The sequence below is a fragment of the Lutra lutra genome, chromosome X (genome assembly GCF_902655055.1).
Source record: "Lutra lutra chromosome X, mLutLut1.2, whole genome shotgun sequence".
NCBI classification, from domain to species: domain Eukaryota; kingdom Metazoa; phylum Chordata; class Mammalia; order Carnivora; family Mustelidae; genus Lutra; species Lutra lutra.
Window position 1 is genome coordinate 66,345,751 of NC_062296.1, and position 288,358 is coordinate 66,634,108.

General features: G+C 41.3%; 3 protein-coding genes and 1 non-coding gene across 4 annotated transcripts; all 4 read right to left on the bottom strand.

The window, feature by feature from the left end:
- Positions 1-27,808: 27,808 nt before the first annotated feature.
- XK (X-linked Kx blood group antigen, Kell and VPS13A binding protein) lies at positions 27,809-72,372 on the bottom strand. Its single transcript, XM_047716396.1, has 3 exons — positions 71,816-72,372; positions 63,933-64,195; positions 27,809-31,709 (listed from the first exon to the last, which is right to left on the bottom strand). The coding sequence occupies exons 1-3, from the start codon at positions 72,058-72,060 to the stop codon at positions 30,883-30,885; spliced, it is 1,335 nt and encodes a 444-aa protein (XP_047572352.1). The 5' UTR covers positions 72,061-72,372; the 3' UTR covers positions 27,809-30,882.
- Positions 72,373-79,158: 6,786 nt separating this feature from the next.
- Positions 79,159-184,777, bottom strand: LANCL3 (LanC like family member 3). Its single transcript, XM_047716937.1, has 5 exons — positions 183,963-184,777; positions 99,911-100,034; positions 97,782-97,979; positions 90,364-90,571; positions 79,159-82,876 (listed from the first exon to the last, which is right to left on the bottom strand). Exons 1-5 carry the CDS (start codon positions 184,533-184,535, stop codon positions 82,717-82,719), a joined length of 1,263 nt encoding a protein of 420 aa, XP_047572893.1. The 5' UTR covers positions 184,536-184,777; the 3' UTR covers positions 79,159-82,716.
- Positions 184,778-242,952: 58,175 nt separating this feature from the next.
- On the bottom strand, positions 242,953-243,836 carry LOC125091901 (ferritin heavy chain-like). Its single transcript, XM_047716025.1, has one exon. The coding sequence runs from the start codon at positions 243,615-243,617 to the stop codon at positions 243,066-243,068; it is 552 nt and encodes a 183-aa protein (XP_047571981.1). The 5' UTR covers positions 243,618-243,836; the 3' UTR covers positions 242,953-243,065.
- Positions 243,837-266,370: 22,534 nt separating this feature from the next.
- LOC125092555 (small nucleolar RNA SNORA77) lies at positions 266,371-266,496 on the bottom strand. The gene has a single exon (XR_007125009.1). It is a non-coding gene; the product is annotated as a small nucleolar RNA SNORA77 (small nucleolar RNA).
- Positions 266,497-288,358: the final 21,862 nt, after the last annotated feature.

Genomic DNA, 288,358 nt, shown 5'->3' on the forward strand with positions numbered 1-288,358 from the left:
TCTGTTCCTTTTTTCTCGGCTGCGTATACTCTACTTTCAAGAACTGCCATACTCCCACTCTGGATGCTTCTATGGGTTATGTGGCCCTACTTTCTTTGCCTAAGGATGACCCGTGAGGGGACTTTACCTCCCTGAACACAGTATTTGTCCCAGGGGTGGGCACTGGATCCAAAGAAGGCTGTTTAGAGTTCTCGGCCTAAGGAAGGAGTCGTTTGAATCCTCCGGTCTGATCTGCCCAAGACACTTGGACATCTTTGTTATTCTTTTTTTTTAAAGATTTTATTTATTTATTTGACAGACAGAGAGAGAGAGAGAGAGAGATCACAGGCAGGCAGAGAGGCAGGCAGAAGGAGAGGGAGAAGCAGGCTCCCTGCTGAGCAGAGAGCCAAATGTGGGGCTCCATCCCAGGACCCTGAGACCATGACCTGAGCCGAAGGCAGAGGCTTTAACCCACTGAGCCACCCAGGCGCCCCCATCTTTGTTATTCTTAAAAGACTGGGTTTCTTGGGGCTGGAGATGGACATGAAGGACTTTTATTAGAGAGTGCCTCTGCAGGTAAACACCCATGGAAAGGAAGGAAAAATAAGAAAGCGGGAGTGGGCAGAAGGGGAAGTTGAATGATCAGTGTGTGGTCCCAGTAAGCCCTCAACAGCCCTGTGGGGAGATCTGAAGCCACGATGACTCCAAATGCTCTTGGACAAGACGGCTGTCTTCATTGAAACAGTCTGTGCTGTAGCTGCTGACAGCAAGGGAGTAAATCTTTGGTTCCTGAAGTTCGGCCTTGTGCCCACATTATAGTATCAAATCCAGTTACATAAGCCATTAATTCCCACCACTACCACTTCCCGCTTTTAAAAAACAGTTTGAGTTGACTTTCTACCATTTATACCTAGAAGGGTTCCTACTAACGCATGGTGTAATGAAACCCACTTCTACTTCGTAACCACAGTTTCAAAGGTTAGTGAAAGTGGAGTACAGCTGCTAGAAAGGGATTCACACGTTCTATCCCCTGTTGGAGGGAGAAAATAAAAGAAGAGACATTTAGTGAGATAGGTAATTAAAGGTAATTAAGGACACGATTTTTAAGTGGCATTTCATTTAATAGAAAGCTAATAAGTCTGGTGATGAAGATTTAATTTTTAACTCTTAAAAAAGAATTTTCAAGACACCTGGATGGGTCAGTAGGTTAAAGCCTCTGCCTTTGGCTCAGGTTATGATCCCAGGGTCCTGGGATCGAGCCCTGCATCGGGCTCTCTGCTCAGCAGGGAGCCTGCTTCCCCTCCCCCTCTCTCTGCCTGCCTCTCTGCCTACTTGTGATCTCTATCAAATAAATAAATAAAATCTTAAAAAAAAAAGAATTTTAACTCTTTGGGTTAAATGTGATTTGTTTACATTTATTGATGAGAATAAGGAAGAAAATGAAGCTCACACGGTTTCTCTCACTAATCATTGATTTGAATTTAAAACTTTTCAGTAGGCCTCCTGTGGTAAATTGGTTATTTTCTTTGTCTTTCTCGAAAAAAAAATCAATATTTCAGATTTATCTTGGTCTTCATAACAGCTTTGTAAAGCATTTTGTCTATGCCAAGTGCCTTATGTGATTTACCTCATTTATTTTTCATAACCACCCTGCAAGGTATGTAAAATGATCATATCCATTTGTAGTAGGATGAATATGGGGTCCCTTCCCACCAAAGATGTTTAGGTACTAATAAGTTCACAACCCTCTCTTGGGAGGTTTCCTGGTATAATATGAAACCAGCCCCTGTAGGCAGACGTCAAGGAGAGGGGAGAGAGGCAGCCGCACACTGTCGGTGTTGGTGTGGGTAGGTGGTCATTTTAATAATAGCAAAGGGGAACTTACATACAGGGTTTATCTTGGGTGGCAGCGAGAGGGATAGGTTCCCACACTTGACCTCCAAATCTTAAAAGTTTATATAAAGATAACTTAACTGGGCTCAGTCACATACACCGTGCAAGTGTTTTCAACATCCCATCACTATCTCAAGGCTCTGTCCTTGGAGCAGCCTCTGGGAGCAGGCAAGGTGAGTGGAAACCACAGTCCAAGGACAGAGCGGGGGTTGAAGAGCCCCCAAGTACCCAGGAACAGCTCAGGGGTCGACTGGTGGTCACGTCTTTTTGATCACATTCCCCAACAGTACTAATTCCTGGAACCTGTGAATATATTACCTTATCGAGTTCAAAGGACTTTGTAGATGTGATTAAAGACTTTGAGATGGGAAGATTAGCATGAATTATTCTGGGTGGGCCCAGTGTAATCACAAGGGTCCTTACTGGATGGAGGCAGGAGGCTCAGAGGCATAGAGAGAGGATGGGAGGAATGGAGCAGAGATCAGAAGAGAGAAGATGTTATGCTGCTGACTTCGAAGATGGAGGGAAATGGATTCTCGATTTTCTAGAAGATATACAAACCTGCTGACACCTTGCTTTTCACCCAGTAAAACTGATTTCAGACTTCCTACCTCCAGAACTGTAAAAAAACACATCTGTGCTCTTGTGAGCCAGCTGGCTTTGAGTAATTTGTTATGGCAGCAATAGGAAACTCATACACCATTTTACAGATGAGAGATGAGAGCCCCAGGGAGATAAAGTAGCTTGCCCAGAGTCAAATGGCTACTTGATGCCAGAGCTGAGATTGAAATCAGGGAAGTCTGTTGCACTGTTGCTTATTTGAGCCACCAGACCATTTTGTAAAGCTAGGGCTTCGTCATAAATAATAAAATCATTTCATGAGTACCAGCTGCCACCCAAGGCCCCCGGCTTGAACTCTGCTATTGTGCTTTTGTTGGCAATGTGTAATATAACTCTTTGTCACAAGACTGATAGAATTGTCCTTGGTCTCCTGTCCCCTTCTGACAGCCTAAATGTCACTGACAGGTTCTTGCAGTAATGACACGCAAACACAACAGGCTCAGCCCAAGAAGCCTGGAGAAGTTGAACAGTAAGGGGTTAGGTCCCTACAACCAGTCTCTGCGTATTTTACCTGGCCCTGAAGGTGGAAAGCTCTGTCTCTGAGTCTTCTCCATCACTTTGCCCCACCCCAGAAAGTTTGTGAGCTCCCCCACAACCTGCGCTGGGCAGGTAGCCAAGGCTCATCCTTGTGAAGATGTCAACCAGTAAGTTAAGTGTTAGTCAAGTGAGAGATTCAAGAGTCAGCTCTCCCTGGAACACCGGCGGTGCCATAGGAATGGTGTACCGTATGTCCTTCTCAGGGCACCGCATCAGGAGGCACATGACATTGGTTTGTCATATCACTGGTGATGTCCTTGCTCTTAGGAAATGCACACGGAAGTGTTTAAGGCTAAATATAGGCAACTTAGGCTGAAATGGTTCAAAAAAAAATAATACTATAATGTGATGAAATACTGATAGTTGATGAATCTGGGTCAAGAGCATACTAGATTGCTGTGTACTATCCTGGTCCTTCTTCTGCATGCTTGAAATTATTTTAAAATAAAAAGGTTTTTAAAATATGACATTCGAAGCTGTCTTCAGTGTGTACAGATTTCTCTGGCAGTGGGGGAAGAATACATTTTGGCAAGATGCTGCCCTTTTACTGGGGAAGGCACTTAGATTGGCTTTTTCGTGATTCAAAGGCACCACCTGGTCTGGGTGTCAGAGGTGTAGCTGGGAAAGAGCTAAACTGCTCAGCACAGTAAAATGAAAGGGTGATATCCTTGCATGGAGAAATTTACAGTGTTAGCTGATTTCAAGCTTACGCTGGAGATTATGAAACAGAATGTCATGGTGGATACAAGGGGTTCCCACAGAGATGATGACTAGGTCCCAGAACAGGACAGAATGTCTGGCCCAAAAGAAGACAAGGCCAATGAGGGGCTTTCCTGTCCATGGTGAATCTCAGAGAACAGGGGCACACAATAATGACTGCTGGTTTTCCCTCTCCTATATTGTAATTCTTTTGTGCTATTTGTATGTCTTCGCTAAAGTTGATTAACAGGCATGATATAGCATCAGCTTGAATGAATGGTCATCCCAGAAGATAAGGTAGATCCTGGCCATGGCCAAAGTAGGCTAGAAGGGGCTGAGGCGGCAGGGCAAGTCCTGGTGAGATGATCAGTGATGACCCCCCCGGGGAGCAACAGGAGACAACGAGGAGGCCACCAACAGCTGAAAAATCCCCAGAAGTATTTGGGAAAATGCCCTGGACTTGCGGGCATTCTCTGGGGTTTGGATTGTAGGGATTTGCATATTAAAGGGAAGAAGATTGCAGAACCCTGGAGAACTTGATTCTATGCAGGAAAACAGCATCCATTTGCCACTTATGGAATCACATTCAATAAATGGTAAATATGTATATGCATGTTTCAAAGGTTTATTCAAGTCCAGAGAAAGGATTGGTGTGCCCACCCCTTACTGCAACAATCATTAAGAGAGTAACTTCTCATTCAGCAAGGTAAACTCACCCATTGTAGATGAGGTGGATCAAGAACGAGAATTTTCCTATGTGTGTGTACTTTCAAGCTTTGCTAATTTAGGGACCATGTGTTTAAAAAAAACACATAATAAATGTTTATTTTATTTTAATGCATTGAGATTATTAATTTGTGGTCATTTATGAGATTTACCAAACTTCTTTCTTGAGTCTGAGACCTCAGTAATTAAACTCAACCACCAAGAGTTCAAATGAATCATAAGGTTTTATTTTCTCACTGACATGGGAAGACATCTGCACATACTGAACTTGAAACTACAGGCTAAAAATGTGAATATTGTTGTCAGTTCAAGGAAGTGAAGATATTTAGACTGAAGATAGACTTTTATATAAATCAGAGACCACACTCATTTCCTGTTCTAAACCTCCTGGGTTCAGTGGATTAACAATTTTGAACGAAGGCAGACAGTTTGGTGGAAATGAAACTACGATTTAAAAAACAGATTTGAGGGGCGCCTGGGTGGCTCAGTGGATTAAAGCCTCTGCCTTCAGCTCAGGTCATGATCCCAGGGTCCTGGGATCGAGCCCCACTTCGGGCTCTCTGCTCAGCGGGGAGCCTGCTTCCTCCTCTCTCCTCTCTGTCTGTCTCTCTGCCTACTTGTGATCTCTGTCTGTCAAATAAATAAATAAAATCTTTAAAAAAAAAAACAACAGATTTGAAGACCATGAATGACATTTAAAATTTCTTCAACTGCATTTGAAATTTAGTATCTATATCCATACATATATAATTGGATAACTCTCTGTCTTGTATGATTCAAATTTATAACTATTGATTTGGCTTAAAAATGGAACTTGCCCATCAAAAATGGCAGAGCCCTTGGAAATATGGTACATGTATGAATATAGATGCCCAAACTCTCCCAAACTATCTGGCAATATGGCCCATGATGAACTATACTTGGGTCGCAGGTGACTGTCTAAAATTGTTATCATTAATGAAACAGCTGAAATCAAAGGGGCACCATGAGCAATGCAAGCCCAGAGTCAAAATGAGGTACCCCCTGGCTATATCTACTTCACATTTCTCCAGGGTAATTTAGTCTGCTAAATACCAGCGTTAATAGGCATTGTTTTTGGCTACTCCAAAAATTTTCTCAACTTCCTTCTTCTCTGCTGCCTCCCAATACAGAAAATGAAAAAAAAAATAGGTCTCCCAAACTTCCCCAAACTCCTTGCAAGTAGCCTCAAAATAAAATTTTTCCAGGGGGCAGGGAACAAATCATTACTAGAAAAGCATTAAAAAAAAACTATTAATTTATTTATTTATTTATTTATTTATTTATTTATTTATTTATTTGAGGTTGGGGAGGGGCACAGGGAAAGGGAGAATCTCAAGCAGGCTCCATGCTGTGCACAGAGCCCCACGGGGGGATCAATCTCATGACCCCAAGACCACCACCTGAGCCAAAACCAAGAGTCGGATGCTTAACCAACTGAGCCACTCAGGCAACCCCCAAAGCTTTTTACTTTATTGATAAAATAATAATAATAAAGTCAGGGATGAATTGAGCAAAAATGATGGTATTATGGACTGAATTGTGTCCCTCCAAAATTTGTATGTTGAAGTCCTAACCCCCAGTATGACTATATTTGGGGGTAAAGCCATTAAGGGAGGCAATTAAGGTTAAATGAGATTGTAAGGGTGGGGTCCTAATCTGATAGGACAGTGTCCTTGTAAAAAGAGGAAGAGGTACCAGAGACTTCTTTCTTTCTCTGCATGGGCGCAGAGAAGAGGCCAACAGAGGGCATAGCTAGAAATTAGCAGTCTACAACCAGGAAAAGAGGCTTCACTAGAAATAAACCATGATGGCACCTTGATCTGAGACTTCTAGCCTTGAGAACCAAGACAAGACACATTTCAGTTGTTTAAGCCACCAGGTCTGTAATGTTTTGTTATGGCAGCCTGAGAAGATTAATACAGACAAGTAAGGAAATGCAGGGGCCTGTCCATCCCCAGAATCATCAGAAAACCTGGGAAAAACTGAGAAGATAAACCTTATCCAAACTCTGGAAGACAATGAGAGGTTTCTAGCAATGGAGCAAATGCTTAGCTAAGAGAATGGCCACTAAAACACAGTAGGAGAGGTTTGTGGCATTTTTACTTGCCCTTCTCCAATCCCCTTCCCCCCATGTGGCAATGGTCTTGAAGACGGCAGCCTGCTTTCCATTCACAGGTACTTGTTTGTAGTGGGACTGGAGCAGACCTCGCTCCCAAGGAACAGCATTTGTCAGCATTTGTTTGGACCTATCTGGGGGTTCTGTGAGGGACCTAAGCACTTTGTTTTCCTCATCAGAGTTCTTTCAAGGTGAAGTGGCTAAGAAAAGGTCCTCCCTCAAAGACATCAGAAGGAAATCCACTGCCATCTGGGGCAAAAACATAAGACTTCGGGCAAATAATAGATACACTGACAGGCAGGAAAAGCTGGGGCATGAGATTCCTGGGGGGGAATAAGGGTTTTGACAACCTGCTGGGTAGACTGGGGAAACTAGAAAGCCATGCAAACACACATCCAGGATAGGGTACATGCTCAGAAAAGACCTAAGAAAACCATAAGTTTCCACCTCTGGCTGATCTTTAGGCTCAGGGCAAGTAGGAAGCGAAGGCTAAGGTAGAATTGGAAATGGCCTGGCTAAGGGTTGAAGCCAATCTTCAAGGACCTGGTGAGTATATTTTTTTCCCTCTCTTCCTTCTTCCTCCCTCCCTCCCTTCCTTCCTTCTTCCCTTCCTGCCTTTTTCAATTTGGCTCCAAGTGTTTAAGGAAATCTCAGTCAAATAAGTAGCTGGCCCCTGACTTAAAGGAAAGAGACCTCATATACCACTCATGGCAAAGAATATATTCTTTACAAAAGCAGTTTAGGAAAGTCACTAAACAAACAACTGTGACCCATAGCAAGCAATAAATCCTGGAATGAGGGAGAATCTAAGTCACCATACCATAATATTCAAAATATCCAGTTTTCAACAAAAAATTACAAGGCATGCCTAGAAACAAGAAGGTATGAAGAAAGTATGGTCCAGATGAATGGATAAAGAAAATGTATTCAGCCATTAAAAAAAAAAAAAAGAAATCTTACCATTTGCAACAACATGGATGAACCTGGAGGGCATTATGCTAAGTGAAATAAACCAGACACAGAAATACACATACTGTCTAATCTCACTTACACGTGGAATCACAAAAAGTCTAATTCCACAAACACTAAAATGGTGGTTGCCAGAGACTGGGCATTGGGAAGATGTTGGTCAAAGGGTACAAACTTTGAGCTCTAAGATGAATAAATTCTGGGGATCTAATGTGAAGCACAGTGACTACAGTTAGTGATACTGTGTTATATGCTTGCAAGATACTACGAAGCTAAATCTTAAATGTTCTCACCACAAAAAAGAAACGTTAATTATGTGAAGCGATGGAGGTGTTAGCTAACCTTATCATAGTAATCATTTGGCAATATATGCATGTCTCAAATCATCATGTTGTATACCCTAAATTTACATGATGTTATTTGTCAATTATATTTCAATAAAGCTAGGGAAAAGGAAAGATAAGGTCATACAGGGGTGGGATGGACCCTTCTTCATCCAATATGACTGGTGTCCTTATAAACAAAGTATGTGAAGACAGCGGGGGGAGAAGAAATGTTCACAGCTGCAAACCAAGGAATGCCAAGAGTTGCCAACAACTATTCACAGCCAGGAAGAGGCAAGGAAGGATTCTCCTCTACAGGTTTCAGAGGAAGCAGGGAACTGCTGGCAACTTGGTTTAGGAATTCTACCTTCCAGAACTATAAGACAATAAGTTCTGTTGTTTAAACCACTCGATCTGTGACATTTTGTGATAGAAGTCCAAAGAAACTAATCTATGCCTCCTATAGAGAAAACAGCACGTGCAAAGGCCTGGAGGCAACAGAGAACAGGGCTCCGTCAAGGATCTGCAAATAGCTCGATGTATTTGAAACTGAGAGAGGGAGGGGCACCCGGGTGGCTCAGGGGGTTGAGCCTCTGCCTTCGGCTCGGGTCATGATCCCAGGGTCCTGGGATCGAGCCCCACATTGGGCTCTCGGCTCAGCAGGGAGCCTGCTTCCCCCCTCTCTCTGCCTGCCTCTCTGCCAACTTGTGATCTCTCTCTCTGTCAAGTAAATAAATAAAATTAAAAAAAAAAAAGAAACAGAGAGGGAGAGGAGGGAAATGTCAAAAATGAGGCTGGTGAGATGAATGAGCAGGGCCAGATTATGCAGGAGTTTGTAATTTATCCTAAAGATAAAGACAAGACACACTGAAAGCCTTAAGAAGGGGAGTAAGATGATCCGATTTGTCTCTTAGTAGAGAACTATGCCTTCAATAAGAAATGGACTATAAACTAAAAAGCACTATCAACAAATAAAAGTTAGAAGGCTCCAGAACGTGTCTTGGTGAGTGTGTAAATTGGCTATCACCGTGTAAGTAAAGATCCCAAACTTAGTAGCTTAAGACAGCATCTGATATTATTTCTTGCGAGTATGTGGATCAGTTGACAGATGACTGATCTTGGCTGAGCAAGTTGGGAGTCAGCTGATCTAGACTGGGTTCTGCTGGCTGGGACTCCATAGCCTGTGGTTTTTATCCTTCTGGGGACAGCAGGCAAATATGGGAACATCCTTCTCCTACAGATGGAAGGGGTGCAGGAGAGTAAACCTAAGCAGAAAAGTGCTCTTTCAAGCCTCTGCTAGCGTCATGTCTGCCAGCAACCCATCCGGCAAAGCACATGGTAGAGCTCATTATCAAAGGGCAGGAAAATACATCTCGTCCCTTTTTGAGAGGAACTGTAAAGTCACATTACGAAGGGTGTGCACATAGGGAGGGGTGAGGAATGGAGGCTATTAACGCAATCCACCAGTCATGTGGGAAACTACCTTAAGGCAATGGTGGCCTCCAAGTACTCCAGCAGGCCAACTGTCCCAGCAGTCACAGAAAAGACCCACAGACTACATGAAAAGGCTTGATCAACACAGTTTATCAGACAAACCTTAAGACACACAGCAAATGGCAAGGGGGAAGAGGTGAGGTAGGTTGACATGCTGCACACAGGGCACAGAAAAGCAGAGGGCCCACACTTCCTGAATCCTGGAGTAGGCAGTGGGCATACATCCAGTCTGTCTGTCTCTTGCTGCATCCACCTGCCCAGCTCATGGTGCAGTTGTGAGCACTAGACTTGAGATTTAAGCCAGGGGACCACAGACAGAAAGTACCTAAGACCAATGGCACACACTTCCTCTGGGAGACAAGTACACCCAGCCACAGCTATATTTGTCAGTAAGTCTACAGAACACCTGAGGGTTTGATTTGTATTTCTTAGGGAGAGGACACATGGGACCAGGAAGGTGTCACCAGTGGGTGGCCAATGTAAGACTTCACAAATATAGAATCCCTTATCATCCTCATGTAAAAGACTATGCCTCAACTACCTCATGTATATTTATCATATATACCATGACTACTAGTGTTTCCGTGCTCTTTCCATTCCTTTCTATCTAGGTTCATACACGTATTCTGTACTTACTCTACTTATCTCACATGTCTTCCAGGTTAATAACTTACTCATTGTTTTGGTTGGAATTTTGTCACCCCAAAATTCATATGTTGCAGCTCCCACCCCCAGTGTGAATGTATTTGGAGATAGGACTTTTAGGGGTTACATAAGGTTAAATAAGATCATACAAGTGGGACCCTCTGATAGGACTATTGTTCTTATAAAAAGAAAATGACAAAGGGATCTTTTTCTACACACACACACACGCGCGCGCGTGCACGTGTGCATGCACACACAGATCCCCAAGGAAAGGCCATGTGAAGACACAGCAAGAAGGCAGCCATCTATAAGCCAGGAAGGGAGTCCTTACCAGAATTTAATCATCCTGGCACCCTGATCTCACACTTCCAGTTCCCTCAACTGTGAGAAAATAAATTTCTATTATTTAAGCTACCCAGTCTATAGTATTTTGTTATCACAGCCTGAGCTGACTAAGACACTGATCTCTGCCTAACACATTGTATGAGTTTTACCTGTCGCATTTGTTTTCTTGTCTTCTACAGCAGAATCCAGTAATCTCAAACAGCAAATAGACATTACCCTACCACTGTGAGAGACGGTAGTGATGTGAATTAGACCTGAATAGACTAGGGAGAATGGCAAGGGGGAGAAATGGAAAGTTCAGAAGCAATATTGCCAGGATTTGTTGACTGAGGAATTAGTTGGATGAGAGTGAGGAACAGGAAGGAGTCAAGTTTGACCTCTGGTTTCTGATTTGGGCAACCGGGTTAACAGTAAGGCCATATGGAGAAAATAGCCAGGAAGAACAACCATTATGCAGAGAAGGGTAATGAATTCAGTTTTATACAGGATTGAGTTCAGGTGGGTTGGGAAGGAGAGATTTCCAAGGGGAAACCCTGGCTGGTTAGTCGGATGTATAAATGTGGAACACAGTAATGAGGTCTGGCTGGAGACACAGGTGTGAGTGTCAAAAGTAAGTAGAAGGTGTAAGAGAATGGTTGAGTTTCATTCTTCTACACATAGCTGTCCAATTTTCCCAGCAGCGAAACAATCTGAGGGTTTTGGAGGGGCGGGGGGTGGGAGGTTGGGTGAGCCTGGTGGTGGATATTGTGGAGGGCACGTATTGCATGGAGCACTGAGTGTGGTGCATAAACAATGAATTCTGGAATGCTGAAAAAAAAATTAAAAATAAAAAATTTTTTTAAAAAAAGTAAGTAGAAGGTAAACAAGGCCATAGGAGAATATAGCAATAAGAAAGAAGGAGGTCGAGGGCAGATATTCCTTGGAGACTTTGGTTTGAAGGCTAACAGAAGAGGACAAGTCTGAAATGGAGAAGAGGAAAAGCGGTCAGAGAAGACAGGGAAAATCTGCAACTAAGGGGCTTGGCAGTCACTAGAGTTCCAGGTACCAGTCATTTGATGCCAAGAATTAGGTACAATACAGACTAATGAGTGACCCCAGATTTAGCGATAAGTGGAAGTTATCAGTGACCTCAGTATGAGGTTTCAGTAGACAGCATGATCAGTAGACAGTGGTGATCCAAGGGGAGCCAGATGTTCATGGGCTCAGATGAAAGGCTAGAGTCCCCTCAAAATGGCTGGCTCTGATAGCGAAAAGAAAGCATGCTGGATTTGAGAAGAAATGTGGACACCAGAGGGCTTTGGTTTCATTTTGTTTTTAATTAAGAGCTTGTAAGTGTTGGTGAGAACAAGCTAGGACAAAGGGAAGAAGCTACACACAGAGGATCTTTGACAGAACAAGGTTCCTGAGTACTTTGAAAGAAGGAAATGGAAGGAGACTTAGACCGGAGGGGGAGGGGCTCCTCTCTTGTAAAAGGAGGGAAAGAGAGTGCAGATGCAAAAAGGTCTGTAGGGCTGGTGGCAGGGGCTAGAGGGACTTCCTCTTTGTGGTTTCCATGTTCTTTGTGAAAGAACAGGAAATGTTTTCTGTTGAAAATGAAGTGGTTAATGGACATTTCAGGAAAATGAAGAAAGCTTTCAAGTTTTGTGTCTGCTGTTTAGATGTAGGGCTCAGCTATAGAGAACAAAATGATTCAAGGCAGAGTTAAGAACTCACTTGGCTCCGAGATCATAGATCAGCAGTGGTATGAATCTGTGGTAATTTTCATAGCTCTTCTTACCAACTTATGTGTAAGTGTAGAGGAAGAAGGCAGCTGAGGTGATCAGGGTTGGGTCTTGCCTGACAGGTGGTATGAAAGGACAGCGTGTGAGGGAGTTCAGGACGTGTGCAAGACAATGCTGAAGTGATGGATGGTAGAGTCTAAGATGGGTAGAAGACCAGGAAGTGAACATACAGGAGGGAGGCAAAGTCAAAAATCGAAGAGCAACCAAACGTTTTGATGAGGTTGAGACAGTCAACCTTGGATTTGAGTGAATGAGGAAGAGAGAGAAGCAGAAAGTGGTGATCCAAGGGCTCACGTCTGAGATGGAAACTTTAGAGGTGGTATACGTCTGAGAGGTGACCAGGTTCAGAGCATGGCTATGAGACAGGGTAGCTGAAGTCGGGGGAGATGATGATTTCTGAATGAGGAGGCTAGGGAAGAGTGAGGCAGGGTTCTGGATCCACTGAAGTCACCCAGAATGAAGGCCCTCCTCTAGTAGCAAATTTCGTTAACCCCTTTGCTGCTGGACTTTATTTGAATCCAGTCTCCCTACATAAAGCTGTGTGACTTTAGCCAATCTATTTCAGCTTTCTTACTCTCAGCTTCGTCATCTGAAAAATGGAAGAGGGGTATTCATATCCACCTCACTGAGCTGGGGGGATAATGAAGGGTACACAGTGCACACAGCACAGTGCTCAACAATGCTTGAGTTTTACCTCCCTTATAAATGTGGTGCACAGAACTGAGAAAAATGTTCTAGGTCTTGTCTGACTTGTCAAGGGTGAAGGGGGATCTTGACTTCCTATGTTTTAAAGATAGCATGTCAGTGGTGCAATCTCAGACCAATTGTACTACCCTTTCAAAGACTTGCCTCACATTATTGGCTCACATAGAAATGTGCAATCAATTTCAACCACCAGACCATTTTAATAGAAACTGCAACAATTGAGGTATCTGATAAAAAATTTCAGGCCAAGTATATGTGCCTGTGAAGCCTCATGAGAGAAAGGGCTGTTGTATTAGGTGGCCATAACAAAACACCACAGATCGGGGGTGCTTAGACAACAAAAATTTATTGTTTCACAGTTCTGGAGACTAGAAGTCCAAGATCAAAGTTTTAAAGAGTCAGTTGCATTCTGAAGGCCCTCTCCTTGGTTTATCGGTGGCCATCATTTCCTTTGTCCTCACACGCTCTTCCCTCTGTGTGTGTCTGCTCTAATCTCTTCTTAGAAGGACATCAGTCATATCAGACTGGGGCCCACCCTAAGGCTTCATTGTAACTTCATTGCCTCATTAAACACTTCATCTCCAAAAGCAGTCATATTCTGAGGTCTTGGGGGTTAGGACTTCAACCTATGAATTTGGGGAGGGACACAATTCATTCTCATTTGTAAATGAGAATTCCATTTTAAAACACTGCAAATTTGTCAAGGCTTCTGGTCATATTTTAAGACACATTAGAAACACACAAAAGTAAAAATGTTAAGACAATATGAACTAAGTTTCAGTAACATGTAATAATAATATAATATTCATATCAAAAGGGAAAAACCTTGAAAAATTATTCACTGAGGGAAGAAATAAATAATGCATCCTGCTCCATAAAGACAAAATGTATAAACTAAGAAACTAAGAAAGACAAAATGTATAAACTAAGAAACAAAACAAGACAAAATGAAAAAAAAATCATGCTAATAAGTGGTCTCTCTGTATATTTAAGGGCTGGGCTGGTGTTGGAACCCATTTCTTCTTGGAGACCTGGGTAGACATGTTTCTTTGGAGCTGGAGTTCTGAAAGAAGCTCTGGAAAAGAGGGCCAACGATGGTGCCGCTGCCCTCCAACGAGGGTGCTTAGACCTACTGTCAGAGGTGAGAAGTTGATAGCACCACATTTTCTGAGTTCTCTCACCCACTCCTTATTTGAGGGTCACCCAATTTCAAGATGGCCACACAGATGTGGGAAGGAAAATAACACTGCTTGACCATCAGCTGTTGGCAGGGGCTCTGATAGGTGGTCTGCATTCGTTAATTCAATACAGTGCTCGCATCAAGATTAAGAAGTATTTCTTCTCATCCCCATTCTACAAATCAGTCTGTTGAGGATTAGAAAAACCAAGTACCTCATCTAAAGTCTTATGGTGGTAGTCACAGAGGTAGGATTCAAATTTAGGATGGCCTAAAGATAAAGCATTAGTACTTAGGGTTATACCAAGCGAATGAGTCTAGACCAGTACTGCCCAATATGGTAGCTGCTAGCCACATGTGGGTCTTTAGATTTGAAATAGTTAAATTTAAATAAAATTTAAAATTGAATCTCTCAGCAGCAGTAGCCAGATTTCAGGTGCTCAGTATCTACCTGTCATTAGTGGTGCAGACGTAGAACACTTCCATTATCACTGAAATTTCTGTTGGACAACACTAACGGGCCCTGGCATAATTTAACCATATCATTACTTCTGTGAGACTTTCATTGACAAGATGTTTTACAGCAACTAATTAGAATGCAGATTTTAAAGGTACCAATTTGTTCACTTTTGAAAATCTCTTTAAAAATCAGGAAAGATGCGTATCTAGAAGGGCATATAACATCAATGTACAGGGGCTCCTGGGTGGCTCAGTCCATCAGGCATTTCCCTTCTGCTCAGGTCATGATCTCAGTGCCCTGAGATCGAGTCCCTCGTTGGGCTCCCTGCCCAGTGGGGAGTCTGCTTCTCTCTGCCCTCATGCCCCTCTCCTTCTGCCCCTCTTCCCACTCACCCTCCCTCTCCCTCTCTCAAACAAATAAATAAAATCCTTTCTTTAAAAAAATCAATGTACAATTTAACTAATAATTTTAAAGTGAACACCCATGTAAGCACCATCAGATTTAAGAAATGGAACAGTAGGGGTGCCTGGGTGGCTCAGTGGGTTAAAGCCTCTGCCTTCGGCTCAGGTCATGATCCCAGGGTTCTGGGATCGAGCCCCACATCAGACTCTCTGCTCAGCAGGGAGCCTGCTTCCTCCTCTCTCTCTCTGCCTCCTTCTCTGCCTATTTGTGATCTCTGTCTGTCAAATAAATAAATAAAGTCTTTTAAAAAAAAAGAAATGGAACACTACCAGTCCTGTGGTATCCCTCCCTTGGTCTATCCCTTTCTGATTAAAGTCTAACTGCCTTCCCTTCAGAGGTAACCAGGAACCTGGCTTTATGCAATTATTATTTTCCTCATGATTTTACCACCTATGGGTTAAGTCACAGAGTTTAATTTTGCCTTTTAAAATTTTCACATACACTGAATCATAAAGTAGACATTTTCTTGTGTTTGTATGTTCAAAAGAACATTAGTAAGACTCATCCATTTTGTCACATATAGCTATAGTTCATTCACTTTCTTTGCTGTATAGATAAAATTCCCTCTGTATAATTACGCCACACCTTATTTTTCTTTTCTAGCGTTGGTGGCTATTTGAGTTGTGTCCAGTGTCTGATGATTACAAATACTATCCTTCTCTGAACAAAAGGAGGATTTCCCATTCTGTCAAGTTGAGACTTGGGTTAAGAGATTCACAAACATTTCTGACAGCAGTCACAATGAGGATACATTTTACATTGTGACTCAGGATACTCATAAATGTATACAATGGAAACAAAAATTCCCCCGAAGAATAATGAATAATTGATGTGATACATGCAATGCATTTTCCTACTTTCCTCTGTATTCAATTCTAGTCTGTTTCCCTTTTTCTGAAAAAAAAAAAAAAAAATCAGACTGTGACCCCCCTAAATTGATTTTGGGATCCCTTGGTGGGATCCCAAAAGTTACAAAAGATATGGATGGCAACACTAGGCTAGTGGGCCCTTCCAGAACAAACCTTCCATGGTTTCCATGACTATGCATTTTTCAGGCCAATAAAGTATCATGTAGTGAACCAAAACCATGAGGGCAATCTGTTTCTTCCCCTCTTCTTCATCAGAACAGAAAGGTAAATGTGACCCAGGACTGAAGCGGCAAGCATGCGGAATCTGTCACCAGCCTTTGTCCAACGCATCGTGTCCCAGAAATGGTGTGTCAACCTATCTCACCCCGGATACGGAAGGGCTGACCCCTTCCCTCACCTCAAGAGGCACTCGGAGGTTAATTTCTTTATTTCCTTATGGGCCTTTCAGGAGCTAGCCCTTCCCCGGGGTCTGGAGGAATGACTGACTTACTCAGGGAGGTCAAACCTCAGCTCTGGACTGGCATGCCTCCTTGCAAGCCGCCCTTTGTGTTTTCCCCACATTTGCAAGTTCACCCAGCCTTCTTCGGCACAGCAGATCCTGTCACCTCCCTCACCCTATGGCCAACCTCCTGTTGCCATAGTGTTAACTTGCCTCTGTGGGGATTATAAGGGCTCTTTCCCAGCTTGTTGGAGATGGGACCCCAGAGTAAAGGAACACAGCCTTTCAGGAGTGGCAGGTCAAGTTGCCAACTCTGATTTTTTTGCAGAGCTGTGAGCCACGGGTGGTGAAGGAGAGTGACATCTGGCAAATGTGGGTGTGGGGTGGGTATAAGGGTGATAACAGGCATTGTTCTACTTTTGGCCTCTGAAGCAAGAACATGTGATGTCTTAGAAGCCCTCAAGGGAGTGGGAGGTTAAGAGCAAGGGTTTTCAAGTCAGATGACCTGGACTCAACTCTGGCTCTTCTACTTCCTGGCTGCATGACTTAGACCAATTTTTTTAAGATTTATTTATTTTTGAGGGGGGAGGGACAGAAGGAGAGGGAGAGAAAGTCCCCAGAAGACTCCCTTCTGAGCACGGAGCCCAACAGGGGGCTCGATCCCACAACCCTGAGATCATGACTTGAGCCGAAATCAAGAGTCAGATGCTTAACCAACTGAGAACACAGGCGCCCTTTAGACCAACTATTACCCCCACCATGGTTTCCACATGTATAACTGTTACTTCTCAGCCCTGTTTTGAAGATGAGATGATGCTTGTGACTCACTTAATGCCTTGCACATAGAACGGGCTCATTGGTGATAGCTGCTGTTATGAATGCTTTGCTGTTGTTCTCATATTGGGAAAGAGGAATGGCGGTAAGGTCTAGACAGCAGCCCTAAGTGCAGGCTGTAAGGCCTGAGAACGGCACATATACCCTCTCAGACCCAGAAACCTGGCCTACCTGGGACGGCAAATGTGGTTTTGTCTTGCTGGCCTGTTGTGTACTAGAACCTTTGTGGAGAGCTGTGCTGACATGACTGAGGTCTTGGCAAATGTTGGGGTGGCAACAGATGTCCTGATTGGTTATCTTGGCCTACTGTGGGCTGGGAATGGAGTGACGAGTTTAGAGTAAAGACACTGGCTGGACATCTGCCTTTCCTGCCCCTTTAGTGATTGAATATTTGGTGACTTACTATTGAATTTTCCCGAATTTTCAAAGCAGATCTTTTTGAAAGCATTATTTCTGGTGGGCACCTTTGCTAGCTGGTATGCCAGCCTCAACCAGGTCTCTGCAAGGCCACTGTCTACAAGGTGCATATTTGAGGAGGCGGTTAGATGTAGAACACAGGTGGGTCAAGCGGTCCAAGGGAAAAGAAGCAGAAGGAAAGGAACAACCCATCAGACGACCCAGGGGGAGTGTGTGACTTCTGAAACAGCAGGCCAAGCTCAGGCTGGACTCCCGTGTAAAGCGACGGCCATCGCTATGTCCCTGGCTGAACAAACACCGCCACCTGGTGGCCGAGGAGAACGAGCCTGTCAAGGAGTCCGTTCAGAAATCACGTTATTTGAAAACGTGAGGAAATGGGTGAATGCATAGAAACTTGAAAATATTTAAAATATCATGTTTCGCCAGGTGAGGGTAAATGTGTGGTCTAGAAACCCGAGGGTAGCAGGAGTGTCATTAAAAGGTAAATGAATTAGCACAGTTTGGGAATATATGTTGCAGTTTACTATTGAAAAGCAAAAGGTTTACTGAAATCATTCCTCAAGACCCTTCTAGAAGAGCCCTAATAATGTAATATTTTCCTCTGAAATGGATGCGAAGAGTGTAAATTTTATAACAGCATTATTTATCCTGGTTCAATCCTAGTGGGATGTCATGTCAATTTCATGCTGTGATTAATAAAAACATTTTCTTCTTCTTCAAAAAAAAAAAAGGTAAATGAAGAAAATGCATCTATTTTTGTAGAGCAGACAGTTATTGCACATTTACAGCATGCCGGGCTCTAGTCTGAGTGTTGAGTGTGTGTTAGCTCATCTACTCCTCACGTCGACCTAGTGGGAGAGTAAAGCTGTATCTTGATTCTACAGTTGTGGAAACTGAGGCACGGGAGGGGTGAACTCACCTTGCCCAGAGTCACTCGGGAAGGAGCTGGCAGAGCTAACAGAGCCTGGAGCCCACCACATCTGTTTGAAATATAAAGGAACCCAGAGATGGCGTGTAACTTTCGAACTTTTGAAGCGTAAGCAAGTAGGGAAAGAAGTTGAAACATCAATGACGTCACAGAAATCATTTATCTTTTCGCAAGTGAATCACTCCACAAATTCACTGAGCTGCTACTCCGTACTGCCTACACTGCAGGGGGTGCGGCTGGGGGGCTGCGAGTCTGATGCAGGACCCCCCCTCCCCATGTCCTCAAGGAATTCCCAGTCAAGGCGAGGAAGTAAAACGCGCACGGAGGACATAACCAGAAAGCAACATATCATCGCATGGAAACATGTAAATCGTGTAGGGCCGAGTACCAGTGACTGCCAGGAGAAATCCAGAAGCAGTAGTGAGTGGGAGAGTTGCATAATAAACAACCCCAGGTTAACAGAAGGATCTGGAATTCAAAAGGGCCTGAAGCAAACGACGAGGGGAAGGCCACAGAGACAGATTGAATACAGCGGGGAGGGGGTGCTTAATGGTTGATAGTAAATACAGTTGAGGTCGTCTTCCCAAGCGTTTATTTACTTCTTAAATATTGTACTCCAGCTCCTCCCAGAAGGCATTTCAGTAGTGAGATCTCTTGGGTCTCCCGTGAGGAAAGAATGCTTCCTCGCAGCTTGCCACCTTTGTGTCTCCCAAGAACAGAAATGAAGCGCCACAGAGGGGAAGGGGGCAGTGGAGGGAGAGAAGAGCTCAGGAGGTTAAAAGCATAGACTCTGGAGCCAGTCTAGATTCAAATCCTTGGTTGACCTTGCCAGCTGTGTGACTTTGGGCAAGTTACTTAACCTCTCTGTGCCCGTTTCCTCATGAAGCTGTCACCAGGATTAAGATGATTTGATTAGTGTTAAAGCCCACAGAACAGGGCCTGGCACTTACTAAACTGTTCCTAAAGAATTGTAAGAAGAGTGATAATCATATCTGGAGATGCATATTAATGCACTTTTCCCTTCTGCATTCCATGTGGCTGACACTGTCCCTAGTCACCTTGAGGCAGCATCTGCTTGGGATGAGGGAATTAAGGGAAGTAATAGGGGCTAGAACTGGGGACAGGAAGGCAGAGTGTTTCCATCTGAACTTCGCAAAAAAGGCTTTTTTGAGTTGAAGACATGATCTTGGAAGTCAGGCTTTGTTGTGAGAGAGAACCGTTTTTCACGTTCCTTTGGCTCTCACCTGGCACATCAAAAGCAAATCCTAGAGGGCTGGGGCCACCCTGCTCTTCGAGAATGGAGAGGACACTCTTTCAGCCTTGAGCACATATAACAGGAGGCATGTTGTCCCGGAGTAAGCCAGGCTATGAGGGAGAGGAAGTGGGCTCTTGGGTGATTGTGGGAAGAGGGACCCCCCTGAATCCTGATGCCAGTCCCCAGACATAAGCCTGGGAATGGGACGTATTGAATCAATTGAGAGAATACCAAAGGTTTAGGAGCTTTTGCTCCTCTTCCCATTGGTGATCCCTGAGGGATGTTTATCTGGGGCCCCGCCTAATAATGTGTTAGCAACGGGGAGGAAAGGTGCAGTCAGACACAGAGAGGGCAGGGACTAGCCCTCTGGTGTGGCTCTAGGGATTTGGAAGTCCAGCCTTGCCCAGAAGAGGTAGGATGTGAGGCTGAAACTAAAAGCCTTCCATATGCCCTCTTCTATGTGGGGAATAGCCTAGTCCCAGGGCCCAAAGGAGGGAATGGTATGGGCTCTGGGGTCTGCAGCTCACAGTGAGCCAAGGAAGGCTGAAGAAGCAAACAGAGGACAGGCCCCCCAGCTGCAGACCTCAGCAGCAGACTCCTGCAGAATGTGTAGGACCCAGGTGAGCGCTAACACGGGCCTGACCTGGCCTCAAGACCAGCCTCAGGCCACAAGGTCCTCTGCCATGAAGTCACACAGTCCCTCTCCCATACACCTGGGTGCCACCATCTTAGCAAAGGAGGAGGGCAGGGCAGGCATTCTGAAAGAGCATTTTAAGTCTAATATGTCCATTTAGTTCAAGGAGACTTTAACGTAGCAGAGAAGCCAAGGTTAGCAAAGTTTTGTGGGTACTGCGTGTGTGTGTGTGCGCACGTGCGCACACGCATGCATACCTGTGCTAAATGGGGATTGGGAATCATGAGAAGTTCAGATCCATTCTATTAAAAAGATACATTTTATTTGTACATCTGAGTATAGTGTGGGGGAAATCAGTGATTTTGCTACCTTTCTTCTCTCAGGAAACACTGTCGTGGGAACTTTGAAGAAAGAGGTGAACGGGTAGGAGTTGAAGTACTTCTTGTTCCCTGGCCTCACACCATCAAATGCCATGTAACTATGACTGTGATCCAACTGTCTTTCACTGCAACTCAAGCACTTAATAGTCTTCCTCCTAAAATACCGGCTTGAAATTTTTTTTCCTAATTTATCTATTTAAATAGTGGTAACTTTTTTGGTTCCAAAGAACAAAGAAATAAGACTCGATAAACCAGGTTCTAGGCTCAGGTGTGCTCTAATTCAGTAGTTGGGCTTCGGTAAGTCCTATCCGTTTTACCAGCAAAAGAGGAGAGTGGCCCTGAGCACAAATATTGTAGAATGGGATTCCAACCCCAGAGTTCTTTGGTCTGGGACCCTCCTGATTCCAGCCCAGTGACCTCCTCATGGCTCTTCAGAGCATGGCTGCAGCGCTGGATGCTGCGGGTGGCACCCTGCCTCAGCCCCCAGTCTGAGGTCTAAGTGGGAGCAAGTCCTCCCTACTAGGGGCTGCCTTATACATGCTTGTGACCCTTTGTACCAGCCCCCGCCCCCGGAAATGCCACCACACTTGCTACAAGACACTTAGCATAGGCTTGACTCATGTCAACACTATCATTCCTTCTCCCCCTCACTGCATGCCTCCTGATCGGCTCTCTCTCACGTTCCAGCAACAGGCTGTTTCAGTACTTATAAATATCCTTTGTACTAATTCCAGGCTTTTTCACATGATGTCCCTTTTATCAGGAACATTCTTTCTAGTGCCTTCATCAGACAAATGCCTCTTCATGCTTCAGATCTCAAGCAGAGGCAGATCCAAGTTTTATGGTGCCTGAAACAGATAATTTGGTCTGAGGAGAGGTTTTGAAGAAAAAAAATACCCGTGAAAAAAGATTAACTCCAAATTTGGTACAACATGAAGGAATATTGAGAATGAAACAACTCACAGCAAATTACTTATTTTCAGGTTGCTTCCTTCTGTGATCTCTTCAGACGGTGTGGCAGAAATGCTTAGTAGATGAGATTCCCCATTGCTTCCTGACTTCTCCTTCCCGCCCAGAACATGCTATACCTCCCAGCATTCACTGGGGAGCCTGAGGCTTACGCTTTATACACTTCAGGGTAAATTGATCCCTGGTCTTGGATTTTATGTCACTTTCTTTTTGTACCTTCTCTGAACCTCCAAACCCAGATCTGGACTCCTTATCTCTGTCCCTGGGACCTCCTAGGTATACCGCCATCATAGCTCTGATGAGAAAAGAGCTTTGAAATCACCAGGTTGGATGGCTGTCTCTTCAGATAGAGTATGAGTTCTGAAAACCAGATGAATTTCTTGCTCATCTCAGTGCCTAGTGGAGCATCAGGTACACAGAAGCACTCTAAATGTGTGTGCGACTAATGAATGAATATCTGGTTCTCCCCATCGAACCTCTGGGTTCCTGATTCTCCACAGCTGATGAGAGTCTTCCTTCCTGCTCTTTCTAGATGCCCACAGCTCCACGATTATCAATCTTGTGACACTGAGACAACCAACCCCACTAGTGGGCACCCTCACAGAAGAACTGGGTCTAATTGCCACTGTTTATTCAATACATGGCTTCTTCCAGAAAACTTCTTAACCAGGGACACATAGCGCAAGAAGAAATAAGTATAGGATTTTTCTTTTTGGAAAGAGAGGATAGGGAACTTGTGCATTCTTTCCCAACTCATCAGCTTAGCTGAGTCTTGATTTTCAAAAATGTTGAGAACTTAGACAACTCAATACAAAAAAAAAAAATCCAATTAAAAATGGGCAAGTGCCAGAATAGACAGTTTTCCAAAGCAGACATACATATGGCCAACACACAAGATGCACAATTCACTCATTATCAGGGAAATGCAAATGCAAGCCACAGGCCATCCAAATTATCTCACACCTGCCAGAATGATTAGAATGGAAAAGACAAGAAATAACAAGTGATGGTGAGGATGTGGAGAAAAAAGAACATTTGTGCACTGTTAGTGGGGCAGTAAATTCACACAGCTATTGCGAAAAACAGCATGGAGTTTGCTCAAAAATTAAAAATAGAAATACCATACGACCCAGTAATTCCACTCCTGCATATTTACCCAAAGAAAATGAGAACACGAATTCAAAAAGACATCTGCACCCCTGTGTATATTGCAGCATTATTTACAAAAGCCAAGATATAGAAGTGACCCAAGTGACCACTGATCGATGAATGGATAAAGAAGATGTGATACATATATACAAGGAAATATTACCTGGCCATTAAAAAGAATGAGGGCGCCTGGATGGGTCAGTGGATTAAGCCTCGGCCTTCGGCTCGGGTCATGATCTCAGGGTCCTGGGATTGAGCCCCGAATCGGGCTCTCTGCTCAGCGGGGAGCCTGCTTCCCCCACTCTCTCTCTGCCTGCCTCTCTGCTTACTTGTGATCTCTCTGTCAAATAAATAAATTTTTTAAAAATTTAAAAATAAAATAAATAAATAAAAAGAATGAGATCTTGCCATATGTGACAACATGGATGGACCTAGAGGGTATTATACCAAGTGGAATGAATTAGAGAAAGACAAATACCATATGATTTCGCATACACGTGGGATCTAAAAAACAAAACAAATGAACAAACAAGCAAAAACCAGACTCTCAAATACAGAGAAGAAACTGGCGGTTTCCAGAGGAGAGCTGGGGGGGGGGGGTGGGAGAAATAAAGGGGATTAAGAGGTACAAACTGAGTTATAAAATCAAGTCACGCAGATGAAGAGCACAGCATAGAGAATATCGCCAATGGTATTGCACAGTAACAGACTGTGAGTACATTTACGGTGGTAAGTATGGAGCAATGTATAGAATTGTTTGAATCAATATGTTATACATGTGCAACTACTATAATGTTCCATGTTAATTATACTTCAATTTAAAAAAAGACACTACATGGGGCACCTGGGTGGCTCAGTGGGTTGAGCCTCTGCCTTCGGCTCAAGTCATGATCTCAGGGTCCTGGGATCGAGCCCCACATCGGGCTCTCTGCTCAGTGGGGAGCCTGCTTCCTCCTCTCTCTCTGCCTGCCTCTCTGCCTACTTGTGATCTCTCTCCATCCAATAAATAAATAAAATCTTAAAAAAAAAAAAGACACTACAGGTTGCCCAGCAAATGGCTATTTCCCCCACTTGCTGTTGCTAGCAGAACCCTGTTTTTGTGGGTATTCGTCCTCCCATAAGCTAATGGACAGTGGCCCCTTTGCCAGCCCCCAGGGGATGAACGATGTGCAGTCATAGGAAAGCATGGCAATTGCATTCTCCTTGCCCGAGACAGCTTTAGAGGAGGGATGTGACTCAACCCCAGCCAGGAAGAAATTGGGGAAGTTCTGCTGTAGGTGCTGGGGGCTTCTAGGAAAGTTTTTTTCTCCAGAAGTAGAAGAGCTGCCCAAAGGAAAATCCCCTAATTTTGGACTCAGTTCTGTAAATGTGATTCTTGGGACTCAGGTTGCCATCTTGGAATTACAAGGAGGCGAGCGTGGAGGTGAAGTGACAGGTTGCAGACATCAGAAAGGAAGCTGGAAGGCCCCTAGGGCCTGAGGCTGTTTGGCCCACGGCAATCTAGAACCACCTCTCTCCAGACTTGTTAGGTCAGATAACAATCCTGTTGTTTAAAAACCACTTTTGATTGGGTTTTCTACAAATTGTAGTTGGAGGTATCTTGATAAAATAATTCCTAATAAGTCCAAGGAGGTCACTTGGGAGGTGAATGAGGAATGCCCAGAAATCACTTCGTTATGGGGATGGTTATTCTGCTGACATATACATTTATTAGTGCTTTGAAAGTATAAAAACATTTCACCTTGATGACATACTTTGTGTGAAGGTGGATAATTTACTTTGTGAAGTTAGAACGTTCATATCACATTTTCAAACTAAAAATATTTTCTCATCTCTTGAATCCAACTGCAAATGAGAGAAGCCAAGTGATTTGCATGTGAGCAACCTTCATTTCCAAAAGAAAAGAGTGTATGATAAGTGTATTTGAGAAATTATTCCAGCAGAGCAAAAAAAAAAAAAAAAAAAAAAAAAAGAAGAAACCAACAACAACAAAAAAACAACTTTCTACGTAGTAATTCCTGACATTTCCAGTTACAAAGGAGGTCTTTTAAGGTCACCTCCCTCCTGACCGTAGTTGAATTTTTAAGACCTGTTCATGGTAGAGGCTGGGCGGTATGATGACGCAGTTACCTTAAATACAGCAACACATTTAATCAGTCCTGGTCTATCACTCCCTAAAGCATTGGTTTGAAAATGAACCACACAAGTGTGTGCCAGACATGTCTAGTTAGTGTGCAAACATCTCTCATCAGTGTGAGGAGGGCAATGCCAGTCCAGTTCTTGGAGGTCAGGCTGGGCACCGTTGTCCTAAAAAATTCTGTCACTCTGCTTCAAGTCCCCTTGTTAGAAAAAGGTGACACCGGGGAACCATTCTCCTCTGTACTGGGAAGCTGGTGGGGATAGTCTTACAGCACCACCCCAAAATAGACTTTCTAAATCCTGTTTTGTTTCTTGAGTGCTATCGCTCCTTGAAACCTGCCTCGTGAACTGTACAGTGTAGGTAATTAAAGTAGGAAGCTGACTGATAAGAAATGAAACCAGATGTCTATGGAAGGTGCTATTCCCAGGGCTCTAGGAAGCAGGCTAATCAGGTTTCAATCAGGAACCCATCATTCGGAGAGAAAGAATTAATTCAGGACGGGAGGCAGGGAGGGACCAGAAGCCCAGGCAGGATCTCCAGATCTATGACGCTCTGGCTTCCAAAACCCACTTAGGCCAACACTGCTTCTGATCTCTTAGGCCTAATCACAGACAGAGAAACAAGTCTGCAGAGGAGGTGACAAGGAGGAATGGGGCATTCCCTAGGGCAGGCTTCTGCAACAGACACAGCTTCTTTGCAGGTTAAGGGCCTAGTATGATAGGGTTTATTATGCCCACTGGTAATGACAGCATTGGGGATGTTTCTGAATTCCCAGTTCTTTTTTTTTTTTTAAAGATTTTATTTATTTATTTGACAGACAGAGCTCATAAGTAGGCAGAGAGGCAGGCAGAGAGAGAGAGAGGAAGAAGCAGCCTCCCCACTGAGCAGAGAGCCCGATGTGGGGCTCGATCCCAGGACCCTGAGATCATGACCTGGGCCAAAGGCAGTGGTTTTAAGCCACCCAGGCGCCCCTCTGAATTCCCAGTTCTATACCAAACTCTGCTGTTATAAAGTGCCTTTTTCTGGAGGAAAAAAATGCTCAAAATGTTACTCATTTAATTACAGTATAGAGTTGACACTTTTTTTTTAAAGATTTTATTGATTTATTTGACAGACAAGAGATCACAAGTAGGCAGAGAGGCAGGCAGAGAGAGAGGAGGAAGCAGGCTCCCTGCTGAGCAGAGAGCCCGATGTGGGGCTCAATCCCAGGACCCTGGGATCATGACCTGAGCCGAAGGCAGAGGCTTTAACCCACTGAGCCACCCAGGCGCCCCTAGAGTTGACACTTCTGAGCTCTTTCCTGTTTGGAAAGATATGCATAGAGTGTATAGTCTCCTGGAAGGGGGACACCAGAGGAATATAGCCATAGAGGAATAACATATATTTCCCTCAGCTCCTTCCTAATCTTTACAAACTTGAGCCTACACACTGTAAAACAGAATTATCACGGTGGGTGGGGGAAGAGAGTAAACTACAGGCTCACATATTAGGCAGCCAAACTTGATGCATAAAATGGGCATCCCTGAAAAAATTTCCCAGTTTACCAGTAAACATCCCAAATGTATGGTTTTAAGCTGTTCATCAGTACTGATAACATGCCCCAGTGTTCACAGGAAGTTAAACCTTACTCATAACTTTAAAGAGACCCTCCAAGAAGAGGACTGTGTAGATTCACATCGTTGGGGAAGCTTTGTGAAAACAAACGAAGTGTTTGGCACCATTGTTAAATGGACTGTGGAGGCCAGACAGATAACTAGTATTGTGTCTGTGTTAAATTTCCCAAATTCGGTCACTGTACTATGCCTCTGCCCTTAGGAAACACACACTGAAGTATTTCGGAATAAAGCGCGAAAGAGACAAATCAAGAATGACAAAGCAAACACAGAAAGATGTTAATAGGTAGACCAAGGTGCAAGATAGAAAGGAGTCCCTTGAAGTTTCTTGAGGTTTTTCCATTAGTTTGAAAATACTTCAAACTGAAACACTTACAAACAGCAAATGAAGTAATTTCAGATTGACCTACTTAAACATTGTACTTGTTGACATTCAGTTTTCTCAAGGGGTTGACTGAATGCCAAGGCAATCTTTGAAAGGACTTATCCTTTAGCTGAGTCTTTCCAAATTGCAAGGCCATCTTCAGAAAAGGAATTACTCAAACAATCCACGTTTATCTCATGCTCTGAAACAACTCCTTCAATAACTGATAGTTTTTCTTCCAAAACTGTCAGTGGATAGTTTGTAAATGGATTGTCATTTACATTTGATTATTTATGTTAATATCAAGTCACCCGTTTATTTATTTTTATTTATTTGACAGACAGATCACAAGTAGGCAGAGAGGCAGGCAGAGAGAGAGAGGAGGAAGCAGGCTCCCCACTGAGCAGGGAGCCCGACTCAGGACTCGATCCCAGGACCCTGAGATCATGACCTGAGCCGAAGGCAGAGGCTTTAACCACTGAGCCACCTAGGCGCCCCACCCGTTTATTTCTGAATCAGTACACCATTTATGTTTGTCTAGAAGAGATCTGTACTGCCTCTCTTTTTTTGGTATCACACGCAGCAATCAACAGTCAGCTGAGCAGAATCTCAGTATCGAGCAGTGTAGCTTCGACAAATGGAATAAATGCTTATGAAACAGAGAAGATTCCATGAACTGTTGGTGTCTTGCAAGTCACAATCCTAGCAGTCTCAAATTTCTCGTCCTGCGGAAGGAATTTCCAGGTGAGGTTAAAAAAAAAAAAAACATAATCACAATGAAACCATTTTCAAATTTCTGTTTTTAAAATAATCCCTGATATCAAAAAGCCAGGAAAGAACTGTATAAGGAATGAAACACAAGGGGAAACTGAAAAATTAATTTATTATATGAAGAAACATAAACAGTAGTTATTAGAGTCAATGGCTGCAATGGAGACAGCCTGGGAAAAAGCTCACATCCACAGTTTATTGACTGAGAGTTACTGACACATAACACTCATAACCACAGCACTAATGTTCTAAGGTGGTTTCCAAGGAAACGCAGTATTTGACACTTTGAATGTTTATTTTCCCATTTACAAGCCTGAAAAGATTAAACCCATATTCAATTAAAGTCTAACAGGATCAGGCATTCAACTCATAAAGCATAACTGTCAAAAGACACTAGCTACTATGTCCTTCATGAAAGATGAAAGGTACAAAAATGAACAACGCATAATCACCAAAAGCAATTTCTCAGATTCCAGTGAGCTTTTCTTCCTCCAAGTACCATGTGTTTGGGTGCTAATTTTTGTAAGCAACCGACGGCCAGAGAAAGGGCAACTGCTGAGTTCTCTCCAGAATAAAGACCATTTACACTTGCCCTTCCATAAGGTCAAAGGCCAAGGTATTCACTCGAGACACTCATGGAGATGATCCCACTTACTTCTCTTCTAACAGTAAAAACATAGTAACAACCTGTTTATGGACTTGAATAACTATACGAACAACTCCTTAAATATGCATGGCACTTTAAGAAATTTTCACAGCATTTTCATATCTCTTATTTTAATTTGATCTTTCAACCAACAACCTTGTGAGGTAGGCCGCGCAAGTATATCATCCAAATTTGGTGGGCGAAGAAACTGAGGCATACGACAATTCAGCAACTTGTGGGCTACACAGGGAGGCGCCAGTCTCTACACTGTGCTGTCTCCAGTAATGAAGAGACAAAGCCTAAATGTGTTTGATGATCTTATTTCAATATATTCTGATGAAACACTTCAACTCCATTCAGCTAAATGATCACGATTCAGTTCGAGCAGCTGTCATGACAAGTTACGGCATGCAATTAATTAGACAAAGCACTGAGAGTTTTAAAAATTGGAATTATAATGAAAAGCATTTTAACTCTCAATACATGAGGGAATTTGCTTGTTTGTCTTTCGGGAAACCTAGCTCTGCAGTCTGAACTATCATCACTTTATCATTTCAGAGGTATAACATAAATAATTTTAAAACAAAAATTCTCAGTTCACCATGACTTAAATTCTTACCACACAGTAAATAACAGTGGTTTCTCTCCCCCAAAGTGAATGGACACACATGGCCCCAGAGCAGGGATATCTGCTGTCAAGGGTTAAAGATGACAAAATGTCCAGTTTAGTTAGCAAACCTCTTTGTCCTTAGAAATGTGGCTTATAATTGGGTTATGGGAGCTGGACAGACCATCACTGTTAGTGTGATTTGGGGTCATTTAAGATGCTTAGCTATCTTCTACATTTAAATGATTTAAAATGCATTCAAAGGCTGAGATTTGGTAACAGTTCTTGAGACAGGCTTCCAAGCCAAGGTTGGATGTATCTGTCTCTCCATCCCTCTCTAATTTGGACCACAATTCCTGCTCAAACTCACCATGTGTAACCTGTCTCCTGACAGACTGCCTATTAAAAACTGGGTCAGGGGTGGGGTGGGGAAGAAAAGAAGAAAGAAACTGAGTGGGTCGGAAAGTTCAGCCATTAGGGGTCCTTAGACCATACACCCTGACTGCCCTGCAATGTCCAGCCTAGTCAGTGACAAGTCACCTGATCCAGATATTTCATTATCAAGGTTTTTATGGTAGACATAATGGCACTAGATCCGGGCATTTTCCCGAGACAACTGAGGATACGCTATATAATCCTTTGATGAAATAAATACGGTTCCAGATTAAAAGAGAAATTATACTGGAGACAGGAGAGCACAGAAGCATAAAAATTGGAGATAGCATTCAAAAAACTCACAATCATGCCAAATCAAAATACGTTCAGTTAAAGACAAAAATCCTCTGGTCATTTCATCTCTTTGTATTAATTTAAAAGTTTCTGAAGTCAGTATCTAACTTGGGAGAGGAGACTCTCCCTTCCAATAATGAAAAGTAAAATGCCCTACATAGTTACGCCTGAGGAGAGATTTCTGAGGAGTTTCCTAGAAAAGCTTAAGTTAACCAATGTAACTGTTGTCTAAAGCTCTTCTGACAGGCTAGGAAGAAAAGGAGGAAGAGAAGACTATTTTTTCTTCTTTGTCAAGAAGGCAAATCCTAACAAAGTCAACTATAAATTTCCCAGAATTGTAGGATGGGACTGAACCTTGAGGAGGTTTAAACCTACCTTCCAGCAGATTCATTTATCTTCAACCATCCTGAGAAGGTAAGATTTCTGCTTATAAAAGCCTATATCATTTTGATATTTTAACAACCCTTGTAATCCAGAAGCTCTTGAACACATTGAAGGAATACAAACCATCCTAAAATCCTAGGGCTTCCAAAGCCAAATCCAGAATTCAATTTTGCATCCACGGATCCTTGGGAATAAAGTCTCCAGGTGTGAACTTTTGAATCAGAGCAGGCCAAGGTGGCTATAGCTGGTTATGTACAAAGAGCCCTAATGAGAGAAAATGGGACATCTGCCTATTCAAAAAGCAAACTTGAACAGCCCTCTCTGAAAAGTCTGACAGGAATGATATTGCTGATGACAAAACCCTAGTCACCTTCTGTGATCATGAGGACAGCTCTTGGATGAAAGCTATGCTCAGAGAAAATAAAACAAGAGGCTACCTACACCAGCAGTTCAAAAAAACCTAGAAAACCAGAAAGCTCCTGTCCTCATTCTACCTGACGGATCTAATCAGCCCAACTCAGATAGCAAGGGGCCCTTGTCAGGAAAAAGGCCAGTAACACCTGGGAGAACAAGGTCAACTACAAATGGTGGTACCCTGGGCTGCCTCTCCAATACTCAGGGCTTTCCTTGGCTTCTCTCCATAGTTCCCACATGCTCAAGAGCTCTCTAAAGAGGAGCAACTCACAGGGAGTTGAGAGCTAACTTCCCTCTCTGTCAACTGCACAGGGCCCGTCCCTTGTACGAAGAACAAGGATCAACCCAGAAAACAGTAGGTCTGAACTCTGAGAGACTCAAGCCCTACTAAGCTGAGCAGAGCTCTTCAGTGTTCAAAATCTGGCTGGGCACAGAACTTATTTTACTGCTAGAAGGTGTCTCATCTCTGTCTCCGATTGACCTTTGATCCACCTTGCCTACAGACTCACGGGACTTCCGCTGCCTGCAGTGACAGCAGACACACTTTAGCCACTCTTGAAAGCCTTCTGAAACAGTGGAGGAGAAGAGCTTTTTGCAAGGGTGGAAGAACTGATAGAACACAAGCATGAACAGGATGGCTGTGCAGTAGCCTACGAGCAACTGCAGAATCAGCAGAGGCGCGCACACGTACATATAGATGTCAGTCTTGTAAAGATACCACATGAGCAGGAGGATGGCGTTCTCAATGAATCTCAGCATGTAGTACACCAGGAGCCGGTACCAGTTCTGGGACTTGCTGATAAGGTCAGGGTTGTTGATTTTCAGCTGCACGGCTGACCAGCAGAACATATTGATCCCGGCATAGAGTAAGGTGAGGAAGCCCAGGACAATGGTGGTGCCCACGCGACTGAGGGCCTTCTCGATGTTCTCGGGGAACGGGGAGCCACTGCACCAGAAGAGGATCCAGGGATAGAGGAAGAAGCTGAAGAAGTTGATGAGCACGACCATTACCACCCAGGCCTTCAGGACGGAGGTGAAGAGGACCAGGACAATGACTCGAGTGGCAATCTCGAAGCTCCTCCAGAGGAAGATACACACATAGGCCAGAGGCTTTACTTTGACATCATACTCATCGTACTTGATCTTGATGGCTAGGATGTTGCAGCGTAATGCTCCGTATACAATGGACAACAGGGACAGGACCATGAAGAGACCTGGGGAGAGGAGAGAAAGAGCACGCTCGAGTCTCACCTGCACCAAGAATCCTGCTCTCGCAGATACTTCCTCGCCCCTATTTCTCAGACCCCTCTCTTCTCTGCTCACAGGCTGACTGCCAGCGGTCCGTATCTGCTCACTGTGCTGCATGGCTTTTTCCAGGGCTGCATGACGCTGCTCTGCCCAGGGGCCGGGGAGGCGTACGGGCCAGGGAATCCATGTCCCGGGAGAGCCCTCCAGATCCAAGTCCAGCCCTGATAAGAGCAGGAACAGAACTACCCTGCCCACACCCCCGCCCCCCACACCTTGGGTAGCGTAACTCCGAGGCCTGTGTCCTCTCCAATTTTCCAGTGTTTCCTTACAGGCAACTTGCTGGTCATGCGTGGTGACTGCTGTCTAATCCCGCTCCCTTTGTTGGCTGCCATGCCTGCCTTGTCTTAGTCCCTTCTCCGGTGCTCCTTACACCCTCCTCCAAAAACACATGCACGCAGAGCCTTGTCTCCATGTCTGCTGCAGGATCAACTCAAATTCAGACGCCTTTCTAACGCCATCTTGCTCTGCCAGAATATGTAAGGTCCTTTATGTGGTGTGTTCTGTTTCCTCACTTAGCTTATAAATTCCCACGGAGTCAAGAATGACCAAGTCTGGGCTCCTGGGTGGCTCAGTGGGTTAAAGCCTCTGGCTTCGGCTCAGGTCATGATCTCAGGGTCCCGGGATTGAGGCCCCCATCGGGCTCTCTGCTCCGCAGGGAGCCTGCTTCCCTTCCTCTCTCTGCCTGCCTCTCTGCATACTTGTGATCTCTGTCAAATAAATAAATAAAATCTTTAAAAAAAAAAAAAAGAATGACCAAGTCTGACATTCTATCTTGGTGCCTTTGAACACAGAACAGCAGTAGGTACATGAACAGAAAGGTCTCAATAATAAATTGCTCAATGAGTTCCTCTATATCTGCGAGAACTTGCAATTAATATCCTGACTATAGAATGCTCACTTTTCTTTACTCTTCAGTTACATTTAAGACCATAACTGCGGATTGCTGAAGAAACGAGAATCTCACCATTACTGGGAATCTTGTCTTGGGCTGAAAGGCCTTGGTGTTTCAAGAAGTCTCAACTCGAGTTGCTTATTTCTTTTTCAAGAGCTGGGTTTTTTTTTAAGATTTTATTTATTTATTTGACAGAGAGAGAGAGAGAGAGATCACAAGTAGGCAGAGAGGCAGGCAGAGAGAGGGAAGCAGACTCCCCACTGAGCAGAAAGCCAGATGCAGGGCTCGATCCCAGGACCCTGGGATCATGCCCTGAGCCGAAGGCAGAGGCTTTAACCCACTGAGCCACCCAGGCACCCCTTGAGCTGCCTATTTCTTGAAATGGCCTGTGGCTAATGGCTTTCTTCAATTTATACCAAGCAGAAGTTTGGCATTGTGGGGGGCAAAATATGGCTCATTTTAAACGGGACCTGGCAGGGCGGCTGGGTTAGTCAGTGAAGCGTCTGCTCAGGCTTTCTCTCCCCCCCACCTCAGATAAATGAAATCTTAAAAAAAAATGGGACATGGTACCGTGTTCGAGGGCACAACCCTGGTTGTGAGCTACTGTCTCAGAAATGTGCCGCCAAGCCATAAACACAAACTGTATGGTTGAAACTGAAATCTAATCCCTTACGACAGACCAGCACCACCTCCAAATACTGGAGCAAGGAGAGATGGGAGGCAGGGCTTGGGGTGAGGAACCCAGAGTCTGGCTCTGGTTTTGGTCTTATCCCGCCAGGCCACACCAGGGAAATGGTGATCTCTTTGGGTTCTGTTTTCTCACCCATATAATTGAGATGATAATACCTTCTATGTCTGCTTCATAAAGTGTAATGTCCATATAACATAATTGTCTCTACCTTAAATGTGTAATTTAAAACACATGGGAATAAAGAGTTTTTTCCTTATTTAAGTTCTCAATCAATGAAAAAAAAAACATCTACATTTGGTGGACATAAAAGCTCTGAGGCTTTGGTACTTATTTGCCTGGGAGAAGCTCAAATTTACTCAAAGCATCGACTTTGTTCATTGTCTTTTGGCACTGATTTAAATCATCAAATTCATTCACTGGAAAGACTATCATCTACTAATCAAATGTAAAAGACAGAAACACTATCACAGGAGTATACTGGACAGCAATTGGACTGAATTATTTTTCCTGAGAGGCTAACTCAGTGGAGCGTTGTAAAGCAGTACATTACCAGTGATGTATTTTTACGTTTTATGTATTTTATATTTTTACAAATTTCTACACCCTAAGGATTTAACATTGAATCTTCTTCTCTTAGCCCTTCGGTTTTCCCCACAAGAAAAATATTTCATATGCAGAAGATGAGCTAAGCATAAGTAATTAAAATGTCAATTATATCTTTACACACATACAGTATTTATATAGTTATATTTTTGGTACTTCAAATTATTTATTACTTTTAACAATACAATGACCCAAATGATTTTTTAAGCGTTTACCCATTTTTCTCTTGTTAGGCCAATTATTTCCAAATTGCATTTATTTCTCTATAAAGAGAATGAGCCAACGACTACCCAACTGGTGCTCGGTGGCAATCACCCACTGAAGCCTTTTGAGAATGCAAAGAAATTGTCATAAAATCACTGACTTCAATTGTCATTCCCACTGTTGGGTGGTCATTGCAAAATGTCACAGATAGAAAGGGGTCCAGGAAGAGAGATGCACTTGGAAGACAAGAAGGCTTGTACAAAATGCTTGGAATGCACATCTCTACCTCTTGAATTAAGCTGTCATGCGAATACCTACTTATTCAGACCTAAACGGAAAAAAGTTCCCTGATGCCACTTTCCAACCTTATCTTCCCACAGTCAACACAAAAGGGCTCCATTGGCAGTCCTGCTCATTTCAGTGGTACTTTATAGAAGTCTCACTTCCCTCTAATAATCCTATTCTCATTTCCTATGAGTGTGTGTGTGGTGGGGGGCATTTTGCTGCTCTTGTCTTTTATTAGAAGGGAAGACATCCCCTTAGGTAAAGCTGAACAGAAGACTTTGGCACTATTCCAAACTCTTGCCATACTTATAAAGCTTCTTCCCACTCAATTCCCGTCAAATCATCTCCTTCCAAATGAACTCTTTTCCTATTTCATAGAGAAACAAATTGTTATTAGGCATGAATTTACTCATTTCCTGACTTGACACCCAAACCGAATCTCTATGCTAAGTGATGAAGAATATTTTATTCCCTGGGATTCCTCTTAGCGGGGGAATTCTCTATGTAGGAGAAGAGGAACAGCTTCTCTCTTGCTTTGGAGGCTGCTCCCCAGATGGGAGATGGTATGTGGCAGTTCTCTGTGATGTGACTACTCTCCATGGACACTGGATCTTCAAATAAAAATGACTAAACTTATTAAATGTTTAGGTGGAATAGACATTTCCCTAATATTTAGTGAATGACTTCAAGGAAGGAACCGAGGCACACTGAGGTGGCAGAGGGCAATTGAAGGGGTTAGCACAGGAAGCTTCTGAAAATCGGAATTTTAACCAGATTTCTCTCTCTCTTTTTAAAGATTTTAGTTATTTATTTGCCAGAAAAAGAGAGAGAGAGAGAGAGAGAGAGAGAGCACGCACAAGCAGGGGGAGGGCAGAGGGAGAAGCAGGCTTGCCGCCAAGCAAGGAGCCCCATGTGAGACTCGATCCCAGAACCCTGGGATCACGACCTGAGCCAAAGGCAGACGCTCAACGGCTGAGCCACCCAGGCGTGCCTTTAACCAGATTTCTGAAGGGCAGTACTTTCATCTCTTTTTCTTTCAATTCAGCAGCTGGAAAGTGTTTTCTTTACTGTCTAGAGCCACGATCTCCACCTGTACTGCACTCCACCACTTGCTTCCTTTTCAAAAACCTTGTTCCATCAATTATCATCTTTCTCTTCTAAATCTGCAGCTGCTCTCTCTCTCTTGGCTCTGTTTCTTGAGTGTATGAATATGCCTATGTCAGCTGCATCTAAAAAACCATCCTTCACTTGCAAAAACCAACATAATTGTGGGAGCTGTGTGATGGAACGGGAGATTCATTATAGTAGCTTCTCAATCTTTTCGCCTGTTGCAAAATTGCTATAATAATAATACTAAAAGAAAGGAAGGAAGAGAGGGAGGGATGGAGACAGGGAGGGAGGGAAGGGAAGGAAGAGTAGGATGCAGGAGAGAGGAAGGACCCCTCCTTCACCCTGAACTTCTGTCTACTACTCCACTGTCCTTGACGCTTTTCAGTCAAACCTCCTGAGTTATCTCTAGTCACAACACTCACTCCTTCATCCTCAACTCCTTGCGGTCTGGATTCTGGTCTGGCTCCTTCCTGATCTCTCTGTAACATGGGATGCTGCTTACTCACACCTTCTTGAAACTTCTCTTGGAGAAGAGATCACATTGTTTGCTATTAATCATTCTCTTGCTTTCCTTGTAGCCTCTTCTCAACTTCATCCATTCTCTTCCACTCAAGAACCATGCTTTGATGGTCTCCTTCTATCCCATGGCCTACTAGATTTCTCTTCCTACAGATCTTAGTGCCTCAAAACAAAACCACAAACAGAACAAAACTTATTTTCCTGAAAATTCCTGATGTTTCCTCTAACAGCCCATGATACCATCAGCCCACATCACCCTATCCAGAAATCTACGTGTTCAGTAGGACTTTTCACCTTCCTCTCCCATCACAGCCAAGTAGATCTCTCAACTCTTGCTGCTCTGCGTGGCTCATGGACCAGCGGCAAAGACACTGGGAATTTTTTAGACGTGCTCCACCTCAGACCCAGTGAATCAGAATCTGTATTTCAACAGGATTTTCAAGGTGATTAGTAGGACTATTACAGTTTGAGATGTACTGCCCGAAGTTCTTTTCCTCTTGCCTTTCTGGTTCTGTCACTTGTTAACTCTCATGTGGTTCTTGCCACAGGGTCCTAACTCCTTTCTTTCTCTGCAGCCAGTCTTCCTTGTCTTTTTGCCTGGATAAACCCTACTTGTTCTTAAGGTTCAGTTAAAGTGTTAACTCATCAATGATGCTTTTCTTCAGCTTTTATTTGACTACATTCATTCAGTTGTGCTAAATGCTTCCAAGACTCTTCTGAGCCCAATTAACTGCCCCTTTATTGAGATCTCACAACCATCTACCTATGCAGACTTTGATTTCATCACTTGATATCTTGGGTTTGGCACAATCTCCTAGGTGGTGCCTCTGTTTTGATACAGATTTTTGTCACCAGCACCTAGCATAGTGACTGGCACAAAGCAGGTAATTGATACATGTACACTGAATAAATAAATGAATAAGTGAATTAAAAATGGTACAACCGGGGGGCGCCTGGGTGGCTCAGTGGGTTGGGCCTCTGCCTTCGGCTCAGGTCATGATCTCAGGGTCATGAGATTGAGCCCCACATCGGGCTCTCTGCTCAGCAGTGAGCCTGCTTCCTCCTCTCTCTGCCTGCCTCTCTGCCTACTCGTGATCTCTCTCTCTCTCTGTCAAATAAATAAATAAAATCTTTAAAAAAAAAATGGTACAACCGGGGTGCCTGGGTGGCTCAGTGGGTTAAAGCCTCTGCCTTGGGCTCGGGTTGTGATCCCGGGGTCCTGGGATCGAGCCCCACTTCGGACTCTCTGCTCAGCGGGGAGCCTGCATCCTCCTCTCTCTCTGCCTGCCTCTCTGCCTCTTGTCTGTCTGTCAAAGAAATAAATAAAATCTTTTTAAAAAATGGCACAACCTGTGAATAGCCTTTTTTTCTGCACTGAATACAGAACGTAAGCTCTGGGTCTCTCACAGACTTATAATTGAAGTGAGCAATGAGAACTCTCAAAGCCCCTTACCAGAGGGTGATGTCTGTGGTTACGGGCTTCCTATGCAAATACATCTGCTTCCGCGGGCCTTTCTCAATCAAGAAGTTGCACCTGTTTCCAACATTTCCTGAGGTCGGATCCAAATTAGAAAATGTCTTTGAGATTCAAGTCTACATTCTAAAAAAATCCTCTTTGAGGTACATGAGAGGCCTGCAAAACAGGGAGATATAGGACCAGTACAATATTCTCTGACCACGGGCATAACTAAGGAAGCTAAGCACTGCATCCGCATGTGAGGCCCAACCAGAGGCAAGACCATTCTGGAGGATCCTGGCAGTGTTGGGTTTTCCTGGGCCACTTCTCTAGTAGATCACTATTCTGGTGGGATTCCACAGCTTACTCCCAGGAGTGATCCCTGACCGCTTATTCTATAACCCAGTGTTCTACTTTATTGTTTTTTTCCAGTGTGCAGCTCTAATTCCACTCCAGGCCCCGACGACCGGTTAACAAACTGTCAATAAAGAGGCTGAGAATGAGAGAGCTCATCATCACCATGAACTTGTATCCGCATCTGCCACCCTCCCTCCCCAGCTGCTACCACAAAAATGGCTTTGGTTCTTTATTTTAATGGCTTTATTGAGATATAATTTCACACACCATACAACTCACAATCTAAAGTGTGCAATTCAGTGGGTTTCTTTGAGGTCCATTCACAAACACGTGCAACCATCACCAGAGTCAATTTTAGTACATTTTTATCACTTCAAAACGAAACCCAGTGCCCGTTAGCTATCATTTCTCTAAGACCCTTGCCCTACTCGGCCGGAAGCAACCACTAATCTACTTTGTGTCTCCATAGATTTCCCAGTTTTGGACTTTCACGTGAATGAAATCACATAATATGTGCCTTTTGTGACCGGTTTCTTTCACTTAGCATAATGTTTTCAAAGTTCATCTATATTGTAGCATGTATTAGTCTTTCACTCATTTTTATGGTTAAATGATATTCCACTGTATGAATATAGTACATTTTTTCAATTCATTCATTAGTTGACGTCAATCTGCATCATTTCTGGTTACTTTGAGTAGTGCTGTTATGAACGTTCATGTACAAATACATTCTCTTCAGTCTATCATATGCTGGGTCGTATGATAACTTTATATTTAATCATCTGAGGAACTGCCTTGCTGTTTCCCAAAGCAACTGAACCATTTTATATTCCCATCAGCAGTGGATGAGGTTTCCAATTTCTCTATATCCTTGCCAATGTTGTGTTACTATTATTGACTTAATTCTTATTATTACTAACTTTTTGATCCTAGCCATCCAAGTGGGTGTGAAGTAGTATCTCATTGTGATTTTGATTTACATTCTTCTGGGGACTCAGGAAAATTTGATACCAAGCATCTTTTCATGTGCTTATTGGTCATCTGTCCATCTTCCTTAGTTGCTTTTCGTTTCTAACTGTAGAACAAACTCACAAGAAATTTCACACTGTCCCATAAGTATCCCAAAAAGTTTGACAAAATTCAAAGGCCATGTCTGCACAGACTAATTTAAGAACAATATATTAGCCTTACCCAGAGCCATCAATGAGCATTAAAAAAAAAGTATAATTCTATCTTCTCATGCATTTTTTTAAAAGATTTTATTTATTTATTTGACAGACAGAGATCACAAGTAGGCAGAGAGGCAGCCAGAGAGAGAGGAGGAAGCAGGCTCCCCGCCGAGCAGAGAGCCTGATGCGGGGCTCAATCCCAGGACCCTGGGATCATGACCTGAGCCGAAGGCAGAGGCTTTAACCCACTGAGCCACTCAGGTGCCCCATTCTCATGCATTTTTAATTCCCTAAAAAAACTGGCATGAAAAAGCCAAAAAGGATTTTCACCCTGGCAATGGTAGATTCCTTTGTTTTGCTCTAATATTTCTGCCAAGAACAACTGGAAAAACATCCACTCAAAGGCATCAGAGATCTACCAAAGCAGTGAGTATTTCCGGGGCCAAGATCTCAAAGAAAAATCCCAAGAAAAAATTCTGAAGCTGCTTTTCCCCTCAAGATATTTGCCCGTATGACAGCAAGTACTAAGAGACTAAGACTTTGAACACAGCTTTCAGTAATGTCTCAAAGCAGGTGAGTATGGGAGCAAATATTGACATTTTGACCCAAAGCTTTCTGGTGAGAACCCAAAAGACTAGATGTTAGGAGTATAGGTGACCAGAAACAGATAAGCCCTCACAAAGACCAACTCAAGTTGCAAAAGAATCACATTCATCTGTATCTAATCCAATTACCTGCTATAAACAAAAGTTAAATCTTCCTGGGGGTGCCTGGGTAGCTCAGTCTGATTCTTGATTTCGGCTTAGGTCATGGTGTCGGGCAGTGGGATGGAGCCCCAAGACGGGCTCCACATTGGGCATCGAGCCTGCTTACTATTCTCTCTCCCCTTCTGTCTGCCCCTCCCCAGCTAACCCCCCAGCCCTACTCGCATGCTCACTCTCAAAAAAAAAAAAGTGTTAAATCTTCCTGGAGAAAGAGAATTCATCCAGAGCCTCAAATTATCTCTCTTTTTAAAACAAACAACTGACATTTAATTAAAAATAAGTTGGCATGCCAACAACAAAACCAAGAAATTATCAAAATCCAAGAATGAAAACAGATGATAAAAACAAGCCAATAGGAGATAATAGATATTGGAAGTATCTGACTTGGACTTAAAAATATCTGTAATTAATATGTTCACAAAATTGTATAAGAAGATGGAGAATTTATCAGGAACTGGAAACTATTTTAAAAACGGAACTGAGGGGCACCTGGGTGGCTCAGTGGGTTAAGCCGCTGCCTTCGGCTCAGGTCATGATCTCAGGGTCCTGGGATCGAGCCCCACATCGGGCTCTCTGCTCAGCAGGGAGCCTGCTTCCCCCACCTCTCTCTCTCTCTGCCTGCCTCTCTGCCTACTTGTAATATCTATCAAATAAATAAATAAAATCTTAAAAAAATAATAAAAAAATAAAAACGGGACTGAAAAATATAGTAAATACAATTTAAAAATCAACAAATGAGTTTAAGAGGTTACAAATAGCTATAAAGATAATTGGTACCAGACGGAAGGCAAGTCAGAAGAAAATGGAGAAACAAAAAGGATGAGAGACTTACAGGAAAGTGAAAATGTCAGGGAGTGGGGAGAGAGAGAAAAAAGAAAAAGGGGTCCAAAACAATATTTAAAGAAATGAAGGCTGAGAATTTTCCCGAACTGCTGAAAGATAAAACGAAACCCCAAGCAGGATAAATATGAAAACTACACTAAGTATCATGTTAAAATGCTGAACACTATAGTCAAAGTGAAAACCTTAAAAAGCAATCAAGCAAACAAAAAAAATTAACTTCAAAGAAGCAACAAGGACATTGGCATTTCAACAAAAATAATGGAAGCCAGAAGACAAAGGAATGAACATCTCAAAATGGGAAGAAAATAACGTCTAAAGATGAAGGTAAAAGACATCTTATGACAAAACAAAAATGAGGAAATCTGTCACCAGCAGACCTGCTCTAAAGAAAATAATACAGGTGATATTTTGGGCCCAGTGAAATTGATCCCACATGGAAACTTGAAGATAAAGGAAGGTCTGAACAGGGACCAAAAAAATAAACACAACTCAATTTTTATAATGGGCAAAAAGACTTGAACAATCATATCTCTCTCTCTCTCTCTCTCTCTCTCTCTCACACACACACACACACACCAAAATGTCCACTAAACATGTGCAAAGGAACTCAAGCTCATTAGTCATCAAGTAATGCAAATTCAAACTAAAATGAGACACTATTATATACCCACTGTGTTTCTAAAATTAAAACCAGGTGTTAGCCATTGGAACTCTTATACATTGCTTGTGGGAATATAAACTGATACAACCACTTTCGCAGTTTCTACAAAAGCTAAACATAGGCATTCCTATGACCCAGGAATTCTACTCCTGAGTATAGACATAAGAGAGCGCATATACATATATACTAAAAGGCATTTATTTACTAGGATTTTTTCAGTGGCATTATTCTTAATAATCCTAATCTGGAAATAATCTAAGTATTAATCAAGAGAAGACTGTATCAATTCATTGTGGTATAGTCATACAACGGAATGCTACACAACTACGCTAAAGAACAAACTTGTGCCACAATCCACAACATAAATAACTCTCACAAAGTGTGTCGAAAGAAAGAAGCTAGGCCTAATTCTATTTACACGGATTTTTTGTAAATCAGGAAAAATTAATTAAATTTCTGTGATGTTAGAAGTCTGCTTTCTGATTAGTGGATACCCTTTGGGAAGGAAGCTTGGGAAAGTGATAAGGGGTATAAGGGAGGCTTCTGGGAGTGTAGGTACTCTTCTATTTCTTGACCTGGATAGAGGGCTACATGGGCACATTTACTCTGTGATAACTAATCACCCACATGATGAGTATAGTTTTCTGTGCACCTTTTATACTTCGATGAAAATGTTTACTTAAATACATCTAGATGTACTATTATACTTAAACTCGGCACTTAATAAATGTTTATTAGATTACATGTTTAGAAGGCAAAAAAAAAAAAAAAACAAACCCACTACTCATTCATTATTGCAATGAAGTTGTTCCAGAAAGTTTCCTTCCCTACACTGGCAAAATGCCAAATAGAAAACACAGTTCAAACCCCTACTTAGCTCACTTAGCACTACTTAGCTACTTAGCAAAACTGGTTCTAAAGATGTAACCAGAATGACACCCTAAAATGCTATAAAATACATTTTAAAGTTTGGGTGATGAAGACCTTACTGTTACCAAAATCCCACTTGAACATCTGCCAGTTTTCTAGATGTTTGGTCAGAAATTGAGGAGTTTCAATATGTATTTATAATCTTGTTTTGTACTCAGAAGTGTCAGAACAAATATTATAGTCCAACATTCATAGCACGCATAATGTGATTATTACCATCTATAATCCCCAAAGATCCTGAATGATTTTATTTTTCTCTCCAAAATATTTGTATTTCTTGCCTAAGGAAACTGGATGATAAAATATACTCCAGATCATCTCTCTTATGTCCAAAAAAATTATTGTACTTTTACTTCATACCAAGGACTAGTATCAACATTTTATAGGTACTCATCACTTCATCCTCACAATAATTTTATAAAGTAAATACTCTTTATAAAGTAATTTATAAATTTATAAAATTTATAAGGTAAATACTCTTATTATCTTCATTATACAGATGACAAAACAGATACACAAAGATGCTAAATGACTTCCCAGAAATCACTCAACTAGCAGAGCTAAAATCCAAACGTAAGCTATCTTGCTCTAGAATCTTGGTCTTAACCAGTAGGCAATTCTGCCTAAATAAATATAATGAGGTTCATTTCCCTACCTAGCTGTGGTCTTAGCTTCACTTTTCATCTTTTTTATCAATGGAAGGCAAGAAGCTGGAATCTGCTACCCTTGAAATTGCCCAGGGCTTTAAGGAGTGTGGAGAATCCCTCCCAAGCATTTGGGGAGTTGTCGAATCCTTCCTTGCTTCCACTGAGCCCAAATTTCATACCTATTTTCTATTACATGAATGTTCTCTACATAAAAACTTCCTGAAATTGTGCTGTCTAGACACTGGGGAGTGGGTAGGCCTCATTGCACTAAGCTGGTTTCTGGGAATCACCTCCCAAGGCACAACAAATGGGAGCGGGAGTGATGCTCCTCTATCTGCCTTACCAACTTCCTTATCATCCTGCCTCAGGCAGAGAGACAAGGCGCCAGTGAGTTGAGCTACAGAAAAGAAAACCCTTGCCCTCCATACCCAGACATAGAAACTTAGTACCTGACCCATGCCCAGTCCCCTGTATCAGGTTATCTAATAGCAAGATTGTAGCAGGACTACTCGGAAGCCCAAGACAGAAGTTCTGCATTCTGCTGCACACCTTCTCAACTACAGCAAGACACACCAAACCTTCTTAAAACACAGTTACTCGTGTATAGTGAACTTTGAAAATAATCAGGCATGGCCACTTGACCCTCCACAACTGAAATAATCTCTTCCATTTTCTGCCTTTGCCAACACTTGAGCCACAGACACACAAATATTTACACACACCTCCTTACCTCCACTAGTTTTTCAACTCCCACAATGATTCTCAGTATAATTTTCTCCCAAATCTATCTTCCCTTCCCTCTTTTCAAATGCTTTTCTGTTCTTATTTTTTTTAAAAGATTTATTCATTTACCTGACAGACAGAGATCACAAGTAGGCAGAGAGGCAGGCAGAGAGGGGGGGGGGAAGCAGGCTCCCTGCTGTGCAGAGAGCCCGATGTGGGGCTCGGTCCCAGGACCCTGAGACCATGACCTGAGCCAAAGGCAGAGGCTTTAACCCACTGAGCCACCCAGGTGCCCCTTTTCTGTTCTTATTTAATGGCCTTATTTTGTATGTGCTTACAGCTGTAAATAACATGAAAACCTTTAGAAATATGTAGAATATAAATAATAAAAAAAGGATAAGTAAATGCCTTGGACTTTGCAAAGAAAACCTCAGTTCTTCTGTGTGTGACTATACCTGCTCAGTGCCCCCAGTTCCAAGCTGTACTACCAAGACCTACTTTGCAGAGATGTGGATGTGGAATCAGAAGGCCCTGTGCTGGATTCTTCAAACACAGGTTCTAGAAGGAAACCTGAGAAGCTGTTATAAGCAGCACTGCCATCCTCCAGGGAATCCAAGCACAGCCTTGACAACATACTGTTTCCGGGGGGAGGGGACTGTCCTTCCCACTGAGTAGCATTAAGTAACTAAGTAACTTCCACTGGCTTGTGGCCACAGAATCCCGAAAAGAAAATGAAGCCTACACCCAGACAGAAGCCAAGCCTGGATAAGAAGTTTTGGTGGTACAGTAAAGTATTTTTTCCCCAGTGCATTCAGAGGTGAGTTAAAACCTCTGCCTTCGGCTCAGGTCATGATCCCAGAGTTCTGGGATCGAGCCTCACATCGGGCTCTCTGCTCAGCGGAGAGCCTGCTTCCTCCTCTTTCTCTCTGCCTGCCTCTCTGCCTACTTGTGATCTCTGTCTGTCAAATAAATTTTTTTAAAAATCTTAAAAAAGGAACATTTCTAATACATATGGGATCTTCTCCAAAGAAAGGCAGAAAGATAACAAATATAAGGCTGAAAAATACATGAACAAAATAGGTTTCTGGAAGACCCTTGTTTAACAGAAAATCAAACACCCAGAAATCTCCATCTCCTTTGGACTGTTTAAACTGAGTTTCATGGCACATTTGCTCTGCCGGTCACCATTATTTAACCAACTCTTTGCTCAATATATTACCATCCTTTTTACTAAGCATTAGCTAACATAATTCAAATGCACTTCTAAAGGGTTTAGAAATGAAGAAAACTTTGAATCAAAGAGTTAGTAAGTTTTCTAGATTCTTTCTAGATAATTCATTGCCCTACTCACACACACATATGCAGTCCCTTTAATTAACCCTGACATTTGGATCCTCGTCCACATACACCATAACAACTCAGAAAATGTTCACAGAAGCAGACAGTAACAACTGCATATCCTTAAGTTCAACTTGAAGTAGCTAATTCTTGGAAGTTCTGAAGTCATGAATTTATTGTCTTACTTTTTCCTAAACACAATGAACATATGCCACTACAATAACCTTGTTATGATTTGAATTTCTGCTTAATATTATTTTCCCTAGAGAAAATTCAATTTCATTCTATCCCTGATTCCAAATTACTTTTAGGTCTCTTGAGGCATAATTAGAAATACCAGATATAGCTTCCAATCTGAACCAAGCATTAAAAACTATTTATCTGGGGCGCCTGGGTGGCTCAGTGGGTTAAGCTGCTGCCTTCGGCTCAGGTCATGATCTCAGGGTCCTGGGATCGAGCCCCACGTCGGGCTCTCTGCTCAGCAGGGAGCCTGCTTCCTCCTCTCTCTCTGCCTGCCTCTCTGCCTACTTGTGATTTCTCTCTGTCAGATAAATAAAATCTTTAAAAAAAAAAAACTACTTATCTCTGGAAATATAAAGCTTGGCTCTCTAAATCTTTCTCAGTCTCCTACATGCTGAAAAACTGCAGAATCAGCCTTAATTAAAAAAAAAAAAAAAAAGGCCAGCGATACCAATGACTATTACCCACATTTTAACACAGCTGTGGGAGCCAGTCTGACCCTTGCTCTTTTTTTTTTTTTAAAGATTTTATTTATTTGACAGATAGAGATCACAAGTAGGCAGACAGACAGGCAGAGAGAAAGAGAGGGAAGCAGGCTCCCCGCTGAGCTGAGAGCCTGATGCCGGGCTGGATCCCAGGACCCTGGGATCATGACCTGAGCCGAAGGCAGAGGCTTTAACCCACTGAGCCACCCAGGCACCCCTAGTCTGACCCTTTCTACATGTTCCCCTTGCCCATCTGCAAATCTCCAGCCCTTAGCCAACCTGTTATTCCTCCACTCAGTGATCAGGGTGATCTTTGACAGCAGAGGACAAGGAAGGACTGAGTATGTCACACTTAACAAACATGAATGTGAATTCAATTCACCTTTCTAGAAAAGTTTTAGTATGTTCACATGCCTCTCACCAGGCCAAGTGCTTTTAAACATGTGCTTAAGGTGGTGCTGGCAGTAATGTATGAGGAATGCTATTATTTAGGCATATTTTTCTCAAATTAAACTTATTTAGAATAGTTTTAAAAATAGACATAGAAAAGTTGGTTCTTTGAAAAAAATCAACAAAACTGATAAACTCCTAGCTGGACCGATCAAGGAAAAAAAGACAGAATATGAATTACCAGTATCAGAAATGAGGGGCTATATCACTACAGATATCAAACATATAAGGAAATATTATTAACAACATTCGCCAATAAATTCAGTAACTTAGGTGAAATGGACAAATTGCTTGAAAAATACAACTTACCAAAAGTGACAAAAGATGAGATTAAAAATCTGAATAGGTGTCTATCTATTAAAGAAATTCAATTCAGGGGCGGCTGAGTGGCTCAGTTGCTAAGCTTCTGCCTTCAGCTCAGGTCATGGTCCCAGGGTCCTGGGATCGAGCCCCACAAGAGGCTCTCTGCTCAGCGGGGAGCCTACTTTTCCCACTCCCAGTCCCACTCAACCTGCTTGTGTTCCCTCTCTTGCTGTCTCTGTCAAATTAATAAAATCTTTTAAAAAAATTAAATTCATTAGCAATACCTTCCCATGAAGAAAAATTAATTCTCACTGTTTGTTTCAAGACCAGAGAAGGAGCCAAAACACAGAATCTAAACCCATTTGAATCAACTTTTATAAGGTTAAAATTTTCATTAAATTAAAATCCATTCAAGTTACCAATACTATACCAAAAAAAAGGCATATACCACTTATAGACTTGCTATCTAGTGTAGCTTCTCTAAAAGGGGGCCCTCCATAAATAAACAATTAATAATATAGTTAATTAACCTCTAGTGAGCATCCTAACCAATGGCCCGTACCACATGCCAATGTTTTCTGCTTGTCTTATTTAATTTTTACAACACTCCCGTGAAGCCTGTGTTGATAGATGCAGTTTATAAATTAAGAGACAAAAGGTCTCTGAGGTCAGCTCAGTTACACTATTCAATAGTAGAACAGGCAATGAGCCCAAGCTCCTGACCATAGTCCCAGAGGATTTAAACAAAGTACCAGCTGTGTTTCAGCTTTGAGGTTGCCCAGAATGAGAATGCCCCCTGAATTTCACAGCACTGATGCTCCAGAGCTGTGGGGAAGCCTACAGTGAGAATATAATACTCCATGGTTTAGGCTCAGACCTCTCCAAACCCGAGCTGCCTCACACGATCTTCATGTGTGTGTCTTGACCATCTAGGCTTCTCAGTGAGCTCCCAGATCTCTTCACGGAAATTTAATCCAGAGCCTACTTGGGCCAGCAAAAAGGAAGGAAAAGGGAAGAAAAAGAAAGAAAAGGGAAGTAAGAAGATGGGAAAGGAATAAAACAGCCTTTGTAACATTTCAAAGCACTTTCAAATTCATTTTCTGCCTTGTCTTCCTACCCTCCTAAGGAAGTGAGCAACACAGTCATTGTGACTTCTGCTTCAGAAAAGAACCTGAGATCTAGGAGGCCATTATAAAATCAAAAGGAAGATGGAAAAATAGTGTTAGAGTCATATGGTAGAACAAAGGTTGGCACACTGGGTCCCATTTTTGTACAGCCCAAGAGCTAAGAAGGTTTTGTACATTTTTAAAGGGTCAGAAAAACATACAAAACCAAAGAGTAAGTGACACAGACCATGATGGCCTGCAAAATCTAAAATATTTACCATCTGTCCCTTTACGGAAAATTGTCGCCTGCAATAGAACACTTCTAAACCACACACACAAAATAAACTAGCACTACATTCATCAGCATGCATGGGTCTCAAAATACTAATCATGAGGAGCAAAAAATGCAAATTCCAAGATGATGTTTGCAGAATGCTAAAGATTAAAGACCCTGCAAAATCAATATATGGTATTTATGGACACAGTACAAATGCAATTAAGTTATAAATCCTCAAGAGAATGCTAAACTCTGAAATCATGACAAGGGTCACAGGGTGTCCCAATTACACTAATATGTTATTTCTTAAAAGAGAAAAAAAAACATAATTCTGAAGCAAACATGTCGTGTGAATATCTGATAAAGGACGCAAGGAGGTATGTGGGTGTTTGTTATATTATTCTCTATTCCTGTCTGTATGTCTTAATATTTTATAATACCAATATTTTAAGTTAATGTACAAAGAAAAAAAATACCTGCAGTTAATAGGTGGGCAAATGGTGCAGACATTGCGTGGTTTTTACCAGGCCGCCAGAAAAACACCAAAAAAGCCCTCATGACATCCTTGTGGGTAAGTCACAGAAAACTCATGAGTGCAGTTAGATGGATTTGCACCTGGATAAGCAATCCGTACTGATTCTCTTCACTACTTCCATTCAGGCTAAAGGGCATTTGTCAAGGAGCTTGAGGTTTGTGGCTTTGGGTGTGCTAATCTCATTCTTGTCAACTACTGAAGACATACACATATACCTGGGACAAAACTGGGAAAACAAGAGAATCGTGATTCAAAATGATCTCAACAGGCTGATACCCTGGGCGTGAATCCAAGAAAAGGAAATAGAACAAGAAAGAACATCAAGTCCTACCTTTATATATTTAAAAATACACTGTACAGGTATAGATGGGTAAATCTTGGCTTAGCCACTCTCAGTATGACCAAAAAAAAAAAAAAAAAGAGGGGGGGAAGAATTTATATCCATCCACATAAACCAATTGCATTATTCAGCTCCTTCTGAAGCTAAATCATTTGGGCACATAAATAAAACCACAGAGTTCAGATTAAAGCCAAAAAATAAAATAAAACATAGTCCCACTGCTATCAGTTTTTGCCAAAATAAGTCTGCAACATCACGTGCAATTACGAATGCTGTGTTTTAAGAAAGGAAGTGACAAGCCAGATTTTCTGTTGAGTACAGTAACCTTGATGGCTACAAGGCATTCCATTAGAGAAATGAATGGAAGATCTGGAGAATGGAAATGAAAAAGGAGACGAGATAGTTGTGACGATTTGGAGGTCTGCCATGAAGTAAGGGCGAGTGGATGTGTTAGTGCTGCTTTAGTGGGAAAAAAAACCAGGTCTAACCATGAGGCTGAAGATTAGAGGAGGCTGATTTCTACGAAAAAATCTCTACTTAGTAGTGTCAGCTTGGTGGGGTATTATCGTGGAAGGGATTTATTTTTGCCCCCAATCTCCTCTCAGCTGTGCTCTGTGGAAAGAGAATGTGGAAGAAGTGACGGTGTCTGAGTTCTGAGCCCAGACCACAAGGGGCTTTACAGCTCTCCATGGTCTGACTCCTCCCCAAGCCTTGAAACAGAGAGTACAGCCCCTGTGAGCCATTCCGAGGGCAGCCATCCTCGATCAGTCAGTCCCAAATGACCCAAGATGCGCCTGGCTGGCCCAGACCAGAACTGCCCACTTGACCTGTACCCTAATGAGCAACAATAAATGTGTTAGGTGGTCTGGGCCACTTACAACAGCTAGTGTCTATCAAGGAGCCCTCTTGTCCCCTTTCTTGGCGTATGGAACCTTGGTCTCTACTCACCCCAGGGGCTACTCCCTCAAGCCTCCCACCTTCAAAAATCTACAAATCATAATCAGGTCTCAGTCTTTACGCTTGTGAATACTCCCAGACTCCAGGGTGTACACCCTGAACTATTTCAGGAGACCAGCAGTGGGGTAGGCCTGTGGGTTTCCAGCTGAGAAGGCACAAAACGAAGTGTTTCGCCACTACCCATGTTGTGAGCACTCTGCATCTTGAAATTCCACTTTAGGTGGTTTCTGGGAGGGAAAGAGTGAGAGTGGCTTCTTACCACATATATTATAGAAGCCCTTATTCTCTCACCCCTTCCCAAAGGTATTTCCTGATAGAATCTGAGGGTGGGGATGTGAGGGCAGATTGTGGTAGGACTGGTTTGTCACACTTGGAAAATCTTGAAGAAAGGAATCTGACCAATTCTTAGTGGCTTTTTTTTTTTTCCTGTATGTGGCACATTCAGCTCCTGGCCCTGTTGTCTTCTGGGGGAAAAGGAAAAGTCCCACTTAACTTATTATACGATGAAGAACATACTAACAAGGAAGTTTTATCCATGGAATGGTGCCTTTTGAGGACTGAGAGTTCTGCTGCCAAACATAACCAAGCAGAGGCTGGTGGACCACCTTTAAGGGACACCAAAGACGAGATTTCTACATAGAGTACAAAGTCAGACATGATGACCTCTTAAATCCTTGCTACCTCTTAACATTCTCCATCTCCATGAGAAGCAGTGTTGGCTAAAAGACTAGCAATGGGCCAAGCATCCAAAATCCTGGGTTTCAGTCTTGGCTTTGGGCCCTTAAACTTCCTGAACCTTGGTGCTGCCCATACGATGGGCCTTCCACTTAACCGGTACCCTTCCTCCATTCTTCCTTGTAGGCAGAACTCTAATTCTGATTACAGGCTAACCCTCCCACATGTTCAAGGAAGATGCTCACAGTTTTGGCCCCTGGAGTAAATCAAGAGTTGTGTAGGCCAGCCTCCTACAATTTTGTGTTGCAAATGGAAAAAAAATGATATTTGCATGCTGTATTCACAGGGTTCAGTAGATGAAGTTGGTCTATCCATTCCAGACCCCACCCAGCTGCTCTTCAGGGACAAAGGCTTCTATACCTTAGAGGCATCTGTAACTCCAGTACTGTGGCTAGGGACTGGTTTAGCCTGACCTACGTCTGCCCAGGGAAACCCAAGAATTCTGCTGAATGAAAAGGAGTTCTGGGGTACCCCGGTGGCTCAGTGGGTTAGGCCTCTGCCTTCGGCTAGGGTCATGGTCTCAGGGTCCTGGGATCAAGACCCACATCGGGCTCTCTGCTCAGTCGGGAGCCTGCTTCCCCCTCTCTCTCTCTCTCTCTGCCTGCTTCTCTGCCTACTTGTGAACTCTCTGTGTCAAATAAATAAATAAAATCTTAAAAAAAAAAAAAAGAAAAGAAAAGGTGTTCCTCCCCAATAAAGAAAGACACACAGCAAGAAACCTGTCTCTTCTCCCTGACTTGGGTCATGCCTACATGTGATGTCTAGATCTATAACAACCTGTACATGTTTTAAAACACGGCACCCAAATTCTCTGATACTCTTCCCATTGAGAAGTAGAGTCTGTGTCTCCTCTTTTTGAACCTGAGGTCTGGTAACTGATAAATGGCAAAAATGACTGCCAGTTTCTGGGCGAACATATTAAGAAACAGAAAACTTCCACTGCATGTCTTTTAGAATAGTCATTCTTAAGACCTAGCTGCCATGCTGTGAGGGAGCAAAGGAGAAGCCCGCATGGAAAAGAACTAAGGCCTCGGGCCCTCAACCCCAGCTAAGCAAGCAATAGCGGAGTACCAAACTGCCAGCCACATGACTAAGCCACCTTGGAAGGGGATTCTCCAGCCTTCAGTCAAGCTGCTCCAGCTGATACCACAAGGAGCAGAGATAAGCTGACCCTGCAGAGATCTGCCCAGATTATAAGTTCATGGGCAAAAGAAATGACTGTCATTATTTTAAGTCACCAAGTTTTGTGGTGGTTTACGATGCAGCAATATATTATAAATACACAGTCCTCTTGCAATCACGAGGGGAAACAGACACACAGATGGAAGATCCCCAGGTCCTTGATGACACCGTCATGCCAGTAATCAGCCAACCATGGGATCACTCTGCCTCTGAATGTATTAGGTGAGGTGATATATATTACATTACATATATTTTTAATTTTTATATTTTTATTTATTTATTTATTTTTAAAAAGAATGTTTTTTAAAGATTTTATTTATTTGACAGAGATCACAAGTAGGCAGAGAGGCAGGCAGAGAGAGAGAAGGAAGCAGGATCCCTGCTGAGCAGAGATCCCGATGCGGGGCTCGATCCCACGACCCTGGGATCATGACCCGAGCCGAAGGCAGAGGCTTTAATCCACTGAGCCACCCAGGTGACCCTATTTTTATTTATTTTTAAGCCACTTTTAGTCAGGACTTCTTTCATTTGCAATTGCAATGTTTTAAGTGATACACTCTGCCTTTTCGTCTATAAAACTGAAATTAATACAATTGCCCTGCTCTTTAGTTTTCATCATTCATTGACTATATATTGAGAACCCATAAGTACAAAACTGCACAAATGAGTAAGACAAAGACGTGTGGCTAGACCAGTAGATCAGGCCTGACCACTCTCCCCATCCCCAACCAAAACTAATAAGCATTCATTCAGGAAGCATGAAAAACACAGATAACTGGAAAGAAGAAAAAATAACCCATAACCTCACTGTCTCAAGAAAACTAACATTTTGGTGTTTTCTTTGAGACTCCTTTTGAAGTTTTCTATTTTGTGTATGTGTGTACATATGTGCATATGAGTATGTGAATGTGTATACACATGCACAAAACTGAGATGTGGCAGAAACGTATAAACTTATATAAAGCACTACACACACACACACACACAGAGTTATCCTTCAATATTCCTTCCACATGTCTCTAAGAATGTATGAATTATAACTGTTATCTTTAGATTAGTTCATAAAACACAGCTGGCCCTGGAAATAGGTGATATATTAAGGAAGTTTTTTCCTGAAGCTAGACAACGTGTCCAGCCAAGGCACATCTCTGGGAAGTGACCTGATTAAAATGAAGGCAATTATGTTAGGTTACCAAAGTTCAAAGAACCGTATTACAAAATTAGACCAGTGAACCATAGCCTCTTCAGCCTTTTCCCAGATATAGCAGAAATGAAACAGGAGGGATGAATTAGAAGCATCTCTGAGACCACTTCCGGAAACATTGTATGCTAAACCACCACTTTCTACCCATTCAACTCACTTGTCTAAGAACTACTACGACTGTTTTTTTTTTAAATTCTTATCAAGAATTCATATCAAATGAACCTCTATTTCCCCCCATCCCCCTAAGAATCTTTGGTGTATGACTTCATTCATTCTCTCGTACAAACCTCAAACACACCTGCCCCTCGGTTCTTCTGCAGCCTCTGATAGAACTTGTACCCTGGAGGACTCTAGTGGTCTTTTCCACAGCTGCACATGCCTGGCCTGCTTTGGTTCAAATTACCAACTCAGATGACTACTCTCAAGTAGCAGAGCCTGAGGCAAGCATTTGGATGCACGTGGATCATCTGGGATGTAAGCCTGGGAAGCGAAGTGAAGGAGTGAAGGCAGCAGGGCTAATAAAGACTAAATGAAGCCAGCTACCACCGTGGCAACCAGGGCTCATTGTCTCTGGCGATCCACAGAGGACTATACAGTTTGGACCCCAAATTATCTCTCTTAAGGACAGAGGCCGAGGCTATATCCGTTGACTACCATCTCCTTTAGTTTGCAGGTGGCCCCACAGTGTTCCCCCTACTTCTCACCTATATCTGAGCTGCGTTCTCTGGCATAGGAGAAAACCTGGAAGCAGAAAAAGAGAAATACCACAGTGTGTGCTGGGACTCACGGTTGATGTGGGATGCTAGCAATGCATGTGGCACTCTTCCCCACAGCTGCGCTAAAATCGAGAGGGCCAAGGCAAAGTGGCTCAGAGTATCCAAGAGCCTGCTGTGGGCCCCAGATTTAGCTTTCCTGGCTATACATCCATTCTTGCTTGCAAACTAAATCTTCAAACTATGATGATGCCTGACAGACACTTCCAACTCAAAATGACAGAAACTGAGAAGAGGCAAAAGCATACCCGTGGAGTCAAATCCTTTAATAGCACTTGCTGATGGCAGTAGCATGGGGCTCCCTCAACTGTGAGGGGACTGGCCAGTGGATAAGGCCATGAGGGCCCTCGCCAGGCTCTAGAACACCAGCATCAGCAATTCTTCCTGAATTGGGACATATCATTAATTAGACAGATTGTCCCATCCCTAAGGAAGTAGTAAAGCTCAAGGTCTGGCACTGCTCACTCCACATATTGTGAGGCAAAGGTCACGGGCCTTGTTGCTTGCCAGCTCCAGGATACAGGCTGTCAGGTCACTGATAAGCATGCAAAGCATGTGGTCCAGTGGCGGTTCAATGGTCTCCCCTCCCACAGTGCAAAAAACCAGTTTTATTCCCAAGGATATCTTTATTTCAATGTTCCTAATCAACATCCCTTTGTTCTCTTTTTAAGTGGTTTTTAACACCTGTCCACTCCTTCGTAAGTAATAAAATCTTTTTTTTTTAATTTTATTCATTTATTTGACAGAGAGAGATCACAAGCACGCAGAGAGGCGGCAGAGAGAGAGGAAAGGAAGCAGGCTCCCTGCCGAGCAGAGACCCCGACTCGGGGCTCGATCCCAGGACCCTGAGATCACGACCCGAGCCGAAGGCAGAGGCTCCAACCCACTGAGCCACCCACATGCCCCAGTAATAAAATCTTTTAACATGTATCCATATCTATATAAGTGACACATGATTTTACCTTTTGAAAAGTATCTTTTCACAGCTTTGAAACTCACAATGAGATGCCTGATAGGCAGGTAAATGGTTCATGGAGAATGTACTTCATGTAGAGTTAAAGCCCAGGAGTGTCTTTTCTTGGTTCTCTTAGCTGAAGCCCAAGTGCCAACAGAACTGTGTTCACTCTGCCTTTTTCTGTCCTTTAAAAAATTGCCTCTAGGGGCGCCTGGGTGGCTCAGTGGGTTAAAGCCTCTGCCTTCAGCTCAGGTCATGATCCTGGGGTCCTGGAATAGAGCCCTGCATCAGGCTCTCTGCTCAGCAGGGGGTCTGCTTCCTCCTCTCTGCCTGCCTCTCTGCCTACCTGTGATCTCTGTCTGTCAAATAAATCAATAAAATCTTTTTAAAAAATTGCCTCTATACTAATGTATTTCTGTTTTGTTTTTGTTCATTTATGGCCATTAAGTTATTCCCCATGGTTGGCAGAAATGGATGGGAATTTGGTTTGAGGATCTGACCATCTGGAGATCTCTTTACATGGACTCATGGTTTAGAGAGCCAGCCCCTGCTGGGTGAGAGGCAACAGAGAATCTGGTTTGTCAGTCTTTTTGTTTATTAGTCTATTTTTAAGCTTAAATCAATTCAGAATTTCATGCCCTTTGGGAGGGAAACAGCTTTTTGAAATCTGGACTGGGAAGATTTTGTTTCTGTATTTACTCTTGATCCATGGTTAAAATTATAAAATTGAACTGTTTCTCCGGAGCTATATGTTTCTATATCTGTAATTCAGAAATGCCTTCACCACTGATTGTGTGAATATGTGACATTTTCTTACCTTAAGATGGTATTAATATATTAGATTATAAAGTCTCTTTCTTAATTTAAAGGACCTCTGTTCTCATTGGTATATGTAGATAAGTAATTGCTTACATAAACGGAATATAACAAAAATTTCCTAAAATACAGAAATCAAATATTTTAAATGTGCTAGACTTTAAAAATGTATTTTAAGAATTCAAATTTATATGGAATTTATGTAAATCTTTGACAATTTCAACTAGTATAATATTTGGGGTTTAATGAAAACAACTGATTTCTCTGATATGTATTTTTGTGAAATATAATACAAGCATACATTTTTATGCCTCTTGGGTATAGTTTTGCTGAACTTACATAGGTTTATAATCACATGGGCTAGAATTACCTACAGAATGTTTAAGATTACAAAAATATCAATTTATGTTTAAGCAAATTGAATCATTGTTCTGACAAACTTGTATTTCCACAGTAATGAGGTTTTGTAGTATGTCACCTTGAAAGTGTTTCCAAAATCTTTGGATAACTGCAGACCTTTGACCGATATTATGAAACATTAGACACAGAATGGACACCTAGGTCATTTCTAAGTAAGAATACTAAAACATTCATTACTAAGCATAATTTTAGTTTATATTCTTTTGCTTCTTATTTGTATATGCTACGAAGAGGCTAAATCTTTGGGTTTATAGATGAATGTATTCATTTCTGCCATATTGTTAAACGTATAAGGGAACTATGTAGCTGAATAAAAGCTAGGCTGACTGTATTCACGAACTCTGCTAAAATGACAGAAATTCACAATTATCTACACACACACCCCCCACCAGTTTCCTCTGTGAAATGCAAGTGCTTAAAAGTTATAAGTAGGGGCACCTGGGTGGCTCAGTGGGTTAAAGCCTCTGCCTTCAGCTCAGGTCATGATCCCAGGGTCCTGGGATCGAGCCCTGAATCGGGCTCTCTGCTCAGCAGGGAGCCTGCTTTCCTTCCTCTCTCTCTGCCTCCTTGTGATCTCTGTCTGTCAAATAAATAAATAAAAATAAATAAATAAAATAAAAAAATAAAACTTATAAGTAATAAATATGAATGAGACCACATGTGACTGAGACTCTACTACCGAGTCTCAAGATAATGAAAATGGTCATGTATCTTTTTTTAAAATTAAGTACCAAAAAGAGAATTTTTCTGTCTGAAGTAAAATCACTTGTTATAGAATTTCCTATGGCTGCTATAACAAATAACCACAAACTTGGTGGCTTAAAACAATACACATCTGTTCTCTTAACAGTTCTGGAGGACAGAAGTCTGAAATCAGCTTCCCTGGGCTAAAATCAAGGTGTCAGTGGCACCTGGGTGGCTCAGTGGGTTAAGCTTCTTCCTTTGGCTCAGGTCATGATCTCGGGGTCCTGGGATTGAGCTCCACATAGGGCTGTCTGCTCAGCTGGGGGTCTGGTTCCCCTTCCCCCTCTGCCTGCCTCTCTGCCTACTTGTGATCTCTCTCTAATAAATAAATAAAATCTTTTTTTTTAAATAATAAAATAAAATAAAGGTGTCAGTAGGGCCCTGCTCCCTTCAGAGGCCCTAGAGGAGAGAATCCCTTTCATGGCCTTTTCTAGGCTCTAGAGCTAGATTCCTTGCATTTCTTGGTTGGTGGCCCTTTCCTTCAGCTTCAAAGCCAGCAATCCTCACATTATCTTCTTCCTCTGTCATCAAAACTCCTCCTGCCTCTCTCTTATAAGGACACTTGTGATTACATTAAGGGCCCACCGATGTCATTCACAGTTTTAGGGATTAGAACCTATCTTCAGGGTCATTATTGAGGCTCCCACTTTGCTTCTACATAATCTGTCCAAATAGCAGAGATTCCCTATCTCACCACAGTAACACTTTCTTATGACTTTATCATGCCCTTGATTATTCCCTTTTTTTTATTATTCCCTTTAAAAGAAAAGAAACCTGCATTTATTTTATTTTTTTTGAAACCTGCATTTAAAAACGTGTTAGTGATTTCTGTATGTTTATTTAAATATTGTATTGTTACTTTATTTAATAAATAGCCAAGCTACAATCACCCATATACTTAATTCTCAAATCTCCTGGGAAATTTTCAATTTTACCTTCCAACACTGAATCCAAAGTGAAAGATGAAATAAAACTTAACAACACCTTTGTACTCAAAACTGAGGTCCCTAAGAAGTAAATAAGATTTGTTCTTTTACCTCGTAAAAAATTAGAAAAAAATAGCTCAACTTGCTATGTTAGTTTGATTAGTTGCGTAAGAAAAAGTCAAATCAAAAGAGGTGTTCAGCCTTCCATAGATTAAAGTCGAATAGGGAAAATATTATGAATGTCAATATTTCATTCTATGCTGTATGCAGAGTTCCTAGAGAGTTGTCAGCACCCTTACTGTCTACTCTATGTTTCTTTTTGTAAAAAAAAAAAAAGATTTTATTTATTTATTTGACAGAGAGCTAGAGAGCACAAGCAGCGGGGGAGGGAAAAGCAAGCTCCCCACTGAGCAGAGAGCCCGATGCGCGGCTACATCCCAGGACCCTGGGATCATGATCTGAGCCGAAGGCAGCCGCTTAACAGACTAAGCCACCCAGGTGCCCACTTATGTTTCTAATTGTTGGGTTCCTGTTGGTGCTTTCCCTGATGATATCAGGCAACAAGCTGCAGTTCCCCATTAGCCACATGGACCTCCTACTGAAAAAAAGGTCACTGGGGCGCCTGGGTGGCTGAGTGGGTTAAAGCCTCTACCTTCGGCTCAGGTTATGATCCCAGGGTCCTGGGATTGAGCCCCACATCGGGCTCTCTGCTCAGCAGGGAGCCTGCTTCCTCCTCTCTCTCTCTGCCTGTCTCTCTGCCTACTTGTGATCTCTGTCTGTCAAATAAATAAATAAAATCTTTAAAAAAAAAAAAAGTTCACTAAATCCACTGCCTGAGCTCAGGCACACCTGTCTTCCTCACTGGCATTCTCAAGTACCTGACAGTCAACATCCTGGAGCTGGTGGGCCAGGAGGCCCGCAGCAACCACAAGACGTGCATCACCCCAGAGCCCGTGCAGAGGGCCCTGGGCAACCACCAGCACCTGAGCCGCCTCTTTGAGAACAACTGCCCTCGGGTGCAAGTCCAACAGAGACCAAATTTAAAATGTTACTTAGGTCCAAAATTTATTTGATGCTATACTCCTGCCAGGACCCCTGGCTATTATTAAAGTCCCTGGTCATCTTAAGTCTGACTCTCTGGAAGCCAAAGAAAGCCACCTTGCTGATGTCTCTGCGAAAATGCCACTCTTACGGGATCCAAAGACCAAACCTCTGTGATGGTCCAGAAAACTGCTTCCTCTAGTGACAACCCAAGAGAATTAGCTAGGGTAATACAACAACTGGCCCCTGAAAAGGAAAAACAGAATTGGAAATCTAAAGGCTGCTGGTGTCATGAAGACAGAAATGGTTGGACCCGATAACAAACCAGTCCTGCCAGAAAATTTAAAACTTTCATATTAACTACCATATGTGAGTTAAATCATTGATTAACTGATAAAATAACATTCATTAATCAATATTGGTGGGGAAACGCCAACAAGGGCGCAAAAAGCACTTATCTTCCTTGCTCTATATGCTCTAAATTTAACTCAGGGAAACCTACTGGCCCAGATATTTTGATTTGCCCCATGGACCACTCAGATTTGGCAAATGGACTTCATACGATTGCTCCCATCTACTGGGCAGAAGAACATTCTCGTAACGGTTTGCATGTTTTCAGATTGAATTGCAGCTTTCCCATGTAGCTAGGCAACTGCTTCTTCTGTACCTAAATTCCTACTAGAAAAGGTTATTTCCCCTTGAGGACTCCACTTTGACCTTCACAGTGATTGAGGAACCCATTATAGGGGTCAAATACTTCGGCAAGTCTATGCTTCCTGGCCAGTTCAGCAGCTGTGCGTTACCATCCTCAGTCTTCAGGACTGGTCAAGTACAAATGGAATTACTAAACTCAAATAGCTATATCAGTTGATATCTTCCAAATACCGTGGCCGAAAGCATTACCACTGGTTCTTCTAACCCTTATATCTACTCTGTTCAGGATGCATAAACTTTTGGCTTTTGAAATAATTACAGAATGGCCAATGCGCTCAGCCCCCACTTCTTTTGACCCACAACTAATAAGAGGGTGGAGGGGTGGGGAGATGTACTTCCGTTTTGCAAAGGCCTGATCAAGTCCATAGAAAATAATCACACTCTGGTAGAACAATCTTTCCATACTGAGCTCCTGGGAAACCAAGACATCAAACATCACACCTTACAGTCTGGACATTTCAACTATTGGAAAAGACATCTCCAAACAGACTCTCTTCACCCTCACTGGAAAGGCCCCTACCAGGTGTGATTAACCTCTGAGCAGCCAAACTTCAAGGAATAGATTGCTGGATTCATGTGTCTCATCAGGAAAAAAGCCCCCCACAAATCTGAATGGACCAGCACACCATCTGGTGACCGAACAATGAAAATTTCCAGGAACTGAAGCAGATGGCATCAGAAGTAGACAGCGTACCCAAGATGTATGGACCAGGCCTGTATTAAGTATGTTTTCTCTTCTCACTCTGTTTCATCTTGCCATTCAGGTCTTCAATTGTTTCTTCCCTAGTTTTCCTACTATCCTTTACTTTAGCTTTAATGCATCCTTTTAGCTCTGCCTTACAAAAACTCTCTGATTCTGCTAAACTTACTGATTTCTGGGTTTGTGCTAGAGGAAATATGCACGATAATGAATCTACCTGGCAAAGGTGTAGGATCTTCCTTTGGTACCTTTGAAACCACACATCTTCCCTCCTGGAAAACTGGCACAAAATATTATGGTTTTCCATCGGGTCTCCCCCCACCCCCCGCCAACACACACACACTCATAATGCAATACTCTCACTCAGGGCTGGACTCTTACCCAAAAATCCTTTTTTAAAAAAAAATGATGGAAATGGCAAAACTATAGGGTATCTCCCCATAAATATTTGTAACTATACTATTTTATATGACCTAGATGAACATGAATTCACTCCCTGTTGGAATCCAGAAGATTCTATTCCCTGTGGCAGGGCAACAGGAATGCAGTAAGACTGGAAATGGGAAGCTAATGTGCTCCCATTCAATGGTACTTCACTGGGGACTGACCAATATCTGGTAAACATGGAAACTTAGTTAAACTTACTTTTTTCCTAGAGATCTCCCAGACCTCAACCAAAATCTTAACTTATACTAGATCAGCTCATTTGTTACTTCAGATCCATAAAAATTTAAAGTGCTCGCATAATCATTCCCACAATGCTAGTAAAACAGATTATAATGTGCTCTGTATAATAATGATTACATTTCTGATTATGAGATTGTTTCTTTCATTCCAAGGGAAAGAATGTGGACAAAAAGACCCAATTATGCCTTATTCTTAGAAGAGAACGGGTACTTATTTTTATGTGGAAGAAACATATTCTATACTATCCCTCAACTGAAAGGGATGTGGAGGGATTGTTGCCTTACCCCTAATACCAAAATAAGAAAAATCCTTTCTTCTTCCGCTTTTATATCTAATGTAGGGTCTTTGTCCTATCAACTTAAAAGAACACGTTGGAACTGGGAAGGTTATAATTATGGCTGGATACCTACATATAACCCTATAGTGGGCAGAAAAAGTTTGGGGCACGCTTTCACCAGAGCCTTTCTTCCTTGGGTTGAAGTAGCAAAAATTAAACAAAACAAAACAAAAAAACAATTTGCAATCTCTCTAAAGTTATATCCACCACTTTCAATGCTTCCGTCCAAGGTTTTGCATATCGGCAGACCCAAATCCATAGCCTTGTCGAAGTAGTTCTTTAAAACTGCAGGGCCCTAAACCTCCTCACTGCCCAGCAGGGGCAACCAGTGTCCTACTCCTAGAAGAGGAGGGAAACTGACTGAGAAGTGCTTTTCAATCACTAGCTACCACTGGGCTTTTGGTCCTCAGTTTAATCTTTTTAATTTGAATTAAATTTCTTCTGTTTTGTATTAATAAGCCAATATCTTCTTCCCAAATGTATGTATAAAATAAAATTCTTTTCCTTTGAAAAGCTTTTCTTGAAACTCAAATAATCATGGAAACTAAGCCATCCACATCCACCTTAAAGGGACATACCTAAGATGATTCATTTTTCAATCCTCTTATTGTTCAAATGAGGTCATTGATATTCCTTATCATTTCCCTCCTCCATGGGACAAGACACTTGAGGATGGGGTCCTCCTCAGCTCTGTGAGGAAAGATGACTGAGGATGGTCCTCTGCTCCACAGGAAGAGACACCTGAGGAAAACCCTCCTTAGCTCCATGGGACAAACTATACAATCCACCTACAAAGAACTATATTTTGACAAAAATGTCAATATGCCTGAAGGACATAACTGATCACCAATGTGTTCTGTGAAAGAGCTTGATCAAAAGGGCAAAATGTGAAAGGACTTCAATCTAAAATAGAACCAGAGGACATGAAATGGAAAATCACACTCCTGTGCCCTAAGGAAAACAAAACTTAAGGAGGAGAGACTGCTTTCTCATAGTGTCTGATTTACAACAAAACTGATAATACTGTGATTTTCTTAATGATAGGGAAGTAATCGGAGGTTGCTTCATATCAACTTGGAAAGCTTTGCTTATGGTTTCCCAGAGGCATGAACAAGAAATGACCCAGGTTGCCTGTCTCGCAAAATGAGCGGAGTTGAGCTTTGTTTGTAAGACTGGACTGGTTTTGTCTGCTCGGGGAATTTTTGAGGCTGGTCTCTACTTGTTTCCAACAGATTCCAACTGAACTCTCCCCTCTTTGCATTCCCCGCCCCGAAGAACGAAGAACGGCCTACCAGCAACCTTCAGCGGACTTGCCTGCAGCTTCCTCTCGTTTGTGGGTCCCAAATTACAATTTCTCCGCTATTCCCAAATAAACTCATCTCTTTTTAGGATTTTTGACCTTGCTCCTTCATTTAGGTCAACAAAGACGATCTTCATTTTCAAAAAACTTGAGGGAAAAGATTGGATCAACTGGCCAAAATCAAATGGGCTATCACCACTTCTGCTCTCTTGCTGTGTCCCTGTCACATGGAAACACCAAGAACTGGGCAAAGGGTAGAGTGGCATGCAGAGGACTCCCCTTGGTCAGTGCCCATGCCGGTTACAAGCCCTTAGAAAACAAGGATACTGCTATATTTATTGAGCACCTAATGTCTGCCTGGGGCTGTGGGAGGCATTTCACATAAACATTAGTGGACCAAGGATCAAGACCTCAACTTACCATCCTGACATATCTTAAGAATCATAGTCACTCTGAGATAACCTGAATGAGCTCTGCCGTGCAAATACCCTGTGACCCTGCCGTAAATTAAGCCATTTTACTAGTGAGCCAAGAGGGTAAAATCTAGCCTAGGCAGAAAGAAGAGAATACTGAGGGGAGTAACATTCATTAGGAGTGATTTATTTTTTTAATTCCATTTTCAGTGTTATCTTAAATATGTATTCTTTCAGCTGAAGGCTTTTAACTCATTTTTGCTTACCTATAGAGTAAAACTTACCAGAATATGTGGTTTTCCTTTACCTATAACATTTGGGAGGAGTTATTTCCTCGCCTCATATAAAGGTTTTTCACTTGTGTCTTAGGCATGTAGAGGGGTTTTTGTTGTTGTTGTTGTTGTTGTTGTTGTTGTTGTTGTTTTAAATCTGGCTTAAGCAAAACCTGCTCTCAACTTGATGATGTAAGAACAGTCTACCGGTTAGACAACTGTGTTCATTTAAAAGCTGAGCTACCTATTAGAACTTCAAGAAGACAGGAGAGTACTCTTGATTCCATCATTCGTGACAAAGAACCCATTACAACCAAGGCTCTCAGCTGGTTTAGAACTACCACTGAATGACGGAGGCAAAATCCAAAGAAACCCAGCTTCTGACAGGTGTATTTTCAGCCAATGGCAAGCTGTTTTTTTCCAAAATGGTCATGGCAATGAATTTCTAGGACTCTGCCATTCCCCGTCAAGAGTCAGAGCTTTCCTCCCCTCCCTTTCCTTTGAACCTTCATGGGATTTTTGACTGTTTCAACAAAGAAAACAGAACAGAAATAATGTCACGTGACTTCTGAGGCTGGTTCACAAAAGATGATACTCTTCCACCTGCCCTTTTTCGCTCCCAGGACACTACCCTTGAGAGCAGCCACCACGCTGGGAGGAAGCCCCAACTAGCCCACGTAGAGAGAGGAAATAGAGAAGATCAGAGGCACTCAGCAACAGCTAGCATCAGCCATAAGCAATGCACGGGAAGGAGCCTTCCATGGATTCTAGCCCATCTTCGAGCCACCCCAGTTGATGTACAGCAAAGCTCAGGTGAACCCTTCTGAGCCACCTGCACAAACTGCAGATACATAAAGCAAAATAAACACTGTTGTTACTTTAACTAAGCTTTCAGTTTAGTAACTGGAATGCAGACTCCGAACGGAAGGCCCATATGAATGAATTTCACATGAAACAAAAGAAACCTGATGTTCGACTCCCTGCTTTGACCCCAGAATGGAGGCAGAAATGAAAAATATACATACATCTTCCAACAGTGACGTCCTGCTGCAGGGCGCTTATGTACAGTTGCAGGGTGAGCTGCGGGGCTGAGCCCAGGAAGGCCTGGATCACAGACGCGCGGCTGAACGCAGACCGGTGCGTGAAGAGCTTGCCTTCCGCCTGGCCCACCTCCTTCTCGACTTCTTCTGAGAAGCCATTCTTTGGCATCTGTCGCTTCTTGGTGATGCTGACATAAGGCTCTTCGATGTGGCCTGACTGACAATAGATGCAGAAGACTTCAAAACACCTGCAAACAAATCAGCAAGTCAGGGTAATCAGAGACAGATGGGATTCTGTCTCTGCTTACACTTATGAGCCTGATTCTCAAAGCTTTGACTTGGCCACTCTGGACTACAGCCGCTTCTCTCAAATCATCCACTCCGAGGTGTTCTGAGCATGAAGTGAATCCTCTTGTGGCCCTCCAGCAGGTTGGCTGGAAATGACTGTGAACCTAATTGAGAGATGACACCAAAGGCCACCGAGGCCAGGAAACGGAGTAGCGGTTGGGAATGGGAAGCGGTTCACACTGCAGAGTCAGAGAAGAATGTTCAGTTTCCCTTCAAGACACTTACTAGCTGTGCAGCCCTGGGCAAGTCATTTAACCCTTGAACCCTTTCCCTCAGTTATAAAGCAGAGATAATACCTACTTGGCCACACTGTTATGGCAATAATACAGTAAAAGGGTGTGTATGTTTGTGTGTGTACTGATACGTGTAGGCATATATATATATATATATATATATATATATATATACTCACACACATATATATTTCCACATCCAGTAGATGCCCCATATCACCTCAGCTAAAGCAGCAGCTATGGTTGGGAGAGCCCCTAGCACAGAGCGGCTTGCCATCTAGCACTCGCCTATAAGACCACAATATACTACCTAGCTCTCTGCTCTCATAAACCCTTACGGGACATGACTAAAGTCAGTCCTGTCTGGAGGTCTGTCAGCTATGTCTTACTTATGAATAAGCTTGCCCCAGAGATGGAGATTTAACCAGTCACCTTTCTAGAATAACAGAGTACCTGGCTTTTAAAGTTAGATTTTCCTCTCTAGGTAATGATAGGGATACTAAAGGGAAGAAGAGTGCTGATGTGTGTGATTTAGTTTGAATCGCGTGCACGCGCACACACACGGATTGAGGGGTCAGTCAAGGGACGGAAACACGTATGAAACAAAATGTTAACTATAGAACCTAGGTGGTGAGCACTGTAAAATTCTTTCAAGTTGTCTTCTGTATGTTTGAAAAGCTTCATAATAAAATGCTGGGAGAAAATGGGTTTTTCTTAGAAATAAGAAAAATGCTCATGGCCTTAGGTTTAAAAATTGTTAAAAGATGTTTTTTCTCCCAACGTGCATTTTTATAATAACCTTATAATGCTGCCAGAAGGTTTTATGGCTTCATCTATTTTATTGAAAGTTATTAACTTTGTACTCTTACCTGAGGCCACTATGGCAACAAGAATACATTTATAATTTTAAATAATAAAACTTGATGTAAGAAAGGAAATGCAAGAGTCTCTCTGATGAATACAAAGTGGACATATTTTGTGACTGCTGTCTTTGTTCGTTTCTTCCTGGGAGGAAGAAGGTACGTGGCAGTGTATGTGTGTATGTAAGAGAAAGAGAGATAAGGTGAGGAAGGCAGGTTTGTCTGGTACATTTTGTTCAATGGGGTCAAAGACACTTTGATATAATACATAAAAACAGGTAAAACAGCCTGGGCCAATCTGTTCAACTGAAAATAATGAAGTACAGGTTATGAGTTCAAGTTCAGCTAATGCAACTGACTTTTCTCTGAGAAAACCCTCAAATCTACAAGAACTATTTGAGGCCTAGCAACTTTATGCAACAAGGAGTACAAGACAGAATAAATTGACCATCATCTTAATTCTCAAATATGTGGTGAATGCAGATGGACTTTGCCAGTGCTGTGGGAAATGCAAAGACAGCTGGGGTACACCTGCCTCGTTCACAGAGGTGCTCATAATCTAAATGGAAAAGGGTCCATATACACAATGAGGATACAAATGAACACAATTAATATTTATATAGCACTTTCAGTTTACAAAATATTTCTCATATATTAACTCAGAAAGCCTACTGCAAAGATTTGAATCATAGCATTATTTGCAATAGCAAAATTCTGGGAATAATCTAAGGGCTCCAAAATAAAACAATAATTAAATAAATCATAATATATATAGTCAATGAAGTATTACCCAATCCTTAAAATTGATGGTCCAGACATACATCTACTAATATATAAAAATGTTTACTATATTTGGTAAGTGAAAGGAATACATTATAATAGAATACATATAGAAAATTCAATTTTTTATTAAAGTCACATATATAAAAACATATAAATCACACATACATATAAACACTGGAGTGCTTAATTTGACTCATACTGACTCAAGAGACTGTTAAATAGTTAGGAATCCTGAGCCAGTTGTTAAAAAACTGGTAGCTTGAAATAGGCCATGACGGGAATATTTATATCACAGAAACCAGGAAATTCCGCAATTCAGGGCTTTTTCCCCCAAGAGATAGTTTACCAGCTTACTGCTATAAAAATATAAGTAAGGGGACACCTGGGTGGCTCAGTTGGTTAAGCAGCTGCCTTCGGCTCAGGTCATGATCCCAGCGTCCTGGGATCGAGTCCCACATCGGGCTCCTTGCTTGGCAGCGAGCCTGCTTCTCCCTCTGCCTCTGCCTGCCACTCTGTCTGCCTGTGCTCACTCTCGCTTCTCTATGACAAATAAATAAATAAAATCTTTAAAAAAAATATATATATATAAGTAAGGATATACAACAAAAGGGTAAAAATTCTTTTTAGGCAGTCAAATTAGGTTTTTTAAAAATTTTTTAATTGTGTCTGTTTTCTGCTCTTGGTCCTTTCGACAACAAATATGTTTTACCTGAATAATAAAATCAAACTTAGAATTTTTAAAGACTAAACAAACTACCAAACACCAGCACAGGCTAAGAGGTGAATGGATGAAAACAAAGGTTCAGAGGAGAAAGCCAGTCTCTTGATGCTGAGGAGGGTGCTGTATGAAACAGGAAGCATGTACTGAACTGTTGACAAACTGAAACTTCAAGGTCTACCAACAGGGATTATAAAAGGTTCCAGAATGGCTAATGACAAAGGTGGCCCTGAAGCCCAAGTGGCCACCCTCTCAATCCACTGTTTTTCCCAATTAATAAATTTATCTCAGCACAGAGTTTTACATATAGTAGGTGTTTAATAAATGTGTGTATGGTCCTAACACTTCCCCTACTTGCCACTACTGATAAAGAAAACTGATAAGAAACAAACTACCATTCGGGGCACATGGGTGGCTCAGTGGGTTAAGCCTCTGCCTTCAGCTCAGGTCATGATCTCAGGGTCCTGGGATCGAGTCCCACATCGGGCTCTCTGCTCCACAGGGAGCCTGCTTCCTTCTCTCTCTCTCTCTGCTTGCCTCTCTGCCCACTTGTGATCTCTCTCTGTCAAATAAATAAAATCTTTAAAAAAAAGAAAGAAACAAACTACCATTCTTCTTGGAATTCTGCAAGACTCAATCAATTACTCCAAATGCAGGGTTTTTCCCTTCTTTTTTTTTCTTTTTTTTTTTTTTTGAGAGATTGTCTAAATATAGCTGTAAGTTAAATATTTTCATCAAAATCTTTCAAGGCTGTTTTTCAGTATCATGTAGACTGAGGGGTGGCAACCATTTTCTATAAAGAATTTACAAAGAGTAAATACTTTGGGCTTTGCAGGTCACAGTCTGTATCCCAACTACTCAACTCTACCACTGCAGTGCAAAAGCAGCCATATACAATACATTAAATGAATGAGCATGGCTGTGTTCCAATAAAACTTTATTCACAAAAACAGGTAGTGAGGATCTGGTCTGTGAGGCACAGTCTGCCAACCCATAACATAGATAATCAGCAGGGTGATTCACTTTTTTTTCACTTCACCCCATTTTCAAGCATCATAGGGGAAGGAAATTTCCCCTTAGCTGAAACCATGCTTGTCGGTGTCTCCACAAATAATCTGTGGTACCAGAGACCCTTTAAAGCAGTTAATAAAAACACGTTTTCCAAAAGCATGTCTTCATGTGACCCACATGCTCAGTGAGGCTACACAAGAATCAAACTAGTTAAATAGAAAGCACCACCTGACCTTTTAAAAGCCACTTGCATAATCTCCAAGAGTCGCAATTTCTCAAATGTAACAAAAAAGAAAATGACAAGTCTCAGGGTTTTAGAGTGGATGGAATTAAATACTGTACGTAGAAGCACTTCACAAACAACAACAAAAAAAAAGCTCTTCGAATATAAGCTATTATTATTATTTTAAAATCTTTTGAAAGCCTATTATACAAAGAAATACTATGATGAATCATGTTGCAATGTTCTGTAAAAAATTACTAGGATTTCTTAGCTTTCATTTTTACAAACCCAGACTTTCCTCACTATACCAGTAAATAAAAAGAGAAGGAAATTCCTTGAACTTGAAACTCATTTATATTTATTTCTTCTCCCAATTTATTTGAAAAATTAACATATGTAAAAGGATGAGAAACAGATTTTACTGTTGTTAGGTGTTTTTCCCCCTCTGGTTTTCCAGAATATCCATTATCATTCGCAATAAGATCATCCTTAAAATAAAAAAAAAAATTCAAGATACTATTCAATGATCACATCATTCAAATCTAGCCTTAATAAGGAAACAACTACAAAAACTGCAACTACACTTTTAAATATAAGACTGATAAATGAAATATGGTGCTTTCCCAGTGCTTTCCTAAGGGAAAGAAGGAGTAGGGCCTAGTTTTTAGTATTTAGCTCATAATTATTACAGTGTAATGCAGTACAGTTTAACTGAGTGAATTCAAAAACATGAGTTTGGCTACTTAGTACCCAACCAAAAATAAATTTTCCAAAGACAATTTCAAACTATTAGTAAGTCAAATCAGTAAAAAGGGGAAGAAACAGACCATAACTCTCCTTTGGGGGAAATAATTTTGATCTTCAAGTAAAGCTGATGCCTTGGGAGTTAAAATAGAATCAAACTGTCAGCAGGAAAAACTTCGAATAAGATATTAAGTCCTGGGGCGCCTGGGTGGCTCAGTGGGTTAAAGCCTCTGCCTTTGGCTCAGGTCATGATCACAGGGTCCTGGGATGGAGCCCCACATCGGGCTGGGCTCTCTGCTTGGCAGGGAGCCTACCTCCCGCCCCCCCCCCCCCCGCCTACTTGTGATCTCTCTGTCAAATAAAATTTTTAAAAAAGACATTAAGTCTTGAGAATACGCAACAGCAAATCACTTTTCTCTTAATCTGGAAGCTAAGAGGTTTGGACCCATGTTTTGTGTACCTCAGCTCTAAGATGATGGGCCCAATATCTCCTTGAAATAAATCAGCTCCATTAGAATGAGAGAGTCCTTATTGACAGAAGAGGGTGGTTCGGTGCTTTATTTTTTCTGTCTTATCTTGTTTTTCCCCCAAGAAGACAATGAACCACTCAGAATTTTCTGGAAATAGGTCTTTTTATGGTATTGAAACTTGTTATATAGCTTGAGAAGTTCTCTTCAAAGTACCCACCTTTTTAAAAATAAAGTTAAAATATTTTTACTATAAAAATGGAAAAATGTAGAGTAGTATATAACAAGGGGAAAATGATATACTTTTCTGTATTTTCCAGGAGATAATTAAAAGTGCCCATAACTCCGTCATCCAGAAATTACCACTCTCTACAACTTGGTATATTTCCTTGAGCTCAGGTTCACATGTGCTATCCTATTTTTATACGTATCACGTCACTAGCTTTGTCTTGGGTCACTATTAGAATTTAGAAAGATTTTGAAAGGCAGTAATGATAGAGATCACTCGCCTGGATAGCTCTTTAGGTAATTTGTTTAGATTTTGCCAAGATGACCAAACTGTTTTAATTTAGGATGGGACTACTGGTAAAATGTACTCCACATTCTTTTGCTTTCTTTCATAGTGTGGGGGAACATAATTAACCAAACCCAATTTCTTTTCTTTTTTTTTTTAACCAAACTCAATTTCTAAGAAGCTTTGTGAACATGGTCTGAGGCGTCCTATTCCTCATCTATAAAATGGGAACAGTGACATCTACTTCATGGTGAGGATTCAGCATCCTGAGGGATCTTAGCACCTACCAAACCATGTAGCACAAGCTGAGAATTATCAGTTTCCCTTGATCTGTCACTTCATTTAAACATCGCGAGCAATGAGTTTTCTTTTCACAGATGAGTATAATAAAGGATGAGTGCCTTGCCCAAAGTCAGATCCCGTTGATTTTACTGAGCTGGGGTTATTACAATCAGGATGCTGTCGCCCACCTGGCCAGAGAGGACTGACTCCTCACTAAATAGCTCCAAGTTGCTCGACTTTGAAAATTCCTCTTTCTTTCGCTCTAGCTCTGTCCTTTTTTTCCCTCCTAACTCTTCCCTTACTCTCAGATGTCAGAGCAATGCTTTAGTTCCGCTAGTGTACCTGTTTCTGTTCCTTTCTAGGATTCTGTGGCTTCTGGAGGGTGGGAGACTTGCTCACCCAGTTTGTCCTGTGTGTGAGCTGCAGGGCGGTATTCTGAGCATCAGCCGGGGACAGCTGTATTTAATGTGAAGTGCAAAGTTTTATAATAGGCCTCTCTCAAATCTATCTTGCTACTGGACTTCTTTTTGCCTCTGTGTGTGTTGGGGCAGGGGAGATACTGCCTGGTAGGGAAAGATTCGTGACTAGATGACCGGTAGGGAAAGATTCCTGGCTACCTGAATCTTCCCGCAGAAGAGCTCTAGCCTTTCTCTCTCTTCCAATTCATCTCTCGCCTGTGTCTAAATTCTGTATTACAGGGGTGCCTGAGTGGGTCAGTGGGTTAAAGCCTCTGCCTTCGCCTCAGGTCATGATCTCAGAGTCCTGGGATCAAGCCCCGCATCGGGCTCTCTGCTTAGCAGGGAGCTGTTCCCCCTCTCTCTGCCTACTTGTGATCTCTGTCAAATAAATAAATAAAATATTAAAAAAAGTAAATTCTGTATTATAATTTGCTTTCTAATACAGATAAGAATCCTTTGTTTTGCTTTTCCTTGCAGGGTTGAAAGGTGTCAACACATTTTAAACTCTCTTCATGGTCCTTAAGCTACTCTACTTCACTACCATGCATTCTACTTGCTTTGTGTTAATAGAAATTAATTTCCAGAAATGCCACTAATGGTTTTTTTCTTAACGCAGGCAAGTTTGTGTCTTCAAGGCACACTGTGTTCCAGCTTCAACGACTGTGTTTGTTAAGTTAGGCAGGGCCGGAAGGCATTTCCACAACCCTGTTTCCACACCAAGAGAATGATGCGTGGATTTCTAGAGCTCTGCGTAAGAATTAAATAAATTAGTATTTGTAGAGCGCTCAGAACAGTGCCTGGCACACAGGGAACTCCACGTGTTTGATAAATTAAAGAATCTGCACACGCTTTTGCTCTAAAGGCGATTTAGCCCACACACTTCTCAAGGGTTTGTCACGACACAAGCCAATCCTGCCAGAGCCCACCCGACCCCAGAGAAGTCTTGTATTTTACGAGGTCGAACTATATGCAACTACCGTTTCTGTTGGTCAAGTTCAGTTGAATATTGGCAATTTCATACGCGAGAACCTCAGAAGAAGGCGGTCCGCCCCAGCTTTATTCCCACTCTCCCCGGATTCTGTCGCATTCGCGTGACTGGAACGGTGGGGCCCGAGGAGCAGGGCTGGGCCGGCCTGGGCCCGGCACCCAGTCCAGCCACCCGCCCCTCCCGGAAGGCCGCCCTCTCGGCTAGGGCAGCGGGGAGGGGACCCGGGGGCCCGCACGCACCTGAAGAGCGGCCCGAGTTGCAGCAGGTGCAGCAGCAGCACGAGCGGCCGGTCGCGGCTGAAGTCGCGGTGCACGAAAAGGAGCGTGAGCTGCACGAGCGCGCAGGGCAGCAGCGAGAAAAGCAGCGTCAGCGCCTGCCACATGCCGTCCCCGCCCGAGCGGTAGGTGCTGCTCAGGTACAGCGCCGCCGTCGTCTCGGCCACGAACAGGAACACGGACGCCAGCACGGAGCCCGGGAATTTCATCTCCGCGCGTCAGCGGCGCGCACCGGCGGCAGACGGGGTAGCGGCGGCGGCTGCCCTTGCGGGGGGCTCCCGGCATGCCGGGCCCCGACTGCTCCCGCGCCCTGCGCTGCCCGCCGAGGGCACCGGGCCGGCCCAGAGGCCGGGGCGCTGGAGCGGGGCCTGGGGGCGACCGGCCGGGCTGGGGTGGGGCGGGGAGCGCGGCCCCGTCGAGACACGCCCACGCGCACCGTGCGCCGCCCGCGCGCCACACTGCCCGCTGCGTCTCTGCGGCGACAGTCCTCAGGCGGGCCGCGAACCTGCGTCCTGCGACTGCTCGCGCCGCAACCCCAACGGCTGCGGCGGGCCCTTCTGGCCCCGCGCTCAGCCTCTGGGTCCTAGAGCCCTTGGGCCGCGCTCCCGTTCACATCCTTTTGAAAAACTGTGACCAATGGGGCCCAGAATCCGGGTCTGGACGCCTTTTCATCCCAGTCTCTATTTTGTGGGCCTAGGGAACGCCTAATTCCTCAAAGAACCAGCGTTTCCGGTCATTTAAAAATACCCAGACCACACAGATGCTTTTCAAAGTACAAGTGTAAAGTCCTGTAGCCAGGATTTACCGTTTCAGTGGGTCCCATAAGCATGCCCTTCAGTCTTCCAGATATAGTGGTCTAAAACGCTGTTTGCTGTGGTTGAAGAGCATCAGGGACAATCCTTAGGAGCCAACGCCTGCTCTCCCAGAAAAACTGCCTACACAATCTATTCCTCTGTAACTGTGACTAACTCGCAGAGGGAAGTCCAGGACCTAATAAGGAAACGGTTTTCTAGCCCAAGGCATACCTCTGCTTGCTAGTGTGTGCCAGCCCCAGGACTAACTCCTTTTCACTCACTGAGCTTGTGACAACCTTGTGAACATCAGGATGGGCTCAGCCCACCCCCCTGTCCCTCAGAGTTTGAGCAAGTCACTAAATCTCCCTAAAACTCTGGTCCTAACCTGTTCCATAAGGGATTAGACCTTAATAATTACAAGGTCCCTTTCCCTGCTGAAATTAGGGCAGTCCATCAATCATAAGGCATATCTGTCATTTTTCTATTTAGGAAAAATGATGTCGACACAAATAGAATATGAAGATTCAGAAGAAATCAAGACAAAAATTGTAGAGGGAGAGAACACGAAGGGCTGTTTTTCTTCAATCTTGTGTGGCATGGGAAAATCTATTTACAAGGGTTGAGGGGAGGATACAGCCGACAGCTGAGAGGTAGCAGGCCCATTCTCTGAAAGGATTACTAATATCTATTTATAGAACCCAGCAGGCCACCATGTCCTGGATCAAGATACACACACTGTCACAAACACAGAATAGGCAGCAACACTCCACAGAATATTTGGGTAATATTTATTTGACACCGTATTAAGCTTTAAAGGACAAATTAATTTGTAGCTTAGAATGATTAATTAGAGTGCACTCAATATTTAGCATTGGATTTTAATTTAAGGCAAAGGATTATCACAGGTTCCATATGATTAAGTAGACTGTACATAAATATGGGGAATTATAAGCCAATAAATAACATTGCTTTAAACACTACAGAGCCCAGTTTATGGTGAATTTATTTTCTACAGTACAAAATACAGAAAACACATTTGGAAAGATCACAGTGCTTAGAACATTGTAACAGCAGTTTTTAAAACAGTAAGGTGCGTCTCTAAGCTTCTGGTTCAATCTTGCTTCTAAAGAGATTTCATTATACCACGCTAAGGCGGTGAGAAACCCCCCCCCACACGAAGGGGAGGCAAGATCAACCGACTGTAGCACTTCCCCTCCAGGAACAACCAATAGCAAAAGCTAAAATCTGAGGAGCATTTGCAAGTTGATCCTTCTCAGTGTGCACACCAGCTAACTTGCCCCAATGACGGTGTCTTTATGTATTATCATTTACCATTTTGTCCTTGAGAATAATGTATACATTCAAGTCTATGATTGCTCTTTCCCTGTAATACCTAAGCGAACTTTGACTAAAGATCAATTTAATGTCACGTATTACATTATACTTTCTTTCTAGGACTGAAATACCCATTTTTTAAAATATTATGTACATAATAATAGACTTATAGAAAGTGGTTTTTTGGTATAATAATATGTAACATACCAGAATACTTGAGAATTTGGTTTCATTATAAAATGCAGTACTACAACATTTTGTGATATAGTAAAATATCTGGCAGAATGTTCTGCTCTAAATTTAGACCTAACTGCTAACAATACGTCTTTGAACGCGCCTCAAAGTACCCCTAAAGAAATATGATTAGCAAGAGGTCGTAGAACCTGTTTTTGGCAAAAAGACATTTTTGAAGAAGCCTCTCATTTTGTGTGCAAGACTTTCAAAATTTTAGTTATACGCAAGAGATAACTGGTGTTGGACTTAATGTTAATGGAAATTAGAAGTTTAAAGTAATAACAACTAATCTCTATTATTTGGTGTGTTTTTTTATAATTTTATGTTAAATCTGCATTTGTGCTGAGGCAAGTGTATTGCAAAGAGTACAATTTTATTAATAATATTAATTTATTGATCAGTTCTTCAAAATTTAAGACTACTTTAAATAATAGTATGTATTCATTCCTAGATACAATTAGGAATAAGCAGTTATATTCTATTGACAGATTGTTCTTTTGTATCCCCTAAAATAATAAAGAATTGCACTAGTTTACTAGAGAATGTGAAATGTATCATTAGGAGAGTGAGATTTTTTCTCCATTGATACAATCATATTTCTGTAAGTATTGTGAATTGTGCAAAAACTCTTTTTGGCGAAGTAAATCCTATTCACTTGGTAAACACACATTCCAAAACTAACATGTGGTGCTTGACTATTCCCCATTATATGGCTTTGCAAAGTGTTTCCTTAATAATTGGATTCTACAAAATCCATTTTAAAAATGTTTGTTAATTTAGCGCCATTAAATCCATGAGATTAAAACTCAGCCTGCCTTTCCAAGTAGAGCTCCCCCAGATGTTCAAAGTTGGGAAAGCTGTTTCTTTTTTAGAGAAGGGGCTGCCCTTCATGATCAGACAGATTCTAAAACCAAACTCTTGCATTTCAAATGTTCCACTCCTACTCCTGGAGAGTCTATATAAAACCGATGGTATACTTTGCATTTTCAAGAGCAAAGGGATTCTGCTGTTAGTTTTCAGAAGACATTTCTAATACTGAAACACTAAAGTCCTAAAAAACAGAGACAAAACTGATCATTAAGATCAATCTTATTTGAATACATACACATTATTAAGAGTTACTGCAGTCAACTTGGACCAAATTCAGCAACAGAAGTTGATAACTGGTAATTGCCATTTAAGCACAGATAACAAAGCAAAACTTACGGGGGGCGGCATCAGAGGTCCCACTAAAACAAAGGCAAAAAGATCATTTGCTGAAGATTGACAGCTGTTAAGTTTACACACTTTGCAAAAACAGTACACATTAAAGCATGTAAATCAACACCACACACAAGATAGAAAGCAACAGCAGGACGGTATTACTCTACTTAAAAAAAGGTTGTATTATACACATTCAGATGTTTCTCTCCTCATCTTTCTAGAGTGCTCATAATTTCTGAAAGCATGAGAGGAAGGTGTGTATTTGGGTCCTTTCTGAAGATCTACATCCATGTGCAAGACATTAAAGCCATCTGCTGGTTTCAGTTTACTACGGGGTTCTAGAACAAGGAAATGTATCTTGGTTCTCAAGTGATTCTGAATACAAAGAATAAGTGGAGATAGGCTCCAAGAAAAGTGGAGAAGGAGGAGAAGACACAAAAGCTTTTCTCATGTAGAGACACTTGCAGGATTTTCAGAATTCGTGTCCCCAAAAGTGTAGTAAAGAATGATCTCAGGTCTCTGAGGACAAGATAATTAATAGGGATTAATATTCTGGGACAGAACCATCATTCTGATATCTTTAATGGGCCGGGGTGTAGGGAGGAGTATTAAAACTCCACTGTAGGAAAGACAAATTTTGGAAGTATACCATAAACATAGCATGTCAGACTAACCATGTTAGTCAACAACTTCAAACAGGTTTCTTTATCCAAAAGGGCTTTCTCAGTCTGTGATATGTTAATACACCATAAAAATCTCCAAAAGGGGGCAAAAGATCAGAACTTGCCTAACTTATTTAATCACAGAATCTATTTTTCCCCAGGGCAGCTCTTGGTTTTAGCGTTCAGAATTTGGGGAAACACCGCAGGACTCAAATAACATGCAGTGGTTTGTCTCCATTTCCTCTCGTAACAACAAAAACATACATCAGCTGTGGGAAAACCTCATCAGGACTGTGAAGCAGCAGTGAATGCCAGCCCTCTGCTGTTCAACACAGTGGCCAGCCCACATGTGGCTCGTGAGCCCTTGAAATGTGGCTGGTCTGATTTGCAACGTGCAGTAAGTATAAAATACACACCAGATTTTGAAGATTCACAACCAAAAAAAAAGGTGAAATAGCTCATTAATAATTGTGTACTGATTACATGTTGAGATGAGAATATTCAGGAAACATTGAGCTATATCAGATACATTATTCAAATTGATTTCATCTTTTTGTTTTTCCTTTTTAAATGTGGCTACTAGAAAAATTTTAAATTGTATGTGACTCGTGCTTTCGGCTCTTTGTGAAACTCACATCTGTTGTCTTCTACAGTTGGCCACTAATGGCTCTAACCTGGCAGAAGTTTTAATGAAAATGAATGCTGTAACTAGGGCCCTCATAATTATGCACTAATTATTAGAGGGCAGTTAACACACAGTGAAGACCCATTCATTAATCAGCATATACCAATTCACCATTCAGATATATCTAAGAGCTGTTGGGTTTTATATCATATGTGATACTGATTCTCCCTAAGTCAGTCTCTCGATCTCTCTCTCTCTCTCATTCTCTCTCTCTGTCTCACACACACACACACATACACACACACACACACACACACACACATATGCAATTTCGTACGGGGTGGGGCAGGACTAAGAAAAACCAAAGAGCAAACAAACAGGAAGGGCTTGCAAACTGTTTTCACGGTCCTCCACAGTCAAGCCTCACCTCCTGTATCTTTTCTCCCTTCTTCCTCGATACTGCACCGGGAGGAGAAAGGCAAGAAAAGGAAAGCTAGCCTGCTCCTTTCACCTATGACTCACCAATAAACTGCTCCAAAGAACAGAAATATGATTTGGTTTTCCTTTTCAATGATTTTTCAGATTCAGTTCAGAGATGGAAGTAACAGGTACCTGAGGCAAACAAAGATGCAGGCATTTCTGCAGATCAGGTCAGGGACTTTGCCATTTGTGGAAGAGTCTAGGTGGAAATGACAAGGTTCAATATTTGAAGGGAATTTTTTAAAACGTTTTTTTACCCCAGAGGCATCATCCATCAGGCCTCAATTCATTAGCACTTCCAATTAAAGAAAGAGGGAGAGAGGGCACCCCGCCCCCACCGCCCAGTAGATTTATGGTAATGCAGGAGGCCCAGATACTTAATGTAGCATCAACTCTGGCATTTTCCCACAACATTACAAATACAATGAGGAGGTTTCTTTATGGAGGAGAAGCAGGACAAATGCAGCCGCCATTCTATCCTCCTGCACAGCTGTGCTCAGGGTGAGCTGTCCTGGACCTGCGACCCCACTGCACAATGGGTCCAACTCCTGCTTCGGCTGACCTTGAGGTCAGCCCTTCTGTCCAGAGGGGAGTCCAGCCTCATGGAGCCTGGAGCTTTTAGCTACAAACCGACCTGGATGGAAGAGATAAGGAGAAATCCTGCCCTCCCAGGCAAAAGGAGGTCATATGATTAAGCACACACAGGAAAAAATAAACATCAGAATGTACTATTTAAAGACCAAAGGGAGGACATGAAGTTGCTGAATGGCAGGGGAGGCTGGTGATGGGGGTGGGGGGGTGGGAATTAGAGGTCCCAGGAAGCAATAAAACCCACATTTGGAACACCAGCCAGTTTCCCCACCTACCTGTGGCTGCCTTTCCATTTGCTTTCCTGGCCAAGTTTATGCCAAGTTAACGTGGCCTTGGCAAATCTGAGGCCGTTCATTTAGCTATTAATTTGGGACAGTGTTAAATAAACAACCCAGATCCCCCAAAGAAGGCCTCATATGTAATTGAGAGTATGCTTCTATTGCTATATGTCACATAGTTCTGAGGCCTGAATTACACTGAGGCCTGAATTACAAACTCAACCAAAAATACTGTATTTTCCAGTTCATTTTTGCTCTGCAGAGCTCGCCTGCCAGCTCCTTTTCTCACATTACTGGCACTGTAATCCTTTGTTTCCAGCAAGCAAAATAAATGTTTGCATTAAAAGGAGCTTGAGGGGCGCCTGGGTGGCTCAGTGGGTTAAAGCCTCTGCCTTCGGCTCAGGTCATGATCTCAGGGTACTGGGATCGAGCCCTGCATCAGGATCTCTGCTCAGCGGGGAGCCTGCTTCCTTCTCTCTCTCTGCCTGCCTCTCTGCCTACTTGTGATCTCTGTCTGTCAAATAAATAAATAAAATCTTAAAAAAAAAAAAAGGAGCTTGAGCTAAACCAGCCTATTCCTATTTACTAAGCCCCAGTGAGTCAGGAGGCACAAATACTATGGTCAGGATTGGTTCTAGAGTAAAATACATTCAGGGGCGCCTGGGTGGCTGAGTGAGTTAAGCTTCTGCCTTTGGCTCAGGTCATGATCTCTCTGCTCAGCAGAGAGCCTACTTCCCCCCTCTCTCTTATCTGCCTGCTTGTGATCTCTCTCTCTGTGTCAAATAAATAAATAGATAAAATCTTTTTTAAAAAAAAAGAATAAAATATATTCATTTTTACCCATCAAGTGATCCTATCCACATATGGAGATTCCATTTGGCTAAAATGCTTATTTGAGGTCAAAATCAAGCACAGTTTTTTACACACATCATAGGTACTTAAAATCTAGGTTCCCGGGCGCCTGGGTGGCTCAGTGGGTTAAAGCCTCTGCCTTCAGCTCTGGTCATGATCCCAGGGTCCTGGGATGGAGGCCCGCATTGGGCTCTCTGCTCAGCAGGGAGCCTGCTTCCCTCCACTCTCTGCCTACTTGTGATTTCTCTCTCTGTCAAATAAATAAATAAAAACTTAAAAAAAAAAAACCCTAGGTTCCCTTTAAAATACATAAAGGACCTGCATATTACAAAACCCTTTTATAACCATTTTTATCATTGGCAATCCTCAGGACAACCCTGTGAGGTGGAGAAGGCTCTTTGCAATACTAATGTTTTTTTTTTTTTCCCTTTATTCATATGTTCCTCAGCATGGTTATAAATCACAAGCTTGCATCAGTTGCACTGAAATTATTGACATTTGTTCTCTACAGGAATTGAAGCAATTTGAATACTACCTTGATTAAAATCTTAGTGCGTCAAAGGAAGTTAATTATATAGTGCCATGAAAGAGTTGCTATTTAACATAGCCCAACAAAATGACTGGTTCTCAAATGACCAGAAAGTAAATACTATTATCCTAATAGTGTCGTCAGTTGCCTGAAGACTCACAGGGGGTATCTATGCTGAAAAACCTGGTTGTTGAACCTCAGTTATTAGGTTACAAATGGAGCAAAAAAGTAAAAACTGATGGCCGAAATGCGATTGGGCAAAATATATGATATTTGGGAGTATGTGTGGAAGAGAAGGTCCATAATTGTGTTAATGAAACAAATTCACAGAGTTGTAATATTCTCCCAAACTTCCCATTCTTAAAGTATATTCCAGTCTCCCCACTGTGGAGAGATGCTTTCAGTCTATCTTCACGTCTTTCCACTGTTACCTTCGGGGTTTATAACTACTCATGCCACATATAGTAACTAATATTAAAATTACACTAGGGGTGGTGAAAATGTCCCTGCAGCCTTCACGAGGCAACCTGCCTAAGCACGTATGCCGAAAAGGAAGTAACTGCTTAGAAGGGAACAAGTTGGTTAAGGAAATAAGAAGTGACATGCCATGCTTTCTACTGCAACACTTAAGGGTCTTTTCCCTCTTCTTGGGAATACAAGATAGAAGGTCTCCCAAAAGCTACAATTCAACTCTTTCAGGAAAATGAAAACTTTCAGCCTGTTTAAGTGCTAAACAAGCTTACCCTTGTTTCTCATTTACCCAGGTGTCAACTCATAAAGACACACTCAAACATGGCCTTTGCTTGGATTTGACACACAAAAGGGTTGCCTTTTCGGAAGGGTCAGCACAATGTCATGGTTACCCTGCTAGACCTTAAGAGGGTGGGCGAGCATGAATGTGTCCAGTTGTCCTGAAGTTCCTAGAAATGAAACTCATATGTCAAACTACATTATCCCTTCTTAGGGCTTTAGATTTCAGGTGTCAAAATGAATGGTGAAAGGATCAGCAAACAGAAATGGAAGGTACCTTCCAGGAGGGACTTTGGTTCACTGCTGTATCCCCAAATTCTAGTCTAAAAGACTGAATAAACATATTCGTGAAGGGAAACCCCGGATTTGAATTTTCATTCTGCCCCGTCCCAGCTGTGAGACTGGATCAACTACCTAAATCATCTTGAAGGGTTGGCGGATGATGAAAAAAACATGTATTGCACAAAGCCCGGTATATTGGATGCTTATTACTTTCAGCCTTTAAAGGGAATGCATTGAAACCAGATGTTGAAAAACAGGTACCACTATCATTTCAAAAGGAGACTACTCCATAGAAGGCATTTTGCCTTAAGGCTTTCTGAGAGGGCCTCGACTATTCATGAAAGAATTTCTAGAACCCAGCTTTGAGAGTCATCTGAAGCTGTTATTTATGTGGTGTTGCTCCAGCCTGAGTATTTTCAAAATGAACAAGTGAAGCCAATTTCATCTATTTATATCTGAGGATATGAAAATGAAACAATAAATGAAAAAGGTGCATGTTTTTCAAAACCATTTTGTCCTCACTTGTTCTGATGAGCGCCAACAGATTCTTTGAGAATCTTAAATGCTAGAGAACCTCTTCCCAGGAAAATAAGTGTGCACAAATGCACACACACACACACACACAGCACATGGCACACACATACATGTCAACACACACACACACATATTTTAGGCAACAGAGTATTCCCAACTCCTCCCAGTTTATCTATAAAGCAAGAAGTTAGGAATTACTGAACTTAATAAGTGTTTGGGTTTACATGGAGATAGATGTAGAATACACATATATATTTTTTTACATCTATCACATATATGCAAATATTTGATGACTATTTCAATAATTCTTAAATCTTGTATGGCACACAAGTCCCTCTTTACTCCGATATATGAAATCGCCAGTAACCAAATTCTAGGAACTGGGTAAGCTCACGTTGACCTGACAGGTGTTCCTACCGTATTCTGCAAACCCCTATTTACCTGAAGTAGTTTTACAATTTCTACATGTCTATAGCAGGGTAGAATTTAATATGACAGCTTGGCTCAGTGGGGATTGTAGACAGTTTCTAGTGGAGCCCGTGTCTTGAGGACTAAGGCGATCAGCCAACGAGTTCACTCATCTCTTAATCTAACAGCATGAACTTTAGCAATGTTCTTTTCACCATCACTAGGTCTCATTCTCAGCCAGGGTCTGCCTGTCCCAGGAGCCCTAGTATTCCATGAAAGGCAGAAACGACATAACTTTGTAGTGGCCACCCTGATCTTTGAGATGAGCGATTTTTACCACAAGTGTATTTTACAGTTCAGCTAATAGCTTCATAGGGATTACATAAGCATTTTAATACGAATTAACAATAGAGAAGACACAGCTCACATTTCAAATTGAGAAAAATACTTGACTGCAACACTTGCTACAGTATTTGCTAGTCTATGAATTTTACTATTCTAATTGAGCTTTAGGAAAGAAAAAGGAATGAGGAAAAGAGATGTTAGGCCCTAAAGAACCTTCAAATTTCAGGACTTAAACTGAGTTTTGTGAGTTTGAGCCCCACACTGGGCATAGCGATTACTTAAAAACGAAATCTTCAAAAATAAAAGAAGGTTATGATATGTTTCCTTTAAAGGGCCCAGAGAAATGATTAAAGATAGAGATTCATCTGCAAATTTCTCCATTCAGTAAAAACATGAATTTGAATAAGTAAAGGCCTAGGACAACCAAGAGTTTCCTTTTTTTTTTTTTGTCCTTCAGCAATCTGACATTTTATCTTTCCTAGCAATTTTCAGCTGGGCAATTACTTTGGTTTTTTTTTATTGTGTTTATTTCTGAATTTAGGGGTGGAGGGCACCCCTAAAGAGAATGGCCAAATTCTCTTTCCGATCGCAAAAGTACTGGCATCTTATTGACATAGTCCACATTTCAGCTTTGTTTTCTATGCCATAACTGAAAAATGGATGACTTCTCTTTCCTTTTTTCCTTTGATCTCTGGTTTCACAACTATTCCCTGAAACTTTAAGTCTCTACGGTGTTTAGAAGAGCTGTGGGGTCTTAATTCTGCAGGTTCTCAAACTGTTCTTCCTTCCGTCTGGTATCATGTTGCCTTCACCTGCCTTCTCCCTCCCTTCCTTCCTTTCTGGCGGCAATGTTAAGGCTCATGGTTGTGATACCATTCAATGTGGCTTATGTGGAAACTGCCTCGGGTAGGCTCGGGAAATCTCAGGGACCTTCTGCAGGGCCACAGTAGGAGATGGAGCCTTCTAGACAAAGACGCTGAAGAGAGGGAACTCAGCCTGATTGGGCTGCAGCAGATCGATCAGAAAGCACACTGTCCCGGAGAATCCCTCATACAAGCTGTATATACTTTCAAGAACACGAGAGCCGGCCTTGAATTCCTCCGTAAATAAAAACTCAGCAAACCTATGAGAAGAAGAAGAACATATGAACAGTTTTAACACGAGGGTTTCCAGATTATTGGCCTTGAGTTGCTTAATATTTTAAGAAAGACTTTTTCTCTGTTTAAAAAAAAAAAAGAGAGAAGAAGATCTGTTATATAATTGTGTGTGTTTCACAACAAATTGTGTTGACAAGCAAATTCAACTACTGTCAGAGTTTGCAAAGCAAAGCAGTTTGGTATTTTCTGTGGACTTCATTCCTTCTGCCATTCGATAATTAAAAGTAAAAGAGACAGATAAATAACCATATTTTTATTTACTTGGAATAGAAGCAAACTGATGTATGACTGTTCCTTTAAAAGAGTAAATATGCTGTGTTTCTGCAGTCATATCATTTCTGAGCTAGGTTTCATTTATATGTGACAGAGAGCAGAGACTGAAAATAAATGGGCAAGATTTTATACAATCTGTGCTTTGGGCAAACAAAGGAATAAGATGAATGGGAAAAGGCGAGCAACATTTTATAATCATGACATCAAATAGCAAACTAAGCTACAAGATAGATTATTTTTAGGACATCTGCCTTAAAAACAAATCATTAGCCTCCAGATTCTCAATGAAAGATCCTTTTTCTTCTACCTATATTTGCCACAAATCCTATTCAAATTCTTTACAATGAGTAACATTTATAGTACTTTAGAGCTTTGAAAGTGTTGTGACCTGTGTTCTGTCTTTTCCGACCTGCTTTGTTGGTTTCTGTTAATAATGCGATCACCCAATTCAGAGGAACTCACAGATGGGTAAGGCCTGAGAGCTGATACTGCCATAAATTTAGATTATTGCTACTGTGTGAATGTGTGTGTGTGTGTGTGTGTGTGTGTGTGTGTGTGTATGTGTGTGAGTGTATGTGTGTGGTGGGGGGGGTCCCATGAAGAGTAATTACTTATTTGATCTTTTTAGGGCTCTTGGATTTATCAACAGCAGCTTAAAATAAGTCAGCAGGAAACATATTGCAATTCCGTTTGGTACAATTTTTCTATCAACTGTTTTCCTGAATATGCAACACTTTTTAAATGGAGCTTAAAATTTTCAACAGTAGAATGATGATGTCTCTTGAGAGTTAATTCGAAATTTGTCATTATGCCATGAAACTTCAAAGTATAGCTTCGAGGAGCCATAAGCTTTCCGGTGCCATGGATCATTTCACAGTCTGTACTCCTCCCAGAAAAAAAGTCTTCAAATACAGAAAATAAAACACACAGGATTCCCAAGGAAATTAGTTCTATCGAGGCACAGTTAGCAAAAGTTGTAAAACCAAATTTGTGAAATAATAATATATGGATTCTTCATTAACACATTAAAGCACAAGATCTAGCAGTGAGTCTAATAACTGCTGACATTTTTAGTAGTTACGAGAGTCAAATATATTTCATAATATCTGCAACAAGAGCAATACGGCATGAGAATAGCTGTGACTTCTACTGGTGAGAGTCACGGCTAGCGCTAATTGTCCTGTGGCCTATTACCCACGTCCAGAATTGAAGGTAATGCTCCTTTTCAGTTTGAAATATAATGCTCTTCTCAAGTAAATTCACAAGCCCCAGATTACGAAGCCCTGGTAGAGCAGAAAGAGGAAGGGCTTTGGAGCTGAGATCCCCAACTCTGATAATTTCATGTTATATGAACTTTGGCAAATTTCTTAATCTGACTTTAAAATGGTGAAGTTGCAGAGTTGTGTAAGATGACCTGTAAAGATTAAAGATACCATATATTAGGCTCTGAGCATATGGCAAGCATCTGATATATGGTAAATATCGTTTTTCACATAAACATAGTGGAATGTTTGTAAAACAGAGACAACCATTCCACCGTACCTGAAAAGAAACCCATAGTTAATTTTGCTCTTTCTCCTCCTGACCCTTTTTCCCCCCCTAAGCTTTGATTTATTTAGCACATTATTGAAATTATAGGTATAATATTTAGTATCCTACATTTTACTTGAAAGTCGTATGATAAACATTTTTTGCACTTTTCAAAATAATTTCTAAATGATATATAGCATTTTATAAGAGTAAATAGAGCAGCAATATATGGGAATAGCAGTTTCATTGTGTTCTGACGGGTATAGTGTGTTATCCCATTCAAGTGAAAATGACTAACGGAATTTGAATTAAAAAAAGATAAACAAGATGAAAAGGATTGTTCCCCAAATCTACCCAGTGATGCAAAATTCAAGCTAGCAAATTCATTTTTCTAAAAAATGCTGTCAAAATAGAAGTCAGAATGGTAATTCTAGAACCAAAAAGAACTATAGACACTGAGAACATTACATATCAAAACCTATTGATTAGATAAGAATTGAACTCTGGGGACGCCTGGGTGGCTCAGTTGGTTGGACGACTGCCTTCGGCTCAGGTCATGATCCTGGAGTCCCGGGATCGAGTCCCGCATCGGGCTTCCAGCTCCACAGGGAGTCTGCTTCTCTCTCTGACCTTCTCCTCGCTCATGCTCTCTCTCACTGTCTCTCTCTCTCAAATAAATAAATAAAATCTTTAAAAAAAAAAAAAGAATTGAACTCTGGAAAATTCATTCATCTGAGAATTTCATTATTGTTATTATCAGAAAGATGTAAGGTATTCTAATGAAGCATTTTTTTAACAGTAGAAAATACAAAAGGAAAGAAACACTAGAAAAAATAAAGGCAGAAAGTTTCTATGAATTAAGAAGCAAATGAAGCACAAAAAGAATCAATAAACAAAACCAAAAGCCAGTTCCTTGAAAGGATGAGTGACATAGACAAAATGCTGGTGTCTGACCAAAAAGGAAAACCATTAGGAATGCAAAAAGGTACATAATCACAGGCATGGGAAATTTAAAATACCATGAAACTACACTGTTAAGGTTTTACATCAAACATTTGAAAATCCATATGAACTAAAAGCTTTTATAGAAATATATTCACTACAAAAATTAATTCAAGAAGAGGCAGAAACCCTAAATAATTAAATATGATGGAAGAAACTGAAACCATTATCAACTATTTTTCTGCAACTATAAATTTCAACCGGTGACCAAGTAATGTTTATTACAGGAAGGCACATATTGTCTGACATTAGTGTTTTAGGAACTGCCAAAATATGGGAAGTTTCCCCAGTTTGGGCCATAGAATATTTAACTTTGAATTACAATAAAATGGAAATTTCAGTACACTAAAGCAATTAAATGCAATGTCCCGCAAATATTCAGATATGACCTGCACATTTTCGGGCTCTACCTGGAAGTGAGAAATGGAACCTGTCTGAAGGGCCCTGGGCCCCAGAACCTCATAACTAAAACTCTGTAAGCTAGGATGGGTCTGCCAGAAAAATAGAGGGGTTGTTTTGGTCCTTTTTTACTAGGCTTTCTAGGGCCTGACAATCTCTGAGGAAACCAGTCCCAAAGGTGATACTGCATTAGTCTAGACAGAATTCAAAAGGACTTTCTTTTTCTACATTTGGGAAATAAAGGGTCAGGCTGCAACCAAACGGATAAGGGAGCCATGAATGAAAATATGTTAAAGGAATTCCTGAACAATGAAGCTCCAAATGGAGGCCTGACATATGTTAGTATTTTTCCTTCAGTTCCTACTGGCAAATGTCATAAAGGGTATTTCATATATATATATATATATATATATATATATATATATATATTTATACATATATAAAATATATATATATTTCACCTGGAAAAAATATATGTATACGTGTGTGTGTGTATATGTGTGTGTGTGTGTGCGCATATATATATGTGTATATATATATATATATATACATATATACACATTGAATATTAGCTAAGTTGGCTTGGGAAAACCTTTGTGAGAAAATGACTTTAGAGTGAAGGTCTGAATGAATTCAGGTGCCTAGGAAAGGGAGCATTACAGGTGGGGGAACCAAAACTTCAAAGACTGTGAGGTAGGTTGCACTTGGCACCTTAAAAGAACCAACAGGAAGCCACTGTGGTAGAAAGAACTAGGTGGAAAAAAGTAGACGATGACATCACAGAAGCAATGGGAGGCAAGATCCTGTAGCGCCTTTTGTTCAGAGGACAGACTTCGGCTTTTACTCTGAGTCATATGGGAAGCCACTGGATTTTCCTAAACAGAGGAGTGTCATAATCTGACATGATATACATCCTAAGAAGCAAATTTCAAAGGTCATGGTGAAACATGGAAGCATTCTTAATAAAATCATCATTACTATTGCCTCCATTAATGAACATTTTTATGGAGATTCCAACCCATGCAATGGGGGAGGTGGGGGACAATACAAATGAAGAAGCAAGTAACAAAATTGTAATTATTTGCAAATATGTCCATCCATTTAGAAAACCCAATGGACTCTAATGAAAATCTAATATAAACAGTAATGGAGTTCAGAAAGATGGCCAGATATGTCATGACATCTATCAAAACTAAGACATTTATAACAATGCAGATTTCTAGGAAAGAAGTACATCTTAGCTTGCTAAACTGCAATAAAGATTGTGCTCACAAACCTGGAAACATAAAATACCTAGGAATAAAATTAACAAGAAACATGCAAGAGCTTCTTCATAAGATGAAAACCTTACCAAATGACATTTCTAAAAACTTAAATAAAGGGAAAACATACCACATTCCTGGATAGGAAAACAATATTCTAACGATGTTAATTCTCCCTAAAGTAACATATAAATTTATTGAAATTCCAATCAGATGGCCACAGAATTTTTTTAAATCTGAAAACTGATTCTAAAATACAATGGGAAGGGGGCGCCTGGGTGGCTCAGTGGGTTAAAGCCTCTGCCTTCAGCTCAGGTCATGATCTCAGGGTCCTGGGATCGAGTCCCGCATTGGGCTCTCTGCTCAGTGGGGACCCTGCTTCCCCCTCTCTCTCTGACTGCTTCTCTGCCTACTTGTGATCTGCCTGTCAAATAAATAAATAAAATATTAAAAAACAATAATAATAAAATAAAATACAATGGGAAGAATGAATGAGAGAAAATGAATAATAAAATATGGCAAGTCCAGAAACAAACATTTATATAAATTGCTTATGATAAATTTGACATTTCAAATCATTGGGGTAATTCGTCAATAGATATTATTGGAATGTTTTGTTTTTTCATTAAAAAACACAAAGACAGATACCCAGATAACACCATTAGAAAAAGTAAGTTCTAGATTAATCAAAGATTTGAAAGTTAAGGTAACTTTTAAGTGGGTGGGACAAATGGGTGAAGGAGGTATAAATTTTATTTTTGTGAAAAGTTAAAATCACAAAGGTACTAAAAGTCAAGTAAATTGATGTTTTTGTAATCTTGGAGTGGGAATGGTCTTTTTTTTTTTAAGATTTTATTTATTTATTTGACAGAGATCACAAGTAGGCAGAGAGGCAGGCAGAGAGAGAGGAAGGGAAGCAGGCTCCCCACTGAGCAAAGAGCCCGATGCGGGGCTTGATTCCAGGACCCTGAGATCATGACCCGAGCCAAAGGCAGCGGCTTTAACCCACTGAACCACCCAGGCGCCCCGAGAATGGTCTTTTTAAGTATAACACAAAATCCAGAAATCTTGAAAGTTTAACAAGAAAAATACTCAAAATTTTGGTCTGGCAAAAGACCACAAGCTAAGTTGAAAGAGAAATGGCAATGTAGGAAAATGTTCACAGCATATATTGTAACAGAGAGTTACAATCCTCAAGTTAAGCATCACAATAGGATAAAAATAGGCAAAAGATGGGACACCTGGGTGGCTTAGTTGGTTAAGCGGCTGCCTTCGGCTCAGGTCATGATCCCAGGGTCCTGGGATCGAGTCCTGAGTCGGGCTCCTTGCTCTGCAGGGAGCCTGCTTCTCCCTCTACCACTCTGTCGGCCTGTGCTCACTCTCTCTCTCTCTCTCTCTGACAAATAAATAAATAAAATCTTTAAAAAAAATGGGCAAAAGATAAAAACAGGCCAGGAATACCAATGGGTCTAATGACTTCAATTCTAAAATTTCTGTGACAAGAAATGCTTGCACAAGAACACAGAAATGTATGTACTAGATATCTGGGACAATTTTGTTTGTTATCTGTAAAGATCACACAGGTACCAAGTGTTCATTTCTTAAAGACTGGTGAAATTAATCATGGTACATCTATAATGAATAACTCTACAGTCATTTAAACAATGAGCTAGATCTATAGAAACTGAAATGAAGGATGTCCCTTGGAAATTGTTAATTTAAAATCATTAGCTGTAAATGGCATGTATAGTCCTATTATATATACATAATAGTAGGATCTTATTAATATTTATATATATACATGGTTATATATGCATAGATATATGGACATGCATTTATGCATTGAGAAATGTCTCAAGTGATAGAACTCTAATTTTTAGTAATAATAACAGTGAACACTTACATTGCAGTTTTGTGTCAGATACTGTTCTAAATGAGGACATTATGCTAAGTGAAATAAACAGGTTACAGAAAAGACAAATACTGCATGGTAACACTTATATGAGGTATCTACACTAGCCGAATTCGTAGAAGTCAAGCATAGAATGGTGGTAGCCAGACACTGGAGACAGAGGGGGAAAACAGAAAGTTGTTGCTCAATGGGTATAAAGTTTCAGCTGTGCAAGGTGAATGAGTTCTAGAGATCTACTGTACAACACTGCCTACAGCTAACACTTAAAAGTATGTTAAGAGGCGGGGTGCCTGGGGGGCACAGTCAGTTAAGCATTCGACTCTTGGTTTTGGCTCAGGTCATGATCTCGGAGTTGTGGGTTCAAGCCCTGCACGGGGATCCGCATTCAGTGCAGAGTCTGCTTAAGATTCTGTCTCTCTCCCTCTGCCCCTCCTGCTCGTGCTCTCTCTCTCTCTCTCTCTCAAATACATAAATACATATTTAAAGAAAATGTTAAGAGGACAGATGTCATGTGAAATATTCTTACTACAATAAAAAACAATCTCAAATATACATACCCTTTGGCCCAGCAATTCCATTTCTAGGGCTTTATCTTTCAGATGGACCCATACATGGGCAAAATGATATATATACAAGGTTATTCATGACAGCATGATTCGTAACATAAAATATTGGAAATAATGCACATATCCTTCTACAAGGACTTGGTAACTAAACTCTGGGTCATTCGGACGATGTAATATTACACAACAATAACAGTGAAGAGTTGCTCGTGTGCTGATTTAGGGTGACTGCTCAGATAGCAAGGTGCTACCACTTGTATAAAAAAAAGAGGGACAAAACTTCAGATATACAGCCTGCCTATTCACTTGTATATACATACACACTGGATCTCTGAGAGGAGAACTAAGAAAGTGGTAACACTGTCACCTCAAAAGAGAAGCACATTGCTAGCTAGAGTGCACAGTTGACGCATTTTTCACTTTCCAAACCATGGGACTCTATCACCTATTCAGAACATGAATTCGATTCACGTTTAGGAAAAAAAGAACAATCCACATGACAATCAGCTGACCTTTGCGCCCGGTAGATGTATTTGGAGTTTCCGGTGAGACGGTAGAGCAGCAGGAAGACGTAAGCACTTCCAGCCACACCATGGCAAATCCCCGGCCCCTTCTTCAGCAGGCCCTTCTGCCACGTAAGTTCCCCACACCGGATACACGTGTCCAGGTACTGTGGTTTTTTGGAAACCAGATAAGCTTTGGCAAACAGATAGGCAATTCCTGTGAAAACATTGGAGATATCAGAGGTGACTTTGGAGACTTATGCTACAGAGAACTTCTCCAACACTCTGTAAAAGGCTCACACATCACCAGTGTCGAACACCCGTTCTAATCTGGTGGGTCTGAGGTGAGGTCTGAGACTCTGTTTTTCTAACAAGCGCCCTTCCGGGAACCACGTTTTCAGTAACAGCGCTCTAGAATCTTCTAGTCTTATTCTACCTGTGAGATTTAGTTGTTTGAATTGTATCATGGTATTGGCTCCCAGAGACAAAGCAACAAGTACAAAGAGTGATACAACCCATAATTGACAAATGGGTTAAGATTTAACGATGGATACTCTGTTAAGCGTTCTGCATATCTGGCTATTTGAAATGGCTAAGAGTTTATACAGTCTGCCCATGCCCCCTCAGAGGTTCGGCATTTCTAATGTTAACGTGCTTATAACTATACACATTTTCTTCGGACAAAACTGGGAGTCCTTCCAGAAAAAACAATGATCCCAAACGACCTGGCCAAGACTTCTACTCTAGCCATGGAGCGAGTCCTTCCCTACTCGATTGTTCCAAAGGAAGACATCTGCCTTCCAAACCCCTCAGCAGAGGCAATCTCAATTACACAGGCGGGAACAGAAACAAGAGGAGCGACAGCTATTCATGAAAATGAGTTCCCCCAAGTTCCAGATGCTCATATTCAGAGAGGAGATTAGTAACACCAGATCTCTCCCTCTCCCGCACGGCCTCTACCTCTCTCCTACATAAAGTGGGAAAGACTGGAATTTAGCAGGCGTAAGCTCATCCATCAGGGTTATCTTGGCCTCTCACTGTCTTTCCAAACCAGGCTATTTTACAACTCTGTGGAGACAGAAATTACCTTGTAGACAACTGATAGTAATGTAAATAATTCCTATTCCTAGAAAATCGCATTCTCTCTGGGAGAGGTGGTTTTGACTTCCCTCAGCCTTTGTGGTAGCAGCTGGTTTTGCATCTAGTAAGCAAATCCACAGTCGGCACTCCTAATGGCCCATAAATATGTCTGCTCCTGGAATTTTCCTTTGAAACCAGCTGTAACACATTTCCGGTTCCTTCATTAATTAATGAGCTAAATAAAATTGTTGACCTATGCTTACTTTATGTTTGTATGAGTCATGATTGTGTTCTCTTTTAGAATTTATTCTCTAACACTTCCTATGATTAACACATAACCAGAAGCTCTCCTCTGCCAAGGCTTTCCAGTCAACTACTGACAATGGTCACCTATGGCCTATTGTCCTTCCTCAGTTCTAGAAACAAAGTGTCTTCCACAAGCTAAAAGAAGATTTTAAAAGAATTGAACTTAGTTAATTACACATTTATTCATTCACTGTATCCATTCATTTTTAAGTGATCATTGATTACTGCATACATAGCCCTAAGCAGGATTTGTTTCATGGGCATGTGATCTGTATAGTCTCCAAGGGTCTCCAGAAGACCTCAAGCTGGGTTTAATACTCTGCTGTTACCATCTTGAAATTAATAATTGGTTTTTTAAAGAAGGCTGCATTTTCACTTTGCACCGGGCCCCCCAAATTATGTAACCAGTCCTGGCCTTGGGTTCTATGAAATAAATGCTAAACAAGATTCCTGACCTTCAGGAAGGTTCTGTCTAGAAAGGGAGAGAAAAATTTGTGCATGTGAACGATACATCACAGGACATATAGTTCATGATGCTGCTGGAGCCTAAATTGAATGATGTTGTCAATAACCCTACAGGGATCAAAAAAGTGGAAGTTCCCTGAGGGAGAGAGTTGGGAGAGGCCTGGGATAGAAGCAGGGCTTTCTTTAGGACTTTGCAGGATGCATAGGAAACTCTAGGCCCAAAATGAGTTAGACAGAGCATTCTAGGCATCGGTATCAACAAGGGCAAAGATTTGGAGCCATGGCACACAATCTACATGAAGACCAGTAGAGCAGTGTTCTAACCAACAGGACAGGGAGATGGAAGTGTGGATTGGGTTCACGTTATGGATGGTTTTACAAGTCCACTTAGGCAGCATGGACTGTATTCTGTGGGCAATAGGGAACCAGTGGGAGGGATTTTGTTGTAGATTCGTTGTTTTTTTTTTTTTTTTAAGATTTTATTTATTTATTTATCAGAGAGAGAGAGAGCGAGCACAGGCAGACAGAGTGGCAGGCAGAGGCAGAGGGAGAAGCAGGCTCCCCACAGAACAAGGAGCCCGATGTGGGACTCGATCCCAGGACGCTGGGATCATGACCTGAGCCGAAGGCAGCTGCTTAACCAACTGAGCCACCCAGGCGTCCCTTGGTTTTTATTTTTAATGATGTGGTTAGTATTAGAGAAAATGTCCCACGCTGGTGTCAAGAGAAACTTAAACAAGCACAATGGGGTAACTATGAGATGATCATGTTGTCAGAAAGATGGCAAAGAGGCTAATAAAAGGCTCAAAGGATGTGGTCGTTGTTTAGATAGTAACTGAGCACCTACTGTATACCAGGTACAGTAATAGGTGCTAAGGTTTAAAAAAAACCCTTCCCTTCACAGTGCTTACGATCTAACTGGAGGCACTAAGTTATCTGAGGGGAAGTAGAGCTGTCATGGAACACACAAGAAGGCTCCTAACCCACCCCTAGAGGTAGGAAAGGCCCACTAGGGGGAGTGACACCATCTGGCCTATCAAAGATGAGGAGGATTTCCCCAGGTGAACTGGGAGCCCTTGGTGCTCTGCTGGATTGCCTCTACCTTACCTGCAGGTGCCCCATTTCCCAGATGCTACAAGTTGGCTTCTAATAAAGCTCTCAGCTGCCCTCTTCTTGGGAGATTTGCACTCAGCCAAAGGAGAGGCTATGCTGTAAGCCCACCTCCCCAGGAGATTTCAGCCAAAGACTGGCTAACACGGGGAGACCAAAGGTCAGCTCCCCTGCCTCAGGATGGACCAACTCTGACGTGTCATCTGTGCCTCTTAGCATCCACTCAGAAGCCAGGTGAAGCTAGTCTCCAGTTGAGGTACGAAGAGCCCTCTGTGACTCAGGTCGTGTTCTGTTCACTGCCAACCTCTCCTCCATTACCTACTTGAAGCTCTTCGCTTCAGTAAAACTAACCCTCCCCACAGTTCCCCTTCCTTTACTATATAGTTCCAAGCCTCTGACTGACTTTTCTTGGAATAATCTTCCCAACTTTCTTGCCCTGGCCAACTCACCTCAGGCATCACTGCCTCCAGGAAGCCTTTCCTAAACCTGGAGGGGTACCAGGAAGCCCTTTTCTGAGTTCCCATCATTCCCTATACAAACCTGAGCACTTACACAATATCATATTACAATTATGTTTCTATTCCCCTAGAATAGTGCAAATTACCCACGGGCGGGAACTCTATTTTGTTCACCTTTGCTCCCCTCGCCTACAGCCTGGTGTTTGACATGGCAAGGGCTCCACAAACACCTACTGGCTTTATAACATCTCATTTCTCATCCCAGCACAGGCTGACACCGCAGCGGAGATGAGGTGTGGAAGCAAGAAGGGATGATAGGGTCCGATGGCTGTGCCAGGCCATTAGCCCAAGGCAGCTTAAAAGCTATCGATCCTATGGTTCTGGCCAGAGACAAAGGACCTTTCCTGCAGCCTGAATCACACAATGGTACATGGAAAGGACCTTGAAAGACTTCTAAACCCCTTGTCTTCTAACCTGACCTACTGAAATCCGTAATAAGGCTGCTTAATCTAAAAGGAAGGAATGTTGGGTTTCTTTGCTTTTGATAGGAACTGTGTCATTTTGTCACCAGAACACTGATTATTGTGCACTGATAAGAAACCTAAGTCAGCAACGATACACATGTTTACCAAACACTGGGAAAAGAAATTATTACTTAAGAAGTATGGTTTGAGAAGCTAAGCCTGTGAAATCTCGCAATCTAGCAAAGCCTCGTGACAGCTCTACTCGGTACGCGTAGTTTGAACAGACTGGAGCATCACTGCATAGGTCCGATCTGGGTCCGTCATTTCAATGAGACCCACATCGTACGGTGCACGACAACCCTTAGTGACCAATGACACCCACCCTGGAGAAGCCCTTGTTCTCTAGTCAAAGTCACATACCCAGGAGCCCTTGTGAAATGATTTTAAAAACTAGCCACACCTGTGTTTCACACAGTGGAAAGGAAATGCAGTCAGTGTTACCACGGTAATGATGTAACATAACGCAACCCAGAGTTTATTTTAGCTGTGGCATTTGTTTAATGATTTGGTAAATGGCTCTCATCCTGTATTTCAGAATCATTAAGGCTATGAAGAGGTCAGATGGATCTGCCTGCTATACTTCGGTGCATTTAGTGAGAAAAACGAGACGCTACACTGGTTATTTCTAAATGCGGGGCATCTGCAGATCTTTCGGGGCGTGTCCGTCAGGAGGGGCAAGCGTCCACAGGACGAAGGGGATCTGCAGTGATCAAAAGACTGACTTTCACCGCTCCGTCTCCACATACTCGTTTCACAGATGAAGAAACAAAGCCACGAAAGGCACAGAGTGGTTTTCTCAAGGTCATTTAGTGGTTAGCGTTGGAGCTACGATTAGAACCCAAAGTTATTAACCTCGAGGCAAGAACTATTTCCATACTGCCTACATGATAACGAGGGCTGTCTGTCACCTGTAGAGGTGGGATGAAGAACTAGTCGATAGGAAACAATTATAGGGGGAGATCAGGTAGAGCTGATGAAGTTCCACATTTGCATTATCTCCCGCAGGTTTTTATTCACGGAACCAGTCTGCTGCCCCAAACCATCCGCGCTGTTCATAAATCTACTCTCAAAAAACGTTTCCCTCCAACAAGTGAAAATGATTTTTCTAAGTCACTTTTTTTAAGAATTTTGAGGGAGTTCAAGTGTTGCCAACTTGATGGTCTTTAACCTGTACCCACCAGATTTATAATCACACTTATGCTGTTTTCAGGACATCTCATCAAAGGAAGACCAATACCCTTGAGGGGGGAGTGCGGGTTGGCATGCAGAATGGGCCCCAGTTGGTTCTCTATTCATTTTTGAGGTGGTTTATTTCTGGTAGTTCAGTGGATACAGGGGTTTAATGAGTTTGCTCTGCACCTTATGTTTAATCTTACGAAGACACAGAACGTGAATGATATATGAGGAGATATAAAGTCCCCAAGGTGATAAATCCTACACCATACGGTTATGGTACAGGATTTACAAAGACAGAAGGAATGTAGTGTACAAAGAGGACGGAATAACTGCTCCACAAAGACACCCCCATCGATTAACTGACCCAGTCACTCATTTTAAAGTATTATCTTCCCATCCTTCGCAATGCTTTTCCTAGTACATTGAGTCCCTCTAAAATATTCTGTTTTTAACTTGGGACACCTCCAACATTCAAAGATTCTGGGGGTGCTTGGAGGATAGCCAGACACCATCCCTGAGAATGATTAAAGGGAAATGGGATATGGGAGTGCTGAGCCTAACATGAAGCGATATCATTTCCAGAATGGTAAATGACTTGTTTTTCTCCAGGAAGTTCAAAGCCAGAAGAAATGGGCTCAAGTCATCACCAGCGGGAATTAGCCTGGACGTAATGCGCAACACGCTGGCGCTGGTACGAGCACACACAAGAGGCTTTGAAGTCCCTTCCTTAGGTGAATGTGGCGGGTGGAGAGAACATGGCCAGTGAGCTAAAACTTACTCTTCAACTCAAACTGTATCGAAGAAAAAATGAAATTGCAGTTGGATTACAGAAGATTAATTAGGTAAGGAGTGGAAAGGAAATCATAAAAATCAGGTAACAGACTAAAGAGAAATAGAATATATCATGGCACTGAAGCTTAGCCTTGAAAATTAAATCCACTCCTGGGGCACCAGGGTGGCTCTCAGTCAGTTACGGGTCTGCCTTTGGCTCAGGTCATGATCTCGGAGTCCTGGGATTGAGCCTTGTGCCAGGCTCCCTGCTCAGTGGGGAGCCTGCTTCTCCCTCTGGCCCTCCTCCTGCTGACTCTCATTCTCTCTTTCAAATAAATAAATAAAATCTTTGGAAAAGAAAAGAAAATTAAATCGACTCCTAATCCAAAACTTTTGTGTTATTTTGGTCTTTTCAATCTCTCCCTTGGCCAATCAACTGAAATTAATTGATTTATTTGAATTTAATTTCTTTCAAATTGCTCCTTCTCAGGAAGCCTAATTAACAGTATAATGGGATTTAAAGAAAGGAAGGAAGGAAGGAAGGAAGGAAAAAAAGAGATGGAGTCTGATAAGTTTCTAGGCTCAATTCCCGAGAGTTCACCGCAGATGGCTTCTCAGTTCTCTAGACTTTTTATTAGGTGATGATGGAAATCCTCATTTGAAGACTTATGGAATAGTGCATCTCAAACTTTAATGTGCATATAAATCACACAGGGATCTTGTTAACATGCAGATTCTGATTCAGTGCATCTGGGATGGAGCCTGAGGTTGCCATGCTGCCCCAGCCCCTGGTCCAGGGCCCGCATCTTGAATTAGCAGCCTCCAGATTTATACTGTTCAGCACAGATATGGAGCCCTTGCCATGTGGCTAGTGGGAATTGAGATGGGGTGTTAATATAAAATATACACTAGCTTTCAAACACTTTAATATGAAAAAAAACTAAAATAGCTCGAGTTTTAAATTGGTTGCATGTGGAAATAATACTTGGGGTATACTGGGTTATAAAATATATACTATTAAGATTCCTTTCACTTGTTTCTGTTTACATTTTTAATGGGGCTACTAAAAATTTAATTTCCTATGTGGTTCATATTATATGTTATAGGACAGTGCTAGTTTAACTTATACACAAATAGCTATAGATCATATATTTTTAAAATTACAGCATCAGGGGCACCTGGGTGGCTCAGCTGTTAAAGCGGCTGCCTTCGGCTCAGGTCATGATCCCCAGGGTCCTGGGATCGAGCCCCACATCAGGCTTCCTATTTAGTGGGGAGTCTGCTTCTCCTTCTCCCACTACCCCTGCTTGTGTTCCCTCTCTCGTTTTCTCTCTCTGTGTCAAATAAATAAAAATTAAAAAAAAATACAGCATCAGTTCTGGAGATCCTTTACAGATCAAGACTTTTTTTGGTTTGACTAGCTTCATCTTGTCCTTTTTATCTCATGTAGTGATGACCTAACATGAGAAATATCCTCACTCCTCAGAAAAGACACCTCTCTTTGGCTAATGTTTTCAGGTAATAGTGTGGGTGAGACCTGGGGCGCCATGGCACCAGTGCACCAGCTCGTTCTCTCTCTCAATGGCCTCGCCGAGCTCGGGCGGCCAGTTGCAGTTCTGTTCCTGCTCCATGAGGAAGTCCACACTCTGCCACACCAGCTCCTGATCAGAGGGCTTGAGGTGCTCATGGTAAGACAGAAGCATCTGGAGAATGGACGACAGGCCGTGAGCTGCTCCTGTATCAAGAAACAAAGCATAATTAATTCACACAACTGGGAGGACAGCCCATTTAATTTAGGGAAAAGACAATCATAGTATTTAAAAAAAAATGAATGGCAATATTACTTGAAGGCAGACACAGTAAACTCAACTCCATAACAGTAAAGCTTTCTCTTTGCACTCAGGCACTTGAACTCTCCAAAAATGGCCTCAGTTTTGTCCAGTCAAAAATGATTCTTCCGGGGCGCCTAGGTGCCTCGGGTCAGTTAAGCATCCAACTCTTAGTTTCAGCTTAGGTCATGATCTCAGGGTCGTGAGATCGAGCCCTGCATCAGGCTTTGCACTCAGCAAGAAGTCTAATTGACAGTCTCTCTCTCTCCCTTTGCCCCTCCAATAAATAAAACTTTTTTTATGGGGGATAAAAATGCCCCCACTAATAAATAAAATAAAATAAAAATTCTTCCTAAAATTTAGTCATAATACTTAAAGGTACCTTTCTTTCACTGGATTTTTGTTGGGTTAAAAAGCTTCCCAGGAAAATATTTATGCATTAGATAGCAATCTGATTTGTGCTATACATGTAAATGGCTAGAATGTTAATTTCTCTAAGAAGATAGATAGCGAAAGGAATAGTTCTATTAAGGAACTCTAGCAGACACTGCCAGTGCCCTGCCCATCACCTCGCCCACACTCACCATTCTGGGGCACCTCTCCTCTCCACCTTCGACCTCAAGCATTTATCCTTCTGCCTGAGGTTTTCTCTGGCCACAGGGGTATCCCCAGCCCACAGGGGCAGGACTGAAATCCTAGGGAATTAACAGGTCTGGGAACAGCCCTTCACCCAGGAAGCAGGGAGCTGGAAGATGAATATCTCAGCTCCCTCACCACTGAGGTACAACAATTCTGAGGCATGTTCTAGACAGACTTCAGGGTCTCCAGTGGAACCAAGCCTCAGTTATCCACAGCTGTTCACTCTTACATCCCTTATTAACCTCTTTCTCTACCCTATCTCACCTCCTCATTCCTTTAGCAACACTTTCTAGGATCACCTCCCAAATAAGCCATTAATACCCAAATCCTTGTCTCAAGGGGCACGAAGCCCACTGAGGCGGTTGGACAAGCGAACCACTGATTACAGCGTGATGTGATAAAGGCTCCAGCAAATGTGTAGCAGGGTGACCTGACACTAACCGATTTTGCTTCAGGGTAAAACCTGAAATGTGTGAATGTTTCTCCAGAGAGGACTCAATAAACCCTTTTTCCAAAAGCACAAAGTTTCTCCACAGCTTCGATGTTTGATCAGCCTTGAAGTCTAGGTGTAAGTATTCCAGCTAAGTTGAAGGGGTCGGGGGAGGCCGGGCATTCTGGCAAAAGCAACAGGCACAAAGACTTGGAAGATCTGAGGGCACTTTGCTTGTAGGAGGTCATGCAGGGCAGAACCAGGAAAGGGAGATCTGCAAAGGGGCCTGTAAGTCACGCTCAGGAGTGATGGGCAATCACTGAGAGATTCAAGAGGGGAGGAACTAATCTTCCCTCTCCAGGCCTCTTATCACAAAAGTAGCCATTATGAATCAGGAGTCTGTTATTAATCCACGAATATTAAACACTTGGAAATGTCAGTGGCTTCATCTTGTTCCCCTGTGCTGAGACACCATTGGCAAAGAGTGTGTAAACCAGTCACAAACTTTTGGTGACATTCAGCCCACGAACTCACAATCTAGAATATGGACTTCAGTCTTTAGTGAAAGCAAATCATCAAAATACCTTTCTGGCAGACTATGAGAACAAACATTAAATTGTGATTTGTAGGATCTGTCAATATTTGTTTTTACACAGCATTTTTAAGTGTTTCTAGTTAAACAAATAATGATGACCTATAACAAAAATGGAATCTTCTAGTTTTTAGTCAGTGTGGATATTAGAGGGCTTTGCCAACACTTTCACTCACCCAAGTACTCAGTTCCATAGTAAGAATACATCAGAGGGAATGGTTTCCTTTTTTTCATGGCATACTGCTTCCCAGAGTCCAGAATCGCCTGGCAAATTGATTTGATCTGTGCTGGGGTCAGTACCTGAGTAAGGAAATCAAGAAGCAAAAGTCAAATCAAGATCTTCTTTTTTTCCACAGACACTGGATTTTTTCATTAAGGTCCATCAGCATATTCCCCAAATCCTTTTCCTCTTATAAAAACAAGCTTAGCAAGCAGTGACTTTTTTTTTTTAAATAACTGATTCTCTTTTTGTTGTCAAGTTTATCCACCCTCTTCAGAAAATTTGCTGTGTTGATGGGAAACACACACTTTTATTGCCCTAGGCTTTTATAAAATGCAAAGACCACTTTACTGTGGTCATGTTATTAATCCTTGTCACAGGAACAAGAACTTGCACAAGAGAAGAACAAAGACTGGGCCTAATGGATCATGCTTATCAAAGCTGTCACTCCCAGTGTGCGGCGCAGGTCTGGCCCAGACAACAGACCTTCGGTTTGTGTCATTTAGACTGCTTATAAAGCCACAGTGCTACGACAGGCTGCTGCATGACAGACGGTGGCCTTTGCACCCCAGAATGAAACCAAAGTCCAGTAAGTACCAAGGCAAAAATCACTTCCAATGTCAAACGCACTCTGAATAGAAGAGGCTAAAACGCAACGACTTGAGGGCTTCCACATTTCACTCAATCTACCCACGGTCCGTTTTAGGACCCTAGAGATGAAAATGTTCTTGAGCCTACAAAGCAGTGTTGAGTTTATTAGGATTCTGCTTACGCGTGAGAGGTTCCTCCCACCTCCCTCTGGCTCATTCCTTTTATCTCACCATGACTCTCTGGGGGAGCACTTACCACCTGGGGTGTTATGCCTCTGTCCCTGTCTCTCTCTACTAGATAATCAAGATGCCCCAAGACTATGGCTTCTCACCTTTTTGGTATCCTCAGTTCCTAAGACGGAACCTGAGGGGGCCTTTGGGAGTAAATAAGTACCAGGTTTTTACTGGCATGGAAAGCAGAGCCCTCCCTCTTTCCCCTCCTTCCACAATTATTTCTTAAGCCCCTACTGCATGGCGGGAAAGCTGTTCTAGATGCTGGAGGTATGACAAAGAAAAGATAGCCAAGACCTCCACTCTCATGAAGCCAAACTTCCGGAAACGCACTCCTGCACCAGAAAAGTATCAGTCAGAATAACCATGGCCACTGTCTGCCCCCTACCTGCCCCTCCAAGAATCATCTGAAGTTCAGCCTTGGTCTGATGGAATGACTCTAAGATCAAAGAAAAGTCCGTTGGATTTGGGCCCCTCTCCTAAGACTCACACACCAAATCTTTCTGTCTGGTATCTACCATTATATTCACCAATTCCTTCTGAAATAAAGTACTACTGATTTTTTTTCTTTCCCTCTCCCCCCTGCCTCTTTTTCTTTCTTTGCAGGGTTTTGCTCCTCTGATCTACTCAACATGAGAAGGGCAAAATATAATCCAGATTTTGGCCTCCTCCAATCTAGCAATTAATTTGGAAAATTAATTACATAAAGAGGAGGCTGTTCATTAATTAATTCTGCCAAATTAACACTTACTGAGTGACCATTCCAGTGAGGTCCTATACCCGGTATTATGGGGGAAATTCTAGAAAACCTGGGACATGTTTTTTCCCTACTGGGAACTTACTTCCAGCACTGGAGATAAGATATAGCCAGAAGTCTACCATAGAGCAATTTAAGTCCATGAGCTTAAGGGTGGACAGAGTAATGCAGAGTACATAATATAGACATGGAAGCACTGTTCAACTTCACCAAGACTTTACTAACTCATTTCCTATCTGGTTGCTCAGCAATAATGATGTTGTGGCTTTCTTTTTTTTTATTTTTTTTTTATTTTTTAAAGATTTTATTTATTTATTAGACAGAGAGATCACAAGCAGGCAGAGAGGCAGGCAGAGAGAGAGGAGGAAGCAGGCTCCCCGCTGAGCAGAGAGCCCGATGTGGGGCTAGATCCCAGGACTCTGAGATCATGACCTGAGCCGAAGGCAGCAGCTTAACCCACTGAGCCACCCAGGTGCCCCGTGGCTTTCAACTTAAATTTACTTTCTATAAGCAACCTACCTCTGTCTCTTGGGTGTACTCCTCCTTTCTGCCTAAAATTCCTGAAGACTCTATCTTCCCAGACATCACTGCCATCATTTCAAGGCTCAACCTTGGGTCTTTGCAGAGCTGAGCAGCAAATTTCTCCTAAAGGATTTTCTACCCTGCATCTACTCAAATTGCTACCCTAAATTTCCATTTGCTGTTAAAAAACACCTTTTCCTTTGTGCCTTTATCAGTGCTAGCTGATGTTACATTGAGCCTTACTCTACTTAAAAGCTTCTATTCCCCCCTCCAACCACGCCTCCAGGTTGGCCTGCTCTCAGAAACATGCTAAGAGCCTCGAACAGCATGCATTTCATAAGACTCTAACCTGGTCCCAGCCCACATTTTCCTGGCAATATATCTGGCTCTTCAGATGAACTTAGGTCCTGAATCCATATGACAAGAAATAGTTTCTTCGATAGGAAAAGATCATTGAATCTTCAGGGTATGTATTCATTTGAATTACTAAAATTCTCCTTATTTTACTTCTATGCTACTAATTGAAAACCAGCTTATTCTTTCCTCAGCTGAGGATTTATTCATGTTTTTTTTTCTCCCTCTGCGTGTGTGTGTGTGTGTGTGTGTGTGTGTGTTCACCTGCTTGTTTTAAATGCAGGAAAAAAATCAACTTAGGTTACATGTGGTGCCCTCTTTCTTTCTTTCCATCCCTAATCCTCAGCTCAGAATAGAGCCCGAGTTTACAAAGTATTTCAAAACCTCCCCGGTCATGCATCACGTCTGCATGGTTTCCTCTTATCTCTCAGAAACACTGTGAAAAACAAAGAGAAACAGTGCTAGTTTGGCTGGATAAAGACCAGTTATGCATGCAGTTCTTTATCTCTGGGAACAGACAAGACCTACCCTTGGGCTTATTGATCAGCAAATAAAAAGTGAAAACAGTGCTCATCAAAAGTGTGTGGAGGAGGAATACTGAGGAAGAGTGTGCGGTTTTCTTCCCCCTGAGCAAATAGCACAGAAAGAAGAGATGTGGTGGGAGGTGCTTGTCCTTTCCTCATCTGTCTGCTTTCTCAGGCGTCTCCAGCCCCGAGCCAGCACACAGGAATGTGCTCTTAAGCACACACACTACCTCTGAGAAGATGGCCTCTGTGTTTCTGAGAAGAGGGCCACGGTGCTTCGGAAACACCAAGGCCCGGGGAATGAGGAAGTGGCATTTTCAGTGGGGGGGAAAGTGATGGGATGGCAGAGAGGGGCTCCCTGCCCATTGGGCCTTTACCAAAACAAACCCAAATTCCCTCTCTTGTATTTGTAGCACCTAAGGCCTATGTGTGCGTTGTTATCTTGGATGGATTTGGTTCTTCAAATAAATTGTCTTCTACGTTGATTTAAAATAAATTATGATACCTCAAAAATACAAAGCAAGTTTGATTTAAAGTTTCATTAGTTGAACTGATTCCCTTCACCGATCCTCACACAGAGGTGTCTGTGGTGAAATAGTTCCTATGGGGCTGGGCTCTGTGTTTGAAGAGCTGAGAGGAAGTTCAAGCTCATGCTATGTTTCTTCGCCCCACCTGAGGGTTCTGTGGTAACTGAGCCATCTCCATGGCCAGCAGAGACTTTCATTAAGGAAATGGATGAAATGAACAAGCCATAGAAAGCTTCCTTCACCACAGACCTCTTTCCCAGGCAAGCCTGCCCACAGGCCCTCTGAAGTGGAGGTCTTTTGTAGCTATAGATCAACCACTGCCAACGTGATCAAGCAATGGTCCAAAATGTCCTGAGTGTGTGACTGCTCATCTACGTGGAATGCAGAAAGCCACTCCTAGATCGCACCGAACACACAGTAAGAATCTGATATTAATTTATGTGTTTCCCTCCAGCAATTTATTTGGCCCCAATTCTTTGTCTACCACCATAGGTGGCAGCCTGGGCTTCTGCTCAGAGAAAAGAAACAAGCCATTTGACTACCAAGGAGTATCAAAATGACTTGATGCCCACAGACAAAAGCTTTGAGGAAAAAGCTTTTGAGTTGTCAGAACCTGGGTATTTTCCAACTTAAAGCTGATGCCATAAACAATACTCTTGAAGGACATATAGAGTCAGGATGGAACTAAAAGCTGTTTAAGGTAGGAAGAGTTGACACAGAAAGGAAACCAGGAAGTTGAAAGTCAGTATGGAGTTCCGGCTCTCCTTCCTACCCCCCTTGTGCCAAGCCTTAGGAGAGGTCTTATAATCCACCGGATAGGTTTGGGGATTTATAGATAGCTAGGATGTGTGCCCTCTGCTCCCTCCTGGAATTGGGAGGATGGAAGCCTCAAAGATGTGTCTCTTGTCTCAGGATCTAGGGCCAGTAAAAGAGATAGCACTGCATGGCACATCCCAGGAGAGAGCCAGAGACAATCCTAAGTTTCCTGTGCATACCATGGTGAAGTAGGAAAAAAATATCCCATCCCCAAAAGGAGACTCATTTTTAAAAATTCTCAATGCAAATAATTTCAAATTAAAAAGTTAGGGAAACTTTATTGTACAAAGTCAATATTCACAATCGGCTAGGTTTTTTGTCTTTTTTTTTTTTTTAATACTTTTTATGTCTTTTGGAGGTTGTGGTTTGGTTGGAACCTACTAGGTCACAGAGAAGAGCCAGGCCTTCAGAAGATCTCTGGAGTGGGTGGAGATTTACCTCAAACATTGAGAAGACAAAAACTGAGGGAAACTCCTTTGAGGGAGAAGAAGCTTAAAGATACATGACAGGGCTAAGGGATAGCTTTCAAGCAGGAAAGAGATTTTGATGAATCGAATAATTCCTATTTTGTGCAAAGCCTGTGCGAGGCACTCTGGGGGAAGATGTAATCTTAATAATTAGACTAATTTAAAAAAAAAGAAAGATGAAGGAAGTGCCGTCCTTATATGTTTATCTATTAAATTCTATTTTTACTTTCAGATTTGTTCATTTTTCTGTCCACATGTAATCCCCTGCTTTGTATTTTGCCTTTTCTCCCAGTGAGGAAATGGTAAACAGGGTCTTAGAGTTTTCATTGTTGTTTGTAATAGATGCTAAGGCTTTTCACCAATATTCCAGATTTTCTATTAGGTCCAGGGTGAGATTGCACTTCCTGGCTCCCTTGAAGTTGGACAGAGACGGGTCATTTATTTTGCCCGTGGAATGTGCGCAAATACAATGTGTATTGCTCTACGGCAAAACCCACTAAGAAGCAGGTAATTTTTGCAGGCTTCCACCAATGAAACCACTGAATCTCCAGTCTTTGGAGGTTCCATCAGCCTGGGTCCAGATTAAGAAAACCTGGAACAGAGTCCCCAGCTGCCCACACTGGACATGTGTTGTAAGCAAGAGATGGAACGTTGTTCTTTTCTGATCATTGTTATTACTGGTTATGATTAGCTTAAGTCTGTCAGCAACTGTTGTTTATAGTGTAATTTTGCAAAACACAAAATTTCTAACATTCTAAACAAACACACTAATAATACTTGAACCATTTAAACAATGAAACATTCAACATTTGTTTTGATTCGAAAAGTCGTGACCTATAGGGGGATAGGGTGGGGGCAGTAAATATTGGGGGCCTCACAGATGGAGAGGGATCCGAGTTAAGCTTTGAAGGACAAGTAGGAAGTACGTAAATAGAAGTAGCTGGAAGGGTGGGCATTTTAAGTTGTGGGATGGTGGGGAAAACTCTGGGTATTAGAGTAATGTCTCTCAAACCACAGTGTACAGATTACCTGGTGCTCTTGTTAAAATGCAGATTCTGATTCAGTCGCTCTGGGATGGGACCAGGATTCTACATTTCTAACAAGCTCCCAGATGGTGCTGCTGCTGCTGCTGCTGGTCCAGGGAAAGCACCTGCAGTAGCAAGGGATTATGGGAATAGAGAGGCTGGTTGCATCTGAGGATTTCTCCTGGGAAGGATGAGAGATAAACTGAAGGAACTGTAGTAAGTTCCCAAAACCATTCAAGGAAGTAAGAGAGAGCACCTGGCAAGAAACACTGCACACCATAATTTAAATCATCAGAATACTCCGGGAAGAGAAGCAAGCAACAACGGGAAATTCTCTTCCAATATGCTGTGTGTAGGAAAAACGTGTCAAAATTTACAAACCCCAGTGGAGAGTTCTTCTAGCCAATGCGGCCAGGTTTGTTATTTTCTTAATTAGTCTCCAAACAGGGCACGTGTGCTGGTGCAGAATGAGCAAGTCCCTTCCATCTGGTTTTCCTGATGTTCCCTGACCATTATGCTGGGTGATGAGGAATGGGAGGGGGGATGCTCTAGTTAGTGATTATCTTCTAGTTATTAAAGGCATTCAGCAGGGAATTTCAGTTATAAACATTTGGTTCCAGACACCATTTCAAAGTTGTTTCTTTCCCCTTCTCATGTCAGGAAACATGAGCCCAGAAAACACTGGAAGCCAGAAAAGACAAACAGATTTTACCCCATTCTTGCAGACTGACTGCTAGCTTTAAAGATTTATTACAACTACCTGGTAACCCAGTCTGCACCAAGTGCCACTAGATGATGTCATTGTTTTCTATAAGATACTAAATGTCTCAGAGCCCGAGCTTCCTTATCTATGGAAAGGGCATCAGAAGGACTTGCCCCCTTACCTCCTCAGGTCTTGGTGAGACTCATAAAAAAGCAGTTGCCGATAGGTGCCTGCACAGTGCAATCACCTGGGGAGCTTTTAAAAATCCTGATGCCCTGGCCACACCCCAAACCAAATACAGGAGACAATCTGGGTGTGAGACCCAGGCATCAGGATTTTTAAAATCTCCCCAGGTGATTCCAAAGTATGCTCAAGTTTGAGAATCACTGCTATGAAATAGTGAACAAATGCAAAAATAGTTCTTAAAGCAAAGTAATAATAATACTATGATGATGACGACGATCATGATGAAGAAGAAGAGAAAAGCTAAAGGGAGGAAGAACAAAAGACCTCCCAAACAAAAGATACTCTCAGGTATAGGGAAACAACCTTGGTGTGACTCATAGGGGAGTGGAGGGAGAAACTGGATATGCCACATGAATGGGTATGCTGGGCCGGGTCAGAGGTCCACTGAACCTCGGAAACTGCAGTGTTTCCGGCACAGGCACCAGTGCACATATTGTAGGACAGTCATGGAGAAATCATAGAACACAGCAGACAGTACACTGCACTGGGATTCAGGAGGCCTGGACTTGAGATCCTACTCTGCCCCAGTGACCATGGTTCAGTCATCAGAACTCTGTTTCCTCATTTTTTTTTTTTTTTTTTTTTAGGAGAGGAAGGGCAGAGGGAAAGGGAGAAAGGATTTTTTAAAATTTTTATTTTTTAAATTTTAAAATTAAAAATTTTTAATGTTTTTAAGATTTTATTTATTTATTTGCCAGAGAGCGAGAGAGAGCGAGAGAGAGGGAACACAAGCAGGGGGAGTGGGAGAGGGAGAAGTAGGCCTCCTGCTGAGCAGGGAGCCCAATGTGGGGCTCCATCCCAGGACCCTGAGATCATGACCTGAGCTGAAGGCAGACAATTAATGAGCCACCCAGATATCCTAAAGGATATTTTTAAAATTAACATATACTGTGTTATTAATTTCAGAGACAGAATTTAGTGATCCATCAGTTGCATACAACCCCCAGTGCTCATTCCATCAGGTGTCCTCCTTAATGCTCGTCACCCAGTTACCCCATCCCCCATCCCCATCCCCTTCCCCTCCAGCAACCCTCAGTTTGTTTCCTGAGATTAAGAGTCTCTTATGGTTTGTCTCCCTCTCTGATTTCATCTTGTTTCATTTTTCCCTCCTTTCTCCTATGATCCTCTATTTTGTTTCTTAAATTTCACATATGAGAGAAATCATATGGTCTTTCTCCAACTGACTGACTTCGCTTAGCGTAATGCCCTCTAGTTCCAGCCATGTCGTTGCAAATGGCGAGATTCATTCCTTCTGATGGCTGTGGAACATTCCACTGTATATACACTACCTCTTTGTTATCCATTCATCTGTCGATAGACATCTGGGCTTTTTCAGTGTTTTGGCTATTGTGGTCATTGCTGCTATAAACATTGGGGTGCACGTGCCCCTTTGAGTCACTGTTTGTATCCTTTGGATAAATACCCAGTACTGTGACTGCTGGGTCATAAGGTACCTCTTCTCTTAACTTTCTGAGGAAACGCCAAACTGTTTTCCAGAGTGGCTGCACCACTTTGCATTCCCACCGACAGTGCAAGAGGGTTCTCTCTCAGGGAGAAGAGAATCTTAGGCAGGCACCATGCCCCGCGTGGAGCCCAGAGCAGGACTCGATCTCATGACCCTGAGATCATGACCTGAGCAGAAATCAAGAGTCAGTTGCTTAACCAACTAAGTTTCCCAGGTGTGCCTCCTCACCTTTAAAAGAAAGAGACTGCACTAAAATCTACCTGCTAAGTCAAACCTTCTTAAATTTTAGGGTGCTTTAAAATCACCTAGCGAGCTAGCTAGAACACAGCCTCCTGGGCCTTCCCCTCAGAGAGTCTAACCTGAGGGGCCTGAGGTCTCGTTTGTAACAAGCTCTCAGGCAGTGGGCGCGATGCTGGTCTGAGAACCCACCGCACCGCACTGTGCCAGGTGACTGACCCCTGAGGCTCCTCGGGGCTCCATACTGGCTCTTGTCTGGCTCTGGAATGAAAGAAGGAGCAGAGCAGGATGATAAAAAAAATAGGGGCTTTGAGGTCAGACAGACCCGAGTTCCAGACTTCGCTTCACCACTTTCTAGCATGATGGGTTTAGGCAGTTACTTAAACAGCAAATCTCCCCATATCTGAGGTTTTGCTTCCTGTGGTGTCAGTCACCCTCAGCCAAGCACAGTCCCAAAGAAGTGATCCTCCTTCTGATGAATCTTCGGAAGGCAACAATGGCCTATCACTAAGTCACAGTGCCTCCATCATTGACTTCCCCTCAGCTCATCACATAGGCGTCTTATCATCTCCCATCAGCACAAGAAGAGTGAGTGAAAGATAATACGATATTCGGAGAGAGACTACATTTGTATAACTTTTATTGCGCTCTTTCATTGTAATCGTTCTATTTTACTGTTAGCTTTGATATTAACCTCTTACTGTGCCAAATTTGTAAATTAAACTTTATTACAGGTGGGTATGTATAGGGAAAAGCATCGTGTATATGGGGTTCAGTACTATCCATGGGTTCAGGCATCCACTGGGAGGCTTAAAACAAATGCTCTGTGGATAAATGAGGTGGGGGGGTGCTTCTGAAAATTTCTAAGCCTCAGTTTACTCATTTGTAAAAAGCAGCAACAGGACCTACCCATCTCACTGCATTGCTGTGAGTGTTCCGCATAGGACACTCAGCACAATTCCTGGCATCAAGCACATGCACAGCACATGGAAGCTATCCAAAGGTCAATTAGTCACTTAACTCCCACCATTCAGACCAATGACCTTGAGATCAGGATCACTCAGGATCTCTCTCATAAAAGAACCTTGCCGTTGCTCACCTCTCATCCCCATGTTCCACTCCAGGACCAGCTTGTGTCCTCAGTTGTTGTAACTTCTAATTTATGAACTGGGAATGGACGGCCCTTCATGTCTGTGTATTTACTTTTCTCATCACCACACTCTGAGCCTTTCACTGTCCTACTTTCCCCAAGCCACGTTTCTTTGCTTCTGAAAAACAGTTCTCAAGTTTATCTGGTTTCTAGACAAGTCTCTGTCACGAACTATGTAACTTTAGGCCAATCACACAAACCCTCTGGATCTTGGTTTCCTTTTCTGAAAAAAAAAACAAAACAAACAAAAAAAAAACAAGGAGTTGTGCTGGTTTTTAATGTGCCTCTCAGCAACAGTGTTTTGTTACTTTGTGATTCAACAGTTTATGACAACTATTTACAAATCTGTCTTTAACTATTTGGGTTCTAATTCTGGGATGTGGCTGTGATGGTCTGTTTCAGTGGTTTTGTTCTGCACAGGCTAGGCCAAAGGTCCTTGGCAATGAGATCATGATGCATGTTTAACCTGTCCTCTGTCTCAGGCATTGTCAAGACGCATATTCTCTTATGTACTTTCTTCCTAAGTAGAAAGCTTAAAGAATTAGCAATTGTTTTAGCCTCTCCGTACTGGCTACTTGAGTATTCATCGTCTCTGGCCTCCTGATGCTTCTAAAGTGAATGGCTTGGGAGCCTGGGTGGCTCAGTGGGTTAAGCCGCTGCCTTCGGCTCAGGTCATGATCTCAGGGTCCTGGGATCGAGTCCCACATCAGGCTCTCTGCTCAGCAAGAAGCCTACTTCCCTCTCTCTCTCTCTCTGCCTGCCTCTCCATCTACTTGTGATCTCTCTCTGTCAAATAAATAAATAAAATCTTTAAAAAAAAAATAAAGTGAATGGCTTCGTTATGAATGCCAGATGCATAATTGACATTTCACATCAGACCCTCCTCTAAGCCGCTGCTGAATGAAGGAGTCATTGCAGTGTTCTCAAACTGTGATTCAACAGACATTTTTTCAAGTGCTTGCTAGGTGCACAACGCTGCGCTAGTGAATTCAAAAATACAGAGATGAGTAGTTGAGTACAATCAGGTATATGGTAAAGGCCTTTCCTATTTGGAAAGGTGAATTCTGATTACATATTTGTGGCTTCCACCATTAGTTAGCTACTCAACCCCCACTCTCCCCTTATTCTTTGATAACTAGATCTCAATTTTATTAGGGTGACAGTTGTGTTTAGCTCTCGGGTATAAATAGTGAATAACCTCAGCCAATCACATCAATGTTTTTGTCTCTTGCCAGATACTCCATTCTCAGCCTCCCTTGAAGCTAGGCTTGGCTATGTAGCCTCATTTTGATCAGTGGGGAAATATTCCGGGGCAGGAGCTTCTTAGAAATCTTATTATTTCATGATAAATGGAAATAAAGTGGATAGACTTGGCTGTTACCTGCCTTTCCTCTTTTTGGTGTCTTGGATGTTTATGTGAGGCCTGGAGCTATAGCAACCATTTTGTACCCTGAGGCAATGAACACATGGATCAAAGGCCAACATTCAAAAAATGATGGGGAAGAAAGAAAAGATCCTGGGGTTTGTGGCTATCATTGAGCATCTCTGTATCCCAACCAGGACTACCTATCTCCAGACTCTTGTTATAAGAGAAAAATTATTCCCTTTTTAAAAGTCACTGTTCCAGGGGCACCTGGGTGTCTCAGTGGGCTAAGCCTCTGCCTTCGGCTCAGGTCATGGTCCCGGGGTCTTGGGATTGAGCCCTGCATCGGGCTCTCTGCTTGGCAGGGAGCCTGCCTCCCCCTCTCTCTGCACCTGCCTCTCTGCCTACTTGTGATCTCTCTGTCAAATAAATAAATAAAATCTTTAAAAATAAATAAATAAATAAAAGTCACTGTTCCGAACTGAGGGTTGCTGGAGGGGAGGGGCGTGGGAGGGATGCGGTGGCTGGGTGATGGACACTGGGGAGGGTATGTGCTATGGTGAGTGCTGTGAATTGTGTAAGACTGATGATTCACAGACCTGTACCCTTCAAACGAGTTATATATTATATGTTAATTTTAAAAAGTCACTGTTCATTGGGTTACTCACATCAACTGGGTAGCCAGAAAGCGCCAACCTAACAGGATGGCTAGCATTCATTTCCTTGTAAAGCAGTTTTTGCCCACACGTACCTGTTTCCATGGAAACATCTAGTATCACAGCTCTTTAAAGTGAGGCTGTCTTAGGTGGACAAATTTAACTGCAGTTTCCAGCCCCGGCCCGGCGGCACTCACAAAGTTGTGATTGATTTTTCTTAAGTGCTATCCTAGAGCCCAGAGACAAAGCCTGGGGATCAAGCTGTCACCTTTGCTGCCACAGCCCTGGATGATGTCCCTTCTCCTTCCACTTATCCTGCTCTAGGTCAAGGACAATGGGCACTCTCCCATCTGCTACCATGACAGTAGATCTTGAAATCCTCAAAGTCGATTTGGGAGGACAGAGAGGAAGCCCGCGGGAGCCTCAGCAACAAGTGCTGTGAAGCAATTACCCGCTTTTCCAGGAACTAGTGTCACCTCAACTTCAGCGATTTTATTACGGGCTGCCTACTTTGTCACTTTAGAGAGCTACTCGTGAAAATGGCCATATAAGAATAATATCTGAACAACTTGTGACATTTTAAGGCTCAATAACTCTTTCACCTAGGTACTTTTGACAGAACAGGCTGAAAGGGTTTCTTTTGCCAAGCTTTTTGGTGTGGGCCTCCAGGATTGATGGCTGCCCTGGAAGTCAGAAACAGGGGAGGTAAGGCAGAATTTCTTTAAAACTGCTTAGGTCTTTTCCCCCCCAATATCTTAAAATACACTTTAGTAAATCTGTCCTTTGGGGCTGAAGGAACCAGTGTGATCGAGTGTGGGTTTGGCCATGAGTAGTACCTTCCCTGTGTGCAAAATGAAACCTAAAGCTGCTGGGGTAGGGGAGTGGGGTGGGGTGGGGGGGGTGACCATGGCTAAGAAATTCAGAAATTCTGGCTTTGTCATTATATGGTCCCAGGCAAGTGATTTAACCTCTTTGGCCTCATGGTTTTCTTTACTTTTTTTTTTTTTTTTAAAGATTTTTATTTATTTATTTGACAGAGAGAGATCACAAGTAGACGGAGAGGCAGGCAGAGAGAGAGAGAGAGAGGAGGAAGCAGGCTCCCTGCGGAGCAGAGAGCCCGATGCGGGACTCGATCCCAGGACCCTGAGATCATGACCTGAGCCGAAGGCAGCGGCTTTAACCCACTGAGCCACCCAGGCGCCCTCATGGTTTTCATCTATGAAACGACACTGCTGACCAAGAGACTTCCCACGACCTTTCTGGTTCATGATTTATATGCTTTGTAAGTATGTGCATAACTTTCTTTCCTCCCTTTGTATTCACGTAGGTATTGTAGAGAACCCTCTGTGTAATCTCGTCCAAAGTAGTTTTGTTATGTTGACAATGGGTCTTCAGGTGCTTGCAAGGGAAAATGATTGTGGTTTACTATTGTCTGGTTTCTATTCAGAAAGTTTTAGCCAGGGATCTTAGGAGAGCCAGATTATAAAATTCAGATCAGATTGCTTTCTACATAATCGACGCACCGAAAAAGGAGACTTGGGGTGATCTGGACATGAAGATGTGAAGGGAGTGGCCACCACCACCCCTGGTTAGGGATCAGGCGGCCACGATGAACAAAAGTGTCACGGTGGCTGGTTTCGACCTTCATTTTACGCCGAAGGGAAGGAGAAGGAATAGAGAATCTTAGGAGGAGCTGGCTGTGTGGCTGAAGACTGAAGAATGAATTAAATCGACACCTTTTCTCTGTTAAGGACGAGAAGGTCCCCAAATCCTCTTCATTAGATTTGAGCTTCCACAGATTCCAAGTTGGTCGCTGCCAAATGAATGGAGCTAAGGAGGCTTTTTCCTGGTCCTTAGCGAGGCTGAGGGGAGCACCTGGGATATATAGCCAGTGCTACGCACAGCAGGAGTTATAACCGTGTAAGTTAGTAAATAAGGTCCTTGTCTTATACACGGTTTATTCCGTACATATTCACTGAGCCCTCCTATGGCTCACCAGGAGAACATCCGTGAACAAGAGAGACAAATCCCTGCCATCAGTGGAGATTACAGCCTAGTAGAAATAAAGCCTAGCCTGAATAAATTCAGTATTTAAGTATAAAGCCTAGCCTAGTATAAAGGCAGGCCTGAATAAATTCATATTGTGCTCCATATTTTATTACCCTGAATATGTCTTATTCAGGCACTCTCCCTCATTTGTTATCATTTTAATGTGGCTGTCTTCATAAAGAGTAAATTGTATGCCTCATCTCATGTTGCCTGAGGAAAGTTTAACAGGAGATAAAATCCATTCGCAGGCACCAGTGTTCAGCTGAGGATAATCATCAGAATCGTGACGATGGACACAGGAAAGAAATTTTCTGCTGGCCAGCTGCTATAGCCCATAATTACATGAATGGGTTTGGAAACCAAGGCCCCACTGTAGACCAAGATGTTATGGAAGGTGGGGTAGGACTGGACACTCCTGTTTTGTAAAAAGCCCCACTCATGATGCTGGGACACAGGCATTGCTTTATAGGGCTTTGCATTGCAAATCTGGCACTATTTAATATTGCAAATTGCACAGGTGGTTGTAATAAAGGACTCGGCTTAATCTTATGTGGTTCACGTAGCTTTGCTGTATTTATACCTTGTCACAGACTAGAATTTCTTTCTTTTTTTAAAGATTTTTTTTTATTTTAAAAGATTTTATTTATTTATTTGACAGAGAGAGATCACAAGTAGACAGAGAGGCAGGCAGAGAGACGGAGGGAAGCAGGCTCCCCGCCGAGCAGAGAGCCCGATGCGGGACTCGATCCCAGGACCCTGAGATCATGACCTGAGCCGAAGGCAGCGGCTTAAACCACTGAGCCACCCAGGCGCCCATAAAGATTTTATTTATTTATTTGACAGAGATCACAAGTAGGCAGAGAGGCAGGCAGAGAGAGAGAGAAGAAAGCAGGCTCCCTGCTGAGCAGAGAGCCCGATGTGGGGCTCCATCCCAGGACCCTGGAATCATGAGCTGAGCCGAAGGCAGAGGCTTTAACCTACTGAGCCACCCAGGAGCCCCCAGACTTTCAATTACAAGCTTAATGCCAGGTACCCTTCCTATAAGTTTGCTTCATTAGTTGCAACACAAAATACTACTGACCATTTAGTAAGTTTTGAATCAACCAAAGCAGGCATCCTCACAATACTGAGAGAGTAGCCCTGTGTCTCTGTGTCAAATGGATAGGTACATTAAATGTCTAATTAATTATGAAGAGGTACTTACAAAATAACCCTCCTAATTACACCAGAAAGGAACAACTCGAGACAAAATTTGTGCAGGTGCATGCATGTGATCTATATATCTATATAAATTTATAGATATGTTTATTACTGGGAAAGATGTATAATTTGAACTTTTGCTACAATTCATCAGTGCCCAAGGAAAGAAGTAGGTATGTCCACTTTGTGCCAGAATAAACTCACAAGAGTTTATTCACAAGCTTTATTCATAACACTTGGAAACACCCTAAATGTCCTCCGAGGGAAGAACGAATGAATGCATTGTGGTATATTCACAATATGGAACGCTACTCAACAATAAAAAGAGAACTAATCACTGACACACGCAGCCACGCGGCTGGATCTCGTGAGCATTGAGTTGAACAGAAGACTACTTGCTGTGGGACCCCATTTATATGAAGTTCAAGAAGAAGGCAAAACAAATTACAGTGATACAGAAGCCACCCAGGCACCCCGTAAACTATATATTTTTTTAAAGATTTTATTTATTTGACAGAGAGCAAGATCACAGTTAGGCAGAGAGGCAGGCAGAGAGAAAGAGGGGAAAGCAGGCTCCCCGCTGAGCAGACAGCCTGATGCGGGGCTCGATCCCAGGACCCTGGGACCATGACCTGAACCGAAGGTAGAGGCTTTAACCCACTGAGCCACCGAGGCACCCCTAAACTATAATTTTTAATAGCAAAATAAATCAGGGTATTGAACAACGTATCTGTCAAGTACTAGAAGAAATGGTTTCGCTGGTCATGAATACATTTTGTTTGAATGTCAAGATCCATTGGTTATAAGACACTAACCTTACTAGCCGTCCTGAAGAAGGGCCTTCCTAAGTCTTGTGTGTGAGATCTGCCCCTTTCTGGGCAAATGAACTGCAGAAAAAGCACATTACCTCTTCTGTGGAGCACCACCCTGCTAATCACACTGGGCTGCCTGGCTCTCTGGAAGGAAGCTGGAGAGCTCCTGGAATCGAAGGGCAGCCAAAACTACAAAGGGACAAATACTTAGACCAGAAATGTACCAGGCCCCAGGTAGTGTTCTCTCTCTTGATGACACTGGACTCTGCCTCTTTCACTTTCCACCGACCCATTTTTTCCTACCTCTCTACGGCTGCAGGTGACCTCCTATCACAACATAACACATACCTGACTTCCAAGTTTTATAATGTCCTTCAAATTTAGCCACACTGCGGGATCAAGCAGAACCACTGAAACTGAATGTCAACCTCCTGAGAGGGAATCTGATTGGCTTGGCCTCTGTCAGGTGGATTTACCCCAACTGCATCAACGCGAGTGCAAAAGTCCAGCCAGAGAGGGAGCAAGACTGTTTCACAGAGAACTGGGGATATCCGGAGCTAGCCACACTTGCCCAGAAGGGTCTACTATACTTGTATCAGGATGCATTTAAGTGAAATGATTAGAAACTCTGACTTCCAGTGGCTTAATCAAGTAAGAGGTTATTTTTTCTCACATAACAAGGTCCGGAAGTAGTGCACGGCTGATACTGTTTAGTGGTTTGTGACGTCAGTCAGAATGTCACAATTCTCCCTCCCTTCCCCCAGCTTCACCCATAGGCACAAAAAGGCTGCTGTAACTCCAAACACCATGTTTATATCCAAGGCAGGAAGTAATGCGGAAGGGCAACATCAGTCATATCCATTCCTTTTTTCTTTTTTTTAAAAATCAGTGAAGCAAAAGGTCTCCCAGAACTCACAAGTCAACTTACACTGACATGTCATTAGCTAGTACTGTGTGGCACAGCCACCTTCACAGAGAGATTGGAAAATCAAGTAATTATCTGAGAACACTGCTATGTTAAATGAGATTAGGGTTCCGTTAGTAAGGATGAGGTAAAAATGGATATGTGGTGGGCAACAGACAGTGTCTGTCACCATAGTGAACTATAGGGATCCATATTCTCTGGAAAAATTTATGTGAGCCATCCGTGATCATGTCTGAACACAGGTGACAGAAAACATACTTAATTTTTTTTAATTCATTGCTTCTCACCACACACTAAGCCACCGTATTATATATATTCAATTTTGCACTCCACTACACAGGATCCTTCAGCTAGGATTTGCATTCAATTTCAAAAGCTGTCATGGAGGTAATTGGTCAAGGCAGGTTTATCGGCTCCCAGACTCATTATCCAAGCACTACACAAATGCCTCTTCTATACAGATAATACAGGATTATAGGAAGGATGATTAAAGGAGCTCTGTCTTCTCTAAATATACCGCTATTTCAGAAGTGATGTCAAAGATAATGACTTCGGTATATGTTAATAGATACTATTCCATTCTAAGTCCATTCCCTAGTGCAAAACAGGTGTGGGAGAGAGTCTGAATTACCAACCGCAGGCAGTTTTCACCATTAGAAGGGATGGGTGGGACTAGATGGCTTTTAGGTGCCCCTCCATGCCCGAGATTATCCTTTCTAAATGGACTGCAATCACAGTCTCTCCAAATCACAGGGACATTTCCAACAATCAAGTCTGGACCGGTGTTACTTTGCAACCGGAAGATGATGTGTTCTGTGAGGTGAGAAAAATGCCATGGAAAAGGACAGAACGTCCTCATGCACGTGATAAGTAGAGAAAGTCGAATCTTCTAGCTGATTTTCACATACGAATGAAATTGTTAAAAGACTATTACCACTCTTAAATACACACTTAAATACTTATCATAAATATATTACTAGCAAAATTGGGATATATTCATCACATGGGGATCTTGTTTAGATATTTGTTCATCAAACATATGATCATGTTACAGCATATCATTCATGTTAATCTTGTTCTTGCTTCAACTCATATTCTACATTAAAAATATAAGGAAAAGCCACAAACTTTAGGGATCCACTTATAAACCCATGGCAGGGGCGCCTGGGTGGCTCAGTGGGTTAAGCCTCTGCCTTCGGCTCAGGTCATGATCTCAGGGTCCTGGAATCAAGCCCCACATCGGGCTCTCTGCTCGGCAGGGAGCCTGCTTCCTCCTCTCTCTCTCTGCCTGCCTCTCTGCCTACTTGTAATCTCTGTCAAATAAATAAAATCTTTAAAAAAAATAAAAAAATAAACCCATGGCAAAAAGAGTTCTAAATACCTGTACTTAGAAATTATACTAATTATCTGTCATTGAGCAAGTCACTTTTGCTGTCCCTATCTCAGTTTTCTCATCTGTGAAATGGGAGATGTTTAGGGACCTTAAAAGCCCTTTTCTTGCTCTAAATTTCCAGGTTTCTATTACTCTGTCCAAGAAGCTTATCCAGGGGCGCCTGGGTGGCTCAGTGGCTCAGCCTCTGCCTTCGGCTCAGGTCATGATCTCAGGGTCCTGGGATCGAGTCCCACATCAGGCTGTCTGCTCAGCAGGGAGCCTGTTCCTCCCTTTCTCTCTGCCTACTTGTGATCTTTCTCTCTGTCAAAGAAAGAAAGAAAGAAAGAAAGAAAGAAAGAAAGAAAGAAAGAAAGAAGCTTATCCAGATCAGAGTTTGCTCTGGTGGCATCAAGCCTTCACTCCCAGTTCTCCAGGGTTGCCCTGAGTCTTACATTTCTTCCTTTAATTCTCTGAAGTTCCCCAGTGTTCTGCTGATAAAACTCTCCCTTTATTAATTTTTTTTAAAAGATTTTATTTATTTATTTGACAGACAGAGATCACAAGTAGGCAGAGAGGCAGGCAGAAAGAAGAAGGGAAGCAGGCTCCCTGCTGAGCAGAGAGCCCAATGCAGGGCTCCGATCCCAGGACCCTGAGATCATGACCTGAGCCGAAGGCAGAGGCTTTAACCCACTGAACCACCGAGGCGCCCCTTCCTTTTATTTTTATTTTTGTAAATTTTTAGTACAGAATCCCAAAAGGTTATGTATAAGAATAGTACAAACTTTCCCATATAGTATGTACCCATAGTCACGTTTTTTTTTAAAAGATTTTATTTATTTATTTGACAGAGAGATCACAAGTAGGCAGAGATGCAGGCAGAGAGAGAGAGAGAGGAAGGGACGCAGGCCCCCCGCTGAGCAGAGAGCCCGATGCTGGACTCGATCCCAGGACCCCAAGACCATGACCCGAGCCGAAGGCAGAGGCTCAACCCTCTGAGCCACCCAGGTGCCCCCATAGTCATGTTTTGTTAGCATTTTGTCACATTTGCTCCATTCTTCTCTGGTCTTGGAGGGGATATTTTAGAGTTAAGTTGCCTTTACCCCCAAATACTTCAGTATGCATTTCCTATAAAAGAGGACATTCTCTTATCTAACTATAACATAATTATCAAAACAAAGAAATCGAACACTGATACAATGCTATTATTTAATCTATAGTCCACATTAAACTTTTCCAATAATCCCAATAAATCCTCCTAAAGAGTTTTTTTCCTCCTATTATAGGATCCAATCCAGAATCACACATTGCATTGAGCTTTCATGTCCTTTGGACTTCATTATCTGGAACAGATCCCCAGCCTTTGTCTTTCTTGATTTTGACATTTTTAAAGAGTATAAGCAATTTATTTTCTTGGCTATCCCTCAGTTTGGATGTGTACAATGTTCCTCATAATCCATTTCGAGTTATGCTTTTAGAGCAGGAATATCCCTGTAATCATGTCATGATATTTGACCCCTCCTGGTGCCCCCCACTTTTAAAATTAAGCTACTTCAAGTTTAATTTCTATCATCTGAGATCTTAAAAGTTATGACTCATTTAAGGCCTTAGTTGCTGAAGACCCACTGTTTCTTTTTCTTTTTAAAGATTTTTATGTACTTATTTATTTGAGAGAGAGAGAGAGAGCATGAAGTGAGGGAGGGTCAGGGGGAGAAGCAGACCCCCCGCTGAGCAGGGAGCCCGATGCGGAACTTGATCCAGGGACTCCAGGATCATGACCTGAGCCAAAGGCAGTTGCTTAACCAACTGAGCCATCTAGGTGCCCCCCCGCCCAGTTTCTTTTAATGGAATTTCAGCAGTAACATGTGTCATCACTTGGGCCTGGCTCCATCCCAGCTGGGAAAGCAGGAGCTTGGGCCAAAGATGCCCAGTGATAAATAGACTGTAACAGTCAGCTAAGTCAGGGGAGGGTAGATGGCTAGGTCCAGGAAGTCAGAGTCCATGAGGTCGAAGTCTGCAAGTGCCAGTTAACAAGGATAGTAAGCACTGACTGCAGGGCAAGGGTTGTGGGCACACTGCCCGGTGTCACAGGGCCAATGGGTGGAGCTGGCCCTGAGCCCATGGATGTTAGTCACAGACCTCAGTGGAGGGCAGGAGTAAGGTGTCTCTGGCTATGGCAGATTCTGAGGAGCCAGTGCTATCTCGCATACCTTGGAGATGGCATTACTCGGCGATTTCCCTCACTGTGGACCAGTGCTTCTCAGATCTTAATGCGCACAGGAATTCCCTGGAGATCTGATGCAGGTGCACAGCCAAATTCAGTAGGTCTAGGAGAAGGGCCGATATCTTGCATTTTTAACCAATCTGTCCCCATGTCATGCTGGACCACGCTCTGGGTTTCAAAGCCATAGGAGAACACAGTTTTTGGCCGTGGCTGCAATGGATATGCTGATGCTGCTCCACGTACATTGGAGTCCCCGTTTATGGTAAGATTCCCCTCAATAAATGTTCATAGCAGCAACGTCCACAATAGCCGAACTATGGAAAGAACCTAGATGTGCATCAACAGATGAATGGATAAAGAAGATGTGGTATATATACACAGTGGAATATTATGCAGCCATCAAAAGAAATGAAATCTTGCCATTTGCAACGATGTGGGTGGAACTAGAGGGTATCATGCTAAGTGAAATAAGTCAACCAGAGAAAGACAACTATCATATGATCTCCCTGATATGAGGAATTTGAGACTCAGGGAGGGGAGTCGTGGTGGGTAGAGAGGGAAAAAATGAAACAAGATGGGACTGGGGAGGGAAACAAACCCTGAGAGTCTTAATCTCAGGAAACAAACTGAGGGTTGCTGGGGTTGAGGGGGTAGGGATGGGGTGGCTAGGTGATGACATTGGGGAGGGTATGTGCTATGGGAAGTGCTGTGAAATGTGTAAGCCTGATGATTCATAGACCTGTACCCCTGAAGCAAATAATATATGTTAATTAAAAAAAAGATTTCCCTCAGTACCATCACCTAGAATCTTCATTGACTCAGCCAGTTCAGAACTCACTGAATACACTCCTGAGTTATTTAAATCCAAAAAAGCAACTCCGAAAAGATAAAGAGGTGACAAAGGCAAAGGAGACATATTTGGCACACTGCCTAGCCAGAAATAAAGTGAAACTCTGTACACATTAAGCAACGAACAATGGCTCTCTAAAAAAATAAGTTCACACAAAAATCTCATTTTGATAGCCCTGAAAACGTGCATGCCCTAAGAAAGTGTGGCTACCCCTGGCAGGGGAAGTGTTGGCTTTGCATCAATCCTCGCTTTTTCTAGAGACAATTATAGTCTACCTACATAACAAACCTGGTGACTCAGGCTAATTTCCTTTTAGCAAGCACCTCTAAATAGGCCCGGCACAGCCTTCCCATAATACTCCCAGATGTTCTAAAACTGAGAAGGTTAGAACTGAAGTAAGAAGGGCATTACTCACAGGAAACATGAACCTGCTTCTTATTAACAATCCACATTTCTGGCAAACTCTTTAAAATCAGAGTTTTTTGTAAGGCTCTGCTTTGAAAAGGCAAGAAATGCCAGTCGGTGTTAGAGCTCCATGGCAGGTAAGTTTAGGACGTGGCAGCAGAGACACTATATGAAAAGCCAGGCTAGCAATGCAGCAAATTTTTTATTACAGTTGCTTTTCAATTAAAGGTAAAGGAACTTCACCTTCAGAAAAGAAGATGCCGTTTTCGTCCAGCAGAGGGAGCCCATGAAATAACCAAAATCAACCCTGAAATACCAGCGTTCATATGCTCTTGAGGGGTACAGGGTCATTTGCCCCAGCTCCGCAAAAAAACAAAAACCAAAACCAGTTACGGTTTACTGAAGCATGAAAGCATGACAATGGCCTTGAAATAATGATTTCAGGTGTTCCATGAATGCTTGCTTAGTGAATAAATGCTCTGCCTCCTCCCTCGGGGAGCCTTCTGTTTTGGTGACTTCTCATCCACATGTCATGGAACACCGGTGTTAAATCACACACCTGGTTTCTGGGAGGAACCCGCTTAGTAAACAGAGTTTGGTGGTGGGGGTGCAGGGCTAACTTTGGTTAAGGGCCTCCTTTATGGCACATGGTTTATTTTTAATCTTCACATCATCCCAGAGGAAAGAGGCCCCTGCTGTCTTGACAGGGAGTCAACTAGCAATTTGTTTAGGCTCACACACCTAGGAAGTTCTAAATCTTCCTTCTACTGGAGTAGGATTACACATCCATACCTTTGTTATGTAACTTCAGGATTTCTCATTTTGGGCGGAGCATACCTCCCTGCCCTACTGATGGGCTCTGCCATGAGAACTGCTTTCATCAAAGGAATGCTAGGGACACAGAAGCTTTATTTTCCTTTTTAAAGATTTTTAAGTAATCGCAACACCCATCCCGGGGCTTGAACTCATGACCCTGAGATCGAGGGTCTCATGCTCTCCTGAGCCAGGCAGGAGACCCCACAGTAGATGCTTTAAACACGCTTGTGTAGTTTGCCTTGTCCTGAAATACATGGAGTTGGGCTGATCCCTACCTGTAGCCTGAAGCAGAGCCACTCCACCTCCAGATGACCCGCAGACCATCAGCGAGGAAAACCAGTGCCTGTCATTGTAAGCCAGAGGTTTGGGATTGTTTGTTACAGAGTAAATTTGACTAATACAACTCTGTGAGGTATACCTCGCCCCAACTTGCAGATGAGACTACTGGGGCATTTAAGTGGCATACTCAGGGGCGCCTGGGTGGCTCAGTGGGTTAAGCCTCTGCCTTCAGCTTGGGTCATGATCTCAGGGTCCTGGGATGGAGCCCCACATCGGGCTCTCTGCTCAGTGGGGAGCCTGCTTCCCCCCCCCCCGCCTACTTGTGATCTCTCTCTCTCTCTGTGTCAAATAAATAAATAAAATCTTTTAAAAAAATAAAATTTAAATGGCATACTCAAAGAGGAAAGTAATTTCCCAGAGGCACCTCATAGAGTCCTTCCAATGTCTCAGTGGCCAGAAACATGTAACAAGGCTACCTATGCTACGAGTGAGGCTGGAAAAGTATCTGGCATTCTGATTCTCTACTGTGGGGACCAGGGTCCCCCAACCAGGAAGAAAGAGAGAAAGCGTTTTGAATGGCTATTTAACAGTATCTGCCATCCCATTGTTGTCAGGCTCCAAAGTTCATTATTTTTATTACCCCAGGTTGTGTTCTATCATAAGTAGGTAGAACCTACTTGGAAGTCCCTTCAGCTTGACCTTGGTGAGCTCAGTATGATGGCATGATTTGGCTTGTCCTTTTGTACATCTGCACTTGCCATGAGATTACCCTCCAGCTAACTGAGAACCCTACAGGAATGAGGACACACATGGAACTGACCTGAACCCACACAGAGCTACCCCATGAGTGAGAACAACTAAAAGTTTGTTGTTGCAAGCCACTGAGATTTAAAGGTGTTTGTTATGTATTTTGAAATAATAGCAACCGTGTTTTGAAGTTTACCCAGCCCCTTAAAAAATAAAAAAGACAAAAAAATAAAAAAAATTAAAAAATTGCAACTACGCTGGAAAACAGCATGGAGGTTCCTCAAAAAGTTGAAAATAGAGCTACCTTATGACCCAGCAATTGCACCACTGGGTGTTTACCCTAAAGATACAAACGTAGTGATCTGAAGGGGCATGTACACCCGAATGTTTATAGCAGCAATGTCCACAATAGCCAAACTATGGAAAGAACCTAGATGTCCATCAACAGACGAAGGGATAAAGAAGATGTGGTATATATATATATATATATATATATATATATGATGGAATACTATGTAGCCATCAAAAGAAATGAAATCTTGACATTTGTGACAACATAGATGGAAGTAGAGGGTATTATGCTGAGCAGAATAAGTCAATTGGAGAAAGACAACTATCATATGATCTCCCTGATATGAGGAAGTGGAGATGCAATGTGGGGGGTTTGGGGGGTAGGAGAAGAATAAATGAAACAAGATGGGATCGGGAAGGAGACAAACATAAGAGACTCCTACTGTCACAAAACAAACTGAGGGTTGCTGGGGGGAGAGGGGGGAGGGAGAGGGTGGTGGGGTTATGGACATTGGGGAGGGTATGTGCTATGGTGAGTGCTGTGAAGTGTGTGAACGTGGTGATTCACAGACCTGTACCCCTGGGGCAAATAATACATTATATGTTTATAAAAAAATTTTAAAAATTTAAAAAAGTACTCTTAAAAATGTAACAAAAATAAAGAAGACCCTTTTAATCTTGGAAAAAAAAGAAATGTACCCGGCCCTAGCTGTCTATTAAGTACAGATTCTAAACGAGTGGTAGAGGTGAGGTTCAATTTGTTAACTACTCAGGGGAACCTGCACATGGTACTGTCTGGTAGCTACTAAGAGGATTCCAAAGAATTTTCTAGGACATCCCCCTCTCCCTCGTGCCCTCACTTTGACTGCTATACAATAGTATGGGTGCTCCTCTACTCAGAGGCAGTTCAAAGTGGACGAATTCTCACATGGGAGTACCAGAAAGGTGTTCTATGTGGGTTGATACATTTGTTATGGTACCAAAAGTCCTGAGCACTGTGAGGGGGAAGCAATGGAGACGAGGTTGAGAATGACTCCTTAACTGCCACCATTACCTCCGCTACTGTTTCCTAATTACTGCCATCTCAATAAAGTGTGTTATGACCACTTACTCTCCCAAACTTCAGGTGATAGAATCTTTGAGAGCAAGTCGATACAAACAAACAAACAAAAATTGCCAGAAATGGGCTACCCGTTATATTGTGGCCACAGCTGGTACTAATAAAAAACTCTGCCTCTGTTCTCCTGAAACTTATAATGATGTAAGTAGTATTGTTTTTGCGATGATTTCCCATAATAAAATGATTTCCAGATGAATAAAATACTTAAACACTTAAAAAGCAATCACACAAGTTGTAGAAGAAAACACAGGGATGATTTTATATATGCTGCCAAATATGTGACAATGTTAGTGTTTTAAGATTTTATTTGTTTATTTGGCAGACAGAGATTACAAGTAGGCAGAGAAGCAGGCAGAGCGGGGGGGAGGGCGGGGGGGGGGGGGGAAGCAGGCTCCCCGCCGAGCAGAGAGTCCGATGCGGGGCTCGATCCCAGGACCCTGAGATCATGACCCGAGCCGAAGGCAGAGGCTTCAACCCACTGAGCCACCCAGGCGCCCCAGTGTTAGTGTTTTAAATTTTACAAACCAAGAGAAAGCAACAATTCAAAGGAGAAACAGAAAAGGACATAAAAAAGGAATCTGCACATAATGATATGCAAAAGACTTCACACTTTGGCAAAAATTATCTAGAAAAAACTAGAAAACTGTAAATGAGATACCATTTTTAATCTAGCAGTGTGGCAGAAACAGGTGAGTACAATTTATAGCACAGGTAACTGGTAGGGTAACAAGCAATCTCACGCGGTCTTTGGGGTGGGGGTAAATGGGAACTTCCTCTTTGAAAGGCCATTTGGCAACACTGATCAAACACTGAGCACATGGAAATGATATAAGAAACCACTGACAGATGAATGGATAAAGAATTGTGGTATCTGCTATACACAATGGACTATTATTCAGCCATAAAAAAGGAGGAAATCCGGCCATTTGTGACAACATGGATGGATCTTGAGAGCGTTATGCAAAGGGAACAAGTCAGACAAATGATGTGTGATCTCACTTACATGTGGAATCTCAGAACAAAACAAACCAAAACTCCATAGAAAAAGAGAGCAGATTTGTGGTTACCAGAGGTGGGAGGCGGAAGGGAGGAGGACCTGGAGGAAGGGAGTCCAAAGGTACAAACTTCCACTTACAAGTAGGTAGTAAGGATGTAATGTGCAGCGTAACAACCATAGCTAAGGCTGCTGTAGGATTTCTGGACAGTTGTTAAGAGAATAAATCCTTAATTATTCTTATAACAACAACAAAAAAGTTCTTATGACAAAGAAAATTTTTTTCCTTTTTCTGCTTTTTCTTTTTATTGTATCCATATGAGATGATGGATGTTAACTAAATACTGATAATCGTTTCACAATATATGTAAATCAAACCATTGTGCTGCATATCCTTAACTTACCCGTGATGGGTGTCAATTATATCCAAAAAAAACCTGGAAAAAATACTGGGGAAACAACTGTCTTACCTATAGGTATACAAAGATGTATGTCTGATACATGACAGCATTATAAGCAATGGCAAAACACTAGAAACAACCAGAATGCCCGTTAAGAAGGTATGGTTAAATGAACTGTGGTACCACCTGGACAATGAGATACTGTCCAGCCATGAAAGGTACAAAGTAGATCTGTACCTGTTAACATGACGAGTTCTTCAACAGACAGGGTCGGATTCAAAAAGTAGGGTACATGGCAGCGTCTGTAACCTGCTCTGCTCGCACATGCCTGTGTGTGGGCATGTCTAGAATATTCCTCGGAAAATTCGCAAGAAACAGGTAAAATTGTCTGCTTTGGGGGATGAGAACTGGAGACTGCCAGTTTGAGATGAGAGGAACACTGATCTCTTGTTTGATATACCCCCTTGTACACCTGGGTGTGTGTGTGTGTGTACCAAAAGCATGCAGTCTTTTTTAAAATGGAAATCTAGTTAATACGAATAAATAGAAAAATTGAATAGTCCCTAAAGGTGTACAGAAAAAAAAAAACAAAACCTAATAGCCTTCCTATTACTTTAGAAAAATCAATGCTTTTAAAAGGATAACTTTTTTTTTAAAAACAATGATCTAGTGATTAGGCTGTGGAAGGCTGACTTTTCAAGGACTATTGAATTTCATTCAGTAGACAGAGAATGACCTGAAAAGCAAACTAATGACAGCTTCTCAGTCAGGAAGGGAGGTATGGTTATTTACGTAACTCTGAGGACACACGAAAGATAATGTCTGCATTATCTTCATGGCTCATCTTCCACTGCAGAGAGGCCAAATGGACAAGACCCTCCAGTTACACCTATGCCGGGACTGGTCGAGGAGGATTAAAGTGTTTCTGAGGCACTGAGCCATTATGAAATTTGAAAGCAACCACTTCTGTCAAATTTGGGGGGAAAAAAAACTCCACAACAATTATTCTCTCCTTAAAGTACAATGGAAATAAGTGTGTTGGGCTTTTATGCGGGTAAATACAGAGTAGCTGTGCTATACTTCGGTACTCAATGCAAACGAAACAAAACAAAAGAAAACAAAAACCACGAAAAGCTGCCTATCAAAAGGTACCACTTCTATGGTTGAATGAATAGTCTTGTTACCTGTCAATCAATGAAGAGGTTCGTTTGGCGCATTTCTTATATCCTCAAGAGCAGCTCAGGGGAAATATTGCAGCTGGACGTGATATGGTCATGCCTTAGGGGAACGCAGAGTTTTGTCGTTGGGGACAGCTTTTGGTTTTAATGGATGCAGTACTGAAGACCAAGTTACTGGCATTTGGAGGAAGGAGAAGCCTGAGGAGGCTTCACAGAGGATCTGGAACGAAGCTGCGCCTAAAGTTAAGAGTACCCGGGGAGGTAAAACAGCATGAGCAAAGGCCCAGAGGTGGACTACCAGTAAATTGAGAAAATAGACACCAGTGGAATGGCACACCATGTTGTGAAAGACAGAGAGAGAACATTCAAGTTGAACAGAGAAACTCAGTCCACTTTGCAGCAGGCTTGGAAGCCATGAAGAAGAGTGCAATTCATGTGTTATCCATGTACTTACAAAATTCTGTCTTACCACGTGATAATGGATGACTGGGACAATGGGGAAACCATTAACCACATGTCCTTGTGGTTAAATACTTGAGATAACCTAAATATTAGGTTTAAAAAGACCTCCCCCACACACAACATATGATTTCTCAGTACAGTGGGTCAGAGTTTGCAAAGAAAATATTTGACCAAAGGTCCCTCTTTTTGCATAATCCCTAATCTCACAACTCCATTTGGGAAATGCCAGGGAGGCAACAGGGAACCTCTCCTGCTTCCAGACTAAGGAAGTGGGGTGAGGACTTGCACAAGGTCTACAAGCTGTGAGGTGTAAAATGAGCTAAATTGTTGACATGAAAGAAAACCTGGGAATTCTCTTCTATGACTCCACAAGTTTTCCTCCAACTGGAGTTCCTCTCCATACATAGAATTCTGACACCTCTCCACTACTCTAAGAAGTGTGATACTAGGAAATACCAAGTGGGAGGGCAGTGCTGTGGAAGGCTCCTCAGATGAAGAGGGAGCTGAGAAGCAGGAAGGAAAACAGATGGTAAAGAGGAGCAGAAGCTCTGGCAATGATGTCTTGGGAAAGACAAAGGAAGAGGAGAAGTTGGCCTACGCGTCTGTACTGTAAACCATCCTCAGGGGGCACCTGAGAGGAGTGTGTGAGAAACGCGGATGGTGTCGCTTTTCTGCACCTCTGGGTGCAGGGCCAAGGGGATACCAGTTGGTGGGGGGGTGATTTGGGGACAGGAGTTGAGCTGGATCCACACCAACATCACTTTTCCCACCTCAAGTCTCCCAGGGCCTGCCTCCCCATCCCTGGAAAATAGTGATTCACTATGGTAGACCACTTGGGAGTTCAAAGTCAACAATTTCAAGTCCAAAATCAGGAAGACTGAGGTCCTGGACAGGACTAGACACAGTCAAAAGTCTTAACAAATGAAAATCTATCTTCCACAACAAATCACAACATATCTTTTTATTGAAACTGGAGGAAAGAAAGACAACCCTCAAGTGAGCTGAGGAAAAGAAAAAGAAAAAAATCACCAAATACTAATTTAAGGTGATAAAATGTTAAATGATAAAATGATAAATTAAGGGGATAAAATGTTAAATGTTAAATGATAAAATGTTTCTCCTTATTTGGAAAGCTGCTTGTAAGGTCACATGTCAGTGAATGTGAAAATATTTCTTATGGGCTGCTTTTGATCCACCCGTACTTACTCTACCATAAAGATGACCTTCAACCGGAATTGCCTTCAACAAAGGAATTTTGTAGAACTCACTGCCTATAGCTAGAGAAAGACTACAGAAGTGATCTTCAGAACCAACCAAATATCTTAAATTTATTTATCAAGCAATAGTATGTGTATATTTTGCAAGTACTGTGTCAAACTCTGTATAGAGTCTACAGAATTAATAAAAGACACAGTGCATGGGGCGCCTGGGTGGCTCAGTGGGTTAAGCCTCTGCCTTCAGCCCAGGTCATGATCCCAGGTTCCTGTGATGGAGCCCCGTATTGGGCTCTCTGCTCAGCAGGGAACCTGCTTCTCCTCCTCTCTCTCTGCCTGCCTCTCTGCCTACTTGTGATCTCTCTGTCAAATAAATAAAGAAAATCTTAAAAAAAAAAAAGACACAGTGCATGACCTCAGAGACTGAGAGCTACACACACACCCACCAGAGCTGCAGACACTGTCTGAGGAACAGAATAATGGAGGGAAAAATACAAAGGTGCTTGTTACTGAGATCTCCAAAGACAGCTTGGTCTAATTTAGAAAGGCTGAAATCTCGTATTAAATGCTTTCCTTAATCTGGATTTAAATGAGATGGGGGAGCTATTGATGTGACAGAAACAAGGCTGTGATCTGTGGGGATCAGTATTAAAGAGTTGTGTGCTAGGAGTGTGCCACCACTTTCCCAGCCCTTTGGGTCATTCCAGGAATGTACCAGAAGAGTTCAGGTGATAGCAAGGGCCTCTCAGCTTTAGTAAGGATACTCCTTTAAGTCAGGCATGTGGGGTTCAATGTTCAAGAATAACCAAGGATCCAAATGATTGCTCTGGATACAACACCTCACTTATCAGTTTCCAACAGCTGTTATCACTGGACTAAAGGTATTGGGAATATAGTTAAATCTGTCCATCCTAGCCATGGTCTCACAGTTAGTCCTATAATCTTCACCCCATTTGCAAATTCTCTGTGACCCTGGGAAGTAAGACTGCCAAAGGAATGCTGGGATTTCTGGTTCCGGAAGTGGGGTCACCAGCAATTAAGATCTGCAACGGGCCAAGCCAGATCAATGTGTCCTACCTTCTATGAGACCACAAGGTCTCTGCAGCTAGTTTCCATTCCCCTAGACCTGATGGGAAGTGGGGAGATGAAATTCACTGACTCTATCACAGGCCCAAATATCTGCCTCCTTCTCTTTTTGTAGGAAGTGTTCCATCCTCCAGCAGCCGAAATGGTACCTAAATCTACATGTGGCCCTGTTGGTCCTGGTTGTTTTTCCACGTCTGAGACCCCAAGAGTCACCTGCTCTTTTGCCTTTAGGCAGTCTTTCTCTGGAGACTTCCATGCTCTCTATTTCACCGGAGCAGTTAGGGAGATCTTAGGAGAGCAGAGTTCCAGAAAACTCCAACTGGTCAATAAGATGAGCACTTCAGGCATGGCAGAGCAAGAGGGCTGCAAAGAAACACAGAAGGAGACTAAACTGTGTCACCTGAGGATCTGCTTACCAGCCCTTCTGGGGACATCCCCATTTTATGCCTTTTTGTATGTGCCCCAGAGCTCTCACCTTGGCTAAGTCTTGAAGTTGGACGGGATATATTTTAGCAGAAAACAAAGAGGGAAGAGCATTCTAGGTAGGAGTGACAGTGTGAGCAATGGCCAAGTGTCATGCTTCAAGCACTCTGAAGAAGAGAAATGAAGGGAGCTTATTGATAGACTGAGATAAAAGACAGAGAAGACTTGATGACATAATGAGCATCTGAGTACAGGGAGGGGTAAATGGAGGTTCTGTTCAGCTATCTTCCATTTGCAGGGAAAATGGAATGACAGGAAATTTCCACTGTGTAAGAGGAAATGGTCAGAGCATCTGATGACACGGTTGAGTGCAAGAAAATGCCGAGACCACAGTCTGCAGAGTAACTACTCCTTTTTTGTTCTTGATCAAGGGCAGATTTTCTCACTAGTAAGTAGTATTTAATTAGCAAGTTTCAAAGTTTAATAATAATATGTCACCAAATAGAGCCATATAATTTAAAAATGGCTGAACCAAATTTTAACTCCCTTTGTCAGTGCCCTTAAAAAAAAATTTTTTTTTTTTTAAATTCCGCTTTGTATTTCTTCAGTGTCTGTCTCATTTACTATCTCTCTCCATCTCCCCTTACTTGGGCTTCAGCTCAGTGTTGCACGAACTCTACTAAATTTGGGAAGGTCCAGTTACATCTCTAAGTAAAGGACTTTTGTCAGATAATCCTGTCAGAACACACCTTCAAGGAGAATTTATTATGGAGTAAAGTGGATGGGAAAAAGGTTTTGATCACTGGCAGAAAGGAATATACTTCTAAACAAGAATCCGTGTGAAAGTGCTGTATAGATGATAACAGTGGCAATGACTATAATTATTCAGTCTTTTGGTTCTACTTTTTTGAATTCGAACTTAGGATCCCATGCAAAAGATTGCATATAGGTATATAACTTAGCCCCGCATGTCTTTTCATACACTTGTCTACACAATTATGTCTTCAAATAGAAGAGTGAGGGTGAAACATTCCTTGGAGTAACCCACCTTCCCTAGTAAATTGCATTGGCATTGGCATAAGAATTAATGGACTGGCCTGTGGCATCATCACTGGCATCAAGAATGGGAGGGAAGGCCCCAGAGAAAGAGAAGTGGAGGTCTCCAATATGTGATGTGGTATGGGTCAAAGCGTATCCCTCCAAAAAGACATGTTGACGTCTTAATCTCCAGTACCCATGAATGTGACCTTATTTAGAACTTGATGATTAAGTTGAGGTCACTGGGGTGGGCCTTGATCTGATAGGACTTGTGTCCTCACAAAAAGTGGAAGTTTGGACACAGGCATGCTCACAGGGAGGACAATGTGAAGGCATAGAGCACGCCACGGGAAGATGGAGGCAGAGGTCCACAAGGCAAGTGATGCCACAGCAAACCAGCAGAAGCTTGGGGAAAGGCACGGAACAGATCCTACCTCAGGGCCCTTAGAAGGAAGCAACCCTGCCAATACCCTAATCTTGGACTCTGCCCTCTAGAACTATGAGGCAATAAATTCCTATTGTTTATAAAAACAAGTTCATGGCACTTTGTTACAACAGCCCTAGGAAACTAACAGAGTGGTAAGGGCAAGAGGTGAGGAACAGCACCATTTCTTGCAAGGAACAGAGCTCCCCTTCCTCTGGGTGTTCCCCCATGATGTCCCCCTCAACTCTAGTTTTTAGCAGTTCAAGGTCAGGAACAGGATTAAGAGCTGCAGGGCCACACGTGGTATTTACAAAAAGCAATATCCTAAAACCAAATACACATACCCAGCCTGGGTGACTGTGTTGTTCAGAGATACCTATGAAGTTCCAGTTTGAGGCCAAGTGGGTGACCTTGCCAGATGCCTCACTGCCTCCTCCTATAAGGACACAGAAGACCCCTGAGAACCTTGGGGGTGGCAGGGTCAAAGTAGCAGTGCACTGTACCTTCAGTTTGGCCTTCAAGAACGCCCTTTTAGGACTACATGATCACTGCAGTTAACACTGCTATACGGTATATTTGAAAGTTGCTAAGAGAATAGATCCTAAAAGTTCTCATTGCAAGGACAAAAACATTCTTCCTTTTTTTTGGTATCTACGTGAGATGATGGATGTCAACTAAACTCTCTCCACTAATCATTCCACAATACATGTAAGTGAATTCATTATCTGTATACCTTAAACTTATATAGTACTGTATTGTCAATTACATCTTAGTCAAAAAACAGAACAAAAAAAAAACAAAACAAAAACTCCAAGACGTCCTCTCAGCTGAAGCAGGTCAGAGGCTGACCAGGCTGGCTCCAGGGCTCCCATCTTCCTTCTGACCAAAGCAGCTATGCTTTTCTCTCCTTTCTGAAAAGGATTTCCACATTCGATTCCAATTAAATGAAGGGTTCCCCAGATTAAAGACAAATGCCTTGACACTCCTTTGTAAGACCCCTGGCTTCAGACAAACTCATCCAGTAATCATTCTTCATACCCTCTCCACCCTCCCTGACTTAATGTCTTTCCCTCTCCTGGGAATGCCCTTACTCTTGATTCCACCAACTACAGTCCTGCTGTGCCATAGTCTTTTTGCCACTTAAAAATACTTGTTCCCTGCAAAAAGAAGTCCAATTCTACTAATCTTGGGCTAGAATTCTTAGAAGCCATAGAAAGTAGACCAGCTCCCCATGTGGATGGTTATATGCCCAAATTCTAGTCATTGAGACAAAGGGGAGGTTTGCTGGGAGGCACCTAGGAAAGGGTTGCCTACTTGATAAGAAAGCAGAATTCTTTGTCCCATCTTTCCCGCTTCCAATCCTCTTCTTTTTGCCTATGAATATAGTTGAATGAGGATGTGATTCTCAGAGCTACAACAGCCATCTTATGATTGTAAGGGGGGGAAAAGAGGCATACTACACATTTGCAACATGGAACTTGAAGGTAATATGTTAAATGAAATAAGACAGGACAATACTGTATGATCTCACTTATATACAGAATCTTTAACCATCCCCTCCCCAAACAACAAAAATCAAGCTCATAGGTACAGAGACAGAATACTGATCATCAGAGGTGGGGGGAAGGAGATGGGCAAAATGGGTGAAGGGGGTCAAAGTTACAAACTTGCAGTTATAAAGCAAGTCATGCAGATGTAATATACAGCATGGGGATTATAGTTAATAACTCTATATTGCATACTGAAAGTTTTGCTAGTAGAGTAAATCCTAATCATCACAAGAAAAAAAAAAACTATGTATGATGATGGAAAGAAACTGTGATCATTTTGCAATATATACAAATTTAGAGCTTCACATTCTACACCTAAAACTAATACGATGTTGTATGGCAATGATCCCTTAATTAAAAAAAAAGAGAGAGAGCTGCAGAGACACTGACCCAGAACCCTGACATCCTTGAACACCCGAATCAGCACTGGAGGTCACCTAGCCCCCGACTACTTGTGTAAGAAAGAGCCCTCTTTGATTCACTGCCAATTAAGTTTTCTGTTACAGTCAAATGCACACCTCACTGATACATTTCCCATCCTCCAAGGCCCCTTCCAGGGAACATTCAGAGATCTCCCCACCTGCAAAGCAGACAAAATTTTCCTCTCTTTACTTCCATCTTCTTTGTACCTCCAGTCACAGCTGTTAATGTTCCTTATCACATTTGATAATTCATATTTAAATTTCATTTTTCTTTTAAATGACAGGCCCATGAGGACAAGACCTTCCTGTGTTCTTCCCCTGATAGAAGTGATCTTTTAAAACAGTGCTTTTAAAAATTTTAATTGATGTACACTTGACAATGTAACATTAGTTTCATGTGTACAACATAGTGATTTGACAAGACTCTATATTATGCTATATTCCCTGCAAGGGTAGCTGCCATCTGTCAGCCTACAGTGCTATTACAGTACCATTGACTATACTGCTTATGCTGTGCCTTTTCTCCCTGCGACTTACTCATTCCATAACTGGAAGCCTGGACCTCCCACTCGCATTCAACCATTTTGCTTAGCTCCCACCCCACCCCCCCATCCAGCAACCACCAGTTTGTTCTCTGTACTTATTTCTGCTTTTTGTTTATTCATTTGTTTTGTTTAGATTCCACATACAAGCAAAATCGTATTTCTCTTTCTCAGTCTGACTTACTTCACTCAGCATTATATCCTCTACACCCATCCACGCTGTTGCAAATGGCAAGATCTCACGGTTAATTATGGCTGCGTAGTGTTTCACTACACACATACTCCCCACATCTTCTTTATCCATTCATTGATCAGTGGTCACCTGGGTCGCTTCTGTATCTTGGCATTTGTAAATCATGCTGCAATAAACATAGGGGTGCATGTAGCTTTTCAAATTAGTGTTGGTTTTCTTTGGGTAAATACCCAGTAGTGGAATTACTGGATCATATGGTAGTTCTACTTTTAATTTTTTGAAAGGACTACAGTGGCTGCACCAATTTACATTCCCACCAACGGTGCACAAGGTTTCCTTTTTCTCCACATCTTTCTCAACACTTGTTTCTTGCCTTTTTGATTCTAGCCCTTCTGACAGGTGTGAGGTGATAGCTCAGTGTGGTTTTGATTAGCATCTCCCTGATGATTAGAAATGTTAAGTGTTAAAAATGCTTCTAAAACTTGAATGTGTATACAAACTGTGTTATACTCTCGTTAGAAGTGGAGATCCCTGGCCCCAACCACTGAGCATCTGATTCAGTGGTTCTGGGGTAGAGCTCAAGAGTATGTATCTCAGGAAATTCTCAGATGATGCAGGTGCACTGTGCAGGGTCCCTCTGAGGAAACGCTGCTGTAAGACACAGGGCACCATTTGTATAATCCTTGTCACACACCACCTCCGTTAACCTCTTTCCTTTTTGTTTTGTATCCCCAGTGATTTTGTGAACTCCTGGAGATCAGGAACCGTATTTCATGCCCCTTGGTACCTCCAGGCTACCTCGCCCAGTGGCCCTCAAGGATCTTCACTGGGTAACTGGATGGAATGAATGAGTGACGTGAATACAGCCCCTAGACTTCAGGTGTGGTTTCTTCTCCCCAACAGTGGTAAATATGGCACAAGCCACTGCCTCAACTGATATTTCTGCACAGTTTCAGAATTCAAGTCAATAAGATGCAGCCAAGAGCCCTTTTCTTAACAGTGGACCCCATTACAATGTAGAGACACTAGGATTTCACGCCTGATTCCTGTTGCATGACGTCACATATTTTTATAAGTTACGAATTTTTTATTATACACTTTGTTCCCTCTGGTTCTCTGAGCCAAGAAGTGCCACTTAAAATAATCTAGTAAGTAAATAAATTTTCCTCCAGGCAAAAACTCTTTGTCACATACGTGCATTATCTGGTTAGAAAACATTACCCAGAGTGGTGGGAGAACACAGAGAGCTCTTCCCGGAACCTGTAATGGTTGAATTGTTGCAAGGAACATTAAATTGGATTCTTATTTTGTTTTTGATGGGCCTTGTTCTCAGGGAGGCCACTCAGGAAGAAGGCAGTCTATGGTATTAGGACAGTGTGAGGGCCAAGGCCATGAGAGGAAATATTTCCTTTCACCCAAAAACTAGAAATTAATCTCTTTGCTGATGGCCAAACCTTAAGTAGCAGCATTTCTTTTTTTATAGTTTTTTATTATGTTAGTCATCATATAGTACATCATTAGTTTTTGACAGTAGCGTAATTTCTGAATGTTGTTTAGAGAGTTTAACAAGAAATACTAGCAGTAGGATGCCAGGTCTGTGCCACTTTTTCAAAAGCGAAGGCAATGGTTTAAAAAAAAAAAAAAAAAAAGACCCACAGAAAGACATCTCCAGTGAAAATTTGCTGAGTTGTTTCCTCTTTGTTCTCTGTTAACAGCAAAGGTGAAACGACCTGTTTAGGCCATAAGAAGAAAACGTGATGAAGATAAAAGCTGATAGGAGATTTACTTCCAAGGTTTAAAAAGTACCAATGAAAGATAAATGGTGTGGGCTCTATTTAATACATTCCAACCTCTGACTTTACAGTGGGGATCTGCTGGTGAAAACACTACCCTCTCCGAGCCCCAGAATAATCACCTGAAAATGGAGACAGTAATAGAAGTTATCTTATAGAGTATGTCCTGGCTCCTCACAGTGTGGACCATGAACCTGGAGCATCAACACCACCCAGGATCTTATAAGACCTGCAGAATCTGCCCTTTAGCAAGATCCCCAGGTGATTTCTATGCATGGTAAAATTTGAGAAGCACTGGATACGTAAGAACAGAGTCTCTTGAGAAATGGTCTGTTCATGTCTTCTGCCCATTTTTTTTTTAAGATTTTATTTATTTGACAGAGATCACAAGTAGGCAGAGAGGCTGGCAGAGAGAGAGAGGAAGGGAAGCAGGCTCCTCACTGAGCAGAGAGCCGGATGCAGGACTCGATCCCAGTACCCTGAGATCATGACCTGAGCCAAAGGCAGAGGCTTTAACCCACTGAGCCACCCAGGTGCCCCCTTCTGCCCAATTTTTAATTGGATTGTTGGTTTTTTGGATGTTGAGTTATATCAGTTCTTTACATATTTTGGATACTAACTCTTACTGGATATGTCCTTTGCAAGTATCTTCTCATATTCCCTCGGTCGTCTGATAGTTTTGTTGACTGTTTCCTTCACCGTCTGGAAGCTATTTTGATGTAACCCCAATAGTTTCTTTTTGCTTTTGTTTCCCTTGCCTCAGGAGACTTAATCTAGAAAATTGTTGCTACGGCTGATGTCTGAGACATTTCCACCTGTGCTCTCTTCTAGAATTTTTATGGTTTCAGGTCCCACATTTAGGTCTTTCATCCATTTTGAGTCTATTTTTGTGTATGGTGTAAGAAGGTGGTCCAGTTTCATTCTTCTGCGTGTAGCTGACAACTCTTCCCAATACCATTTGAAGAGATTGTCTTTTTCCCATTGGATATTCTTTCCTGTTTTGTTGAAGATTAATTAACTATGTAATTGTGAGTTTGTTCCTGGGTTTTCTATCCTGTTCTACTCCTCTGTGTGTCTATTTTTGTGCCAATACCATACTGTTTTGATGACTACAGCTTTGTAATATAACTTGAGGCCTGCAATTGTGATACCTCCAGCTTTGCTTTTCTTTTTCCAAACTGCTTTGGATATTTGGGGTCTTTTGTGGTTCCATATAAATTTTAAGATCGTTTGCTCAACATCACACATCATCAGGGAAATGGAAATCAATACTACAATGAGATATCACCTCACACCTGTCAGAATGGCTAAAATCAACAACATAAGAAACAAGTGTTGGTGAGGACATGAAGAAAAAGGAACTCTTATGCACTGTTGGTGGGAATGCAAACTGGTGCAGCCACTCTGGGAGACAGCATGGACATTGCTCAAAAAGTTAAAAATAGAATGACCCTATGACCCAGCAATTGTACTACTAGGTATTACCCAAAGGATACAAAAACACTGATTTCAAAGGCATACGTGCACCCCCATATCTATAGCAGCATTATTTGCAGTAGCCAAATTATGGAAGCAGCCCAAGTGTCCATCAACTGATGAATGGATAAAGATGTGGTGTATATATACACAACGGAATATTACTCAGCCATAAAAATGAATGAAACCTTGTCATTTGCAATGACATGAAGTCACAATATGATGCTAAGTCAGAGAAAGACAAATACCATATGATTTCACTCCTATGTGGTACTTAAGAAAACAAATGAACAGGGCGGAGTGTGGGAGAAAGAAAGAGAGAGAGACAGACAGACAGACAGACAGACCAAGAAACACACTCTTAACTCTAGAGAACAAACTAATGGTTACCAGAGGGGAGGTGGACAGGGGGATGGGTGAAACAGGTGATGGGGAGTAGGGAAGGCATTTGGTATGATGAGCACTGGGGGATGCATGGAAGTGTTGAATCACTATATTGTACACCTGAAACTAGTATTACACTGTATGTTAACTGCACTGGAATTAAAATAAGTTTAAACCCCTCTAAATCCCAGGCTGACTTTCCAAAAGTCCTTCTTAATGTAATTTTTTCTCTAATCCATGTTTACAGACAAAATTTATAAATATATATTAAACAATGAAAAAAAAAAAGAAAATGTCTCTTGAGCCCAAACTACCTGAATCCTAGCTCTACTAGTTACTACCTCTGACTCCTTAAATTGTGCCTCCATTTCTTAACCCATAAAATGGGGATGATAATAAAAACTTGACTCAGTGTTGAGAAGAGTAAGTGAATAAACACGTGAAGAGCTTATAAAAGGGCATAGCACATAAGTATTCAGCAAGACTGCTGTTATAGTGAGGATTAACAGATTAATGAGTTGTAAATGCTGAGTTCAGTAAATGAACAAAGTACTTGGTAGATATTAGCTGCAGTGGACAAAACACTGTTGAGTGTTGTCAGGAAAGGTGATTTAAAAATAGACCTTGGGGCGTCTGGGTGGCTCAGTTGGTTGGGCGACTGCCTTCGGCTGGGATCATGATCCCGGAGTCTCAGGATTGAGTCCTGCCATCGGGCTCCCAGCTCCAAGGGGAGTCTGCTTCCCCCTCTGACCTCCCTCTCATGCTCTCTCTCTCACTGGATGTTGATCAAATACATAAGTTAAAAAAAATAAATATAGACCCTGACCAGGGTGTCTGGGTGACTCAGTTGGTTAGGCACCTGACTCTTGACCTCAACTCAGGTCTTGATCTCAGAGTTGTGAGTTCAAGCCCCACACTGGGCTCCATGCTGGGCATGGAGCCTACTTAAAAAATAAATAGGAAAAAAAAATAGACCCTGACCTCATGACACTTAGGACCCATTGGTGCTAATCCTGCTTATACACAATGCCCATTAAAAAAAAAAGCCATCACAATAACCGTCTTTCTGAGGCACCCACTCAGCTGTAGTCAAGGTGTCCATGCCACAGCCTGGATTTTAAATGATGGATCTAAACTATAATTCATTAGCCCAGCTTGAGTTAATACTGCTCTAGACGCCATGAAGTGACTAATATGGTGTGGGTGAAAAGCCACATTCCTGGGCTCCCTCATTTTCAAGCAGTTCTCATATATCGCGCCTTGAAATTTATAAAGTAGACAGCATTTAAAAGACCCCTATCTAGTAAATTATGTGGAAACAAGTTGATTTTGCTCGTTTTGGGGGGAAAGGGCTTAGTTGTTACTTGATTCTATACATCTACACTATTTCCAAGGTGTGTCCCGCAATGGTTCTTAAACTTGGCTGCCTATTCGAATCATTTGGAGCACTCTTCCAAAACACTAATACCCAGGCCCCACTGCCAGAGATACAGATTTAATTGCTTTAGAGTAAAGCTCAGGCATGGGTATTATTCTTAAAGTTCCCCGAGTGATTATAATGTGCAGCCATGGTTGAGAAACACTGCTATAAAACACATTAGGCCCAAAGGTGCCCCCAGTTACTGGAGGGAATTAGTAGAAAGTGAGTAAGAATCAAGGGCAAAAGAGGAAGAGAAGGGAAGGATACCAGAAGGGATGGCTAATCAGCATTCTGCTTCTATGTCGTGGGATAAACCACCAGAAATGTGGCTTTTTTTCTCTACCAGGCCATCTAGGGGTTTTATAAATGTGATAGTTTCAGACATTCATCACAGGTCCAGCATAAATCAGAACCCTGAAGTAGCAGGAAAAAAAGGGGACAGACCCAGAAATGTAGAACTGACCTATGGCCTTTACTCAAAGCTTTGCAAGGACCATCCCCAGACTCCTTTTCCCTATCAGCCAAACCTGGAAACAACCCGCATGCGAGCAGAATGGGTTAAACATATGGCAATAAATTTACTGTGACCATTGCAAGTGATGAAATAAAGTGTGGGCTGCAGGTACACTCAGCACGGATAAATCTCACAGATCACATTGGGAAGGCAGACATAAGAGCACAAACTATGTGATTACATGTGTCTGAAACTCAGGAATGAGCAAAACCAATCAGTGGTGAGAGCAGTCGGTAGAGCAGGTCTCTCTCAGAGGAGGGACCGACTGGGAAGAGCCTGAGGGGGCCTGCTGGGTGGGTGCTGGAAATGCTCTATATCCTGGTCCAGGTGGCGTAATAACGTGTGCACATACATACCCCAGTCACTGAGCTGAATATTTCAGATGGTGCACTTGACTGGAGGCAAGGTATACCTCAATATAAAATAAAGAAAAAGAAATGTATTTGCAATTATTGTTCACTCAGTAAGTATTTATTGAAGGTCTACCCTGAGCCTGGCCATGTGTTAGGTGCTGAAGAGAGAGGGTGTACTAAATCGACAGAGCCCTTGCCCTCTTGGCACTTATATTCTAATGAAAATACACAATGTGGAACATAAAGAAATACATGTAATAGGTCATCACGAGGTTGTGATTGTGATTAATGCCATGAAGAAAAATCAAGCAGGGTACGGGGCTGTAATGTATGGGGAGGGGGCATGGGGGGAATGGGCCATGCTGTTTTAGATGGCAAAGTCAGAGAAGGCCTTTCTGAGAGGGCACCGTTCCAGCAAGCTTAAGGCACCTGGTTTCCAGCCCATAGCAGATTAGAGGCAGTGCATTACATGAGGATGGCAATGTCGTTTGAAGGCAGACAAATTGACAAAACAAAGAGTGTCCAATGAAAACAAGGGAAGGACGCAGAAGCTATAAGCTAGCAGGCCTGAGCACTCCAACAACCCAGCATGAAGGCCACATACCTTCCTGCCTCATTAGCCTCATTAGGACATCCCCATGACAAACTGCAAAACAGCCTTCTGTTCTATCACTTCTCTTGCTGTGTCATCTCCACTTCCTTCCCTCTCCTCCACTACACAGTATCTTGAAGGCAGGGATTAGGTCCTGTTTTTCATTGTATCCCCAGCACCGACTACCATGAGGGGACACAGGCAAGGGAGTCAATAAATATTTACTCTTTGTTTGGCTCTCTGATGGTGAGTCACCTCGAAAATATTGCTACAACACTACTATTTCCAGAATTCTCTGTGTCAGCATATAATAGAATTTATAATTCAGAATGAATAATACATCAAGTTTTAGCTTTTAAGATTGAGTGTTCAGGGGCATCAGGGTAGCTCAGTCGGTTAAGCGTCTGACTCTTGATTTTGGTTCAGGTCATGATTTCAGGGTCGTGAGACTGAGCCCTGCCTCGTGTTCCACACTGGGCATGGAGCCTGCTCAAGAGTCTCTCTCTTGGGGCACCTGGGTGGCTCAGGGGGTTAAAGCCTCTGCCTTTGGCTCGGGTCGTGGTCCCAGGGTCCTGGGATGGAGCCCCGAGTCAGGCTCTCTGCTCAGCGGGGAGCCTGCTTCCCTTTCTCTCTCTGCCTACTTGTGATCTCTGACTGTCAAATAAATAAATAAAATCTTTTAAAAAAAAAAGAGTCTCTCTCTTCCTCTGCTCCTTCCCCCGCCCCCATCCTCTCTCTACAAAAAAAGAGAAGGAAAAAAAAAAGATTGAATGTTTAAAACAAGACCAAAGTGTCAGCCATCTGGATCTGGAGAACTCACAGGAAAACTCCTCATTTCTCAAAGTTGCTAAGGAAATGAGGTGTTACCGTGCTATCAATCTTGTCTTGACATCACCTGATCTCTCTCTGCCTCTGCCTCTCAGCCTGGAGCAGCGGTGCACAAACTTCAGTGGCTGGTTAGAAATGCCGGTTTCCAGGCTCTATCCTCAGAGATTATGACTCACTAGGTCTGAGACATGGGCAAGAATAAGAAGCATTAGAGAATGCTCAGTAATTCTCAATGCAACGTTCCCAATGCATTTCCTATCTCAGCTGATTTGCAGCATAATCACATGACACACTTTACAGATGAGGAAAACGAGACACAGAAGGTTCAGGTAATTTGCCTGGGAATGCACAAGTGCGGAGCTCGGAGATCCCAACGCAGGCATCCGGGATCCAAAGCCTACATGCTCAGGTGCCTCCGTGTGTTGTCATCCTGTAGGGACTGACGCCAAGCACGCCAGTGATGCCGGGGGCCTACAGCAGCCTTTCCCTTCAATTCTTACACCCTCTATAACTGCTGATACTCAGGGAACGTTCCCATTTCCCCACAAAAGAAGGGGACTGCGGGCCCTTATCCTTGCAGTTAAAATGACGACTAGGGCTATACCCAGGAGAAGGATGGAACAGAATACAAATCACCGTAAGGTAGGCAAGCAAAGGCACCTCAAACCATGGTTTGGGATGGGAGATAGAAAAGAAATGGCCACAGCCATGGAGCAGATGGACAAAGCACAGGGGTGCGGTGTGGTGAGAGGTAAGAAAGCTAATTGGCATTCAGCACTCTGCCTCTCTGTCTTGGACTGAAGCAGCGGGATCATCTGGGAGATCGTGTTCATCATCATCGCCCTCTGTGGGATTTCTTCCCCTCTTTACCTCACTTTCCACTCCCACACTGTGCTTCCTGGGGTCACCTGCTCCGTAAACTAGTCACTTCCAAAACCTTGTCTTTGAGTGTACTTTAGGGGAACCCGAACTAAGACAGGAAGCACTTACAATGAACAGAGTGGCTACTACATGTCAAGTTCTAAAATTGATGAATCTCTTAGTGTGTCAGGAGGGCCGCTGCTGGCTGGGAAAGCCACTGATTAACACGGGGAGCTTCTGATTCTCTTATTGAATTCTTTTTAAATCTCTCCTTCCCAGGTCTGTAGCCCGTAATGCTTAAAAATGGCCCAAACTGGCTTCTTAAAGATGCAAGTAAAAAATGGGGCTGTTTCTGAGATTAGACTATTCGTAAGGACCAACCATTCTGTCTGCGGGGATAAAAGGAAAGGGAACAAGGTGACAAATATGGAAACACTAATTCAAAGCCCAGGACGTGCCTTAGGTTTCCCTACGAGGCAGGTTACATTATCCAAAAACGTCCACAATAGCCCATCCACAGACTTTTCCTTTGCATTCCCCTGCCCCTTGATCTTCGACAGCCATCCTGACTGCTCTGGCCAACAGAGTACTTCAGAAGCAACACTGTATGACATCCATGGCTGGGACATGAAGAGCCATGCACTTCCGCCATATTCTCAGGATGCTCACTTAACCCAGCCACCACACTGGAAGAAAGCCCGAGCATTCCATGGGAAGTCCAGTGCGGAGAGGAACCAAGGCTCCCAACCCCGGATGAGCTCCCAGTAGACAACCAGTCCGGACTTGCTACCCTTCTGAGTGAGCCATCTTGAAAATCTTTCCCCTACCCCCAAGTTGAGCCTTCCCGGTTGATCACAGAAGGACAAGAAACAAGCCATCTCTCCTGAGATGAACCCTACCTAGATTTCAGATTTTTGACCAAAATTAATGATTTTCATTCTAAACTACTCAGTTTCTTGAGGCAGAGTGTTAGGTGGCAGTAGGTAATTGATACACTCAGTTTCCCAAGAACGGAAAGCTGACTCAGAGTTTTTACCAAAACCATCTTTTGGAAGCCGAAGTGTTTTCCACCACCCCCCCCTTTTTTTAAGATTTCATTTATTTGACAGACAGAGATCACAAGTAGGCAGAGAGGCAGGCGGGGGTGGGGTGGGGTGGGTGTGTGTGTGTGTGGAGGGGGAGCAGGCTCCCTGCTGAGCAGAGAGCTGGATCATCGCTCTCCTGGACCTCCATAGCCCTACCTCTTCCACTAGTTCTCCTAGAGTAGCAAGGAAAGTTTCCCATCTTGCCAACAGCAAGAGCTTTCATGTGACTGTAAATATTTATTAATTGATAGATAGGTATAGTGTTCCTCTTATCCCATCCAGGCTGGTTTCCCTGGAAACCTAATTTTCCATGGATTCCCTCAATTCCGTCTTGCAAATTTTATTAGAGCAGAGATTGAGTCTGAGGTACTTTGGGTAAACTTAATAAATCCAAGCAGCCATGTGGTCCAATCCTGGAGCAAAGTCTCTTTTGACAATTACAGATCATCAGAAAGAAACTCCTTTCTTTTCTTATCTTTCAAAGTACAATAAATCTATTCATAACCCATAGTAACACTTCCTCAGACCCCTTCCCCATTCTCCAATCCCTTTGTCCTTCACAGCTGCTTCAGAACCTTTTACACACAAATGATTTCTCTGGCCCCAGAATCCACTTGGGTTCTTTTCTTTCCTTCCCTCTTATCTCTTCCCTTCTCCCAAAACCTTGATTTAGCCTCTAGGTCAGCAAGGAATCATTTTTGCCCACTCTAGGACCGTGAAAGGGATAACAAAGAGGGACTCTGAGCAGACAAATATGGGTTTCTTTTAAGCAGGCAGGCAGGTTTCTGGAAGGAGGTGGGGAGAAAGGAGCTGCCACCAATTTTGATTTTGTCTCAGTGTATTATAAGGCATCCATTTTAATCTAGCTAATGAATATGGACAAAAAGATAAAAACAGGAAATAAGAAACCTTATGTTAATGGAAAGATGTGCTTAGAATCTACTGAGATAATTTAGTTTTTAGGTTTAACCTTAATACTAAGTGCTAAAAATTCTATAGCACCAAGGAAAAGAGAAAACACATTTCTGGCAATTTAATCCAATTCCTGCTTTAACTTTAATTCCCTTTGTCAACTCAATTACCTGGTTTTTGTTTGTTTCCAGTCATCACTTCTAGATCTCCTTTTTCCTATGTTAATGTGAATATTCACGATGAATAAAGGCAATTTGATGATTTCCTGGTTGGGGGGGTTTAGGTTCTGACAAGGTGTTTGCAGTTAGCCATCATTCCATATTTGAAGGTAGCTCTCAAGGATTTTCTCTTCCTTAGCCTTGGTTTGCTATGGTCCCCTTCACCCATTATCCAGGCACCCAGTGGGTCATAATCTGAGTCAGGTAAGACATTTACCAGGTATTTGTGCAAAGAGTAGAGACCTCACTTAACAAAAATTTCAAGTGCAATGGGAAAGGTAAAATAACTAACAGACCTATTCTCTGAGCACAAAGATACTCAGGACTAGCTAAAATCAGTCTTTCTTCTTCCCCCCAAGAAAATTCCACGTTTATTCTCAGTTTCCTGACATTCCCTCCACCCCTTAACCCAGTAGTTCTCCAGGTATGGTCACTGATCAGGACCATCAAGCATTACCTGAGAACTTAATAAAAATGCAAATTCCCGGGGCACCTGGGTGGCTCAGTGGGTTAAGCCGCTGCCTTCGGCTCAGGTCATGATCTCAGGGTCCTGGGATCGAGTCCAGCATCGGGCTCTCTGCTCAGCAGGGAGCCTGCTTCCCTCTCTCTCTCCCTCTGCCTGCCTCTCTGTCTACTTGTGATCTCTCTCTGTCAAATAAATAAATAAAATCTTTAAAAAAATGCAAATTCCCCGTCCCTATCCCAGATCTATCGAAACAAACTTGGCAGGAGGGGCCAGCGATGTGTGTATGAACAAGCCCTCCAGGGGATCCTGATGCTTGGTGGACTGTGAGAACCCCTGCCTTAGAGCATAAAACTGGATCAGAATAGGGCGCCTGGGTGCTCAGTCAGTCAAGCGGGTTAAGTGCCTGCCTTCAGCTCAGGTCGAGATTCCAAGGTCCTGAGATGGAGGATTGAGCCCCCACTCAGGGAGCCTGCTTCTCCTTCTACCTTTGCCTGACCTCCGCTCGTGCTCCCTTACTCTCACTCTATCTCAAACGGATAAGTAAAATCTTAAAAAAATAAAACAAAGCACAAAACAAAACTGGATCAGAATGGTCCAGTGAGCTGAAATTGAAAGGACCTGAGTTCTGTTTTGTGCTCTATTAGTTTACTGTGTGGCCTTCATCAAATCAGTGCACCTCTCTGGACCTCAGTTTTCTCATCTATAGAAAGACAACCTTGAGACAGAACTTCTCTTAGGTCCTTACCTCTTCTAGAAAGTAACAAAGTCACTGCCTTCAAGAGCACTAGCCAAGTTAATATATTGGCATATGATTCATGTTTTTTCATGTCAGCTTTTTTAAAGTTTCAGGAAAGGCTAACCCAATCTTGTCAAAGTGGTTAAATACTTTAAACGGCTAGAAGCTGTATTTAAAACGTTTCTGTCAAGACCAAGCCATTTGTTAAAGTTGCTGGTGAATGCTCCCTGAGTTTATCTCCCTCAGAATTTATCATTTCTTGGCCAGAAATATTAATTCATCTGATCAGTCCAGGAATCTTGATGAGCAATTATTTTTTATTTGTGCTAAAAATAGATTCACAATTCCCCTTCCGTTCAGAAGAATAAATTTCCCTGTTCAGAAGTGACTCAGCATTCGTTAGGACTGTTATTAAGATGCCAAATGAGGATACTCTCTTGTTAAGGATGATGTTTCAACACATTCTTGCAAAAATATTAAAACTTAATTTTGATAGCAAATGCTATGTAGTATTTATATTCTAAGATGGTACTATGATACTGCTTTTGAAGACCTTTCATTTTTCCTGCTGATAAATTCAACTTGGTATTTTGGAGCTGAGACCAAGCCCAGGTAGAGACATAGAAGGTGGGCATGGCGCTTCTTGTTGAATTGCAGCACACGACTCATTCCGCCCATTTGTCAAACTTGAGACTGTGGCAAGCAAGGCTCTGATGAAATGAATAGACTTTCCAGGTGGGATGAAATCCTGATACAAGTAGTTTTGAAATTAGCTTAATCCTTCTGATACTGAGGGAATGGGACATGAAACATGAGGTTTTTACCTGAAGAGTCAGTGACAATAGGGCAACTAAAGAGCTTACATGGTCACAGTGAAAAATGGTTTTAGGATCTGGAAACCAAGAAAAACAAGGACATGTATATAGTTTCGGGGGGTGGGGGAGTCCTTTAATGTGGCATACTTGCCTTTAAAGATAAACATTAAGAGAAAAAAACTAAGACATTGCCTGCATAAATGTCACAACTGGACACGAGTCAATTGGTGTACCCAGGCCACTTAGCAGCTAGTGATGTTTAAAGAAAACATAACATTTCCTTAGCACTATGCTAGGCTCTATGGGATGGCAAAAACAAAACAAAACAAAAAACAAATAAAAACACAAAAAACAGATGTGGTAAAGGGGAAAAACAAGATCAAGAGATCAGGGGGCACCTGGGTGGCTCAGTGGGTTAAGCCTCTGCCTTCGGCTCAGGTCATGATCTCAGGGTCCTGGGATCGAGCTCAGCAGGGAGCCTGCTTCCCTTTCTCTCTCTCTGCCTGCCTCTCTGCCTACTTGTGATCTCTGTCTGTCAAATAAATAAATAAAAATCTTTTAAAAAAACAGAGATCAGTGTTCTCACTAAGCAACCAACCAGGTTCCTCTGCACACATTGTCCCTGGGCAAGTGGACTCATGAGGGAGAAGGTCCTTGCTGGCTCCCACGCTACATGAGTCCATCATGAGAATGGCCCTTTGTGGAGGAGATGGACTTACAGGTGAAACAGAGAATCAGATCAGGGTGTGGAAGCTCAGCTCATTTCAAGCCCCCCTGGACACAGAGTTGTCTGGATGGGAGTATAGGAGTCTGCTGGTTCGGGCAAAGCCTCAGAGGGGTAAGTCATGAGATTCTGTCTCCTTCATATAGTATTTCTGCCACAAAGAAAGTCCATTCAAGGGTCTGGGTTCCAGTTCGTCCTTCAGTAAGTATTTATTGAGCACTTACTATGCGTCAAACACTGTTCCAGGGGATAGCTCCATCATGGAACAAAATAAAGATTTCGGGCCTCAAGGAGCTTATATTCTTGCATGGCATGGAGAAAACAGTTATCCCACCAGGCTTGACACTGCCATCCTTAGAAAAGTCTGCTTCTGAGGCTGACCCTCAGCAGGAGTTTTGGAACTTGGATTTCCAGACAGCCACTCCCAGGACTAGTAAGTGTGCCTTGCTATGCCTATACGGTTTGCATGAATAATAGTGTTTATTTGTGAGCACCTGCTTTCCTTCTGGGAGACAGAATTTGGGTACATACCACGTAGAAGGTGCCTCCATGACCAGCCCCCTATGTGACCCAAACCTGGGGCACTCAGTCTCTAATGGGCTGCCGTGATGGGAAACATTTCCCACGTGCTGTCACAACTCCCTGCTAGGAGAATTAAGCTCGTACTTTTGGACTCCACTGGGAGAGGATCTTTGGAAACTTGCATCCAGCTCCTCCCCAGACTTCACTCCAAGCCCCTTTTCTCTTTGATGATTTGACTTTGTGTCCTTTGGCTGCAATAAATCATAACCGTGGTTATGATTACATCCTGAGTGCTTTGGGTTTTCATACTGAATCATCAATCCTGGGGTGGTCTTGGGGACTCCCCAACACACAGGAGGAGGAGGTTGGGTCTATACGCAATTAATACTATAAATGACTAAATTATCTGGTATACTAGAAGGTGATCGATGCCAAGAGGAAAATGTAGAGCAAGGAAGGAGGACTGGGATGTTGTGGGGAAGGGATGGAGCGTACTGTATTAAGCAGGAGGGGCAGTGGCGGTCTCATCGAAAAGGTGCCATTTGATCAAAGACCCAAAGGAGGTAAGCATATTAGCTAAAGCGATGTGTGAAGGAAGAGTTTTCTAGACAAGGGCACAACTCATGCAAAGACCCTGACGGGGCAGGGTGCCCATGTGTCTGAAGAGCAGGAAGGGGGCTGGTGTGCCTAGAGTGATGAGAGCCAAGGGGAGCTAGGTAGGAGAGGTCAATGAACTGAGGCCAGGAAGGGAGGATGCCCCTCATACAGGGCTTTGTAGGCCACCATGAGAGTCATCAGAAACAAAAATTAAAGACACACAATTAGACACACCATGGATGTTCATAGTTGATAAGATGAAATTCTGAGAAGGAAAATCTCAGGTGTTGAGTCATTGTATTGCAAACTAAAGTCAAGAATTCTGTCCAAAGCCCCCACATAATAGCTCAATAATTGGGATTAATCATCACCATCTTTTTTTTTTCTTTTCATGTGAACAAGCAGCAAAAGCACATCACTGAATACCACCTAATCATTCTGGCCATACCTTGCACTTACATAGAATTAATACCTAGCATTGGCCATGTGGAGGGGCCGTGGGAGAAGTGGTGTGATACCTGCAAGGTGAAGAAAGGTATTTCAGATTATTTGTGGCGGCCCTAATGAGACATGTTGAGGGAAAAAGGGAGGCAGGAGTGTGGAAAACTCAGAACCTGCCCATAACTTTTTGGGCACACACACATCACCCCACACTTCCCAGAAATCTAGAACCCTGAGGGGCGCCTGGGTGGCTCAGTGGGTTAAGCCTCTGCCTTTGGCTTAGGTCATGATCCTGGGGTCTTGGGATCGAGCCCCACATCAGACTCTCTGCTCAGTGGGGAGCCTCCTTCCCCCACCCCCTGCCTGCCTCTCTGCCTACTTGTGATCTTTCTCTCTGTGTCAAACAAATAAATAAAACCTTAAAAAAAAAAAAAAAGAAACCTAGAGAAGGCCTGAGAAGACATATCCACATGTGCATGCCCAACACACTACATTCTGATGTCTCTGATACCACACACTATGACAGATTGCAAAGCCTGCCACCAAGCCTTTCCCTGTCTGCATCCATGCCCTTGCAATTTTACCTTGTAGTTCCTCTCTGTGAGGGGTGGAGTCCAACAGTCCGTCCTTCAAAACTGGGCCGGTCATGTCACTTGTTTTAGTCAACATGCAGCGGAAGTGATGAAACACCACTTCTGAACCTAAGCCTCAAGAGGCCTTGCCTGCTTCTGTTCCCGCTCTTGGAAAGCAGTGACCCCTATCACTCCAGCCACCAGCCGGCCTGCTGAAAGGCATATAGGCATATAGGTGGGACCGTCCTGCATCAGAAGGTCAGCTGTGGCTGACCGTTCAGCTAACTGCAGAAATATGAGCAATCCTGGCCCAGATCTACCATCAGACAGACTGGTGAGCGATAACAAACAAAACATGAACCACTAAGTTGTGAGGTCATTTTGTTTTGCAACAGTAACTGACCGAGATTGAGTGTCTCCAAAAAAAATTCTCCAGGTGACTCCTAACAGGAGCTCCAGAGCTCAGAGCACTGCAGAATCTCTCACAGTAGCTCTTTGCACAAACGCAGGCCTGACTACCACTTTAAAGCCAGAACGACTTGGAGGGAGGCCACGCACTTCCAGGATGGGATGCTTCACTTCGTAACAGTCCTTACATTTTGGCTGGAGAATCTAACAGCTGTCACGCTGCGTCTCTCTCTCTCTCTCTCTGTCTCTCTGGCTCATGAGGAGAAGAGCAGTTGAAATGTTGGAAACAACCTCTGCTCAAGTACAACAAAGGGCAGATTCTCATATGGCTCAGGGAGGCTGGCCTTTGGCAAAGTGGGGAACAGCAGGAAGGGCACAGACGCCAGAGCAGCTGAGAAAGAACTCAGGGCCTGGGCGAAGAGTGGGCAGGCTGCCCAGCAGGGAGGCTGGCAGTGTTTCAAGATCACAGCCTCGCTGCGTGGAGCCAAGAGAATATTTTCATCTCCTAAAAACAACAGAGCTGCCCATTTTACTGTTTGTTTCTTAGGCAGCAACATGTAAGGTTAATTCAAAATCTGAATAGGTCTGTGCCTGTCAACCTCAACGTTCCTCACATTCTCTTCAACTCCCCCCCCCTTACTTTTTTGCTTTACTGCTGCACAAGGTATCCCCTCTAATCAACGTACTCTGAAAAGAAAAGGTCAAGATATTTCAAGTACCCCTCAAAGTCATATCAAAAAGACTCTCAAAACAAGTTGAATAGTACAGAGAAAGCAGGCACAACATTCCAGTGAAAATGGGGATCACGAAAGGACATAGAGCTGCAGTCGGGTTCCACACGCGTGCATCCATTTATTTGGTACCAAGGATGATGGAAAACAAGACAGGACATACTCCCTGCCCTCTGGAGGTTGAGTTCTTGGGTCCGCCCACAAGGAGCACTCAACTCAGGACTTAAAGTGCCAAGTGCAGTAGTGGAAGCAGTTTCCAAGTTCTGCGCAAACACAAAAGAGTCTATAACACTTACAAATATGTCCAAAGGGTAGAGGAACCAACGTAAAGTTAGAGCCCAGCATGCCAATGTTCACATCTCCCAGGGAGCATGAGTCCCATTCATTCACTCGAAGGGATACATAAAAAACCCTGAGATTCTATGTTGCCGTTTCTCTGCCACACAATCCTACCAGGACTCTGCCCATCCTTTACACCTGGACTCGAGCTATTTTACACTCTTTTGGAAGCAGGAAAGGGAATTCTCTGTAAGAACTAATCTCCTGATTTGAGAGAGATCAAAGGAGGCCCACCCATATCTTTTCCCAATCATCATCTCCTACCAGACTTTCTTGTTTTTGTTTTTGTTTTGTTTTTTTTTTTAAAGATTTTATTTATTTATTTGTCAGAGAGAGAGAGGGAGAGAGAGCGAGCACAGGCAGACAGAATGGCAGGCAGAGGCAGAGGGAGAAGCAGGCTCCCTGCCGAGCAAGGAGCCCGATGCGGGACTCGATCCCAGGACGCTGGGATCATGACCTGAGCCGAAGGCAGCTGCTTAACCAACTGAGCCACCCAGGCGTCCCTCCTACCAGACTTTCTATGGGTAACCCGTGAAACACTTCTATTTCCTCTAGATGAATGAAAGGAAATTAAAAGTTGTCTTTTATCTCGCCGTTCTCATCCAAATTCTAAAATCTGCACAACACAGAAATCATCATTCCCTTTCATCCAGTGACCAGGCTAGAGATAAAAAGTTTTGAGTGAATTCAGAGCCAGAAAGCACAGAGAAAGGGGATTAAACAAGGCAATCACCTTCAAAATGTTACAAAGTCAAGCTGAAAAGCCTGATCTTGACCATACGCACTGTGTTTTTAATCAAGAGAAATACGTCACCCTCTCTCCTCAAAATTGCATTTTTCTTCATCTTCAAAAGAAGAGTTAACTCTTAGCAACTAAATTATTTTAATAAGGTTAAATGAAAAAGAAGAGGGGGGAAAGCAGTTACCCAGCTCAACAGTGTGGAAAATCATAATCTCACACAGGTCTAATTAACTCTACTTGATGTAAAATGTCTAAAAATCAACAGCAAACCTACAGTAACATCACTGGAAACCTATTATTTTAAGAATAAATGTCCAAAGAACATTTTTAAAAGGAACATAATACTCCCTTGATTTTCACATTCCATGTTGTTTCATTCTTTATCAAAAGACTTTATTGATTGCTCCTTTCAAGAAGTAAATCTTGAAGTCCCAAGAGGCATTCTAATTATAATTAATAGTACAAGGTTTTCTTTCAGAATCATTAGGGATTCATTAAGCTGACAACACAAGCTGTTTAATGCTTGAACTTTCTAATAAAACTGTAGGATAAGGGGTGCCGCCATATTTATGACATTGGAAATTCTGTTGTTGAATCTCCAAGCTACCTTGTGTGCACGATGTCCATTTACCATTCTTCTCAATTTTAGCTGTAATTTGTGCCTTCAAAACCCAATGTGTATATATATATATAGATATATAGATAGATATAGATATAGATATAGATAGATAGATAGATAGATATAGATATATAGATATAGATATATGTATCTCAGTCTAAAGGAATAAAGTTTGGGTGCTGAAAGGCTGTTTGACCCCTGCTTCTTCCCTCTACCAAGCCTCTCCCTAGCATATATTCTATTTCCTAGTAAGGAATATTGGATTCTGTTAAGAAGACACCTAAGTTTAAGTCAAAGAAGGTGGAAAAACTTTACTTCTAGTTACCTTTGGTATGGCATACAATTAGTTGTCTACCCAATATCTTTTTCTACCCGATAGAACCCCGACAGTTTTCAAGGTGGCCCAGATAAATTCAAGCTTTCCCAGGCTCCTCTCTGTGGCCACCCAACAGTCTGGGTCAACAGACAGAAGAACAAATTTGCTAGAGATCTCATGGTCATATATTGCTTCCCTGATAAATCCATACACAGTACGGCCTTCCCTCTTCTTCCTGCCTTGAACACAGACATTGTGTCTGGAGCTTCCACACAGATTCTGCAACCTTCAGGTGGGAAAGGCAAAAAAAAGTACACCAGCTCATCGAACAAATGCCAGCAGACACCTAACCGCAGACTTCTTTTCATGTTAAAATAATAACCCTATTGGCTTAAGCCACTGTAAGTCAGGTTTTCTACCACTTATTGCTAAAAGCGTCACTAACTGATACATTCAGGTAGGAAAGGAGTCCGGCTTTCACACTCAGATCTGAGATTTCATTGTTTGCAAAAGTCCCTGCTAGAATATTGTACTTTGCTCCTCGGGAACAGGAGCACATGAGGCCTCACAGTGAGTGATGGCTGCACACAGGCTCTCATCATCTCCCTCATCACTCCTATTTCACCCAGGACCAAAGCAAGCAATTAAACTTTTTTATTAAAGCAGTACTCACCCTCACGCACCACTGACCTCAAGTTGGGTTTGCAAAGTGAAAGCTATTGGCCTTCTGAGGACGTTATTAAGTGGCATAGCACAAGCCTGCATCATGGGTCTGTCCTTGGGATTTGGGGTTTTCTTCCTCTGATACGATTCCATGTGATCACCTTCAATCACAACTCTTCCCTCGACAGCATTTTTCCACGAGAATAAAGTTGACATTTTTAATGAGCAAAGTGAAAAGATCTTAAAGGACACAGGCATAAAAGGAGTGGTTTCTGATGAAAATACCGTCCACAGAGTAAGCAGAATGTTCTTCCTAAGTGAAGCAAGCGATGCGGGCGATGACTACTCCGGGGGAGCATGCTAAGCTTCTGGGTGAAGGGCTCTGCCAGCACCCTACTTGCTAGTTTGAAAAAAGGGGTACTCCTCTGGAAGCAAGTGGTTCAAAAGTGTTTAGCATCTTGCCACTCCATGCGTGGTCCTCATACCAGGAACAGCGACATTGCCCAGGAACTTCTCAGAGATGCAGACTCTCAGGCCCCCATCCTAGATCTTTAAGAGAAGTCAGGATTTGTAAATTATTCCCACCCCAGCAAATGGCAGGTACAGTCTAATATTTGGAGGGCCATAAACATTGCCTGTGGACACTGCAAGGACTTACAGCATGTGCCACAGCAGCAGGAGGAAAATTTACTCTGCCCATGCCACCACTGATTAATATATTCAACTGGTCTAAAGATATTAATTTCCCCCTAAAAGGTCATTTATCAAGGTCTCTAAGGTTAACATATATTCTTCAAGATGACAATGATAACAACATTTGTTGCTGGGAACTATGCTATGGATATGCAAGACACACTTTTCATAAAATGCTTCCTCCTGTCACTTCGACAAAGCAACAGGAATATCCCAGAAGTCTGGTATGCTGTCTGGTTTATGCCACTCTGCCACTGCAAAGGGTTATCTTGGGCATTTGTGCTACTTGGTCAGACCCTAGAATGCTTTAACAGATCGTCCATGGTATTACCAAAGAGAACTGGGAGCTTATTTACATCCGAATCACAGAACCACTTCACTTAAACAATAAAATGCACCTTTTGCTCTTCTAAGAGTGTGAACATCTAATGTAATAAGATCATATCTACCCTGTAGCCTACACTGATTGTGCCAGGCCTGAAATTGGTGGTGTTCTCAACAGTGTACCTAGGAAAGAACATGAAAGTGAAGTTCAGAGAACTTAAATTCATGAAGAGTGATCGCTGGAAGCATGAACTTTCCAAGACAGCATCGGGATTCCTTGTCCTACAAACCAAGCCAGAAGTTCTTGGAAATAAGATTCCTGCTTCTAGCAATGTGGTGGGCTAAGGCAGTGGTTCTGGAAGTGTGGTTCCTAGAACAGCAGCATCAGCATCACCTGGAATGCAAATTCTCAAATCCCACCCCGAGCTCTGCAGATGATTCTGCTGGAAGCTAAACTTTGGGCACCGTTAGGATCAATGGTAGTCAGACTATCACTGGTCAAGGACAACTTTGTCTCTTCTATTTCTAAAACAACATACTGACACATTGCCAGGAAAATTAAATTACAATGCATATTAAATACAAGTACCATTTTTAAAATTATTAGATCCAATTGACAAAAATTATCTGGTATAATTACTTAAAAAGTTCTGGAGTGTTTACTCTCCATTTCTGCACTTACATCCTTTTAGCCCAATAACAAATGTGCAGAATGGTACTGGCCTGCAAGCTACATTGTGAGAGGCACTGGTGAAGACAAAGAGAAAGGCCTTTCTCTTTGACAACAAACTTGTCGATTCCAAGATGCACCTATTTTCTACATTTTAACATCTCTGAAATTAGAATGTGTCTCAAAATCACGATCTGTCTGGAGGCAGTAGGATTTTCCTCTTATGGCCTATGTATGTGCACCAAAATGTCCCAAATGGATGTCAACGACTTGGAAAAAAATGCAAGAGACAAAGTAGAACACTCTCTTAAGAAATGCTGCATCACAGTGCCTTCAATGGCACAGGAGACTCTATATTGTGGAAAATCACAGACCATCAGTGACTCAAAGGAGAAAGTAACTCAGACCTGTTGAAGTGTGAATGTGAGAAAGTTTTATGAATATCATAACAAATTTATTTTGCTTTTATTTTCCTTTTAGGTATACACCAGCATGATCTATGATAAAAGTCCATGTTTAAATAACTCTAAAGAGAGCTCTTTCAAGAAGTGTAAAATCCTCACTGATAAAAAGTATTGTGTCCTTTTAATGGACTGGTTTTTCTCTTTCTCATTGGTACATGAGCAAAATGCATCTTGTAAAGGACAAAATCTTGTAATTGATGCAATTCCCCATATCCTTCGCAAGGCTTACTTGCCAGTACATAGTTAGACTCAAATACAGTAAGGGAAGCCCCATGTTCCCCTAAAAAAAAGGAAAACCAAAAACTTGAGCCAAAGTATATGTGATAAGCAGGGAAGGTTGTCCTGAGGGCTAATGCTGGTATCTCCTGTATTAAGCTGGGGGCCCAGGGGAAAGGCCAAAGTGGTTCCAGGCCACCAGTATTCCTGAATCCCAGACAGAGCAAACACAGATCTCTGTAAAGAAACATCCTCTAGTGCCTGGGTGCTCAGGGGGTTAAGCCTCTGCCTTCGGCTCAGGTCATGATCTCAGGGTCCTGGGATTGAGCTCTGCATCAGGCTCTCTGCTCAGCAGGGAGCCTGCTCCCCCCTCTCTCTCTGCCTGCCTCTGCCTACTTGTGATCTGTCAAATAAGTAAATAAATAAAATCGTTTAAAAAAAGCAACAAAAAAAGAGAAGCATCCTCTATTTAGGCACCACATATTAAAGTCAACCGAATGCGTGTGTCCTGTGAAAGACCAAAGACCCAAGAAAACAAGCCACCATAAGTGACCATATGTAGGAACAGCAAACAAGGAAGTTAGATCACCAAGGATTTCCAATATTTAAATTAACAGATACTCCATTCCCAACAAATGCATTAAATGCTCCAAAAAAGGGTAAAATTTACAAAACTTCATAAGCAATACGAAAGCTTGAGAAACGCTCACCTGGAACGTACAGAAAAGAAAAAAAAATTGACAGACATAAAACTCAATGCATGGGTTGGTTAAACGGCAGGTGAAATAATGCTCAGGAGAGAACCGGTGAACTGGAAGAGAGATGTGAAGAGGTGACCTAGAATGCAGCACAGAAAAACAAGGGAATGGCAAATGTGAAAGCGAGGAGAAGCAGCAGGAAGTGATAATAAAAGGTCCATTTGGATCCCAGAGGGATACAGAGCCCGGGTTCTCTACCTTGGCTGCACACTGGAGTCACCTATGGGATCTATAAAACTACTGCTGCCTAGGTCCCACTCCAGGAGATTGAGTTCATGGTTCTAGAGCACCACCTGAGCGGCAGGTGTATTTAGATCTCCCCAGGTGATTCTAATGTGCACCCAAGGTGCAGAAGCCCTGGTATGGAAAATGGGGAACATCATAAACTCAAGGTAAGCAGTCTTCTTAGACATAAGACCAAAAGCACAAGGGACAAAGGAAAAAGATAAATTGGGTATCACAAAAATTAAAATTTTGTGCTACATTGTAGCACAATGTGTGTAAAAGACACACAATGGGAGACCATATTTGCAATTCCTATTTCTGATAAGGAAGGGACTTGTATTCAAAATATGCAAACAACTTCTGCAAATCAGTAATAAAAACCAAGTAATTAAAAATAGGCAAAGGATGGAAACGACATTTCTCCAAGGATGGGCAAATGGCCAATAAGCACATGAAGAGATGTTCAAAACCATAGTCATCAGGGAAATACATATCAAATCCACAATTCTGTACCACTTCACACCCATTTAACGTGGCTATAAGCAAAAAGTCTGGTAATAACAAATGTTAACGAGATGGTAGAGAACCTAGAACCCTCTTACATTGCTGATGTCACGGAAAAATTGTGCAGCTGCTTTGGAAAAACAGGCTGTCGGTTTCTTAAAATGTTAAAAACGAAGTTACCATTTGACTGAGCAATTTTATTCTTAAGTATATACCCAAGAGAAATGAAAACGTAGGTCCACGAAAAAGCCTGTATAAGAATGTTCACAGAGGCATTATTCACAACAGTCAGTAACTGTAAATAACTCGAATGTCCATCAGCTGATGACAGGATAAATAAAATGTGATGTATCTATAGAATGGAAAAATTATTTGGCAGTAGAAAGGAATGAAGGACTGATACATGCCAGAAGACAGATGGACCTTGAAAACATTTTTTTTAAAGATTTTATTTATTTATTTGACAGAGAAATCACAAGTAGGCAGAGAGGCAGGCAGAGAGAGAGGAGGAAGCAGGCTCCCTGCTGAGCAGAGAACCCGATTCAGGGATCAATCCCAGGACCCCGAGATCATGACTTGAGCCAAGAGCAGAGGCTTAACCCACTGAGACACCCAGGTGCCCCCAAAACATTTTTCTAAGTGAAAGAAGCCAGTCACAAAAGGCCACATATTCTACTATTCCATTTGTATGGAATGTTCAGAAAAGGCAAATCCATAAAGAAAAAAAAAAATTGAGTAATGGTTGCCTAGGGCAGTGGGCTAGGAGGAAGAAATGGGGATAATGGAGGAGTGAGTGCTAATTGGCTTCAGGGTCTCCTTTTGGGGTGATAAAAATGTTCTAAAATCGTGACACCTGGGTGGTTTAGACATTAAGCGTCTGCTTTTGATCCCAGAGTCCTGGGATCCAGCCCCATATCAGGCTTCCTTTTCGGTGGGAAGCCTGGTTCTCCCTCTCCCACTGCCCCTGCCTGTGTTCCCTCTGTCGCTGTCTCTTCCTGCCAAGTAAATAAAATCTTTTTTAAAAAATCTTCTAAAATCGATCATGGTGACAGCTGTAAGGGCCTATTCAGCCAGAGCGGCCCCACACTGGTTGAACTGACATTTTGTTGTAAAACTTAAATTGACTTTGCCCCCCCACCAGGGGAACTTACTTAAAAACAAGTCCTGGAAACCAGTCCCAGGTAACAAAGTCCAAGTACAAGGGTGGGTCAGGCCAGGTGGAGGTATTCAATCAGTGGGGGGGCTCATACTGTCTCCTAGCTACCAAGGTGATGGGCTAGTTTCCATGGCTACTGTGGGGTGAATTGTAATTCAATTAGCCTCCTGTGTGTGGCCAGGCCCAACCGTGACCTTTGCTCTATAAAAGTTAGTCTGGAAAGCAGGGAGAGGTCCTCCTCTCTGTAAGGGGCGGCCCCGACCAGTCTATTTGACGGTCGGTCTGATTCTTGACGCTTGGTGCGAAATAAAGCTTTGCTTGACTTTCGCTTTGTATCAGTCTCGCTCCTTTAATCACGGACCCATTATTGGGATACCCATTTTTGGGGGACCCAACAACAGCAGCACAACCCTGTGAACATATTAAAACCACTGAATTGTGTACTTCACATGTGTGAATAGTATGGTGTGTGAATTCTATCTCAATATAGTTGTTAAAAAATGGAGAACAAGTGATATTTGAAGGACAACAGCTGAGAATTTTCCAGAACTGATTAAAGACAAGAATCCACAAATACAAGCAGCCCAACAGAAACAAGTAGTGGGATTACAGTGAAATCTACTCCTCGACACATGATGGTGAAACTACAGAAAGCCAAAAACAAAGAAATCCCTGGCAGTCGATATCCAGAGGGAACTGTGAACACATTAAAAGCATCATAGCATTAACTGCCAGGGAACAGAACTTTAGAACAAGGGACTATTCAGAAGGTACCATGTTTGGCCTGAAATCTAGAAAAAAACAAAACAAAAACAAAATGCCAGGCAGTAACAGAAATCAAAGAATATTGTTCTGCCTTTGATTCACATTTGGACAAGAACACAGCTTGCCTGATGGAAAACACAGAATGCTTTAAGCTTCAAGGCCAAATGTTAAAAGCCATTTGACACATTCATCTTACTTAGAATCTCTAAGAAGTCTCAGGCACCAAGAGGAAGAACTGGGAACTGCTTCCGGCTGCAAGTGCTGATGGGGAGTTATTTACATGTTGGTCAATACGCAACGGCACAAATCAGAAACAGCTGTACCATTCCGGGTACCACCTTGCTCATTAAAAGCTCACGCTAAGGGGCATCTGGCTGGCTCAGTGGGTTAAGCTTCTGCCTTCAGCTCAGGTCATGATGTCCGGGTCCAGGGATGAAGCCCCACATAGGGCTCTCTGCTCAGCGGGGAGCCTGCTTCCCCCCCCCCCGCCTGCCTCTGTGCCTACTTGTGATCTCTGTCAAATAAATAAATAAAATCTTTAAAAAACTCATGCTAAGATGAAGAGAAATATTAAGTCATAGTATGCTGCATCAAAATTCAGTTTCCTATTTCCTTCTCATTTCTTAGATTTAATTATCTCTTCAGATATCTGTTTATTTGCTATGGGAAGGATTTGATGAGGTATTCGTTCCTTCGCTGTAGAAATGTACTTAACTGAAAACTGCCTTTGACTCTTCTCCTCCTATTCATACATGGTTCATAAATATTTAACAACTGTTTGAAGGACAGTATTTTAATATGCGATTAAACTGACAGTTGTCTACAGTAAGTTATTTTCTTCTTTACAGGAAAACTTGAGTCTTTCAAAACAATCCAGAAAAAGCGGGGGGAGGCCATCTAATAATGGTTAAGTGTCTACATCTGTCAATGTTTATAAAGCATGAATGCAAACTTTAAACAGGGAGATAAAGCGTTCCGTATGTTTTCCAACCTTTATCACCCACGTGAATATAAAAGTAACAGATTATTTTTAAAAAGCAAAACAGAAAGCTTTTTAGATGTCAGGTATTATACAAGTCCAAAATTACAGTTTCCCGAAAGCTGTCTTTAATGTTAACAATCAGAGAGGTCTGCATGTCAGCCCAGAAATGCCTAAGTGTAACGTGCAAGTGGTAGAATTTTAGCATCCTTTGGCTGTCACAAAGCTGACTGTGAGTGAAAATATGACAATATTCATGACTAACCAAGTATCCTACCCATCAAATACTTAATCCTAAGTGGCTCTGCTGTCAGACCCGTAAAAGCTACAATGCATTAAGGTAAGAGCTGCGTTCACAATGTGGGTTGCTCCTTCTGGAGCCTCGAATAAAGGGGGTTATTTACTTTCATAAAATTAAAAGCATTTCATCTGCATTCCTCCATTCCTTCAGTAAGTTCTAAGAATCTTCTGTTTGCCAGGTATGTGCTTATTATTCAGCTCAGTAGTAGTAAGAAAGGAGTGGAGATGAGCAGCTCGGAGTTGGCCCAGGTATGCTGCAGGAAAGGTTCCCTCGGAAACGTGTAGGATGAAAACAAACATGAAATGTGCAGTGAACGGTACACCCAGAAGCGCAGCCAGAGATGCCGGGATGGGGGGGGATCGATTAAGAAAAAAGGCTTATGAAAAAATAACAAAAGAAACTCAGAAAAATAACAAATGTAGTATTAGAAACTTTCTGCTTAGGATTATTTATCTCACAATTTGCCATCTACCTTGGATCCTCACGCGTTAGCATCCGTGCTGGTCTTCGGCATCACACTACCAGTTGTTCGTGCTCTCTTTGGGCACTGCACACTTGTACCTGAAAAGCCTTCCAGATACCTCCTCTCTTTGAGTTTTCTAGCTACTGTGAGGAATCGGTGGGGCGGGGTCGGGGGTGGTGAAAGTGAACAACCAGTTCAGTCCTGGATCCCCAGGATGGATTTTGAGGCTCTGCCAACACCCTCAAGGGTTCTCTCCATGAACACCAACAATTATCTGCCGTTCGGTGAACATTTATCAGTATATTTAGGGAATGGAGAATTTACTTTAACACGAATGGTATCACCAGCCCAGGGCAACAGAAAGATCACGACCTTGGAGAAGAACTTGAGTTCTAGACTAGATTCAGTCCCTTATCACCTGGGAGCTGTAAGTCCCATAGATAAAGTCTAATTAGATCTCTCATCTCTTTCTAATTGGTTAGTTCCTATCAAAAGTATCATGCTTGAAAACGTTATCTTTATCCTACTTATCAACCCTAATCTCCTTGGGAAAGTTACTTAACCTCTCTGCAACGTTTTCTATTTTTTTTTAAAGATTTTTTTAATTTATTTGACAGAAAGAAATCACAAGTAAGCAGAGAGGCAGGCAGAGAGAGTGGAGGAAGCAGGCTCCCTGCCGAGCAGAAAGCCCGATGTGGGGCTCGAACCCAGGACCTGGGATCATGACCTGAGCCGAAGGCAGCGGCTTAACCCACTGAGCCACCCAGGCGCCCCCATTTTCTATTTTCTATTCTGAAAATGGAAGTAGTAATAATATCTAACTCGAAAAGATACTGTGAGGATTAAACGGGAAGAGTTTATGTGAAAAGTACTGAGCAGACTTAATGTTCTATATAATTATTAGTTACTATTGGTTGCAATGTCTTGGAAGCATTTTAGGATCTTGGAGCATCTTAGAGGCACTGCCACGAAAAAAATGTTATTCCTGCTCTACTTTACATAAATGGTTCAACCAGTCGTTACTGTATTCTAATCATCTTTTCACTTTTAATTATTTTAACTGGGTTCTCTCTTCTTCTGGGGTAGAAGCTTAAATGTAGCTCTGATCCTCATTTTCCTCAATCCTTTATTAAGGAGGGCACGCGAAATTGAACCATATGAAGATTTTAATTGACACAAAGCCATTCAACCATTCAAACTAGTAAAAAACCATTATAACCTAATTTAGTATGTCTTCTAAGGATATAAAGGATACATCAAGCCATATTTTTGATGAGGAAGTATTTATTGACAAACTTGACCTATAAATGACCACACTGTTTCATTACTAGGTAACATTCCATAGATGTTCTCTCAGAACATTCCTTCATCACTGAGCAGGAACAGCATAAACGCGAAGAACAGAACTGACTGTGGAGAAGTCACAGCTAAAAAGCATGAGTAAGGTTAATTTTTAAAAATGTTATTTTCTTTGTATTTGTATTTCTCAAAAAAAATACGTGTGCATAGCTTAAAAAAAACAGAGTTCCTTTGGGGTATGGACATTGGGGAGGGTATGTGCTATGGTGAGTGCTGTGAAATGTGTAAATCTGGCAATTCACAGACCTGTACCCCTGGGGCTAATAATACATTATATGTTAATAAAAATAATTTTAAAAAATCAGAGTTCCTTAAGATAATATCGGGCTCCTGCCCTCCACCCCTCTCCATCCACATTCTGTTCCTTTGAAACAAAAACTTAAGGGGTACCTGGGTGGCTCAGTCATTAAGTGTCTGCCTTTGCTCAGCTCATGATCCCATGGTCCTGGGATTGGGCCCCACATGGGGCTCTCCACTCAGCGGGAAGCCTGCTTCTCCCTCTCCCACTCCCCCTGCTTGTGTCCCTCTCCCTGTCAAAAAATAAAAATAAAAAACTTAAAACACTTGTCTGTATTTTTGCTACTTTTCTTCATATTTCTTCTTATACAGCTATATCCTGGCTTTTCCATTTTAGGTGCTACTAATCTCCTAACATGGAAGACAAAGATTTAGCTCTCTTATTCTCTCTCCATACATACATTCCCTTTCTCAAACACCCTAGTTATATTACATCTTTTACCAAAACAACATTAGGTTAAATTAATACTCAGCAAAACCAGGTACAATGATCACCATTTTCTTTCTCCTAGTTTATCCCACCTCAGGGTTAATAACTGTCTTCTCTTTTCATATTGTTTGGTTTTCTGTCTGTAATAAATGCATGCCCAGACTTTCCAACTGACCTGCAAAACTCCCTTAGGTATATCCAAACACATCAGGTAAGCTTTCAATTTTTTTTTTTTTCGTCTTGGCAACATCCCAGCTGTAGCTCTGCTCCAGTACTCACTGGCTGCCTTCAAGCCTGGATACCCAGCTGTCATTTGGGGCTGTCTCTACCATCACTCTGGAAGTTTCCTATCATTTCACCTGCACTGGGGCTCCAGATTTTGAGATTCCCATAGTTTCCTATTCCTTGGTCCAGTCCCCCGTTACAATGGATATATAGCCAGTTATAAAGTTGTTGCAGAGTTCCAGATGGTGGCTGCTTTATTTACTACCTCTGGCCTCTAAGTTCTTTAACACATGTCCTGTGAGGCTAGATTATTTCTGTCTCACACTTTTGAAAGAAAAAAGAATGTCTGCTTTTGAAAGAAAAAAAAAGTTTTAATTTCCTACTCTCACTACTCTCACTACTGATCATTTCGGTTGCTATAGAATTCTGGTTGATAAGTAATTTTCTCTGTGTATTTTGGAGGCCTTGCTCCATTGTCTTGCAGCTTCACAAGTTGCTATTCAAAGCAGGTGCTAATCCTTTTATGGAACCAGTTTTGCTTTTCTCCTTGGAAGCCTTTACAATCTCTTTATTCTTTTTCCATCCAACATGTTGATGGGCCCCTGAAAGCGGACAACTCAAATCTTGCACCTGTGAAAAATATTTTTGAGTCATTTTTTTGGCCTTTTCATATACTTTGTTCTGGTTTATTGGGACTACTAGATGGAGGTTAGACTAACTAGTCTTAACTAGTCTTTTCTAGTCTTTAGACTTTTCTCTAACTAGTCTTTTCTCTCTCTTTTTAAAAAAGATTTATTTATTTGACAGAAGCACAGCGAGAGAGAGAACACAAGCAGAAGGAGTGGGAGAGGGAGAAGCAGGCCCCCCACCGAACAGGAGGCCCAACGCGGGACTCGATCTCAGGACCCTGGGATCACGACCAGAGATGAAGGCAGACGCTCAATGACTGAGCCACGCAGACATCCCTAGTCTTTTCTCTTTACCAATCTCATAGTCTTTTGGCTGAACTTTCAGGGACATTTCCTCGATTTAATATTCTAAACCTTCTACTAAATTATTTTTACTTGCCATCGTATTTTTAATTCCGAAGAGTTCTTTTTCTGTCCTCTGAATATTGCTTTCAATAACATCCTGCCTTTACTTCATACATGTGATTGCTTTCCTCTCTGGTAATATTAATTATAGATTTGGGCACTCAGGAAATTTTCTTCTGCTCCCAGTATTAACTGTTTATTCCAAGTTTGGCTTTCCTATATGTTGTGATCACTGTCCTTCACATCAGATGCTTTCTTCAAATGTCTTCTGACAGGCCCTATTTAAAAGTCTCAACCTGAAAAGCTCAGTGGGAACCCGGGGTGGGGAAGAAGAGTGATAGCCAGTTGGTGGCACTAACTGTAGGGTGACGAGGCAGTGTAACTGCTTTGTCATTGGGAGGGGATACACCTACAGATGTCAGTATTTGTGGTTATTTTTGTTGAATCTATTTGACAACCACAGACCCTCCTTTAGCCTGCCCACTCCTGGGGGGTGAGTGTGTCTCCCAGTGTTCTGGGGGCTGAGTTGAGAAGCTAGGCCTGTAATATGTTGCCGGGCTGAGGGGGGCATGGTGTATGTGTGTGTGTGGGGGGGGGGTGTCTCACCATTCAGCATGTAATGTTGCTATTTTCAGCAAAGTATCTCATCTCTGCCCTTGACTGTGACCTGGGCCTCAAAGCTCAGAGCTTCCCTAATTCAGTCTGTCAAGAAAGTGATTATCAAGGTTTCTCCCAAGGTCCGGAGGGCCCCCATACAGAAACTGGGTATTCCTACTTGATCCCCTCAGATCCTTTCCGCTGAGTCTGTGAATCCACCTCTGCCCCCCACCGCTTAGCCCTGTGTCCGTATGTTTTGCTTTTAACAACCCTCACCTGTAGCCTTCTTCCAGGGTCTAACTTTTAGGCTACAAGAACCACATTGGACACATGCCAACAGAACAGACATACCTGTGAAGATGATAGCCTGCAACCCCAGCTGTAGTGACTCACTGGGGCAAGAGTGTGCCTCTGGTCAGGACAAACCCTGTGATGTAACTTACAATCCAGAGCTCCCCTACAGGATGAGACAGAGCTGGGACTTAGCCCAAATCTCACTTTTGCTTGGCTTCCTGCCCTTTACTCTTGCCCCCACTCCTCCCATACTGGTTTCTCCAAGAAACACTTTTTAAAAAAAGATTTTATTTATTTGAGAGAGAGAGAGAGAGAAACGAGCAGGGGGGAGGGGGAGAAAAGGTGGGGGGGAGGGAGAGAGAGAAGCAGACTCCCTGCAGGACCCTGAGATCACAACCTGAGCCAAAGGCAGAAGCTTTACCCACTGAGCCATCCAGGTGTCCCTTAGAAGCCCTTTCTTAATGAAGCACTTGCCCATCAGTCTACAGCCCAGAGATGACTTTTGGAGAACTAGCCTGAGACCATCATCTAGTTGCTTGGGTTTGGGAAAGGCTCTAGATGTCTAATCACTCTATCAAGCTTGCAACTAGTTCTTCTGTTTTCAGAAAGCTCAAGCCCCTATACTTCCATGGGTTTTGAGAACCTCCCATTCCTGAACCTTCCTAGTGTTCCAGGAAGCTGAGGCTTCCGGATGTTTGTGACAATTGCAGAATGAGCTCCTGAACTGCCATTTTTATTCAATTCTAAGTTACACTTCGGTGACACCTTCAGCTTCAGAGTGTCTACTCTTCCAGATGTCTTGGGTACAACTCACTCTCCTCTTAGCAGGGTAAACGTTAGTAGAAAAACATGCAGAAATCAGACCTGACTTAAAGCCCTAGAAGTAAAGCAGTTCTATAGTCAAACATGGGTTAAGCAACTTTGCCAGCTGTGTGATGACAGGCAGTCTCTGAGTCATAATAGGTCATATAATATGCTTATCAGAGTGCCTGTCATATAGTAAGTCCTGTCTTTTGAGTTATTTTCCAGTGGTGGTAACAAGTTTGTGGTATTATCCCCCTATGCCTTCCCCTAGTTCCCACCATTTTGGAGATGTCTGCTCAAGGCTAAGGGAATAGTCTCAGGCAGTGGTTCTAAAAATGTCATCTCCAAATGAGCAGCAGCATCTGGAAGTTGTTAATAGTGCAAAGTCTTGGGCCCCACTCCAGACCTACTGAATCAGAAACTCTGGGAATTGAGCCCAGCCACCTGTGTTATAACAAGCCCTTTAAGGGATTCTAATGTGTGCTCACATGTGAGAAACACCGACCTAAGGCCACAGGTCAGAGACAAATAAAACAGACCCCCATAAAGACGAAGGCCAAGACCCAAAGCCAGTTACTATGGTATTGCAGACTGTAAGCAGAACTAATGGATATACATAACCACTCAATGATTAGGGATAGGAGGAAGTCATAATTATACTTTTATTATTAGAGCCAGGTAAATATATAAATGAATACAAATAGGAGTTAGGAGCTAAAGAGTAAAATGTTGATTTAAGTTTGCACAACTGACAGTGAGCCTATACCACACAGTATTGGAACACAAATAGAAAAGTGCATTAATGCAAGAAAAACCATCATTTCTGAGCCCAGAAGCCTAAGGAACACGTGAAAGGATCCTTAATTGTATTAATCCTTTTCTGAAACAAGCTACCACGCATACATGATCCAGAACATGTGCTGAGGAAAACTCATTTGATGTTGTCACTTCACCAGAGATACAGCTATTGAAATTTCGCTCCAATTCTGAATTCGTGCCATGCAAGCAAATGATCTTTAGAAGCAAAGATGAGAACTTGAGAGCAAGAGAGAGTTTGTTCAATGTGCCATCCAGATTCTGGGGGAACCGACCAAGGAATATTCCATCGTCACGTCGCAATAGCAATTTCCCGCCGCTGAAGGCCAATTAGGCAATTTACTCTGAGGAGTACAAGTCAGAAACTCAGGAAAGCCAATTCCTAGAATAAGTCCACAAAGGACCTGAAATTTTCGAAAGAGAAACAGCCCTCCTGCCAGAGAAAGCAAAGTGCAGAGGGCAGCACGCATAGGTTCGTGTTTCAGGGGTGATGACTGGCCACTCCATTTGCTTTTACACGCGCTCTCTGAGCTGCTCAGCTTCGTCTCCTGCATGGCCTGTGTGAAGAGCTCAAAGCTCTGCTGTTGGGATCAGGGCCAGAGCAGCTCTGAATGTCACTGCGGAGAACATTAGACAGACGGGCTCAATGTCCAAAAAGCATACCTATGTTTAGTCAACACCGAGTGTCGCTTTGCATTAATGAAAATCATACTGATCATACTTAAAATACTAATAATGGCTGACTTAGTGCCTTTACCCTGTGCCTGACAGACCCCCTGCTAAGCACATTCTGGGCCCATTCTCAGTGGATCTTCATAACACACCTACGCCTACAGGGTGAATGCTGCTAGTACTGCATTTCGCACACGAGGAAATTCAGCTTCCAAGATGCTAAGAAACTTGGCGAAGGTCAACCAACGATTGTGGTGGAGCCAGGATCCAAACCCCAAGCTATCGGACTCTGGAAGTTCTGCTTTCATGTCTTCATTGAGAGTCCAACCTATTTCAATAGGTGGGATTTGTGATGTGTGTGCAATTTTCTTTGCCTCACAAGGAAAGAACATTTCAGATAGTAAGATTATGTTACTGAAATGTGCATGAGGATAATACTTACTTTCTGGCTGAGCACTGGATCTCTTCAGCCTTCGAGAGCTGTAAAGTCTGTTAGGAACGTGGTTCCCTCCTAAAGTCATTGTGTAAGTGAACATTCAGTTGTCCCCAAAGTGAGTGCTTTGGGATTGGTGATGTTCTGGTTGCCATGGACACCAGATTTCAACATACCACTGAGCACAGGAAATCCATTCCATGCAAAGCAATGGAGCCAGCAGATGGGCACAGTGACAGCTAACTGCACATAGTGCTATGACCAATATTTGTTTTGCCACCTCTAATTTAGATGATGTTCTCACCCATCAAGTCTGTAAGACTGTCTCTCTTCAGAGAAAAAGCTTCTTTACGGGCCAGGTAGCAACACTGACACTTCAACGTGTCAAAGTCATTTGTCTGTCTGGGTTGTTCAATGGATAAAGCTATTCAGAAAAGAAAACCTGATCTTTTTTTTTTAATTTTATTTATTTCTTTGACAGAGACAGATCACAAGTAGGCAGAGAGGCAGGCAGAGAGAGGAGGAAGCAGGCTCCCCGCTGAGCAGAGAGCCCGATGCGGGACTCCATCCCAGGACCCTGAGATCATGACCTGAGCCGAAGGCAGAGGCTTTAACCCACTGAGCCACTCAGGCGCCCAAGAAAACCTGATCTTAAACAAAACACTTCCTTGTTCAGCTTGCAAAAAGATGGATCAAATGACTTCTTGAAAATTTAATTTGTCCAAGGGGCTAGCACCCCAAGAATAATGAGTCTGTTAACTTGGTGGGTTTCCCTAGTAACTCAATCCACAAAGAAAATAATGAGGCAAAGATAAGTGGTACTTAGATATAAATAATGCATGAAAACAACATGTTTTTCTTTGGGACAAACCAAACGTCCAAGGCATTGTTCTTAATGAATATAGGTCAGAGATCAATCAGTGAAAGTCAATCATGAAGAAAAACACTTAGCGGACCATACCATGGATTGCTGGCCAGTTTACCAAGAGACCATCACCATGTGGGGTTATTAAAGGACCTCCCTGCCACACAGAGGAAATCTACCATGTGTTTTGTAGGGGCTGGTCATATGATGAACATCACTCATTAACCAGCAAAAATGAAAACAGCCAAGTTAATAAAAAAATTAATACAATCTATCATTTTCACATTTAGAGGTCAATAAATACAGTGAAATTCCATTAAAACAACCTCTTATAGAACACTGGGAGTTAAATTATTGGCAAAATAATTCAATCCATTTAAAAGAGTTTTTACTACATACATTTCCCCCCAATTTATTCAGTAATAAGAAAATTACAAACCAATACATTAATAAAAGAAAGAACAAGAACCATATGATACTCTCAATAGATGCTGAAAAAGCATTTGACAAAGTACAGCATCCCTTCCTGATCAAAACTCTTCAAAGTGTAGGGATAGAGGGCACATACCTCAATATTATCAAAACCATCTATGAAAAACCCACCACAAATATCATTCTCAATGGAGAAAAACTGAGAACTTTTCTGCTAAGGTCAGGAACATGTCAGGGATGTCCATTATCACCACTGCTATTCAACATAGTACTAGAAGTCCTAGCCTCAGCAATCAGACAACAAAAAGAAATTAAAGGCATCCAAATCAGCAAAGAAGAAGTCAAACTATCACTCTTTGCAGATGATATGATACTACATGTGGAAAACCCAAAAGACTCCACTCCAAATCTGCTAGAACTTGTACAGGAATTCAGTAAAGTGTCAGGATATAAAAATCAATGCACAGAAATCAGTTGCATTTCTTTACACCAACAACAAGACAGAAGAAAGAGAAATTAAGGAGTCCATCCCATTTACAATTGCACCCAAAACCATAAGATACCTAGGAATAAACCTAACCAAAGAGGCAAATAATTTGTACTCAGAAAACTATAAAGTACTCATGAAAGAAATTGAGGAAGACACAAAGAAATGGAAAAATGTTCCATGCTCCTGGATTGGAAGAACAAATATTGTGAAAATGTCTATGTTACCTAAAGCAATCTATACATTTAATGCAATCCCCATCAATATCCCATCCATTTTTTTTCAAAGAAATGGAACAAATAATTCTAAAATTTATCTGGAATCACAAAAGACCTCGAATAGCCAAAGGAATATTGAAAAAGAAAGCTAAAGTTGGTGGCATCACAATTCCGGACTTTAAGGTCTATTACAAAGCTGTCATCATCAAGACAGTATGGTACTGGCACAAAAACAGACACATAGATCAATGGAACAGAATAGAGAGCCCAGAAATAGACTCTCAACTCTATGGTCAACTAGTCTTTGACAAAGCAGGAAAGAATGTCCAATGGAAAAAAGACAGCCTCTTCAATAAATGGTGTTGGGGAAATTGGACAGCCACATGCATAAAAATGAAATTGGACCATTTCCTTATACCACACACGAAAATAGACTAAAAACAGATGAAGGACCTCAATGTGAGAAAGGAATCCATCAAAATCCTTGAGGAGAACACAGGCAGCAACCTCTTCGACCTCAGCCACTGCAACTTCTTCCTAGGAACATCGCCAAAGGCAAGGGAAGCAAGGGAAAAAATGAACTATTGGGATTTCATCAAGATCAAAAGCTTTTGCACAGCAAAGGAAATAGTTAACAAAACCAAAAGAGAACTGACAGAATGGGAGAAGATATTTGCAAATGACATATCAGATAAAGGGCTAGTATCTAAAATCTATAAAGAGCTTAGCAAACTCAACATCCAAAAAACAAATAATTCAATCAAGAAATGGGCAGAAGACATGAACAGACATTTCTGCAAAGAAGACATCCAGATGGCCAACAGACACATGAAAAAGTGCTCCACATCACTCGGCATCAGGGAAATACAAAATCAAAACCACAATGAGATACCACCTCACACCAGTCAGAATGGCTAAAATTAACAAGTCAGGAAATGACATGCTGGCGAGGATGCGGAGAAAGGGGAACCCTCCTACACTGTTGGTGGGAATGCAAGCTGGTGCAACCACTCTGGAAAAGAGCATGGAGATTCCTCAAAAAGTTGAAAATAGAGCTACCCTTTGACCCAGCAATTGCACTACTGGGTATTTACCCTAAAGATACAAAAGTAGTGATCCGAAGGGGCACATGTACCTGAATGTTTATAGCGACAATGTCCACAATAGCCAAACTATGGAAAGAACCTAGATGTCCATCAACAGATGAATGGATAAAGAAGATGTGGTATATACACACAATGGAATGTTATGCAGCCATCAAAAGAAATCTTGCCATTTGCAATGACGTGGATGGAACTAAAGGGTATTATGCTGAGCGAAATAAGTCAATCAGAGAAAGACAACTATCATATGATCTCCCTGATATGAGGAAGTGGAGATGCAACGTGGGGAGCTTGGGGGGTAGGAAAAGAATAAATGAAACAAGATGGGATTGGGAGGGAGACAAACCATAAGAGACTCAATCTCACAAAACAAACTGTGGGTTGCTGGGGGGAGGGGGTAGGGAGAGGGTGGTGGGGTTATGGACATTGGGGAGGGTAAGTGCTATGGTGAGCGCTGTGAAGTGTGTAAACCTGGCAATTCACAGACCTGTACCCCTGGGGATAAAAATACATTATATGTTTATAAAAAAAAATTACAAACCATGTTCTCGCCAAATAATTACAATGCCAACAATAAGCTTAGATTTTGGTAGAATGTATTTAATAGATGAGAAGGTATAAATAAATTCTAAGGAAATCTGCATTACTGGGTAGATTTTTTTTAAAGATTTTATTTATTTGACAGACAGAGATCACAGGTAGGCAGAGAGGCAGGCAGAGAGAGAGGAGGAAGCAGGTTCCCTGCTGAGCAGAGAGCCTGATGTGGGACTCCATCCCAGGACTCTGAGATCATGACCTGAGCCGAAGGCAGAGGCTTAACCCACTGAGCCACACAGGCGCCCCTACTGGGTAGATTTTTTCTAAATCACTGTATCATAAAAAATAAAAAGAAAAGGTCTAAGCATTTTCTACTTAAATTAATTTAGAGTGGGGGCAGCACTTATATCACACAGGTAGATTTAATTAAAGGATTCTAAAATGAGAGGGGTTCAATGAGCATCAATCATGTTTTCTATCTGATCTGGAAATGTAATGACGTGTCTCTTCTATTATTATGAACTAATTTAAAACTGCTGGAAATTGGTGTATTTGGGCCTTTAAAGAAATTCTTTTATTTTTCCTTTTTTTAATTTTATTTTTGTTTTCAGTGTTCCAAAATTCATTGTTTATGCACCACACCCAGGGCTCTATGTAATACGTGCCCTCCTTAATACCCACCACCAGGCTCACTCAACCGCCCACCCCACTCCCCTCCAAAAAAAAAACCTTGTATATATAGTACAAAATTATATTTATCAGGGAAAAAAAAAGGAATCCATACATTCATTCACAGATTGTTAACAGAGTTCTTAAACCTGCAAGGAGATGTGCCAGGCAGTGAATCTTTCCTTCAGCATTAACTATGACCTGAAGAGCTAATAGTCTGGCATTTATGGAAGAAATCATTTTCAGCACAAAGGACAAACGATGAAAATCATGAAGTTTGGGGGGAATCCATCAAATCTGTTGATAGGCAATCCCATAAAATTGGAAAAAAAATAGTGATTTAGAGCTTTTTACTCTCAAGTCTGCTCAGTGAACCAGTAGCAGTAACCACAACATCACCTGGGAGCTTGCTAGGGATGCCGCATCTTGGGCCTTAACCTAGACCTGCTGAATCAAAACTTGGTTTTTAACAAGATCCCCAGGAGATCTGTGTGCACAGTTAAGTGTAAGGAGCGCTATCAGAAAGCACAGACTTGACAACCAGCCTGCAGGGGGCAGAACCTCATTTCTGCCACCAACTAGGGGTGTAACCTGGAAGAAGTTCCCTAGCTTCTCTGCACCTCAGTTCCCTCACTGGGTATGATGGAGATAGCAATGGCGCCTAACTCATAAGGTTGCTGGTAGTATTAAAGGACATAAAATATGTAAAGTGCTTATCAAACTTATAAAGTTTGTCCCTACATCCTTCTAGCAATCACAGGGTTCTGGCTCAAGAGTAACAGAGGATGTGGGGCGCCTGGGTGGCTCAGTGGGCTAAGCCTCTGCCTTTGGCTCAGGTCATGATCTCAGGATCCTGGGATCGAGCCCCGCATTGGGCTCTCTGCTCGACGGGGAGCCTGCTTCCCCCCTCTCTCTTCCTGCCTCTCTGCCTACTTGTGATCTCTGTCTAATAAATAAATAAAATCTTAAAAAAAACAGTAACAGAGGATGTAAGCTGTAGCTCATAGATGTGCCCCACTTGTGGGTGGGTCTATAAGCAGACAATGAGGAACTGGTCTCGGCCTACAAAAAACCACATTCCCCAACCTGCTGTCATTTCAAGCCAAACTTGTGGTGTTTTCATAAGCAGTGCATACCACATGGCTGCTTGTAGAGACCACTAAAACCCAGACTGAGTGAAACCCTGCATATGCATTCTGTTTGCTGAGTGTTGAAGGAAACAATAGGGGGACTCATTTTCTGCCCTAGAAACTTCCGTCCTCATTTTCTACCTATCAGTTTCTCATCTACTAAAAAGTCTGATGAAACCCAGCACTGAAAATGTAGAAACACCAGCACTCCCCAACACTCATGGAGGGAAAGGAAATTGATAAAATCTTTCTGGAAAGCAGTTTTGATCATCTCTATCAAATGGAAATGATCTGTAAACTTTGAAGGAGCAGTTGTGTTTTAAATTTACCCTAGGGACGCCTGGGTGGCTCAGGCAGTTAAGAGGTAAATCGTCTGCCTGCCTTCCACTCCGGTCACAACCCTTGCTCAGCAGGGAGCCTGCTTCTCCCTCAGCCTGCCACTCCCCCTGCTTGTGATGGTGCATGTGCTCTTTCTCTGGTAAATAAATAAAATCTTAAAAAATAAATAAAAAAATTTATCCTACATATATATACTTGCAACAGAAGGCGAAGATACATAAACATACATTAAAAGACATGTATATGTCTGTACACATTACATGTAAGTATTGTATATGTATATATGCATGTTATATGTATAAGTGTGAATTCTTTACAGCACAGTTTTGACAGGAAAAAACTTGAATTTAATATCAATCATTAATGGTTAAATTGTGCTATAGCCATTAAATCAAACCAGTATAAAGAATGAAACCTCTTTCTATGCGGTCATGTGCAAGAAAACTATAGAATATATATAAGATCATTTCCATAGATGGAGAAAGATACAGGCAATTTACATGGAATATTTCTAAAAAAAGATAAATTAATGATAATATGTTCAAAGACATTCTGTTATGTATCTTTCTGTATCTTCTCATTGTTTGGCTTTACCTTTTGAGTATGAGGGCAATAATAATTTTTAAGAAAAACTAGGGGAAAAAAATCTCAAACAACCTAACATTATACTTCCAGGAACTAGAAAAAGAAAAAGAAAAAACAACTAAGCCCCAACTTAGCAGAAGGAAGGAATAAACATTAGAGCAGAAATAAAATACAGACCAGGAACACAATAGAAAAGATCAACTAAGAATCGATTCTTAGAAAAGATAAACAAAACTGACAAACCTGTAGTTAGAATAAAAGAAAACAGACCCAAATAAAGTCAGAAATAAAGAGACACAGTAAATGACATCACCCCAATACAAAGGGTATAAGACTACTGTGAACAATTATATACCAACAAATTGGACAATCTAGAAGAAATGGATGAATTCATAGAAACACACAATCTATCAAGATTGAATCATGACAAAATAGAAAACTGAGGTGCTTGGGTGGCTCAGTTGGCTAAGCATCTGCCTTTGCCTTTGGTCAGGATCCCAGGGTCCTGGAATAGAGACCTGCATCAAGCTCCCTGCTCAGCAAGGAGTCTGCTTCTCGCTCTCCCTCTGTCTGCTGTTCCCCCTACTTGTGCTCTGTCACACAAATAAATAAAACCTTTTTTTTTATTAAAAGATTTTATTTATTTATTTGACAGAGAGATCACAGTAGACAGAGGCAGGCAAAGAGAGGTGGGGGGAAGCAGGCTCCCTGCTGAGCAGAGAGCCCGATGCAGGACTCGATCCCAGGACCCTGAGATCATGACCTGAGCCGAAGGCAGTGGCTTAACCCACTGAGCCACCCAGGCGCCCCAAAACCTTTTTCTAAAAATGAAGAATAGAAAATCGGGGCACCTGGGTGTCTCAGTGGGTTAAAGCCTCTGCCTTCAGCTCAGGTCATGATCCCAGTGTCCTGGGATTGAGCCCTATGTCAGGCTCTCTGCTCAGCAGGGAGCCTGCTTCCCTTCCTCTCTCTCTGCCTGCCTCTCTGCCTACCTGTGATCTGTCAAATAAATAAATCTTTAAAAAAAAAAAAAAAAGAAAAGAAATAGAAAATCTAAACAGACCAATAAGGAGTAAGGAGATGGAATCAGTAACCAAAAACCTGTCATCAAAGACAGACCAGGACCGACAGGTTCTGAAGGATTCTACCAAACAGATAAAAAAGAATGTCAACCCTCAAATTCCTCCAAAAGAACAGAAAAGGAGGGGACACTTCCAATTCATTTTATGAGGTCATTATTACCCTGACACCAAAGCCAGATAAAGGCACTATAGATAGGCCAATACCCCTAATGAATAAAGATGCAAACATTTGGGGGCACCTGGGTGGCTCAGTGGGTTAAGGCCTCTGCCTTCGGCTCGGGTCATGATTCCAGGGTCCTGGGATGGAGCCCCATGTCGGGCTCTCTGCTCAGCGGGGAGCTTGCTTCCCTCTCTCTCTCTCTCTCTGCCTGCCTCTCTGCCTACTTGTGATTTCTGTCTGTCAAATAAATAAATAAAATCTAAAAAAAAAAAAAAAGATGCAAACATTTGCAACAAAATACTAGCAAACCACATTTCAACAACACATTAAAGGATCATACAACATGACCAAATGGGATTCATCCCTGTGATGCAAGAATAGCTCAACATATGCTACTAAATGTGATAGAACACATTAATAGAAGACAAAAAAAATCATAGGATTATCTCAAGACATACAGAAAAAGCGTTTGACTAGATTCAACACCCAATTATGATCAAAACTCTCAACAAATTGGATATAGAAAGAACATGCTTCAACATGATCAAGGCCATATAAGAGAAGCCCACAGCTAACAAACATCATACTCAATGATAAAAGGTTGACCACTCTTCCTCCAAGGTCAGGAACAAGACACAAAGGTGCTCACACTCACCACACCTAGTCAACATAGTACTAGGAAAAATACTAAAAGACATGAAACCACAAAAGACCCTGAATAGCCAAAGCAATTCTAAGGCAGAACTGTACAGTTCAAGGCATCACACTTCCTGATTCTGAACTGTATTACAAAGCTATAGTAATAAAAACAGTATGGTACTGGCATAAAAACAGACATATAGACCAATGAAAGAAAATCAGGAGTCCAGAAATAAATCCACACATATATGGTCAACTAATATCTGACATGGGAGCCAAGACAACTCAATGGAGAAAAGATAGTTCTTCAGTAAGTGGTGCTGGAAAAACGGAATAACCACATGCAGAAAAATGAAACTGAACTCCTATCTTACACCACTTACAAAAATTATTTCAAAACGGATTAAAGACTTAAACATAAGACCTGAAACTGTGAAATATGAAGAAAGCAAAGAAAACACCCCTTGAGGCACCTGGGTGGCTCAGTGGGTTAAGCCTCTGCCTTCAGATCAGGTCATGATCTCAGGGTCCTGGAATCGAGCCCCACATCGGGTTCTCTGCTCAGAAGGGAGCCCGCTTCTCCCTCTCTCTCTGCCTGCCTCTCTGCCTACTTGTGATCTCTGTCTGTCAAATAAATAAATAAAATCTTAAAAAAAAAAAAAAAGAAAACGCCCCTTGACATTGGTCTTAGCAATGATTTTCTGGATAGGACCCCAAAAGCACAAGGAACAAAAGCAGAAATCAGTAAATGGGATGACATCAAACTAAAAAGCTTCTGCACAGCAAAGGAAACCATGAACAAAATGAAAAGGCAACATATGGAATAGAAGAAAATATCTGCAAACTCTATTTGAATAGGAGGTTAATATCAAAAATATATAAACAACTCCATACAGCTCAATAGCAAAATAAACAACTTGATTTAAAGATGGGCAGAAGAACTGTACATTTTCCCAAAGAAGACATACCCATGGCCAATGGGTAACTGCAAAGGTGTTCAACATCATTAGCCAGCAGGGAAATGGAAATCAGAACCACTATAGGGTCTTACCTCACCCCTGTCAGAACGGCTGTCATCAGAGAGACAAGAAATATCAAGAGTTGGTGAGAATGTGGAGAAAAGGAAGTCCTTGTGCGTTGTTGGTGGGAAGGTAAACTCATAGTCTGGAGGTTCCTCAAAAAACTACAACTAGAATTACCCTATGACCCAGCAATTCCACTTGTAGATATTGATCCAAAGGAAATGAATACAGGTTCTCAAAGAGATGCATGCATCCCCATGTTCATGGCAACATTATTCACAACAGCCAAGGAAGTGAGAGGTCATAAGACAGACCTTGCCAAGGGACGTCAGGAGGCAGACATTTTGGTATCCATGCAACAGCTTTTTCCTTCTCCTTTCCTCTTTTTTGTCAGAACCTGCATTCAATGATCCAGGTTAAAAATGAAGGACACTAATCTTCCCAGCCTCCCCTGAAACCAGAAGTGGCCAGTGACTAAGTGCTGGACAATGAGGCAGAAGGGAAATTCTTCAAGTATAAAATGTTTTACATGATTTTTTTAAAAGAAGCAAGAAAAAAGCCTCAGACTCTTCCTTTCTACTTTAGTTGAATGGGAACATAATGTCTGGAATGACAGTGGCCATCTTGCAACCCTAGAGAGTGGGACACTCCTACACTGAAAATTGCAGAGAAAAATGTTGGAAAGGGCTTGGGTTCTGATGACCTTCTCTAGTTGCTGCACCAATCTGTAATGGCCTAGCTCTACACCCCTTAGAAAGTGAGGTAATAGATGTTCCCATTATTCAGATCACTTTTTATTGGACATTCTACTATTTGCAGCTAAAAGCATCACCACTTACACAGCTGCCAACCACCTGCCTTAGGAATGAGCCAAGGACCCAATTAACAATTTAGCAATAGATATATATAATTATGGAAGGAAGATATACTCCTGGTATCTGGTGTGATTTTCTATATGATGTTCAGAATCACTTTTGATTTTCTGTTCGTGGACGCAAAAGGGAACAACTCTGATTCCATTAAGCAGCTACTGTGGGCCAAGCAAAATACTAGGCACTTGATCTAAAGTGAGTCACCACAGCAACTTCCAGACCAGCCCCCTTTGGCTGGGGAAATAAAATCACATCTGTATTTCCTCAAATCTCATTTAAACAATTTCGCATTTACTTTCATTACAAATGCAGACCACAAACCACTCAAGTACTTGTGACTTTGCCACCTATAGAAATCACAGCTATATTCATATCACACTGCATTTGTTGAAGACAGCTCTAAATATCACTGACCCTCATCACTCTTTCAAAGGTACCATAATCTGTAGGCTTGCTGCGAAATCTTGTTATTTAACGTGTTAATAAAGAAACACACAGGGGGCGCCTGGGTGGCTCAGTGGGTTAAAGCCTCTGCCTTCGGCTCGGGTCATGATCCCAGGGTCCTGGAATCAAGCCCCATGTCGGGCTCTCTGCTCAGTGGGAAGCCTGCCTCCTCCTCTCTCTCTCTCTTTCTTTGCCTGCTTGTGATCTTTGTCTGTCAAATAAATAAATAAAATCTTTGGAAAAAAGAAAAAAAGGAAAGAAAAAAAAAAAGAAACACACAGGCCACTGCATCACAATTTTTCAAACGTTTTGGTAACTGAATGTCGATATAACTGGCTTCCTTTGTAACCCTAAGTGTTTGATTTTATGCACCTAAAAATGTTATTCTAAGAGGTATTGATGGGAGGCCCCTGGGTGGCTCAGTCGGTTAAGTGGCTGCCTTCAGCTCAGGTCATGATCCCAGAGTCCTGGGACTGAACCCCATGTTGAGGTCCTTGCTCAGCCGGGGGCCTGCTGCTCCCTCTCCCTCTGCTCTGCTCGTGCTTTCTCTCTCTCAGTGTCCCTGTCTCTCAAATAAATAAATCTTTTTAAAAAAAGAAGGAAAGAAAGAAAAAAGAGTTATCGATGGCTTCACCAGATTTACAAAGGGATCCTTGGCACAAAAGGGGCTTGGACCCCGTGAAACTAGTCCCCCTTGTGACTGTTCAATTCACTGTCCATGCAGAAAACCCGGGTGATCTTTATAAAGGTAAGTAAGATGAAGACGTGACCATTAAAACCGGAGACAAGCCTCAACTCCTGACTGAGCTGGCCCTGCAGGATCTTGTTTGAGCCGGCTCACAGCTACGTGTAGTCGGTTGAGGGCTCTCCCATCCCTCTAGCCCTGGCTCACTCTGCTCCCATCACATGGGCAGCCTTCCACTTCTTTGAAATCTACAAGCAGATCTGCACCTTGGAGGCTTCATCCTTCTGGTCTCTGCTGGCTGGAATGCCTACTCTTAAAGCAGCCGCTTCATGTTCAGACTTCAGTGATGAGCCAGGACATCACCTCCACAGAGAAGTCTTCCTGGCTGTCCTCTGCCAAGCAGCATCCCACCCCTCTCCTGTTCTGTCCTGCCCTGCCCCCAGGTATTTCCTGTTTACTTCCTTCAGAGCACTTGCCACAACATAATTACATTGATTTTTGCTCACTGGCATCTACCAAGGGGCCTGGTACATGTAAAAACCTGACATTCATGGAATGAAGGGATAAACGACAAAATTAAGTGAAAAGGAAGTTATCATTCATCCATTTTAGAAGTGAGGAAACGGAGGCTCAGATATAAAATTATTTGTTCAAGTTCACCCAGTGGTAAAGCTATTATTTTAACTGTGGTCCCTGGGCCTCCCCTTTATCCCTCCACCATTTCTAACTTTTCCCGGTTACATTTCCCCCAATCTGGAAAGCAGAATGGACCCAATATAAGTTTTTATGGTGTGATTTCATAGGACTTCAGTGCCCCGTTGCTCAAGGATATCTGCTTAACAAACCATCAAAGCTACTTCCCTTGAGTATTTCCAGGAGAGCCAAATTGAACAAAAATATATTACCTGGTTAGAGCGTCTCTTCCTGTCACTGTCTCTGTACATACATCGACATACGTTTTTTCTCATCTCTGAATCTTATCAATACAAACAATAAAATCAGATGGAAGGAAGTCAAAAAAGGGTAGACTAAGGAAGAAAAAAATTTAACCCAAATTAAATGCTAGTATATGGAAGTACATAAGGCACTTTATATCAGATATGTGGGCAATTTTGGCCACAGACTTCCTAGTAGCCATCATCAAGTGAGAAACATGTCAGTTACGCGGCATATTCTGAAGATTAAAAAATTCAATCAATTTCCAGGAAGAGCACAACCATTTCTGTACTCTAAGTACTGAGAGAAATTCCCCTTGTGGGTCCTTATAATGAAAGCATGATAGGATAGAGTGATCAGTATTCTCAACGACAACCTTATAAAAAAATATATCAAGCTTCAGAGAATGGTGTCTTATAGCAAAGCTCAACAGACATGACTGGTATGCCCAATCCTGTGCCGCACTGCATCGCCTTGGTCCTTCAAAGCATGGTCCCTGGACCAGCAGCATCACCTGGGAACTTGCTAGAAATGCAGAATCTCAGGCCCAATGCCAGGCCTGCCGAATCGGTCTATATTCTATTGACAAGATCTGCAGGTGATTCCCATGAACGTTCAAGTTTAACAAGCGCTGGTCTCAAGGTTAAGCTTGATCTCAGGCAAAACTTCCAAGAAACTGGTATTCACTTATTCGGGCAACACCTATTTACTGAGACCTTGGTGGTAAGAAAGGATTCCGACCAATAGGACATATTCTTACCAGTATGACACCAAAAGCACCACCATAAAGGAAAATATTGATAAATGGGTCGCCATTCAGAATGAGTGGCAAAGCAAGCCATAAATAGTATTTGCAATAATCCCAAACGAAAAGGGGAGAACTTGAATATGTCCCAGGTACCCTCTTAATGATGAGATTATAACGAAAAAATAAAACCTCTCTACACGTATGGAGCTTACCTGCTAATTGGAAAAGACATAAACAAGTAAAATGAAACAAGTAAAGGGCATCAAGTCAGGGGACAAGGTTGCAGTTTCATAGAGGGTGAACAGGGAAGGAAGGCTTCACCGATGAGGCAGCGACCTATACAAGGTCAAAGAGCTAGCTATAAAAATAGCTAGAGGAAGAGTATTCCAAGCAAAGGGAACAGCGAGTACAAATACTCCGAGACAAGAAATGCTTGGCACAGCCAGAAGGCCAGTGTGGTTGAAGCAGAGTGAGCAGAAGAGCAATAGGTATGCAGGGGGGCCAAATCATGTGGGGCCTTGTCGGCCATTTTAAGGATCTAAGCTCTGAGAAAGATGAGAAGTCTCTGGAGAGAAGATAATAGGGAGCCACTGCAGGATGCTGAGTGGGGGAAATGGCATGATGAAGTGCTTCTAAGATTGGTTTCTAAGAGGTACATGTAATGGCTTGAGAAAATCCAGCTGAGTATATTGCACTAATCCCAGTAAATGGGGATTTATTGATTCAACTATTTATTAGGTGCCAAAGCTGTGCCAAGTAGTGTGGGGAGGATACAGACCAGGGTGATAACTGAAGGAATTGCCAGAGCAAAGTGAATATAAATGACATTGGAAGGAAAGAAACCCAGGACATAATAACAGATTATTTATAGAGAAATGACAGAAGTTGGCAACTCAATTTAATCAACGTTTATGGATCATCTACTGAGGGCAAAGCCATATGCTGGCTAGGGTGCAGGAGTGGGGATGGCGCAGGAGACATATTTTCCCCTCAGAAGGGCTTCCAGCCAGGCGTGCTTAGCCTCTGCCCTGCACTTTTCAAGCCTGAATTTCTCAGATTACTGCAGCTGAGGTTGGCATGGAGACTAGCTTATTTGCTCTGGTTAAGAGCTGGGTTTGGTGGTGATGGTAGTGGTGGTGGTTGGGGTGGGGGGTGTTGAACAACCCTCAGAACTCGTTCTGTCTCCTGGGAGTAGGGGCCAAAGAACCTCAAATTGATTAGTATAAAAAGACAGATTTGGTTTGGCAGGAGGGCAGCAGAGAGGTCTTAATAAATGTCTGTTTGGATCAGGGTTGCAGACTGGCCCTGGGTCACCAGTTTTGGGGCAATGAGTCCTTGAGGTGTGTGTCCGTTTGTATGACCTGACGGGTCTCCCACTCTCCGCCACCCCATTCTGGAGAGAAGACCCCAAGGCACACAAAGGGAAAGCAGGCCAAAAAAGCTCCGAATTTGAAAATCGCCCACCACCAGACTGCAAGGTCTGAGGAGCAGATGCAAATGAAATGCAAATGATATGTAAATAGCCCTGTGGCCTTCTAAAAGGTTTTCTACAACTGGAAGGGCCCTTGGGGAACTGCTAGCAGATAACAGTGACTCAGAAGCAGAGTGAACTATTTCAAGACAACGTTGTCACACAGATCTTTGCTACCGTGCTAGCACAGTGCACAGTCTTTACTGATTTTTTTCTCACTTATATCAACCTCACCTTCTATAAATAAAAAAAAATCAAGTCTGCCTCTGTTATCTTAGAAGTTATCTAAGTTAATTACACTTTAAAAACACTGTGTACCTTTAATTTTTCTTCAAACGCCTCTTTCACCCAAATAAAGTCATGTTGCATGTGTCACTTCCTCCCTAGAACAGTATTTGGCTCCACTGGGTTATGAATGAAAATGCCTCTCTCTCAGTTCTAGTTACTATGATCCTTTGGAGGATTTTTCCCCCCCTACTCCACAGGAACTGGCACATTCTCCTCTAATGGTCACATGCTGTATTCAAAGTGAATCCAGAAAAAAAAAAATAGGTCGTTGTGAAATCCAATTCACTTCAAGGAGCCACTGGAAAGCTATTCATTAAGAAAACCTGCCCTGTTAAGTACGTTGTCATCTTGACAATCCTAACTACGTGTTTTAGAATGAAAAATGCACATTCGATTACAATGGGGTAAACTTCTGTCTCCGTTTATGCGTTTCAAAGAGGACAGCCCCATTAGACATTTTAAAAGAGCCCTGAGATTAACTGAATAGTAAGCAAACACAGTCAGCCCATCAGATCCGCAGCTGGGCAGTAATTCTGGGTTACAGACAGCGGCGCGGGGGACCGGCGGCGGGGGGGAGGGGGGCTGTCGTCAAAGCCATTTACCTCCACGTTAGCCATGGAAACCATGAAAACCTAACCAGCCCCCCAAACTTCCAATACTTTGCCAGCAGTCTTAACATTCGCGGGGCTTCAGCTTTTCGACAGGAGGGTCAAAAGAAGGGAAATCCCTTTCATTTTCGAGGAGTTCCCCCCAAATAGCCTCCAGGAAGCTGTTGGGCAAGGAGGCATCTGGGGAGATGCCACGTTCGGCGTAAAACAAAAAGCGCAAAGATGCGGAATCCCAACAACTGAGAGACTGAAAAAGAGAGGGGGGGTAGACGGACAAAAACAGATGAACCTCTGGAGACTGAGGAAACAACAGCGCCAGAGTAACAAGGAGTGCAGGGGTGGGTGGGTAGGGGTGCGCTGCTCCCGCAGCCGGGACTCCGGGGAAAGGGCCGGGCAGGCGGCGAGCGCCCCCCCGCGGCCGGGGCTGCCTCTTACCTCCTGGGCGAGTTTCTGCTTGAGCACCAGCGCGGCGCACAGGTAGCCCGCGCGGCCCACGAACAGCTCGTCGGAGCCGCACTCCAGGAAGGACACCGGCGCGCAGACGGCGCACAGAGCCCGGAACTTGCCCAGCGGCTGCACGTAGTCGGACCGGCCCAGGGCGTGGTACACGAGCGTGGCGACGGCGTACACGCCCGCTCCCCCGAGCAGGAAGGCAGCGCGGGTGTCGGCGTCCGGCTCGCCCCACTCCTCGGCGCGGGCGCACGCGTCTATGAGGCGCTTGGCCGAGCGCAGGTAGCGCTCCCGGGCCCCGGCAAAGAGCGGGCTCTGCGAGACGTGGTAGAGCATGTAGGCCACCCCGGCCACGCCGCCGTACAGCCCGCCCTGGCAGCTGCTGGCCGCGGCCGCCGCCCCCCGGGCCTCAGCGCCGCCCCCGAGCGGGGGCAGCTCCTGAAGGATGCGCTCGATGGTGGCGGTGACCAAGGGCGCCACCGCCTCCTCGCACTGGCCCGCCAGCAGACTGCCCTGATAGTCATCGAAGCGGTTGGCGAAGCAGCGCTTGGTGTCCATGCTGCTGCCCGTGCCCCCCAAAGCCGGGCCGGGGTCCGCGTGAGGGCGCGCCCTGCAGCCCCGTGCACCACCTCTCGCTCCCGGAGGCACTCGGCCGGCGGTTGATGCGGCGGGGATGGAGCAGGGAGGCTGAGACGGGAGGTGACAAGAGGAGGCGGGCGCGAGGAAGAAGCACGGAGCGGATTGCCAAGTGGGGCACCGGGCTGCCGGGAAGCTCCCAAGTGGCCCAGGCGGGCGCTGGGGACGCGCGTCGTACGCCCCCCCTCCGAGAGGCCGCGCCCTCGCCGAACCCGCCCCCTCCTGCGCCGCCGCAGCTCGGCCGCCTCTCCAAGGGACCGAGGTGATCTCCGGCAGGACCCACGCGGGGCCCGCGCCACTCCTCCCGCTCCGCCCCCGGCTCCTCCCTTCCCGGCGGAAGGCCGGGGACGTGCGGGACACCGATCGGGAAAGCTGAGGCTCGGCACACACACACCTGACGCTGGAGGTGAAGACCTCGAGTCCCTAGTACACTACACTCAAAGTGTGGTCCTCGAGTCAGCCGATCAGCATCACCTGGGAGAGTGTTAAAAACGCAGCAGCTCAGACTCCGCTCCAAAGCTATCGAGTCAAAATCAGCATATTTAGCAAGATCCCCAGGTGATTCACATGCACATTAAAGGTTGAGAAGCCACTGAAGTGGGGCGAGGTGGGGGGAGGTGGGGGAGTTGGCTAGGAAAAAACGGAGAGCCCTCCAGAAACTTGTTTTCTCATTTTGGTCACTTTGGAGTTCTCATTCTGAATGTTTCCATCCCAAAGGCTGAGGGCTTTGAGTACATCACGTTTCAAGGATGGAATTGGTGGAAGGCCCCATAGGGAAACTTTCTTGGCCTTGGTTGTCGTGTTCTTCTTGGAGTACGCAGGAGTAAAAATGCAAAGAACCACACCAGGTTAAGGTAAGAGGATGGCGGCTCTGTCTTTCTCCCTCCCATGCATGCATAGTAAGTCATTAACTGAATATAAGGGCAAATGCTGCATGCGAATTTTAATTCAGCATTTTTACTCTTTTCTGCGGGTCCTTAGTTATCTACTTCCTCCCTTCTCCTGTTTTTCACTGCTGCTTTCCTTCCTCAGGCGTTATTGAGAGTCTCATATGTGTCCTGGACTCTGGAAATAGATGGATAAACAAAGCAGACAGGGTCCTACACCTCTTGGACCGTGCCGTCCACTGAGAAAGACAGAAAATGAACAATTACACAAACAAGTTGCCTTTCTTTTGCTCAGCTGTTTTAAAATAATTCTTCCATTTCCAAAGTGTTGACAAGTGAAGGCCAAAGAGGTCATCTCTCCCAGGGGTATTTGCATTTTGATAGGGGCTGTGCGAGACACGAAAGAATAAGTGACTCGTGGAAAAGTTTCTGACGCTTGGTGGGGAGAGCAACTGCTCCACTTACCTGAAAGGCTAGTTTTGTTTGGAGGCAGTTTTTTCCTCAAAAGTGGTACTTGTCACAATGATGTGGAAGCAGAGATTAAATAGCCTGGCCCTCCATCCTTGCTCCATGCATTCTGGAAAAGGAGCTCTGTTTGGCAAGATTCCTGCTGGGATTGATAGCCACATAGGGGATGCTGTGGCCTCCCTCGTCCTAAACAAACCACCAAAACAGGTTTGTTTTGAATTACAATTAATAAAAAAAAAAAAAAAAAGCTAAGGCCACTTTTAGGCAGGGAGCTTGGTGGGCTAAGCATATCAAAGGAGCAACTGGAATGTTTTGCTTCTGGCTTTCTTCCTTATCCCTCAATGGTGGTAAACAGGAGTGACTTTTGTTCCTTCACACAAGGAGACCTAAAATGCACTTTCACAGGCAGGAATGAAGCCTTATTCCACTTCATTCCTCCACACCTCCCCTCTGTCATGCATCTAGAGGCAACTCTGCTCATTTTGACTCTCCTTTCACGAATCCCAGCACCAGGGTAACACCAGCAGCAATGACAGGGACTTGTGCTCACTGACTTCAAAAAAGAAAAAAAAAAGTAAGATCAGTAAGCAGGTCTCCAAGAGAAGGAGCTCTGCCTTTTCCCAGTTGTGTCAACCCCCTACCCGTTGCCCCAAAATGCTATATAGCAGGCGACCACAAAATCTTGTAGCCTGTAACAGCAAGTTTACTGTTCATGCATCTGGGATCTTGGCTGGGCTCTTCATGTGTCCGGGGGTGGGCTGGCTGTTGCTTGGGGAAATCGGTGCGGCTGGGCTCTGGTTCACATGTCTGTCTCTCACCCTCCAGCCAACCCCAGCATGCCTGCATGGCGGTGGCAGCAGGGCAAGAGCCCAGGTGAACCCGTGCAAGGCTTCTTTAGGTCTGGTCTTAAAACTGACACATTTTTACCCGCCTTAATCTATTGGCAAATCATGTGGAAAATGCAGGGTGTCTTTATGCAACTCTGAAGTAGATGGCAAAGGGTGTGTATACAGGGTGGGGTGAATTACTGGGGTTCCTAGGGGTTTTGGACCATGATGCCAACAAGGAGAACAGAGGTCACCAGTTGGATGTGAGACAGCATGATTTGGGAGAAGCAAGCAGTTAGCAGTATCCGGAAGCCCTCTTAAACTCCTAGAACAAATTAGCCCTTTTAACTATAAATGTCTTTCCCAAAGAACCCACCACTTGGTCTGTTGTACAGTCACCTGGCAAAACTTCAGTCCAGAACATCCTTCAGGGTGGAACTAGTTTTAGACCACATGAGGCCTTGCCTCCAATTGCCATTTACTTAATTCGCATTGCTTATTTTAATATCATGACTCCATTAGAATACACTCTCCTTGAAGGTGGGCTTTTTGTTACACTTATGTACTGATCGGCACCAAGAGCCTAGAATAGTCTCTGGCACATGTTGCAGGCACTCAATAAAAGTTTGTGAAATGATGAATGAATTACTATGAGATCATCATAGCAAGCGAACCTGGAGTGTAGAATGCAGAATAAAGACCGCTGAAAGTTACCCAGACTTGATGTCTGTTTCTTGGATCCTTTTGTTCTTGTGAATGCAAGAACGAAAACATTCTGCAGTTTCTGCCTCCTTTCTTTATCTCTCCATGGGCTGCTGACCTGTACACTTTACAGTGACTTCACACAATCTGTTTTTACCAACTAACCAGGTGTAGGAGATTTCATTTTCCAAATGCAGCCTTAAAAACATTTCCTATGCCGTGTGCTCCTCTGCCATTGGACCCTGACATTTATCAGATGGTAGGGTACGTGTCCCCTCTTCTTGAATCTGAGTGGACTTATAACTAACTTATAACCATAGAATGTGTTAAAAATTATACTGCATGGCATCCAAAGCTAAAAAAACAAACAAAATGGTGGTGCCTTCTGTATTACATGCTGGACCACTCCTAGTTGGAGCCTTGAACCGCCTTGTAAGAATCTGATTACCTCGAGGTGGCCATATTGGGAGGAAATGCAGACGACATGAAGAGGCCACTTACAGGTGCTTGGGTTGACCGTCCAGCTGACAGCATCAGCTGACAGCCATGTGATTGAGCCACCTCCGATGTATAGTCCACCTGAGCCCTCAGATGACAGAAGTTCTATGAGAACCACTGTTCCACCAATCCCTTCCAGAATTCCTGACCCACAAACTTATGAGCAAAATAAAACAGTTTTTTAAGCTACTAAGGTTAATGGTAATTTGTTGTGCAGCAAAGGTAACTAGAATATTTTGCTAGCTTCCCCTCATCCGATGCCATAAAGTCCCCTATAATCTATATTGCCCCCTCAACAGGGCAAAAAATAGTTGGGAAGAGGAATATTTGGGGGGAACTCTGGACAGGGAGACAGGAAGTATGCAGGCACACAGAAAATTGTGTTGCAAAATAATAAGTCTAGTTGGATTCTTTAGAAGTAGCAATGACCCCACAAAGAAATATGCAGCCTATACGAAATCTTCCCAAAGACAGTTATTTTGTCCTTATTTGCAAGATTTGTCCTGATCTTTACAGAATCTCTAGCAGCATTTGCTGACAAGCAGCTCCCAACACATGGTTTCTGTGATCTTGCTGAATTGCCCAGTTCCTAGTTCTTCCTCAGGATTTCCTTATTGTGCAGATTATGCAAAACTATGGATGGAAAATAGTTTTAGTGGGTTCATCAAGGAAATCACATAAAATTATGCAAAACTATCCAGGAAGAAAATATTAAAATCAAAGGGTTTCTCTGATGGAAATCATTGCCCTCTCAGGGTGAATATCAAAAAACCTCAGTAATTTTATAACTGTCAAACCTCAACACTTAAGGGTTAGTACATTTTATGGGATAAACCATCTAAAAATAGTTTCAGAAAGTTTTCCAAAGTTTTGCTCTAAGGGCCTCATTCTAGAAATGGTTTACCTAGAAATTCAGGTAACTGAATCAGAGCTATGTCTAGTCCTTATAGTACATTATCTTTGGAAATGCTTCTCTGATTTTTTAGCCTAGTTACCTAAACCTTGGCGACCTCTTCTGCTTCTGCACTTTTGTCCCCTATAGCCCCATCTCAAAATAGCAGCCTGAATAATCTTCTGGTTGATGGCAGTGTTGCTCCTGTTCCTCAAAGTAAAATCTAGAGCCCACAGGACAGCCCAAAATGCACACTGCCATGTTGCCCTTCATACTTCTCTGACCTCCCTCTTATTCTTCCCCTTGCTCTTTTAATTCCAGCCACACCGGCTGCCTTGATATTTCTCAAACATACTAGTCAGAGTCTTAACTTGGAAAGTTTTCTTTGGGGGCGCCTGGGTAGCTCAGTTGGTTAAGTGTCTGCCTTTGGCTCAGGTCATGATCCCAGAGTCCCAGGATGGAGTCCTGCATGGGGCTCCCTGCTCAGCAGAGAGTCTTCTTCTCCCTCTGACCCTCCCTCCCTCACGCTCTCTCTCTCTCAAATAAATAAATAAGATCTTAAAAAAAAAAGTTTTCTCTTCCTAGAATACTCTTCAAAAGATATATTTGCCCTTTCATCTCTCAATGAAGTCTTCCATAACTTATCATTTAAATTGTAACCCTCCCCTGCCAACCATTAGTATCTATTCACCTTATATTTTTTTTAAAGATTTTTTTTAAGATTTTATTTATTTATTTGAGAGAGAGAGAGAATGAGAGAGAGAGCATGAGAGGAGAGAGGTTAGCGGGAGAAGCAGACTCCCTGCTGAGCAGGGAGCCTGATGTGGGACTCGATCCCGGGACTCCAGGATCATGACCTGAGCCGAAGGCAGTTGCTTAACCAACTGAGCCACCCAGGCACCCGAAAGATTTTATTTATTTATTTGACAGAGAGAGATCACAAGTAGACAGAGAGGCAGGCAGAGAGAGAGAAAAGAGAGGGAAGCAGGCTCCCCGCTGAGCAGAGAGCCCGATGCGGGCCTCGATCCCAGGACCCTGAGATCATGACCTGAGCCGAAGGCAGCAGCTTAACCCACTGAGCCACCCAGGTGCCCTATTCACCTTATATTTTTACTGATTTATGTTGTTTCTTGTCTGTCTCCTTTTCCTAGAATGTAATCCCCACGAGGACAGGCATTTTTGTCTCCATGGTTCCCTGCTTTATCCCAAGCACCTAGATTAATGCCTTATATACAATCTTTGCTCCATAGATATTTATCAATGTCTGTAATACCCTTCTTAATGTCAAAAACTTCCACCAATCCCTAACTCCTAGCTGAGCTTTGTTGTCCACTTTCATGATCAAGTTCTTGATAGTGCTTCTCTGTATAGCAGCCCTAAAAATGTGCATTTTGACATAAGATTTGATTTTCTTTCTTGCCTCTTTTTCTCTATATCCAACATTATCCATTTTAAACATTTTTTAGCCATTTCGTGTCAAACATAATCACCAGCACACAATGTAATGGCAGATTAAAAACTAGGCAAAAGAAATAAGTAAACTGTCACCCATCACTCTTTCTGAAGGAGGGCCAGCGCAGTGTAATCAGTCACACTGGCCGAGAACAAGTAATAATGTACACCCTACCTTACTGGATATGAGAAAAATATATGTCAGTTATACCTTTGGGTACTATAATGTGTATGTATGGAGGTATGACTTGAATGCACTATAATAAATTATTGCCGTGTGGAGCAAAATATGAAAACAGATATACCTCTATTTTAAACTGACGAATCTGTATAGTTACCTTAAATGGGCAAGGGAAGATGGGGGCGTTCCGAATCTGTGTAGTTACCTTAAATGGGCAAGGGAAGATGGGGGCGTTCCTTTGCTTAGAGTAAATTCTTCGACTTGAAAATTTTAAGTTTCCTACATGTAGTCATTTTTAAGGTTTTCTCCAGTATTCAGGATTAGGAGGGGAGGAGTGATTGAGAATCCCTGTGGTGGTATATTGTAACAGATGTCAAATAATGACCTCGTAATGAATAATGCATTAATTAATACTTCTGCTTTTTGTCTTATGATAAAACATCTACATGATACATGATAACATCTACATGATAAAACATCTACATGATAACTACATCTATAGTTCTCACTGTTGGAAGAAGTTTCAATGCAAGAAATACAGGGTAGAGTTTTTCTCTGATACAATTTCTAGACATTTACATGAATGCAAAAGAGATAGTAGTTAGAAGATAAGTCTCAAATAATTGATAACCGATTATGACTTTGGAATTCTCATGCTCATACTTTTCCAACTGTCTTCAATATGAAATGATTTCTTAGTATATCTTGGCCCAGCATTCCCATGAGGTATAATAAGGAGTGATAGGAGAAAGAACTGAGGTCTCAGCCCATAGTCCAAAAGGTAGAATAGTCTATTACCGGATAACCAAAGGAAGATAACTGCTTTAGGTTGGCAAGGATTAGCAGAGTCACAAAGCTGGAAAGGTCCAAGAAATCATCAATGTAATCCTTTCCTTTAACAATGAGGAAACTGGGGCCCATTGCAGTCATACAATAGGGAGTCACTGAATGGTGGGAAAGAGGCATGATGGGATCATATCTGTGTTTTAGAAAGATCATTTTTTTCTAGAAAATTGGAGGATATATTTGAGAGGCAGAAGATTTATCAGGATGATAAGTACAATAATCAAGAAATGAGGAAATCTGAGCTAGGTCAGTAGCAAGAAGGATGGAGAGATTTAGAGGGAGTCGAGAGATATGAAGCAGGTAGGATTTACAGGCTTGATGATTGACTGGATATGGGAGTAAGAAAGAAAAATCAAAGATAATGGCTGTTTTCTGCTCTGGACAGTTGGGCCAGTAGAGGTGCTCTACACCAAGTCAATGGATATAGGTAGTAGAATAAGTATGAGAAGAAGGACAATGGCTAATTCAGTTTGAAAACTTTTGAGTATGACTTTCAGTCTTATTATGGGAAAATATATATATGGTGTATGTGTGGGTGGGTGTGGAGATATCTATCTATATCTCTATCTATCTATCTATATATATAATTTCAGTATTTAAGTCCCAAAGATGCAGTCAAAATTCAGTAAGTCTGCTTAAAGGAGGCTGATGGAGGTAAGCTTTGGAAATGAGTTATTATAGTGAGGACATGGAGAAAGTCATGTACCTAGACTTCAGAGCAAGATCTGTTGTGCTTGTCAACCCAGCTTCCGTTCCCTTCTCCTATGAGTAATATCTTGAATTTCCTTTGAGAAACAACCATCCCTCATTCCCTTAACATGTAATTTGAAGGGAGCTAAACCACTCTCTTGTCCCCAAGGGTGAACATATATCCCAGGCCTGCCCATGGAGAAGCAATTCTGAGAGGCTAGAGCCATTGGGAAAGCTGGGATTGCTAAAGTAGGATTAAATTTACAGCTGCTGGTGGCCATCCTGTGACTGCAAGGAGAAAGCTGGTGTAAAACACGCAGAGGAAAGTAGAACTGAGTCAAGTTAAAAAGTGCAACCTGATAACATTGTTGGTACATCCATACCTGGCTTTACCTGAAGAATTGTTCCATTATGGGACCCAGTGCATTCCTTCTTTTGCTCAAGGGGGGTGTCTGTCACTTACAAAAGAAAGAGATCTGGACTAATTTGGGTTTTTGATAATTTAAAGTAGTTTATGGGGGGTGCCCGAGTGGTGCAGTAAGTTAAGGGTCTGACCCTTGGTTTTAGCTCAGGTAATGAATGATCTCAGGGTTGTGAGGTCGAGCCCCGTGGGGTTCCACACTGAGTGCAGAGTCTGCTTGAGACTCTCTCCCCCTCTCCCTTTGTGCCCCCCCACTTGCATGTGCACTCTCTCTCCACCCCCCTTCTCCCTCCCCTTCTTCCTCTAAGATAAATAAATCTTTTTTTTTTTTAAAGATTTTATTTATTTATTTGACAGAGAGAGATCACAAGTAGACGGAGAGGCAGGCAGAGAGAGAGAGAGAGGGAAGCAGGCTTCTCGCTGAGCAGAGAGCCCGATGTGGGACTCGATCCCAGGACCCTGAGATCATGACCTGAGCCAAAGGCAGCGGCTTAACCCACTGAGCCACCCAGGCGCCCAAAGATAAATAAATCTTTAAAAAAATAGTTTGCTGTGATTTGTTTAGCGGAGCTGGGTAGGCAGGGAGGGAAGCAAGAAAAATATTGGGAAAGGTTGTAGAAGGCAGTTCGAGTGGTAGAACAAGAGCTGATTGAGAAGAGCTCTTGAGCAGTGAATGAGTGAAGGTGTTGAAATGAGACTTGATGTCAAATTCCTGCTCCACCAAATCTAACTGTGTGACTTTTAGAAAGTTATTTAACTTTCCTTACCCTCAGTTTTTTCATCCATAAATTGGTAACAATAAGAGAATCTGTTTCATAGGATGGTTAGGATAATGCCTATAAAGGGTTTATCTTGATGTCTCGCTCTGAATAAATGTTAGCATTTCTCCAAAATCATTATTATTCTACATATAGTTGCTTCAAGAAGTGTATTCCTGTTGCCTGATTACCACCTAACCTCTTGTATCTTCCTCTTTTCCTAAGTTGATTCTCCTTAGAAAAGAGTTGGGGGGTTGATTGTTTATTTGTTTTGCTTATTCTTTCTCAATGATTCCTAAATCAAACACTTTACATTTACAGGCCTAAAGATTTCTTTTGTTTTCCTTTTTTTTTTTTTTTTTTACTGTGACAAATTCAACCTCTAATGTGGAAGGAGAAATCATGCTGTGTTTTTCAGCTTTGGTGTGATTGCTGGTAATAAAGATTCAAGTTGACAAATTTTGTTGCTGATGCATAAGACAGAATAAAATTAATCCTTTTCAAGGCTGTCTGGTTCTGCAGTGCTAAGAGTAGGCAGGAAAGTAAAAACATGTGACATAAAGTCATGTAGGTGAGCAGATCTGCAAAGGAGGATAAGCAGGCACGAAATGAGGGGGATGTTTGACTCAGTGGTTTTCAATCTTTTAAGTACAATAGAAGCTTTCCACAATTTCTCCTTACTTTACCAAACTCTCACAACTTTGAAAAAAAAAAATCCAACCCTACAAGATGTCTTTGATTGCTGTGGTTATCTGAACTGCTTCTGAAAGGATTGACAGAGAAATTCCATTTATTATTGGCTAGAAGTTGTATAGTACAAACTTAGTTTAAAAAGAAAAAAGTCAGTATATTCAGTCTTTAATTATATTTTCTCTTTCAGTTAAGATGTTCCAGAAAGTTGTCAGTATTATCTGCCTATTTAACATGCAGGCAATTAATTAGAACCTTCACTTAACTGAATCTCCAGGCCACCACTACTCAGTAAAATTGATTTTCATTCAGATGGTGACATTTAACCTCTTTTTGTCAGGAGCGCTATATGTTTGCATTTTGAGTTTTGCATGAGACATACAAAACTGGAATTCAGATATAAAGGACTAGTGGATTCAGAAGAGATAAGTAGGTAAGTACATATAAATGATGAGTGTAAAAGCATCCAAAGGATTGGCCTTCTATAATAAGGAACCTGGAGATAAGTCAATGGAATAGAACATCATGACAGTCTAATAGGTTCCCGCTGCCAGATAAATGTCATGAAAAAGTAGAGATATGTATCTAGTCTCAATATTTATTTTTAAATCTGAGGTCTATTATCTCTCTCTTTTTTTTTAAAGATTTTATTTGTTTATTTGACAGAGAGAGATCACAAGTAGACAGAGAGGCAGGCAGAGAGAGAGAGAGAGAGAGAGAGGGAAGCAGGCTCCCTGCTGAGCAGAGAGCCCCATGCGGGACTCGATCCCAGGACCCTGAGATCATGACCTGAGCTGAAGGCAGCGGCTTAACCCACTGAGCCACCCAGGCGCCCATGAGGTCTATTATCTCTTATAATGGCTTTATTTCATTTACCTAATGATTAAATATAAATAAAATGAAGCCATTTATTTAGTACAAGCTCATACTGGTTTGTGATGTAGACTAAGTATCTAGACCAAAAAAAGATGTGGAGCATGCATGAGTCTGGCTAAGGGATTAACATCTGGATATCTATCCTATTCTTCCTAATTAACCAAACAGCATGAGAACCATTGTTTTCCTATGGGTAAAAACAAAAAGAGGATTTGCTTTCCTGAGAACTATACTTCTCTGTATTTTCATTATTCTTCTAAACTTCTTCCTTTTCATAAGATATTTGGGAGACAAAAAATATTTTGAATCTTGGATTTATATCATCCTATATTTATAAAGTTTTAAGACCTTGTATAATATTACCTGCCACCTAAAGCGGGCATCCATCTGCATCCATTAGGATTAGATTTAGCTGCTTAAAAAGAAAGATATATTAAAAAAATTAAGTACAACAGTTTCTCTCACCTATTAAAACAAGTCAAAGGTACAGAGAGTGATGTCAGCAAGATGCCAGAATAGAAGCCCCGGAACTTCCTTCCGCCGAGGGAAATTGATTCCACAACAATATATGAACCAATGCCCTCTGTGAGAAATCTGAAGGCCAGTTAAGAGGCTCCTGCACTCGACGCCAAGCATGAAACCAGATACACTGAAGTCCATAGGAACATTTGTGGGGCTCTCTTGCCATAGCCCATCCACCTGGCACAGTGCCATGTAATCTGGAACCAACTCCTACCTAGCTCCTGGCTTTAACAGAGGTAGGGAAAGAGAACACTAAACCATATACCCAGTGTTCTGACTTTTAAGAGGCTGCCCAAGGGACTGGCTTCTGCTTCACCTGTCTTGGAGCACTGATGGAAACCGACATAGTCTAGGTGCCTGGAGGTTGCTGAGAACAAAAAAGAGCTGGACAGCATGTTAGATCTCTAGGGGAACCACAGTACAATAGATACAGGTGATATAACTCAGCAGCCGCTTTTTCTAGAACATGGCTCCACCATTCTGGATTTTCAGGGGGCTTTCCGAGGAGCTGGCTTCTGTCTTGCCTATCTCAGAGTGTGGCTGGACCCAGCATATTCCAGATGCTGCAGGGCCACTATGAACAAAAAGGAGCTGTGTGACATGCTGCTATTCCAGAAGGCCCATGGCACAGCAGACAAAGGCTGATATAGTTCGGTGGCCTCTCCCTCAGTGGAAAAGGAGTGGAGTATGCATCTGACATTCTGGCTTTTAGGGAGGGCTGTTTGAGGGACTAGTTTCTGTCTCACTTATCTCAGTAAAGAGACAAGAACTGGCATATTCTAGATGCCTGGGGGCTACAAAGAATGAAGAGCCGGGCAACATGCTGCTGCTTTAGAGGACCTACAGTATAGCAGACACACACCAGAGGGAGCAAGAGATTACAAACTCCTGAAAAAAGAACTCCAACAAATCTCTCTAACTAGGAATCTGCATGTGCAAGGCCAAAGAACATACATTCACAAAAAAAGACTTGAGCGGCCCCCAGAATCTCTAGCTGAGCTGATTGGTGAAGATATTTTCTTGTATGAAGTCAGTCTGTAAGGACTGAGAGAGTTGACTGTTTTTTCAAATGTGCAAATAACACAGTTATAAGGAACATAAAGAAACAAGGAAAAATGACCCAATCAAAGGAATAAAATAAATCTCCAGGAACTGACCCTAAAGAAAGAAAGATACAAGAATTACATGGCAAGGAATTCAAAACAGTTGTCATAAAGATGCTCAAGGGTCTTGGGAAAATTATGAATGACTAAAGTGAGAATTTCAACAAAGAGAAACCTGAAGAATGCAGTAACTGAATTGAGAAGTTCCTTAGAGAGATTCACTACCAGACATAAACAAACATATGAAGGAACTTGCAAACTTGAAGAAAAGGTCATTTGAAATTATCCAGTCCAATGAGCAAAAAGAAAAAAGACAGAAAAAGAGTGGAGAAAACCTAAAGAAAATATGGGACATCAAAAGACCAATCTGTGCTTTATTAGGGTCCCAGAGGAAAAGAGAGAAAAGGCAGAAAGTTTATTTCAAGATATTATGACTGAAAACTTCACAAATCTGGGGAAGAAAATGAACTTCCAGATACAAGAAGCCCAACAGATGCCAAATAAGATGGAACTAAAGAATTTCACACTGAGACACATTATGATGAAGTTATCAAAAGTCAAAGGCAAAGTTTTAAAAGCAGCAAGAGAAAAGTGGCTCATCACATACAAGAGAACCCTATAAGACTATCAGCGGATTTCTCAGCAGAAACCTTGCAGGCCAAAAGGGATGCAATGATATATTCAAAGTGCTAGAAGAAAAAAACTGCCAAACAAGAATACTGTATCCAGCAAAATATTCCTCTTTGCCACACAGTCATTTGAAATTAAATAAATTTCTTAGATAAAAGCTGAGAGAGCCCATCACCACTAGAATTGCCTTACAAGAAATATTAAAGGGAGACTTTCAAGATGAAATGAAAAGATGCTAAACAATTACACAAAAGCATAGGAAAATAAACTCACAATTAAAGGTAAATATATAAACAAGTACCAAATAGTGTAATTCTGAAGTGGCGATGTGTGAATCACTTTTAATTCTGGCATAGAAGTTAAAAAATGAAATATAAAAAATAACTATAAAAATATATTAATGGATATGCAATATAAAATATAATTTGTTACATCAATAACAAAGTGTTGGGGGAGAAGTAAAAGTATAAAGTTGTATTTTGTTTGAAGTTGATCTGCTATCTTATAGTAGACTGTTATAAGGTGTTTTTTGCAAGCCCCAACGTAACCACAAAGAACATACCTTTAGGAGATACACAAAAGAATATGAGAAATGAGTCCAAGAATCCTTCCTTCTGTAGTAGGAAGTCAATGAAACACAAATAAAGAGAGCAAAAGGGGAAAAGAGAGACAAAACAAGTCAGAATATAGTTTTCTAAATAGCAATAAGTTATTGCCTATCAATAATTACTTTAAATGTAATTATATTCAAGTCTTTAATAAAGAAATAGAGTGACTGAGTGGGTTTTTTAAAGATTCAATTACATACTGTCTACAAGACTCATTTTAGATTTAAGGACACAGGCTGAAACTAAAAAGATGGAAAAAGATATGCAAATGGCAGTCAAAAGATAGCCAGGGTGGCCATACTTACCAGACAACATAGACTTCAAGTAAAATATTGTCACAAGAAACAAAGAACAATATATAATGATCGAATGGCCAGTTCACCAGGAAGATATAACAATTATATATGCATCCAAGAAGAAAGGACATAAATATATGAAGCAAATGTTGACAGAAATGGAGAAATTGATAGCAACACAATAGGAGATTTAAGTATCTCATTTTCAATAATGAATAGAACATCCAGGGAGAATATCAATAAGAAACACAGGACTTGACAGCATTATAGACAAAATGGACCTAGCAGACATATATAGAACATTCCACTTAACAGTAACAGAATAAACCTTCTCAAACACAGATGGAACAATCTCCAGGATAGATCACGTGTTAGGTCACAAAACAAGTCTTAACAAATTTAAGAAAACTGAAATCATTCCAAGTATCTTTTCCAAGCACAATGGAATGAAACTAGAAATCAGTAGCTTAAGGAAAACTGGAAAATTCACAAGTTCACAAATTAAATTAATTGGAAATTAAACAACACATTCTTGAACAAACAAAGGTCAAGAAGAAAAATAAATTAGAAGGCATTATGAGACAAACGAAAATGAAAAGCAAAGAAATGAAAGTAAAAGCATAAACTAAAACTGGGATACAACAAAAGCAGTACAAATAGAGAAGCTTAAAGCAAAAAAAAAAAAAATGCCCACATTAAAAAGGAGCAATCTCGGGGTGCCTGGGTGGCTCAGTGGGTTAAAGCCTCTGCCTTCGGCTCAGGTCATGATCCCGGTGTCCTGGGATCGAGCCCCACATCGGGCTCTCTGCTCAGTGGGGAGCCTGCTTCCTCCTCTCTCTCTGCCTGCCTCTCTGCCTACTTGTGATCTCTGTCAAATAAATCTTGAAAAAAAAAAAAAGGAGCAATCTCAAATAAAAACCCTAACTTTATACCTCAAGGAACTAGAGAAAGAAGAACAAACTTAGCCCAAGGATATCAGAAGGAAAGAAATAATAAAGATTAAAGCAGTTGTAAACAAAATAGTGAATAGAAAAGAATAGAAAAAATAACAAAAGAGTTGTTTTTTTTTTTAAAGAAACTAAATTAGCAAACCGTTAGCTAGACTATGAAAGAGAGAGGAATCAAATCAGAAATCAAAGAGAAGACATTACAACTGATGCCACAGAAGTAAAATTAGAAAATGAGACTTCTAAGAACAAGTATATGCCAAGAAATTGGATAACCTGGAAGAAATGGATAAATTTCTAGAAAAATACAGCCTACCAAAATGGAATTATGAAGAACTAGAAAATCTGAATAGATCTACAACTAGTAAGGAGATTGAATCAGTAATCAAACACCTCCAGAGAAAAATCCCAGGACCAGAGGTCTTCATGGGTGAATTCCACCAAACATTTAAAGAACTAATGATGCCAATCTTTCTCAAACACCTCAAACCTTGAAGAGGAGAAAATATTTCCAAGTTCATTTTATGAGGCCAGCATTACCCTGAAAACAAAGCCAGAAAAAGACACTACTTGAGAAGAAAAATAGATGAGCATAGGTGCAAAAATTATCAACAAAACACCAGTGAACTGAATTCAATATCACATTAAAAGGATTATACACCTCGATCAAGCAGGATTTATCCCTGGGATGCAAGGATGGCTCAACATACCCAAATCAATAAATAGGATACACCTTGTTAACAGAATAAAGGATAAAAATTGCATCATTATATGAATATTTGAAGAAAAAGCATTTTACAGAATGTAGCACCTTTTCATGATAGAAAGAACTCTCAACAAACTAGGTATAGAAGAAATTTACCTCAACATATTAAAGGCTGTATAGAAAAAGACTGCAGCAAATATACTCAATAGAGAACAACTGGAAGTCCGATCTAAAACAATTAGTCAAGAAAAAGAAATAAAAGGCATCCAAATCATAAAAACAAACGGTAAAATTATCTCTGTTCACAAATAACATGATTTTACATGTAAAAACCTTGAAGTTTCCACAAAAACCCTTTAGAACTAATAAATGACTGAAGTTGTAGAATAAAAATCAACGTATGAAAAGACTGGGGAGTGTAAAGTTGCATGTGAACCTAAAAACGCTTATAAAAATCTTTACATTCATAAAAACACATTAAGTTAAGAAAATAACTGGAATTTAAACCTCAAAAATTGAAAATAAAGGTTAATAGATAATTTAAAAAATCAATGTACAAGAATTGTTGCATTCTTATCCACTAATAATGAACAATCCAAAAGGGAAATTAGGAAACATCCCTATTTACAGTGGCAGCAAAAGAATAAAATACTTAGGAAGAAACTTATCCAAGGAGACAAAAGATTTGTACACTGAAAACTCTAACACACTGCTGAAAGAAATTAAAGAAGACACAAATAGATAGAAAGACATCCCATGTGCATGGATCAAAAGACAATTTTTGTTGGGATGCCTGGGTGGCTTAGTCAGTTAAACATCTACCTTCAGCTCAGGTCATGATCCCAGGGTCCTGGGATCGAGCTCCACATCAGGCTCCTTGCTCAGTGGGGAGTCTGCTTCCCCCTCACCTGCCTGCTGCTCTCCCTGCTTATGCTCTCTCTCTCTGACAAATAAATAAGTTAAATCTTTTTTAAAAGGACAATAATTGTAAAAATGCTCATAGCACCCAAAGTGACTTACAGATTTAATGAAATCCCAATGGCACTTTTTACAGAAATAGAAAAAATAATCCTGAGATTCATATGGAACCACAAAGGGCCCTAAATAGCCAAAACAATCTTTTTTTTAAAAAATTATTTATTTATTTGACACAGAGAGAGAGATCACAAGTAGGCAGAGAAGCAGGCGGTGGGGGGAGGAAGCAGGCTCCCTGCTGAGCAGAGAGCCCGATGTGGGGCTTGATCCCAGGACCCTGAGATCATGACCTGAGCAGAAGGCAGAGGCTTAACCCACTGAGCCACCCAGGTGCCTCTAGCCAAAACAACCTTGAGAAAGAAGAACAAAGCTAGAGGCCTCACACTTACAGATTTCAAAACATATCACACTAGAGTAATAAAATAATACAGCCTGGCATAAAGGCAGACATATAGGCCAATAGAAAGCTCAGAGATAAACACATGCATGTATAGTCAAATGATTTTTGACAAGGGTGCCAGGAATATACAATGGGGAAATGATAATCTCTTCAATAAGTGGTCTTGGGAAAACTGAATATTCACATGTAAAAGAATGAAATTTGACTCTTGTCTTGCAAAACACAAAAAGCAACTCAAAATGGATTAAAGACATTAAGTCCTGAAAGTATAAGCAACGTAGGAGAAAAACTTTCCGATGTTGGATTTGGCAATGATTTCTTGAATATGACACCAAAATGCAAGCAACAAAAGCTTTGAGACTACATCAGACTAAAAACTTTCTGTGCAGCAAAGGAAACAAACAACAACAACAACAACAAAAAACAGAATGGAAAGGTGACCTATGGATTGGGAGAAAATATTTGCAAACCGTGTATCAGATAATGGGTTAATATTCAAAATGCCTAAAGAATACTTACAACTCAATAGCAAAAGCAAACAAAATACCTGATTTGAAAATGGGCAAAGGATTTGAATAGACGTTTCTCAAACGAAGACATACAAATGGCTAACCGGTATATAAAAAGATGTTCAACGTCACTAATAATCAGGGAAATGTAAATTCAAACCACAATGAGATATCACCTCATACCTCTTAGGATGGCCATGACTCAAACACAAAAAATAACAAGCGTGGAGAAATTGGAGCCCTTGTACTTTCCCGATGGGTATGCAAAATGGTGCAACTGTGGTGAAGAACAATATGGCATTTCCCAAAAAATTAAAAATAGAACTGCCATATGATCCAGTAATCCTACTTTTAGGTATTTATTCAAAAGAATTGATATTAGGATCTCAATGAGATATTTGTACTTTCACATTCATTGCAGCATTATTCACAATAGCCAGTTGGTGGAAACAACTTAAATATGCTTCCATGGGGTGCCTGGGTGGCTCAGTGGGTTAGGCCTCTGCCTTCGGCTTAGGTCATGATCTCAGGGTCCTGGGATCAAGTCCCACATCAGGCTCTCTGCTTGGCAGGGAACCTGCTTCCCCCTTTCTCTCTCTGCCTGCCTCTCTGCCTACTTGTGATCTCTCTCTCTGTCAAATAAATAAATAAATTCTTTAAAAAAATATGCTTCCATGGGTGAATGGATAATGCAAATGTTATATATAAATACAGTAGAATATTATTCAGCCATTAAAAATAAATAAATTCGGAGCTCCTGGGTGGCTCAGTGGGTTAAGCCTCCGCCTTCAGCTCAGGTCATGATCCCAGCATCCTGGGATCGAGCCCCGCGTTGGGCTCTCTGCTCCGCAGGGAGCCTGCCTCCACCTCTCTCTCTGCCTGCCTCTCTGCCTACTTGTGATCTCTCTCTCTCTGTCAAATAAATAAATAAAATCTTTTTAAAAAAAAATAAATAAATAAATTCTGTCATATGCTACAGGTGTGAATGAACCTTGAAGAAATCATGCTAAGTGAAATAAGCCAGTCACAGAAGCACAAATACTATGTGATTCCACTTCTGTGAAGCAGAAAGTAGATGGTGACTGTCAGGGGCTCAGTTGGGGGTGGGGGGATGGGGAGATGTTCAATTGGTATAGTTTCAGTCATGAAAGATGGAAGTATTCTAGAAACCTGTTATACAATATTGTGCTTATAGTTAACAGTATTGTACTATACACTTAAAAGTTTAAGAGAGTAGATCTCATGCTACATATTTTTTATCATAATAGAAAAAGCCGAGGGTACAGAGGCAGGACTGATAAGATAACATAACAGTGACACCAAGGACCTGGGCTGCTTTTGTCTTTCCGCTCTACTATATTGAAGTACATGGCTTCCATTTTGAGATACTTCATAGCTGAAGATGGCTACTGCAGTTCCAGCCACAAAGTCTAAATTTCCAGGCTTGGAGCAAGGAAATGAATTGAGGGAGGACAAAATGTTGTTCTTCTACACTGAGTTAGCCCTTTGAAGGTGCCTTCTTTGGGATCCCACAGAATATTTCTGCTTCCTTCTAATTGTCAGCCATATTGCCCTATCTAATTTAAGGATGACTGAAACAGTCTTTTAGTTGGATATATTGCCACTCTAGATAAAACTAGGGTTTTACTGCAAAAGGAATAAAGGGAGAAAGGATGCTATTGTAGACTCCATATAGCTTATATGGTTATATGGTCCATATACCCATACATTACAATATATTAGTCTCTGCCAGGAGCTATAATCTTCTGGCTTTTTTTTTTTTTTTTTACAAGATTTCCCAGGAAAGGCAGCCTTACTGTGAATCTAGAGTTAGGCCATGAGAGGACATTTGCATCTGTTAAAATATCCTTGTGTGTAATGAGCAGGCTCCAATTATCCCAGTTTTATCTCCTAGAAAAAAAATCTAGCAACAGATCAACAAGGAAGAGCTGGGTGGGTGGTGTATGTGGGGTTTGGACTAGGTAGTATTCCTGGAAAAAAGTGATGGTGTCATCTTATGATTCGCAGTGCTAAAGGAAATGAATGATTCTTCAGACTAAATTTTGCCAGTTCCCTCAATTATCATTCTTAAAAATTGGTTTCCGGGTGCTTCTGGTTCTCCTAGGAATTCTGGTTGTCAATAATCCTCTTAAAAGCCAACCCCTCGGGCACCTGGGTGGCTCAGTCCTTAACGTCTGCCTTTGGCTCAGGTCATGATCCCAGGGTCCTGGGATCGAGCCCCGCATTGGGCTCCCCGCTCAGTGGGAAGCCTGCTTCTCCCTCTCCCACTCCCCCTGCTTGTGTTCCCTCTCTTTCTGTCTCTCTCTCTGTCAAGTAAATAAATAAACTCTTAAAAAAAAAAAAGCCAACCCCTTGAAGCAAACAAACTAAATGTGGTCTGTGGAGGGTGTTGCCAGTTGTTTTGGTTGCATACTAGTTGAATTCCATTCTCTGAGGAATTCACACAGCTTGTGAGTTTTCGCGAGAGGCAAAACCTACCTCCTCCTGCTGAATTAAAAAAGCCATAGTCAGATTTTCCCAGCACTCCTTGCACTGAGAATGTGAGTATGTAAGTATATTCTGCTAATCAGATACATTTCTCAGTGAATTCAGTCTTTGAATTGAAGCTAACGATTCACAAAAATCTGTGGCTATGAGATTCATCTCAGATGGGAAGTATCGTATCAAGACAGAGTTCCCAGGGCAGCAGAGACAGGATTCTAGTAGCAGCATATAATGTCCAATACCGTGGTAGTTGTGGCACGAACTTTACTATCCACTATATGGTGATGGTGGCAGCTGAATCCTCAATGGGCTGTTCTGTGGGGTCATTTAGGTCAAAGTCTCTGGCCCTTAGTCTCTGGGTCTAGCTTTCCACCTCTCCCAGAGTTTCTATGAGCTGCCCAATTTCCTGTTATGAAATCACTTTCCTGTTCAAATCAGCCAAAGTTGTTTTTAGCCTGGCATAACCTCCAATCTCTGTAAGGGTTCAAAGTTTCTATTTTCTCCTGACACTTGTTGTTCCAACCTTTTCAATTTGAAAATAATTTTCCTCAATGGAAAAATAATAGAAACATCATAGAAGTGGAATAGTTTGGGCTTTCCTTCCATCATCTGTTATGATCCAATGAATACTCATAATTTCCTGTATCTTCTTGCTGAGAAAATACTTTTTTTAAAAAGGATCATGTCTTCTCTTTTACATTTACATAATGTGCCTAAACAGTCTGTATCTTCCTAATGCCATTCTTAGGGCTTCATGGTACTCCTCCTTATACATATTTGGTTAATTCCTCTGTCTTGTTTTTGTCTTTTAAAAATCTTTGTTGCCCAGCAAATTCCCTGTGTAACTGTATTGAGTCTTTTTTTTTAACTTAAATTCAATTAGCCAACATATAGTGCATCATTAGTTTCAGACGTAGACTGCATTGATTTCTTTAGATGCGTCTGTATTAGGCAGGACTCAATTCAACCTCTCTATCTGGTTTTAACAAAAGGGAACTTACAGGATCTTAACCTAATTATTCTGGCATGGCTAGGACCAGATGCTAAAATAGTGATGTTAATTTCTCTGTTTTTTCTCTCTGTCCTCCCATCCCTCCCACCCCCCTATCTCCTTGGTTGAATTCATTCCTAGGCAGGCTCTTACCTTGTGCGGACAAAATAGCTGCAAGTAGACAGTGGAGACAGGCTTCAGTTCTACAGGTTAACAACCATAATAAAAAGAGCATTTCTCTCTCTTTTTTAAAGTTGTTTAAAATAAAATTTATTATTTTTATTTAAAATCAATTAATATCTAGTGTATTATTAGTTTTAGGGGTAGAATTTAGTGATTCACAAATTGCATATAACACCCAGTGCTCATTACATCAAGAGCCCTCCTTAATGCCCGTCACCCCTGTACTCCATCCCTGCACCCCTTACCCCTCCAGCAACCCTCGGTTTGTTAATTATAGGAAAGAGTGCTTCTCTTTAGATTTTTTACTCTCTTTGGCTTGATTTGGGTCACATGCCCATTCCAGAATAAATCTTATTGGCCACACTTTGGTCATATGCTCATGTGTGGGACCAAACTACATATTCTGGGAGCGGAAGAGAAATGATTCCCCAGCAGAAATTAAGGTGTTGATGTCAAAGCAATGAGTAAAGGATGCTGACCAAACAAAACATCCCCCTTTTTAGTCTTTCACCACCACACTTAACTGCACAACTGTAGAGATGAACTGTAGAAGAGTTCACTTGGTTTTTTTTTTTTTTTCTGTGAAAATTTTGAAAGCTTTGCTTCCCAAATATGTATGAAGACATTCCAGAGTCTAAGTGAGGCAATTTCTAAGACAACAAGGTTATATTCTTCAGATCCCTAACACTTTTACATCACCATCATCACCACACAAGCCTTTGTGGTTAGAATTAAAAATGAAAAGGAGCCACTCCCTTGTTACTCTCACTCTCCATTGACAGTTGAAACTTTTACCAGTAGACAAGAATTATCAGATATTCTATCTTTAGTAGAATGAGATTTCTGAAAGTACCTGGTGGCTGAAACTCCCTCATTCCTGAGCCAGTTATGCTATAAATTAAGCTAATCGGAAAACAAGGGAGGTAAAAACAATTCAAAGCCCTCAATCTCTTCCAAGTTTTATCTATGTATTCTTTTTCACCAAAAAGGAAGCATCATTATAAATTTTAGTCCTGGTTTTGCCACACAATAACATGTAACTTAAATAAGTCTCCTGAACTTTTTGTATCTCAGGTTTTTAAAAATCTATTCCAGAAGTTGGCTTAGGCCAAAAAATGGTACAATATAACAAAATAATTTACAAATAAGAGATTCTAAAATCCTGGCTGTGTTTATTAGAAATACTTTTGGTTGCAGGTGATAAAAACCCAAATCAAGCAAATTTGGGCAATAAATTCAGGCAGTTTATTGGCTCAGAAAACCAAGGGGAGGACAGGTAGATAGCTAGGACTCAGGGACAACTAGAATTACGGACTTGAGTATTTCTAGGACAGTCTCATTCTGTCTCTATACCCTTCTTTCAAATGTAGGGGAATATGGTAGCCCCACCATTCACAATGTTCATCCGTAAAGGGAAACTGAAATTTACTTTATTAATTCAATTTAAAAAGCTCCTACTATGTCACCAACACTATTTGAGGGGCTAAAGATACATCAGAGAACAAAACAAAGTTCTTGCTCTTTATGGACCTTCCAGCCAAGGGCACCAAAAAATTTAAAATTCTATGGAAGAGCTTTGATGGGCTCTGTTTGAGTCATGGGCTCACTCCTGCGTCAATCAGTGATGATCAGGTAAAAGCTTGATGAAGAGGAGAGCTCTATCTCTAGAAGTGTGGGTTCATTCAGCGTGTCCTAGGAATTCGCAATTTTAACAAGCCCTCCCAACCAGTTCTGACTTAGGTGATTCTTGAAAGAAACCAAGAAACACTTTTCTTTGGCACAGAGGCACCATCATTTTTGGCATTTGCTTAGAATGTCACACCTCTATTCAGAAGCTCTAATTCTGGAAGATATGTTCTTCTCCAACAACCCTGTCTGGATCTTTGGCAATAAGGGCCAATCATGACAATAAATGAAGTAGACTACTAAAGAAGCAGAATAGCAATAGCCACATTGAAACAATTGTGGACTTTTGTAAAAAGCCGGCATGAGGCAACAACTCAGGCATGGGGAAGCTTGTGGAGAAATGACTTTTCTTTACCACATGTGACAAGTGATGAAAAATACTTCAAGTCTGGGATTCTGCATCTGCTTGTTTTTTTCAAGCTACATATTTAGCCAAGCCTAATTTGCATGGAAATTGGTTGAAGGTGAAGATCCATTTTATCTCTAAAAAGGTGACTTCTGAAATACAATGTACAAGTGCCTGATGAGAAGAACATTCTAAGGCATTGCAGGTAACGGAGTTAAAGTGAACAGACTTGAGAAGGGCCACTTCCCTTATTCTGGGGACTGTCAATGCTGGAAAATGATGAGAAGAGACATTTTGCAGGCCAACCAGTTTGCCAAGAGCATTTGCCTGCTGTGAAAATTTTGCATGTAAGTGTCCCAAATGGGGCTTAGCTGAAGGATGTTAGGGAAACAGAAAAAGAATTGGGTAGGACTGGATTGGATGGCAAAAGAAAAAGACTTGATGAAACCTTTTATCTCCTCTTTTATTTCTAATTATGCCTTTTTGAAAAATCTGTGTCAGATTATATTTGAGTAATTTTAGTAGGCATTAATCACAAAATGGTCCAAGAGACAGATTCTGTAGTGGTATAATTATTTTCACCGTTTCTTACTTTAAAAACCTTTTGATGATGAATTCACTTTAAAGAAAAATTCACTTGGTTATTTTTAAGTTATAAGACATTTAAAGATATGTTCTCCCTGCCTGGAAAAATAATCCTTTAATAGCATATGGTTTAAGTCCTTTGACGATTCTTAATTAATGTACATGCCTATAAAATGTATATGTATCCTATGTGGTTTGAAAAAACACAAACCATATTAATGAGCTTATATTCTATATGGGTAGTCTGTGAGATGTTGTGGTGGTGGAGAGGAAAGAGAACAGGGGACACAAAGGGAATAAAACATCCCCCCCCTTTTTTAAAGATTTTTATTTATTTGACAGAGAGATCACAAGTAGGCAGAGAGGCACACAGGGAAAGGGAGAAGCAGGCTTCCCACTGAGCAGAGAGCCTGACACTGGGCTCGATCCCAGGCTCGATCCCAGGCTCGATCCTAGGACCCTGGGATCATGAGCTGAGCCGAAGACAGAGGCTTTAACCCACTGAGCCACCCAGGCGCCCCAAACATTTCCCCTTCTTAACGACACTTTAACCCAGTGGGAAATACAGATGTATAAATAATATTAATAACTAGTTGATAAGGGCAAAATAATATATACACTAAAGAGTGCTGAATGTGTAAAACTCTGTGTGCATGTGTGTGTATTTAAATATTTATATAGAAATACAGCAAAAAAACTATCTTAGGTCATGATCCTCAGAAGGAGACCCTGAGAAGAGGATTTGCATTGGAGGGATTTATGAAAGATATGCTCCTGTGACAGGGTGTGGTATGGAGAAGAGGAGTTGGGGAAAGACAACAATAATGAGAATGGAAGAAGTAGAAAAGAGAAAACACGAAGTAAGAGCGTCATTTTAGGTTGAATTACGTAAAGAAAGCTTTGACCTGTTTTGATGAGGGAGGCCCGGAGTGTAGTTACCCTTTATAGAGTCGTCCCAACCTAAAGCATAGTAGCTGTGTTTTCATACTTCTACATCTGCAACCATTGCAAAGCATTTCCAGTAGCCTGAGGGGAGTCCTCCTGAAGGACAGCTGCGGGTATTAGCCTGGCTGTGGAAGGCACACCAAAGTTGAGGCGGGGACATAGAAAAACCCATTAAAAAAAAATAAAAGGATCATTGTGCCCTCTACAGCAAGTTGTAGGCTGTTTTGCCTAATTGCAAAGTATACATCATCTCCTATTATAAGCCATTATAATATGATACTATATCTACTTAATCCTACTAAGGAGTGATACATTCATGTTGTTATGCCTTCATGTAGGCACTTAAAACATAATGCCTCAGAGTAGATATTTAAAATGATTTACTGTTGAATGAATGAGTAGATTAATTAAAGCACAGGGAAAAGATAAAAGTCCAGTTCTCATAATATGGAATTTTCCTTGGGAGCCATATATATGAAATAAGAGTCTATAGTTTAGGGCTTTAAAGAATACATTATTTAAAATTTTTCTTTAAACACTAAATGCTTCATAAAAAATACATCTCATAACCCTGTCATTTTAAACCCCGGATGCTTTCTAGTGGTTTTTCTATTCTGCCTGAATAAAACTTCTGCCATGCACTTGGCAAATCTCCCTGAGGGGAGATGGTTCTCTTTCACTTATTGATTCATTATATATGTATTTATGGAGGGCCTGCGAGTTCAAGGACATGTGGTCCCTTTCCTGAAAGAGCATTCAGAGTAGGAGGAATTACAGCCTCACAGCAGATGAATTATCACAGAAGGCCACAAGCAGGAGGGACTCCTCACCCAAGGATACTTAGGGTGAGTCTCCACAATGAGTTGGTATTTGAATGCGAAGTTGGCATTTGCCAGGTGAGGAAAGAGAGAATTGACATTCTAGTCAGGGAGATGGCTCATTTGAAGGCAGGAATAATAATAATATCTAGCTAATATTTATTGAAGGCTTCCTCTGTGCAATATGAATCATTGTGCATGTGTAAAAGACTTTGGGGTCCAACAGGAATGTGACTGAGGTAGATAGAATCTGACTGTGAAAAGTCTTGTGGGATGAGGTTTATAAATGGTGTGAGAGTAATTAGTATCATTAACTGACCGATTTTCTGGGGTAATGAGAAACTCCTAACAAGGAACAGAAACATCCTTAACTTTGAGAGGTCTTTTTTTTTTTTTGAAGATTTTATTTATTTATTTGACACAGAGAGATCTCAAGTAGGCGGAGAGGCAGGCAGAGAGAGAGCGGAAAGCAGGCTCCCTGCTGAGCAGAGAGCCCGACACGGGGCTTGATCCCAGGACCCTGAGATCATGACCTGAGCCGAAGGCAGAGGCTCAACCCACGGAGCCACCCAGGCGCCCACTTTGGGAGGTCTTTAAAAGCATGCATCTACATGGACACAAAAGACTATCCACACACATGATCTTAAAATCAGGAAATATTAAATGTAAATGATAGTGACTGACTACATACCTCTAATATAGTCAAACTACTGGGTCACACTCATGACCTTCGTCTTATTAACCTCAATCCTTTACTTGAGGACTCTAGAACAACACTTATCACCCTTCAACATGTACGTGAATAATCTAGGAGCTTGTTAAAATGCAGATTCTGATTAGTAGGTTTGGGTGGAGTCGAAGGTTCTGTACTTCTTCTAAGTTCTCAAGTAATGCTATGCTTCTGGTTTATGGATCACATTTTGAGTAATAATAAGACTATAGTTCACTGGCTACGCATTGGAATCACCATAAAGATTTACAACCTGCTGACACCTGCATTCCACCCACATAAATTCTTATTTAATGTGTCAGGGGTGTGGCATGAGCATTGGAATTTTAAGAAATTCCCAAAGTGACTCCAATAAGCTGCAAAGATTGAGAGCTACTATAATTAATTATAAATTGCACAGGTAGATGACTAAGGAGTATATCTGACATGCGGACAAAGCACATTTCGGAGAAGAAAAAAATCTGTTGAAGAGATGATTTTGGAAAACACAAGAGCTATCACCCTGATTGGAATAGAATGCTTAACATATTTAAACAAAGATTACCAAGGCATGCAAATGAAGTTTCATATTGCAGTAGTCAATCATTCATATTAATAACTTAACAATTAGAAGTGAAAGTGTATCCTTTAAACATTTACATACATTATAATACTGAATTATTTTTTTAAAAAAAGATTTTATTCATTTATTTGGCCAAGAGAGACTCAGGGAGAGAGGGAACACAAGCAGGGGGAGCGGGAGAGGGGGAAGCAGGCTTCCCACTCAGCAGGAAACCTGATGGGGGGCTTGATCTCAGGCCCTGGGATCATGACCTGAGCCAAAGGCAGACTGAGCCACCCAGGGGCCCCAATGCTGAATTCTTAATAAAAATATTTTTCCATTTAGAAAGGCAATATGTGCTGATGGTAGAAAATCTGAAAACTATAACCCAACATCTAGAGAAATATATTTTCATTTATTTCCTTTCATGATTTTTAAGCCTTTATACAAGGTTTCTTGATTTTTTAAAAAAGATTTTATTTATTTATTTATTTGAGAGAGAATGAGTGAGAGAGAGCATGAGAGAGGAGAAGGTCAGAGCGAGAGGCAGACTCCCCAAAGAGCTGGGAGCCCAATGCGGGACTCGATCCTGGAAGTCCGGGATCATGACCTGAGCCGAAGGCAGTCGCCCAACCAACTGAGCCACCCAGGCGCCCCAAGGTTTCTTGATTTTTATAGAACTGTGGAATTGCTGGATTTTTTGTTAAAAGTATAATTTTTTAATGCTGCATTCCTCTACTGTTATTTGCCTAGTATTTCACAATTTTTTTGTTAGCCAAGATGGGGCATAATATTCTTTCCCCTTCTTGGCAGCGTGGTTCATCATAATATATGTCCCAAAAGAATTTAAATAGTTCAATTAAATAATTTTTACTACACTGCCATACTCTCTCATTGTTTTTAAAGATTTTATTTATTTATTTGACAGAGATCACAAGTAGGCAGAGAGGCAGACAGAGAGAGAGGGGGAAGCAGGATCCCTGCTAGGCAGAGAGCCTGATGTGGGGCTCCATCCCAGGACCCTGGGATCATGACCCGAGCTGAAGTCAGAGGCGTTAACCCACTGAGCCATCCAGGCACCGCTATACTCTCTCATTTTTAAAAGCAAAGACTTATTGTAGAAATCTCAATATGAAAATTATATTACTCTATAAATGACAGCACAGCTAAGCTACGATACAGGAATATTTTTGTTATTGTTAGTAGGTTAGGTTTTACTTTCCCTTTCGACAAATGGGGCTTAACTTCAAAACACATGATGATTTCTTATCTTGCTTGGTTATTCATACATCTAGTTGCTAATTTGGATGTTGGGACTGCTGCAAAAAGATATATAGAAATTGCTCAAGACCTGGCAGATGCTTAAAATAGCACAACCCAAGTGATGGAAATAACCTTTGGTAGAAAGTGTGCAATCAGCTTTGCTCTAAGTTGTCTGAATGAGGAATCATCATCTTTTTTTTTTTAAGATTTTATTTATTTATTTGACACAGAGAGATCACAAGTAGGCAGAGAGGCAGGCGGGGCGGGGTAGGAAAGCAGGCTCCCCGTGAGCAGAGAGCCCGATGCGGGGCTCGATCCCAGGACCCTGGGACCATGACCCGAGCTGAAGGCAGAGGCTTTAACCCACTGAGCCACCCAGGCACCCCCATCATCTTTCTTATTGCTAACAATAGAACAGTAACTCTCATTATTTGGTTTGATAAGATGCTAGTGATGACTTTTTACAATTTGCTCAGACTAGCAGTTGGTGGCTTTGTCATTTCATTAAAACTCCCTGAATACTTCGTGTATATAAAATAATCAGCAATGAGACTTCGGGAAAATGTTATAATCATTCCCTTCCTATTATTTTTAGTTGGTTGATTTTAAGACTATGTCCTTATTGGACATTGTCTTCTACTCTAAAGGGTACTACAACCCTAAATTTGGCATTTATTATTTCTGTTTGTATCTTTATACTTTGCATATGTCATATATAATTTATGTATGTGCATATATATATATATTTACATGTTGATAAACTACATGCAAATGGTATCATACTGTACATACCACTTGTAACTTACTTTTTGGATCATCATAAGTCTTGAGATCTATCTCTAGTGATACATGTAGCTCCAATTCATTCAGTTTAATTGCTGTATAGTATTGTATGACCATGCTATACCACAATATAGTTATCCAGTTTGCACTGATGAATATTAGAGCTATTTTACTCCTTTTCCTACTATAAACATGCTATAAACATCTATTCATTTCTATGTATGAGTTTCTTTAAAGAGTATACCTAGGATCAGAATTGCTGAGTCATGAGATCATACATTTTACTAGATATTGCCAAATTTTAAACCAAAGTAGTTGAGACAATTTATAATTCTAGCAGCACCGAGAGGTTGAATTGGTTTACATCCTTATCAACCCGTGGTATTATCAAAATTTTTATTTTTTGTAAATCTGATGAATATATAATGGTATTTGTGATTGTTTTAATATTTATCTCCTAGGTTATTGTATTGTTACTTTGTTCATTGGTCAGTGAGTTTTCATAGTGTATGAGTTACTTGTTCGTATCTTTTGCCCACTTTTGATTGGGCTGTTTGCCTTTCTTTTATTTATTTGTAGCAACTTTTAATATATTCCGATAACTAATCCTGTTAGTGATGTGTGTTATAAAAATCTTCTCACAATCTGTCTTGTCAGTGTTTTATGGTATCTTTTGATGCATATCAGTGTTTTATGATATCTGTGTTGCATTTAATTTTAATGTACTTAATTTTAAAATTCATCAAATTTTTTCCATTTATGGTTGATACTTTTTTAAAATTTAAATTCAATTAGCCATGATATAGTACATCATTAGTCTCAGATGTAGTATTCAACAATTTATCAGCTGCATATAACATCCAGTGCTCATCAAATCATGTGCCTTCCTTAATGCCTATCACCCAAATACCCGCTCCACCCATCTCCCCTCCACTAACCCTCAGTTTGTTTCCTATAGTGAAGAGTTTCTTATGTTTTTTCTCCCTCCTTGATGATTTCCCATTCAGTTTTCCCTCCCTTCCCTAAGGTTGATACTGTTAATGTCTTGTTTAAAAACCCTTTTCTACCTCCCATCATAAAGAAAAAATTTTTTTAAAAGATTATGTTTTCATTTCCTCCTAAAAGTTTTAAACTTTTGCTTTTTCATACTTAAATATCACAATCTACTGAAATCAATTTTGGTGTATGATGTGAGGTATGGATTCAATTTTTCTGCTATTATTAACCAACTTCCCCATGTCATTTATTAAACCATTTGTCCTTGTACTACTAAACTACAATACTACCTCTATCATATATAAAGTTTCTATAAACACATAGGTTGATTTCTGAACTTCCTACTCAGTTCCATTTGTCTGTTTATCTCTGAACCGATACTGTTTACTAGGTACTGTAGCTTTCTAATAAGTCTTGTTATATGGTAAAGCAAGTTCTTTCTAGTTCTTTTCTTTAAAATAATCCTGGCTATTCTTGGTCCTTTGTTCTTCCATATTAATTTTAAAATCAGCCTCCAAAGTCCCATGAAAATACAGCTGAAATCTTGATTGGAATTGCATTGAAATTATTGATTAATATGGGGAGTAGATAACTAAAATATTGAGTGCGCCTGTTGATATAATTTTTCTCTCCATTTACTTAGACCTTTATTGTCTTTCACTAATTTTAAAATTTTTGGCATAGAAGTTTTGTACAACTTCCGTTAGATTTAACCCTTCCAAGGAACTTTATATTTTTATTGGTAATATTGATAGTCCTTTTTTGGAAATTACCATCTCTTTATTGCTGATATGTAAGAATGCAGCTGATTTTTGCGTGTTGCCTATATGTCCAGAAACCTTGCTGAACCTCTCCTTTATTTATTGTAATAATATATCAGGATAGTAACATTTAAAAGTGTGAATAAATTTAACCTTTTTCTGAGTACAAAAGTAATACACGGTCATGCTAAAAAAACTGGAGGTATCAGATAAAATCCCTGTAAACATTTTGCTTTATTTAGTTTATTTCATTTTGTTGTCTTTTTACCTTCCTTCCTTAAAAAAAAAAAACTTTTATAATAGAAAATTTCCCACATACACCAAAGTAGACAGAAAACTATAATAAACCTCCATGTTGTAATCTCCCAGTTTTCATAATTACCAACTCACAGTTAATCTTTTAGCATATTACCTTCTACTACTCCTTTCCCTCCCATATAATTTTGAAACAAATTTCAAACATCACATAGTTACATCTGTAAATACCTCAGAATACAGGTCTAAAACAGTGGTTTCCGTATCAGCAGCTTTGGCATTACCTGGGAACTAGTCAGAAATGCAGATTCTCAGGCTCTACCAAAGTTCTACCAGATCAGAAACTCTGGGAGTAGGGACTAAGCAATCTGTTTTTATTATTTTTATTTTTTTTAGAACTGGAAGATCTCACATTTATTACTGAACCAACTTACTGGTGCAGAGGCATAGTAACAGAAAAATCATTTCCCTGATAAAAACATGTCTATTGGCCAGGAAGGAAGGATGTTTACAGAGTGCTGGATGGAACACATGATCTTGACGCAGCTTAATTAAATATGCGGTGCCAATTAGGCGTGTCATCTCATGATGTGTGATGCCTTGTATACCCAGCTTCGTTCTCCTCCAGTGCCTCCTCTTGGAGTTGTACCTGATTTTATTACCAATTATCATCTGAATGCACTGGAGAATGGGATGATTCTGCTTTTGTTTCTTGGCCAGGAATCACTTGATTCTGAAAGTCTTGTAAGAAGACTTGGCCAGAAACAAGTCAGCCACACACAGCAGGATGGCAGCAAAAAAGAAGCAATCTGTTTTTTAAATTACCCTCTCATTTATGCTGATGTTTAAGAAATCCTCTACTAAAACATAAGAACACTAAAAAATCACCTCAATATTATTGACATGCTTAAATAACAATTCCTTTATATCATCCATCGGTGTTCAAGTTTCTCTAGAATTTAGTTTGTTTGATTTGAATTTTTTATAAGAATAATTTATAGGGGCGCCTGGGTGGCTTAGTTGGTCAAGCAGCTGCCTTCAGCTCAGGTCATGATCACAGGGTCCTGGAATCGAGTCCCACATCGGGCTCCCTGCTCAGCGGAGAGCCTGCTTCTCCCTCTCCCTCTTTCTGCTGCTCTGCCTACTTGTGCTCTCTCTCTTTCTGTCAAATAAATAAATACAATCTTTAAAAAAAAGAAGAAGAATTTGTAGGTAGGTGGTGTACTTCCGTTATGAGGCTCATAATATCTGATTTTCTTGCTTTTCATGTAGTTAGCAGACACTGATGGTCACTTTCCAGATTCATTATGTCATTAAGGGTCACAAAATAGTCATATTCCAACTCTGTTGTTCTTTCCTCATTTATTGCTGGAATACTTCTAAAAACAGAAATTTTCCTTCTTCAACTATTTGTTTACTTTGACATGCAGTGCATATAGGAAAAGCAAGATAAATGCTTGGTTCTTTCCCTTTATTTTTCAGCTTTCAAAATAATAAGTTGATTTTTTGGCATAAATTTAAACAAATTTGATGTGCTTTAATTATTGTTATTCTTATTGGCGTCTCCTTTCTTATAATTGAGTTTTTACTTATATCAAAGCTATATTTCCACAGAATATAAAAGTCAAATCATTTCCCCATTTTCCCTTCCAGTGGCAACAAATTTTTTTTTAAGATTTTATTTATTTATTTGACAGAGAGAGATCACAAGTAGGCAGAGAGGCAGGCAGAGAGAGAGAGGAAGGGAAGCAGGCTCCCTGCTGAGCGGAGAGCCTGATGTGGGACTCAATCCCAGGGCCCTGAGATCATGACCTGAGCTGAAGGCAGTGGCTTAACCCACTGAGCCACCCAGGTACCCCCGCAGTGGCAACAATTTTTAATTATTTTAGCTAATTAATTTGATATCTTTAAATAACTTGCTTTTTGCTTTCTTTGTTTTCAGTTTTTAGCATTATCTATTAACTTTCCATTATTCAAGATGAGGATTTAGCTCACTTTCGCCCTTCCAGTACCCAGCACACACATGCACCCATCATCTATCATCTTCATATATGAACAGCATAATTATGGTGAGTTCAGTATTAAGTGTTTTCCTTGACTATATAAATACTGTTCACAACTGAGACCCATACAATACTATGGCTATTTTTCCATTTTTGCACAACTTTTAATTTTACCCAGAGTTAATGATTGCCACTCTTTGTTTTCTTATTTAATTTTCTACATTCTTACTATCAACTCAAAATGGAACTCTCCATTAGTTGTCAAAATCTCCTCTTAACACTTTTTAATAATCCAGTGTTCTCTCCATTTGAACATTTAATAACCCTCTCTAAAATCTTCCAACCACCTCCAATTTGTAGAACTGGGTATCTACTCTTGGTGCACGATTGTTATCTATGATTTCCTCTCACCCTTTAGCCTGTGAATTTCTTAGCTCCTTTAGTTGCATCCACTGTTTCCTAGATTCCTTATCTTCCTTTTCTTGATTTATTCCCTATATTGATGAAGCTCATACTCTAATAGGTTCCTAGGAAAGGACATAAAAGAAGTAAATTTGGGGACTTTTCTTGTACAAAAAGATTTTCATTCTATTCTGATACTTCATTGATAATTAAATAGCATTCTAGTTTAGGAATAAATTTCCTTTAGAATCTTGAAGGCATTTCCTCTTTGCCTTCTAGCTACTGGGCTGTTTTTGAGAGGTCTAAAGTCATTCTAATCTTTGGCCTTTTGAACATGAACAGTTTATTCTCTCTGGAAGCAAGTAGGATCATCTCTGTTCTTAGGGTTCTGAAAGTCAGTTATGATATGCCTTGATGTAGGTCTATCTTTTATAAATTTTGCTAGGCGCTTGATAAGCCTTTTAAACTTAAAGCCCATGTCCTTCAGTTATAGAACATTTTATTACTAGTTCTTTAATGATCTCTTCCTGTCCATTTTCTTTGTGCCATTTTTTCTGTGATTTTCATTCATTGGATTTTGGTCCATCTGGATTTGTCCTTTAATTTTCTTATCTTTTCCATACTATCTCTTTGTCTTCTTGCTCTACTTTCTGGAAGATTTTTTCAACATTATATTACAAACTTTTAAATTTTCCTATCATAATTTTCATTCCTGAAATGCTTTTTTGTTCTCTGAATGTTCCTTTTACTAGCACCCCCTTATTACTTCATGGATGTGATATTTTCTTCTCTCTGAAAATACTAATGAAATTATCCTCTTTAGAAAAGTTGTCTTCTTGCAAACTGAGTTTCGCCTTCCCATACTCCTTTTTCTGTTTGTATGTTTGTTTCGTCTTATTTGACCTCTGTCTTTCAGGTTAGAGGCTTTCCTCAAAAGATCATTTTCTTTGGTTTGTTCATACTTGACGAGAAATTCTATGGGAGTAGGTATTCTCTGTTGCAAATGGGTCACATGGTAATGTGGTAATGTGATAACATGGTATTGTGACAAGTTCCCTTGGGTAACATCTGATATGTACATCCGCAAAGAAAGATTATCCAATAACCTGCCTAGAAGGCACAAGTCTGACTGCCATTTCTTGCTACAGGGTCTGAGTGGAATACGAGGGCTGAGAGAAGTGGCATATTAAATTCAGTGTATGAATGTTTATATACTCCCTTAATTTTCATACAGTACTCCTGACCTCAGTGGTACTTGGTTTTCCCCACCCAGAAGTGGCCTATCTTATCCTCTTCAATGACCAACCCCTAGTTGCTGCGATAATGAAGATAGGGCAGTCGAGTGTAGTGCATAGTGAAGGGGATGTGGACTCAAAATGCTTCATAAAATGGATTTCTCCCAGTCTTCTTGCAGTCAGTCCCACCTATGCCCCAACTTTCAGGATTAGCTGTTATCACCAGTTGTTAAGCTGTTCAAGGTGCCAATAGATAAATCATTTTGATTCTCAGCTTTCCCTGTTGCCAGTTTAGGATTATTTCTCAGGTTTTCTAGGTCATTTACTGCTTTCCAGTTTCCAAATTTTGTTGCTGTAGGGGTGCCTGGGTGGCTCAGTGGGTTAAGCCTCTGCCTTCGGCTCAGGTCATGATCTCAGGGTCCTGGGATGGAGCCCTGCATCAGGCTCTCTGCTCAGCAGGGAGTCTGTTTCCCCCCCTCTCTCTCTGCCTGCTGCTCTGCCTACTTGTGATCTCTCTCTCTCTGTCAAATTAAAAAAAAAAATCTTCAAATTTTGTTGCTATTGTCTTATCTCCTATTGAACTTATCCTTTCTAGTTTTTCTTTAAAAAAATTCCCTTTCCTGTTGCTGCAGTGAAGCTTTGTGAACAAAAGGAAGGTCCTCTATTACCAGATTCACAATTCCTTCTGAAGTAGAAACTCTTTGTTGTCTTAAGAAAATAGTTCAGGCATTGTTCTTCAAGAAATAAAAGCATATCCCCATTTCACAGATAGAATATTTTAGGGACAGAGAGGCCAAGTCCTTTTTCCAAGATGACAGAGTTGGAAATGGGGCAATGGCTCAGTGCATTTGTGCTGAAGAAAAAAACATGCTGTAACATTATGCAATTGCCACATTCCTGACATGAGTTAGTCTATCCTGCTTGCTCATTGCATTGCAGTTGACCTCGACCAATGTCACAGCCAAGCAATAAAAGCCAGCGCTAGTTGCTGAATACAAAATGACCAGGCTAAACATTCACACATTACTCTCTTCAGCAAAAAATGGAACTAATGTGACCTAGTATTTTCATGATAATGACTGTAATTAACTAACCAAGCTGAACGAGCCTTGGAATTCATCTGAGAAAAGACTACCATTGCCAGCTTTCAGAAACTGGAGGCATGACAAATATGTGAGTTGGGTCTTTCAGAGAAAGGAAAAAAGCTGAGGCCATCTAAAATTTAATTTAGTACCTGAAAGTAGGTCTCCAAGTGAAAATGATGCTTTACCCTTTAGAAGCAGAGTTTTCTAGATCCTTAGGCCTCCTGAAGCAATTTACTGTGTAGATTTCTCTTAGGTCAGCAGGATGGTTATTCCAGGTTTAAGCCAAGAACATTTCACAATCAATTTTTGCTCAGATTCATTATTCTTACAGCTAGCTGTTGGACTTATATTACATCACTAGAAGTCAGATAATATTGCCAACAGATAATGTTATAATCTGTTGATGAAATTAGTCATTATTTTTCCTGCCATTTTTAAATTTATATGGCGTATAAACTGCATATGCCCTATTAAAATGTGTCAAACGTGCTGATGTTCTGTACACCTCAATTGTATTCTCTTAACTCTAACGGTGAAATGAACCTATTCCAAAAACCCAGTGTTGCTCTATTAGGATGCCTCTGAATTAATTATACTTCCTATTAGAGCAGTTCTATTCTAAAATGCATTAAATTTTATTTCCAGACATTTATATTGAAACTGGTTACTGTTGCCAGTTCGTGGTTTTGCTCTCAGGAAGCAGGCTGCTATATTTAAATGAATCAATAAGGAATAGATACAGTTGAAAAATAGTTTATGACTTTGTGTTTTTAGAATAAAGATGTGGAAAGAAAAGTCCTGCCAAGTGTGAGAACAGGAACTCATCCTGGAGATTACCTAGACCAGCTCAATCATTTTATAGAAACTGAGTCTCAGAGTGATTTAGTGGCTTTATCTCACAATGCTCAGTTATGTTTTGGTGGACCTAGGAGTTCTCAAGTTTCCTCAGACCCATTCTCTTTCCACTTTATAGTAGCATTAAGGTATTTAAAAGGAATATAAGTCATAAAAAAGAATGAACTCTTGCCATATGCAAAAACATGGATGGAAATAGAGAGGGCATTATGCTAAGAGAAATAAGTCAATCAGAAAAAGACAAATACCATATGATTTCACTCATATCTGCAATTTAAGAAACAAAACAAAAACATATAAAAAAGGAGAAAACCCAAAAAACAGACTCTTAACTATAGAGAACCTCCCCTCCCCTCTGGTAGTTGGCAGAGGGGAGATGAGTGGAGAGATAGGTGGAATAGGTGAAGGAGATTAAGAGTACACTTATAGTGATGAGCACTGAGTAATATGCAGAATTGTTGAGTCACTACATTGTATGCCAGAAACCAATATAACACTGTGTATTAACTATACTGGATTTAAAATAAAAATTAAATTTAAAAACCTATGTTTTAATAAAAAAATGGTATTTTAAATATTTACTGAGAAATAATTCAAAACAAGAAAAATTGCATATCAAGTACAAATAACTCCCTACCTTTACCTTTTATTTAGTTATATCAGTTGTTAACATTTTTCCACATATGCATTATATGTGTTTGTACTATAGAGGAACAGGATTTGCCACCCCCTAAGAATATGTCTCTTAAGCATAAGGATTATTTTAGGCTAATTATTTTTAAGAAACCCCGAACAGAGGAGAAGCTTGGAAAACTTAGTAGATGGCACCCTTTTGAAAGAGACATTTATATGTATAAGGGAAATCTCCATTTGTAAGTGTGTTTCCCTCTTTGTACCAGTTAGAGGAAGATGACTCAATCTCTAGAAACTCTTTTCAGTGGAAAAGGCAATGACCTAAATTTGCATAACAACCTTACCCTTGATTATGCTGCTTTGCTTGGTAACCTTCCATAACTAGATTCTCCTTTCCCCAGCATCTTTTGTCTTTAGCCAGAGATGATATTTAAGGTGATGTCTTCAGCCATTTTAGAGAGTAACTCAGTTTTCTTGACCCTCTCCCATGTATATAGGAAGTGTACATGTTATTAAACTTTTCTTTATTTTTCTTCTATTAATCTGTCTTAAGTCAATTTAACTATTAGACCAGCCGAAGAAACTAGAAGGATAGAAGGGAATTTTTTTCACCCCTACCTTGTATGCACACATGGACGGGGACATACACTCACACATACACACATACGTACACATGCTGAATTATTTCAGGTTGAAGAGGCAGATGGATACAGCTTAATTCACTTCACCGTATATATCCTAAGAGCAAGGAAATTCTCTTACAAGACTGTAGCATAAGTATCAAATTCAGGAATATTGGCATTAATACTGCTAAAAAGAAAACCACATGCCCAAAACGGTGGCACTTGAGTCCAAGCCACCAGGTTGCAGGGTAAATACCTACTCTAATTGCAATTTCAGTTTCCTTCAGAAATGTAGTTTTAACTGGTCACTCAGGAATTCTCTGCACCAGTGAGATAATCTATCAGATGTACTGATATTCTACATACCTCAGTTGTGTTGTCTTTACTCTGTGGGTGCAATGAATTAGATCTTGGGTCTAAACATGGACTCTCTCTATCCCTCTGCCATTTCCTCCCCACCCCCCGCAAGAAGACGAGGTAATCAGCATGATAAGTTTCCTTGTTCTTCATCCTAAGAGAAAGCTGCCTTGCTGGGACAAATCTTTTCTTTTCCTAATAACTTTATTTCCCCACTCTCCATCCTGTAAAAACCTTCCTTTTTGTACAACTCCTCAGAGCTCTCCTCTACTTGTTAGATGGGATGCTGCCCAATTTATTAATCATTTTATTTTTTTAAAGATTTTATTTATTTATTTGGCAGAGAGAGAGAGTGAGAGATCACAAGTAGGCAGAGAGACAGGCAAAGAGAGAAGGGAAGCAGGCTTCCTGCTGAGCAGAGAGCCCAATGCGGGACTCGATCCCAGAACCCTGAGATCATGACCCGAGCTGAAGGCAGAGGCTTAACCCACTGAGCCACCCAGGCGCCCTTATAAATCAAAAGTTAATTAGATCTTCAAATTTACTTGGTTGAATTTTGTTTTTTAACAATATAATGTTATTTATCATATAATATATAGTCCATATCAATTTTTACCAATCATCATAATAATGATATAGGAAGTTTTTTTTTCCCCCAGATCCAATCCAGGTTTATGCATTGCATGTAGTTGTCATGTCCCTCTAGCCTCCTTTAAAAGATGAAAGATTTATATGAGCTGAAGAGAAACTAGAGTATTTAGTCTTCTTTAATATGGACTAGTTCTTAGCTTTTCTTGGCCACCCAGGTGCCCATGGTATTGGTTTATCCATTATTGGTACTGACATCTTTGACATTTAGCTAAGTGGGGGTCTTCCAGGTTTCTTAGCAGGATAGTTCAGCACAACATGAGGAGCAAGAAAGTCTACATGAAAGGAGGTACCTAATATCCCTCTGTGACCTGCATTAGATAAAGACTTGGCATGACATAAGGTTAAATATGGTTCTTTGCAGTGCCAGCCAGTGTGATTCAGCCCTGAAGCTAGGGTCCACGCCAAGGGTCTCAGACTGTATAGTTTTTGCTGGCCTCCTTCTCTTGACAAACTATGCAGTCTGCAATGTTTGCATGGCAGTCCTTGTTGGGGCCTGCTGAGTTTTTTTCCCTAGGAAGCCATACTGTGTAGATATCCTTTAGAGGATAGGAACTCACAAATCATTATCTCAAAATCCAAAAACACTCAAGCTGGATGAAACTGGTCTGCACAATCTGAGCTCTTTATTGATTGGTTGTGGAGATATTTGCTAACAAGCCTAATTTTATCTATTTCAGCTGACTTATGGAATAGGCAATAATAATGACCCAAGGAATGTATTTTCCAAGGATCTGACTGTAGTTTCAGGGATCTCCTTTTTCCGTTCAGTTCTTCTTCTCTCTCCTCTGCTGAGGTAATTAGAATAGAAGGGATTTTTAAAAACATGGTTGTGGTTGTCTTCCTCAGAGGGGTATTCTCACTCTGGTGGAAGTCCTACCTGCCACCCACTCCTATGCCCTGCACTTTCTCTTACTAAGCTGGAATAATTTTTAAAAATTGACTTGACAGAAATATTTTTAATTAGTGGTCACCAAGCTGTCCAAAAAAAGTAAAGTCATATGGGACTATGGGATTTGAAATAGGATATTCTACCCTCTTCAGGGCCTGTTTGGAAATAACAAGAATCAAATTAAATGAACAAGTTGTTCTCTATACAAATGTTTCCAGGACTACCTTTTAAACTTCAGAATTATTTTTTTAAAGATTTTATTTATTTATTCGAGAGAGAGAGAGAGAGCATGAGAGGAGAGAGGTCAGCGGGAGAAGCAAACTCCCTGCCGAGCAGGAAGCCTGATGTGGGACTCGATCCCAGGACTCCAGGATCATGACCTGAGCCGAAGGCAGTGGTTTAACCAACTGAACTACCCAGGCGCCCCTAAACTTCAGAATTATTTAATAATGAGTCCCTGCTGGGACCAGAGCTTCTACCACATCTTAGAATGTTGTTTAAGAAGGACTGTCATTAATGATGAAACTACAAGCTGTCTAGTTTCTCCATTACAAATGAAAATAATCTGATATGAAGAGACATATTTGGAACAAGCTTGAATTTATTTGGCCTTCTGGTCAAGTGAAGGCTATTTAGCTTGCAAGGAACAGAAACATACTTAAACTAGCAGCAGGCAAGCTCATGGGCATGGGACTGGGTGTTGTAGGAGCTGTAACTAGAGAGTTGTTCTGTATTCAAGGCCTTTCTGGAGACAGACTTAAGAGTTCCTGCTTCTTTACCATAAAGCTCCATAACTTCTTTGACTTATTTGCACTCCGTGTGTCTGCTTCTTTCTGTTTCTCACCAACTCATTTTTTTTTAATTTCCTAAGGAAAGTCTGATAGGACCAGGGGTGGGGTCTTAGTTTGAGTTCTCCCAAAAGTAGATCCTGAGAAAAGGGTTTGTGTAGAAGTAATTTTCAGAGTGATACTGGGAAGCATAGAAAAGGAAAAGAGTGGGGAAACCAGGAAAAGATTTGTTGAAAGAAGTGAAGCAAGTTGGTGGAAGAGTAGGGGACCTCATTTCATCTGATCCTTTGAATTTAGGTAGATAACTATCAAATAATTCTGACCACCCATGAATTTAATCTGAGATGTAAGAAAAGAATTGCTGTAACTCTACAAGTAAAAAAGCGACCACTTTTTGAAAAGTAGAAGGGGCAGAGAAGTGAATCTGAGGGCATATATCAGAAGATAAATTGTGGGGGGAGGGGGCCTCCATAAGCCAGCTACTGGAAAGTGATATAGTCCCAGAGCACAAAATCAGAACCCTTAGAAATCTGCTCTAGTGAGAGACATCCTTGTCTGGAGGTGCTCACTTGGTGAAGCAGGGCAGAATCCTAGATGGGACAGTATAGTCTCAGGATACCCAGAGTCACAGAAAGAATGGGGGTACCTGAGCTGGTAGAGTTCCCAAGTACTGCAGCAGGGAAACTGGTTATGGTCAGCAAGCTCGGGAGGGGGCTCTCAGCTCTGTTCACCATAAACCACGAGCTGCAGCCTGATCTGGTGTCAGCTCTCTGTGTGAGGACCCTGCAAAGGACAGGAATGCAGGGAGACTCTGCCTTCCCCTGGGAGGAGTGGAGCAGGTGCATGCATGACTAGGGGACAGCTCTCAGTGCGGGAGCCCTGCAAAAGACAGGAAAGCAGCGACCCTCCATCTTTCCCCAGGAGGATCATTCTGGGCACACACCACATGAGTCTGCAGAGTTTAGCGCACACAAAAGTGAAGACAGCTTATCCCTGAGGATTTACTAAAGCAAGGGGACTATGATTTTTTGGTTCAGGGGCTGGAGACCAAAGCACAGCAACTTTTATTTTGATCCTCTAAAGAGGTGGGAAAGCCTTCAGGGAACAAAAGCCACACAGAGCAACCAAAAACAGCTTACATTGAGCCTGGCCTCCTGGCAAGGGACGGTCTAACTCTGCCCAAGCAAAGATACTTGAGAATCAGTGCAGCAGACCCTCCCCCAGAAGACCAGCTGGAAGAATATGTGAACAGCAAGTTTACAGGCCACACAGGACTATAAAACTCCAGCGCTAGGGAAAAATAGTATATAGAATTTGAGGTTTTTTTCTCAAGATTGATTTATCTTTCAGTTTAAAATTTCCATTTCTTTTCTCTTTTTTTCCTCTTCAACTATTTTCTTATTTTATCAACTCTTTGTTTTTTTAAGTCCTTTTTTAATGTTCATTTTTTACATTTACATTTTATAGATATATTCATTTTGGCTTCCTTTCCCTCTATTCAATTTTATTTTTGTATTTATATAAGTTTTGCTTTCTTTACAATTTTTGGATTTAGTGTCTTCTAAGACACAGAAAAGTACACTCAGGACCAAGTGGATCACCTTGTTTTATCCATCCTGTGAAATTATATCCCCCCCCCACTTTTTTCTTTCCCTTTTTTTTTTCTTTTTGTCGTTTCTTTTCTGGTTTCTGACCTCTTTTGATTTCTCTAGTGTATATTTTGCTTGGGTCATTGTTGATATTTTTGATTCTGCTTACCCAGTCATCCATTCTTCTCTGGACAAAATGAATAGAGGGAGGAATTCACAACAAAAGAAAGAACCAAAACTAATAATCTGCCACAGATCTAATCAATTTGGATATAAGTAAAATGTCAGAGCTGGACTTCAGGATAATGATTATAAAGTTACTAGCTGGGCTTGAAAAAAACATAAAAGATACTAGAGAGTCTCTTAGTGCAGAAATGAGATGTAATCAGGCCAAAATTTAAAATGCTCTAACTGACATGCATTCTAAATTGGATGCTTTAACAGTTAGGGTAAAAGAGGGAGGAGAGGGAATAAGTGATGACATAGAAGACAAGTTGATGGAAAGGAAGGAAGCTGAGGTAAAGAGAGAAAAACAACTAATGGATCCTGAGGGGAGGTTTCAAGAAAACAGATGCCATAAAACAAAAGAGTATTAGAATTATTGGAGTCCCTGAGGGAGAAGAAAAATAGGGCCAGAAGGTATATTTGAGCAAATCATAGCTGAGAACTTACCTAATCTGGGGAAGGAAACAGGCATTCAAGTCCAAGAGGTAGAGAGGACCCCTCCCAAAATTAATACAAAATAGATCAACACCCAGCACATAGTAGTGAAGCTTGCAAATTTCAGAGATAAAGAGAAAATACTGAAAGCAGCTTGAGACAAAGCTACAGGGGCAGGAATATTAGACTGGCATCAGACCTATCCACAGAGACCCAACAAGCCAGAAAGGGCTGGCATATTATCTCAGGGTACTAAATGAAAAATACATATAGCCAAGAATACTTTATGCAGCAAGGTTTTCATTTGGAATGGAAGGAGAGATAAAGAGATTCTATGACAAACAGAAACTGAAAGAATATGTGACCACCAAGCCAGCCCTGCAAGAAATATTAAGGGGGATCCTGTAAGTGACGAGAGATCCCAAGAGTAACATAGACCAGAAGGAAACTGAGACAATCTACAGAAGGAGAGACTTCACAGATGATAAAATGGCACTAAATTCATATCTTTTGGTAGCTACTCTGAATGTAAATGGGCTAAATGCTCCCATGAAAAGACATAAGATATCAGATTGGATAAAAAAACAATACCCATCCATATGTTGCCCACAAGAGACTCATTTTAGACAAAAAGACACCCCGAGACTGAAAGTGAGGGGGTAGAGAACAATTTACCATGCTAATGGACCTCAAAATAAAGCTGGGGTAACAATTCTCATATCAGACAAATTAGATTTCAAACCAAAGATTGTAGTAAGGGATGAAGATGGCCACTGTATCATACTTAAGGGTCTACAACAAGAAGATCTAACAATTATAAATATTTATGCCCCTAACTTGGGAGCAGCCACCTATATAAATCAATTAATAACCAAATTAAAGAAACACATTGATAATATTACGATAATAGTTGGAGACTTCAACACTCCACTCACAGCAATGGACAAATCATCTAAGCATAAGATCAACAAGGAAACAAGGGCTTTGAATGACACCCTGGACCAGATGGACTTCACAGATATATACAGAGCATTCCACCCTAAAGCAAAAATACACATTCTTCTTGAGTGCGCATGGAACATTCTCTAAAATAGATCCCATACTGGGTCACAAATCAGGTCTCAACCAATGCCAAAAGACTGGAATTATTTCCCGCATATTTTCAGACCACAGTGTTTTGTCTGCCTTTTTTTTTTTAAAGATTTTATTTATTTATTTGACAGATAGAGATCAAAAGTAGACAGAGAGGCAGGCAGAGAGAGAGGAGGAAGCAGGCTCCCTGCTGAGCAGAGAGCCCTATGGGGCTCAATCCCAGGACCCTGAGATCATGACCTGAGCTGAAGGCAGAGGCTTTAACCCACTGAGCCACCCAGGTGCCCCTAGACCACAGTGTTTTGAAACTTGAACTCAATCACAAGAAAAAATCTGGAAGGAACTCAAACACATGGAATTTAAAGAGCATCCTACTAAAAATGAATGGATCGACCAGGAAATTAAAGAATAATTTTTAAAATTCATTGAAACTAATGAAAATGAAAATGCAACTGTTCAAAACCTTTGGGATACAGTAAAGGTGGTCCTAAGAGGGAAGTACATTGTAATACAAGCCTCTCTTAAAAAAATTAGAAAAATCTCAAATACACAAGCTAACCTTATACCTAAAGGAGCTGGAGAAAGAACAGCAAATAAAATCTAAACCAAGCAGGAGAAGAGAAATAATAAAGATTAGAGCAGAAGTCAATGAAATAGAAACCAAAAGAATGGTAGAACAGATCAACAAAACTAGAAATTGGTTCTTTGAAAGAATAAGATCGATAAACCTCTGGCCAGACTTACCAAAAAGAAAGAGAAAGGACCCAAATTAATGAAATCATGAAAGAAAAGGGAGAGATCATGACCAACACCAAGGAAATACAATTTTAAGAACATATTATGAGCAATTATATGCAACAAATCAGGCAATATAGAAGAAATTGATGCATTTCTGGAAACTGATAAACTACCAAAACTGAAACATGAGAAATAGAAAATCTGAACAGACCAATAACCAGCAAGGAAATTGAAGCAGTGATCAAAAACCTCCCCCCAAAAACAAGAGTCCAGGGCCAGATGGCTTCCCAGGGGAATTCTATCAAACATTTAAAGGAGAAATAATACCTACTCTACTGAAGCTGGTTCAAAAACATAGACATAGAAGGAAAACTTCCATACTCATTCTATGAGGCCAGCATTACCTTGATCCCAAACAAACAAAGACACCATCAAAAAGAGAATTACAGACCAATATCCCTGAGGAACATGGATGCAAAAATTCTCACCAAGATTTTAACCAAGAGGATCCAATGGTAGATTAAAAGGATTATTCACCACCAACAAGTGGGAGTTATTCCTGGGCTGCAAGGGTGGTTCAATATTCACAAGTCAATCAGTGTGATACATCACATTAATAAAAGAAAGGACAAGAGCCATATGATCCTCTCAATTGATGCAAAAAAGCATTTGACAATTTATAGCATACTTTCTTTTTTTTTTAAGATTTTATTTATTTATTTGACAGACAGAGATCACAAGCAGGCAGAGAGGCAGGCAGAGAGAGAGAGGAGGAAGCAGGCTCCCTGCTGAGCAGAGAGCCCGATGCGGGGCTCTATCCCAGGACCCTGAGATCATGACCCGAGCCGAAGGCAGCGGCTTAACCCACTGAGCCACCCAGGCGCCCCTATAGCATACTTTCTTGATTAAAATTCGCCACAGTGTAGGGAGAGAGAGAACATACCTCAATATCATGAAAGCCATCTATGAAAAGCCCACAGTGAATATCATTTTCAATAGGGAAAAACTGAGAGCTTTTCCTTTAAGGTCAGGAAAACAACATTCTTGCCACTGTTGTTCAAGATAGTACTAGAAGTCGTAGCCTCAGCAATCCGACAACAAAAAGAAATAAAAAGCATTTAAATTGGCAAGGAAGAAGTCAAACTCTCACTCTTCGCAGATACATGATACTGCAAGAAGAAAACCCAAAAGACTCTACCTGAAAATTGCTAGAACTTATACAGGAATTCAGCAATGTGGCAGGATATAAAATCAAGGCACAGAAATCTGTTGCATTTTATACACAATGAGACAGAAGAAAGTGAAATTAAGGAATCAATCTCATTTACAATTGCACCAAAAATCACGAGATACCTGGAAATAAATGTAAGCAAAGAGGTAAATGATCTATACTCTAAAAACTATAGAACATTTATTAGAGAATTTGAGGAAGACACAACAAAATGGAAAAACATTCCATGCTCACGAACTGGAACAAAAAATATTGTTAAAATGTGTATGTTACCCAGAGCAATCTACACTATCAATGCAATCCCTATCAAAATATCATCATTTTTCACAGAGCTGGAACAAATTATCCTTAAGTTTGTATAGAACCAGAAAAGACCCCCAAATAGCCAAAGGAATGTTGAAAAAGAAAACCAAAGCTGGGGGCATTACGATGCCAGACTTCAACCTACATTACAAAGCTGTAATCATCAAGATGGTATGGTGCTGGCACACAAACAGGCACACAGATCAATGGAACAGAACCCAGAAATGGACCCTCAACTCTTTGGCCAACTAATCTTCAACAAAGGAGGGAAGAATAGGAACGCCTGGGTGGCTCAGTGGGTTAAAAGCCTCTGCCTTCGGCTCGGGTCATGATCCCAGGGTCCTGGGATAGAGCCCCGCATCGGGCTCTCTGCTCAGCAGGGAGCCTGCTTCCCCCTCCCCCTCTGCCTGCCTCTCTGCCTACTTGTGATCTCTGTCTGTCAAATAAATAAATAAAAATCTTTTTTAAAAAAAGGAGGAAAGAATATCCAATGGAAAAAAGACAGTCTCTTCAATAAATGGTGCTGGGAATATTAGACAGCTACATGTAGAAGAATGAAACTGGTCTTTTTTTTTTTTTTACACTATACACAAAGATAAACTCAAAATAGTTGAAAGACCTAAATGTGAGACAGGAATGCATCAAAATCCTAGAGGAGAACACAGGCAGCAACCTCTTCAACCTCGGCTGCAGCAACTCCTGGCAAGACACTTCTGTAAGGCAAGGGAAACAAAAGCAAAAATGATATTGGGACTTCATCAAGATAAAAAGTTTCTGCACAGCAAAGGAAACAGTCAACAAAACTAAAAGGCAACATACAGAATGAAAGAAGATATTTGCAAATGACATATCAGATAAAGGGCTAGTAACCACGATCTATAAATAACTTACCAAACTCAACATCCCCCCCAAAAAAACAAAGAATCCAGTCAAGAAATGGGCAGAAGATATGAATAGGTATTTCTCCAACAGAGACATGCAAATGGCCAACAAACACATGAAAAAATGCTCAACATCGTTTGGCATGAGGGAAATACAAATCAAAACCACAATGAGATACCACCTTACACAAGTCAGAATGGCTTAAATTAACAAGATAGGAAACAACAAGTGTTAGTGATGATGTGGAGAAAGGGGAGCCCTCTTACACTGTTGGTGGGAATACAAGCTGGTGCAGCCACTCTGGAAAACAGCATGGAGGTTCCTCAAGAAGTTAAAAATAGAACTACTCTATAACCCAGCAATTGCATTACTAGGTATCTAACCCAAAGATACAAATACAGTGATCCAAAGGGGCACCTACACCCCAGTGTTCATAGCAGCAATGTCCACAATAGCCAAACCATGGACAGAGCTGATGTGTCCATTGACAGAAGAATGAGTAAAGGATATGTGACACACACACAATGCTAACGTTACTCAGCCATCTGAAAGGATGAATACTTCTCATTTACATCAGTGTGGATGGAACTGGAGGGATTGTGCTGAGTGAAGTAAGTCAAACAGAGAAAAACAGTTATAATATGGTTTCACTCATATGTGGAATATAAGAAACAGCACAGGATAATAGGGTAAGGGAGGGAAAACTGAATGGGAAGTCATCAGAGAGGAGAAAAACCATGAGAGACACTTAACTCTAGGAAACAAACTGAGGGTTGCTGGAGGGGAGGTGGCCAGGGGACGGGGGGGTGTTAGGGTAGTTGGGTGATGGGTATTAAGGAGGGCACATGATGTCATGTGCCATGGTATACACAACATGCCATGTTATATGCAACTAATAAATTATTGAACACTACATCTGAAACTATTGATGTACTATATGTTGGCTAATTGAATTTAAATAAAAAGGGATTGGGAGGGAGACAAACCATAAGTGACTCTTAATCTCACAAAACAAACTGGGGGTTGCTGGGGGGAGGGGGGTGGGAGAAGGGGGTGGAGTTATGGACATTGGGGAGGGTATGTGCTATGAAGTGTGTAAACCTGGCAATTCACAGACCTGTACCTCTGGGGATAAAAATATATGTTTATAAAAAATTAAAAAAAATACATCGGTGTCTTATAGATAAAAAGTTTTTAAAAGAAGAAAAAGATTTGCTAATAAGTGGGTTATTGCTATGGAACTCAATTCTGCTGGGGACCCTCTGAAAGACTCTGTAGATTATACTACAGAACTGTCCCTCCAGGGATGCCTAGGTGGCTCAGTCAGTTAAGCATCTGCCTTTGACTCAGGTTATGATCCCAGGGTCCTGGGATGGAGTCCCGCATCGAGGCCCTTGCTCAGCAGGAGCCTGCTTCTCCCTCTGCCTGCCACTTCCCCCACTTGTGTTCTCTCTCTCTCTCTAACAAATAAATATAATCTTGAAAAAAAAAAAAACTATCCCTCCAAGAGAGTGAGGAAATTGGGGATGTACCCACCAACTTCTGTCCTTTATTAATCAGGAGACATTCCTAGGGCAATAAATTTCTTGGTACTTCTGGCCTACTTCACTAGTGTACCTAGCATATTCCTGTAGCCAGAGAATGCCCTTAGTCAGGAAAATACAGACACTCAAGTTAAGAAACATTTGGTGAGTAAGGGAATAAGGAACTGTTCACTGAAGCTGCAATCTTCTGGGTGAACTGAGGGGCAATAGGTGAGACAACAACAGTGAGTGATTCTACAAGTAGGCACTGAGTCAAAATGGGCTGGGCAATTTACAGGGAAGACAGAGGTGCCATGGCACAAAACTGGCTGCCTAGACCAACACATCAGCAAAGGCTGTATGCACGGTAGCTTTCAAAGACAGGGATTATGACTGGTACCCTAAAGCCTGTCTGCCAAAGTCGCTTTCTTTTTGTTTTTTTGTTTGTTTGTTTTTTAAAGATTTTATTTATTTATTTGACAGAGATCACAAGTAGTCGGAGAGGCAGGCAGAGAGGAGGGGGGAGCAGGCCCCCCGCTGAGTAGAGAGCCGGATGCGGGGCTCGATCCCAGGACCCTGAGATCATGACCTGAGCCAAAGGCAGAGGCTTTAACCCACTGAGCCACCCAGGTGCCCCCCCAAAGTCCCTTTCTGAACAACCTATATAGGACCAACCAATTTCTCCATTGTGCATACATCACATACACATACATGGCCAGATTCCACTTCCTCCCTGGTTTATCATTCACAGGATTTACTGCCCAGTCCTTAAAAGGTTTTGGATTTCTGTGTCTCAGATTTGGCCTCCCAGAAGACGCAGCTAACACAATGTGGCTCTACAGCTCCTCTCTCTCTCTTCCTCTCTCTCTCACTCAGTTTGTCCAAGGGACTCGCACACTCTTACAAACTACATGTGATGAGTTCCCCAGGAAATGATTTCCATCTGCAAGTGGGAAGCTGCATTCTTGAATGTGTTGTTAGGGATGAGGTTTTGGTGGATCCATTATTGCCATACATTCAGTTTCATTCTGCAGTTCAATCTTGAAGTAACAAAGATGATATTTTTAACCCTATCTGTTTGATTCTTGGGTCTTATGTGTTAATTAGTTTTTGACACAAGAAGGAAACAAAAAGCTGATTTATTTATCTCCTCAACTCTAGCACAAATAGAAAATAATTCTTAAGTGTAATTTGGAATACTTGAATTATTTTCTGGAGGACACATAAGGTATTTCTTCTCCTTTGTAATGAATTCATTTTTTAAAAAAATTCATCAAAGGCATGATCTTAAAAAGTGATGAATATTCAGCAGAGTGACAAAATTTGATTAAGAAACTATTGCAGTAATCACTTCTGAGATAGACCTATCACTTCCTTGAATATTTGGGGATATAAAAATAGAATTTCTGGACCTTGAGTATGAGACTTTCCTAGAATGTTTGTGTGTGTGTAGGTAGTGTATGCACAATGGAGGAATTGGTTGGTCCTTTGCTGATGTGTTGGACTAGACATGCAACTAATAGCCTATCACTGTATTTATTGTCTCCACTATCTCACTTCTACTCATCCTTTAATCCACTGTGATCTGGCCTAAGTTGTTCACCTCACCATTTTTAAAAGTCCCCAGTACATATATGCTAGGGCTTAAGGATAGGGGAAAAAAATCCATTTTCTGCACTTAAAGATTTCCTAGCCTACTGCTGGAGAGGAAGAAATTTCCTCTGTCCTAGCTGGGCTAAGAATCAAGTTGACATAGGACAGAAAAATAGGAGAAAATCAAATTTAGTTTTGTATATATGGGGAATCCACACAGACGTGAAATTCCAAACATAGTCAGGCAATATGATGTTTAAATGAACATCTTAAGTTCATATCCCAAGAGAGGGACAGGCATCTGAGGATACAAGGAAGAGGAAGGCCATTAGCAGGAAGGTGAGAGGAGATATTCAGGAAACTAAAGTAGCCCTATTATGTAGGTAAGTTTTGTAGGTAAAGAGGAATATCTAGTACAGGCTGACCTTTCCAATGTACATTTAGGCAGTTGAGGGGGAGATACAGAGCTTTTCCTAAATCTTCTGGGTTTCAGTTGCTTGTAACTCAAGATAATCTTCATGCCAAAGTGGTCCATCTTGGGGCACGTGACTTTGGCTCCTACACTATTAAGGGATGTACACATATGAAAAAAATGTCAGACACAGTATTAAGTACCATTAAAAAGAAATCAATAGGAATTTTGATAAAAGAGAGGATGATCAACTCTGTCTAAGGGTGAATCTTAGGTTGGGTTTCCTGGAAACAGACCCCAAGACAGGGATTATTTGAAGGAGTACACTCAGGAGAAATCCGTACAGGGCTAAGGGAAGCAGAATAGGGAAGAGGAAGAACCAAGCAAGGATATAACCTCATACAAAATATAACCTTGGCTTGATACAGGACAGAGATTCTCAGCATAAATCTCACTGCAGAGACAGGGCAAAAGGGTCCAAGCATTTATGATTCTGTCCTTAGTTGTCCCAGTTAGTCAAGGTCAGTCTTTCTGAGAAGGTCACAGGTATATGCTGTTAGCTGCAGTGTACTCACAAACAGCTGGAGGTTTGGGTTTCCTGGCTGATCAAGTTGATCTGGGCAGATCACCAACAACATCTACTAAAAGAGGATTAGAAGAACTAGATTACATGTTTATCATTTTGGACAGTCCAACATCTGAGCATTCTTTGTGTTTGAAGAAAAATGTCACAACAGATGGGAGACAAAGCTCCACTTTTTATTACAAAGAAACTACAGGCTCCAAATGGCATTGGTTAGGCCAAGTCACCACACTAGGTCTTAATACCTAACCTAATTGCACTTTCAAACTCCCTCAGGAATGTCGTCTTAACCCGTGAGTCAGAAATTCTCTGGTCAATACCAATATGGTTATCTTTTACATGGACACTCTCCATATTCTGAAGGAAGATGAAGTAATTGACCTACTAAGACCCTTTTCCTTTGGGGGCGCCTGGGTGGCTCAGTGGGTTAAGCCACTGCCTTCGGCTCAGGTCATGATCTCAGGGTCCTGGGATCGAGTCCCACATCGGGCTCTCTGCTCAGCGGGGAGCCTGCTTCCCTCTCTCTCTCTCTGCCTGCCTCTCTGTCTGCTTGTGATCTCTGTCTGTCGAATGGATAAATAAAATCTTTAAAAAAAAATAAAAAAAAATAAAAAAAGACCCTTTTCCTTTGTCCCCAAAGCTAGATAATCTCACCCAAAATATTCCTTTTTCTGTTTATGACTTCCTTGTCTTGTCTTTAAAAACCTTTTCCTTTCTGTAACCCTTTGGAGCTTCCCTCTACTTGAAGATGGGGTGCCTCCCAATTCACAAATCATTTAGTAAAGCCAATTAGATCTTCAAGTTTATTTGGTTGGATTTTTTTTAAATACTATGATGCTTCTAATTTTCTGGTCAAGGTTCTACAGCCTTTCCAATATGTTCCAGACTGCCTTCTAAAAAAAAAAAAAATCTCTTTTCTGTTTTTATTAGCCAGAGTCAGATTTTGTGATGTGCTACCAAGAATCCTGACAGGTTCAGAGATTATAGAAATTGTTAGGTGGGGAAAAATTGTTAGGGAGGAAAAAATGGTGGGGGGGGGGGGCGGCGGTGAGGAGAGGAGCACATGGAAAGGAGAGAAATCAAGTATGTCCAGATTGAGTAAGAGCCAGAAGTCTAGGGTAATTCTGAAATTTATTTTGTAAGACTATGGGAAGGTGTGGCAAATCTAGGGAGCTTTTGGGGAAGGGACAATGAGATCATCTGGAGACTTGTTAAGTCTGAGTTTTCTGAGAACATCCATAGGAAGATGTTTCACAGGTACCTGTGCTAGTCTTGTAGTCAAGAAAAGCATCTGGGAGGAGAGAGAAACTGAAAAAGAGAGACAGAGATAGAGATACCAACATTGGCTGTGGATGTGGCTGAACTCAAGGGGAGTATATATATAAAATAAGAGTTGAGGGGCGCCTGGGTGGCTCAGTGGGTTGGGCCTCTGCCTTCGGCTCAGGTCATGATTCCCAGGGTCCTGGGATCGAGCCCTACATCGGGCTCTCTACTCCACGGGGAGTCTGCTTCCTCCTCTCTCTCTGCCTGCTGCCCTGCCTACTTCTGATCTCTGTCAAATAAATAAAATCTTAAAAAAAAAAAAGAGTTGAAAAGGCCAGCAGCATAATCTAAAAGGGTGGGGAAGAGGAGAGAATCTGCCATCCCAAAATATGCCTCCTTGGCATAAGGATTATTTTGAATTAAAGGCAGTCAAAACCCAGGAGATTTAGGAAAAGCTCTTTACCTGCCTGTTGGTACTAGGAAAAGAGCTATTACCGGAGATACCTTTTTACTGAGAAATTTATCTGCCTAACAGGGTAACCTTTGTTTTCCAAACAGCTTCTTTGCCTTGCTGTGAATGGCCTTCCTCCTCTTTGTATCTCTAGCCTCCTAACCCCCTTTCATTCTTACATTTTATATAAACCTCAATTATCTGGATACATTCTGAACCTTGTATCTTTGGGAATCCCATATGTATGAAATCAAATTTGTTTTTCTCCTGTTAATCTGTCTTATGTCCTTTTAATTGTTTGACCAGCCATAGAACTTAGAAGTGTGGAAAAAAAATTTTCCTCCCCAACAGTGGTCAGGTCTGTATATTTCTTTACAGATATATCTTAGGTAAATCTTCAAAAGACAGGAATTGCTACAGAGTGATGAAGCAGGACAAGTGCTGAATAAAGACCTATGGAGATGTTAATTACTAAGTCATTGATTACTTCTGAGAGAAGAGTTTTTATAGAGTTTCTTAAAAGAAAAATCCATCCTTCCTCCTGTATAAAGTAAATCTACTTTATAAAGGAGACGCCTCCTCTGGGTCTCCTTTCCTTAACTGTAGCCCCGTACACTCCTAAATTTATAGCCTTTTCCTCTCAATTGGCTTCTTTAAAGCAAATAAACTTGGGGTATAGCTCAGGGGTAGAGCATTTGACTGTAAAGCAAAGGGCTAAGATACCCTTTCCTCTCTTCTCTACTTGAAGAACTCCAATTCATCTTTCAAGACTCAATGTCACCTCCACAGTGGGTATTTCCTAAGTCCCAGGTAAAATTCAGACTACTTTTTTCTCCTGGACTCATAGAGCACCTTGCGTTTCTTCTTCTTTTAGATCTTGCCCAAATAGATTAGAGGTATCTACTTATGCATCTGTCTTTTCCACCATACTGTGTGTTGGGAAGTGTTCCCTAGTCACCTTATATTACCAGTGCCACGTATAGTGAAGCACACATCACAGAATTCAATATAATTTGTTGAAAGAATGGCTGTTTGACCCAGAAATTCACAAACGGCATGAATGCTCCTTTCCTAGAATGTTTTAATTCAGGTTTACCTTATAATTTATAGATCTAAAATATATTTTAAATTGAAACTTTTATTTCTCCATAAGCTTTATAGAAGAATTTAACTTTGGGAGAAAAAAAAATAATGCACAGAGAATTATCCAACAGGAAAAAAGAGAATAAATCTTATTGTGTGTGACATAGTTAATATCATATGTAATAAATTATAAACCAAAAGCAACATTACAAAAAATAAACACTGAAATACAGATAAAAGGGAAAGAATCTATTCCTCCTCAGGCAAGGCAGTAGTTCTGCATATTAATGAAATTTAAATGCCTCACAGTAAGAAAAATGATTGCAATAGATTGCAATAACTTAAAAATGAGTATACTTTAAACAGCCTCTGTGATGACTATGTGATTATGGAGAATCAGTCAAAAGGGCTAGTCAGGCACTGTTCCACTCCGATGCTCCCAGAAGCAGGATGACTGATGGCCTTCAATTAACAAAGGCACATTGAGGGACTGGCAAAATGGAAGACACAAAGTCCACAGGTTGACTTGCTGAAATACACAAAGATGTCAGTCTGGTAGGTGACAATGGCAATCTTTGTAATATTATAAAAGATTGTATACATCCAAAGCATTCCAGAGTATTGATTGAAACTGAGAGAAAATAAAACAGAAAAAGGCCAACAGATGCATAAAAGCAGGTGAAAAGTTTAAAATATTTGGAAGAGTTAGATGAATTTTAGGGCCTGTGGCAAGTTACTATAAAACATGGGCTGGGGGTGCCTGGGTGGCTCAGTTGGTTAAGCAACTGCCTTCAGCTCAGGTCATGATCCCAGAGTCCTGGGATCGAGTCCCACATCGGGCTCCCAGCTCCATGGGGAGTCTGCTTCTCCCTCTGACTTCCCCTCTCATGCTCTCTCTCTGTCTCTCAAATAAATAAATTAAAAAAAAAAAACATGGGCTGGTAGAGATTTTCTGTAAATGTTTTAGGCTTTGCAGGCTCTATGGTCTTTGTTACAACTACTGACTGTGCCCTTATAGTGCAAACGTAACCACAGAAAATAGGTAATTGAATGGGTGCCTCTCTGTTCTAACAAGCTCTCTGATGACACTGACCTGTTGGTCAGAGGGCCACACTTTGAGTAGCAAGGAGCTTGAACTGGTTTTCATGCCTAGAATGTCCAGGTCCTGCCCCGGAGGCTGATGTATTTGGCCTGGGATGTGGACTGGATATTGAGATTTCTAAACACTCCACAGATGTTTCTAATGTGCAGCAAAGTTTGAGAACCTGTGCTAAAGCGATTTATCAAGTTTAGTTATTGTATTATCAGTAGCTCTTTTGCCCATTCATCCCTCCCAGTACACCCCTTCCTCTCCAGTTCAGGTCACACACCAAGATGATGGTGGGACCAGGCTTAGCACTTTATGTTTTCTTTCCTACCTCTGAAGAATGGAATGTAGTTAAGTTGGAAAGAGAAGCTCAGGCAACCTGGGTTTGGGAAGAATAAGCAAAAAAAAAAAAGAAGTACTAGGGTGTAATTTGAGGAGGAGGCTGTTTGAAGCAGCAAAACACACCTCCAGGCTTGGACCTGAGTTTGGGGCAGTGAAAACAGTGATCTGCTATCCTGAATCCTGGCAGGACCTGACAGCCAAGCAGCTAGCAAGGATTTTTCCTTCTTGGTATGCAGAATGACCCAGTTGGTTGAAATGCAAGAGAGACCCCCAGTGGCAAAGTACAGATGTGAAATCTTCTCAAAGGAACAACACCACAAAGAACTTAGAAGCACTTACGTAAGCATTTAAAAATATTAACTCATTTAGTCTTCTCAGCAACCCAGCGGGGTTGACGCTTTTATTATCCTTCTTTTACGTGGGAGGACATGGAGGCAGGGAAAAGTTAAGTAACATGCCCCAATTCACCCAATTTAGTAAGTGGTTAAGCTGGGATATGAACCCAGGCAACGTGACCTTAAGAAACCACTACACCTGCTTCTCCAAAATAGGAAAGTAAGAAGGATCCTTAATTTATAGTTTTTTTTTTAAAAAAAAATTTTTTTTTTTGCATTCTAAAGATTATTTATTTATTTATTTGACAGAGAGAGATCACAAGTAGACGGAGAGGCAGGCAGAGAGAGAGAGAGAGGGAAGCAGGCTTCCTGCTGAGCAGAGAGCCCGATGTGGGACTCGATCCCAGGACCCCGAGATCATGACCTGAGCCGAAGGCAGCGGCTTAACCCACTGAGCCACCCAGGCGCCCTTAATTTATAGTTTTTAAGCACTCATATATTGTTGCTCACCCTATGCTTCCTTATATGCAGAGGAGAGCGTCGGTCAACACCTGAATGTATGATCCAAGATCATACACATGACGTATGTATGGTCTCACATGTATGTGAGATCAAGCATACGATTTATTCAAGGTCCTCCAAGGAGGCAGAGAAGGAAAGCGTCAAAGGATTGAGTTTGACTAAGAAGAGGAAAGGGGCAAGAGAATTTCCTGGAAACTTAAAGGGACATAATCCTCATTTTTAAGAAAGTATTAAAGCATAGTCACGGTGAAATGTGAAAGGTAATTATGGTGTAACGAAGCTTGTTCATATTTTAGGAAATGTTCAAAGCAATTTGCAAGCTTTGAAGAGGCTAAGCTAGCCATGCGTCCTTGACAAGGCATGCAAAATCTAAATTTTAACCTTCATCTATGTAACCAGCCTGGTACAGAAGAAACATGATCTGAGTATTCTTCCTGGGCAAGGACAACCTTAGCATTTATATGGGTACAGATTTCATTTGGTCAAATACCATGGACAGAAAAAGAAGCTGAGTTGTTAAGAGGAACAGAAAAAAATCCATAGAGAAGCGGTGCTCTCATTTCCTTGGGAAATGTTTTTACTGAGAAATAATTTTTCTACCCAGAAAACAGAAAGAAAGAAAAAAAAATAGATTCAGCATTTCCTTCAGGAATCTTTTTTTTTTTTTAAACTAGGAAGTAGGGGTGCCTGGGTGGCTCAGTTAGTTGGGTGTCTGCCTTAGGCTCAGGTCATGGTCCCGGAGTCCTGGGATTGAGTCCTGCATCAGGCTCCCTGCTCGGTGGGGAGCCTGCTTCTCCTTCTCCTCTACCATGCCCCCACCTTGCTTGTGCTCTCTGGCTCTCTCTCTGTCAAATAAATAGACAAAAATCTTTAAAAACATAAAAAATAAAACTGGGAAGTAACTTCCTTCTAATAGCCATGAGGACAAGGTAATAGGCTAACTGCTCTCCACAGCTTGAAAGGAGCAACCTGAAACCACACTTACACCAGGAACAGGCTAATTTGGGGACACTGGGGATGGGCACACATGGTCACAGTCTGGAAAAGATAATGGTCAGGGTGGGGCCAGCAGCCCTCTGGGTGTTGTAACACCTCAACCCATCCTCTAACCGTAGCTGCCTGAGCATGAGGTTGACTGTGCCACACTCTCTCCACACTCTTTCTTGTGAGCTTATCCAGTCCCATGACCTCAACACTGTCTGGGACTGATGTCTCTCGTATGTTTATTTCCAAACCTGACATCCCACCTGAGCTCCAGATTCCACCTGCCTGACAGTTCCACTGGCATATCTAATAGGCATCTCAGATTTTACATGACATGCCTTCCCCTCCCCGCATGTCCCCCAGCAAACATCCTCCAGTTAATAACTAGCATCACCGTCAACTCAGGGGTTCGAGTGCAAACACCAGGGCCTGGATTATTTTCCTCATTTCTCATTCTTCACCTGTGGTCCATGAGCAAATCTTGTTGAGTCACCCAAATCCGACTAGAATTTGTGTCTGTCACCTTTTCTGTAGCTTTCACTCAGTTCAGCCACCGAGGTCTCTCATTGGATCTGCTGTAGGATCTCCTGATTGGCCTCCCAGCTTCAGCTCTTGCCCACTGGCTGCATTCGACGAAGCAGCCAGACTCACTGGCTTAACGTTCAGGGGATTTATTCTACTTCACGTTCAGTATCACAAGTGTGAGCTTCAACCCCGACCTTGTATGTTTCAGCCATTCTAATAACGGAGTTTGGGGTTTTGTATACTCTTGCTACAGTAGTGGAAGAAAGGGTACAATTGAAGGAGAACTTTGTATTTGGATATTTTGTAAGGGCAGTATGCACGTCTAAACAGTGACCTATAAAGTCACTCCCCTGTCTATGGGAAGCCAGCCTAAGGCTCAGTTACAGTTACTATTGCCCAGGGCAAGCTTGTCAAAGAAATATTGTATCATTCCTGTTTCTAAGACCCCAGTGTTGCTATCCAGAAGCAACAATTGTTAACATTTGTGTATTTTAATAAACTAAAAGTTTTCAAGTAAAGTTGACTCCCTTTAATACCAGCCTAATCCCATTCTTCACTTTTTCCATAGGGACAATCACCGTTGTAAATTGTAGACCATGTTCTTTTATGCTTTTTAAAAAAAAATTTTTTTTTAAAGATTTTATTTATTTATTTGTCAGAGAGAGAGAGAGAGGGAGAGAGAGCAAGCACAGGCAGACAGAATGGCAGGCAGAGGCAGAGGGAGAAGCAGGCTCCCTGATGAGCAAGGAGCCCGATGTGGGACTCGATCCCAGGACGCTGGGATCATGACCTGAGCCGAAGGCAGCTGCTTAACCAACTGAGCCACCCAGGCGTCCCTGCTTTTTAAAAAAATTTTTAAAAAATTTTATTTATCCATTTGACAGACAGAGATCACAAGTAGGCACAGAGGCAAGCAGAGAGAGGGGGGAAGCAGGTTCCCACCCAGCAGACAGTCTGATGCGGGGCTCACGACCTGAGCCGAAGGCAGTGGCTTTAACCCATTGAGCCACCCAGGCGCCCCCCTTTTATACTTTCACCATACATATTCACCCACTAACAACCAGGGCCCCAGACCACCCACCTCAGTGCACCACCCCTCTGCCCCCATATCGTTTATAAAGGCAAGACTGATTTGTTTTTCCAGGGTCCTATGTAATATCTTCTCCCTCCACCTCCTGAGATACTGAGATGCATGTGGATGGACTTAAGGGGATGGAAGGACTCCTGGATTCCTGTTTTAAAACCTAAAAGGTGAAAGATTTGCATCAAATCAACCAGACACCTTTTTTTTTTTAATTTAGGAACCAAATAACTTTATTGAAACCAAACAACTTTTTTGTGGCAAAATTGGGAGAAAAGAACTGGAACCTTTTGCAAAGGCAACACTGCAATACGCATGCTCGGCATGGTGATCAGGGAAATTCACCATGCGCCTGGGGCTATGGGGAAAACAGTCCCAACTCAGTTCTTTTTGTCGCTGTCGCCCAGGGTGAGCTTGTCAAACAGGTACTCTGCCAGGCCGGCTTCGGGGGCCCCCATCTTGTGCAGGCTGGTGACATAGCCCCCCAACTCTTTGATGGCCTCGACTTGCTCGTGCAGGTAGTGGCTCTCCAGGAAGTCGCAGAGCTGGGCGTCGTTCTTGTCGGTGGCCAGCTGGTGCAGGTCGAGCAGGCTCTGGTTCACGCTCTTCTCCAGGTGCAGGGCGCACTCCATGGCCTTCAGGCCGCCCTCCCAGTCGTCGCGGTCCGGCTTCTTGATGTCGCGGAGGCGGATGTGGCCCCCGCGCTGGTTCTGCAGCTCCATGAGCTTCTCGGCACGCTGGGTCTCCTCGCGGGACTGGCGCAGGAAGAAGCGGGCGAAGTGCTTCAAGGCCACGTCGTCGCGGTCGAAGTAGAAGGCCATGGACAGGTACACGTAGGAGGCGTAGAGCTCCAGGCTGATCTGGCTGTTGACAGCGGCCTCGCAGTCGGGGTGGTAGTTCTGGCGCACTTGGGAGAGCTGCGGGGTGGCCATGGCTGGGGGCCCGGGCACCAGGGCGAAGGCGAAGGCGGTGCGGAAGCGAGGGCTGCGCGGCGGGCAGCGGCGGGGCCGAAGGCGGTGGTGGCCTCGGAGATTCCCCAGCTTGAGCGGCAAGGGAGGCCAGAGGCAGAACCAGTGGCGGTTTGAGACCTCAGGGAAGTGTCGGTTGGGATGTTAGGCGAGCTCTGGGATCGGACCGGAAATGGGGTCCAGGGAAGGGGGGCGAGCTTCCGTTTGGGGATACGGGGTGGGGGCAGGCCACAAGGGCAATGATTCAGGTTCTGCTGGAGCTTGATGAGTCAGGGCAACCCTGTGCTGTGTACCTGGTGTTTTTAATTTTGGGATAATGTGGCTGTTTTCCAAGTACTTTCCTTCTTGAAGCCTGTTTTTATTTTATAAAACCATTGTCTCCCAAAATTCTGAGAATGTGAATTTGAATTTTCAGTAAATATCTCTTCTGTTTCCTGTAAAATATAAATATATCTGCTTATCATCTTCTCTTTGACTTTCCTGAAATACTTAAAACTGCACGTTCATATTTAGTAATGAAGGATTCATTTGATCAGCTTAGATAATTAGCATGGATCTGATTTATAGTTGTGATGTTCATTTCACTAATAGGTTTCTTCTCTGAATGGGGAGGATGGAATATATCAATTAAGGAGTGGTTTTCTCCTTTGGAAGTACATGTCATGGAGCTTGCAACTAGGAAAGGTACCATCCCCAAAGCCAAAAGCATGGCATTTCTCTGACACTGAAAGACTTAAGTGGTTCTCTCTTCTAGGTCGATGTGTTTTGTTTCGTTTCTCTTCTGCTTTGAAGGTCCGCAGTTTTCTCAGACCTGCTCTGACTTGGGTTCCCTTTCTGATCAAGTAATTCACTGTCTTTGGAGTGTAGTTTAAAGAGATTAAAGCAGTTCAGTTGCCACTGTGCCTTTGTTGAATGTAAGTAAGATTAAGGGAGGATCAGAGCAGAGCAGGAGAAAACAGATTTGTTGTTCAGAGAGTAACTCTTTAATCTCACAGTCCTCCCAGGACCTTCTGCTATCCTTTGATTTCATTGACTCTTTTCTTGAACCTTCTTTGAGTGTGCTTGACTTTCTACTGTAGGTATTTTAAATTCTCTGGTTTTATCAGTCTGAAAGTGGCTCCTGTTTCACTCTTCCAAGCATTCTTCATGACCTCTGGTTTCCTAACTATATTCATTCTGGTTTGTGTTTGTATATATCATTGTCTTTGGGTCTGGTCCACCACCATGGTTCAGTTACCACCTTTTACTTTTTAAAAATATAAATACCCATTTTTAAAAATAATGAATGCATTCACATGGCTCAAAAACCACATAGTTCTACTCTCTGCAGGCAACCAATGGGGTATTAATTGTTGTAGTCAGAAAAAAAAAAAAGAAGAAAAAGAAAAAAATAAGGGTCATGTTTAGAAAAATCATAGGTACATAAGAAACTTTACAAACATATTCTTGACAAGCATATTACTTTGGCGTGCATATGGAGCATTTACCAAGACCATCCTCTGGGCCGTACAACAAGTCTCAATAAGCTTAAATGGATTCAAATCATGCAAGATATGTTCTCTGACCACAGTGGAATTAAACCAGAAATCATCAACAGAAAAGTATTTGAAAAATTCCCAAATTTTTGGAAATTAGTAATACAATAGTCACCTAAGCAATCCATGACTCAAGAGATCAAGGGGTATTAAAAATTATTTGAAACTCAATGTAAGTGAAGCACAGCATACCAATATTTTTGAGATGCGGCTAAAACCAATGTTTAGATGAAAATCAATAGCACTAAATGCCTATATTAGAAAAGAATAAAAGTCTTAAATAAATTATCTAACTTCCCACCTTAAAAAATAAAGGGGCACCTGAGTGGCTCAGTTGGTGAAGTGTTTGCCTTTGGCTCAGGTCATGATCCTGGAGTCTTGGGGTGGAGCCCTGCATTGGGCTCCCTGCTCAGTGGGGAGTCTGCTTCTCCCTCACTTCCCTGCCCTTCCCCCACCCCTCCTCATGTATACTGTCTTCCAAATAAATAAATAAATATAATCTTTAAAAAAGAACTAAAAGAAATAAGATGAAACCAGAGAGGGAGACAATCCATAAGAGACTCTTTTTTTTTTTTTTAAAGATTTTATTTATTTATTTGACAGAGAGAGATCACAAGCAGGCAGAGAGGCAGGCAGAGAGAGAGGAGGAAGCAGGCTCCCTGCTGAGCAGAGAGCCCGATGCGGGGCTCGATCCCAGGACCCCGAGATCATGACCTGAGCCGAAGGCAGCAGCTTAACCCACTGAGCCACCTAGGCGCCCCTCCATAAGAGACTCTTAATCTCAGGAAACAAACAGGGTTGCTGGAGGGGAGGGGATGGGAGGGTTGAGATGGAGGGGTGACGGACACTGGGAGGGTATATGCTCTGGTGAGTGCTGTGAGTTGTGTAAGACTGATGAATCACAGACCTGTACCCCTGAAACAAATAATATATGTTAATTTTAAAAAATTTTAAAAAGACCTAAAAGAATGAAGAATAAAGTAAGTCCAATTAGGCAGAGGTAAGGAAGACTTTGTCACAAGTCAAAGTATTTCACAGCCCAGGACAAAAGTAGAATGTTGAGCACCTTGAAAACACCAAGGGTTTTCAAGCATGTCTACTCCTATTGAGAGTAGGGAGAGACCAATGGGTCTGCTATAAGGTCTGTGGTTGGGCTGGTCATTTGGAATAGGGGTCTAGGTGAGAACTCTGTTTCCACTGTATGATGCCAAAGGATACTGGATCAAAGACATGGGGAGAATGAGGGTTCTTGGTAGGTTCTGGACCAGGGCAAATTGAGATGACTACCCAAGGCTTTGTCCTTTGAATGACTTGTAGCTGTATGCCTAGAACCAGGTGTCTGAACAAGAGCCAATTCAAAATCAAATGTTTTTCTTGTCAGTTACCTTCCTAATTTCCTACCCCTAAGAAAAAGGATGGGAATCCAACCTTCAGACTAAGATTGTCCTTGAATAATAAGACTCCTTTCTAGATTTTCCTTGATGTTTCTTTTTTTTTTAAAAAGATTTATTTATTTGTTTATTTGACAGAGATCACAAGTAGGCAGAGAGGCAGGCAGAGAGGGAGGGAGGAGGAAGCAGGCTCGCCGTGGAGCAGAGAGCCCAATGTGGGGCTCGATCCCAGGACCCTGAGATCATGACCTGAGCTGAAGGCAGAGGCTTTAAGCCATTGAGTCACCCAAGCACCCCCTTGATGTTTCTTTTAATTTGATCTTATCCATGTCAATGTGTTCAGAGTGAGAGGAGAACTATTAGCATTATTTCACTAGGCTCTGCCTTGGTCCTCTCACTGGAGATGAACCACATATTCATATTAAAAAATGAAAAAGAATAGATAAGTGCTACTGCTCTACAGAGGTGAAATGTTAGTTTCTTCTCAGACCAAATTTGGCAGAGTGTGAGTTTAAAGGAGGTATGGTGGTGATGGAGGTGGTCATAGTGGTGGTTTAGTGTGTGTGTGTGTGTGTGTGTGTGTCTACCTAGGCCAGAGTCACCTTGTTCTCTTTTGACAAAATGGAGTCCAAAGAGCTCTAGAGAGTTTTAGTCAACTGTCTTAAAACCTATGACAAGGCCACAGAATTTAGTTAACAAGTCAAAATTACTTAGAGATCAATCATACATGCCCATGATATGCTGAGAGTATTTTTGCCTTTCTTTGCTTTAGTTTCATAGTTTTACTTTCTCTCCTTTTCCATAATTTCACTCTCTTTCCTTCAGTAAGTAACTAGAAATCCAGAAAGGGGAATGTTTTGAGGAAAAATGAAAAATAGTATTTTTTTAACAACAGAACATCTTAGGAAAGTAAAAGGATTAAAATGGCACAGTATCAAAAAAGTGTTAAGAAATAAAATGGCACTGTATCAAAACCAGACAAAGCCATCACAATAAAAGAAAGCAACAAATAGTGCTATTGAACAGAGCTATTAAAGTTATGAACAAAATACTAGCAAACTTAATTCAGCAACATTTACAAATGATTATATACCACAACCAAGTGGGATTTATTTAAGGAGTGCAGGACTGTTTCAGTATATGAAAATTGATCAATGCAGTACACTATGTTAATAGAATAAAGGACAAAAACAACATCTCAATAAATGTGGGTAAAGAAGTTGTAAGATCTTTCATCTTTTTATGATAAAAACAGCCAACAAACTAAGAATAAAAGGAAACTTCCTAATCCTGAAAAAGACATATACAAAAACCTACAACTAATATCCTACTTAAAGGTGAAAGTGAAATTTTTCTTCTAAGATTAAGAACAAGACAAAGATATCTGATCTCTCCACATCTATTCAACATCGTACTGGAGATTTTAACCAGGTAAGTGAGATGAGCAAAAGAAATAAAAGGCATTCAAATAGGAAAGGAAGAAGTAAAACTATTTTTATTTACAGATGATATATAGAAATCCCTAAGGATTTCACAAAGAAGTTATAGAAATTAATAAACAAGTTCAGCAAGGTTTTAGGATACAAAATCAATACACAAAAATCGGTTGTGTTTTTAAACACCAGTAATGAACAATCTGAAAATTAAATTAATACAATTCCATTCACTATAGCATCAGAAAGAATAAAATACTAAGGAATACATTGACAAAAGAAGAGAAAGACACACACAGAAAACTACAAAACATTGTTGAAAGAAACTGAACAGGACCTGAATAAATGTAAAGACATTCCATGTTCATGGATCAGAAGACTTACTACTGTTAAGATGGCAATTCACCTCCCATCATTAATGTTATTTATTCCATAGTAAAAATTAATGCTACCACATTTTTAATTTTATCAATTTATTCTCAACCCCACCTCATACAAATTCTTTTTTTTTTTTTTTAGATTATTTATTTGGGAAGGAGGAGAGGCAGAGGGCGAGAATATTAATCAGACTCCCTGCTGAGCGGGGACCCCCCCCCCCCCCCCCGCCGCCAACTCAGGGCTCAAACTCAGGACCCTGAGACCAAGACCTGAGCTGAAATCAAGAGACATGCTTAATCAACTAAACCACCCAGGCGCCCCTCATATAAATTCTTAAAAATACTGCCTCAGCATGAGTTTATACTCCAAATAATTCACATATATCAAACACCAACATATCCGCAGTAATACCTGTATAGTGTACACATTGTCTGTACTCCCTTAGTACCTGGGGTTTACTCATTAAGAAATATTTACTTTCCACATTTTTTTTTACCTTCATCCTATACTCACCACCCAAAATCAGATGGCAATTCTTGAAGCAATCTATAGATTCAACACGTCTCTAACAATACCCCATTTGTTTGGTTTGTCATTTTGGTTTTTTTTGCAAAAATTGATATGCAGAACCTCAAATTCATACAACAATGAAAAAGGACAAAGTTAGAGGACTTATATTTCCTGACTTCAAAACTTACTATGAGGCTACATTAGTAAAGACTATGTGGTATTAATAAAAAGGATAGAAATGTAGATCAATGGAATAGAACTGAGGATCCAGAAATAAAACTATACATTTATGGCCAACTGATTATTTTACAAGATTGCCAAGACCGTCCTGTGGACAAGGAACAATCTTTTGAACAAATGATACTGGGATAACTCATAACCACATTCAGAAGAATAGACTTAGACACCTACTTCATACCATATACAAAAAAAACTAACTCATAAATGAATTATAGACTTAAATGTAAGAGGTAGAGCTATAAAACTAGTATAAAAAATAGGAGTGAATCTTTTTAACCTTGGACTAGACACTGGTTTCTTACATATGACATGAAAAGCATAAGAAACTGAAGAAAAAGATAGGACTAGAACAATATTAAAAACTTTTGCAATTCAAAAGAAAAGGAAAAGAATGCACTGAATAGGAGAAAACATTTGCAAAACAAATAACTTATAAAGAATTTGTATCCACAATGTGTAAGGAACTCACAACTAAGCGATAGAAATCAAATAATCCAATAAAAATATGCAAAGGATTTAGATAGACTTAAGAAGACATTCAAATGGCCCAAAATCACATTAAATGATGCTTAACATCAGTAGCCACCAGAAAAGGCAATCAAAACCACAATGAGAAACCTCTTCACCCACACCAAGATAGCAAAAATAAAAAAGATAGGTACCATCAAGGGTTGATGAAGATGTGGAGAAATTGGAACTCTCATACCTTGTCAGTGGGGTTGTAAAATTACATGATACTTAGAAAACAGTCTGGCAGCCCCTCAAAATGTTAAATAGATGTTACCATAAGGCTCAGCAATTCTACTTCTATGTCTATATCCAAAGAGACTTGAAAATATATGCCCTGGGGCACCTGGGTGGCTCAGAGGGTTACTCTGCCTTCAGCTCAGGTCAGGGTGTCAGGGTCCTCAGATTGAGCCCCGCATTGGGCTCTCTGCTCAGTGGGGAGCCTGCTTCCCTCCCGCCTCCGCCTGCCTGTCTGCCTACTTGTGATCTCTCTCTGTGTGTCAAATAAATAAGTAAAATCTTTTTTAAAAAATTCTGTCTTCGGCTCAGGTCATGATCTCAGGATCCTTTTGAGCAATCTTCATACTTTTTTTCCAGAGTGGCTGCACCAGTTTGCATTCCCACTAACAGTGCACGAGTTCCCTGTTCCCCACAGCCTTGCCAATACTTGTTGCTTCTTGTGTTTAAAGCCATTCTGACAGGTGTGTGGTGATAACTCACTGTAGTCTCGATTTGCATTTCCCTGATGATCAGGGATGTTGAGTATCTTTTTCATGTGTCTGTTGGACATCTGTATGTCTTTTTGGGAAAAATGTCTATTCATGTCTTCTGCCCATTTTTTAAATTGGATTATTCATTTTGGGGGTCATTGAGTTTGATAAGTTCTTTATATATTTTGAATACTAACTCTTTATTAGATATGTCATTTGCAAATATCTTCTCGCATTCCATAGGTCGCCTTTTAGTTTTGTTGATTGTTCCCTTTGCTGTGCAGGAGCTTTTTATTTTGATGAAGTCATTATAGTTTATTTTTGCTTTTGTTTCCCTTGCCTCAGGAGATATATTTAGAAAGAAGTGGCTATAGCTGGTGTCAAAGAGGTTACTGCTTGTGTCTCCTTTAGGAGTTTGATGGTTTCCTGGCTCACATTTAGGTCTTTCCACAATTTTGAATTTATTTCTGTGTGTGGTCTAAGAAAGTGGTCCCATTTGGGGTGCCTGGGTGGCTCAGTTAGATAAGCGTCTGCCTTCAGCTTAGGTCATGATCCCAGGGTCCTGGGATGGAGCTGCACATTGGGCTCCCTGCTCAGCAGGAAGTCTGCTTCTCCCTCTCTCACTCCCCCTTCTTGTGTTCCGTCTCTCACTGTCTCTCCCTGTCAAATAAATAAATAAATAAATAAATAAATAAATAAATAAATAAATAAAATCTTTTAAAAAATTTTTTAAAAAAAGGAAAGTGGCCCCATTTCATTCTTTTCCGTGTAATTGTTCAGTTTTCCCAATACCATTTGTTGAAGAGACAGTCTTTTTCCCATTGGATATTCTCTCCTGCTTTATCAAAGATTAATTGACCATGTAGTTGTGGGTTCATTTCTGGATTTTCTATTCTCTTCCATTGATCTATGTGTTTATTTTTGTGCCAGTACAATACTATTTTGATTACTACCACTTTGTGAAATAACTGAAGTCTGAAATTGTGATGCCTCCAGCTTTGCTTTTCTTTTTCAACATTACTTTGGCTATTCGGGGTCTTTCCTAGTTCCATACAAATTTTAGGATTGTTTGTTCCAGATCTGTGAAACATGCTGTTGGTATTTTGATAGAGATTGCATGAAATGTGTAGGTTGCTTTGGGTAGTATAGACATTTTAACAAAATTTGTTTTTCCAATCTATGAGAATGGAATGTTTTTCCATTTCTTAGTTTGTCACCTTCAATTCTTTTTATCAGTGTTTTATAGTTTTCAGAGTACAGGCCTTTTACCACTTCAGTTAGGTTTCTTCCTAGGTATCTTAATTTTAAATGGGATTGATTCCTCAGTTTCTCATTCTGTTGCTTCTTTATTGGCATATAGAAATGCAATAGATTTCTGTACATTGATTCTGTATCCTGTGACTTTACTGAATTCTGTTTCTTGGTGGAGTGTTTGGGTTTCTATATAGAGAATTATGTTGTCTGCAAATAGTAAGAGTTTACTTCTTCCTTGATGATTTGGATGATCTTTATTTCTTTTTTCTTCCTTCTTTCCTTCCTTTCTTTTCTTTTATTCCTTCCTTCTTTCCTTCCCTCCCACCCACCCCCTCCCCTCCCTCTCTCTCCCCTCCCTTCCTTTCCTTCTTTCTTTTGTCTGATTACTGATGCTAGGACTGCCAGTTCTATGGTAAATAACAGTGGTAAGAGTTTTAATAATATTCTCTATAATTGTTTGTGTATCTGTGGTTTTGGTTGTTATTTCTCCTCTCTCATTTGGGATTTTATTTATTTGGGTCCTATCTCTTTTCTCTTTTCTTTTGGACAAATCTAGTTAGAGGTTTATCAACTTTGTTGATCTTTTTAACCAACCAGCTCCTGGTTTCATTGATTTGTTTTATCGGGATTTTTTTTTCCAGTGTCTGTATTATTTATTTCTGCTCTTATCTTTATTGTTTCCCTTCTTCTGCTGGCTTTAGGTTCTGTTGTTCTTTTCTAGCTCCTTTAGGTGTAAGGTTAGGTTATATAGTTGAGATTTTTCTTGCTTCTTGAGGTAGGCCTGTATTGCTATATATTTCCTTCTAAGGACCATGTCTGCTACATCCAAAAGGGTCTGGATTGTGTTTTCATTTTCATTTGTTTCCATGTCTTTAAAATTTATTCTTTTAATTTCCTGTTTGAACCATTCATCGTTTGGTAGCATGTTGCTTAACCTCCATGTATTTGTGGTGTTTCCAAACTTTTTTCCTGTGGTTGACTTCTAGTTTCATAGTGTTTGGTCAAAAAAGGTACATGATATGATTTTAATCTTTTTGTATTTATTGAGGCCTGTTTTGTGACTTAGTATGTGGTCTATTCTGGAAAATGTTCCATGTGCACTTGAAAAGAATGTGTACTCTGCTGTTTTTGGATAGAATGTTCTAAATATCCATGTGGTCCAGTGTGTCATTCAAAACCTTGTTTCCTTGTTGATTTTCTGTATAGGTGATCAATCCATTGATATAAGTGGGGTGTTAAAGTCCCCTACTATTATTGTGTTACTATCAATTAGTTCCTTCATTTTTGTTATTAATTGTTTTATATATTTGGATGCTCCCATGTTGGCTCCATAACTACTTAAAATTGTTATATCTTCTTGTTGGATTGTCTCCTTTATGATTTATAATGCCCTTCTTTGTCTCTTTTTGTAGTCTTTGTTTTAAAGTCTAGTTTTTCCATTATAAATATTGCTACTTTAGTTTTCTTTTGACCTCCATTTGTGTGATGTTTCTCCACCCTCTCACTTTCAAATCTGCATGTGTCGTTAGGTCTAAAATGAGTCTCTTATAGGGAGCATATAGGTGGGCCTTTGATTTTTTATCCATTCTGACACCCTACAACTTTTGATTGGAGTGTTTAGTCCATTTACATTCAGAGTAATTATTGATAGATATATATTTAGTGCCATTTTATTACTTGTTATTGTGTCTGGCGATGCTCTCTGATTCTTTCTCATCTCTGTCACTTTTGGTATCTCCTTTGCACTCAAAGTGTACCCTTTAGTATTTCTTGCAAGGCTGGTTTAGTGGTCACAAATGTCTTTCATTTTGCTTGTCTGGGAAACTCTTTATCTCTCCTTCTATTCTGAATCATAGACTTACTGGATAGACTATTTTTGGCTGCAGAATTTTCCCATTCAGCACTTGGAATATATCATGCCACTCTTTTGCACAATCTCCAGCTGCCTTATGGGTCTTCCCTTGTATATTACTGTCTTCTTTCATCTTCCTGCTTTTAGGATTTTTTTCTTTATCACTTATATTTTACAAATTTAATTACCGTAAGTCTTGGTGTTGGCCTGCTTTTATTGAGGGATCTCTGTGCCTTCTAAATCTGGATGTCTGTTTCCTTCCCCAGAGTAGGGAAGTTTTCAACTATTATTTCTTGAAATAAATTTTCTGCTCCCTTTTCTCTCTCTTTTTCTCCTGGGACTCCTACAATATGAATATTATTGCATTTAATGGAGTCACTGTGTTCCCAGGTCTTCCTTGTGTTGCATAATTCTTCTTTCTCTCTTTTGTTCAGCTTCATTATTTTCCATTCTTTTGTCTTCTGGGTCACTAATACTTTCCTCTGCTTCATCCAGCCTGCTTTTTATTGCGTCAAACCTGTTTCTGGTCTCATTTATTGCATTCTTCATCTCTGACTGATTCTTTTTTAACTCTTTTATCTCTGTGGTAAGGGCTTCACTGATGTCTTCTATTTATTTAGCCAGTTATGTCTCCCGCTTCGGAAAATAATGGCTTTATGAAGAAGAGGCTCTGTAGTGCAGAGGGCCTGGTGCTTCAGGGAGTGCATGTGCTCTGGCATGTGCATGTCTCTAGCATGTGCTGCATGTGCTCTGCTGTTGTGTTCTAGCTGCTCCATCCCTCAGGCCAGTCATCTGCAAAGGTTTTCCTTGCCTGCTGTGGGCAGTGTTTGGTCCCTGGCCTGAATGTGGTGAGTTTTAACCAGGTGTGCTTTGATGTGGTTGTGAAATGAGACCTAACACCAACTCCACCAGAACTGAGGTTCTGCAGAACTCTCTTCCAGGAGAATGGCATGTTCCACTGGGCCTGAGGCAAACTTGACTGAGAAGGGCAGTCTCACCAGAGCACAGAGGGGTGGAGCTGGATGTAAGCAAGTTAGGCATCCAGCATCAGTGCTGCACTGCTTCCCACAGGTGGCTCTATATTTATGCTGAAGGGTGGGGGAAAGAAATTGTGCCAGCCAGCTCCTTTGTTCCTGGAGATGTATCTCCATAAATGCTGTCTTCCAGGGTCATGCTCTGAGAAGAGTAAATAATCTCCCTTCTGTGTGTCCTAGGCATTTTTCAGATCACTGTTTCCACTCTGTCTGCCTCTGGGTTGTTTGCCTGCCTTCTCTCCAAGAATAATGCAGTATCCTTCTGGCTTTTTCCCATCCAAAACTGCTGAACTTTGAAACTCCAGGCTTTAGAGACATGGTGTGGGCAGGAACTGGTGCTGGTCTTTTGGGTGAGGGGCCCACTGTGCTAAGACTGACGCAAGCTTGACTGAGAAGGACAGTCCTGTCAGAGCACAGTGGGGTGGGGCTTGTTGTAAGCAAGTTAGGCAGCCCTTAGATACTGTGCTGCTTCCCCCAGGTGGCTCAGTATTTATACTGAGGGGTGGGGAGGGAAATAGTACCAGTGAGCTCCTTTATTCTCAGAGAGTCATCTGTATGAATGCTGCCTGTTAGGAATGTACTCTGAGAAGCTTGAATAATCTCTCCCACTGCATGCCCCAGGTATCTTCAGATCACTGTTTCCATGCTATCTGACCCGCAGTTGTCTGCCTGCCTTCTCTACAGGAGCAGCACAGTACCCTGTAGGTTCTATCCCAGCCAAGCTCACTGATCTTTAAAACTCCAGGCTTTAAGCCCTGCTGGTTGCAAGAACTCACAAAATTCAACCCCTCTCATTTTCCAAACCAACGGCTTTAGGGAAATGTTCTCCTTGTCCATTCCCTTGTGTGCTCTTCTCCCTCTCTCTCCCTCTGCCTTCTCTGCAACCACAGCTCCCTCCCCTCCACAACATCTGTGATCTCTTTCTCCCCTGAACCACACCTCTGCACTTCCTACCTTCTCCAGTGTGGCTTCTTTTCTCTCTTTAGTTGTGGAGTCTCTTCTGTCAGGCTTCAGGTTGATTTGGAGGGTATTTACGATGATTTGATAGTTATCTAGTTGTGTTCATGGGATAAGAGTCTAGGGTCCTCCTACCATGCTGCCATCTTCAAAATCTTCCCTGTTCTAGATATTTACTTATTTATTTATTCATTTATCTGCCTTTAACAGGCTTTACTCATCATCTGTCTTGAACAATGGCTCTTGGCGGCCACTAGATGGAAGCCTAACAACATTCACATTTTCAAGTGCCTTTTTGGAAAAATCACTTGATTTGTTCAAGCTAGATTTGTGGCATGAACAAAGGCTGTCATTAGCTTTTAAAATCTGAATTCTCATCTGTATTTATTGCATAATTTCCCAGTGTAACTTATTGCTGTTGCTGTCAGTCATTGTGATCATCCAAGCCATAAGTCAGTCTAGGAATGGTACAGATTTGGAGACCCAAGATCGAGTGAGACTAGAATCTTACTAGTCACCTTTTCCATGTCACTCCAGGAACTCTGTTGTACTCTCTTTTCCCTTATGGTAGATTGTATTATTTACTCACAATTATTTCTTCCCTCCCTGTCTGTGACTACTTTCCTGACCCTTGATTTTGTGTGTCCGTTGTCATTTATTTGGGTTAATGCTATGTAAGAAGACATCTGGTTTCCCAGATTTGACTGAAAGATGTAAATGTGTTTGCATGTTGGAGCTTGGCCTCTTATGTTTTTTAGATCCACCATTTGAATACCATATCTGGGGCATGATGCAGGATGATGACACATGTACAGTGGACATGAACCCAACACAACTAAATTCAATCCACAGCCAAGCCTAGAAAATAGCATTTGAGTCCTGCAAAAGTGATCCTGTAGACCTGTGAATAAGATTTTGAAGTTTCTTGTTAGATAGCTTTTCTGTAGCAAAATTACCTAAGATAACTCCCCCAAATATAAGAGTTTCATACCTAGTTCTTTTACTAATGTGGCCCCCCTACATAGAAAGATAGTGGCCAGATTTTGATTACTCTCAGCTATAAATAAATAATGGCTATTAGTCATTGCAAATTGGTACCTGGTAAGTCAATTTTTAGGTTCTAATTCACTTCAGTAAATGCTTTAATAAAACATTGTCAAAGAACCAAAGTTTAACTTTATGTAGTTTCCAAGACCCAATTACCATGAAAACTGGTAAGCTTCAAGAAGTACCATAATACTTTTTATATGTGCAAAGAAAAAATACCTCTTTAAGTGCAAGTTATTTGGCTTTAGTTTCATACAAGGTGTGTTAATTAGTTTCCTTTATAAAGCAGCATGTAGTAGACAGAATAATGACTTCCCAAGGATATTTACACCCCAATCCCTGGAATTTGTGAATATGTCACTTACATGACAAAAGGGATTTTGCATATATGATCAAATTAAGACCTTTAAAATAGGGAGATTAGATGAACTATATGGGTGGGACAAATATAATCACATGAGTCCTTAAAAAGGAAGAAATTTGCCCAGTTATGGTCAGAGAAAGATATACTGTGGAAGAAGAATAGTCATAGATAGAGATGGAGCACTGCTGACATTGAAGACTGAGGAAGAAGCCTCCAAGCCATGGAATGTGGGCAGCTTCTAGAATCTAGAAAAGGCAAAGAAATAGATTTTACCCTGGAGACTCCAGAAGGAATTAAGCCCTGTCTACACATTGATTTAACCCATTATGAACTGTGTCAGACGTCTGACCTACAAAACTGACCAATACAGAAGTTTGTATAATATACAATGTTATATTAGTTTCAGGGGTATCACATGTTGATTCAACAATTCCATACTCTGCTCACCACGATAAGTGTAATCACCAATATTGTAATACAACGTTATGACAATATTAATGACTATTTTCCCTATAGTGTGCTTTTCATGTCCATGACTTATTTATTTTATAACTAGAAGTTTATACCTATTAATCCCCTTCATCTATTTCACCCATCCCCCCCACTCAGCTCCCCTCTGGCAACCACTAGTTTATTCTCTGTATTTCAGTCTGTTTTGTTTTTTAGATTCCACATATAAGTGAAATCACATAGTATTTGTCTTTCTCACTTAGCATAATACCCTCTTATTGTCCACCCATGTTATCACAAATGGCAAGGTATTCTTTTTTATGGCTGAGTAATATTCTAGTGTGTATATACACCACATTTTTTTTTTTTACACCACATCTTCTTCATCCATTCATCTATCAGTAGACACTGTGGTTGCTTCCTTATCTTGGATATTGTAAATAATGCTGCAGTAAACATAGAAATGCATATATCTTTTTGAATTAGTGGTTTTTTTCTCTTTGTGGAAGTACTGGATCATATGGTAAGAAATTTGTTTTAAGCCACAAATTTTCTTTTAATTTGTTACATTATTACTAAATAACTAATACATACATCAAACTTCCTCTCAAAAGGGTAGTTTTTAAAGTACTAAGAGTTTCTTAAGAGGCATTCATCTTTAAATCTCTATATTATAGAAAATGGCTAAATGAACTATCTCTCTCCTGTACTGAGGATTTTTTAAAAGATTTTATTTACTTATTTGACAGAGATCACAAATAGGCAGAGAGGCAGGCAGAGAGAGAGGAGGAAGCAGGCTCCCCGCTGAGCAAAGAGCCTGAAGTAGGGCTCCATCCCAGGACCCTGAGATCATGACCTGAGCTGAAGGCAGAGGCTTAACCCACTGAGCCACCCAGGCACCCCTGTACTGAGGATTTTTTATGTGAACTTTTTTCTTTTAAATATTTTCTAAACGTAAAAAGCATATTAGGGATGCCTGGGTGGCTTAGTTGGTTAAGCAGCTGCCTTCGGCTCAGGTCATGATCCCAGTGTCCTGGGATCGAGTCCCACATCGGGCTCCTTGCTTGGCAGGGAGCCTGCTTCTCTCTCTCTCTCTGCCTGCCACTCTGTCTGCCTGTGCTTGCTCGCTCTCTCTCTCTCTCTGACAAATAAATAAATAAAATTTAAAAAAAAAGCATATTAAAAACGTTTATGGTTGTCTTTTATGTTATCTGTCTCTGGCTTTGAATACCATTTCTGCAATTAGCAGTGATTCTTAATTTTTTAAAGATTTTGTCATTTGTGAATTTGTTCACTAAAATTTATATGTAACCTTAAAATCAATACTTGTGGTACTTTTATAGGCATTCACAGATGCAGAGAGGCAAAAATACTTGAGGTTCTCAAATTCACATGCCCACTCTGCCTTCTTTTTTTTAAGTGTATAAAATGAATTTATTATAAAATCAGTCGATGGGAATAAGAAGTCTCTTCTGACCAATACAAAGAAATAAAAGCAGGTGTTACATATGTCAGTTGCATTCCTCAATATCCACTACAGAATTCTGTTTATTTATTTGTTTGTTTAAATATAGCTCACACAGTGTTATATTAGTTTCAGGTGTATCATTTAGTGATTTGACAAGTTTGTGCATTATGTATGTTCGCCACAAGTGTAGCTATCATCTGTCCTGTTATATCACTATCAAAACATCAGTGACTGTATTCCTCATGCTCTGCCTTTTGTTCCCCTGACTTATTCATTCCGTACCTGGAGTCCTGTATCTCCCACTCCCTTTCACCCATTTTGCCCAAACCAAACACCCCTCCCCTCTGGCAACTATCAGTTTTTTCTCTGTATTTATAGTTCTGATTCTGCTTCTTTTTTTACATACCACTGAAGATTTATTTTTATTTTTAATTTAATTTATATTCAATTAATTAACATATTGTGTATTATTAGTTTCAGAGGTGGAGTTCAATGATTCATCAGTTGTGTATAACTCCCAGCGCTCATTACATCATGTGCCCTCCTTAATGTCCATCACCCAGTTACCCCATCCTCCTACCCTTACCCCCTCTAGCAACCCTCAGTTTGTTTCCTATGGTTAAGAATCTCTTTTGGTTTGTCTCTCTCTCTGATTTCTTCTTGTTTTATTATTCATTTTAAGATTCTATTTATGAATGGAATCATATGGTATTTGAGTTAGTGTTTTTGTTCTCCCTGGGTAAACACTGAACAGTGGAATTATTCAATCATATAGTATTTCTATTTTTAATTTTCTGAGGAACGTCCATACTATTTTCCAAGTGGCTGTATCAGTTTACCTCCCATCAACAGTATGTGAGGGTTCCTTTTTCTTCTCCACATCCTCACCACTTGTTTCTTGTTTTCTTGATTTTTAACCATTCTAACAGGCATGAGGTGATATCTTTTTGTAGTTTTTTTATTTCAAATTTTCATTTGAATTCTAGTTAGTTAACACATATGGTAAAATTGGTTTCAGGACTAGAATCAAATGATTCATCACTTACAACACCCAGTGCTCATCACAACGAGTGCCCTCCTTAATACCCATCACTCATTTAGCACATCCCTCACTCACCTCCCTCCAAAAACCCTCAGTTTGATCTCTATTGTAGAGTCTCTTATGGTTTGTTTCCCTCCCTCTCTTTTTTTCCCTTCCCCTATATTCAGCTGTTTTGTTTCTTAAATTCCATGTATGAGTGAAATTATATGGTATTTGTGTTTCTATGACTTACTTTGCTTAGCGTAATACACCTAGCTCCATCCATGTCATTGCAAATGGCAAGATTTCATTGTTTTTGATGGCTGAGTAATATTCCATCATATATCCCATACACACACACACACACACACACATTATATATATACCATTCCTCCTTTATTTATTCCTCAGTTAATAGACATTTAGGCTCTTTCCATAATCTGTCTATTGTGGATTAGTGCTGCTATAAATATCAGGGTGCATGTGCCCCTTCAAATCACCAGTTTTGTATCCTTTGGGTAAATGCCTAGAAGTGCAATTGCTGGGTCATAGGGTAGTTCTATTTTGATCTTTTTGAGGAACCTCCATACTGTTTTCCAGAGTGGCTGCACCAGCTTGCATTCCCACCAACAGTGTGTAAGAGGCTTCCACCTTTTTCACATCCTTGCCAATGTCTGTTGTTTCCTGTATTGTTAATTTTAGCCATTCTGACATGTGAGATGGTATCTCATTATGATTTTGATTTGTATTTCCCTGATGATGAGTGATGTTGAGCATCTTTTCATGTATCTGTTAGCATTGTATGTCTTCTTTGGAAAAATATTTAGGTTCTCTGCTATTTTTTAATCTGATTTTTTTGTTGTTCAGTTGAACAACTTCTTTATATATTTTGAGTATTAACTTCTTAATGGAAATATCACTTGCAAATACCTTCTCCCATTCAGGAGGTTGTCTTTTTTTAATAGATTATTTCCTTTGCTGTGAAAAAACTTATTTCACAGCTTAATTTTGCTTTTGTTTCCCTTGCCTTAGGAGATGCATCTAGAAAAAATGTCGCTATGGCTGATGTCAAAGAAATTACTACCTGTGTTCTCTTCTAGGATTTTTAAGGTTTTAGGTCTCACATTTAGGTTATTCATCCATTTTGAATTTAGTTCTGTGCATGATCTTCAAAAGTAGTCCAGTTTCATTCTTTTACATGTAGCCATTCAGTTTTCCCAGCACCATTTATTGAAAACACTGTCTTTCCCCCATTGTATATTCTTCTTTCTTCCCCTATAATGTGAATGTTCTCTAAGAGAACTCTTAATCCTCATTTTAAAAAATTCTTTCTTATTTTTGCTCTTCAGCTTGTGTGCTTTTCATTCCCCTCTCTTCTTCTAGCGTGCTGACCCATGCTTCTGTATCCTCTAATCTACTATTGATTCTCTCTAGTGTGTTTTTCTTTTTCAGTTATTTTATTCTTCAATCCTGATTGGCTCTTTTTAATATTTTCTATCACTTTATTAGAGGTCTCCGATTTCTTCCATTCTTTCCTCCAGCTTGGTGAGTATCTTTATGATCACTACTTTAAATTCCTTATCAGGCATATTGCTTATTTCTGTTTCACTAATTTTTTTCTGGGTTTTTTTTTCTTGTTCTTTCTTTGGAGCATATTTCTCTGTCTCCCCATTTTGCTTGATTTTCTGTGATGGTTTCTATGGATTTGGTGGGAGGGCTACTTCTAAAGTTGGAATGGTCTTGCGTATGGTGTCCCCCGTGCAGATGGTATGTGATTGGTGACTTTTGCTGGCTAGCAGGAGCTGTGGCAGTTTATGTTAGTTACTCTTTTAAACCCTGGCTTTTTACAGAGAGAATGAGGAAAGAGCGATAATAAGAGAAAAAAGAAAAGAAAATAATAAAAGGTGTAAAGGAAAAAAATGAAAAAAGCGAGAAAAAAACAATAAAAAAATAAAAAACAAAATAAAATAAGACGAATTTTTAAAAGTAAAAAAAAATGAAATTAAAAAGTAAAAACTAGGGGCGCCTGGGTGGCTCAGTGGGTTAAAGCCTTTGCCTTTGGCTTGGATCATGGTCCCGAGCTCCTGGGATCAAGCCCCGCATCGGGCTCTTTGCTCTGCAGGGAGCCTGCTTCCCCCCACTTCCCTCTCTCTGCCTACCTCTCAGCCTCCTTGTGATCTCTGTCTGTCAAATAAATAAATAAATAAATCTTTAAAAAAAAAGTAAAAACTCACACACACACACACACACACACACACACACACACTATCACAGCTTGTTTTCTTTGCCCTAGCACCACAGAACTATTGGTGTGGGCTTGAGGAGCTTGGGCTCACTGAGGTCACAGGCTCACTGTGAGCCAGAACCTCTCTGGTCTGAGCTTTCGAAGGGATGGGAGAGAGAACCTTCCTGCACTTCTTCAGCCCTTTTAAACTACAGCTTATTTCTGTGTCCCAGCAGGTCTAGAGCAGGTGTGGACTTGTGGACCCTCAGATCACTGAAGTTAGCAAGTTCACCTAGATGACTAGCATGGTCCTTTATGGTATCTGGACTGTGTTCTGGTCTAGGTATTTCAGGTGAGGTGGGAATGTAAGCTGTGTGGTTCTCCAGTCCCTCTGACTGGAGAGCTTTCCCATAGCTCCTCCACCGCTTGGCAGAGTTTTAGCATTGTTTTTTTTATATACTCGTGGCCCTTTTAAACTGAAGGTTTTCCTCTGTGCCTTAGGACAGGGATCTGTTCCTGGTCCCTCAGTACTATCCCCACTGCCATTCACAGTGTTGGGGGTCGGGGTTACCTTTGTTACCATTTCTTCATTTCTCTTGCTGTGCTCTTGCCATTCTCTTTGTCTTTGGTTGCTCAGTCACCCTCAATTCTTCTTCAGGAGGAATAGTTCTGTAGGTATCACTTGATGTGCCTGTGGAGAAGGTGAATTCAGGGTCTTCCTGTGTCACCATCTTGAACCAGGACCCCCCACTCTGCCTTCTTGACTTAGCTTTCATAATGGGACAAGTGTTCTAGTCATGGTCTATTTTGTACCTTTTTTTTGCCCCCTTTTGTGTTTTGTTTGTTTGTTTGTTTGTTTTTTTGGTGATTTAGCTATTTTAAGTGGCCCCTGCGTGTAGCACTGAAGGACTGTGAATGTTCTTAAGTTCAAGAAGGCTGTGATGTGCCTTACAGAGAATACATGTGGTAGATAAACTTCTTCAGAAATGAGTTATAGTGCTATTAGCTGTGAGTCTCCTCAGGAGACTGGCCCCAGTGAGCCCTGGTTAATAGAGGTGACCAGGGAGCCAGTCCCAGTGCTGTGACCAGATAATAAATGAAAGATGTGATGAGTCCTTACCAGACTAATTTATTTCCTGCATTTTTGCTAAGCTTCACAATCCTATGAGGTAGGAATTGCTTCTTTATAATTTTCTAGCATGAGGAAACGGAAATCCGGATTATAAATTATTTGCCCAAGATGACATGAACACCGAATAAAGTTAGATCCAACTCTCAACTGAACCCCCTAGTGACCTCAATCATCTCTCTAATAAATGGAGTATAAACAGGACACTGGGCCATGTACTTTCTTCAGGCCTCTCCCAGCTTAAGTAATGTGAGAATAGAAAAGTACAGACACAACCAGGAAAAAGCTGTTGTGATTCCATAGTAGCACAGTAACACCACCTGCCCCCTGCCCCAGCTTTCCTGGGACTTCCCTAACCTTTGGCAAGGCCAGTTTTCTCTTATTCAGCTACATGGAATAGTCTTTCCTTGCTCAGTTTCTACTAGAAAATTAGTTTAAAGTTTTAAAAATAATGAAGGACTGTAGTTTGAAAATGAACAATGCTTTTCCTCAGTGGGCTGCCAAGCCTCTAGTCATGCATTGGACAAGGGTAATTAGGTTTTGCAGACTCTCCTCTCATGTGCTGGTTAGAACATCACACTTTTTTTTTTTAAGATTTTATTTTATTTATTTGACAGAGACAGACACAGAGAGAGAGGGAACACAAACAGGGGGAGTGGGAGAGGGAGAAGCAGGCCTCCTGCCGAGGGGAGAGCCTGATGCGGGGCTCTGTCCCAGGACGCTGGGATCATGACCTGAGCCGAAGGCAGACGCTTAACTACTGAGCCACCCAGGCACCCCCTTTTTTGTTATTCTTGATTTCAATATTGTGCTTCTGTTTTATAGGTGGCATTTCCACATATGAAGGTCTTCCATTCTTCATTTGGAAAGATCAATATTTCATTGTCAGGATAAAAAAGATATTTAGATCTCTTTTCCTTGTAGAACTCAAACTAGTTTTCTAGAAAGTTATTCAGCCCCTCTTTCCCAACCTGTTTTACCTTGGTCAATTCAACTAATAACCATTGCTATTTGTGTATGCTGATTTTCAAGAAGAATGTAATTTTGTGTGGTCTTGACAATATTTCCTTCCCTCTTTCCCCTCTAAATGGTTTAGTACACATAATAGGTCTCAAATAATTGCCTAATGGTTATACCTACTGCTTGGATTAAGTAAACTAACACTTCAAATGTGGCTCCTGAGTGCCCACTGCCATTTTTTAGTCTAGGAGTGAGAAGTGGGGTGATAAAGTTAAAAAAAAAAAAAAGAAAAATTATAGCCTGCTTTCAGCATTTTCTAGCCCCCAATAGACTCAAACTCAATTCTTGCAGAAATGAGCTCAAAGAGCCATGGGGGATCATTACTGGTCCTTAATACTCTCCTGGCAGTTATTTTATGATTGAGTGCATGGGGTTCAAATACCTAATAACCCAGTTGTACTTTTTATTCTAGAAGTAGTTCAAATGCTTCCTCTGTCATGTGTGGCCAGAGACTGTGACTTTCTCATGGAAAATTCTAGACTAGGAATGACTCCGTTGACCTCTTACTACTTAGTGTAATGGTCAGTTTGACCCAAGGAGGAGTGTGGAAGAATTACTATAGGAGAAAGGTGAATATCAAAAATCTTGTTGGTGGGGCGCCTGGGTGGCTCAGTGGGTTAAGCCTCTGCCTTTGGCTCAGGTCATGATCTCAGGGTCCTGGGATCAGGCCCCGCATGGGGCTCTCTGCTCAGCGGGGAGCCTGCTTCCCCCCTCTCTCTCTGCCTGCCTCTCTGCCTATTTGTGATCTCTATCTCTTTAAAAAAAAAAAATCTTGTTGGTAAGGGCTGCCCTACATGAAGGTGCCGCATCTTATTTTACATCCTCTAAGGCAGAGTTTGCTTGCAAATAAATGACTGAAGGAATAGGATTATCCTCTAAGGAAATAAGTATGCAGTATGATTTTTTTATGATGTTTTGAGAAGAGAAATATTTCTATTTTATTGTTTCTTAAGTTATATAGGACAATAGTCCTAATCTTTGAGTTGTAGACCTTGGAAGAACTTTGTCTGAAGGCTGAATAATGGCTCACAATGGACTTCTGTTTTCATAAGTATGTAAATACTCTTGTGATTAAGAAAATACAAATTTATTTAAAAATCTGTTGCTGGCAACTGCCCATATGCTTACCCTGGGGTCACCTGAAGATAGTTCCTGTGCTCTCTGCCAGAGAGTTCTCTCTGTCCCCAGGAGTGAGCTCAGTTCATGGATGGCAGATCAGAAAGGCTGGAGAGTTAAGGCCCATAGGAACTACCCTCATACAAGGAGGAACAGTAGTTGGTGCATAAATACTCCAGGTTCGTTCTCATGGAAGGGATAATTCTGAGGTGCATGGTTCATAGTATCTCTGAGACTCCTCATTGGGATTGAGTCCCAGTCATCTACAGTGGCAACCTGCCCATGAACTTATTCTATTGGATTCTTTCCTTTCCCTGCCTTACTTCCTCATTCCCTATTATGTGTTTTGGTGTTATCTCCAAAACAAACGACTTGCAGTCCAATCTTTGTTTCAAGGGTATACTTGAGGGAACCCTAAGATGAAACCTTATTCATTACTAGGAAATTTTCCTTATTATGGGCCTTCTTATATAGGTATGACAAACATTACTCTTTATTCTCTGTGTGTGGCTAGGGAATGGATATGAATCTTGTTTTAGTGTAAAAGAAGTCGTTAAACACAGTAAAATTAGGAGTATGGACTCAAAGAAAATTGACTATTTGGTCCTCATGAGTGTTCTTACAGCTAAAACTTTTTTGGGCATGATGTTTAGCAATACCTGGATACCTCTGCTACTAACCCTAAGTAACCTTGTTCCTGCTCTTCCTCTTCCTTATTATTTGGTTATGCATTTTTAACAGCCCTCTAACATACAACCCTCAAATATACATGAGTGCTAGCCAATTACATTTTTTTTCAGAAAGAGAAAGACATATATAACTACCTATACCATAAATGCCATGAAGTCACCATTCTTTCAACAACATGCAGGTCATGACACACAGTAGCAGCTCAATAAATATTGGATTTTAAAAAATGAATGATTGAACAAGTCAACAAACCAATTGACTAATGAATGAAATCATATGCTTTAGACTTGATGTTGGTCTGATCAAGGCAGTATCTCTCTCAAAATGTAAGCTTCCACACGTCATAGCACCCAACAGAAATCCACAGTGATTTACGTTTCTTCTTCTCCCAGTGTCCCCACAAGGTTGCATCACCCTTGATGGGTTAAGGTGATCACACCACTTGGGGATGTTTCTATAGAATACAGAAAAGGCACCCCCCTGGGGCTGCAGCTGGGTGCAGAGTGAATTTGTGCACACTGATTTTTTTCCCCCACATATATTTCCTTGTTCAATTTTGATCACAGACTTCAAGTAGGACATTAGCCGTACTGGAAACATCTTCAGTAACAGCAATTTGTATAATTGAGGGGCTGGAGAACTCTACTGAGTAGATTTTCTAAGTAAGAACTCTTCAGTCTTCAAAGACAGATCCTAATATGAGTGCAAGATTGAAGCTTATAAAGTCTGAGTGAATACAGAGAAAATTAATTTACGCCTTGTTTTTCAAATTCTGGAGTGAAGAGTCACCCTTTAGAACTTGGAAAAGATAGTTTAGTTCCAATTAAAGGCAGCAATGCATACTTTACCTAGTAGACAGTAAATGTGAAAGACATGTTTTCTGGGCGGGAATACTTCAATACTTTAATAAAGTATTAGATGAACTCATGGGTGGAGATTACTAAAACAAGTAAGGGAGGCTTCAGGCATGACTGGGCTTTTAAAGTCAACAAAGAGAGAAAAGTACCAAATAGTGTCAAACTTCAATTTGGTACCATTAATATCATCTGGAATACTGGTTAGATAGTGTGTGGTATTTCATGTTATGTTGCTGTGTCCTGAAGAAAGTGATTAATAATATAGACCTTTTTGCAAATGTGATAAAAGGCTATAAACAGTGTGTAGAGAATGAGATAATAAAGGGCATGTGTGAAAGTAGCTATAAGTCTGTTGGCATGCATGCTGGAAATAAGTCACATTATTGGATCATATACCAAACCCATTGTATTAACTGCCTTGACTCTCTTCAATTATGACCATCTAATTGCACCATAGAATTCAAATTTCTGGGTCGGGGTTGTGCAGGAAAATGTCACATGACCACATCTGCTGGGAGAGACAAAGCAGGGGAGAAAATGGTAGTGATGGTGATTGAGGACCCTGAGCTATACTGTCTCTGAGGAGAGAATACATCTTTACATGGGAGAAAAGCTGCCTAGGGTCTGAAGTCACGTTCACATTAATCAGTTGGATCCTTTAAATTTGTTTACAGTTTAGAAATAAAATATACTTCCAATACTCTTCCATGAGGAGACAAGTTTCAAATCATGTTTCCAAATTCAGTGCTAACCTCTTTAGTCAATGGTGCTGAATAAAATGGTTGCTTTGTAAAACTGGGAAATGGTTTAAGTGGCCGTGATCTACATACTACATTTTTTAAAAAATTTTAACTTAATTTTATTTATTTGTCAGAGAGAGAGAGAGAGAGAGCACAAGCAGGTAAAGTGGCAGGCAGAGAGAGAGACTGAGCACACAGGCAGGGGGTAGTGGCAGAGGGAGAGGGAGAAACAGGCTCCCTGCTGAGCAAGGAGCCCAGTGTGGAGTGGATCCCAGGACCCTGGGATCATGACCTGAGCTGAAGACAGAGGCTTAACTGACTGAGCCACCCAGGTGTCCCTACATTTGTTATTTAAGGTAATAACTTGTAAAGTTACTTTTTTTAAAAAAAAATTATTTATTTATTTGACAGAGATCACAAGTAGGCAGAGAGGCAGGCAGAGAGAGAAGAGGAAGCAGGCTCCCCATGGAGCAGAGAGCCCGATGTGGGGCTCCATCCCAGGACCCTGGGATCACGACCCAAGCCGAAGGCAGAGGCTTTAACCCACTGAGCCACCCAGGCGCCCCAGTAAAGTTACATTTTTAAGTGGGAAATCAAATCATTACCTCTCATCTGCTTTTGAAGTCTCAATTGCCAAAGGGAATTGTTTGGAATAAAGTTAATTTTGGAAGTTACATTTAAATCACTTCTCATATTGTCAATCAACAATTCCCCCCAAAAGCATAACCATATGTTTCTTATACATAAAAACAAAAGTACATACTTTCCCATTTTCTTCAAATCTCTAAGGTAGTTTTTGTATGCAATGAAAGATTTATGCATTGTTGTTTCTGTCAGGAGTAGAAAAATTTTCTCAAGATTCAGTGATCCAACAATGGTGGTATATAAATATTGAAAAAAGTTACCAGGGAAAGTTCTGGAATATACTATAAAAATGGTGTAAATACTAGAAACTCATTTCTTATAAGAGTATAAATGTTAGGGAGAACTAACTAGATTTTATTCTCAGGTTATTTTGCTTATTATAAATAAGATTTACGACCCTTAAATAGTACCATATACTAAGCTTAACAATAAATATAAACAACTAAATTTGTTTTTGTAATACTTTGTGATAACATTATCATTGTATGAAATAATATGCTTTGTTCCAGCTATATGTGCTGTGGGGGGCATGAATTATCTTTTGGTTATGGTCAATTTCAATTGTATATAAAAATAGACAGAATATTACTGTAAATTCCCTTGTTCCTGTCTTCCACCTTCAACAATTATTAATTCATGACAATATTTCTCCCCTTCCTCTCTTATTTTGATGAAACTGTAAGACGTTATCTCTTTTTACCCATAAATGTTTCAGTATGTATCTCTAAAATTGAGAACTCTTTGTTAAGTAATACCATAGTATCCTTAAATGTACTTTTAAATTTTTGTATTTATAAATGGAAAGGCAAACTGATCCCTTTCAAAGATGAAAACTTTGCTGTCTTAGAAAGAGTGCATCAAAAATAGTGTCTTGCTCTGGATGAGCGATTATTGCCAAGAGACTATTTCATGTAAATTGGCAGTTACATGAGAAACAGCTCTAAAGAACGATGCACTGTAGTCTGCAAAAGGTCATGAGCTATGCTTTCCTCTTCTGATTGGAGAAATACAATTTCAGAGTTCATACCAGTAAATATGGAGGTAATGAAGCGCCTGCTCAAGTTTTGTTTTTTTTTTTTTTTTTTTTTACTATTTGCTGTGTTAAAAGACAAAAAAAAGAATAATTTGTAGGTCCCCTTTGTAAATGTATTTTTTAAAGATTTTATTTATTTATCTTAGAAAGAGAGTATCTTGCAATACTGGTCCAGTCATAAATATATTCTGGGAAGACTGGTTCTTAAGAGTTTCATTATTTCCAGCCCAAGTACACAAGAGCTATATAAAAAGTGTTACTTAACATCATGTGTTTGTGAAAAAACAAAACAAAACAAAACAAAGCACAGCTGACCCTTGAACAACATGGGAGTTAGGAGCACTAACCCTCTGCATAGTTAAAAATCCACATATAACTTTGGACTCTGCAAAAACTTAACTGCTGATAGCCTACTGTTGACCAGAAGCCTTGCTGAAAATATAGTCAATTAACACATATTTCGTATGTTATACATTTTATATATTATATTTTTAAAGTAAGCTAGAGAAAAAATGTTAAGAAAATTATGAGAGAAAATATATTTCCTGGGGCGCCTGGGTGGCTCTTTGGGTTAAGCCTCTGCCTTTGGCTCAGGTCATGATCTCAGGGTCCTGGGATCGAGCCCCGCATGGGGCTCTCTGCTCAGCAGGGAGCCTGCTTGCCCCTCCCCCTCTGCCTGTCTCTCTGCCTACTTGTGATCTCTCTGTCAAATAAATAAATAAAATCTTCCCCAAAAAAAGAGAAAATATATTTCTAGTACTATATGTATTTATCCATACCATAAGATTATGTTATCTGTTACAAGATGAATCATTTTTGTCAGTACTTGCATCAGCATTGTCTTATATGATACAAAACACTGTAGATGCTATTCATATTATTAGTACTGGACATCAAACATGAAAAGATAATGTGAAAAAGAAATATTTATGGGTATAACACATTCATATTGATAAGGAAGCAGCAAAACAATTGCTTTATGATAGCCTAGCAAAATTGATATGGATTGCTTCACAGTAGCCTAGCCTATACACTAATGAATGAATCATTATAAAATTTTATGGCATACAGTATTATAATAATATTCATAATAAAATGTTGGAAACATCATTACATTTAAAAAAGCTACCTGTGATGATAGGCTGATACACAGTTTCTCCAATTATGAGGGGATGCATACTGTATGGTAATAGAATTCTTTGAAAGCAAAGTTAGAAAATGAAAAACATACACATTATTATTTTTATATTAAATACCACTCACCTTATGCCTATGAAAGGATAGGTTATCCACTTCCAAGATTTGCACACGATGTTCTACATGATGGATACTTAAGCAATGATGATGACAAAAAAAATCTCATCTATTTCTTGGCATACAGTTATTAGAAGACACACACCTACACAACAGGTACATTTATTAACTGTACAGCATGACGATTATTTACTATTTGTTAAGTACCAGCAGATCATCATAAAGGTCTTCATCCTTGTTTCTCTGTGTTGAGTGGGCTGAGGAGGAAGAGGAGAGGTTGGTCTTGCTGTCTCAGGGGTGGCAGAGATGGAGGAGGTAGAAGGGAAGGAAAGAGCAACAGGCCCCCTGGGTGTAACTTTCCAGAAATACATTGTAATTTCTGTCTGATTTTTTTTAAAGATTTTATTTATTTATTTGACAGAGATCACAAGTAGGCAGAGAGGCAAGCAGAGAGAGAGAGTGGGGAAGCAGGCTGCCCACTGAGCAGCGAGCCCGATGCAATGCGAGGCTCCATCCCAGGACCCTGGGATCACGACCTGAGCCATAGGCAGAGGCTTAACCCACTGAGCCACCCAGGCGCCCCTGTGTGACTTTTTTGATTTCTCTTAAAATGTTTCTGTATGGTACCAATCCTTCATTCACTCTTTAGTCATTTTGTTTTACAAAACCAGTGTCTGTATCATTTGATAAAATAAAGGAAATTTTCAACTTTTAATATTTGTTGGCCCTGCTCATGGGCTCTTAGGGGAGCTATGCTTTAACATTTACCACGGTCAGGATGACTAGGCAAAACCTCAGTGCATGGGATCTCTTTCTGCCCCAAGCACAACATTGTACATCTGCTTTGTTGTCAAATGACCTAAAAAAGAACATCCCAAACTTAAAAATAAGTAAGACCTCCCTGGTTCCCATGACAGTGACATCATACGGACCTGCTCATACTAAAAGCTTAGTCTATAACTTTCTGCAATATCTTTTGTCATGATGATTTGTAACTTTTTATGTAAAAAAAGCAAATAACCCTACACCGGATATGCCTTCCCCAAAGTGCTCTCTTCTTTGTGAAGATTGTGTATCTTGGGCAGCTGTCCTAACCTGGGCTTGAGTAAAACTCACTTTCTTCCTTTTACAGATTCTAAAAGGTTTGTTCATTCTGTGCTGACACATAGAAGGGTCTGTGTTGTAGAAGAAGTCAAAAGCAGTCTTGAATAATTGAAACCCTTCTGCCAGGCTGTCTAATATCCATTTGTTTTCTGGCACCACTACCTCTACATTTTCTTTCTCATCATCTGGCACTGGTTAGGAAGCACTCGTCTCCATCAGGTCATCTTCTGTTTGTTCCTCTGGTGTGATGTCTGTTAGGTCTTGGATTTGTCCAAGATCTATACCTTGAAACCCTTTGCTCCCCACCTTTTTTTTTTCCCATAGCCACATTCTCTTTCAGGATTTCCCTGACTGGCTCTGTAGCAATCCTGGGAAGTCATGGAAAACATCTGGACACAGTTTTCTCCAGCAGGAATATATTGTTCTGGGCTTAATGGCTTTCATGATTTTCCTATAACAATGATGGCATCTTCAATGGTGTAATCCTTCCGTACTTTCATGATGTTTTCTATTGGGGTTCTTTTCCATAGCATTGACAATCCTTCCCATAGAATATGTGTGTAATGAGCCTCTAGTGTCCTTGTGACCCTCATCTAGAGGTTGAATTAGAGACATTGTGTTTGGGGACAAGTAGATCACTTTGACCCCATTGATGTTGAACTCATGGGGTTCTGGGTAGCCAGGAGCACTGCCCAGTATTAAAAGAACTTCAGAGAAAAGCATCAATGGAACCAATCCAGAAAAAGGCTTCTCATTGTCCAGGTCTTCTTGTGGTACAACTAGAAAACTAGCAGCCAGTGTTTATCTTTCCCTTCAAGTCTTGGGATTAGCAGCTTTATAAATAAAGACAGTCCTAATCATAAACCTAACCTCATTTGCACAAAACAGTAGTTAACTTATCCCCCTTCCTTCCTTAAATCCTGGTGCTCTTTTCTTTTCCTTCCTAATAAAAGTCCCTTGTGGCATTTTTTTCTTTTCTCAGAATAGAGCAGTTTCATCTGCTTAAAAACCTGTTCAGGCAGATATCCTTTCTCCTCAATGATTTTCTTAGAGATGTCTGGGAATTCATCTTATGCCTCTTTGTCAGTAGAAGCTGCATCTCCCCTTATCTTGACATTTTTTTAAGCCAAAGCTCTTTCTAAAATTATCAAACCATCCTTCACTAGCATTAAATTCTCCAGTTTTAAATCCTTCACCTTCCTTTTGCTTTAAGTTGTCAAATATGAATAAATGTCATATAATGATTTGCTTTTTCTCAAATCATATTAGAATCTATAGGTATGCCTTTCTTATAGCAACCCTGTACCTACATAAAAGTCACGCGTTCAATACAAGATAAAAAGATATTTTGCAAAAAGTGCAAGGTTTTCATACGTGCTGGCATTGCTGCTGTCATGGCTTCACGAATTTCCTTTTCTATTTTTACAATGATCTTTATACTGGATGCATTTATCTTGAAATGGTGGGTACCTGCAGGAGCAGACCTCAATGGTATATATCAAGCAATTCAACTTTTTCTTGTGATGTCATGGCTTTTCTCTGCTTCTTGGGAGCACTTCCAGCATCACATGGTATTATTCAAGGTTTGAGGTATTACAAACAACACAATGAAAAATACATGAGAAACACAAGAGATCACTTCTTGCTGTGGTACACAATTTACTGGAGAGATGAACTGCTCACGTGGATCTGGTTAGCACTGTATGGTGTTTTAAGTTTAAGTTCAAGCTCACAACAATTGAGCTCACAGCAGTAGCAACAGGAGGTGGCTATGAAACTATTACAGTAGTACACGTTTACTATGGTTAATTTTTTGTGGTTACGATTGATACTACAACTTTATATTTGTTTCCATTTCTCTCAACTGCAAATGGTGCCATGTATGGTCCCTATGTGTGTGTAAGTTTCAATAAATGTTAACTTTTTATAATAGCTTTGTATATATGATAGTAAATGATAAAATTGTCTGTATATATATTATAAATTCATGATATGCATAACTTTTAAATAATTTTTTATATGTCCCGGGTACATGGTTTGAGAGATTTTTTTTCAAATTGTCACAAATCTCCAAAAACTTATCCAATATATTTATCGAAAAAAAATCCATGTATAAGCAGATCCATGCAGTTTAAAGCCATGTTGTTCAGGGGTTAACTATACTGTGAAGGACCCAGTTTTTCATTTTTCTTGAAATAGTCATAACTATTTAATTATGATTGGCAATGCTATTTTATAATTATCCTTAGATGTTTGGCATACTCCTTCTATATGAAGTATATGAATATATTAAGTTTGAATCATATGGAATTCCTCTTTTGTCTATCAAAATATTTAAATATTGGCAAATCCACATAGCTCAGTGTACACATTAGTGACCATTGGAGGGAAAGCCTGGCATGTCTTCTCAATCTATACCAGTGGGAAGTCTGCTTATATTCATATAAAATACCACTTCTCATCTGTTAGCAGTATATCTTTATTTTTTAAATAGTTCATAAACTATCTCCTAAGAGCAGAATTTACAAATCCAAACACTATATGTGAAAGCAAAAATCACAACTTAGAACCTAAGAAGTGTAGCCTTACGTGAGACTTCAAAGGCTATCTCATTGTGGTAAACACTGCCATTTGTCCCCAGTATTTTTTGCTATCTCTTCTTTCTACTTCATAGAAATTCCTGTGTTTAGCTGAGCACAGGGCCACCCAGTACAAACAGTTGTATGCCATGTATCCCTTGCAGCTAATTGGGCCGGTAACTAAGTTCTGACCAATGGGATGTGAGCTGAAGTAATAGGTTTCCTCTCCTTTCTATTCCCTTTATCTGCTTGGTGGAGTGCAGAGGTGGTAGTGGCAAGCCATCTTGGACCATGTAGGGGATGACAACACCCTATAAAGGGACTAGCAAGATGGGAGGAATCTGGGGCCCTGTTACCTGAAGTTACCACACTACCCTGGGATGCTTATGCTCAGACATCTACTTGAGGGAAAGAGATAACTTATGTCCTAACTAATATACTAGTACAATGCTCTCAGTTTATAAGTGACAAAACAAAAACTCAGAGAGGTGAACTTGCCCAGAATCAGTTAGCCAGTATGGCAGTTTTTAGAGTCTAATTCAGGCCTTTGAGTTCAATGCTCGTTTCTCATCTTCTATTGTCTCTGTGAAAATGAGACCACTTACACACAAGAATTACATGTAAAAAAGTCACTTTGAAATTTAAACTACTGCTTTTATTTATTATTGATAATGTTCTTTCACAAAGAATGGAGTTTTGAACCAAATTAGATGATTTTACTCAAGCACAATAAAATATTAGACATTAAATTCTTGAGTTTCCCTGCCACATGTAAATTTCATTTTATAATTGCCCTTCTCAAGTTTATAGCATTGTGTTTAAATTTCTTTGATCATAAAAATGGAACTAATGGATGGTAGAATATGCTTGTAGGATTTTCAATATTACAGATGGCTTAGCTTACTCTAAATGGCCTGAGGGCAATAATCAAGATGAACTTACTTCTGTCAAATTTGGGTGTGGGTTGGATAAGTCATCCAGCCTCTTCCCTAAAGTTGACATTGTCTCTGGAGCTAATAAATTTTGGTAGTCAAGTGTTCCATCTGTTGTGGTTCTTTTTAGGTAAATGAACATATATGTATTAGTTTCTAAATAATAAATTGTAGTTGGGGTGCCTGGGTGACTCAGTCGGTTAAGCATCCAACTCTTGGTTTTTGGATGAGGACATGATCTCATGAGATTGAACCCCACATCAGGCTCTCTGCCCAGTGGGGATTCTGCTTGATGATTCTCTTCCTCTGTCCGGCTTGTGCTCTCTTTCAAATAAATGCATAAAATGTTAAAGAAATCAATCTTAGTCATCACCAAGGACTGATGAGTACCTAAAATAGAGTTTAAAGAATTTTTTTTAAGATTTTATTTATTTATTTGATAGACACAGATCAAAAGTAGGCAGAGAGGCAGGCAGAGAGAGGGAGGGGAAGCAGGCTCCTCGCTGAGCAGAGAGCCTGACGCGGGGTTCAATCCCAGGACCCTGGGATCATGACCTGAGCCGAAGGCAGAGGCTTAACCCACTGAGCCACCCAGGAGCCCCTAAAATAGAGTTTAATATTTAAAATGAGTTTGAAACTGGTGGCAGGGACTTGAAAGTATACTTTAGTGGGATTAATATATGCATGTGCCTGAGTGTAAACATCGGTGGGGTGGCTCATTAGGGTGCGTTATTCTTTATATGAAGTACCTTTATGTACATGGTTCAGAAGGCAAAGGCAGGCTATTTATCTCTTAATAAAATGTCTAAAACCCTGAAAGATTTATACTTTAGCTCTTAATTTCACATGCCAGTTTAAGAGCAGGAAAGTAGGTAAATGTTGCAGGCATTCCAAATTGTACCATATTAGGGAAGTTGGTTTACTAATTGGCAGGCCTACAAAAATCTCACCCATTTACTAAATTGAACTAAAGTTTATTTGGTTTGAACAAAAAAATACTGTAACACAGGTTTTCTTTGAAAGCAATAACAGCAAAATTTGTAAATAACGTTCTTACAAAATAAGATTCTAAGGAGATAGGGACAACCTTAGAAAAGTTTCATGGTGGGGCACCTGAATGGCTCAGCGGGTTAAGCCTCTGCCTTTGTCTCAGGTCATGATCTCAGGGTCCTGGGATCGAGCCCCGCATCGGGCTCTCTGCTCACGGGGAGCCTGCTTCTCCCTCTCTCTCTGCCTGCCTCTCTGCCTACTTGTGATCTCTGTCTGTCAAATAAATAAATAAAATCTTTAAAAAAAAAAAGAGAGAGAGAGAAGTTTCATGGCAGAATCTAAAACAATCCCAGTACGTGTGATGTGGGACACTGAAATTCTGAGAAGTAAAGAAAGTCTCTGTGTAGAGAGTGTAGAGTGTGGTGTACCGAGCAGGAGAATGGAAACAAGAAGGTGATGATAACAGTGTCTGTCTGGCCTAAGAGAAGCATTCCAGAAATAACCCAACTTTTCATTGTTTCCAGCTCTGAGGCCATGACATCAATAAAGGGAAAATTTTTTCTGATGAACATTATAACCAGACCTCAAAGGAGCACCTGTAGTTTTCTGCCCATAGGACTGCAAGAAGTTGAGCACAAAGTGATTTCTTTGTTTATAGAAAATCCACAGGCTGCCTCATGCATCCAAACAAGTGAATCAAACCTTGGGAAACGTGGGGCAAAATGGTGGGAAACTGAGCTGGCAGAATAAAGAGAAACAAGTTCCAGAGGTATCCCACTCCCACGTAATGAATTCATTGTCAAATTGTGAAAATATTACTGTCTGTGAAAATGGTATTTTTGGCAGATAGTTACTTAGTGCTATGTTCCATACTGTGTACAGTACTTCAAGCTATTCCTAGTCCTGTTTATGTTTCCGATAAATGTTGATTTTGTTAGTTTAAACTTAAAATATAAATAGCAAAACTCTAACACTGGAACTCAAAATTCTGAGAATCAATGATATAGGCATGCACACTGGAGTTTAAGACTAATTATTATTACAAAAATTTAGGATCACCTGCCAATTTATCTACCATTTATCTGATACAATTTTATTTATTTATTTCTTTTCAGTGTAACAGAATTCATTGTTTATGCACCACACCCAGTGCTCCATGTAATACATGCCCTCCATAATACCCACCACCTGGCTCCCCCAACCTCCCACCCCCTGCCCCTTCAAAACCCTCAGATTGTTTTTCAGAGTCCATAGTCTCTCATGGTTCATCTCCCCTTCCAATCTGATACAATTTTTAATTTTAGTAAGATAATAAGGCTGCATACCTAAATTAGGTGCCTTGAAGTTCTCCATTAAGAACATATTTGAGCCCAATTATTCATTGCTTTTACAAAATTTTGTAGGCTTTTACAAATGGCATCTAAAAATATAAACAACATCCTCATGAAATGAAGATGAGTGTTATTAAATGGGCTAAAAACAAAAGGGCATTAAGATAAAAAGATACTTAGTGATGGAAAATCATAGAGTCACAAGGGATAGTAGTGGTCATCTCTTCTAGTCCTTTCAACTTACAAATGAGAAAGTTGAGTCCTAGAGTGATTAGCTAGTTGATAGGTTCTGAGTTACAACCTGTGACTCTGACTTCACCTCCAGTGTATGAATTCCTGGTAACAGTAATAGTAGCCAGTCTACAAGATGGCCCCCATGGATCCTCACCTCCTGGGATTCCTTCCCTGTGCAGCGACATTCCACACTGAATCTGGTCCAGTTCTGTGTAACCAGTGGAATGTGATGGAAGTGGTCTTCTGGGACATAAAACCTGTAGCCAGGTCTTAGAAGTCTTACCGCTTCCACCTGAGGCCCTGGAATACTCACTTTGGGGAAAACCTTTTCCCTGGACCCCATTGCCATTCTGTTAGAAGCTTGAGCCACATGGATGACTTATAGATGCTCTAGTCAATAGACTTAGTTATGTTCCATGTCAACAGCCAAACATTAACTGCCAGCTTTGTGAGTGCAACATCTTGGACATCCCTCCCAATAGGGCTTTCTGAAAACATCTGATTAGCCAACATCCGATTCCAGTCAAATGAGAGGCTCTAAGTGAGTTACATCCAGCTAAGCGGAATCTACACATAGAGCCATGAGGGACTATAATACATTGTTGTCTTCAGCAGTAAGTTTTAGGATGATTTGTTTTGCAGCAATGGATAATTGGAACTGAGATAGAACTAAGAAGGTGTGCAGAATTCCACTCCTTCACTAATGCTTGCAATTAGCAAGTTTCATATGCATTACTTGATCAAGGAAATTGTCTCCTTCCCTCTTTTTTTTTTAAATTTTATTTTTTATAAACATATATTTTTATCCCCAGGGGTACAGGTCTGTGAATCGCCAGGTTTACACACTTCACAGCACTCACCATAGCACATACCCTCCCCAATATCCATAACCCAAACCCCCCTCTCCCAACCCCCCTCCCCCCATCAACCCTCAGTTTGTTTTGTGAGATTAAGAGTCACTTATGGTTTCTCTCCCTCCCAATCCCATCTTGTTACATTTATTCTTCTCCTACCCCCTTAACCCCCCATGTTGCATCTCCTCTCCCTCATATCAGGGAGATCATATGATAGTTGTCTTTCTCCGATTGACTTATTTCGCTAAGCATGATACCCTCTAGTTCCATCCACGTTGTCGCAAATGGCAAGATTTCATTTCTTTTGATGGCTGCATAGTATTCCATTGTGTATATATACCACATCTTCTTTATCCATTCGTCTGTTGATGGACATCTAGGTTCTTTCCATAGTTTGGCTATTGTAGACATTGCTGCTATAAACATTCGGGTGCACGTGCCCCTTCGGATCACTACGTTTGTATCTTTAGGGTAAATACCCAGCAGTGCAATTGCTGGGTCATAGGGTAGTTCTATTTTCAACATTTTGAGGAACCTCCATGCTGTTTTCCAGAGTGGTTGCACCAGCTTGCATTCCCACCAACAGTGTAGGAGGGTTCCCCTTTCTCCGCATCCTCGCCAGCATCTGTCATTTCCTGACTTGTTAATTTTAGCCATTCTGACTGGTGTGAGGTGATATCTCATTGTGGTTTTGATTTGTATTTCCCTGATGCCGAGTGATATGGAGCACTTTTTCATGTGTCTGTTGGCCATCTGGATGTCTTCTTTGCAGAAATGTCTGTTCATGTCCTCTGCCCATTTCTTGATTGGATTATTTGTTCTTTGGGTGTTGAGTTTGCTAAGTTCTTTATAGATTTTGGACACTAGCCCTTTATCTGATATGTCATTTGCAAATATCTTCTCCCATTCTGTCAGTTGTCTTTTGGTTTTGTTCACTGTTTCCTTTGCTGTGCAAAAGCTTTTGATCTTGATAAAATCCCAATAGTTCATTTTTGCCCTTGCTTCCCTTGCCTTTGGTGATGTCCCTAGGAAGATGTTGCTGCAGCTGACGTCGAAGAGGTTGCTGCCTGTGTTCTCCTCAAGGATTTTGATGGATTCCTTTCTCACATTGAGATCCTTCATCCATTTTCAGTCTATTTTGGTGTGTGGTGTAAGGAAATGATCCAATTTCATTTTTCTGCATGTGGCTGTCCAATTTTCCCAACACCATTTATTGAAGAGGCTGTCTTTTTTCCATTGGACATTCTTTCCTGCTTTGTCGAAGATGAGTTGACCATAGAGTTGAGGGTCTATTTCTGGGCTCTCTATTCTGTTCCATTGATCTATGTGTCTGTTTTTGTGCCAGTACCATGCTGTCTTGATGATGACAGCTTTGTAATAGAGCTTGAAGTCCGGGATTGTGATGCCACCAACTTTGGCTTTCTTTTTTCAATATTCCTTTGGCTATTCGAGGTCTTTTCTGGTTCCATATAAATTTTAGGATTATTTGTTCCATTTCTTTGAAAAAAATGGATGGTACTTTGATAGGAATTGCATTAAATGTGTAGATTGCTTTAGGTAGCATAGACATTTTCACAATATTTATTCTTCCAATCCAGGAGCATGGAACATTTTTCCATTTCTTTGTGTCTTCTTCAATTTCTTTCATGAGTACTTTATAGTTTTCTGTGTATAGATTCTTAGTCTCTTTGGTTAGGTTTATTCCTAGGTATCTTATAGTTTTGGGTGCAACTGTAAATGGGATGGACTCCTTAATTTCTCTTTCTTCTGTCTTGTTGTTGGTGTAGAGAAATGCAACTGATTTCTGTGCATTGATTTTATATCCTGACACTTTACTGAATTCCTGTACAAGTTCAAGCAGTTTTGGAGTGGAGTCTTTTGGGTTTTCCACATATAGTATCATATCATCTGCAAAGAGTGATAGTTTGACTTCTTCTTTGCCGATTTGGATGCTTTTAATTTCCTTTTGTTGTCTGATTGCTGAAGCTAGGACTTCTAGTACTATGTTGAATAGCAGGGGTGATAATGAACATTCCTGCAGTGTTCCTGACCTTAGAGGAAAAGCTTTCAGTTTTTCTCCATTGAGAATGATATTTGTGGTGGGTTTTTCATAGATGGATTTGATAATATTGAGGTATGTGCCCTCTATCTCTACACTTTGAAGAGTTTTGATCAGGAAGGGATGCTGTACTTTATCAAATGGTTTTTCAGCATCTATTGAGAGTATCATATGGTTCTTGTTCTTTCTTTTATTAATGTGTTGTATCACATTGATTGATTTGCGGATGTTGAACCAACCTTGCAGCCCTGGAATAAATCCCACTTGGTCGTGGTGAATAATCCTTTTAATGTACTGTTGAATCCTATTGGCTAGTATTTTGGTGAGAATTTTTGCATCTGTGTTCATCAAGGATATTGGTCTGTAGTTCTCTTTTTTGATGGGATCCTTCTCTGGTTTGGGGATCAAGGTGATGCTGGCCTCATAAAATGAGTTTGGAAGTTTTCCTTCCATTTCTATTTTTTGGAACAGTTTCAGGAGAATAGGAATTAGTTCTTTAAATGTTTGGTAGAATTCCCCTGGGAAGCCGTCTGGCCCTGGGCTTTTGTTTGGAGATTTTTGATGACTGTTTCAATCTCCTTACTGGTTATGGGTCTGTTCAGGCTTTCTATTTCTTCCTGGTTCAGTTGTGGTAGTTTATATGTCTCTAGGAATGCATCCATTTCTTCCAGATTGTCAAATTTGTTGGTGTAGAGTTGCTCATAGTATGTTCTTATAATTGTGTGTATTTCTTTGGTGTTAGTTGTGATCTCTCCTCTTTCATTCATGATTTTATTTATTTGGGTCCTTTCTCTTTTCTTTTTGATAAGTCTGGCCAGGGGTTTATCAATCTTATTAATTCTTTCAAAGAACCAGCTCCTAGTTTCGTTGATTTGTTCTCTTGTTTTTTTGGTTTCTATTTCATTGATTTCTGTTCTGATCTTTATGATTTCTCTTCTCCTGCTGGGTTTAGGGTTTCTTTCTTGTTCTTTCTCCAGCTCCTTTAGGTGTAGGGTTAGGTTGTGTACCTGAGACCTTTCTTGTTTCTTGAGAAAGGCTTGTACTGATATATATTTTCCTCTCAGGACTGCCTTTGTTGTGTCCCACAGATTTTGAACCGTTTTGTTTTCATTATCATTTGTTTCCATAAATTTTTTCAATTCTTCTTTAATTTCCTGGTTGACCCATTCATTCTTTAGAAGGATGCTGTTTCGTCTCCATGTATTTGGGTTCTTTCCAAATTTCCTCTTGTGATTGAGTTCTAGTTTCAGAGCATTGTGGTCTGAAAATATGCAGGGAATGATCCCAATCTTTTGATACCGGTTGAGACTTGATTTAGGACCCAGGATGTGATCTATTCTGGAGAATGTTCCATGTGCACTAGAGAAGAATGTTTATTCTGTTGCTTTGGGATGAAATGTTCTGAATATATCTGTGATGTCCATCTGGTCCAGTGTGTCATTTAAGGCCTTTATTTCCTTGTTGATCTTTTGCTTGGATGATCTGTCCATTTCAGTGAGGGGAGTGTTAAAGTACCCTACTATTATTGTATTATTGTCGATGTGTTTCTTTGATTTTGTTATTAATTGGTTTATATAGTTGGCTGCTCCCACGTTAGGGGCATAGATATTTAAAATTGTTAGATCTTCTTGTTGGACAGACCCTTTGAGTATGATATAGTGTCCTTCCTCATCTCTTATTATAGTCTTTGGCTTAAAATCTAATTGATCTGATATAAGGATTGCCACTCCTGCTTTCTTCTGATGTCCATTAGCATGGTAAATTCTTTTCCACCCCCTCACTTTAAATCTGGAGGTGTCTTCGGGTTTAAAATGAGTTTTTTGTAGGCAACATATAGATGGGTTTTGTTTTTTTATCCATTCGGATACCCTGTGTCTTTTGATTGGGGCATTTAGCCCATTAACATTCAGGGTAACTCTTGAGAGATATGAATTTAGTGCCAGTGTATTGCCTCTAAGGTGACTGTTATTGTATATTGTCTCTGTTCCTTTCTGATCTACTACTTTTATGGTCTCTCTTTGCTTAGAGGACCCCTTTCAATATTTCCTGTAGAGCTGGTTTGCTGTTTGCAAATTCTTTCAGTTTTTGTTTGTCCTGGAAGCTTTTAATCTCTCCTTCTATTTTCAGTGATAGCCTGGCTGGATATAGTATTCTTGGCTGCATGTTTTTCTCGTTTAGTGCTCTAAATATATCATGCCAGCTCTTTCTGGCCTGCCAGGTCTCTGTGGATAAGTCTGCTGCCAATCTAATATTTTTACCATTGTATGTTACAGACTTATTTTCCTGGGCTGCTTTCAGGATTTTCTCTTTGTCACTAAGACTTGTAAATTTTACTATTAGGTGATGGGATGTGGACCTATTCTTATTGATTTTGAGGGGGGTTTTCTGCACCTCCTGGATTTTGATGCTTGTTCCCTTTGCCATATTGGGGAAATTCTCTCCAATAATTCTCTCCAACATACCTTCTGCTCCCCTCTCTGTTTCCTCTTCTTCTGGAATCCCAATTATTCTAATGTTGTTTCGTCTTATGGTGTCACTTATCTCTCGAATTCTCCCCTCGTGGTCCAGTAGCTGTTTGTCCCTCTTTTGCTCAGCTTCTTTATTCTCTGTCATTTGGTCTTCTATATTGCTAATTCTTTCTTCTGCCTCATTTATCCTAGTAGTGAGAGCCTCCATTTTTGATTACACCTCATTAATAGCTTTTTTTATTTCAACTTGGTTAGATTTTAGTTCTTTTATTTCTCCAGAAAGGGCTTTTATCTCTCCAGAGAGTGTTTCTCTAATATCTTCCATGCCTTTTTCGAGCCCAGCTAGAACCTTGAGAATCGTCATTCTGAACTCTAGATCTGACATATTACCAATGTCTGTATTGATTAGGTCCCTAGCCTTTGGTACTGCCTCTTGTTCTTTTTTTTGTGTGTGTGGTGAAAATTCCGCCTTGTCATTTTGTCCAGATAAGAGTATATGAAGGAGCGGGGCGCCTGGGTGGCTCAGTGGTTTAAGCCTCTGCCTTCAGCTCAGGTTATGATCTCAGGGTCCTGGGATCGATCCCCACGTCTGGCTCTCTGCTCAGCAGGGAGCCTGCTTCCCCCTCTCTCTGCCTGCTTCCTCCTCTCTCTGCCTGCTTCTCTGCCTGCTTGTGATCTCTCTCTCTGTGAAATAAATAAATAAAATATTTTTTAAAAAAAGTATATGAAGGAGCAAGTAAAATACTAAAAGGGTGGTAACAACCCCAGGAAAATATGCTTTAACCAAATCAGAAGAGATCCCAAATCGTGAGGGGGGAGAAAGGGGATAAAAAGAGGTTCAGAAAGAAAAAAAAATGAAACAATTAAAAGAAGAAAACAAATAAAGAAAAAAAAAATATATATATATATTAGATAAACTAGTTTAAAAACGTTAAAAAAGAAAAGGGTAAAAGTTAAAAAAATTTAGCAGAAGAAGAGAAAAAAAATTGAAAAAGAAAAAAAAATTAAATTAACTGCAAGGCTAAAGAATCATGGGGAGAAAGCCATGAGCTCCGTGCTTTGCTTTCTCCTCCTCTGGAATTCCGCTGCTCTCCTTGGTATTGAAACTGCACTCCTTGGTAGGTGAACTTGTTCCTGGCTGGATTTCTTGTTGATCTTCTGGGGGAGGGGCCTGTTGTAGTGATTCTCAAGTGTCTTTGCCCCCGACAGAGTTGCACCACCCTTACCAGTGGCCGGGCTGAGTAATCCGCTCGGGTTTGCTTTCGGGAGCTTTTGTTTCCTGAGCGCTTTCCGTAGAGTTCCGGAGGGCGGGAATGAAGATGGTGGCCTCCCGGTCTCCGGCCCGGAGGAGCCGAGAGCCCGGGGCCCCACTCCTTAGTGCGCTCTCAGAGAACAGCACCCAATTACTCCCGTCACCCTGGCCTCTGGCTGCGCTCCGAGCTGACCGAGCCTGCAACCGGTTCAAGGTAACCCCGAGCTGAGAGCTCACTCCTCGGCTCTGTCTCTGTAGCCGGCTTCCCTGGTCTAATACCTGTAAGCTCTGCGACACTCAGACACCCCCAATCCTTCTGTGACCCTGCGGGATCTGAGGCCACGCTGACCCTGCGTGGGCTTCACCCCGGTTAAGCCTCTGGAGTGATGTCCCTCAGCGGAACAGAACAGACTTTTAAAAATCCTTATTTTGTGCTCCGTTGCTCCGCCGCTCGCCGGGAGCCGGCCCCTCCCCCCGCGGTCTGTCTTCCCGTCGCTTTGGATTCACTTCTCCGCCAGTCCTACCTTTCAGAAAGTGGTTGATTTTCTGTTTCTAGAATTGCTGTTCTTCTTCTCTTCGATATCCTGTTGGATTTGTAGGTGTTTGCAATCTTTAGATAAGCTATCTAGCTGATCTCCTGCTACCTGAAGTAGTCAGCCTGCTACTTCTCCGCCATCTTGACTCCTCTCTAACCCTTGAGTTTTGTATGTCTTTCCATTTTTTTTTTTAAAGATTTTATTTTTATTTATTTGACAGAGAGATCACAAGCAGGCAGAGAGGCAGGCAGAGAGAGAGGAGGAAGCAGGCTCCCCGCTGAGCAGAGAGCCTGATGCGGGGCTCGATCCCAGGACTCTGAGATCATGACCCGAGCCGAAGGCAGCGGCTTAACCCACTGAGCCACCCAGGCGCCCCTGTCTTTCCATTTCTTTGCATCGTCTTGAATTTCTTTCAACAATGTTTTATAATTTTCAGAGTACATGTCTTTCACATCTTTGATTAAGTTTATTCCTAGATATTTTATTGTTTTGGTGCTGTTTTATTTTATTTTATTCTTAGAGAGAGAGAGAGAGAGAGTACGAGGAGGGGCAGAGGGAGCTGGAGAGAGAGAATCTTAAGCAGACTCCAACCTAGCATGGAGCTCGATGTGGGTCTTGATTTTATGACCTTGAAATCATGACCTGAGCCAAAATCAAGAATTGCATGCTTAACTGATTGAACCACCCAGGTGCCCCTTATTTTATTTTATTTTTTACATTCTATTTTTAAGTGATCTCTACACCCAATGTGGGGCTCAAACCTAGAACCCCAAGATCAAGAGTCACATGCTCTACTGACTGAGCCAGCCATGCGCTCCCCTGTTTTGGTGCAATTTTCGATTAGATTGTTTTCTTAATTACACTTTCTCCTACTTCATTCGTAGTGTATAGGAACTCAACAGATTCCTGCACAGTGATTTTGTATCCTTCAGCTTTACTGAATTCATTCATCAGTTAGTAGTTTTTTTGGTAGAGTCTTAGGCATTTTCTGTATATAGTATCATGTCATCTGCAAATACATAAGAGTTTTACTTCTTCCTTAGAAGTTTGGATGCCTTTTGTTTCTTTATGTTGTCTAATTGTTGTGGCTAGGACTTCCACTACTATGTTGAATAAAAGTGGTGAGAGTGGACATGCTTGTCTTGTTCCTGACCTTAGATGAAAAGCTCTCAGTTTTTCCCCACTGAGTCTGATGCTGGCTGTGGGTTTTTTTAAAATCAGGCCTTTATTATGTTGAGGTATATTCTCTCTAGACCTAGTGCGCAGAGGGTTTTTATTGTGAATGGATGTTGTACTTTGTTGAATGCTTTTCCTGTATCTATTGAATTGACCTATGGGTTTTACCCTTCCTCTTACTGATGTGATGTATCACTTTGGTTGTTTTGTGAATATTGAACCACCCTTGCATCCCGGGAATAAATCCCACTTGATCATGGTGCATGATTTTTTAAAAATGTATTGTTGGATTCATTTTGCCAATATTTTATTGAGGATTTTTACATCTATATTCATGAGAGTTATTGACCTGTAGTTCTCTTTTTTTTGTGGTGTCTTTACCTGATTTTGGTATGTGGGTACTGTTGGCCTCATAGAATGAGTTTGGAAGTTCTCCTTCTTCTTCTACAAAATTTAGAACCTTAAAACAACAGCTAATTTATTATTTTTAATAATTCTTTTGGTCAAAAGCTCAGACAGGGCACAGCATGATGGCTTACCTTTGATGTCAGCTGGGACAGATTTCATGTGAAGATTTGAGTGGGCTAGAATATCCAAGATGTCTTATTCATATGACTGGCACACTGGCAGATATGGCTGGTAGAAGCTCAGATAGGATGCTGGGGTGGCTGGGCCTCTCTATTTCATTGTAATCTCAAAGCCTCTGCCTCTCTATGTGGTCATTCTATGTGGTCACTGTATATTATCACTCTGGTGGGGCAGCTAGACTTCTTTCATGAAAACTCGGGGTTCCCCCAAAGTGTAGAAGTGGAGGCTTCCAGCTCTTCTAGAAGCTTAGACACTGAGCTGGCATAGCATCATTTCTGCCACATTTGAATGGTTAAAGTAAATCACAGTTTGGTCTGAATTCAATGAGGGAGGAACTACTCAAAGGCCTGAATATCACTGGAGCCATCTTTGGACATTATCTACCACAACCACAATATCACTATCAAACTTAAAAACATATACAATAATTTCTTAATAACAGCAAATACCCAGTTTGCACGTACAAGTTTCTCACTGTTCATGTCTTAGCTTAAGTTTTGTCCCAAACAGACAAAAAGCTCTGTAGAGGTAGTTTAAGAGGTGATCCCAGAGAGCAGGAATGAAGTAGAAGAGGAGTGTTAATGAAGGAAGAGAAGGCCAATACAGGAATGTATAAGTAAGTTGGACATTGCTAAGGTAGGAGGTATGTAATCTTGGTAAACTTCTTAGTTGCCTCTTGAAATACATCTTATAATTGTCTGCTTAAGAGACATGTCAGGGAAAGAGTTACTCAATAACTCCCATGTCTCATTAGTCAGGATAATCCCACATGCTTTAATTGTCCCACACTTGCAGTTTGTACTTGCCTGAGTGTCTGTTGGTGTATGAGTTGTCCCATGATTTAGCGTCAGAGAAGCTTCTGGCAGGAAATGAGATATGCACTGCCAAGGGCCAAGGCAAGTCCCTGTCAGATAATACGAGCATGTATATGCAATGGCTAAAATAAGAAAAGGAGCCTCCTTGAGGTATACAAACAATGTGCCCAAAACATCTTATACATATTTGTTTTATAGTTTGTTAATATGTCTCTCTTTTTTTTTAAAGATTTTATTAATTTGACAGAGATCACAAGTAGGCAGAGAGGCAGGCAGAGAGAGAGAGAGAGAGAGAGAGAGAGGAGGAAGCAGGCTCCCTGCCGAGCAGAGAGCCTGATGTAGGGCTCGATCCCAGGACCCTGGAATCATGACCTGAGCCGAAGGCGAGGCTTTAACCGACTGAGCCACCCAGGCGCCCCTGTTAATATGTCTCTTAAGTCTCTTTTAATCTCTAGGTTCCCACTCCCTCTTTGATCTTTTTCTTTGTAAATTATTTGTTAAAGGAAAGTGGTCAGTTGTCCTATAGATTTTTCATAGTCAAGGTTTTGTTAGTTGGATTCCTATGATGTCATTTAATATGCTGCCCTGCCTTATGTTTCATATAAATCAATAATTTTAAAGGCTTTGGCTAACCTGAGATTTAAATTTGTATAGGAAATCAGGATAAATGCTTCTATTTTTCACTATTTATTTTATTTATTTATTTATTTTCACTAAGTTCCTATTTTCCAAATAATATTTTGATTCTCTATCATCTTCCAAAGATTTTTTTCAAATATCAATATGAAATCTTGGATTTAGATGTATTTGGTATTGGCATTTATAGTTCATTGCAATAATGATTCTGGAATCCTCTTCAAATTGGCTTCCAAGTCTCTTTGATATGACCCATTTGTCAATGATACTTTTTTGCATTCTGTATGACAAG

What these genes read in the sequence shown, in the direction of transcription:
- XK (XM_047716396.1), bottom strand. Translation starts at nt 72,060, where the DNA reads ATGAAATTCCCGGGCTCCGTGCTGGCGTCCGTGTTCCTGTTCGTGGCC. An exon ending in CAACTCGGGCCGCTCTTCAG is followed by an intron (nt 64,196 to 71,815) that starts GTGCGTGCGGGC and finishes ATTTGTTTGCAG; the next exon opens with GTGTTTTGAAGTCTTCTGCA. An exon ending in GGACGTCACTGTTGGAAGAT is followed by an intron (nt 31,710 to 63,932) that starts GTATGTATATTT and finishes TCCTCTCCCCAG; the next exon opens with GTCTCTTCATGGTCCTGTCC.
- LANCL3 (XM_047716937.1), bottom strand. Translation starts at nt 184,535, where the DNA reads ATGGACACCAAGCGCTGCTTCGCCAACCGCTTCGATGACTATCAGGGC. An exon ending in CTATGGAACTGAGTACTTGG is followed by an intron (nt 97,980 to 99,910) that starts GTGAGTGAAAGT and finishes TTCTTGATACAG; the next exon opens with GAGCAGCTCACGGCCTGTCG. An exon ending in TACATCTACCGGGCGCAAAG is followed by an intron (nt 82,877 to 90,363) that starts GTCAGCTGATTG and finishes TTCTTCTCATAG; the next exon opens with GTTTGCTGAGTTTTTATTTA.
- LOC125091901 (XM_047716025.1), bottom strand. Translation starts at nt 243,617, where the DNA reads ATGGCCACCCCGCAGCTCTCCCAAGTGCGCCAGAACTACCACCCCGAC.